Source organism: Lissotriton vulgaris, chromosome 11, assembly GCF_964263255.1.
Source record: "Lissotriton vulgaris chromosome 11, aLisVul1.2, whole genome shotgun sequence".
Taxonomy (NCBI): domain Eukaryota; kingdom Metazoa; phylum Chordata; class Amphibia; order Caudata; family Salamandridae; genus Lissotriton; species Lissotriton vulgaris.
Genome location: NC_141699.1, coordinates 1,009,772,416 through 1,009,998,047, shown reverse-complemented (window position 1 = coordinate 1,009,998,047; position 225,632 = coordinate 1,009,772,416). Strand labels below are relative to the sequence as shown.

Sequence of the window (225,632 nt, the reverse complement as noted above, 5' to 3'; positions counted from 1 at the left end):
GTGTTCCAAAATAATTTTGTGAATCTGTTTGTTTTCTCTCTGCCTGCCAGGCTAATGAAGGCAACAACTCTGTGGGTGTGGCTACTTAAATAGTGCACTCTATGGACCTCACCCTATGAAGGGTAATTTCAAACCTTCTTTTTGTCGCATCCTTTAATCAGGACGTCTTGGAGCCATCCCTTTTTTGTCCAGATTAAATGACTTGCCTTATTATCTAAGCACATAAATGTGAGCCAAGCAACACAAGAACAAAAACATTTATTCTTTTAAAATACTGCCAAGTATTATGAAGAATAATCTTTCTTTATTAGCCCAATGTTGTACTTTTAAAAACAAATTCAATACAGTTGAATTGCACCATTGAAAGTTAGGTTCCTTGTCACACTTAAGCTCAGGAATAAATGACCACTATATAAATGTATAGACAAAATTATACAAAACAAATGCTTCTAATATTGCCAGTGGAGGTGCGATGTGTCCTCCAGTGTAGCAAAGCACTCCATTAAATATGAAGCTCAAAACTCCTCATTAAATTGCAAGCAAATTTCTAACAATTCTAGAAAAATTCAAATATGAGCTTAATTGATCAAAAATCTATTCATTGTGGTTACATGTGTAAAATACAGTTTAGAAAAAAAGATACCAACGCTGACCAGCACATACTTGGTTTAGACTCTGCAACGATTTAGCAGCAATACTATGTTGGTAATTAGCATTTTAAAATGTTGTTTTACTTTTCATAAATCTTTTTAAAAACTGTATATCAGAAGCAAAGTATTTAATATTTTAGCGTTGTGTATGCTGGCGACCCTTGGCCCAGCCTCGGCCTCTTATAAGGAGTAAAACCCACTGCTGTCATGACCTCCCAGTCGGTGGGTAGCAAGGGAAATACTACGAGTACCGAAGAGCAGGCCAATGAGTACTTACTACCACTGACAACCCCAATTGATTGCCATGTTTGGCTCTGTGTCAAAAAAGCAACTCCATTATTGCTGTCTAGGGTTTTGAAATCAATATTTTTTTCCTAAGGTTCCCGGTCATATTGGAATGAAGCAAATTCCAAGCATTAGCAACGGAAGGGTCATCTTCACTTTCTTCCACCGCTCCTTTTCCACTTTTGAAATTTTCATTTTTTTCTTCAACTCTGCAAGAAAATGATACTTGTTATATTGGCAAGACTTATTTACTCGGTCATTTTCTGCTTAAAGTTTCATAATAAACAAAAACATTTTTGCAATAGTGCACTATGTGGCCCACTGGATTGTATGTCTGGAGCCTCTTTTGTATGATCAATAGAAATGAAGAAAGCCTATTGATAATGTTTGTGTTCCTTTACCACCCAGTAAAATATAGGCATTGCAACTTTCGGCATACTAATAAAATTGGAAATGTACCCCCAATATTACATTATGAGGACATAACAAGTGACCATTGACCCTATAAGGAGACATGTAGTTTCCTTTTTAATGTGTGATACTCTTGGCAATGAGTTCTTTTTCATTAAAAGGTCCTATTGTTTGTTAATGTCAAGTAATTGTAAAATGTGCCCTGTAAAAATAAATATTTAAATAAGCATCCTGCAATTTGTTGCAAGACGATAAGTGTAATAAGTCAAAAATAGGTGTAAAAAACGATAAAAACAGTGTAAAAAACGATAAGTGTAATAAGTCAAAAACAGTCAACTTTAAAAAACGATAAAAAAAATTAAATGATTAAAAAAGTCAACTTAAAAAAACTTTTAAAAAGTGTTAAAAACGATACGTGTAATAAGTCAAAAACAAAGTCAACTTTGGATTTTTTATGGTTACCTCTAGCAGTGCAGTCAACACATGCACTACACATTATCAGTCAATTACTGTGCATTTTCACAGAAAGAAAAAAAGAGTGTGAAAGCTTCTCATAATTTTAAGCGTTTACGTTGCAGTTTATGGTCAGCTCATGCAGTTGCCTTCCCAGCTGTATATCCCCAACAGCAGGCATTGTGATGTTACAGAGAAACTGTAATACATTGTTACAGCATTGTTGTGATGACATTTTCTCATTACAGATGAGTAAGGATGTCAACTATTGCTTGCTTTCATGTATTACATAAGCAATAACTGACCAGCTACTGTACATTATCAGGACATTGAAAGTCACTGAGGAGCACTGTTGCCATATATAGGAACACAGCCAAACTTCTGTATGAGATCACAGAACTCTGAAGGTGACTTTTGCAATAGACTTTTAATGTATGGTAGCAGACGTTTTATTCATTTTCATACAAAGTCACAGACATCACCCATCGCCAATCTTTGTTCTCCTATCCTGATTTGTTCTGCAGTTGCAGATATGTAAAATAAATGTCCGAAAATATGATGATTGAGTCCTGATTTCCTGGAATGGACCACAGACTTGCAAAAAATAAACACACTACAACAGACTTCTCCTTAACAGCTACAGACAGGAATGTCAGAGTGATATAATTCAGAGGAAAGACTGCTGACAAGCTATTTACTTATTTTATTGTTGGTACTGCAGTTTTAATTCAACTGAAGTGGTCTGATTTACCCAATTATTTTTCGCTCAGGCAGCTATTGTTATGTCACAGCTCTACTGTAATAAGTTATTGCAGTTGCCTAGTGATGTCACACAGACACCAAGTTTGAGTTAAGACAGGAGTTTGGTGACCTTCTAAAGCAACCCTGCTTTCAGCTTTTATAAAGTCACAATTTATAAAGTCACAGAACTCTAGATTATTTTTACTTTACCTTAAGTACCATTTTCCTTCCTCCAGACCCATAACTTCCCCTGGGGTCCCAGTTCTTGGCCAAAGCCAACGTGGAATATTTCTTTCCATCAATAAAGTTGTGGCAGCGATCTTAAGAAAACACAGTATGACGATTAATGAAATGTAAATGCATAACTTTAAAACATCTACACTCAATTAAGTATTAAAGACCCTTCTGGAGCCTTAATTATTTATTATAATACAGATTGTTTGGTATTATCTTCATATATTTGTACAAATAGTGTTCCATACAGGTGATCAAAGATTTCTGTATGGGCATAGTGATGTCTGGTTGTTCAGGTGATCTCTTCCTTTGTTCAGCATGAGTTAAGCATACTTCAAAACATTTTACATTTGACCACTCATACTCTCTGTGATGTTTCAATGTTTTCAAAGCCTAAGATAGACAGTTAATGAGAGAGCGCTCTTTCCAGATGTTACAGACAAGTTGAAACTCACACAACAGGTCTGTAAGGAATCTGGCTCCAAACCAAAAAGTCTCAAAGTGGCATACAGTATTAAATCCCATTTCTTCAAATTTTACTCTCTGAAGAATGTATATTCTTGTTTGATATAAGAGGGGTGCAGTGCCCCAGTCAACAGTATCTCCCTTGAATATACACAATGGTTCTTGTTATGAAAAATTTGAACATTTTTATAATTTACAGTGCCTTGTTGGGCCACATGACAGGCTGTGTGATATAAGCATGAAATTAGACGTTGATAAAAATACAGCGCTGACTGGGTGCCCATACGGGAGGGAGGGATATATATATATATATCTCAACCACGTGACTCCTCTGGATCTCTCGGTGTTTCTTGCACCCACGCAGCACACCAGCAAACAGGAAGGAGACGGACCACGTCACATCAGCAGAGTTGTTTTTTATTGAACAACAGAAAGCAGCTACGCGTTTCTGGCAAGATATGCCCTTGTTCACGCTATATATATATATATATATATATATATATATATATATATATATATATATATATATATATATATATATATATCTCTGTTTTCAGAGGAGCTCTGATTAAGTACCTTTTTTGCCCAAATAGGACATTCAAGGAGGAAACCAGTGTTATGTAATGCCATCCTTGGTTCACCTTTAGTAGCTTAACGTGAAGTGAACACATCTGTTTAAGCTATTAGTAACAAATCAACGACTAAAAAACACCACCAATTAACACCATAGTTGTAGGAAGTTAATAAAAAACAAAAAGATCATCTGTTAAGGGGTTCATAAGCTGTTGCGTATTAAAACGCTTTCCATTAGGGCACAATAAAGTCAGCCTTAAAATGTAAGACAGTGCATAACAGGTATTCTCTCATGAAAATGTTACTGTGACCTATGCTGAACTATGAGTCCAAGCAAGCAGAATAATTTTTTGTCTTGTACTGGTCAGACTTAGAAGGCTTATTAAAACTTAAATCAATAGACTAAGTTGATCAAAAAAGCCTACTATATCTCCAGGGAATGCCAAAGGTGTGACTGTGTGGAATGTTTTTCCAATATTGTTTACATTAAGTGCAGTATAACGCATTTCCATTCAAAGAGGTCCTGTTTTGCTCATCAAATTACCATTGGGTCCCCTTAGCCATAAAAAGTCTGGCTCAGATCTCAACAAAGTGGATTTTTTCCCATGCGAAACTTACTCCCACAAAATCTGCAGATGTTAATTTCTTTTTCATTAAATACCTCACTTAGTGCAGTGCCTTAAGTGGTTTCTTTGTAAATCTGGGCTGTCGATTGCAGAGCATGAACTCAAATGGCAGTTAAATCTGCGGACATTACCAGGCTCCTAGTAAGGAAAGTGTTGTTTGATGTCAGCAGTAAAGCCAGGCTCAAATTAGTTCCTCTGTCAACAAGTATGGATGTATAGGAACCAAGTCATCTATGTTCAATCAACATTTCAGAAAGAAAGGTGGCAAGGTCATAAAGATGCAACAATTTGTGTGTGCCAAGTATTCAAAATAACGCAAATCGAAAAGGTGCTCCAAGGAGGAGAAGTTTTCACCATGCACTCTGAAAAGATGACAATGCTTCCAACAGTAATTGCATGGCCCCCTAAGCACCAGGAAGTAAATTGTGCATTATCAAATAGTACCAACGGAAACAGTAGTTCTTAATTTTGATCCTTCACATGCATCCAGCAATCTTGACGAATATTGTAGCCAGCATGTGTTTTGTCGTTATATGTCCACCATCGACTTCGTCAGGACTCAAATGAACAAATATATCCATCCATAATCACATAGTATCACAGATCTATGAAAATCCATCACCAAACCTATAGTGCTTGAATTTATATGTAATCTTATTAATCTCAAGCACTGAGATTACAGTAAAGTGGTGCAACCCTAAATAAAAGAAAATCCGAAACAAAGCACCAGAGTGAAAGAAATAAGATAATAGTCCAACCTTACAATTAGTTCACTTGCAACCACAACTCGATGATTGCTTGAAAAAAATACCTGTGTGAAGAAACGCGATCTCTGTAAGTGAATCAGTAAGAAAACTATGTGAATTATTTTCCATTAGTGGGAAGAGAAAAGCACACACTGCATAAGTATTTCCCAGAGTGATATACACCACTTTACTTATATCCTCTAACCTAATAATATATAGTATCCAATAGCTAACCCTAATTCTCACTATGTAGCATTTGCGCATCACAATACTATAAAACAGAAAACAAAAAATTCTACATAACCATGTCTTCTAAACACCCACAGTAGAAATACACCAAATTTCCACATCTTACCTCTTGAAATTGTGTAGCTGTATGTGTATATATATAGTAATTCTACAAAATGACTGAGTACTTCCTGTAAGGAATAATAATGTACACCTCACTTAAAGTTTATGCAGAAAAGATTTATAGACAAACAAATTAATCACACTTAAAATGCCACGTAAATATCTACACAAGCATTCCCAAGTGTTAATGCTCATACAATAACTTATTAATTCTTTATACCTATCAATAAACTCACCCAAGAAAGATCTCTCCATACTGTGCAAGAAATATATAATTTTTGGCTATCATTAAAGAAATACGTATATGGTGCTATGTGTAACTCCCAATTACTAACTGTATTATTTATGTCCAATATATTTTTACCGCACCGAACATCGATATATTGGGCAACAAAGAAGGTTAAATGCCCCGTACACGTATATAAGACTAATGTCCCTAGTAACGCAATCTCTCAACATATGCACCGGTACATAAGTAATGTATCCATTATTGCAACTAATTCATATACAAGGCATTGATTGTCGCTCAGCTCGCTGCCCACTGCATTATATCAAACTGGAATAAATTATAACATTCCAACCTCATTCTCCCAACTAAAACACTCCTAATATAGTAATGCCCCATTAACGTAGCGGCATAATACCACCATGTCTGTAATTACAAGTTGCCCCTATCCAGCAAAAAACATATTACATCGATACAACCCATATTACAAAATTAATTACCAGGTGCCCACAAGGAGACACTAGCAGTCCCTCAAAATCAACCTACCAACACATCTCGTACCATGAAAGAGTTGAGTATAGCGACGGAGAGTATTCCGGCAAACATGTGTTTTTCTCTCGCCATGTATGGCAAGCTCCATCCTGTTCAAGTAATTTGTACCCTGTATTCAGTGGTAGCAGTCAAAAAAGGATTTAGCGAGAACCAACTTCTAAAATGGGCATCATCTTAGTCATACGTAAACAGTCAACTATGAGCTTCCTCCTTCCACGTTGAAGTTATCACTGTAAACGATGAGTGCCATTTTAGTTATACTCCTAGAATTAGCTGTTCAAACATATCGGGCTAGAATACACCCAGTACAGGTGCAGCTTTATTAGTAGAATTACCACTGGGACAGTTGCATAATCCAGCTAAGTATAATAGTCCGACATTGTTATCCAACATAAACAAAATCATCAGCCCACCTTATAATTCTTGCCACTTCCTGGTGCTCAGGGGACTATACAATGAAAATTTCAATTTTCAAATAACACTTGAAGATAGCAAAAACTTGATGTGTCCAAGCATCATTCTGAATTTCTTTTAGTTTGTAGGACATTAAGGTTGGCAAGGTGACTTATGAGGTTAACATAGCAGGTTTTAAGAGAGATCAAAGCTCTACGCCACATGCTTAGTACTGACGAACGTGGCACTGTTTTTCTCTCTTAGAAGGTGAATAAATATGATTCTGATTTTAAATAAACCACAATATCTGAACATTGAGGGTGTAAGCACAGGAATGATTCAAACGGGATGCCTAACTGCAACTCTTTGTACCCTACGGGGCTCTTTCACGAAGAAATAGCGTACTTCCCTCCCCCTTTTCATGCTTGGTGGGCAGAGATGGCAGCTGAAGCAAAGATAACAGGCGGGGTAAGTTTCTAGACCTTTTTTTAGGTCTTTTCTGCTCCACTGCTGATTGCTGCTTCACGGTTGCAGCTGTCATTTTACTCTGCTTCTTTTGAAAGCCTTACTTCCACCCTGCTTTTCTGCTCCACCAGAATGGACACATAACTACAAGATGCTTGCTCATAGGGCGAATGAAACTATTTTGGATTTTCCTCTGCTCATTTTTTTCTTCAGGTGGTGTTGCCAACCCAATAGAGCATGCAATAGTATAATTTAATTCAAGACAGCATACATCTATTTAGCCTCGTATTACAGGTTCTTTCTACTAGTGGCACCAAATTATAACAATCATCGTTCCTTTTATCATAATGGAGGTCCACAAGCCAGCTTCTTCGAAACCCTTTCCTTCGCCTACCTCCATAACCAACCCAGAGGCAAAGATAGCAAAAGAATACCAAACCCACAGGCAAGGTTAACAAAAGAATAAAAAAAGACTAGCTTTTCCTAGAAAATTGCTATTACAACTAATGCTGGAAGATATCACGGAAGAACTTGGGGCCTAAAGCTACTTGATCTAGAGACAAATGCAGCTCTTCAGTGAATTGAAGATAAATGCTCTAATTTATATTCTAGGCTTACAAAGGTTGAGCAGCGAGTTAGTGATACTTGGGATGATTTTTCTTTTTTTTAAAGCAGGCAGAGTGTCGAGAAAACAGGTGCAAACATTTGTGAATTTATGGTATTCCTGAGGGCACAGAAGATTCAGATATTATTTTATTCTTTAAGCTCAGGATTCCAAAAATTGTTGGCCTGAAAGATTCTTCTGACCTCACTATCCCAAGAGACCATCGCATTGGCCCTTCACCTTCAACACTTTCCACCTCCACCAGATCAAGGGGGATAGCTTCATTTTTTTCTGCAATCCTCTGATCATATGAAAGTTCTGTCAGCCAAAAAACAATGAAAACAAATGTTATGGTCTGGTCACAGGGTTTTCTTCAGTCAAGATGTTGCCAGAACGTCAGCAGCTCGAAGGAAAGAATTCTTGGAGTTACTCCCAGCTTTGGGATCAATGAATGCCACTTTTGGTCTTATTCATCCCTGTCTTTTTAAAAAAGTTACCTACTAGGACAAAATGACCACCTTTGACAACCGATTGATTTGAAGCAGTTTATCCATGCACATAAGGTAGAGGCAATAGCCAAACTTGATCTTTTGTCTTCCTCATTTAGCAAAGACTCCATAAGTTGTTATTTGGGTTTCTAAGTCTTTCTTTGCTTTTCAAAGGTTTCCGGTCTTTACGGAGACATCTGCAAAAGCTGTTTTCTGTTTATATTCCTGTGTTTGCTTAGTTTCTTTTCTCTTCATCCATCAGTGTCTTTTCCCATTCATGTTCGTAAGTTCAATTTTTTGCCTTCTCATTGTGCACGTTTCTCATCCTATTTTCCTTTCATCATATTTCCTAGTCAGTCTTCCTCCAATGCATATCTTTTATTTTTCTAATCTTTAGGTGTCTGTTCTGGGTTGGCCTCTGCATTTACGCTCCACCCCCTACACTTTTTGTACCTCTTATTTTACTGTCCTCACTTATGGGTAAAGCCATTCGGCTTCCTGCCATCTCCTCTTTATTATTGCTGGGGAGTCATTGTACCTCCCTGATTTCCCCTCTAGTTTCTTCCTTTTCCGTATACCCTTTTGTTACCCCTTTCACTTAACCCAACTTATCATTCGTCTTGCAGCTGTTCAATATTGGTGTGCCATTTGTATATGCCTTATATATATTCTCGAAGTTATAGTTATAGTTCACATTGGTTTATTTATGTTTTTAAGGTATATTTATCTTCATTCATGTATTTAATGAGTAACTTGCTAGTTATTTCATAAATGCTAAAGGCCTCCATAACCCCATTAAAAAACAAAGTTCTTACTAATATCCAGGTTAAAATGCCAAATCGCTTTACTACAAGAATCTCACCTTAAAGAACAGAACGTAGTTTCTCTGCAAATAAATTGAGTTGGACATGTTTTTTGTTTCCCTGCCTTTACCAACAAAAATGGTGCAGTCATTCTCATTCATAAAGCGTTATATATTCAGATAGAAAACTAAGTTAAGGATGATGAAGTTAGATGGATTCTCCTAAACTCTTAAGATAAACAACACCCAACTTTCTGCTTTTAATGTCCATGGCCCCACAGGTGTTGATTCTGAAATCTGGGGCCACTTTTTCACCAAATTATTGCTTCGCCCATCTGATAATCTCATTGTAAGGTGGACTGCCATCAACTAATGGGCCTCTTTATTGATCAAAGTTCTCAGACTTGATACATACCCAAGAAAATGCAAAATGCTTTTAAAAAATCAGTTGTTTCCAGAGGATTAATTGATTCTTGGAGATTCTTCTCACTCTGATGTCCGTGAATTTCATTTTTATTTCCTTGTGTACCACTCCAAATATAGGATAGATTACATTTTTTTAAACTCAAAATGTTTTTCAATCATTGTTGGCTCTATCCTCATTTCGTACCATGCCTTGTTATTGTCGACTTAGATATATTAACAGAAATTCCCTGCTCCAATAGATAGATTTAACAATGCATTATTATGCAATAAGACTTTCCTTGAACAGTTTGAAGTTTCTCTACTGACTTTTTCAATGACCTTTGCATTTCTGATACACAAGTGAATTTTATCTGGGATGCCTTTAAAGCTATGGCCTGAGGTTTTATTATATATGATGCTGCCACCTAAAAGAAGAAAGCTCTTAAAGATTCTTCAGAACTTCTTTAAAAACGTAAAACTCTTGAACATGAATACTTTTCCTCCCCGCAGACAAATACATTAACACAGCTGACTCAAGCAAAACTACTATATAAAAAGCTATTCCTAGATAGTGCATGTGCACTCTACTAAAAATGAATAATTAATATTATGGCATTCGTAATAAAGCTGACAGCTTATTAGCCAATTATTTAAAAGTCAGGAAGCAAAAATTCAATATTCCTGTTATCACCGACAAGCATAAAACCAGACATTGGACTTATTAAAAAATTAAGGAATGTTGCACAGAATACTACACTCAGTTAAATACTTCAGAGTCTTCCCTCACAGAGGATGCTCTTGATTTTTACACTCTTTCCCTAAAAATGTAGAGCACATGAATAACCTCTCCTCCCTGGATAACAACATTTTTGTGTCGGAAATGATTACCTCAATCACTAAACTTCCAAAAGACAAAGCTCCTGGCCCAAATGGTTTTGCCGTTGACTTTAATTCTTCTTATTTTACCTTCTTTTAATTCCAAAATTATTGCTCTTGATTCAACACTTTCTTTCTCAGAATAGGACACATGGCACCTTTTCTGAAGCTATATTATGTTTGCTTCCTAAAAAAAGATAAATATATGGCCTTAGGGGGAGTTATAGCCCCATTTCTCTTACAAAACACTAATAGTAAGATTTTTGCAAAAGTACTTGCTTTCACATTAACCATTTCATCCCAGACCGAATTGGCATAGAGTCGTTGTTTACTGTGAGGGGAAGATTTACATCAGATGAATCTAGAACCTTTTTAAATATTCTACACTCAGCCCCCAAATCATCATCTCCTACTGCCACCATAACACTGGATCCAGAAAAAGCTTTTGACTGGGTTAATTGGGATTTTATATATTGGAACATTAAATATATTCATTTATAATATTCTGAACCTTCTACCTCTATTTTTGTAAATGGTAAGCAGTCGCCGCAGTATTTTGAGCTGCATAGAGGCACTTGGCAGGGTTGCCCACTATCCCCTTTTATTTATTTTATCTCTAGAGCCCTTTTTAGGAAAATAAATTACTGATCTACTTTTCTGGTTATAAGTGCAAAGAAATGAAGGTTGAATTTACAATTTATGCTGATAACATTTTATTTTTGTCTCAGACCCTCAACACTCTATTCCCCAATTTCTCAGTTTATTCAATGACTAAGGTTTCAGTATATAAACTCAATATAGATAAATCTGAAGTTCTCCGGTTAAATAAATACAGTTATGAAGAAATATTTATAGATACAGGATTCACTTAACTTCTCTTATTTGTATCGGAGAGCTGGTTTACACTTCACAATCCAGAAGTTGTTTCTATCCCCAATACTTACTCACTCTGTTTCTGTAGCTAGACCCTTGCTCACCTGTTCCAACTCTAGCTTAGAAAATATTGTGTTTTTCCCAATCTGGCATGCATAATAAAACATCAAATTAAACAACAGAGTCCTTTCTTGGAAATAATGGATAAATAAAGGGGTTATAATAGATCAGCTTCTGTCTGATTTGGATGCCCTTGAATTTCAAGACATACAACATAAATTTGGAAGTCTATGGCAGACAAGGATAATGCTCTTCTGTCTTCCATTTATTCAAATAGCAGCCTTTAACAGGGACACAATAACACTTCATATCCATAACCTCAGGTAAAAAGAAGTTCACAAATAAACAAGTTCCTACCCAATCAAGCACTGCCTACCTCTTTCTTTGCTGCCAGCAGCTGTGTCCAATAAGTGTTGGGACCCCGGTCCCCCTTTTGCACATGTTTGATGCTGTTTTATTGCTAATTACTGGTTGTTCGTTAATGATGCTTACACTTTGTATGTAAACAGCAGCGGGGATGTCGAGTCACTCCTCCGTACCTGCTACTTATGTCAGTTTCCCTCGTGTGAGGACTTTGGCACTGAGGCGCGCAGCGGTCCATCAGCCGCTAGAGGGTGCACACCCTTCACACGTCTCACTAAAGACGCTCTTTGACTTGCTGGGCCGCAGAGCGGATTGCGTGTCAATTTCAGTCATACGCTGAGCGCCTCCACCCATGGCAACACCAACTCAAGTTAAGCATTTACACCCTGTGGGATAAGACGGTGTCAGGAGCTTAGACTCCTGTGAGGCAGACGCCTCCCAGACTGCCCTTCGTAGAGCAATTTATCCCATTTTTATTGCAATAAAGGCGAGTTTGTCTGCCAGACCCCCTCTCCTGTTCAGAGCCTGGCGAGCCATACCTGACTGGAGCCCAGTATATACTTCCTGTTCAGGTCTTCAAGGCCTGTTGCCTGCTACCTTGTGACTGCTAAGTCTTAGAGTTGGCAAGAGCCCCCCTTTGCTCAGGCCGACACAGACTGGTTCAGGCAATCATTTAGGGGCTTCCCCCCATACTCTTGCATCCCACTTACCTAGTGGGTGGCCACTCAGTACACAGACATACATCCCTCATACCTACCTCACCCCATGGAGGAGTACAGAGATTACTATAAGGATGAGGACGTCCAGAATTTTGTGTTCACAGACTACTTCTGTGACATGGTAGACGCCGCCATCATTAATGTGGTCTCAGATGCAATGGCCCCTCTGGAGAAAAGACTCATGGAAATGACACAGAGATACCTACAACCCCTCACACCAAGGAAAGACCTTCTTGGGCCCACGGCCCACAACCTCCAGAGGTGGCCTCTGCCTCCCCCCAAAGAGAATCCGTGCAAACACCTGCATGACTCAGAGGCTGAAGCAGGCCTTTTTGGGGGCCAACCCACCCACACCGCAGAATCTTCCACTCCCTCAGGCTCCTCACAACTGAATTAGATCGCCCCCTCTCCTCTCCAGATGGTTCCCTTACAGGTTTTGGGGTTGATTCTGACCACAACCGGTCTTGGAGACCCTCGTCCAATCCTCATGTGGGGTCTAGGCCCTCTGCAGAGGGCCAGCTGACCCCCTGTTAGGCCTATTAGACCACAAGGACCTCATTCATACCCCCTCCACTGAGTGGACCCTCAGAGACAAGGTTGCACAGTATCTGGCTGGCAGGCTCAATTAAGCCCTTGATCAGGAGGTCGGGAACCGCTTTCAGGTGAGAAAGTGGCTGTCACCCCTGAGATAGACGCTTGAATGGCCCCTCTCGTAGCCAAATACATTAAAGACCCTAATACAGGTATTGACAACTCCTGTTCATGCCAGGACAAGCTCCTGGACATCACAGGCCCACTTGCAAAAATCTTTGACATGGCAGAAGACACCAAGGCATCCGGAGACTTAATTTATCTGGATGTACTGTCCAGCTGTGCCCAACGGGCCATTATATTTCATGCAAACACAACAGGTGATGGACCGAATGTGGATCAATGTCACACACTCAACCCAGTCCAAAGATCTGGGCCCAAATCCATTGTTTTTTTGCACTCCACACCACCCTGGGTTAAACAATGGCGATATGCAAACCAGCTCTGACCCTGTGCCCCATGGGAACAGTCCAGTCCGAACTACAAAAGCCATGTCCTTCCCAGAGCGGAATCAAGCATCCGAGGACCGGACCGGTTTCGAGGTAACACCTCATCAGCCCGGCTAGCTTGACTCCAGTGGTGTGGAGTGCCTGGGACCCACGTCTGGGCATCCCCAGCGCACTTAGGGCGGAATATGCAAACACAACAGGTGATGGACCGAATGTGGATCAATGTCACACACTCAACTCAGTCCAAAGATCTGGGCCCAAATCCATCGTTTTTTTGCACTCCACACCACCCTGGGTTAGACAATGGCGATATGCAAATCAGCTCTGTCCCTGTGCCCCATGGGAACAGTCCAGTCCGAACTACAAAAGCCATGTCCTTCCCAGAACGGAATCAAGCATCCGAGGACCGGACCGGTTTCGAGGTAACACCTCTCATCAGCCCGGCTAGCTTGACTCCAGTGCAAACTGTGCCATCTTCACAGAGAGGTGCAGGTCTTTGTTAATAAAAATTGACCCCAAGCTAGAGGACTTGGCCACGTCAGAGGTGGGCAAGGAAGCCAGGGTGGGCTCTTTGGTAACCCGTTTGTCAAAGAGTTTGGAAATGTGTCTCAATGTTTAATTCTCTTGACAAGTCCCAGTCAACGGTGAAGTGCATTTTCAATGTACGTTTTCAGTGGGGCCGGCCATGGTAGGGGGTGCTCGGCTGGCCGTTCCACTTATTTGCCTTCTGGCAGGGGCCAGCAATCTCAGCACGGCCAATGACAAGCCTCCTGGTGATTCTGGGGTTTCCAACCCACCGAGCATGGGCACGCCACAGAGGTCCACACAATGGACCCAGGGGTGGAGGAGTCAATCCAAATACTCACAGTGAGTTTTTCATCCACTTCTTGCAGTTGCTTGGGTGGGTGGACTGGCACAGTTTATAGAAAATTGGTGAGCTCTCATGTCCGACGCCTGGGTACTCCAAACAGTGCAAGGGTTTCTCATAGAATTCTATGGGTCCTCTTTTCAACCTGCTCCCCTTCACCCCATCTTTTTCTCCAGCAGGACGCCAACCTTATCCAGCCGGAGATTCAGGAGCGTCTGGCTGAAGGGGCTTAATCCTATGTCTTTCCACAGGATTAAACTCTCGACTGACAACAGATGTTGGTCTTGCCTCAAAGACAATAGTGACCTGCTACATATGTTTTTTTTTTAATGTGAACATGTGTGAGTATTCTGGATACAATTTTGGGATAAGATCATTGATATTTGTTCTCATAAAATACTTTTGATAAATTACATATTTTGTTAGGATCTATTTCTCATATATGGCACTCTCAAGTTATGGTTGGAAAATGTGTTGACTTACTCATTGCTATTGCTTTACAAATTATTCCATCTAATTGGAAGGATACTACTAAAAGTTTGTTTATTGGTGCTGGAATATGCACTTGCATAATCACAGACTGGACTGAGCTAACGCTACAACCACATCTCCAGATGATTAAATGAGACCTGCTGTAGATGCCGCTCACATCCTTCTTATCTAGAAAATCTATTACCTCTTCCACTACCACAACTTTTTTCGAACCACCATAACTATTACGTAGAATTACTTGGCTGCATTCTGAACTATGTAGTATATTCACACTGTTAATGTTTAGACTTCTTAACTTACATTATATTTTTTATTCTTCCTCCTCCTCTCTCTCTTCTTTTACCCCATCTCTTTTCTTTCTTTTACTCTTTAAAATGTATAAAATGCTAATTGGTTGAATGAACTTATTATAGCAACATCTTTGTGTTTTATATTTTTGTTCTACACTTCATTATCAATTCAATTACCTTTTTGATATCCATCAGTGCTTTTACATGTTCTTCTCAATTGTAACACTCTATATAACTGAATTCTTCAATAAAGCAATATCACACGCTACAACATTTAGATATTCAATTAAGACATTTTACCTAGAAGTACTAAATATAAAACAAAACAGCCCATTTTGCAAAGCACTCATTCACTATCAAAGCAATTTTGTGGAAAAGAAAACAAGAGCTTAGTCTTTCCCATCTCAATGGGGATAACGTTTATCTTTGGAAGGATGAAAGCCTGAGTCGAACCAACTGGATTCTATCTCATGACCACACTGATAAAAACCAAGCAGCACATTTACTAAAAGAGTGCTACGCAGTTGTCTCCAGTTCCACTAGCGGTAGAAATCATTGCAGATCCAGAGCTGTTAAGAAATTGTTCTGTTGCTATCTTCCCCCGTGCTGGTGCACAAACAGGCTGCCTAACATTATGCACACTCCTTTGTGTCATTGTGAAAAGGGACATGATCGCTATCATAGATTTTATACTGTAATGCTATATTTCCAGTACAAAACATTATGCTTAGACTAACTTTAAAAACTGTTCACACATTCGATGTGTTATCTATAGTGGAGCATACATTTATTTTTTGAAAAGGTACGAGAAATTAAAACAATTCCCCCTCTTCAGACCTGCTTCAAAGAGGGATTATATTTTGGTGCAAAGCCCTATATACCTATTTTAGTAGATATGGCTTGCTATAAAAAAAACTGGGTTGTAGTGTTGGAATGCCCATGTACCACCCAGGTGACACACCCTTGATGCATAGGACACTTTGTATTTCTTTTTGGCCTACTTTTCAACACAAAGAATGTGTTGGAAAGTAAATACTTATCAAGAACTTCCGCTGGTTTGTGTCACTTTTCATTACTTTGCACCCGTGAATCTTAGCCCAGGTTTCTGGATAGGATACATTAATCCACGGAATAGTGACTTCTAGCCATCAAATGGACTTATTGGTTTGGGATAGAGATTTGAAAATCTGGTAGTTATTTAAAACCCACCTTTTAATAACAAAGATGCCAAACCTTTTTGCTAACATTTTTTCTGAATTATGTTTTTACAGTGGGTCATTTAGAAATGAGCTGGCAGGCTTCCAAGATGCTGGAAGCCATCTCCACCGACCTGGCTGAGGCTTGTCCACCACAACTAGAATGGAATTATTCAATGTCGGCTTACCACGTCATGGCAGTGAGTTTTTTGTTTTTTATTTTTATACACCAAACCCCAAATTGGACATTTGTTTTTTAACAGCAAACACACCAAAGTCCCTGGCACTCTGGAAGTTTTCTCCTCTTGGGTTTCCATGTTTGGGGTTGCCAGGCAAAACACTTTGTCTTCTATGCCAGTCAAATCAGTGGGACAGTGAAAGATGGCTCACCCCAAAGTGGATTCAGATGGCAAAGTCGGCTGAGGCTCCATATTAGGAATCAAAAAGGGCAAGGCGCCCTGAGCAGAAAACAGTAAAGGGAAGGCTGTGCTCTAAATCGAGCTTTCCTTTGGGTGCCATGAAGCCAGTCCCCCAGTGGCGGCTGGAATTTCTGATGGCTTCTGAGGCCTGCCATCTGAAACAAGGCAGTTTCCAAAATTAAGATATTGTAGGCAAAGGCATCCTTCAATGTTTGGCAGATGCCCTTACCCTCAACCTGTAAATGAGGGCAAGAGCCTCTCTTTTAAGTACTATATCTTGTCATGTTTGATGAATGCACTTTACCTTTAGTTTTACAATATGTAAATTTAACCATAAGTAGAGATGACCCTAGTTCTTACCTGTGCTTTCCACAAAGCCTTGCGCTTGCCGGTCACCCTGAAATGAGTGTCGCCCATCAGTGCAATAAGAAGGTTCAAAAGGAGAATAAATGCAAAAAACATGTAGACCATGTAGAGGATAATGACGAAATCTGGAAATTTAACAGCTGGAGGACCTGGAAGATCAGTGAGGCCCATCATTAGCTGGAAGACGGTGAACATTGTGAATGGGAAATCCCTGAAGATCGGGCATAATGTTGTGTTTAACGCTTGGAAGTGGACATCAAAGGCTGCAAGAGGAAAGGAAACATTGTTAGTAAAGCACTAAGGTTGCCTGGAACAAGCACACTTATATTGTTTAAAACATTTAGGACCAAGATTATAGAACCATGGGTGGTTTTGTCACTGTGATTTCCAAAGGCATTGTATGAACTCTTGATGAATGTTTGTCTCTGGCATGAGTCAGCTTATGGTGCAATGATCTTTACTGTTGGGCAGGTCCAGATCATTAGTTCTCATCAGGAAGTTCTGCAATTGTGTGTGAAAAGTTCTTTGTAAAATGCATAGACAAGAACAACATTCAGGAGCTGCAAGGGTAGCAGACTAGGCTATGATCTGCATTTGGTTTGGTTCCCTAAGGTCTGCCCTTACCACCTCTGCTCTAAGATCAGGGCCACTAGAATTATGCGATTGTGCAGCCATGTCATTTATCACATAATTATATATCTTCCGCATTTGCCACATAATCGATCCTCTGCTTCATAATCTGCAGATTTTAGCAAAAAAGTGGTTTCTAGCTCAAACCGTTCAAAAAGTTACTGGAAATACAGCGCCAAGTGTTGCTGTGCAGTGTAAGGGCAATTGCAAAGGTTGACTAGTTACCTTTCTGTTGGTTATTGCTATATTTGGGTGTTAAACTGGCACTAATGAGATGCAACCAGTGCCTAAACAGTGTTAAGTGTAAAAATGCCAAAATAATGAAGTATTACTGTTGGATGGAAAAGTCCTCCGGATCCTACTGCACTATGGGGGAAATATTGTGAACCATTAGTTAGTTCTCTAAAACGGTTTTTGAAGGTAAAGGTGGGTGAGGTAGCATATAATTGTTATGTTGTGCTTTCTTTTATTATTTGCATATTGCTTTAAGGCTCGCGTTAGAGCGTGCCACCATGTAGAATGTCAATTACTGTTCTTGCATTCTTGTTCCATGAAGGGTCAGTTGAAGCCTTCCTCTGCTGCTGTCAGTTGTGCTTCCTGGCTCCACCTGTTTTATCATTTATCTCAATAAACCTTATGAGATACTACAGCCTCCTTCTCTACTTTACAATTGGCGACGATCGGGATCGACACCCTGCAACCTAAAACCTCGGATTATTTTTTTTTTCTCTTTTTCATCGTCTGCAAGGGAAAAAGAGAATCGCTTTGCAAAGAATTTATGTTATCTCTACTATCACCTGAGCCATTTACATTCAACGGATTCAAAAGCTGGTTCGTATATTTTTCTTTACTTTAAGGAGACTTACTGACTTGCAGGCTCCGGTTGGTCGCGCATGCCGGCATCTTTCAATCGGGAGCCGGGTTCCAAACACCATCTGACGACGCGCGACCACGGAATGCCTTACGTCAATCACGCGCGCCTGGGTTAATCGCGTGATGACATAATCGCGCTAGGTCACGTTGCGTGACCCTGCGTAGCGGCCATTTTGGGTTGGTCGAAGGAATCTCGGAAGATTCAATTACCGAGGCTCAGTCACCGAGGCAGTTTAAAAAAAAAAAAAAAAACGAACTTTATTTAACCAGCGCTAAACCATCATTGGCTCACACCATTGAATAACGTTTCTGTCTACCAAGGAGGATAAAGATAAACAGGTGAGACTGTCGGGGCACTTGCTAATTGTTAATCAACCAAGTGTTGTGTTTTAAACGGGATTACTGCACAAAAATCCTTGCATTGTTTATATACATATATGAATTCTGGGGATCAACTCCACAGTGAAGATATTTCTGAAACAGTAATGGCTCAACAAAGCTTTGTCATTAGCCCCCCACAACCCTTTTGGGCTACTGGATCACAACCAGACATGAAGTGGGTGGAGTGGAAGGAGTATTTTAATAATTACATCTGTGCTATTGATGAAAACGCTAAAATGAAACCAGAGCAAAAGAAAAGAATACTTCTACATTCACTGGGTCCTAAAGGATTAAAAACATATTCACGTATGCAAAAATTAGCTGACGCTGATTCAAGTGAATTTGATAATGCCATTGCTGATATGGATAGATATTTCGCACCTAAAGTGTGTATAGGTGTTGTGAGACACAAATTCTTCCAAAGACTTAAAAAACTGGCTATTGATTGCAAATTTGGTGATTTACACGACGAACTTATTCGAGATCAGCTTGTGATGCACAATGATAATTCTCCTATTCAAGATCGCCTTTGGGTTAATGGCGATGCACCTCTCGACGATGTACTCGCAATAATGAGGAAATCAGAGATGTCGGGAAGATGTGCTACTGTGATTAAAGATACTGTTAAAGATTCTGACAAGGCGTCATCGGCTGTCTTCAAAATCCAAGGGACACCAAAATATCAGAACAAACAATCTTATAACAAAGGGTTTAGCCAACCTTACAAGAACCAAGGAATGGATAACAAGTTGGAAGACAAAAAGTGTTACCGTTGTGGTAGCAAAGAGCATATGGCTTACTACAAGTCATGCCCTGCTTTACGAAAAAAGTGTGGTATTTGTGGTCTCATTGGCCATTTCAGCAAAATGTGCCGTAGGCGTACTAATGTCAAATGTATTTGGAATGAGGATGAGTGTGTTGATGGAAGTAGTGATGATGAAAGTGGTTGTGTAAAGAATATAAGAGGGAATTACATGTTGAACATTACTGAGGAAGGCAATTATATGTTAAACCTTACTGATGAAGCAATGGTGGGCAAACCTATCTGTGAAGTCTCTTTTGGCGGTGTTAAAGTTAAGGTATATGCAGACTCGGGGTCTCCATATACGATTGTCAACGAGGAGATATGGAAAAAGAATTTTACACAGAAAATAGGGGATAAATTAAATGCCTCAGATGTTAGTCCAGTAAGTTATACTGGTGGTAAAATTGAACTTTTAGGGTTCAGATGGCTTACCTTTATATTTAAAGGCAGAATGGCCAGAGGCAAATTATACATTGCAAGAAAAGGACCTTCTGTTCTGGGGTGGTATGACCAGAAAAGTCTCCATATCATCTTAGATCCGAATAGCAAAGAAAAGGTGCTAGTCGTAGATGAGGGCAGCAAATTGGAAGATATTTTAAAGCATAAATTCTCCAACGTAGTAAGTGGTCAGCTAGGCAAGCTTAGGGGCTTTGAGCATAGAATTATGCTCAAACGCAATGCACAGCCTAAAGTGCATAAGGTTAGGCCTATTCCCCTTTTGATAAGAGATGAAGTCAAGAAGGAAATTCAGGGTCTTTTAGCCAAAGGTGTCATCGAGGAGGTAGACTCTTCGGAGTGGATTAGTCCAATAGTCGTAGCGAGGAAACCCAACGGAAAAATCCGTTTGTGTATTGATTTACGCCATCTTAATCAAAATATTGTGATTGAACGTTTTCCCTTGCCCAAAATTAACGAAATGGTTTCTTCCTTAAGGGGAGCGACTTGGTTTTCCACAGTGGACCTTTCCGCTGCATACCATCAGGTAGTTTTAGATCCTGAGTCTAGGCATCTAACAGCCTTCATCACACCATTTGGCTGTTTCCAATTTATAAGGATGCCATTCGGCCTTGCATCAGCCGCGGCTGTTTTCCAACGCCTAATGCACAGATTGTTTGATGACATGGATGGTATTAGCTTCTTTCAGGATGATGTTCTAATTGCTGGCAACGATAAAGAGGATCATGACACCAAGTTGTGGGAAGTTTTTACCACACTTAGTTCTGCTGGTTTGACTGTTGAACTGTCTAAGTGCAAATTTGGAGAAAGAAATGTCTCATATCTGGGTCATATAATTAGTGAGGAGGGCGTCAGACCAAAAACTTCACTAATAGAATGTATTGTCAACTCACCTGCACCTGATTCCAAAGAAGGAATCAAATCGTTTTTGGGTATGGCTGAGTATTGTGCTAAGTTCATCAAAGGCTTTGCTTCTAAGGTATACAACATCAGATCCCTATTGAAGAAAAATGTAAAATTTGAATGGTCTAAAGAGTGTGAGAATGAGTTTGTTGAGATCAAGCGGGATTTGCAAAAGGTGAGCGCCTTGTCTAGCTTTGACCCTAATCTAGATTGTTATCTGACAACGGACGCAAGTGACAAGGGTCTAGGCGCAGTCTTATCACAGGTTGATGAGAAGGGTAAAGACAGAATAATTTTGTTTGCATCCAGGGCTCTGTCACCTGCTGAAAGCAGATACCCGATTATAGAAAGGGAAGCCTTGGCTTGCGCTTGGGCCTTAGAACATTTTCGTGCATTTGTTTGGGGGAAAATGGTTCACATTAGGACTGATCACAAACCGTTGGTCCACATTTTATCCACTGATGGCACAGCTACTGCTTCGGCCAGGTTGGCAAGGATCTCTATGCGGATGAAGGAATACATTTACGTGATCACATATGTACCTGGTAAAGACAATGTTGTCGCTGATTGTTTGTCTAGACTCCCTTCTCCTCTGGAAGAATGCGTTGATGATCCTTGGGGAAACATTAGTATAGCATTCATTCATGATTCTGGTTTTCCAGCCATTAGCAGGGAGGATTGGTTAAGAGAACACAATGCCGACAAGGATTTAGTGGAAGTTTCAAAGTTTATTTGTCACGGCTGGCCGAAAGAGAGATTTTTGTCGGGCACTGTGAAGCCATTTTGGGAGGTACGTTCTGAATTATCATTTGAAAAAGAGGTTCTAATGAGGGGGGACAGGATTGTCCCACCCTCTGGGCTGAGGAAAAAAGTCTTAGAGTTGTGTCACGAGGGACATTTCGGTATTGTAAGGACTAAGCTAGCGGTTAAAAATTTGTTTTGGTGGCCCAAAGTTGACAGTGAAGTGGAAACCTTTGTCAGAGGTTGCTCTGTTTGCAATTCTGCAGACAAGTCTTTGAGGACTCTTAGACCAGCTATGAGTGAGGGACTCATTCCTAACATGCCCTGGGAAACCATCGCAGTAGATATTTTTGGCCCTGTAGGTGACCCAAAGGAATACGGGCTTGTTGCCATTGATCTGTTTACCAAGTGGCCCGTAGTTAAGTTTGTGGACAGTGTGGATACTCAGACCGTGTTAAAGTTTTTGGATAAAATTTTTATTGTGGAGGGTCTACCCGTTAACATCCTAACGGACAATGGTGTACAGTTCTTGTCCAAAGTTGCCCAAAACTATTTTGCAAAATGTGGTATCACACACAAAACAACCTCTTTGTACAATCCCAGTGGGAATGGAACTGTTGAGCGTTTCAATAGAGTTATTAAGGGGATTTTGCAAGCTGCAAATTACAAAGGTTTAGATTGGAAACTGGAAATACAAAAAGCGGTATGGTCTTACAAGGTGACTTTAAATAACTGCACAGGAGTTTCCCCTTTTGTGATGATGCGTGGTAGATTACCTAGGTGTAAATTCAACCCTGGTTGGGTATTCAAAGATAACGTCCAGCAGTGGTCACCTATTGAGGTCAAGAAAAGTTTAGAATTGGTGCATGACAAGAGTAAAGCCTACTATGATCAGCGCCATGGCGTGAAAAATATCATTATAAAAAGTGGTGATTGGGTCAGGATTAAGAAACCGTACAGGGTTTCGAAGGGGGAGAACAAATTTGATTCGCCTAAACAGGTTCTGGAAGTTCTTAGGAACTCAGTCAAGTTAAGTGACGGGAAGGTTTGGAACCTGAAGGATGTGGCTTTGGATATTTGTCAAAACCATGGTGCAGATGAGATTGTAAGAGACAAACTAACTGATTTTGATTGGGTTGAGGATTACTTCCAAGGCAGCAGTTTGCAGTCTCAACTTGCGCCTAATGGATCTCTGCCTCAATTAAGGGAGGGGGATGGGGTAACCGATTCTCCTGTTTCTCATGATTGTCAGACCAATAGATCCTCACGTAAACCTGATAGTATTGAACAGGAACCCAACTCAGTTGATTCTGGTCATGTACATGACAACGTACCTTCCTTTCCAATTGTAACTTCTCCTGCTGTTAATAATGATGCTGTTTCAGCACCCACACTACCTACAGTTAAGGTTTCTAATAGGACACGAGTGTTGCCTTGTTGGCTTAAGGATTATGTGAAGTAATTTATTATTTCCCCCCTTGTTCCCTTCCTCCTTTCCCTTGTTCCCCTGCCTTTCCTTTGCTGTCCCTTTTGCCATTTATTGTGACGGAGGGGGATGTGTTATGTTGTGCTTTCTTTTATTATTTGCATATTGCTTTAAGGCTCGCGTTAGAGCGTGCCACCATGTAGAATGTCAATTACTGTTCTTGCATTCTTGTTCCATGAAGGGTCAGTTGAAGCCTTCCTCTGCTGCTGTCAGTTGTGCTTCCTGGCTCCACCTGTTTTATCATTTATCTCAATAAACCTTATGAGATACTACAGCCTCCTTCTCTACTTTACAATAATGCTCCGCAATTGCACAGTAAAGTTTTTTTTGTTTAGATTTTGCATGACTAAATCAGGCAAAGCTTTCTATTACTTGCCCTGTAAACAGCTAGGAAGAGGGCAAGAAGGTAAATGGTGCTAAGATTGAAGAAGTGTGAATCACCCAGAGAAAACCAAGGGGCATATTATCAAGAACGGTGTTTCCTGCCGCTGAAACAGCGATAATTTTAACGCTGTTCTTGATAATATGCCCCCAAGATCACAAGCCCTGGAGCATCAGCACTTGTCTGCTTGTCAAGACCAGTGTGCCCTGTGAGCAAAAGAGAGGGTTGCAGGAAGTGAGATCTAGTGGTAAGCCCTGCTGAAAAGATTCCCTGAGAGAGGTGTGAGGGAACAGTTGTGCACAGATCAAGTCGTAGCTTGTGGGCAGTGTTGATTCGGTGACCCCCCATATGCCAATAGAGGCCTGCCCTGGACTGCACTGTGAGATTGCGCAGCGCGGGACCCGTCAAACTCGTACTGCCGTGTTGTGGGTGACCTCGTATTCCAGGAGGAGCCACTCGTGAAGTTGCTACTGTGAGAGTGTTGAGACTCATAATAGCCGTCATATCAGCGTTTGAACCAGAGGAGTCTGCACCCGTACTGTAAAGTACCAAGGTAAGCCTGTAAGCAAGGAGGGACTGCCAGTACGAACATCACCAAATGTTTTGGGCTGCCGCCCTAGGAAAAGACTGAGGCTGCGTTCGTTAAGGACTACCCGTGACGGACCCTCCAAGGAACCAACTGACGATGTTGCCCCCTTGCTGTACTCCAGTCGGGAAGGGAAAGCACAACCTACTGCATCTTTGAGAGCTGGAAGCTGCACCTATAACTGAAGAACTCCAGCAGTGCCGCTCACGAAAGTGAGCCTGCACCGCCGGGTGCTGCTGTGTGAGGCGTGAGCAGCCTGACTTGTCCAAGCAGGATGGGATCTTGTATGTGCTCCCACTGAGGGCCCTCACTACATCCCTAAATTCTTCTGTGCTGCAAGTGTGGGTAAGAATTAAACTGGGCCTGTTAGGCCCTGGGGGACTCACTGCTAACAGTTCTGTTGCACCATTGACATTTTTGGTTATTTCCTGAAGAGTTAAAGGGAAACTCTTGAGCACGCCCAAGTAATGAGCATTCCCTGGATACGGCAACCAGTGAATGGGGAATAACCCTGACCATTGTACAAGGAAGAGGGTGAGACAGGGACTTGCCTGACAAAAGCTGGAGCCCCGACCTCAAGGGGATTGTGTTGTTGTTAATTAATGTTGTTATTCCTTTGCATATGTAGAGTTAGAAATAAAATACTTTTTTTCCCCTACAAAAGCAAGTATTTGACGGGACATTATTGGTTGCACTTAGAGTTATGAGTCGTATTCACTTATCTGTGTCTACATTCTCTCCCCCCACTCCTCAAGGGAGTCTTTAAGTGCTTTTCCAAATCTACCGCTGAGAGTCAAGGACACTTGTCCCAGTTGCTCAGAATCCATAGTAGATCGGGCCCCGGAACAACAGGAGTAAAAGGCCTTCACAACCACAGTTGGTCCCATTTGCCTCTATATGTCCCTTAGCCCTCTGAAAGGGGTTCTGACAATTGACAAAAATGTACCGCTTTACGCATCAAAACTTATGTTTTATTGCCACATTATTTGCTCAACGCTGCCACATAATTTGGCCTTCCCCTGAGCATAATGCCTGTGGCCCTGCCTAAAATCTAACATGGACATTGTGCTACCCAAAGGCCAGCAGGGCTCTGATAGTCATGCTTAACTGCTACTGCTCCCATCCCTATCCTCTTTGCATAAAAGATGATCAGGTGTTAACGTTGGGCCGAGGGGTTGAAACTTTTTAAAGATCTGTTAAATATATATTTTTTAACTGTGTTGCCTTGATAACATTATTTTTTTGGAAGTGAAGTCTAATAAACAATATTTACTAGTAAAAAAACCAAACCCCATAAATATAGGACCTGAGTACGATGTCAGGTGGACTTGTCTCCGCCTGGCACTGTCTCCGTCCTGGAACTGACCGACCTCCGGTCTGCAGTCCTGACCGCCTTATTACAATGCGACCAAACACGTTTTAGGTCGCATACTCCCATTTCTCAATGAGAGCTTGTGTTACGGCTATAATTCTGCCGTAACACAGGCTCTCATTGAGAAGTGGGAGGTGTTGTCCATCCATGCACCCCGTAGAAAGCACCTCAAGGTGCCTGCCACGGGGTGCAGGGATCAACAGGGGGGCACCATATGTGCCCCCCTCGGCCCCCAACTGGAAGCCGCAGGCCCAAGTCTGTCTTGCTGGGGGCCCCCATACACTCTTTCCGACAAGGTTTCCATGTCGGACAGGGCAGCATGCAAACCATGTCAGAAACCATGCATCATAATCTCTAGGGCGGAAAGGCCCGCCCCTTGGGATTACGAGCCAGCTCCGACTGGCCATTTGAAGCCAGCTGGAATGACAGGCCAGTTTAGTTTTCGACTACCTGCATCACATTACGAGGCCGTCTGGACCTTTATGGGCTGCATTGTAATCTGCCCCATCGTCTTTTTTCGCTATGTGCAAGGTACTATGAGATGATCTGTGTACAAGAAAGCCCTATACCTAAAAATGACCAACACCCCTATTCAGGTCTACTGTAGTTCATAAGGCTTTTCATAATAATACAAATGAGACCTATTGACTTTGTCAGGGTGTGCACCTTTCGAAAAAGGAATGGCCATTTGTCTTTAAAGAGCATTTTTCAATTAAAACATATGACTACATGCTTCAAGATACCATAAGGTCTCCTCCCAGGAAGAGCTTAAACACATTTTTAGGTAGCAAAAAGGGTAATATTAAGGGACTGTTTAGGAGCAAGCTCCTTCAATTGTGATAATTATGGCCTTTGAAACAAATTCGTTTTGTAGGAATAACATGTAGATTTTTATTCTTGCTGCACCGAAATACACATGTACCAGAAATACCGAGCCTTTTCTCCTTCTGAAATTCCTTCAGGTTTATCCTGCTGAAAATGAACAAAGGGCGCGACGTGTATTGCACCTAGTAATTACCGGGTGCGATAAACATTGCACTAGACAGATTGAACCAGAGTATGATCAGGTCATGGTGATGCCCCTTGTGCACCACTGAAGACCCGACACATTCTGTGCGTTGGGGCATATTTACTAATGTTTCATGCAACGCCGCACAGCAAGCAAAGTTGCTGCGCCGTGTGAAACGGAGAGAGCAGAAATGTGCCATATCTGATGAGATACAGCACACCCCTGCTCGCTCGTAGCACTGACACATTGTGTGCTGCTTAGTGCCGGGAGGAGTAGGGGGAGGGGGGGCGCGACCGCGCTCTGTGCCAGGGCCGGTTTTCGGCCGTTTTTGTTACAGGGCCGTTTCTGCAGCTATGCTGCAAAAACGGCCCTGTAACAAAAACGGCCCCCAGGGGCCCAAAACCGGCCCCCAACAATGCGGCCCACCGGGGGATTGCCCGGTGCCCGCAACGGCCAGTCCGGGCCTGCGCCCCACCGAAACTCCCTCCACGGGCCGTGGCTGCGAGCAGGATAGTTTTTATGTAGGAAGGGAAACCTTCCTGGGCGAAAACTATCCTTAGAAGTATTTTCGTCTTTCTATGAATGCTGCAAATTGTATCACGCAAAGAAAAAGGACAAAACAAGGAAAAAAGATTTTTTTACTTGTTACACCATTCCCTGTTCGGTGTACTGGTTTGAAGCAATCCAAGGTTCACATACCTTTGTAAATCTGGAATTGCGTCAGTTCCATGAGTGGATGCAATGGAATGCCCATACTCCACCCATGAAGCGCCTACAAGCTCGAAGTTTAATACAATGCTGCACAACCTGCTGCGTTGTTACATTTCTTTTCAAAGGGACGCAAATAGCCCTTGTGTGGCTTGGTAAATCTTATTGAAGCCTTTCTGTTGTAAGTGTGCTACCTTGTGGACAATGCAGAGGCTTAGTAAATTTGGGTATTATTGTCTGCAGATGGCCACAGACTATATTAACTCCAAGACAGTGGAGCCAGCAAGACAATAAGAGACCATCAGCTAATAGTGCCAGAGAAATATGTTAGACAAGTCCCAGGTCTGACCAGACCAGCCTCAGACGGAGGCAAGGTGACATGAGTTCTAATGGTCTGTGAGTGTGAAACAAACATCTTCCTGAAAAAGTTTTCCTAAGGAAATAATCTCCTTGATTTTTTATGTGGCAGATTTTGGACTGACCGGGTACCAGAGAGCTAGATAGGAGTATCTTGTTACAGAACCCGAAACTCAAAGGACAGATGCTCACAAAGAGGTCCACAAAGCGGTACAAAAGGGGGAGTCCCTTGCTCACTTTGCCACTGGATTCAAGCAAGCCGGGCTGAAGACGGCTGAAATGTCAGAAACCGGTCCTCGGAAGCTTGTTTCTGGTCCAGGGAAGGCATGGCTTGGCAGTTCGGGAAGGACTGTTCACCATGAGGCACAGGGTCAGACTGATTTGCATATGGCCATGTCTGAACTGGGTTGGCAGAGTGGGCTAAAGAACGGTGATGGATTAAACGCAGATCTCTTGACTGGGTGTGAGTGTTTGATTGGTTCAGATGCCCCGTCCATCACCACCCCTTTTGTATCGCTTTGTCCGCCATAAGTTGGCAGGGTACGCTCAGACATGAGTCCCTTGCTCACTTTGCCACTGGATTCAAGCAAGCCGGGCTGAAGACGGCTGAAATGCCAGAAACCGGTCCTCGGAAGCTTGTTTCCGGTCCAGGGAAGGCATGGCTTGGCAGTTCGGGCTGGACTGTTCCCATGAGGCACAGAGTCAGACTGATATGCATATGGACATGTCTGCACTGGGGTGGCAGAGTGGGCTAAAGAACGGTGATGGATTAAACCCAGATCTCTTGACTGGGTGTGAGTGTTCGATTGGTTCAGATGCTCCGTCCATCACCACCCCCTTTTGTACCACAAAGAGGTCCACGGCAGAGTGCAAGGTGGACCTGCCACTGTGGGCGCCACCGAACCCACTTTGACATGGACTATTCAAAGTATGCTCTGAGGGAGCACCCAGCACTTGCTAAGGACCAGTTGTTTAAGGAACCTATGAGAGTCCGAAGTAGGATGCCAAAGTGTCACAACCTGATGAAACTCAGGAGTGACCCCTACAGAGGAAGCAGTCTTTCACATGGTGCCAAGAGTCTGCTTTCCTGTTAGACCTATACCCACAGCAAGGGTCCCCACCTGAGGAGTAAACTTGTGTGGGGTGGGGATACTGTGTGTCTGTCATGCTTTTGATTGCCTTCAGCTCATTGCCCAGTGGGCACCTCTCAAGACCAATGGGAGGTTTGAAGCACCTCTGGAGTTTATCAGGTTTGCAAACTGTAAGGCAGAAAAGCTCTGCTGGAGCGATGGGTGGCAGAAATCCCCTGACCTTCTAGGAACATCCAGGGATAATGTGGTAGCTTCTAATTAAATCTTGTGCCATCCATGGAGTAGGCACACTTTGAGGGCCTTCCTTTGGAGAGCAATACAATTTTCTGTTATGCACATGGGTGAAGGTGGGGAGCTGTTTTTCCTGATGAGGGCTCAGCATCTACCCCTTATCACATCAAGTTCAGCCCCAGGGAAGGATTTGGACAGACTATAAAGGGTTTCCTTGCATCCGTCCTCCAAGGTCAGCCATAGCCCTAAGGACATTATCAAGGGCTGAGCTGGTTGTTTTCCTGATGCTGTGAGACCTGATATGGTGCCCAGTTTGTAGAAGGACTAGAGAGTAGAACATTTAGAATATTGTAGTCTGTAATGGTTTTGAGATCACTCATAAATGTTTGCATATTATTATTATTAAATTAAATTTGTAGGGCGCACAGCTACCCCAAGGGGTTTCCCGGTGCCGTCCCTTTAGGAAAGAATAGGTAATGAACGAAAGAAAACGAATTAGAGATTGAAAAAACATAATGTCCCTTGAAGGATGATTTCAAGGGAGTTAGTAACCTGAGGGATCCCTTCTTACCTCACAAAATATCAAATAAATGTGCATTCTAGCATGTTTTGATTATTTAACCAAAATTGTTATTAAAACCGGCGAAATGTTTGACGATTAAGCTATCAAATAATATCATTCCCATTCCCAGTCTATAATATATTTAACTTAATTCATAGTTCACTCCGTCAAGCACAAGATAAATTGTAGAAAATGTACCTGCACTGAATCCGATGACGACAGTAATTAGAATTATGCAGAATCTTAGAAGGTCTCCCAGAATCATCTGAAGGAAGAAAAAAAGCAAAGTTTGCATCAGTAATCAGGACTACAAACAGATCCTTTAATTGACTGCAAAATATTTTCAATTTCGGGAATGTGTAACCCTATAAATGATATCTCTGGACAGTGCGCTTCCACTTCCGGCCTGTCCTCAGCGCCATCTCTTAAAAGCTCTGGAAAAGGTTGCAGCTATTTAATAATGTTTTGCGGGGTGAGATTTCCTACCCTTCAAAAAAGCGCGCTTCTGTGCACCCTTAGTAAATCTTTGCCTAAGTGTTTTAATTCAACTATTTTCCCACAGTTTTGGTTTAAGAGTGAGGCAAGATAGGTGTGCACATGACACACATCCCGTATGTTTTTCGGGAAACATCCTTTACAACGCAACTTTTACCACGCAGAGCCTTTACCACGCAACTTTTAAAAGGCAAACCATTACAACGCATTGCGCTGGGGGGCGCTCTAGGATAGGGAATAAGTTTAATTTACTATCCAACACCTTCCCTAGTGTCCACGGGGACTGGAGTTGGAATAGTAAATTAAACTATTCACTATCCAGCACCCCAAAGCGCTATGCGTTGTAAAGGTTTTCGTTGTAAAAACCGCGTTGTAAAGGCATGCGTGGTAAAAGCATGCGTTGTAATGTCATACATCCATGTTTTTCTCAATGCTTTCTCTTTATTCTGCTCATCAATGCCATCATATAACACTATCTTCAATTGCCTGTTCTCCACAACTCACCAGAGGCTGCTACTTGCAATTGCAACCAACAGAACCTTCTCACACTGTTCTAATAGTGATAACCAGTGTTAGCTCCTCACAGTGCCCAACACAGAAAGCTCCTCCTGCTTCCGATGAGTGCTTGTGCATTATGCCAGCATTTGTAAAGCGCACAGCTATCTCCAACGGAAGTGTCCCGGCGCTGTCCGTATACCACTTAGGAACCCTTCCTGGCATTTCGCTGTGAAATGTCCACTCCTGGGCACCCCCAAGGTGAAGCCAGGCATCCTAGCACTGTTGGGGCCGTTGTGGAGATTAAGCAAGCTATTGCCCAGAGTTGCAGAGTGGGACCCATGATTAGAATAGGCACCGAGGCGAGAATTATCAGGTCCGAGAAAATTTAGCCCAAGACCCGCCGAGGCGGGAATTGAACACTAGTCCGGGCCAGGCCTCTGCATCAGGGTTTGCTGCTCTAACCATTGAGCCACACATTACTCTTCTAGAAGCTAACGCTGCACATACTTATCACAAATCTCAGTCCTCCCTGGTGACCATCAATCACACCATATCAGTTTATCCTACTGCCTAACAGAATCATCTCCTCAGAGTGCCCATCAGTTCCTGCTCCTCACACTGCAAGCCAGTGCCAACTGCTATATTGACCACCGGTGCCAGATCCTGACATGGACCACAGTGCCATCTCTTTACCCTGCATATTAGTGTCCATTCCTAATGTGGCAATCCAGTACCTCGGTTTCACACTACCCAATCTTTATTCATTCTGTAAGTATCGACTCCTCATGCTGTTCGCCATTGTGTTTTAAAGTCCTGCCAATCAGTACGAGTTCCTCACAGTATCAACCTAGTCCAGCTCCTCGTACTGCAAACAAGTGTTAGATCTTCACATTTCCCACAAATATTAGATCATTATCCTGCCCGACAATGCAAGCTCTACTTACTGTCTTACAGTGTTAATTCCTCACACTTTTTTTTACCAGTCTTTGCTACTCACTATGCCCAACTGCTGCATCTCCTGATAGTGTCACCAATCATCTACTTCTCACACTCCACACCAGGGCCAAATAGTGCCCTAACAGATGCTACAACTATTTCCAGTGCCAGCTTCTCAAACTGCTCACCAGAGCTAATATTACAAACTGGTCAATGGCTCCAGCTTCTTACACTACTCACCGGTGTCTGCTCCTGCCACTGCCCAATAATACCAGATTTTCAAACTGTGCTCCACTGACCGATTCCACACTACTGCCAGATACTCACACTGACCAACAATTCTAGCATATCGCACTGTTTATCAGTATTGGCTCCTAATATTGCTCACCATACTTGTCAAAATCAGCTCTTTATAACGAAATCCACTACCAACACCTCCCCAACAGTGTCCACTCTTTACACTGCCTAATCATGTGAGATTTTCTTCCAACTCACTAATAACAGTTCATAGTTTGCCCTTCAGTGTCATCCTATTAACTTAAGCTGCTTATGAATGCCAGATGATCACACTGCCACCACTGACCTCCTCTCATCACAAAGATGAACACTTTTATTACTTTATACAGCCCATTAGTGCCAGATCCTCACATTAATCGTGTGTGTGTGTGGGTGTGTGTGTGTGTGTGTGTGTGTCACGAGTGTCACACGTGTCACGCTTCTTACTAGTGCCCACACTTCACTTTGTTCACAGGGTATGTCAATACCTTCTCCCTATACTGCCCTCCAGTGCTGGCTTCTCACTCTCCTCGCCAGTGTGAGTTTACTTTCCCTTAAGCACATTTCTCACACGAGGCACCAGTGTTATGTCTCCAAACTGCCTAGTGTCAGTAAGCTCTGTACACTGAACAACAGGGCCAGCATCACACCCTTGGCACCTGTACTAGTTGCTTATGCATCATGGGCTCTCTTGCCAGCTCCTTCCACTGCTCATAATTGCCTGCTCCTCATATTTCCAGCCAGGACAACCTTTTCCCACTGCCACAAGGCTAGTTCTGTCCATTGAACACCAATGCCAGTTTTTCACACTGCACACACTTTTCTTCACATGTGCATTATCATCATCTTCACCATCCTAGCATTATCTAGTCCTTCTACAAAGCTACAACCCCATTGGTAATCCAACTGTTGACACAAATCAACTAAAAGTACACAAATCACTTGCACAAAACAATGTCGGTGTTGCCCACAATTTGCATGCATAAGCCTCAAGAAGCCTGACTCAACTTCAGCTCCATCTGTGGTGAAATCAGCATCACCATGTCTTGTTAGCACAGATGACTACAAGTGGGATCATACTGTTTAAATTATAAGCTTTATATAGTTTGATACTGTAGGTAATTCCATCTACTTGAAACTTTCTCCTTGGTTTTGCTTCTGAACCTACAGATGTTTGAGCTTTGCAGTGGCTTTATTTCGCTAGTGGACCCATACCCATTTTTCTTGTAAAATGCTGCCCATGTCGCTGCCACCAGTGCAACACCCTCCACTATGTGACCTATCAAATCAGAGCTTCCCTATGCGCTTCCAGTGTGGAGCGCCCATGTCTAAATAACAAATATATTTGTCAGATGATGTTGTGGCCATCATAGTCTAGTTAGAGGGTATGAAAGCTATGAGATTAAATGGGGAGGACTTTTGTTCTGTCCGCCCACAAATGATTTTTCTTCTTCCATGGTCAACAGTGTTTATCTCTTTTTTTTAATCACTGCATATCCTAATTGGAGTATTTCACCAAACAGAATCTCCAAAGTCTCCAATTCCAGATATCACTGGGAATAGACCATGTTGGGGAAACGCTTTGTGTTTATATGTGCAGGCAGTGGCGGCTGGTGACATTTGAAAGTGGTGCTAAGCAGAGACTGAAAGGAATGGTACAGTGTGTCAATCATAGACCCATAGATACAAAATTAAAAGACAAGAGCTATGTAAAAAAAAAAGAGAAATCCAGAAATAAAAAGACATCATCACAGTCCAATAAAATACAGAATTATTAGTGAGAACTACATCAAAAGCAATAAAAATATCAATCATGGCCCCAAAAAGTACAGAATTAATAGCATGGACTATATTAAAACAACCTCATCTCACCACGGTGTCCAAGATTTATCAATAAAAATGAATCGCAACTGGACTTGAGCCTAACTGCATGTCTAACCTTTCTAAAACTTTCTTTTTTAAGAATGGGGATAATATAACTTTCTTGGTACCTCATAAAAACTACAAAACATTAAAAAGCGCATCATGTCTTGTGGAGACTTCCTGTCCCACCCACAGGGTAGTAGGCTCTGCCCTTTGTGCGCCCTACAGGTGTGGGCCAGAAGATAATGAAAAAGGTTCAATCAAAATCTAGTCAATAAAAAACGATCATGGTTGCTTTTAAGTCAAAAAAGAGGACTCAGTGAAAGGCACAGCTTTCAGTATAGAATACCCATGGACACTCACCCCCAGATGCATCAACAACCCAATTTGCGATTCATTAATAGCGAAAAATACCGATTCGCTATTAAGGAATTGCAAAATGGAATGCATCAAGAAATCACTTAAAAAATAGTGATTTCTTAGAATTCCTTAATTGCGACTCGCAATTAAGCAATACCTCCCCATTCATTCCTATGGGCCTAGAGGCCCATAGGAATGAATGGGAAGACAATCTGAATTTGCGAATCGCAATCAGCGATTCGCAAATTGAGATTGAGATTTCAAGGGTGCAGGGGTGTCCAAAGGACACCCTGATGCGCCCCTGAAATTGATATGTGCACATATGTTGCGCACACACATGCCCATAGGGCATGTGTGTGGCAACATGAAACTTTGAAACATGCACTTTAGTGCATTTTTCAAAGTTTTTGCAAATAACCATGAAGTATAATTTGCGTGCCCTATTAGCGATTTCGCTATTTTAAAAACTTTCATGCATTGCATTTAAGGAATCTCAATTTGAGATTCCTTAAATGCAATTAATCGCAATTTAGCAATTTCTAAAATTGCGATTTTTGCATTTCGGATGATGCATCCCAAATGCAAAAATACCGCTCGCAAAGGGGCAGATTCTGAGAATCTGCCTCTTTGCGAGCGGATTTTAGTTTGATGAATCTGGGCCTCAGCTTCCTCAGCTCCACTTCTTCTCTGGCCCACATACGCCTTTTGAAAAGGTTCTCTTTCACCCAATACAGATCCTTCCTACAAATTTTCTCCGGGTTCTCAAATAGATCTGCCCTTCCCATACTGGTAACATTTTCCCTAACATACTTAAGCCAGCAAATACGATTAGAATGGTCAAGTGAAAGACAGCCCCATAACATTTCTTTGCTAGGGCAATTCCCGTTCTGAGCTAGATTTTCATCCACAACGATAAAGGACAATAAGCCAACATATCTGAAAGAAAGGCCATCCCTAATTCTTCATGAGCTATGAAGGATGGAGTGCCCTGCAGCAAGCAAATATCTGTCTCAGGAAGGTATTTTCAACAGTTTGCAATACATCATGCTCAATACAGCGCGGGATCTTGCTGCTATAGATCACATTTGAAATGCATTTAGCCGTATAAATCTGCAAAAGGGCCTGATGGGCCTACTTCCCAAACTGGAAGCAAAATTAAAAACAGCTGCCATAGCCCTAATAAAGTCCCCTTTCTTATGACTTATCAAAGGGTACCAGTTCAAGGTCACATCAAACATTACCCCTAGGTAGGAAAAAAATCGGTCTTAGGGACCGGCACAGTCCCTACCACAAATATATAGGACTTAGGTAGACGGAGGCCCACTTGCATTGCAGACAATTTACTGTTATTCTCCAAAAGGTCCAGAGCCTCCATAAGATGAACAGGAGTTCAGCAGAGATTGCAAACCCCTCGCTGTCCTAGCCATGAGGACAGCATCAGCAGCATACAGTAGGACAGGCAAACTTTGCTTGCCCACCTGAGAACAGTCAGATTTTGATTTCAGGAGGACCTGCTACAGATTATTATTATACAGGTTAAAATGAAAAGGGGCTAGAATGCACCCTTTACAGACCCCTCTCTGGATAGAAAACTGGCGGGTAACTTTGAGATCTTTAAAATAGCGAACTACAGCTTTGGTGTCTCTTTGGAGATCCCTTAAAAACAGGACAATGGCTTTGTCAATGCCACTAGAAAGCATCATCTGCCAAAACTTGGATCTGTTAACCCAATCAAACGTGGAAGACAGATCCATAAAAGCTAAGTAGATGGTGCCCAGTGCAGGCAACAGTGTACTTGTTCAAAATCCCATAAATATATAAACACTGGTCCATCGTTGAGCAACCAGGACAAAAACCATATTGGACTTCAGCCAGTATATTATTATCATCTATCCAGCTCGATCTATCCAGCTCGAAAGCCTGTCTAGAACCATGCGTTGCACCACCTTTACCACATAATCCAAAAGGGAGATGGGCCTATAGCAATGAGTGTTATCCTGATCTCCCTTTTTGAAAACGGGGACAATGGTGGATAACGCCAAGGTATCTGGGCGACCAATCGTAACTGCGGCATTAATGATTGAGGTGAGAGCAGGTACCCAAATATTCAAGTTCGAAATATAGAGGTCTGGGGGATCCCATCAGACACCCCACTATGCCTGCTCTTACTTCCTGTGCTGTAAACACAACCTCAGATTTACTCACAGCAATAACCTGGGGTTCCTGCAAAATAAGGTTAGTCTGAAACATATTCTCAAAGTGACTTACCCAGTCATCCTCGTTATTATGCATATCCAATAAATTGGCACTATTTACTGGCAGAAAATGTTCGTTAATAATGCTCCGGAACTTGGAGCCATTCTTCAGAGTACTGGTCTCTATCAAATCTGACCAGGCCTCCTCTTTCAGAGCGGACTTAAACTTTGTAAGGCGACCTTATATTGTTTACATTATCCCATAACTACAAGGGGGTCCCATGGTATGATACTCAAAACTTCCTTCAATCTCCTGGAAGGACGAGAGCACTCAGAGTCAAACCATTTTGGGCCAGTATTTATATTTATTTAGAAGCTTGTAAAGCGCGCGGCTACCTCCGGCGGAGGTGTCCCGGCGCTAAGATTACCTGAATGTCCCCCGAAGGAGATACCAGGTTTAAGTCCAACTGAGAGAAATAAGAAATGCTGAAGAACATTATGACCGTTTTGTAAACAACCAGGTTTTAAGTTTACGTTGAAAGACAGGCTCAGATTCGATGAACCTGAGGTCAAGAGGTAGGCTGTTCCAGAGCTTGGCAGCTGTGACGGTGAAAGTTCTGACGCCACTGCGGGAGAGCCTGAATCTTGGGACGATCAGTAGACGAAGGCTGTTGGATCTCAGATGTCTTACTGAGGATGAAATTTTAAGGCGTTTGCTCAGATAGGACGGGCCAGTTCCATGAATTGCACGAAATGCCAGAATCAGGATTTTAAAGTCGATGCGCCGGGCTATAGGGAGCCAATGAAGCTCATCCCGGTATGCTCTGACCGAAGTACGGGAAGGAATATTACCAATGAGCCGAGCTGCGGCATTCTGAACAATTTGCAGACGGTCAATCAGATATTGGGGGGCACCTGCATAAAGACTATTGGCATAGTCTAGATGTGTCGTGATAAGTGCCTGGACAACCGTTTTGCGGGATGATTGAGGGAGGTAGGGGAAGATCTTCCTGATCATGCGCAATTTGGTAAAACAAGCCCCCGCAACTTTGTTGACTTGGGAGCTACCAGACAAGGTGTTGTCAAATGTGAAGCCTAAGTTGCGGGCAGCATGTACTGGCGTTGGTGGGGGATTCAAGACGGTGGGCCACCATAGAGTTGAAGGGGGGGGTGATTTCTGGCTGAAGAAGAGAACCTCAGTTTTGTCGGTGTTAAGGGCAAGGTGATTTGCTGACATCCATGTGCAGATATTGCCAAGGCAGTTTTATAAGTTGGAAAAAAGGAATCAGAGTGGTCTCTAAATGAAAAAACAAGCTGAGTATCATCAGCATAAGAGACCACCCTGACACCCCAAGATTCTACTACCTTGGCAAGAGGGGCCACATAGGCGTTAAACAATAAAGGGCTCAAGGCGGAACCCTGGGGCACGCCGCACAGGAGGGGTTTGTCCTCTGATTCAAATGGGTGCATCGTAACCCTCTGAGACCGACTGGACAGGAAAGATTTGGTCCAAGCCAGTACTGTACCACCGACCCCAAGCTGTTGAAGACGGGTTGCAAGTATGTTGTGGGATACAGTATCAAATGCAGCGGATAGGTCGAGGAGGACCAACATGGCCTCCTCGCCCCTATCCACTGATTCCCTGATGATTTCCGAGACTTCTAGCAGCGCCGTCTCGGTGCTGTAGCCGGTTCTAAAGCCGGACTGGGAATCATGTAGCAGCTGATTTGATTCAAGGTATTGAGCCAACTGTTTCTGTACCACTTTCTCCAGTACCTTGGCAGGCTTAGGCAGGAGTGATATGGGCCGGTAGTTGCTAAATTGCGAAGGGTCTGCGCCGGTTTTTTCAGAATGGGAATTAGCCTGGCTTGTTTCCATACTGAGGGAAATTGACCGCAGGACAAGGAGGAGTTCCAGATGGAGAGAAAAGGATTTACTAAAACAGGGGCAAGATTGCCCATGACTTTAGCAGGGACTGGGTCGAGAGGGGAGCCAGTATGAGAACAACGTTTGCCAGAGGCCTTTAATAAATTAACTATAACTCCTGATAGACTTCCAAAAGCCTCCAAAATGTCTGATGGTTTGGCCAGCCTGTCTAGGCAAGTGGCAAACTCCTTATGAAACTGAGCAAGCAGAGATTCATAAAACTGGTCCGGGAAGGTCTGTACCCACTTGAGTCTCCTCTCCCCTTCCACGGCTATCATGGACCCCCTGGCTCCATTCTTAGAAGGTTGTACCACCCGGGGCCAGTCAGTCTAAACACACACTGGATTATGATCACTGTAAGCGTTCTCCTGAATAGTAAAATCTGTAATAAAAGAGAAAAAAGGTGTAGCGGCAACGATGAAATCAATAAAAGACTCACACCCTCTCCCGGTGAAGGTAGGGTCAATATCCCTCTTATCCGGGGGCAACTTATTCATGGCTGAGGTAAAACCAAACTCATTTAAAATAGCATTAAGTATAGAGTCCTGGTAGGTGTGTTCCATGTGCAAGACAGTATGGCATGCACATCGCAGATATCTACTGAAGAAGATTGATGACTGTGTGCTGGTTTAGATCCCACTGGTTTAGGAAGTAGCACTGTTCATCCCTCGACTACATCACATCAGCTTTCCTTTTTTTTTAAAGGACACACTTGCTCATCACAGAATAGCAATATGTTTGTCAGATAGACTTAAACAAGCAATAGAAATCTGTTTACTAAAGGAAAATGTGATAAGAAGAATTGGAGGTGGCAGAGAGGAGTGCATTGGGAAAGGTGGAAAAGGTGGGGAAGGGAAACATGGGTGGGTGGTAATGGAGGAGGTGAAAAAGGGCTACTAAATAGGTAATGCTAGGCATGGCACAAGGGGGTTCACACAAGGGGTAAGTTAGAGAGGAGTGGCTCTCAGATGTGGATAAAGAATAGTAGAGAAAGTGAAGATAATGGAAGAGGGAGGCCCTTGCTTTGATGAGAAGTGGAGGAAGAGGGAAGGAATGAGGAAAAAAAGGTGGTAACAAGCAGAGAAAAAAAGAAAAGAAACGTCCAGGGGAGAGCAGAAGGGGAAGGTGGAGAAGTTCGATGGGTGGCAAAGGGAGGAGATGGTAAGCAGACCATGTGAAACAAGAGGAGGTGGATGTATGATGTTACGACGCTATCAAAATGATCGCGGTACATCACAACACAGTTTTTACAATGCAAGTCGTTACCACGACTTGCGCTGTAGGGTGCTGGATTTAGGAATAGTATAATTTACTATTCCAACTCCCGCCTACGTACAGTAGGGAAGGTGTTAGAATAGTAAATCTACTATTCCTTAGTCTAGAGCGCCCTCTAGGTGCAAGTCGTGGTAACGACTTGCGTTTTTGGTACTGTGGTGTTTTGACCGCGCCGTAAAGGTTGTTTACGGTTTAGTTAGGACGGTGTCGGCTGCTTCTTTCCTTTCCTTGTGTGCTCAGACTAAACAGCAACCCTCCTGTCTCCTCGAATCTATGCTTGCTGTGTTTTTGTGCCCTTATCTGATTTCCAACATCAGCACCATGTCGATTCAGCTGTTAATTGTGCGTTCATAACATTAACCTGTTTGTGTTGACCCACCTACTTCCTCTCACATTGAATAAGGGGATTTCTGTTCCTGTATCCGGTGTCTTGCTCGCCCTCTTGCCCAGCTTTAACAAGTTATGTTTATTGGGTCATATATGGAAGGCCACTGGAATTATGTAATTCTGCTGCTTTTTTGTTGTTGCATAATTAATGTTTTGCCGCATTAGCACAAAATCCACCACCTGCTGTTTAATCCGCAGATTCCAGCAAACAAGTGTTGTTTCTAAGTCAAGGTGACCAAAATATACTAAAAACTTGGCGATATGTGTTTGTGTGTGTTGGAAGACCCCTTTGCAACTGGTAACTGGCCATCCTTCAGTTGCATATTTATGTGTTTGGTGTTAAACTGGCTGTGGAGAGGTGAAATCTTTGACCCAGACAGAATTACCATGTGGAGAAATGACAAAACAATGAAGTAATGCTATCAAAAAATGTGGCACATTATGCCACATAATTTGCCGTTTCTTGACATATAAGTTAGTCAACACTGTTGCATAATTTGGTGCTCCCCTGGCACATCATTCCAGTAGCCCTGGTTATATGGCAGGTTTGTAGTTTTTCGTGTGCTTTAGTCTGCTGAATGTTGATGACGTACTGATTTGGGGTCTTAAGGTGAGGTAGTTGAACTGATGTTTTGTTCTGGTTACATATTCAGGCAGGTCTCATTTGGGTGCATAGGTTTTCAGTGGCTTCTCAAGTTTCTTTCTGATTAAACAAAACTAAGACAGCCATGCAACATGACACCACAGTTCGTTTTCTTTCTTGATGAAAATATGAATGCTTGAATACATTCACTGTCATTCCAAATGCAGACAATTGTAAGATAGACAATTTAAAATATAAGCCACAGTGTGGGAATTATGCCTGCATTATGCATCGCATACACCTTTTACTATGTGCCGAGATTGCTTATTAGTTTATCATTACTTAAAATATGCAGATTATTTAGAACAAAGAAGCAGCGTATGAATGTTACAGACATATGGAGTGCAACATGCAGATCTATAATTTATAAAAATTATTAGTGAATAGCTGTGAGTAACTTTTCACAGAGGGCTTCTGAGTTACATGAAACAGGCAAGACTAAAGCTTGAGTTGTCCATATCACTAAGAACATCAGGATAAAACCACCCTCTTTATTCACAGTTACCCATCTGCAATTTTATGTGATGTATTGCCCCACACCATCTTCCACTGCTCACAAGAGCAGTGTTGGGGAAAGGAGTCACGGGAGAGCCATTCATAACCAGATGTCCAGTCATCCAACCCACATGTCCTTGGCATTAGCCCCTCCCCCTCTCATATTATAAAGTACTATGGGGCATATTACCAACGAGTAGTGACAGTTATCGCTAACTAGGCCTTGCAACGATTTTTTTTATCGCTAAGCATCGTCGGAAATTATCACTGAGATAACTTGCTATTAGCGACGTTTATCTCAGAAGTGATAAAAATCCTCACGCTAACTGCCAAATGAGAGATTATCGCTGGAAAACCAACGATAATCTCTCGAAGTTTGGCGCTAGCTTGATGATAGGGGCTTACAAACTTAGCCGTGATATCCACCTTCCATAGGATATCATGGCTAAGTCAGGAAAATACCAGGTGTAAAAAAAGCAGCGCTAACCGCGGTTAGCGCTGCTTTTTTTGTCACTAACAGGGTTAGCGATATCCTTGATAATAGGAGAAATGTCGCTTAACAACATTTCTCCTATTATTTTTCTCTGAAACGCCCCGTTTGCATCTCATTAGAGATGCAAGGGGAAGCAAAGAGAAAAATGGTGCTAACATGCGAATTTGCGTGTTAGCACCCTGTTGCTGATAGGGAGATAATTTTATCTCCGCTTTCATGGCTTTTAAAGCCAAAAAAGCAGAGATAAATCCCTTGATAATATGCCCCCTTGTGTTCCTGCTACCTGTTCCCAACCCAATGCGAAAAATTAATAGCTGGTGTCCCGCCACTCTTCCATACCACCAACTGTGCATTCCCTCCTTTCACCCCAAACACCAGCGTATATTTAATCACCCCATGGTGGCCCCGTGTGCCTATTTTTTTGCAGAAATTCTAGGTGTCAGTTTAACGTATTTTAAACTAGGACATATGTACTGCTGTTCATGGCATTTGGCAGAAGTGGCAGAAGGTCGGGCAGTGCCAGCTGCTATGGACTCCTTTGGACTATGGCACTTCATTTTTTACAAATAATGCACTGCCTAGTGAGCTTGCCTTTTTATTAATTTGCAAGCTGGGGAAAAAAGAAGTACATTCACAGATGTCATCTTCAGTCCTGACTATACTTATGATCCATCAGGTTACCCCATGGAGTAATCCCCACATTCTCTGAAATTTTTCATTTACACCCACATTGTTATAAAAAAAAGACGCTTCCCAGTGCATAATGTACTTCATTTTCATTCTCCTATTTTCAACTGTATGAACCTCATCTGATTTCCACAACTGGGCCATGTTACATTTTGCAACTTTTTGTGCTTTTCAGCAAAGCATGTTTTTGATGTCTGGGTGGGACAGCAAAGGCCGCGTCCATCAATGAATCTATTGGATGGCAGAGGAAGAGCTCCTCCCACATTCTTCTGCCTTTGTGGGTCTGTGGAGGCCCATGAGCAGTGGCGGGCGCTTTTGAAAAGTAGTGGTGGGGGGGGGGGGGGCGCAGGAGAAGGCTTGATTTAAAAAAATAATAATAAAAGTTCATTTACCTGAAGGGCTGCCTCCTTTCCTGCGTCCGACGCAGGAAACAGGAAGCACACAGGCTCCCAGACTTCTCTAAACCAATCACAATGCAGCTCTCAACAGCACGACAGTGGCATCGTGATTGGTCTGAGCACCATGGTTCGGTGCTCAGACAGGTGGAAGCCTGTGCATGTTCTTCACCCGGCTGTCCAAACCATCATGCACACTTAAATGCACATTATACCACTACTCCTCCCTCTCCCTGTGACACAGCCCAGCCCCACCCTGCCTAAACCCGAATCGGGCTCCATAGAGAAAAATAAAATGATAATAAGGTAACGTTAGTAAGGTTGCCTTATTATCATTTTAGTTTTCCTTTTACACTCAGTGGAACTACGCTCCTCCGCCTTAGCTGAGGAGCCGCCGCTGACCATGAGAGGCATAAGGCGGCAGCCGAAACAGCCTGTCACCATTCTACTGCCTCCATGGGGCATTAGCAGAACTGGGTCAATCAATCAATAAGAACATTTGTAAAGCGCACTACTCACCCGTGGGGGTCTCAAGGCGCTGGGGGGGGGTTGCTGCTACTGCTCGAATAGCCAGGTCCTGAGAAGTCTTGTGAAGATTAGCAGGTCGTGGGTCTGCCGTAGGAGGATGGGGCGGGTGTTCCAGGTCTTGGCGGCGAGGTGAGAGAACGATCTGCCACCGGAGGTCCGCTCTTTGGATGCGGGGGACAGTGGCGAGGGCGAGGTCGGCGGAGCGGAGCTGGCGGTTGGGGGTGTAGAAGGTGAGTTGTCTGTTGAGGTAAGCTGGTCCGGTGTTGTGTAGTGCCCTGTGTGCGTGGGTGAGGAGCTTGAAGGTGATCCTCTTGTTGACGGGGAGGTAGGGGAGGTCTCTCAGGTGGGGTGTGATGTGGCTGCGGCGTGGAATGTGGGGGATCAGGCGTGCAGAGGTGTTCTGAATGTGTTGAAGTCGTTTCAGGAGTTTGGCCGAGGCTTCTGCGTAGAAGGCGTTTCCGTAGTCCAACCTGCTGCTGACGAGGGCCTGGGTGACCGTTCTTCTTCTTTCGGTGGGAATCCACCTGTAGATCTTGAGGAGCATGCAGAGGGTGTTGAAGCAGGAGGACGAGACGGCGTTGACCTGCTTTGTCATGGAGAGAGTAGAGTCGAGGATAAACCCCAGGTTGCATGCGTGGTCGGTGGGTGTTGGTGCTGTTCCCAGTGCGGTCGGCAACAGGAGTTGTTCCAGGCTGAGGGGGTGGAGCCGAGGATGAGGACTTCCGTCTTGTCTGAGTTCAGCTTCAGACAACTGTTCTTCATCCACTCGGCGACGGCTTTCATTCCTTCGTGGAGTTTGGTTTCGGCAGTGAGGGGGTCCTTGGTGAGGGAGAGGATCAGCTGGGTGTCATCGGCATAGGAGATGATGTTGAGGTCATGCAGCCGGGCGACTGGTCGAGCTGAGCCATGTAGTTGCTGAACAGTGTCGGACTGAGGGATCAGCCGTGGGGTATCCCGCAGATGATCTTGGTGGCTTCAGAGCAGACAGGGGGGAGGCGGACGCTCTGGGTTCTGCCGAAGAGGAAGGAGTGGTCCAGTCCAGAGACTTGTCTCGGACCCGAGTGTCGTGGAGGCGTGTGTGTAGGGTGTGGTGGCAGACAGTGTTGAAGGCGGCTGACAGGTCCAGGAGGATGAGGGCCGCGGTTTTGCAGTTGTCCAGCAGGGCCCTGATGTCATCGGTGGTGGCAATGAGGGCAGTTTTGGTGCTGTGGTTGCTGCGGAACCCAGATTGGGACGGGTCCAGGATGCTGTTCTCCTCAAGGTAGCGGGTCAGTTGTCTGTTGACGGTCTTCTCGATGACCTTCTCCAGGAACGGGAGCAGGGAAATGGGTCAGAAGTTCTTGAGGTCCTTAGGGTCAGCCTTGGGTTTTTTGAGTAATGTGTTGATCTGGGCGTGCTTCCAGCTCTCCGGTAAGATCGAAGTGGCTGCGGTGCACAGTGGCAGCAAGTGTTTCCCTTTATGATCGAACAACTGGGAGAAATAACTTTTGTTTCCCACTGATGCTACGTCATAGGACTGAATAAACAGAGTTAACAATGGAGACTGATGACAATCTATTAGAATCTTACATACATATGGGTTACATGAATCAAGGCATAGAATACAGAGATTATCAACAAGCACATGTATTTTTATTCCAAATACTAAAACCTTTTAAGCACATACCTTTTGAATCATGATACACAAAGGGCCGAGGTGACTGGATCCACGAGCAAAATAGATCACATTGCTCCACGCACATACTAGAGCCAATGGCAACACAACTGTCTCTCCATCGAGGCTGCAAATCCTCAGTATCATATTTATCACAATAAGGCATGCGCACAGTACCCTAGAACAAAAAAGTCTATTACAAAAAAAGCATGGTCACCTTTTCAAGCACATTTTCATTGTTCCTATTGAAAGTGGCCCACCTTGTCAATTATCAGAAAAATTATGTCTCAAAAGCTACCCACCTTAAACATATAGACTATTTCCTGATGCTATTTCAGCATTGGTTATTTATTTGTTTTGGAAACTATTTTGTTGCTTTGTGTATATTCTGTGATACTATTTAATTTCTAAGTGGCTTCAAAACAACTTGTGTCTAACATTATGTCTGCTTTACAAATTAAATTAATGTAAATGCGAATAACACACCTAGAGCCCCAGTAATTCTGCAGTACGCAATTCCACAATAGCTATTTGAGAAAACAAAAAAACTTAGAACCAAGGGATACAGCAGAAAGTAGACAAATTTGCTTGTCTGAAGATATACAGTGGATATCCTCACTTCTGCTACCGCTCCACCACTCCCGTTCCTCTAACATTCATGCTGTTCCTTCTGATAAAGGCCCTAGTTTAATCCCATTCCCAGGTAAGAAAGTGTGTGGATAAACCATGAAAAATACCATAAAAGATACAGGAAGGGTCTAGGAGACAAAGAAGGCCTGTGAGAAAAAACAAAAGAAACAAATACACATCGTCTATTGTATTGTCAACTTTCCATAAATGGCCTGTCTTATGTATGGTCGGTATTCACCAATTAAATGCCTCTTGAAATAGCTTGGGGTGTCGGTTTTAATCACCATATGCAGTCGGTGGATTTCACCAGCAGAAGCGACTCAGTGGGATAGTTCATGTTACAGTGGGTGCACTTTGTAGTTTCCCAGAAAATGAAGGAGGGAGAGCAATGGGCTTGGACAGAGATCTTCTCCGTGGAATAGGCCTGGATGTCAGCATAAGGTAGCCTGTCCTATGAACTTGGAGTTCTGAAATCCCTGCTGCACTCTTTTTCCTCCAAGAATCATTTCAGTTAAAGGCTCTCTTTCTTCGTTGAACACATCTCTGCTCTGCAGATCTCCCCGCTGCAGTTTTCCCCAGTGATACATTATCTAGGATTGTCACACCTTTTCCTCTTCAGTTTTTTAAACTCTTTGTTAAATTCCTGCACCCTGTGGGAACCACTCACACACACAGCAATATACAATGTTTTATAATTACAGCAGAATGCTGACGGAGAAAGATTTGAACAAATTCTCTTGATTTTAATTTTCTCATGGTTTTATGCTCTTATTGTCTGCTACTTTCCTTTCATGTCTGCTAAAATAAAATATTCAGGACTTCCTTCTCCAATCACTCCAGTAAGTGTCCTCAGATCCTAATGTTCACTTTACAAACCCAGCCAGCTGGTATTGAGACAAATTAAAGTCCCTCTACAGGTTACAAGGATTTTTTACCTTTTCCTGTCCCTCAATTGAGAAATCAACAGCAATCTTGCTTAGAGTCTTACCATCTTTGTCGAAATGTTCATTCAATAGGCCAGAATCTTGTGGTCAGTGTGAAAGTAATATTATGGCTTGAGGAGTGGTTAATTGATGTTCGTATGAACCCCGTGGGAGGAACTTACACTGGTTACAGACCTGCACATTTGTGAAACTTAGTTTTTATAAACCTGCAACAACTTTACAAAGTTGTTCAGATTTTATTGTTATTATTATATAGAGGGTGACACAAATCTGCTAAAAGTATGTCTTTGCAGGAAGACATACCCAATAAAACCTACCCCTAGCTGAACAGCATTCATAAAAACAAAACTGCAAGAACATTGTCTAAGAAACTGTCCTGACAAAACCTTTCTTCCAGAAAAACATTTCCCAGGAAAAGTTGTTCAAAGTACACAAACCTCTAACTTTGAGAAATGTGCCATTTTTGTACTTCTTACAACTTCACTGGTGAATCTATAATTTAATATACCCTTATTTGTGATTTTAGAAATATTCTACATGTAGCAACTGAAAAAACTAATGGGCCTTTATTTTGGGAGTGATTTGAAAAAATAGTTTCTGGAATTTGTGACTGTTTTTCAATGCACTTTAAAGTTTGTATTCAGTGGAATGACAAGGCAGTTTAGAATCCACCAGAAATTATTGCATGAATACTATACTAACTGTTCAAATATTTACTTACATGATTGTATGAAATGGTCCCCCAGTTATTGTGGTTCCAAATAAGTGTGACAGCCCTTTCCGATAAATGCGTGGGATCTAAAACAAGCAGAATATGGCAAAATTATAATTATTGTATACCCTGACACCCTTCCTCACAAAGTACACTTTAAGGTTATCCTGACAGCAATTCCTTTGCAACTGCACCTAGGCAGACAAAGGAAAATATTGTTACAAAATGTAGAGAAACAACAGAAATATCACTATAGATGAATTCATGTGGAATAAAATTCAAAATCTAATGATACTTTTACCATCAAACATTTGATAAAGTATTTCTTATTTGTGAAATCATGTGGAAAATTGACGGGTTATGATCAGTTGGACAGACTGCTAGTTAAAGGATGTCATGGGGAGTTGAATCCTTCTACATCTCCAGCAATATTGGGTGGGCTGAATGTATTACTTGCTTAATCCAACTAACACGTAGTGTCCATAATGTCCATATGTGTTATTGGCATAACATTCTGTGGAACATGGTCATTGCTATAGGTAAGGTGAAAAATAGAATACTTAAAATATAATAAAGAGATCACATTTGCACCTAAGCATCAGAAGATGGCATATGCATGCAACCCCAGAAATTTTCCAGTTGCACATGAAGTACATGTCCTAATGCTAAACATTTTCCCTTAGGGCATAAAGCAGAGTTATTAACTGGTGTGCATATGTGCAGTCTGCAGAAATACACTGGAAAACAGATACAGACAACCTTAAGGGCAAACAAAAACACTTACTCTAAGGTGTAGTTGTGTGGAAGAGCAGTTTCTTCCCTATATGCCTTAAATCACCCTATTTTTTACCAAAAAGAAGGGGACTGATTCAATTAAGGCCCACAGAGGCTGGAATCTAATAAACAATTAAATGAAATGATGTCATTGTTAAATCACCCTACAACACCATGACAAAAAATGTAAAAGTCTACCACAAGCAATAATTTCACTATTCTTGTTAGGTTCAGTAAAGGTTTCAGTCATTTTAACCTGAGCTCAACCCTTGGTAGCTATGGTACAAACGAAACTGGCTTAACTTAAGAAAATGTGTAAAGCATTTAAAAGTACTAAAACAGTAAAAAAGAAAAAAGGTACAAGCAGGAAAATTCCAGAGCCCGCACACAGGAAGTTGTCAACGTCGATCTGATGCTGCTCGGCATTGGATCCTGTGAAGATTTATACCCTTGGATTTAGAGCCTGATTTAGATTTTAGCGGAAGGCTACTCCTTCACAACGGTGACGAATATCCTGTCTGGTGAAATATAAATCCCATAATATCTTATGGGATTTATATTTTGTTGGAAGAGGCATCCGTCGCCGTTGTGATGGAGTAACCAGTCTACCAAAATCTAAATCAGGCCTGTAGTCTCTTTTCTGAAAGTCAGATTGCTTCACCGGGAAAAGGCTGATGGCTGTAGCCAGAAAGGGTTTGACGTTTTTGGATACCCCTAGGTGTTGGCCAGCTGAATCAGATTTGTGCTGTGAAAAATATTGTAGCTCGAGATTCGCTGAAATTGAGCCTGTCGATGATGCAGCTTCAGCGTATCGTCTTGCAAGTAGGACCTGGTCTGTTGTCGGCTCTCCAGGCAGAAATTCTACAAGATGTTTTTAATTTCCAGCATTTAGGATTAGACAGGAAAAGTACACTCCAACACCTTTCCAAGGGCCCCAGGACATGGGAACACCACCAGGAGAAGCCAACAGACGGGTCCAGGGCAGGTCCAGTTAGAAATAGTCAGCTGTGCTCTTCAGGAAAGTGGACTTCTTGCAGCTTCTGTGTCCATGCAGAATAACAAAAGGTCAGAGAACTGACCCATGGAGTCAATTTCACAGTCTTGGGTACAAGTGGGAGCGGTCCAACATTTGGGGGTCTCCTCACAAGTCACAATAGCAGGTGCAGTCTCTTTTCTGTCTTTCACAGGTCCAAAGGTGCTCCGAAGAAGTTACTGGGGGTGCCACATTTTCCCAATGCCAGCCTGTGGGTGAGGGAAACACCTGGTCACTCCCAAACCAATTGGGCAAACGTTGCAAGGGGGACCCCACTCACTGTCTTTACTGAAAACTGTACTCTTCCCAACTCAAAACCAAGATGGCCTATACCTTTTTTACCTGTGCAGAGCTCTATGTGGCCACCCAGAGGTGTGGATATGACAATGAACAAACCCACCCTTGTGGTGACTCAAAACCGGTTCTAGGGGCAGGCCCAGACATGAGCTACATCTGCCTGTGACAGAGTAGGCTTCACTTGAAGTTAATTAAGTTCATGGGCACAACCAGATGGCAATGATGTCAGGAGATGTCAACACCACCCTCCCTTTGTCTCAACTCTGGAAGCTACTTCACACCTAATTAAGGATCCATTTAGTTCTTTGGTGACTGAGCAATGACAAAATGGCACATTTGGCCCAGACAGAAAAAATTACTACTTTCTAGAAGTGTCATTTTCAAAATAGTAATATAGAATTTGAATTTACCATTATGTTGGATTTTAAATTACTATTAAAATGAGTCCTTAAATAATTTTTTACCTACTCCTAAACTGAAGTTAAGCATTATAAGGTGTTATAATGCAACCCAGTGCTTTTTTTTGAAGGAGCAGCCTTGCCACATTGATAACCAAATTGGAGGTTTTTCACTGCCAGGAAATGTAAAACATAGAATATACATGTTTTTCATTTTAAACATCATGCACCCTTCCCTATGGGCATTTAGGGGCATATATACAAAACATTTCCTAAATAGTGACTCCTTAGAAATCTCTATTTAGGAAATGCAAAATGATATGTATGAAATAGACAATTTCCTAATAGCGATTCCTACAAAGTACGAATCGCTAGTAGGAAATTCAAATAGGAAATCTCATGCTATTCTTTCCAATGGTCCGGTGTAGCATTTTCAAAATAGTGATTTCATAATAGGAAAACGCTATTTTAGAAATGCTAAACCAAGGATGGCTATGAGCATAAAGCTCTGTGATGCACCTTAAAAAATGGTGCACATGAGGAGAACACATATGCCGTAGGGGCATATATCCCTCTATCGCACTTCAAAAAAAGAAACTTTGAGTGCTTTCTTTAAATTGTACATGCTTACCATTGACTTGGAGTCAATGGTAATTGCATTTCCTAAATACCCAATCCACATTTAGGAAATGCTTTCTACACTTGCATAGGAATCGCAAATAGGTAATGCCTATTTGCGATTTCCTATTTAGAAGATTGCAAATTTCGATTTCTACTGGGTAGAAATCGCAATTTGAGATCGCTTCAAGAGCTTTGTACACATGAAAAGCCCATTTAGTATTTCTTAATTACCCCAAAAAGCGATTTGGTTTGTTACAAAATGCTGAATGGCTTCATACATCTGGCCCTTAGTGCCTAGCTTAGGTGTAACTTCAAAGTATTAAAAAAGGAAGGGCTCATCCTGGTAAAACGTTGATTTTGCCAGGTCAAAATTGAAAATTTTAAAACTGCATGGTATTCCAAGAAGCCCCCAGGCAGGTTGGGGGGCAACAGGGAAAAGCAGATGCAGAGACTGGAGTCCTTTTACATTATTGAACTTAATACTAAGACCCCAGTTGGGTGAAATATGGAGGAGGAATTGTTTATACATCTTTGATACCTACCTCTTCTCTTTTAATATTGGGTGGTAACTATAGTCATGGATAATGGTTATCAGTATAGATAAGGGATTAAAAATAAATCTTTTAACATTTTTTTATTTGATTATGAGTGGGTGAGGTTGTAGTTCAAACCACCCAGAATAGGCTACTAGACAAGCTAGTTAGGCATGGTAGTGTTCACTCATGATGGACTTAGGCCCACTAGGGCAATACTTCTCGACAAAAGTAAGATTCAATAGAAAAATACACACAGGGGCAGAATTTGCAATGTGTAAAGAGAATGAGAATATGCAAGAAATAATGTATTATACATCACATAAATCTGGCCAAAAATATTTAGGATCATTATTTAAATTTAAATTTTGAATGATCAATTCAGGAATTCCTTTTTTCACTAAAGTTAGAGAAAAACTATCAGTGTTTTGTTTGTGTTAATTATGAAATATTAATGTGATTACTATAAAGAAGCTGACAAATGATGCTCTTGTATGTGTGATCAAGGCTGTGAGTGTTGGGCGAAATGCGTTATGGTGGAATTGTTTGAATAAAACATTTACCCTTGTAACATTGTGAGTGTGGATGCTGTTTACTGGAGGTGTGCGGAGTTTGAATATACATAGGAGCTAGCTGACTTCGTATTTGAGTCACGCTGCACTTGCTTTGGAAAACTGTGACAAGCAGCAACATATATATATATATATGCGGAGCTAGCTGAACTCCCGCCCATGGGAGGGCCGAATCATTGTTCAAAAGGAGGGAAAGAGCGAGTCTCAGTGCAATAGGCATCTGAGGAAGGCACACTCGCCGAAATGCATTATGCCTGCACTTCGTGAATAAATGGCTGCCGAAGTTTCCCCTGCTGTGTCCTCTGGTCCTTTCCTGTTGGAGGTGATCGTTTTGTGTATATTTTCGCGTGCTGGCCAGTGGCACGTGTGAGAGGACCTCGCCTCATCAAGTGGCCTGCAAGAACACCGGCAAACTTCTGTGGCATCCAAGGGATTGGAAAATTGCAGGCCTGCCACATGCAAGGGTCGGGGAATGTGGCCGCTGCTATCAGCAGTCTGTCACTGAATGGAGACGCACGGTAACTGTACTTTTGCGTCACGACCACACTTGAACCCTGAATTGTGGAATAGGCGTTGGGGATCCAAGGCAACCATTAACACGGTTTATTTTGGGACTCACTTGGTTGTCAGTAAACCCCTCCCTCCTTCAGTCAAGGCACTACAGCGCTGACCAAAACTCCGCTTCTGACATTTATTGCGGCAGTGCATGCTGGTTACTGGAGTCTTCGACATCGGGACAGCAGCTGTCCTCAATCAGCAGCGGAGCTAGCTGAACTCCCGCCCATGGGAGGGCCGAATCATTGTTCAAAAGGAGGGAAAGAGCGAGTCTCAGTGCAATAGGCATCTGAGGAAGGCACACTCGCCGAAATGCATTATGCCTGCACTTCGTGAATAAATGGCTGCCGAAGTTTCCCCTGCTGTGTCCTCTGGTCCTTTCCTGTTGGAGGTGATCGTTTTGTGTATATTTTCGCGTGCTGGCCAGTGGCACGTGTGAGAGGACCTCGCCTCATCAAGTGGCCTGCAAGAACACCGGCAAACTTCTGTGGCATCCAAGGGATTGGAAAATTGCAGGCCTGCCACATGCAAGGGTCGGGGAATGTGGCCGCTGCTATCAGCAGTCTGTCACTGAATGGAGACGCACGGTAACTGTACTTTTGCGTCACGACCACACTTGAACCCTGAATTGTGGAATAGGCGTTGGGGATCCAAGGCAACCATTAACACGGTTTATTTTGGGACTCACTTGGTTGTCAGTAAACCCCTCCCTCCTTCAGTCAAGGCACTACAGCGCTGACCAAAACTCCGCTTCTGACATTTATTGCGGCAGTGCATGCTGGTTACTGGAGTCTTCAACATCGGGACAGCAGCTGTCCTCAATCAGCAGCGGAGCTAGCTGAACTCCCGCCCATGGGAGGGCCGAATCATTGTTCAAAAGGAGGGAAAGAGCGAGTCTCAGTGCAATAGGCATCTGAGGAAGGCACACTCGCCGAAATGCATTATGCCTGCACTTCGTGAATAAATGGCTGCCGAAGTTTCCCCTGCTGTGTCCTCTGGTCCTTTCCTGTTGGAGGTGATCGTTTTGTGTATATTTTCGCGTGCTGGCCAGTGGCACGTGTGAGAGGACCTCGCCTCATCAAGTGGCCTGCAAGAACACCGGCAAACTTCTGTGGCATCCAAGGGATTGGAAAATTGCAGGCCTGCCACATGCAAGGGTCGGGGAATGTGGCCGCTGCTATCAGCAGTCTGTCACTGAATGGAGACGCACGGTAACTGTACTTTTGCGTCACGACCACACTTGAACCCTGAATTGTGGAATAGGCGTTGGGGATCCAAGGCAACCATTAACACGGTTTATTTTGGGACTCACTTGGTTGTCAGTAAACCCCTCCCTCCTTCAGTCAAGGCACTACAGCGCTGACCAAAACTCCGCTTCTGACATTTATTGCGGCAGTGCATGCTGGTTACTGGAGTCTTCGACATCGGGACAGCAGCTGTCCTCAATCAGCAGCGGAGCTAGCTGAACTCCCGCCCATGGGAGGGCCGAATCATTGTTCAAAAGGAGGGAAAGAGCGAGTCTCAGTGCAATAGGCATCTGAGGAAGGCACACTCGCCGAAATGCATTATGCCTGCACTTCGTGAATAAATGGCTGCCGAAGTTTCCCCTGCTGTGTCCTCTGGTCCTTTCCTGTTGGAGGTGATCGTTTTGTGTATATTTTCGCGTGCTGGCCAGTGGCACGTGTGAGAGGACCTCGCCTCATCAAGTGGCCTGTAAGAACACCGGCAAACTTCTGTGGCATCCAAGGGATTGGAAAATTGCAGGCCTGCCACATGCAAGGGTCGGGGAATGTGGCCGCTGCTATCAGCAGTCTGTCACTGAATGGAGACGCACGGTAACTGTACTTTTGCGTCACGACCACACTTGAACCCTGAATTGTGGAATAGGCGTTGGGGATCCAAGGCAACCATTAACACGGTTTATTTTGGGACTCACTTGGTTGTCAGTAAACCCCTCCCTCCTTCAGTCAAGGCACTACAGCGCTGACCAAAACTCCGCTTCTGACATTTATTGCGGCAGTGCATGCTGGTTACTGGAGTCTTCGACATCGGGACAGCAGCTGTCCTCAATCAGCAGCGGAGCTAGCTGAACTCCCGCCCATGGGAGGGCCGAATCATTGTTCAAAAGGAGGGAAAGAGCGAGTCTCAGTGCAATAGGCATCTGAGGAAGGCACACTCGCCGAAATGCATTATGCCTGCACTTCGTGAATAAATGGCTGCCGAAGTTTCCCCTGCTGTGTCCTCTGGTCCTTTCCTGTTGGAGGTGATCGTTTTATGTATATATATATATATGTATATATATATATATATATATATATATATATATATGCAAAATTCCAAAACAACTCCAACAGTCTCACACTGCTCGTCGAAGATGGACACGGACCCAGGGAGCAGGTATGTGCTTCAAATTTTCTTTATTCCTGATATGTGTATATATATATATATGGAAGAAAAGGTTGCCACCTAGGTGGGAATGCACTTACAGGTATTGCTTCAGCTTTCACACCTGTGCATAATCACTGAGGGTATTTACTGGTGCCTGCAGCTGCCGTCATGTCACATGTGCTGCCACTGAAGAGGGCGTTGGCCCGAAACGCGTCTGGCAGGAAAGGGACTCTGTTCGCAGCTCGCGCCCTTGCGCTGGCATTAATTCCTACCTGTAAGTGCATTCCCACCTAGGTGGCAACCTTTTCTTCCATTTGTTAGCGGCCGGCCACGGTCGCGGGTTTGCACATCCGCGGACAAACTGCGGGTCCACGGCTGCCTCATTTGGGCAGCTTTTTGTGGTACAGGAGGTGCCTTTACTTGCGGGGTGCTTGCGGGGACATTGGCAATCCCTTTAAAACTTTTTTTGCATGCGAATGGCGGCGGCGACCCACTTGGGTTTTATCGAACCACCAGTCCCAGAAAGCATTGCTTCAGGTTTCACACCTGTGCATAATCACTGAGGGTATTTACTGGTGCCTGCAGCTGCCGTCATGTCACATGTGCTGCCACTGAAGAGGGCGTTGGCCCGAAACGCGTCTGCAGGAAAGGGACTCTGTTCGCAGCTCGCGCCCTTGCGCTGGCATTAATTCCTACCTGTAAGTGCATTCCCACCTAGGTGGCAACCTTTTCTTCCATATATATATATTAACAGCTTTCAGCTCTAAACCACAAAACATTAAGTTTCACTTAACATGTAAAAGTGAATTTGTGGTTTACATACTAGAGTGCACTTGTATTTTAAAGTATGTAGGTAGTACCAAGCTTCCCAGCCACAAGAGGATCCTACAACACATTAGGGCGATCACCAATAATGACCCTAATTACCCTGTGGCGAGACACTTCCATGAAGTCCATGGTGGAAACCTGAAAGATCTTAGGTATTACATCATAGACGCAGTCCCCGTGCAGAGAAGAGGAGGGGATAGGGAAGGCATGCTGCGAAGGCTTGAGACACACTACATCTTGACCCTAGACACTAAGCAGCCAAAAGGTCTCAATATGACTGAGGATCTATACACATTTTTAGAATGATTATTGGGAAGTCATTGCTTATACTAGGCACTAAAAGTCTGTGTGGTTTTCATCAATTCAATGCAACAGAATGTAAAAAATGTAAAGTTTGAATCCTCCATAACTTCCAAGATGTAAATACTTTGTGAACTTGTTTTGTATTGTAAATAATGGATTTTACAAGGTGAAAATGAGAAACATACATATATATATATTTTTGATACTAATAGGGTTTTAATTATTTATGCAATTTTAAACGAACCATGAGTGGATTGAACAACAATAATCATCAATTTTCTGTAGATGTTGGTCAATTGTGGGAATCACTCATTCGGACAAGTATATTTAGTTGCATTTATTTGGAAGAACCCTTTGAGAAAAAGATATATAATTTTCCTTGTATTTATCACACGAAGAATAGGAATTGTTCTTTGAATTGTTTTTTGGTAAGGTACATTTGTGTGTAAATATAATTTTTTGTTCACATTGGGTATTATTTTGTGTCTATTGGAAAAAAGAGGTTTTTATCTATCACGTTTTGAACAATGTTTTAGTTTTAATTCCTCTTTGTTTGGATTCACGGTGATGCACTGTAGTATTCAGTGAATGGATATTTGAAATACAGTTAACAATAAGCCATTATATTATACTGAAATATTTTTGAGATTTAACCCTCATGCATAACCTTTTGCAAATGTATTTTACAATCATTACCTGTATTTTACGTATCACACTAAGAAAATAATGAAAGAAAGCTGTAAATAGTATACTTTCTATGTCCATTCACGCACTTGCACTTTAAAAGGAGGTGCATCCCACGACACTGTTGTCATGTGATCAAGGCAGGGATCTGCCGAAACGCGTCGTGGCTGATGTGGTTGCACTTTAAAATGAAATAAAAAAGAAGCACTGAATCGGGTCTACCTCGTCTTTTGCATATTTGGCTGTCGGTTTTCATTGGGAGACTGAGACGAGTTCTTGCAGCATATATATATATATATATATATATATATATATATATATATATATATATATATATATATATATATATATATATATATATATATATTTATTGTTTTAGTTTGTACACCCTTGACTGCCAGTATGATTGAGTCGAACATTTCCAACATATGTAGGCATAAGAAGCTGGCAGCACAGCTCAGCATACCCCATGAAGTCGTTTTTATTTCATTTTATTTCTTTTACAAAAGTGCAATTGTGCATTAATGGCCAACACGTTTCGGCTGGAGCCTTCCACTGGTCCATATATACATACATACATTGCAGTTTTATATAGCATTAGGACCGCCAAAGGGTGTTGGAGCCTTTTACATGAGCACCAGGTTACATTACACAAGGTCAGTTTCATTTTATTATAAGCACAGGAGATTAAGTGATTCACAGAGAATCAAAGGATGTTGAGCGTCAACGCCGGGAGTCAAACCTTGTTCCCCCGATCCAAAGTCAGCATCTCTGGCCACATCCATATTTCCCAATTTATGTGTGAAAGAGATACACATATGGTATGGTTGTGTATGATCACATATAGTGAGCATGTTCTCTGTTCAAATGCTATTGTGAAGTAAAAGAACAGCTACAAAAAATACTGTAAGGTTCACCCAGAGTCTTGCTTGGAAGTACTTGCAAGGGTTTGATTTAAAACTAGACTTGGGGACATTGTTCAGCACCTTTGTACTGGTGCACAAACAGGACTAATCATTTCAAATATTACTTACATATAGACCAGAACTTTTAATACTCACCAAAAATCTGCTTGCATCCAACAGTTTGATAAACGCTACTTTGGTCACAAAGAAAGAGGACCATTCGCATTGGATACTCAATTGAATTATAAGGCCTGATCATGCCAAAATGTCCCATCTGCTACAGACTGTAGTTCTGTCTCATATATTAGTTTTCCTCAGCATGCACATATCTGCACAAATGAGTTCGCTTGCGACAAGTGCTAATCCTCTTACCCCAGCAGCACAGCAGCAGACCTTTAAAAAAAAATGCACTCATATCCATTTTAGTAGAGCTCACAATGGGTGATGTTCCATTTTGGAGCCTCACTCATCGTGTAGATCCAAGAACCAGGCAGAGTAACATTAGGAAATTTTGTGAGATTAGGCAGATCAGAACCCACTTTCTAACAAGATAAATTACAAAACAATGATCAAATCTACATCTGAAAGGCAGGACATTAAATCTTAGAAAGGATTACTGGGAATGGGGCTCAGGGGGTTGCAGATCATGCACCAACCACAACACACTTCTGGGCATGAAGCAATAAGTGGTACATGCCAATTAATCAAACACCATAGGTTTTGATACCTTTTTATTAAAAATATATATTGCGTTCTACTATGATACATTGCAATTTCAGTTACGCAAAAATGTTTTTATCAGAATTTCTTCGGATGAAGATATAAGATTTGGTTAAGGAAATTAAATATCTCAAATGAAGGAGTTGTGGGATTTGTGAACTGAGCTAACATGGCTTTAAAATCCTCCTTTCACAACTTTCTGGCAGCAAATAAATAAGCCCTAAAACTGTACTCCTGGGGTACTTCTTCTACTTGAATTCCTGAACTATGAACCTTTTATTTCCTTCCTCATATTCTACTCCCTCTTTGAGAGTATAACACAGGGAATATGTGATATCTGAGGACAATATGTTACGGAACCTTGTTAAACAGCTTTGTCATATTACCTGCTGGCATACATAACGCAGACACCAATTTTATTATTTTGCAATCTTTAGGACTCACCCATGCTTTTGTTTCTCAAGTCAAAATCTGGCCTTGTGAATACATTTTATATTGCTGTTCAATGATGGTGAAGCTTACCTCATTTCCTCTTCTCTCTGAATCAAAACTAACATTTCCTAGACAGTGCTTACAGTACACAGACACAATTCTATTAATCATTGCTTGTTTTGAAAACACTGAATCCAGTAGTGATGAGAGTGCAGAACAAGTTAAGGGACATGTGGGTTTTGCAGTCAAGTACTATGAACATTTTCAAATAAAAAAAAAATACAGACTATTAAGTTGTCCGGCCTGCATGGCCGAAGTATCCAAGAACATAGCAAAGGCAGAACTCTAATTTACACAAGAGTTAATCCATTCTTTTGATTGACTTTGTTTCTGGGTTCAACAGGCAGCCACTTATTGAAACCTCTCTGAGTAATATCCAAGAAAATATCCTCACTGCATAGGACCAGGGCTAGGCTTCACACTGATGTCTCTTGATAAAAGTTCTAACAGTTGACCACAACATTCTCCTTCAATAGTTTTAATGCATCTGGGGTGTTGGGAAGCACAGTGATGAAATAGTACACCTCTTTTTTTTTGTAACAGGTGACAGTACATAAAGTAGGCTTCCTACTTATTGACCTCCACTAGCATCTCTTGTGCGATATGTAGTCTTCTGCCCTCTTCAATACCTACAAAGTACCTCTCAGAAACGTCTTGGACAGTTTCATCATTGGTTACTACAGGTACACTGACAACACCAAGATCTACAACTGAGTTTCAATGGACCTAGGGGTCCACCCTCAAATAATGCACTGGAAAAAACACATGTTAATAAAATAGATATGCCACAAAAGTCTTAGTACAGAAAAACTGAGGTCATTCTACTAGGCTTATAAAAGACGCTTCACTTTCATGTGCCTAACTAAGGTCCATTGCCCTTATTGTCCTCACACTGTCTGCAACTCACAAATCACTCTGGATGAAAATCTGTCAATTATTTTACTGTTAATCCATGTTGATAAAAACATATTCTACAAACTAGGTATCCTCTTCAGTTTCTACCCTAAGGACCAGCCCTTGTTTTAGCTCTGATGTTGTCAATGATGTTGTAACAAAAACTATGTTGGCTTCCCTAGGGGGACCAAACACTTCAGGCCCATGATGTTGGAATCGTGATTCTGTGTTTATTGTAGCTTGACAATAGGTCAGCTACAATGTGCACAGAATCTTTCTTTCACGTCATCCTTGCCTGAAGATGCCTATCTCATTCTCATCTGCACTACTGAACCATTTCACACCCTCCATATGGTGAACTTCAAGAGTTCATGTCGTATGCATAAAATTCTCCACAGCTCTCCAAAGTGTGCAAAGTTGCAAATTGTTTTCTTGCAATTGTTGGAATTTACCATCTTTTGAGTGGTATTCCCCTATATGTTTGCCTGAACTGTTTGTGTTGGCTTTTGGAATTTACACTCTAACCAGTAGTAAAGTGTTGTGCTCTCTCTTAAAACACACTCAAATTAGCATAGACGAATAGCCAAATTCTATTTACTTATACGTCTCTAATATATGGTACTATATGAATCCAGGGCTTGCAAGTTGAATGCTACTAGTTGGCTGCAGCACTCATTGTGCCACCCACTACAGTATCAATGTAAAACCTGCTTCCAGGCCTGCCACTGAAGGCTGGTTGTGTATTTTTAAAATACCAATTTGACCTCTTAGAATTATCCTTTTTTGCAGGCTAAAACTTCCATTTAGAATAATTAAAAGCCACCCCTAAGATAGGCCTTATTGTCCAATAAGGCAAGTGCATGGTGTTTAAAAGTGGGACATGCAAAACATAATGTTACCATGTCCTAGGAGTTAAAAGGCACGAAAACCCATTTCACTATGGCAGGTTTAGCTGTACCATCGGAAAACACTAGATTCTATAAAATGATAATTTCAGGTTTGAAGCACCTAAACATATATTTCAAGGATACATTTTAATGGATTATTCAACATCTAATTTCATGGTGAAGTTAGATTTTGTCTAACTATTGGGCAAAAGTCACATTTAGTGAGTTGCCACTTTGCCTCTAAACAACTTTTTGTAAGTATTCTGTCACCTGGAAGATGGCACCCTTGTGGCGAGGTGTGAACTGCTCACAGGACAGGGACAAAGGTCCTTCAGTGTTGTGGGGGAGTGTTATCCTTTACTTGACAGGATTTCCTGGGGGCTATGCCAAGTAACTTGATTAACTTAAATGTGGCCTGCCCTGCCACAGGCAGATGTAGCTAACATTTGTTCCTCCTGCCATTTTTTCCCTAGCCAGACAGAGACAGGCCCAGTGGGAGAGGGGGAGAGAGCCTGCCCCCAGAGCTGGTTTAGAGTGGCCACAGAAGAGGGGTTGCTCATTTCCCTGGCAACACTCCTAGAGTGGGCACAGGAGCACTGAACAGAAGTAGATAGGTGTGTGCATGTTGGTTTTGGGCTGATGGAGCGGTGTGAAATTGTTTGAAGTACAATCCACAGGAAGTGCTCAAAAAGTGGGTAGTGGAAACAAGAAAGAGGGGCTTGCTCACATAACCAAAATTACATGGGCTTAAACATTCAAAAAATTAATGAGCAGTATATAATGGAGATCAATTACTATTCGTCACAATGGGACACCTGATTCTCGTTGGAAACCTGATTTAATCAAACACATTATTGCAATCAATAAAATGTATTATAATAGTGATAGCTATTGTGACTCTATATTAAAAGTTGCGAGGATATTAATTTCCTCATTGTACTCCATACCCTCTATTTTCTTGATTACGTCCATGGAGTCTCCTACATATGCTAGTGTTGCCCAAATAAAAGGTTTAAGAAACACATCTACATATTGTTCTAGGGGTTGGAGCAAGTACCCACAGGCTGAAATAAATGGGTCATCCAGGAGGATTGTCTATTCTTTTATGTATTTTGGGGAGGATATAAATAACTGGCACGCAGGGATCTTTTTTATTAAGAAATTTGTACTCTTTACTACATAGCCATTCTTCATCCAGAGCATTTTTGTTATTTCCTCAATTCTTTGAGACAGGTTCAGGGTGGGATATGTAGTAATGCAGGGATACTCTTCTAGGTTATTCAGTTGTCTAAGTACCACCTGGTCATAAGTGTTACTTACAATACCACTCTTCCACCCTTCTTTGTCTGCTGGTTTAATGACAATTAGATGATTTCTATCAAGTTGCTGCAGGGCTGTTTGTTCAGATTTATGGAAATTATCATTGTAGCCAATTGCTTTCCTGTCAAATCAACAATTCATTTAAGGATTATTTCTTCATGGGGCAAACATCTGATTTATTTCTAAGGCCTGTAAAATTCAGAGAAATAAAGCTTTCTGCCTCAGTTTATGGAAAAATTGTGAGACGTCTGTTTTAGTATCCATAGGGTGTTGTAGGGACACAGGTACAAATTACAAACCCTTACAAAGATTCTTCTGTGGTGCTCAAGTTGTACTGTGGAAGATTATACATTGGAAGTTTGTCTTTCTTGTTTTAGGTGGTAGTAGCTGCCACCTGTAGGTCTGTCTCCTTTTGAGGACATCCCTATGTGCCCTGTACTCATCCTCTGCCTCCCTCACCTCTTCCCCTATTGCCTCTCCTGGATAAAAAAAAGTCTGAGCACCTAAATGTGGAAATTCCAAGCTTGCCCCTTCTTCTCCTCCCTAGCTTGAGTCAGATGAGGTTTCTGAGAACGTAATGAATCTTCGTCTTGATCAACCTTGATAATTAAAGTTTTGGTTACCTGGGGTATTTTTTTATAGAAATCTTTTTTTAAGTTGGGGTATGTTGATGCAGACCCTGTGCTGGCATCTAATGGCAGTTAGACTTATGGGCAGCCAAAAACAAAATGGTCCACTGGTTGCGCAAAAGCTTAGGTTATACCTTGCCTTTGTTCAGGGACATTATTATGGCAAAGAGAGTTTCCTGGATCGGCCTGCAGCCTAACACATTGGGCGGTGACTGAGTAATGGTCAATTTGAACAACCCACATTCGGCTGGTTTTCTGTTGTCGATGTTGTCATCCAGAAAGAACCCACATACTGGCATTACAGTGATTCCTTTGGGTTTCTTTTACAAGCCATCCTTTTTGTGTAAAAATTAGCCAATGTATCTGCTGTCCCGCCCTCTACTGTTGCCCTTTCAGGTGCTGTCCCACTAATTTCGCACAAGATCAATGTTCCTATTCCTAACCTCTTTGCCCCATCAAGTTCCTTATCTGAGAATGATTGACTCCGGACTACTGATGCTAACTGTCTGTCTATTTGTGCTAGTGACCCACTGTTAAATCAGGTAGATCTGGGCACTGTTTCCTTCTTTAGCCGGAATATTGTTGGCTTTGCCTCAAAAGTGACAATGAAGATTTTTGTGACTTTGTGACTTTGTGGCTAATGTGAATGTATTTTTTACAGGAGACTTGTGATAATCTACCAACTATTTTGTGAATGCTTTTCCTCTTTTCCAGTTCCTGATGTTCCCTCCATTCATGGATGGGCGAAGGGGGATCTGGATGGGCCAAGGGTGATCTACATATTCTTATTTCTCTAACACTTGAGTATACTGTGTCCACAATCCAAACTAGGTCTCCTAATTTGGCAGCAGTTTTGTTGAAATTCAATAAGTTATTCAGTTTGTTGGTAGTAAACTTGTACAATGATCCACCTCAGCAGGTACCTCCAATAGCACAACATCTCTCAAGTTTTTTTTTATTCCCTTCTCAAAGTCTGCCTGGAGAATTGTGATGTTATCCTTGCAGGGTATTTTAATTTGCACCCTTGTCCAAACCGGTGTTTTAGTCAACCAGATGAAATAGCTAGTGACTCTTTTCAGTATCTGCACGCATCTGAGGAAGATTTTATAAATACATTCCCGCTGGATACAACCTGGTTTACACTTTGGTCTCCGACATTGGCATCTCTTTGGAGGGATACATTCCCACTTTTACTGTTAGAGGCGATAACAGTGTTATTGAAAATTTCTTTCTATATCTTCCTCTTTGAACGAACTCTTAGTAGAATCTAAGGTCACATGGAGCTTGTTGAGTGATCATAACTCCATTGCAGTTACCTTTCGTTGGGGCATATCCAAAATCGCCCAGTTCACTTATCTATGCTAAATGGGAGCATATCTTCTCAGGGACAGTATTGTAAATGGAGTGCCATGGTGCACTAAGTTTTTTTTTTAGATTTAATCAGGGAATGTCCCTCGGAGTTTCACACTTGCTTAAATTATACTTTTTATAACACTGTAATTGAGAATCCTTTCAAGGTTACCTGTAGTTGCATATCTTCTATGCTGTTGAGCAAGAGTAATGACAAAAACCCAAAGCCCTTTAAATGGTACGGCTCAAACTGCTTCAGGGCATATCTAGTACTTTTAGAGGTAGATAAGGCTGTACCAAGAGACTCCAACTGGGTCATAAAATGTTGAGCGGTCTACAAGAGTACCCTAAAAGACAGGAGGAGGGTGTTGAAAGATTAAGCCTGGGAGCAGTTCTGGCTGCGAGCCATCTTAGGGACATTGCTAAGTTTTGGGAGATTGTCTACTGCCCACTTTTTAGGTCCTTGCTAGAGCCTGCCCTGATCCTTTCCTGTTGAAATACCAACTAAAGCGTTAGCCCCCTATTAATTTTACTTTAGATGAGGTGCATAATGCCATATGTGTACTTCCCACTAATAAGGCGCCGGGTCCTGACGGGGTTCCGATTGATCTGTTCAAATCCAACATAGATTTTTCGGCTCCTCTTTTAATGTTGCACTTGAACACAGTAGTGAAAGTGTGTATTCCTGAGGCCTGGTCCACCTATAGTTGCCTGTATTTTGCTGAATAGGCCTCAGAATGTCCTTTGTGACACTCAGTATAGCTTTCGACAGAGCCTAGGCACTATTGATCATTGACTCACTTTGTATATGATTGCTGCTTAGTGCACAGTTGCGAAACCTTCACTTTAACCTTACTGCATCTGTGAGATTTAGTGAGGGGGTGAATGCGCGGAGCTCTTTAAACTTAACAGGGGCGTTCATCAAGCTTGAATTTTGGCCCAATGTTTGTTCACATTGTATGTCAGCAGTTTGGAAAAGTTGTTGATTGAGGTTTGAAGGGATATGCCCAAAATAGGTACTCACTCGGCCCCTGTTCTGCTATATGCAGATTATGCAGTTCTTATCTTGCCTACTGCTCTGAGTCTAAAGGTTTTTCTGAAACTCATCATTGAATTCATGGAAAGACTTGGCTTAAGCATGCACTTTTCCAAGTCCCTTGTCATGGTTATAGGCCAGCGTACTACCAAGACAAGGACTTACTGCGTTAGAGGCAATACTCTTAGCCGTGCTTCTGCTTTTTCCTATCTGGTTGTTTTATTCGATTCTTCCCTGTTTTGATCTCCGTTGGTATTGGCTAGAAGGCAAATGCTTACTAGAAACACTATTTCTATGTCTAGTTTCCCATCTAGGCTGGGCCCTAAGCATATCAAAATCATGGTTGAGATTGACAGATCTAATTGAATTTCTGTAGGTGCCTACGATAGTGACTTTGGGGGTATACTAATGGGTCTTCCATGCAAGTCCTTGAGAATACGTTTCTAAGAAAGCACCTCAACCTCCCAAAGTGCATCTTCTTTAAGGTTCAAGGTTCAAAGACACTTTATTCGGATAACGTATTATCCATAAAAGCACAAAGACACAACAACAAACAGGTTAAAAAAGTGTGAATTAGAGAGTCATGATAAAACCATAGCAGCATATAATATGCAATAGTCTTAGGATTTATAAAAATTCATAAATGGGTAATTAGACATCATTTGACGAGCTAGAACTGCAATTCTCAAGAAAGTGCCAGTCCAAAAGATCAACTCTTCATCATCTAGGGTAAGCAATCTCAAGTAAGCGTTTTCCAGGCTGATAGGAGTATGCTTTTTGAAATAATGAGTTAAGAGCCACTTAATATTCTTTAAATAATATTTACCAAAAAAGGTAGGATAGATTGACCACTCTGGCCATCACACGAGCGGGGTACACGATCAAGATCGGAGTGGTGGCCAAGAGGAAAACATAATATGAAATGTAATAGTGCCAGCCCTTAAGCGAAACAGAAGGCTCCTTTCCCAATGACTCATCGGAAGGGTAATGTAACTAACCAGCGGGTGTACAGAATTTTCAATGGCCATGTATCTGTGAACAAGGGATTTTTTTGATTCATTTTGGAACCTTTCTGCTCTATATAACGAACAGAGTGCACTCCTAAACTCACTCTTGTTTGCAGCCTTTGCTGTGCTGGGATCTGAATAAATACTACCCTTGTTAATAATGCAAAGGCTCTGATGCACCCCTGACAGCCATGTTATGTCCTTCCCTTTCGCGCATCCTATACAGTCACTGATAATCTCTCTCATTAAGGATGCAGCTGGGTTTTTCCAGACAGATAACCAGAAAAGGGCAGGGCGGGTCCTAATAAAATCTTCAATAAAATGTAAATTGAGTTCCTTGTGGCAGGTATATTGGGGTGTGGAGATTGAGACGTCTAATAACTTCCTGCAAAATCAGTTCTCTTCCTGTTGGATGCAGGTACTGTTGGTGAACCCAAACATCAGCGCCATACGAATCTGTAGCCACGCATTGGGACTTGAAATTTTTTAAAATAGCTAAAATGGCACCTGTTCTCTTTGGGTGGGGGAGACTAAGAATTGAGTTGGAGGCCTTTGTGAATTTGCTCCTGGAGTGGGCCATATGCTCACTCCAGGAGTGGTTCCGAGCAAAGACCACCTCAAGATGGGGAAAGGTGTTGGTGCTCATCCGCTTCTGGTTACCCATAGATATGTAATCAGTTTGCCCACTTGACCCTTTCAACCACATAAAGGTTTTTAAGGGAGAAGGTAATCATGAGGCACCTGGTCCTCGTATTTGACCCATACTATGTTGCAGTCAAGCTCAAATCTTATCCTTGTTTGGTCCGAAAAGTGTGTGTTCAATCATATCAGATTGATGACACAAGTTTTTTAAAATCATAATACACTACACATTTACTGATTAAAGACACAAAAAGCTGAAAGTACATTTTGCACATGTTAGACAAAGTGACACATGACACTGAGACAAGTGTAGTAGAAGCACCATAAAAGCATGCTTTAAAATGCAAGATGAAGAAAACAAACATACAAGTAATATTAATACATATAAACGAGTTGCACTAATGTGAATTTTTTATGAACATGTTTTTATTAGCATTTATTGATGAAAATTCTGCTACTAATAAAGTGGCCTAGTGGTTCTAATGCCTTTTGTTTGAATGCATGAATAGAATAATACTAGAGATTCCATAGTTTATGAAAAATGAAAGACAAATTTTGTAGTGTGGATTAAGAAAATGATATACTTTTATGAATATTGAGAAAAATCGTGGTAGTAGGGTATTTCTAACATTAGCTTTTTCCGTGTAATAATGTCTGGTGACAGTTCTACATAGTCCCTATTTGAATACATTTTTTTACACTATATTTGATATTCATTTAAAGTTTATTTCATTTAAAATGTGTACTGCCAATTCGAAGGCTTTTTCGAAAACGCTTTTTCTCTAATGCTGACCTTTCCCTTGACCTAATTCAATGGCCCTTTTTCAACTAGTGTAATGTTGCTTTAATTTGATCAATACATTCAACATTCCTAAATGTTTCTTCAACGTTCATAGTAAATTATTCCTGTGGGAACAGTATTTCAGCTGCTACTATAGTATTTCTTTTTCACCAATGGTAGGCTTATTTGGACTTTCAAATCTTTCATTTCTCATGACTAGCATAGGAAAGCATTTTTCTGTTGTTGACATTATATGTATCTGAGCATATGACAGTATTTCGATGGTGGTGTGATGCTACATCACTGGGGCCTTGTTAGAGACTTTATAAAAGAAGATACCCCAAAGGAGGGCCAACACTCACGGCCATTCCAATTTTTCTTACTTTGAGTCAAAGCCATACTTTTTCTTTCCCCTTGCAAGAGGGCACTATGCTGATCAATGCTGATCGATTTTTGATGATTACTAAGAAATATCCTCTTACTTTTGGACTGCTTTGCTGATGTTACAGTCGGAAGCTGAAGAACTGAAACCTTTTTTTGCCAAACCATTTCAATATAATTTTCCTATACTTATTTGTTCTATGCTAATGGACTCTCCCTCAATGGACTTTAAATATGAACCCTTTCCTCTTCTTGGTAAGATTTGAGCTGTTATACAAATGAACTATCCTTCTGTGTTTAATGATAGTGGGACTCTGTGACTCTGTAAACTGAATTTTATAATAACCATCCGATAAAGCTGTGCCTAAATGTTTGGCACTTGATGCAAGCTGTGGTATTCTTAACTGAAATTCTCAAAAGATTGCTTATTGTTATGGAATTTGAATCTTTAAAACAATAACCAAATTAATCAAATACCTGTCTGAGTTTATTATTGAGTCTTGTTGGTTCTTCCATTTAAACTGTGTTATTTTGCAAATGATTTAAAAGCATTGTAGGGAGAATCAGCGAGCTCTGTCAGAACATCGAGTATTACTTCTATTGTTCTGATTTGCTGATGCAGAGCTTTTGGCCTGCATAAGTCTAGTCCAACTTAACTTCTTCAGGAGGTTGGGTCTTCCTGTTGCTATTACTTATTTTTACAGCATGATCTTGAGAGCGGTGTACCTAAATCTGATCTCAAATTTGTGAGTAAGCTGTCAATTAATGGTCCTCCTTGGGCAGCTAATTTTGCATTTTGGCCATCCTCATTTTCATCCCTCCTATCGGCGTAGAAAGAATCATCAGAGGATCATTGCCTCTGTGGTAAATAGTAATGCTGCAGATAGTTTAATCGTGAAGGGCCCATTATGGTTAGAGTAGAAAGGTGATTAAGCGTGTAATAAATCTTTATCACGCTGGCGCTCTAACAAGATCAAGTAGCATCAAGGCACTGATATGGAAAACCAACAATAAAAAATAATCATTGGCACACATAATCGTAGACAGTCTGACCAGCATGTAGAAAGTGTATCAAATATTCCCAACAGTCAGTTTGTGTTGCTAGATTACTAATGCAGACCCGTCCGGATTATTAGTGTTCATAAAATAGGTTATGCCATTGAGTATCTTGTAACCACTTAAAAACATATGACAGACCATAAAACATATGTCATCCATCCAAACAGACGGGGTGGATGACAGAAACATGTTGAGGGACCTAGAACAGAGACTGTAAAGTGGTGATATACAATAAGTTAGAGAGAGAAGGAAGAGTATAGCGGCAATTTAAAAGCAGGACAAGATGGAAATGTGCAGATAGAAAAAGAGAATTCCATACTTTCGGTGTTGAATCCTAAAATGATTGCTTCATTGTGCACTTTTGTTGAAGGCAGACACAACAAGGAGGACTGTATCAACACTGAAGGAGTTATTTAGAGTTAGGCTTGCTGCCCTCAGAGGCATGTACTTTGCTGCCCTGGCGGATTATAGCCCACCATATTTCTTCACCTGCCTGCAAAGATCTCTAGGACCTCAGAAGAGTTCTCACCACATTGGCTCCTTTGAAGACACTGTAGGCTGCTAAACAAACATATTTGTTCTTCAAAAAATACTCCCAAACTGGGAGATTGTTTTTGAAAAACACAAAAACAATTCACCTTACTACTCTAAGTTCCTCATTAAACGTTTGTTGGAATAGAATGTAGTATTTACATAACGTAGTATCTTCCATCCCCCTAGGGAGAAGTATTTAGCAAGTGTGATCTTCAACAAAAAAAAATTAAGCATAATATGCAGAATAATATTTGATACACCCAATTTCATATTGTGTGTCTTTCATGCCAGTTGTTCTTTTCCAGGCTTTCTCCTTCAGTACATTTTGGCAGTTTTGACCTGCTGAAATTTATCAGGGGAGAAACTGCAAGGATGTGATAATTATGACTCGTCTGATAATTTCAGTCTCTTTGCAAACTCCTGCTTGCACAGATATCAAAATGTAACCCATAACTCATACATAACAAGGGCTTCAGATTTATCTTCCAGGGTGTGATGGGGTGATTTGTTTTCTTTTCAGGATCATCAGGCTTTTCCTTGCTTTCCCAAAAAGGAAAACAGTCAATCAGAATGTCCATCCTTAATAGGACAGATGGTCTCAGTTAGTTAGACCGACGCCCAAAGTCCTTCTGGCTGTTGGTCTAGGCCATCAGCAGAGCCAGAGGGGCACCACCGGTATAAACATGATAGTCAACCCAACTTTAAATAGGGCAGCCATACCATCGTTTGGCAGACACATAACTCCACCACATTTGCGACCTTTGTGTCTGCCAAACTCTGAATAATCTTCTGCATAGTATACTGGAATCCCTTCACATCTTTAATTTCTTTGCCAGATATTGTTAGAGATTAAAATGAACACATTTCTAAGAAAATCTCCCTGCTTCAGTGATCCCCTGTGCTTAACTTTCTTCAACTCACACAAAGTGCCTTGAAACCACCTCTGGTCAGTTTCAATATCTTAAAAAACACAAATAATAAAAAAGTTAACATCATATTATGAGACTTACATGTTTTAAGGCAAATGTGACGTATACTAAAAGATATTTAGAACATTTGGTTGATGGCTTTTAATAAATGCTAAAAATAATGACTTGCTTTATATATAGCACTTCATTACACACTTACCTTACAATTGCTATAAGTAGGATGTGTTCCTATTTCACAATTTAACGTTAGTCAAACTACTAATTCTGGAAGGATTGAAACCTGTATGGACTATGTTGGAAATCATAATTTGACTGTCAATCGCCACAGGATTCAATAACAAATATTTACTAAGCCATCCTGCCGGCTAGGGGAACTGTTTAAATAATTGCAATTAATCTTTAGAGTATGTCATGAGTCCAAAAAGAAAAAAATACATACCTCTGTGGCAATGATGAAAAAAGCTCCCAGGACAACAACTATTTCACCTGCCAATCTTAAGAAGTCCATTCGTGTAGAATATGCTTCCTGCCAAGTATAAAAAACTTGGGTTTATTGTAATAAATACAGATGTCAAAATGTGATAAACATTAATCATAAGCAAAGCAGGAAACAAAACAAGACAACATACACCAAAGTTATCATTACATTTTTCACAAAAGAACATATGTAAATTTGCTCAGTTGAAAGACAAGCTTTTCAAGCGCTTGGCTAGGTTGTGCTTGGTGATGGGTGGTATGGTAAATCCTCTGATTTCAGGAAAAATTGCTGAATTCCAAGAATACACAAATGGAGATTCTTGAAATCCAGGTTAAGCAACAACTGAATTTTCAAATGGATTTTGCATTTCATCCCAAAAAACTGGATTTTCTATTGGCCCCTCCATCTTTAAATCAGGCCCATAGTGAGACCAAGCTAAGAGTTTGTCCTGGAGAGGTGTTGAATGAGGACACATAGGAGAATCATGTGGAAACAGCAAAAAACACCCGCACCAAATCCATTTATAATGGGATTCAATTGATAGAAGCAATAATTCAAGGCACTTTTCTCAGAATATAGACAATATCCCATAAGGTAGATATTTTCAAAGAGTAGCATGAGAGAGCAGACAATATAAATAAGGTTTCTTACATCTCTGTGAAACAATGCCAGAGACACCTTGTTGGCTTTCACAACAAATATCAATGCACTGCAGAGAGACTTTTTGGCCACACGCAATATTTAACTACTCTTTGTCCGAAATCACACATATGTCCAGTGATACAGTCTTTTATACCTATTGAGTTATCAATTATTAGTATAGGGCACTTCCATAGCCAGAGCAGTGAATATTTTAGTTACGGCTCTCCCACTGTGCTTGGGAGAGCCACAGAGCTTTCCTTTTGTGTTTTTCTTTTTCTTTTGGTGTGCCTGGTCCCACCCTTGCATCCTGACTTGGCTTTCCTTTGGGGCAATGGGTGAGACAGCCTCCAGCTGCCCCAGTTGGCTCTCCGCCTGTCCAACTCCTTTCACTGTCGGGGTGGGAGATGGCAACTTGGATTCTTCCTGTCCATTCCACTGGGGCAGGGTGTTTGCACTGTGGGGCCACCCAGCTCACCCCAGACACAGGCATGGGGAGTGGCAGCAAGTCAACTGCTATTGGTGGGGGGCGCAACGGTGGTCCGCCTGATTTCTCCCAAGTTGGGGACCAGATATGGGGTCCTGTACCCCTTTCAACCTCCTTGGAGGAGGGCACAACAGTGCTCTTCCTCATCTTGTGTTAGGGGCCCAGGGAAAGGGTCCAAGGCCCCTTCTTTGAATGGTAACTGGGCCTCAGAGAGCTCTGAGGAGGGGTCTTCATGCAAGCCCCACACAGGCTCATTGATCATTATTGCACCTTTGCGCTGACCCACCTTGGGGGTAAATTCAGAATTCGCAGCTGAACTCCACGCACTATGTGGGCTTATTTATCTCCTGATAGCGACGTCCAGCCACCCAAAGAAGTTTTAGTGGTTTCCACTGGCTAACTGCACCACCCTTTCTCCTTACCCTTGTTCTTTGGTGCTCGTCTCGACTTGTTTGGGAGCAGAAGTTCAGATCTTACCCCAACTAGTCCTTAGGATGTGCAAGGGAACCAGCTTTACTGGTCCTGGAGAGACCCCCTGGTCATGGGGTCAACTGTAGGCAAAGTCTTTAACCTGTTAGGGCATCAGGGGGCATGTTCTTCCAGTTGTACATTACTGCTACTGCCATCCAGTTCCAGTGTCCAAACCAAACAACACCATCCTTCCCTTGTGCAAGTGTTTTTAAAAGGGGATGAAAGAAACCAGAAATCCCGGCCAAATCCTAGGGTACCACATCGCTTCTCCACCCCTGCCCCAACCCTTCTTCATTACATGCTGGGACAATACCAGATGGCGCCATCAACAAGTCGCTATTCACATCTTCTCTGGGGGCATCAGCTCCACTCCTAGCTGACGTCACTGCCAGTGACTTTTCCACCTAAATGTCAAATGGGAGCCTCCTACTGTGTTTACTCCAGTTGTCTGGGCTTCCTCCTTTGTTCAGTGGCCTGGGCTGCCCCAGACTTGGTATAATGTGACAGCTAATTAACAGATGCAGATTTTCTTCCCCACCCCTTCATTCTCAGAAGCTGTGTGAAGCACTGTTACTTACTCCTTTTGTGTGATAAGGCCTTTGTTCTCTTTGCTGGGGAACAGGGTAATTAACTTGGCACAGCAGAGTAAAAAAAAGGCCTGGACCTGATCCTGAGCTGAGCCAGAGAAATATGAAAATTCTGGAAGACCAATCAGGTGTACAAGTAGGATCTTGGGGCCTGCATATTCAAACTAGACACACATGTTTCACCCCTGTTTCATACCTTATTGGACTTTGTAGGTCTAAGGGAAGGGAAACTGCACTCTAAGGCGGATTTTCCCAGGTGTATAATATAGTGTCACTACAGACAAATCAGCAAACCATACTGATTTTACCTATTAGTGCCCACTAATATTATAAGCAAGACTACTGGCAGTATGTGGCAGGAGAGTGCCAAATTATGCGGCAGGTTTTAGTCAATTATGTGGGGGGAAAACAAAGTGTGTGGCATAAAGTGTCACATTTTGTAATGGTATTACTTCATTATTGAGTCATTCGTAAACTTGTTACACTGTCTGGGCATTGGTTTCACCTCATTAGTACCAGTTTAATACCCAAATATAGCAATAAGCAACAGAAAAGTGACCAGTCCAGTTTTTCAAATGGTCTACCAGTATGCTGCAACACTTGTTGCTGCATTTTTTAGTAACTTTTGATACACGTGAGCTAGAAACACATTTTTTTTTGTGTGTGTGTGTGTGTGGGGGGGGGGGGGGTTAAAATCTGCAGCTTTGCGGGGATGACAACTTATGTGGAAAATTAGGCAAATCTATAACTATGCGAAAATCACCACAGCTACTCAATCGCATAATTCTAGTGGCCATGATTATAAGGCCTATTTAAGGTCATCATCTAACCTTGCAAGGTTTGTGCTCACCTGTGTTCACGTGCATCCAACCAAGTGCCCCTTACCCTGGGTTGGTCACAGCAGCCTCATCTTATAAGACTAACACTGACAGTAAACACACACAGCCCATTTACTGTGTGATTACTGCAGGTGATACATACTTAGTAAAACTCACCCACAGTAAAAGGTCCAAAACTGGGTGATGAAGAAAAGCAAATTAAACTGGGCATTCCAAATGGGTGGAACCCAATTGCAACAAAGAAACTCTGAGCAAATGCAGCATGTCTTCACATTTCTGCACAGCATCAACTAAACCAAGCTAACCCTCAAGTGATATCAAGATTCTTGTGCAGATTCTTATAAATTTAAGAAACATGAAAGACTTATCCTTTCACACTGCACATCACTGATCTGTTCCCACATTAGTGAACATTCTCCATAGGCCAAACTCTCACCAAAAGAAGCACAATCAATTATTAACCCTGAGAATCTGGCTACATAAATCAATCCTCCATCACATCCCTAGATGTCTAGCAAATATGTTTCTTCACCAATGCAGGTACAAAAGTACAAAAATGTTGTACTGTATTCATTCCTATAAAAACAGAGTGAAGGTAATGACCACACACACACAAACACACACAACCACTCTCACACATATCAATGTTTCATCTACATCCATGGGCTTTGAGAAGAGACAAGTTGCACTTGAGTCAAAAATTCATGAAATAAAATATATTAAACTAAATATATTCATGTCACAGGCCTACCATGCAATAGGCAAGCAAAATATGATCAGTGTATACATTTCATGGCAATCAATATAGTGTGCTGGCTTATCAATATTTGTCCTTTGATCAGTAACTATCTGTAAGCAATACCTGGGATATGTGAATAGTCATAATAATGGAATAAAACAGACAAAGGTAACAGACATCCAAGTGACTTGTGGTATCCACATGTAGGCAGCCACATTTTCCATAATAGAGGACATTCCCTTGTGACGAGGACCATAACCTTTTAAAGTACATTTAGAAATGGGGTTTTTGATGTGCACCACTTTTTAACAAAGATGTTTTATGTCCTAAGGAGGGCACCAAATTTAATATACAGGCCCTGAAATTAGTCGGCGATTCACAGAGTGTCATGTATGAGTCAACAAATGCCTAGAGTAACCATAATAAGATATTTGTGTTTATAATGGAATCTGAAAAGGGTATAAATATTATATTGGGCTTTACTGATAACAGCTTGTTTTCCTAAGCACATTTAATATTATTTTTGAGCAAGCACATACAAAAGAAGAATGTTTAATATAGGTACCTGCTAGTGAGGTGACCCAAGAATGCTAAAACTGTAGACCCAAGTCTGCCTAAAGGAAAATTTTGTTACAAAAAAAGGTGTTGAGACGTTAGATAAAACTAGCATGCACACATTCCTCTACCACACTATTGTAAAAAATCTTCATAACCTTTAAGAGCTCAGCCAGGCTTTGGCATGTCTTGTCAATGTATGTTATGACATCAAATTGAAGTCTTAGAATTTGGGGAACCTGTTCCTTATAGTGCAGGATTTAGGGAGCAGCGAACATAAGGGAAAAGCGTGCTCCTTAATAAACAGCTATATTATATTAGAGTCAAATTCTCACTGATTTCTATTAGTATTTTGAATATGATTGTTGGAAGGTGTGGTCTATTCGTTACTCTAACTTCCCTACTGTGTCTTGGTTGGTTAAAAAAGCAACCAAGGTTGTTACTCTAAAATGATTACATGGTTGTTGCAAGACATCATGGAGTATGTAACATGCATCCTTGGAGGACGCCAGCATTGCAGGAGGCTTCATGTCAGGGATATCACCTTCCTTTCCTCTTAAGTAGTTTAGGTGGCTTTGACATATCACTGGTGCAGGAACAAAGAAAGATCAGTAGGAAATAGGACTGTAAATTTAATAGATGCAAAAAGTCTCACAATTTTGTTCCACAGTAAGCATATATTTTTTTGATGACAGCAACAGAAATATTTAGTGAGTGGTTTGTCCCGTTGCCTATTTCTTTCTTGTTTTCAATTTGAATTCAAACTCACAATTCTGGCCCTACTCCAATACACTTTTTGTTAATTAATAAGTGTAAACAAATGCCTCTTTTTGTATGGTCAACCCTATTTTTTATTTGATGCTGCTGGAATTTTGACCCTGTGAACTGAGACTTTGCTAACCAGTGCATGCGTTCTGATCCCTCAAACATGTCTGAATTGGCTATACTCTTGATTGACATATTTAACTGATCTATAAGGCCCTAGTGTATGCTACAAAAGTGTAGCCAGGGCCAGTAAGGTAACTGCCATTGGTGGCCTGCAACACATACTGTGCCACAACTAAAGTGACAATGCAAAACAAATCTCTAGGTCTGCCAATGCAGCCTGGGTGTACAGTTTCAAAACTGCCAATTTGGTCTGGCCAATAAACCTTTTGCCATGCCTAAAGCTTCCTTTTTAATACTTATAAGTCATTAGAGGGCTTCGCTGGGACATATGTTGAGTCACATTGCATTGATGGTGAGGTCTTCCTGGGCATGAACTTTGGACTTCTCCCGCTTTGAGCTTTCTTTCCTACCTTCATCAATGACTGCACTGAGACCTGTGGTTAAGCAACCTATTGTCCTCGAGTCCCACTATGGATTCAGCTTGCACTGCCGACGACTTGTTAATAACAACTTTTTCTCCATAAAACATTCAAAGTCCTAAGGTAACTTTTTGACCTAGGCCAACGTGATTTTCGTATCTGACCAGTGCTTCATCTCAGTTGGCCTTCAACCATACCCTTATACCTTTCTAGCACAACCAGTTACCCACCGTTGGCACTCTGGTCCTTTTTGGCACTATTTTTATTTAAAATTTAAAAACTCATACCTCTGCTTCCCCTTATTGGATATTTCTCATTTTGCTGTGATTTTGCTAATTAGATTATTATCTATTTTTATCATTTGGAGTCGGATTTTTATTGAGCGGTGTTTATGACTTTTTTTGGATACTTCTAAATGCTTTACTCATTTTCTTAAGTTAATCCTGTTTGCTCTGTGCCAAAGCTACCAGGATTTGAACTCAGGTTTAAATCACTGAACCCTTTACTAGACCTAACAAGAATAGTAACAAAATCCTTCTTAATACCAATGGAAGCAAGCTGCTCAGGCCAAGGCTAAAACTCAGCTTACTCTTATTCATCTAGACTCCCTTATGGTCGCCACCGCAATCGCTCAAGATTAGAGTTCCTTTGCACTCTTGATGGATGGGTTTGCAATAGCCCAAGCTTCCCTTAGGGAACGCATGCTTGATAACATTATGTAAAATGCTCATTTCAAACAATTACCTTTTTTCGAAAATAGCAAAGGAATGGACTGAGTACTATCTTTTTTGGGTCCGTGGCAGACCTAATACATTTGTTATCTCTGGGATTAAGAATTCTCAAGGGATTTAGTGGCCAATCCTACTCTTATTCAAGAGGAGTTTTGCGGCTTTTATCAGAAGCTGTATGAACAGGACTTGGTCCCCTTCATGGACCAAACTGTTCAGTTTCTTCAGGCCTACCATCATCAGAAGCTATCTACTGTACAGTACCTTAGGCTGGAAGGTAAAATATTGGTTTCTGAAGTAGAAGCCACTATTGGTAGCTGGCATGAGGCAATTCCTATGGCCCGACAAACGTCCATTGGAATTCTATGTTAGATTGTTGAATCTCATAGATCCGGTTCTCCATGATTTATTCAACTTTTTTGAGTTACCTGGGCAGATTCCCAGGTCATGGACATAGACCAACATCGTCATATTCCCTAAGAAAGGAAAGATCCCCTTTTCTGTGGTTCATATAGGCCTATATCACTGATCAATGCTCACTCCAAGAGTTATACTTAGATTTTGGCTAATAGGCTGGAAACGCTTATCTCTGATCTTGTTGATGAGAATCAACATGGTTTTGTTCGAGGGCGATACCACTGCTCACATTAATACTGTTATCACTGCTTTAGAGGCAGGCTGTTCTCAGGAAAATCCTGTCGGAGTGATAATGTTAGACACCGAAAAGGCTTTTGACCGGGTTTTCATAATTTTTTCTCTGGGTCAACATGGCAGCGTCAGGGTTTGGACTGGCGTTTTATTGCTCGGGTTCAGCAGATTCACCAAAATCTTAATGTTTGGGTTTTATGCTTAGGTTCTTCTACTGATTTAATTCAGATAAATCGTGATACCAGTCAGGGATGTCCTTTTTTACCTCTGCTGTTCGTGCTTTATGTAGAACCTTACAATAAAGACCTCAAGAGTTCAAGAGACATCGCTCCACTATGGATTCTTCATCATCAAAATTTAGTTTATTTTGGATTACAAATCCATTAAACACATACACCTACATCATCAACAATTCAATAGTCCCATAGAGGAATACATAGGTTAAAAGGAGGTTAAAATCAACAAAAGATACAAATATGATTTAAAATTGCAGCACTGGTGGGTACAATCACGTTTCCTAGCTCATAACCAGCTAGAACTCAATTTCAAATGAATAAATGGCATCCATGGGATTTACACTTCCACAAGTGCTGGCTCGGGCACCAGGCCTACACGGCCTTTTATCCAAGCTGCATGCAGGTACTTGGCTATACTAATCACTACCCCTTCGTTGGTGTCGGATTTTAGTATCCTCAATCCTAGCTGGGAGAATCTTAACCCCAGCAAATGACACACTGGGAATATACATTTTTTCTGTGACAATCTAATGGCAGGGCATGTAAAAACATGATGGACAATGGAGTCACGACCAGCATTACACATTGGACAGAGATAACTAAGGTTACTTGAATTACCCCACCTTCCTACAAATTCAGTCACTAGGAGAGTTCCATAGCAAAACTTCAAGTAAATCTGTCTTGGAATAGAGCCCTGTATGGCATTCAAAGACTCTTCATAGATGGCGGATAATCTTATGATCTAGGAGCTTGTCAGTTATTCTTTCTGAAGAACAAGTTTGAATCTGTTCACCCCAGAGGTAATCCATGCACCTAACTTTGATTAGCTGCTTCAAAATCTGGGTGGCTTCATCAGGATTGGTCCTCAGAGCATCCAGGGAGAGAGCTTTAAACAGCCTCTTTAGATATGACAACCTAGGCATTTTCAGGTGATCTAGAAAGGTCAACAAATCTATATTAGTGGACACATAAGAGTCCAATGCAGGTGCCGTGCAGATCTTATGCCAAAACAAGAGAGATCTGACCTGGATTGTGAAGGCTATTGGGTACAGGCCCAAGTCCAGCAGCAAGGGGATTATTGGAGTACTTTTTGGAAGGTTGAACACATGTCTAAGAAAACGATTCTCTGCCACAGTTAACTCCTTAATGTATGAGTGACCCCACAGTTCTGCTCCGTATAAAGCAGCGCTTTTTGCCTTTTTTTTAAATAAAGTTCTAAAGCTGGAAGTTATTTTGAGACTTAATTTTTTTGGGCCATTTATAGAAATGCTTTTGACTTTTGCTGGAGTTTGAGTGCACTCTTACTAACATCTGCCTTCCAACTAGAATTCGGGGTCAGAGAAACCCCAAAATAAACTAATTTATACACACGCCCAATGGGGGAATTATTGAGCATAATTCTTACATGAGGAGGACTTCGGGAATTTAATGCCATGAATTTTGTTTTGAAAATATTTAGCTTGAGGCCTTGATCTGTACAAAACATCAAGAAGCAATTTAAAATTGCTCGCAGACTAGTTGGAGTTATAGAAATAATCCAACTATTGTCTGCAAACAACAGGATATGAATTTTAGGCCATTTTTTGGAGCATCATTGTTTGGGAAGTTTAGAGCTTCAACCAGGCCATTAGCGTGCAGTGCAAAAAAGGTTGGAGCTAGTATACACCCCTAATGCATGTCCTTCTCTATCCCAAATGCTTCCGTAAGTTCCCCATTTGACCCCTATCTAACAGGGGTAGAATTATTCTTGGGGATCCCTTTAATGATATCAAGGATATTGTCGGGGACTCCCATTCTTTCTAGAACATTCCACGGATTCCTTCTGGGAACCATATTGAGGGCAGATTTTACATCAACGAAAATTACGTAGAGGTTGCCCTTAGCCAACACAACTGTTTTCCAATGTAGGGTCAAACATTTTAGAATTTGGTCTAGTTTGTAAATCAACAAGGATATCATTGGATTGGACAGTCGGTCAGTTTGTACACAAAACATCTTTGGAGTCCATCTAGAAGGCTAATTGGCCTATAGGGTCCCTGGGTCCTCTTGTGGCCTCTTCTAGTATACTAGCACAATATCAGTGTTGCACCAGGATTTGGGCAACAGGACCCCCTTTTAGTATAGCCTTCATAATAACATTAAGATAATTTGTCCAGATTTCAGGTTTGCCTGCATAAAGATCAGCCGGAATGCAATCCATGCCTGGGGCTTTGCTACAGATACTTAAATCTAGGGCCCGTTGGGAACCTAGGCTAGATACCACAAGGAGGTCTATGATGGTTAGAGAGTAAGGGTGTCCCAGGCTGATTATATCAAGATCTGTCCCATCTTCGTTACATGCTGCGTATAGATTCCCAAAATGCCTGACCCACTTCTGCGGTTGAACATGGAATGCTACTGGTGAAGTGGAAGAGCAGCTGCCATGTGCTATGATGTACCAGAATGTCTTGGAGCCCCCGGACTTGACTTGTTGAGTCAGGCCAGCTGAGATCTCCATTTCACAATCAGCTTTGGCTTGAGCAAGCACTTCTTTTATATTTCTTGCAGGTCTCAGGGATATTATCATGATCTCTACCTTTTATTAGATCCAGTATTGGGACATGACAGCACTGCTCTGAGTCTTATACCATTGGTGGGGGTTAGGACGAGCCATTCCGCCTCTCCTCTTGACTATAGATAACAAGTCTCTCAGCCCAGCTGACAAATCATAATGAATTTTTATTGTTAGATTTGGGCATGACACTTCATCTGTTAGCTGTCTCATCTTTTCCACAGCCTCTACCACCCTCGAGTCTACCAGCTTCAGGAGATCTGGGAGTGTTTCCATGAATACCCTTTTAAGGCTTTTTTATTAGTGGAGATGGTTACGTTTCCCAATAAAGTAGGATTAATTGATGCCTTGCCGTGTCTGACCAGCTGGTTCAGGTGTAGTATCAGGGCAATATGGTCCCTATCTCCTCTTTCTATAACTGCCATATCAGACAAAAATGGCCAGGTGTGCAGGCATAGCAATATATAGTTGAATCTACTTGAGCTGTTAGAGCGTTCAAATGTCATAGCACCGTTTTGATCAGAGTTGGATCTAGAATTGTGGGCTCTTAGCCCTAATCTTAGTGTGTTACTCAACAGAGCCAACGTAGAGATTGTTTTTAAGGTAGGGATATCTAACATTGGATTCGGCCAATGAGCATTTTCCTAATCTGTTAAAGACTGGGCACGGTCTCCTACGGGTTCGTATGTCACAATAAAGTCACCTGCGACTATCGTGTGCACATCAGGATGTAGGAACTTAAATGATTGTCTAAAAGCACTAGAGAGAAAAATTCCCTATTCACATTATGGGGTATATTATACACTTTTAAAAAGAAGTTGCACTTGTTCTCTATGTGTAAGGAAAGAGCAAGGATACCCAGGGATGGAACTGCCAGCCTTCTGATTGTAAAATGTAGCACATTCCTTACCCAAATTACTAAACTCTCCATCGGTCGACCCTTCTCCAGGAACAAAGCTGGACATTAGATGTTGGAATAACCACATCTAAAACATGCTTCAGGGGCCCAGGTTTCCTGAAATACACAAATTTTGTGTTGGCCAATAAAAGGGCCCCAATCATGGTCTTTAAGTTTTAAGCCAGCCAGGTTCCAAGAGAGCATAAGCCATGAGTTGATTACTGGAGACCTTAAGGGAGGCGTTATAAAGGTTTCTTGGGCATCAATATCAAGCAGATCTGGACACCCTCGGCTGGACGTTGAAAGGAAGGGATTACTGGAGGGTTAGGGAAACGGGTGATGTTATGGGTTCCAGTCAGCCATTAATGGGTCAGTTTGAATGGTGGAACCCTGGCATCTATTTCCTTGGTCAGTCCTTGTTGAACACATTCTTTTAGCAAATGTCTGCAAGGTGGAGGTAGCTTCTAGAGTGTCACATGATGCGCTCATAGAGCCATTTGATGCTTTTACCATAGGGGATTGATCCCTACTATTTTGGGCTAGTTGGTGGATACTGTTAGATGGATTAACACCGGTGCATGCATTCATGAAGACTGGAGCTGGTTTTAATTGAATCCCTGAGTCTTGTGGGGGTAGTGATTGAGGTCCAACAGCCAAGAGGCCATCTACGAGGGCCTGGTCTCAAGCCGGAAACCTGATATTCTTACTCCTGTCGACAGTCAACGTGAAATTTCCATCTACACAATAGGTTTGTTTTATTGAGCATTACTTCCAAATGTACTTTTTTCTTACATTTATTGCATAATAGTATGTATGAAGGTTCTGTGGCAGATTCAAATGATTTCCATGAAGAAGGAACTAACACGCTCCAATGTACAGAGATTTAGCACCCGGTTCTTTAAATTCTTTTGAATCAATATGAAAGAACATGTTTTCACATAATCAATTGTACTGTTCTTTTAAAAAGATTTGTTTATTGCTGGATGCATTTGTAAATTACTTTTTGCAATTACATATTTATTTTACTTAAAATGATTTACAAAATATGAAAATAATTCACTTTTAAATTCTTCATGAAAAAATACAGTGAAATTACTTTGCTCACATTTTAATAAAATGCTAAAACTCTAGGATCATCTGAGGATATGTAATATGGTACATCTTCACTCTGTATTCCATTCTTTTAATTCAGCACCAGCCATTTATGATAGACAAAAAACAACATCATAAAGCAGGCTAGCATGTGCAGGCTTAGGTAAGATCGAAACTACAACTCTACAAACCTCATTAAATTGGTTACTCTTGAAACATATTTCTCCTTCTAATACTCTGGTTTATGTAGAACTTAGCTATGGCACTGGTGGCCCACATTGATCCAGGAAGGCTTCATCACGCCAGATTTTTTAGCTGTCGACATAGAGAGAATTCATGTACCTTGGGGCAGATTTACAAGCTCCTTGCAACACTTTTGTGCCGCTGTTGCGTCACTTTTTGACACAGCGGTGGGGTAAAAAATGCGGCCAATTTACAAGATGGCGCATCTAGGGAGATGCGTCACGTATATGCATCACTTTGTAAAGCCCTGTGTCACATTATACCTGCGTCAGGTATAATGTATGCAGGGTGGGCGTTCCTATGCAGGAAAGCATTGCATAAGTGATGCAGTGAAATCTAAAAGATTTCACTGGGTCACTTCTAGGACGCCACTGCGGCAAAACCTTACGCCTGCTTGAAGGTGTAAGGAGCAACGCAGTGTAGTGGGAATATGCCTCAAAATGCATTGCTGGAGTTGCGTTGTGTTTGCGACAGCACTCCAGCAATGCATGACTTTTACCCCAACAGATGCGTCAGAATTTCTGTTGCATCTGTCACTCCTTGTGCAGTGACGCGCCGTATTGTAAATACGGTGAATCAATGGTGGCGTAAGGGTTTCTCAGGGTGGTGCAGGGAAAGTGACCCATCTCTACAGATGCATCACTTTCTTGTAAATCTGCCCCCTTTTATCTAAATTCGGATCATGTGCATAGTGATTAGTATCATGAGAATTTGACATAGATATAATCTACTTTGACAAATTCCAGATACTACTGGGATAGAGGCAATTACCTCAATGTGGAGAGTGAACAGTCTTTTTCTTCACCTGATACTCATTCTTTATTACTTTACTATTATCACTCTATTACTTGACTATTATTTTGAAGCCGGAAGCATGACAAAGTAACCATGAATGTTTCCTTTTTTAACCAACTTTACTTGCCACTGTATTGCCGCAAAATCATGGGATCACAGGGAAAAAAAAAACTAACCGTCGCCATTTTCTTTCAAATGAAATATGTCCCTCGGGGTGGCCCAAGTCCAGGGGATCAATGTAAATAAATGTTTGGGGAGGGAGGCATGCCGGGGTCAGTTTCGGCCCTGGGGTCCTCACCCCTCTGTGCCCGTATTTAAACCAAAAGGGGAGGCTTGGAAAGGCACCGGGACCAACAGCCCCAAGGCGAAACATAGATATGAAATGGAGGGAGGCCGGTGCCCTCCCTCCCCAAGCCTCTAAAGGCCCTGGGGACACCTTCCCCCAGAGCCAAAACTTAAATATAAAGAGGAGGGGGCTATAGCCCCTTCCCCAAGCCGGTAACGGTCCCTGGGACCCCGACTTCCGGGTTGGCATCAATATTGAAGGCAAGGGGGGCACGTAGACCCTCTCCTGGACCTTCTAAAGGCTCCAGGGACCCCATCCCCTAGGACCGGCTCTACTGTGGTGTCCCGGAGAGGCTTCCACCACCGGGACACTGTTACCCTGCCCACAACAGTGCAGACAGGGAAAACTTGTCTGCTCCCACCCGACGGGAGCTTTAAAAATGCTCCCACCGGGTGAGAGGAAACATTTGTTTCCCTACCCCCGCTCTTGCGGGAGCTGTGAAAAACTGTTAGTCTCCTGTGTCATTAAATCTATACCCGAGGAGAACTTACCATATTTTGTAAAGCACTCCTAGCTTTAGCTCTAGGCTCTTCAGCTGGAGTACAAGGCCCTCTGGTGGTTGTTTCTATGATTTTTGGGGGGCTGAAATATGTTAACAGAAAGATTCTGAGACATGTTGCTCTTATAAAAAAAGAACCAATATGTCTCTGAGTCTTTCTTTTACGATTTTTCAGCCTCAAAAAGGTAAACAAAAGACTCACAGACCTGTTTTTTTTATTAAAACCTTGTTATAATTATCCTGTGTGTAGGATCGAAGCAAGTTTCTCTGTAGACCTTCAATCAGAGCAGTGCTCTGCCATCCTCATCAGCCTTAAGCCCTACATTGTTGGGGTCTTTCACCTCGGGATCCTTTGACCCGGGGCACTAAAACTTGCATCTGTTATGTTATGTTATGTTATTAATGGTTTTATATAGCACTCAGCTACTCCGAGGAGTGTCCCGACGCTTTAAGAAAACCAGAAGCGGCTGTTGGGATCTGAAATTGATGTTGTCCCAGGACCTGTTAGCATGGATGGAGAAAGCTTATCTGCACTTACCATCTTTTTAAGGTTTGCATTGATAAGTAAAATGAGGTTGGACAATAGTTTAGATTTCAAGAAATAAAAATGACTTCTTACCCATAGGGGTTTTGTGACCTTGATGGTTAATTGGTCGGGTGGAGTATCTGCTTTTTTTAGCGGGCGGTGCAGGCAGCAGATGGTGAGAAGGACTGTGTATGAGATGTACAGGAAGGTCCAGAGGAGGAAGAATTTAGAACCATACTTCACCCATTTGAAGTGCATCAGCTCCTTCACTGGAGTAACTTCCAAAAGTATTCTTGCCTTATTGAATAAAGAAACAAAAAACAGAGAATAAAGAGACAGGTCACTACCATTAAAACAGCTAGCTTTACTATATACTATAGGAGCCCAATTCACAAAGATTTTGCTGTGACATACTCTTGCAGTACTCCTGAATTTCAGGAGGAAGTCAGTGATACTCTTGGCTTACTCCTGAAATTCACGAGATAGCCAGCAATACTAGAAGAGTAATTCACTCCTACATAATCAACAGTCTTTGTGACTCTGGTCCAATATACACAAATTAAGATTCTAGACTATATCTGGGACAAAAAAGCAATCCGTGGACCACATTTATCTTTTCTCATTTTATAAGTGAAGGGCAATACACAAAAGGTGTGAGTCAAACCAAAGTATATGGTAAGCTGTAGATCTTTGCAAAATTATAGCACTGTTTTACTTGTGTTCACTGAAGTATCTTTACTATTTGCAGTTAATAGCAATCACTGTTTTGATGTTCTTTCCACAAGCAATGTTTGTACAAAGAGATGGCAGGGTTTCCTTGAAATGTGGATATCGTATACTTTGTTATTAAGTACAAGCTGGCGTATTCCTAGTATTGTTATTCAACATAATAGGCACTGTGGGGCCTAGGTATCCAAAATTCATGCAATGCAGGGCAGCAAACAAAGAGGCATACATACAAGCCCCTATCACCACCACAGCATCCCTTTTAACGACGTTGTGGTGGCGATAGGGGCTTTGCCTTATTTACAAGACAGCATTTAGCCACTTAACGTGGCTCAACGCTGCCTTCTAAATAAGGCCCCCTTTCACGCTATGCTTAGCGTGAAAGGGCTAGGGCAATGTGTGTTGTGGTGGCCGTTCCGCCGCATCACCCATTGATTTAGACGATGCCCCATATTTACAAGGGTGGCGTAAAGATGGGGTAGTGCCAAAATTAAGACTAGGGAAAACCTGGGCTTACCGTGGAGCAACAATGAGAAATGTTTAATTTCTCCTCGGTTCTGCTGTTTCCATGTGTGCTGCGTTGTGCAGCACACATGGAAACAGCAAAAATCCATTGATTGTTTATGTGCAGGAAGTTGTCCCTTCTTGCACCAAACAATCATTAAAATAAAATGCAGTTTTGCAACTTCTATGTGTGCTGCATTAAGCAGCACACATAGAAGTTACAAAATGCAATTTATAGATTGTTTATGTGGAGGAAGGGACACCTTCCTGCACATAAACAATCTTCCCCTGCAACTCATCCGCCCTTGCACTATCGCGCAAAGGTGCCTGTGTTGGCGCTAGACAGCTAAATTTAGCACCAGCGCAGGGGGAAATGCAGGGCTGCATCCTATTCTTGTAAATGCTGTGCAGTCCAGCATTTCAGATGTGGCGCAGCATGGCGTTAAGCCAAGAAGGCTAACACTGCACTCCGTCACTTCTATTGTAAATATGCCCCAAAGTTGCTTAAAGGAGTTTTGTGAATGGGTGTGAGCTGACAAGCTCCATCTTTACTAAGTTATGTCACCCTGCAACTCTCTCCCTGCAATGGTGCACTCGAGGCTGCCCAGCCCTAATGCAAACACCCTTGCACCATTGTGCAGGGGGTACCTGTGTTACAGACCGGATTGTTTTTGTGCAGGAAGGGATACATTCCATATGAAAACAATCCACAGAGGCAATTTCCTCTTTCTGTGCATGATGCAGAATGCATTAGGCATAGAAAGAGGAAATAACAAGGAGAAAAAAGATTTTTCATTTCATTATGCCTCTCTGCGGTAGGTGTACCGTTTCTACCGATTTCACGTCATTCCAGCTTTACAAATTTAGTAAATCTGGAATTGCATAAAATCCATGGGTGGATGCACAGGAATGCCCATGCTCCATCCGTTGACCGCCTTCCAATAAGAAATATAACACATTGCACACTGTTGAATTGCATTACTTTTCTTTACAAAGCCATGCAGGGCCACGCAAATCAGTTCTTGTGTGTCTTCCTATTTTGTACTTCCAGCTAATCCTTTGCGTTGCTCTGCGTCATCTTGCGCGACGCAAGGGTAATGCAAAGGCTTAGTAAATCTAGGCCAGAATGGGAGTTCAGCAGTGATATTTACACAACATTTGAAGGATATCTGCTCTGTTCCTTGAAGCACTGGGCTGCTACTAAGATTTGTTTTGTGACTCTATGTCTAGCCACAATAACTACTTCTTTAGTCGTGGCCCAGTTGAAGACCCTACATCTCACCCCGCTCTTCTGATTCCATCTTGGTTTTAGGTCTGACCAGTTCTAAAGAGATTATTTATATCTGGGGGTACATTTTACAATATATTTCTGTCCCATGCAGAGTTTGCAAGCAGACCTAGGGGCATATTACCAAGCAATAGCGATAATTATCGCTATTGCTTGGTTAGAGACAAAAATTTACAGCTGAGCTGCGGTGATTTTTATCGCAGATAAACCTTGGTATTACCAAGGTTTATCGCAAATGCGATAAAAATCGGCCGCAATGCATGAATATCGCTGAAAAGTCAGTCAGATTTGGCTTCATGAATCCTTCACCCCAGACAAAGCAATGGCTGTGGTTATTCATTTCTCCACACTAACTGCTTTAATCACCTGGGTGATGGATGGACTATCTCTCTCTTGACCTGAGGTCAGTACCCTCTTCCTAGCCTGTGACATTCCTGGTGAATCATAGTATGTGTCTTCGTCCACTCATTTTGCAAGCTCAATTCTTGACCCTATTTTCTCTTCTTTCAATGGTACTGCAGGCCAGCACCTAGGGGTGGCTCCTCCGCTAAGGTGGAGGCGCGTCGCCTCTCTGCTCTCAGAGCAGGAAAAAGGAAAAATAAAATGATAATATCATTTTTTTATAATTGTATTTTTTGGAGCTACGCGCTGGGCTGGAGCGAGCTAGAGATATGAGAGAGGCCTGGATTTTCAAGTTTTCTGCTCCCACTTTATAGTCAGCGGAGTCTTCTTCCTCGCTTGAGTATCTGCTTTTGAAATGATTCGCCAAATACTTATCCTACAGGCATATGAGAAAAGGGACAACGACTCTGGGATCTTTCCTTCCAAAAACATGGAATCAGATAACGTAAAGTACCTAAATTGTTCAAAATCTTAATCTCTGAAAGGTTTCACCATCGCAATTCAGGGAAATTTGACCATAAAAGCACTTCTACGATGTTGGTCCATTCTTACTTTCCGATAACCTCCTTGTAGTTGATTGGCATCTTGTTAGGCCATTTCTCCTACACTCTCCCTGACATTCCTACTTCTGGCATCATTTCCTTTTTTGTGGCCCTAGCAATGTCAAGCATCATTGTTTCAGTGACTACTCTTTTAGCCCACCCTCCCTGTGGAATCATCCCATATTAAGCTTAGAAAAGCCTTTAGAACAGTGCTTTAAATGGACAGGTACTTACAGGCCCTGAGTACTTATCCTTCTGCCATTAGAAAGGGAGAGACCCTGCACTTCATAGCAGCAATACATTATTTTTAATAGGAGAGTACCTGCACTTTTTAGTAACAAACTGGTACCCTTGTATAGTGAGTACCTACAGTTTTAGATTTCCCTTGTATAGTGAGTACCTACAGTTTTAGATTTCCATTTCAAGCACTGCTTTAGACTGCATTAAGCTTAGAAAAGTCTTCTGGTGACCAGACCTACCCATGCTCAATGTGCCACTGTGTGTCACAACATATCCAGTGAGGATACACAGTAAACACAAGGTGAGCTGGAAACCCCTGCATAGGGTTGGCTTCCAGCTTGTGCTTGGAGGATTTGAAAAGCTGATGCCCATTACAGGCTTTTAAATCTCTACAGGACATCTGCATCAGACTGAGGAGCTTTTTTTGTTGATTTTTTTTGTTTCCTATTTTGCAGGGGAACGCTGAAGGGTAGAAGGGTTTCACAAGCAGTGCTTGGCACCAAGCAACACCCCTCTAAGGCCACAACCCCTGCATACCCTGTGACAAATGTTTAGATAGAAGCGGGTATGGATATAATTTTGATGCAGCTGCAAATTCCATAACATTTCAAATCTGCACCCAAGCAATGCTCCAAACATGAGGGTGCATATTTCCAAATTATTTTGAGGTTGATCGGCCTCATGTTGATAATTCTTAGGTCATACAGGCTGCAGCTTCCTTGACATGCATTTAACATCAGATACACAGAAAATGAGAGGTGTTCTTATAAGGGGAACCATGCCTTGCATCAATTTTGTTGCACCAAAGTGCTTGAAAGCCTGGTCAAGGAGTAGTAGGCTCTATTTAATCGCAATCTACAGCCAGGATTTATCAAACTTTGCAAGCATGAAATTGTTGCAGTGTTGGAAGACCTCAGAGTCTCACTGGCTCAAAAGATACATGGTGGCCTGAATGTGGCATAATATGTCTTGCCTGCTTGCTTGGACTCCAGAGACTGTTGGCAGAGCTGTTGGCACCAGTGCCTTGTTTAGAAGGCATGCCTGGATGATATAAACCAGGTTTTCAGGAGATGTTGGAGCATTTTTGTGGGACATGTCCTTTTGATGGATCCAGATTGTTTGGCGAGAAGGCTGAGTCTGCCCTCAAACAATCTAAGGACAGTTGAGTCACATCATGTTCCTTGGGGCTCTTGACACCCACCACGCAGTTATACCAACAGTACTAAAAATGTAGGGGTTATTCCGGAGGCTAGCTTACAAAAAATGCCAGCCCTCCAAACCTGTGAAGCAACAGCAGACCCAGTCCTTTTGAGCTAAGGTCGTGGTGCTGGTTGAAGCCATTCATACAAGCAATAACGTCTCTCCTCTAACTCCTATTCCCTTTCTGTAGAAAATTCCAAGTCTCTTTTACGTGTGGTCACAGTCTCACGCTCAGCCAGTAGGCATCAGGATATAACCTTTCATCCCCGGCTTCAGTTAATCACTTGGGTTTTGCTAATAATTCAAAGAGGCTATGCTGTGCCCTTCATTTCCTCCCAACCCCCTTTCCCTCTAACATGAGAGTGATTCTCATCGGATCATTCCCCAGTCTTGTTGCAAGTCAACATTCTACTGGCCAAGGGTGCCATCAAGTGAGTGCTAGATTCGGGAGTGGCTAGGGGTGCCATTTGAGCTATTTCCTCATACTAAAGAAGAATGGAGGTCTCAGTCAGGTCCATACTGGGCCTCTACACATTGAATGCCTTTTCATGAAAGTGATCCCAGTGGTCACTGCCCACCTTCAGTGGTTGGGGATACATGTCGTTCGTAACTTGTGTTTCTGTAGAGACATTTGCTCTGCTTATTCCAGCCATCTATTGTTGGGCTCAAATGGTTGCATGTTGTTTTTTTAGAAGAAATATTTCAAACCACATGGTGTAGTAATTCTTCCTTTAGTTGGGAATTCGCATGGGCATCAGCTCCCTGTTAGATTGTTTTTTTCCACCATTGGGTTCGGACGTGTACTGATGGGGCCCTGTGTTTGGCACTGGTAGAGGTTTCTTTTGGGCCACTTGGATGCTCTTTGACTCTGGTAGCGCTGGAAGACTTTCCACACAATGACCACTCTGTTCTTCGGTAAGACAATGGTTACTGGATTCCAACCTTCTTCTATGCCTCACCACCGTGACGACCTTGTGCACTGTCATTATACCCCAAGCGTGGCTACGTATGAGACCGTTGCAGAAGTGCCTCTCAGCACAATGGTCACACGCTGAGTGTAAAATAGAAGGTCTAGTGCTGGTGATAGCCAACGCCCATTACTCTCTGTAGTATTAGAAAGGCAACAAGTTGGTGCAGGGCAGGCCTTTCATAGATAGCATTCCACTAGTCACCATTACGATGGAAGCCTTTCAAGCTGGAGCGCGAGCTCTCCTTAACCACAACAAAGTGCAGGGTTTGGGTATTCCACAACAGCATAGCTACCTCATGATTTACTTCAAGCTTCTGGCGAGCCACCTGGCCCTCAAAGCCTTCCGACCGTATATTTAAAACAATGCAGTCATGGTCAGGACAGACAAATAAATAAATTAATACATGTTTAAAAATTCATTAATAAATTAGCTTAACATACAGTAACACTTAAAAGTTGTCGCTTATAATTATTTATTCTTACATATACATATGGGACTTTAAGCAATACTATTTTGTATTCCTATTATTTTCCATATACATGAACACCTTTCTATGTAGTTATGTGTTTATCTTTATATGTATTTATTACTTTACTCTTACTGTAGGAAAAATAAACTTCAACTCTCTTCAGTTCACTACTGTGTCTCTTCCTGTATCTCTTTCAATATACCCTCTACTGTCACCCTCTGACATATCCTAAACCTCATTTTACTACTATGATCTCCCTCATATTAACTATTAATCTCCCTAATATCCCTTTTTAGACTCTTCCCTCCTGTACCCCTCCTTTGACTAATTCCAAACCTCATTTTACTACCATAACCTCCCAAATAACACTTTCTAGACTCTTCCTTCCTCTATCCCTCCTGTAACTCACCAGAGCCTCGTTTTACGACTCTGACCTCCCACATAACACTTTCTAAACTCTTCCTTTCTCTATCACTCCTTTATCCTATTCAATCCAATTAACAGACTCACATGTACATCGCTTGAATTAATAACTTAGATTGACCCATACTAATCCACTTTGAGTTTTGGAGTAGCGTGATACTCGGCAGGGGTAGTAGGTGCTATATAATTACAATTACAATTATAATGCAATCAAGTGGCCTACGAGTGGCACAGTAAAACTGTGTGCATTCTGAGTGCTGGTAGCCCGATGAGCTGAGCTCAAGATGGATGTCAAAATAAAATAACTCACTTCATTGTTTTTGCTGCTGCATATAATATCCAGAACTGACTGCTTGTCGTCGTAGGAATCAATTCCGGTAAGGTCATAGAGGCTGGAGGACACAGGGCCAAACACACAGTAGGGTTTCTTTCTCCTCTCCATGAAATACTCAAACATCTGTATGACAAATCAAGATGACCATGAACAGTACAACAGAAAACTGTGCTAAGGATAGAGATTTAAGTTGGCGACCAATACAAATTTGCCTGTATAAGAAAAGCCTATACATTGGTAGCGATGGAAACATTTCTTCAAGTGAAACACTTCATTAACAAATACAAGAGAACCATCTAAAAATCTTGGGTAGCTCAGAGCATTGTCAATAATCCTCAATACTGGTCTGTGGGCTCCTGGCCTTCATATTTCTGCCATTTCATTCAAAATATATATAAAAATAATCTATATCCATGATGGCAGAATCATCACTTTCTCCTTGTCCGTTTTTCACATATGAAGATTACCAGTATGTAACCGGGTCATTATTGAACTCAAAAATTAAATCTTTTAACATAAATGTCACTACATAATTCTTTAAAAAAAAACTTTATTGACATTTAGTGAAGAAAAAAAGTCAATCAATAAAAACGTCATAGTTATAGAACAACAGCATTGCTACAGGGTCAAAAATGGTGCACAGACAAAATATCGACTCCAAAATATCGACTGGACATAATATCGACTTTTAAATATAGACTGGACAAAATATCGACAGGACAGAATATAGATGACCAAAATATCGTTTATAAGGTAAGTGATATAATATCGACTGTTAAAAATATAGATAGTAAAAAATATCGATTTCTTAATAATATCTAATTTTTATAGTGTATTTTTATGGTATAATATGTGTGAAAAGTGTGTATTTATGTTATAAATAATAATTATTAATGATTTTTGTTTTTATAATCATTGCGTAATTTAATTCTGTAGCGGGTTGTGGGTTTATAGGGGAATAGGGTGGGAAGTATTTTAATTATTATTAATTAAATATTTAAATTTATTTATTGATAGTAAATTTAAATTAATAATTAATTAATTTATAATAGTTATTTAATGAAATTTTAATTGGTAATTAATTTTAATTAATTGATTAATTGGTAATTATGTAAATTTTACTAAATTATTTTTGTAGCGGGTTGTGAGTTTATAGGGGAATTGGGTGGGAAGTGATTAAATTATAAATAATTAATTAATTACATTTATTTATATATATTTAATTACAAATAATTGTTAAATACTTTTTCATTATTAAATAATTATTAGTAAATATTTTTATTAATTAGTATTAATAGGTGATCAATAGAAATAATTATTGTTAATTAGTAAATATAATATATTAATTAATAAATTGTACACAAATATTAATTAATTTTAATTAATTATTAATTGATATTCAATAAAACATTTTATAATTATTTATGAAGTATTCATTTTGTATTCTCTGGAGTGGGAATAGTAATTTTAACCCCTACGCTATCCAACTTTTTCCCTACTGTTGCACCCACTGGAGTGGGAATAGTAATTTTAACCCTTACGCTATCCAACACTTTCCCTACTGTTGCACCCACTGGAGTGGGAATAGTAATTTTAACCCCTACGCTATCCAACGCTTTCCCTACTGTTGCACCCACTGGAGTGGGAATAGTAATTTTTACCCCTACGCTATCCAACGCTTTCCCTACTGTTGCACCCACTGGATTGGGAATAGTAATTTTAACCCCTACGCTATCCAACACTTTTCCTACTGTTGCACCCACTGGAGTGGGAATATTAATTCTAACCCCTACGCTATCCAACGCTTTCCCTACTGTTGCACCCACTGGAGTGGGAATAGTAATTTTAACCCCTACGCTATCCAACACTTTTCCTACTGTTGCACCAACTGGAGTGGGAATATTAATTCTAACCCCTACGCTATCCAACGCTTTCCCTACTGTTGCACCCACTGGAGTGGGAATAGTAATTGTTACCCCTACGCTATCCAACGCTTTCTCTACTGTTGCACTCTTTGGAGTGGGAATAGTAATTGTAACCCCTACGCTATCCAACGCTTTCCCTACTGTTGCACCCACTGGAGTGGGAATAGTAATTTTTACCCCTACGCTATCCAACGCTTTCCCTACTGTTGCACTCTTTGGAGTGGGAATAGTAATTTTAACCCCTACGCTATCCAACGCTTTCCCTACTGTTGCACCTACTGGAGTGGGAATAGTAATTTTTACCCCTACGCTATCCAACGCTTTCCCTACTGTTGCACTCTTTGGAGTGGGAATAGTAATTTTAACCCCTACGCTATCCAACGCTTTCCCTACTGTTGCACCCACTGGAGTGGGAATAGTAATTTTAACCCCTACGCAATCCCATGCTTTCCCTACGCTTGCACTCTTTGGAGTGGGAATAGTATTTTTTACACTTCCGCTATCGTACGTTAATATAATAGTATGTTATTTAATTATAGTATGTTACTATATATATATGTTTTAACAAATATGATTTTAAAATTTTATTTTTATTAATTTCATTTATTATTTAATTATTATAAGTTAATTTAAGTATTTTTAAGTATATTTTAGTAATTAAATTTTAATATTAATTTAATTTAACACATTTTTTAATAAAGTCGATATTTTTTAAAACTATATTATTGTAAACGATATTTTGTACTCGATATTTTTGTACTTACCTGTTTGTAGATACAAACTCGATATTTTGACTGTCGATATTTTGTCCACGATATTTTTGAAAGTCGATATTTTGTCCCTCGATATTATTTCAGTGATCCGTCAAAAATATAAAATGATTAGTAATGACTGCCTCAGCTTTTTTGACAGGGTATGTCCTCTAAGGATTTAGAAAGGTAGGTGCCCTGTGTGTACTTCAGGGCAGATGTAGATCTAAACTGAATTATAGCCCTCTAGTCACATCTGCATATTGTCCTGGTGTCAAGCTGGCCTAAGTTTATTGAAACCTATTTGCACAGCAGTTAAAATTCCCTGCTGGGTGTTTTTTACTGCACCCAGTAATTACTGGTTGCAGTAAAGACCTCACCCTTCATTAAATTCCAGCTGGTCAAACAGGCCAGAATTTAACATAGAAAAACACTAATATATTTACAGTAACATGCAGATTTTGTTGCACTTAGCACTAAAATCTGCATATTATGCCCCAAAAACTCTGAATAGGTGCTATTTATTGAGCCAGATAAATTCCGAACCCAAAATGTTGGAATTTATCGGGGGTGATAAATAGCACCTATGCCTCTGACTCAAAGTCATGGAAGTATTTCAGAAAGGCTACCCAGACTCCCTGAAGTTTTGGATTGCAAACATGTGGCACCTTTTATAGTCTCTTCCAATAAAAACGTCTTTTTATATAGTGTTTCATACTATCGCTGCCACTTCTACGCTTGTAAATCATGGTCATAAGTATTGCCTAGGCGATGGTGCTCATTTTACTGACCTCCAGAAGGATGGAAAGTTAAGTCCCTCGTACAACCTGGGCAGGCTAGATTTGGGCATTTCCCTCGAATGGTAAGTACCATTACCCTATTTTTGGTAAATACTAACTTTTACAAGTTTCCAACTTGAAAATAAGGCATAACATATGGAAATGTAATTAACACACCAAATTCCACATACTTTTCCGTTCTTATGAGCGGTTTCACAATACATTTCTGCAGGTTTTATCTCTTGGAACAGATCAGGGGTAAACTGCATGGCTGTGGTAATTATCAAAATCTATCAGTTTGTTTACATGGGCACTGTCAGTTCCCAAACATCCCTATCGCCTGCAAAGGCCCCCAGAGCTCCATACAGTCCTCTTCATGGAGCTGCTTGGACCACTACTGACGTTAAAAGCATCAAGATTCAACAATTTGCCAATGACACACATGTTTACTTGAAAGTCTCCTCTGCTTCAAACATCCAAGGCCTTAATCTATGCCTCCACATCATCCAGACCTGGATGTCCTTGCCTACCTGAAGCTCAACCCAGTCAAGACAGGATTCATCTTACACAAACAACAAACAAGAATCAGTATGAACCTGCGTCAATAACATGAACCTTGGCAGCTTTGAACTCAACTTTCCCCCAATGTCAACTCACTTGATTCACCCCGGATACCAATCTCATCCTCAAGGATATGGCGCAAAAGAACACAAAGCCAGCTGGTACCAGCTTTTTCTTTTGAAAGAAACTGAAATAGTTTCTTTCAAAAAGCGACTTCAGAACTGCTGCTCAGGTCCTAGCACCCTCAAATCTGGATGATGGTAACACTCTGCTTTGCTTTCAAGAATCCTCAAGGGCACCCCTTAAAGGCATCCCACTCGCCACAGCACCCATCACCCATGGCCTGTAGAAATAGGATCACATCTCCCCTTCCTGATGGAACTCCATTGGCAATTCTTGCTAGCCCCACCATCTGCAAAGCCAGATTAATAAATTATAAAGCCATCACGACCAGTATCCCAGATTAGCTTGCAGACAAACTCATCATCTCTGGTGGTTCTCAGCACACTAGCAGCCAGGAAGGACAACACAGACTAGGGACTAAGAAGTGCAAAATTATATAACAAGACATCAGGCCATTTATAACTATGTACCTCGGATCTGGAACAACATCACCGTATCCATCAGGACCATCCCAATGCTTACCCAGGGTTAAAGATGAACCTCTTTAAAATACACAACATAAGACTGGATTAATCGTCCACAAACCAGCTACCTCTCCTATCACTTGTTGACTTTATGCTTGCCTTTTACCCTGTACAGTGCTCCAATGCCTTTTGAGTAGGTTTGCACCATAAAAATACAACATACATACACACATATCACACAGCGCAAAAATTATATTGCAGTGATGTTTTGCACATGGATCAGAGTTTAGCCTCTTACTTCCAACGAGTGCCTAAATCTTTATGTAGGATTGTAACTTGCGGACTGGAGACCACTTCCTAATTCAGTTGTGGAGGCCAAACTCAGAAATCCACCACACTGGCTAATATTACTCATCTGATCTTGCAGCAAAGCCACTCCTTCACTGTTGCCAGTATAATATGGAGATGCAATAACCTCCTTTAATCAGGAAGCAGTCTTAAGTACCACACTAAAGACAGAAAAAATAGAATAGGTGCAGATTACAGGAAGCTAATTTAAGTGGCTCCACAGTGTCAATCCAATATTAGATTAGAGGTTGTTTGAAGGGAATGCTGCTTTTCAAAAATTGGTTATTTCATGTTAATAAACCTTTCAAAACATATAATCTACAATTGACTACAGGCTAATCAATAAAGGTTTGCTACGTCTTTAAAAGGGATTGTTACCCTAAACATATAAATATGCTCACTGCTTGGTGACAAGGATATGTTTAACATCTATTTAGTACAACAATCTTGTATCCTCAAAGTATTATAAACTCACAGTTAACATGAATTATGAAATCAAAGAATTCAAAGTAATAAAAGAAAATATGTAACGCTATGGTCACAATTTACTGAAAGCTGGAAGAATTGTATTAAATTGCATGAATAAACCTTCAAGGCCCCTTTCCCCAATCGAAAGGGCCCCACTTTCTCCAAGACCCAATATATTTGATATTGCTCCAGGAAAGAGTGTGCGAACCATCTTATTGATCTGGAGATCCTGGACAGAACTGCACATAAGACTGAACCCGCCTCTTAGAATCCACCATCAATTGCTCTGGTTTGGTTGCAAGTGACATGTTTAAGAATTACAAAGCAGTTCTTAAATAATAAATCAATACAAGAAAATTACTAGATGGCACAGCCAAGTGGAGAGACCTAATGGTGGAATTTGTGGGATAATGTAGATACCCATAGAATAAAATCATGGGGCTTTCTTCCAGCACAGTCCTGGCCTTTTCAGAATGGTAACAATTGTTGGAATATCGTGGACACCCAGGTATATTGGTAAAAGGTCTTAGCATAATCCTGGGATTTGCATTTCAGTGGGTGTTGCTAGTATAATGAGGGCATGCATGGCTTGATGGTACCCACCTCTGGAATAATAGTCAGCCTGACATCCGTGTGATAGTATCTACTTCTGGTAAAATTCTTGCCCTGCTGCCATTTTGACAATTCCTGCCATATTGTTGGCATACATTCGCAGGCACTACCAAGCTGTGAATGGTGGGTTGAATCAATATTTAATGGGTTAAGTAAAAGGGGCCTTTTCACATTACTATTTTGCTGGCAAGCCATGCCCTGAAGCCATGTAACATGTCTTAGAAGTATCATTGGCCTGTCACTCCAATCTCATCACCTTACCTTTTCATTCACCCATAATCTAGTTCCTGTGGGACATTTAATGGTTTCTTATGTGCATAAGGAGCTGTGATGCTCAGATCTCCATGTGTGAGCTCTACTACCTAAGCCTATTATTCCAAGGGGCCGTATTACTGTATTGGCACATTTTTCTGGTTAGCGTTGGGTGCACCTTTCAAAAGGTGCGCCCAGCGCTAACTAATGCACCGCATTATACTGAATGCAATGCCCCCAGGGCATCCGCAAACTTTCATTGAGGTGAAAAAAGGGGTGGCTGCTTTGAAGCCGTTGTATGTTTTACAGTGCAGGCAGTAGCCTGCCTGCACTTTGAAGGGGAATTCGAGATTCCCTTGTAGATGGGTGCAGTAAGTGACTGCACATGCCTTTAAGGGGATGTCTGGGGGGTCCATAGACCCCCTTCCCCCATCCAGAAGGCTGCTATCAGGAGGTGCACTGACAGTGCGATAACGTTTAGGTGGCACGCTGCCGGTGCGCTTCCTGACAGCTTCTTTGCCTCTGCGCATACGGCGTGGGCATAGAGGCAAAGAGAATCCCTCATTTGCATGGGGCCACGCCCCCATGAAAATGACTTTTGTAGAGAAAAGGAGTATGGTCCTGGGATGCAGGGGAAGCTGGACCGGTTAAATGTGAGCATTAAGGAATTTGCTAGCCCCCACGGTGATAATTGTTACGAAAAATTAATCAAACACGCACAAACAAAGAAACTCTTCAATTTGTGCAGGTATTTTATTTAAACCTGTTGAAATTTTTTTATCAAATTCAAATTTTCATGGAAGAGAAAGATACTTCTGAACCACAATTATACATATTTACAACATTTAAACAACAAACATATATACAAATATTCCACAATCTTCTTTTACAAAAGCTACGGATTCACAAATATTTACTTGTTGTGAAATATTTTGTTGCCTTTATGAAATATTTCTCACTTTTGATTACCAAGAATAGAAACAAAAGAAAGCAACCCATTCATTGCAAGGGAAAATGAATTAAAAAACAATTGATAATGCAGTCAACAATAAATTTCTAATTTTTTCTTTAAGTGCCGACGCGTTTCGAATCTGAAGATGAGTGACAGATTCTCATCAGGGCTCTTTCATTGGGGGTAATCTAAATAGAAAAATGTGAAAGAAGAACATTCAGTAACTAGATCTGAAACCTTATTGCTCCCCTTATAAAAGACTGATGTCATAACATCTATTACCTTGATCTATGGGCTACGCGGTCCCGCGGGTCCAATATGTGTAACGGAGCTAATAGCTTTGAGGGTCCTGTTTCTGTGACTGTAGACCTATTGTATGAAATGAGGGATGTTTACTATTTATAATCATAGCCACTCTTAAGACAGTCTGCTATACAGACAGAAAAGCTGAGGATTCCTACCTCTATTGCTGTTTATCTCGTGGAGGTGTTTTTTAGTTGGAAATTCCGAGGTTGTAGGAGATGTCCTCCATACTCGCACGGGGGTTCACACTTCTGAAAGACATGGTGAGTAGCGCGTGTCAAAATCTATTGCTTGTTTTTTCACTACAAATTATTTTACAGATAGAGCCCGGCGTACCTGTGCTGTTTTGTCGCTGCACAGAGAGTAGTATTCTTCACGGGCCTCGTGTTGCTCGCTGTGTTAATCCTGCCGATCAGGACCTTCACTCGGTGTCCTTTAACGGTTAACCCGGCAGCGTTTCAATTCGCGCTTTAGTTCTGCAAAAGGGTATTGCAGTTTAGATTAGGGAGCTGCTACAAAGATTAGTCAGGCTATTTTCGCCCCCCTTCCCCGCTCACCTTCCTCTCAGTCTGAATTCACGGCGTTCTGAACCTTCCTCCAATAACGTGACAGCATGTTGGCTCTTCCACTAGGTTAAGTCACCGCTAGGCATTGTGGTATATGTAGTTTGACAATCGTCATTTGGAGATTCCAAGTGCTTTAGAGCCTTGCAACCTCAGACAGTGAATTCAGGCCTGTTTGGGCACTGTTAAATTTTAGAATCAAATAAGCCTCCTTTTTAAGCAACACTTGTTCTATATTTATTCCAGGTTTCATTTGGTTCAGGCTGTATAAGACAGTCCACTGAAAGTCGTTATCAGTAGCAATCATGTGGATAACGACTTTCAGTGGAAGAGCCAACATGCTGTCACGTTATTGGAGGAAGGTTCAGAACGCCGTGAATTCAGACTGAGAGGAAGGTGAGCGGGGAAGGAGGGCGAAAATAGAAAGACTAATCTTGGTAGCAGCTCCCTATTCTAAACTGCAATACCCTTTTGCAGAACTAAAGCGCGAATTGAAACGCTGCCGGGTTAACCGTTAAAGGACACCGAGTGAAGGTCCTGATCGGCAGGATTAACACAGCGAGCAACACGAGGCCCGTGAAGAGTACTACTCTCTGTGCAGCGACAAAACAGCACAGGTACGCCGGGCTCTATCTGTAAAATAATTTGTAGTGAAAAAACAAGCAATAGATTTTGACAAGCGCTACTCACCATGTCTTTCAGAAGTGTGAACCCCCGTGCGAGTATGGAGGACATCTCCTACAACCTCGGAATTTCCAACTAAAAAACACCTCCACGTGATAAACAGCAATAGAGGTAGGAATCCTCAGCTTTTCTGTCTGTATAGCAGACTGTCTTAAGAGTGGCTATGATTATAAATAGTAAACATCCCTCATTTCATACAATAGGTCTACAGTCACAGAAACAGGACCCTCGAAGCTATTAGCTCCGTTACACATATTGGACCCGCGGGACCGCGTAGCCCATAGATCAAGGTAATAGATGTTATGACATCAGTCTTTTATAAGGGGAGCAATAAGGTTTCAGATCTAGTTACTGAATGTTCTTCTTTCACATTTTTCTATTTAGATTACCCCCAATGAAAGAGCCCTGATGAGAATCTGTCACTCATCTTCAGATTCGAAACGCGTCAGCACTTAAAGAAAAAATTAGAAATTTATTGTTGACTGCATTATCAATTGTTTTTGAATTCATTTTCCCTTGCAATGAATGGGTTGCTTTCTTTTGTTTCTATTCTTGGTAATCAAAAGTGAGAAATATTTCATAAAGGCAACAAAATATTTCACAACGAGTAAATATTTGTGAATCCGTAGCTTTTGTAAAAGAAGATTGTGGAATATTTGTATATATGTTTGTTGTTTAAATGTTGTAAATATGTATAATTGTGGTTCAGAAGTATCTTTCTCTTCCATGAAAATTTGAATTTGATAAACAAATTTCAACAGGTTTAAATAAAATACCTGCACAAATTGAATAGTTTCTTTGTTTGTGCGTGTTTGATTAATTTTTCGTAACAATTATCACCGTGGGGGCTAGCAAATTCCTTAATGCTCCCATGAAAATGACGGCATGCCCTCGGATGATATTACAGGTGCCAGTTCAAGCATCTGCGGCCTCTTCTGTAATACCAAAGTGCCCCATTGCACCCCCAGGGCGCTCCTGTAATACTGCCCCAGATCTGTTGTGGCCAACTTTCATCAAGCCTGTCTCCTTTTCTCCATTCACCAGGAGTTTTGTTTTGTTATGTCTACAACTTTGTCCTCCGTAATTCATTGTTACCTCTCCAAAGGCATTGGGTTGTTTCATGTGCATTGTGTAGGATCAAGGTGGCTTATGAGGGGCGTCGCCTTTTTCCTCAGAAGTACTAGAACCAAGTCATCTGGAAGGTCGTCACGCCCAGCCCTTGACAGGCATTGATTTCATCATCATCCATATTGTCAGGCGCTGGGTCAGTAGTTCCACACGGTCCATTGGCTAGACTTAGTGCTTAGTAGAAGTGATGGAAGCACGAGAATAGTAATGGAGTAACTTTGGCAAAAAGATTTAAATTCACAACTTTGCAATTTGTTTTACTGTTAATTGCAATCTCATGCAAGAGGGAAATGGTCCTCACAGTGTCCTGAAACCAATCTCTGACTTTTATGGAGTGTACTTTACATGCAAGTGATAATTTTAGGACTTGGTGCACTGGTTCAGATTTGAAGAACATGCAGATCATGATGATTCAATGGTTGCTGCTCTTGTGTGGTGAAAGGCCATGCTAGCTTCTACATATTGGGGAGTGTCATGCCTGGCTCTCTTAGAATGGCAGAGTGCAGATTGGCCAAAGAACACCCTTGAATGACTTATGCGCTCTTATCTCCTTTGATGCATTATATAGTGTGGGGTGCTGGTCAAATATTTAAGGTGGGCCTGAAATGTGTCTATTTGTTCAGTGGTTCCCTGTTTAGCATGTGTGAGCAGGGCCGGCTCTAGGGCAGTGCGACTGGTGCCACCGCACTGGTTGCTGATTTGGGGTGGAGGAGTCATGTTTGCAAGTATATTATTGTTTTAAAAGCACCTGTTGATGCAATCCTGCCCTCCAGCAATTTTTAGACATCAATAAAAGTGTCAATATAACTTCGGAGATGAATGTTCTTCCTAGAGGGAGATCAGAGGTGTGCCTAGTGGACGTTTTGATTCATCGTAAAGTAGCACAGAGGGTTAATATGCCTGCAGCAAAGATTGTGTACTATGCATATCACAAAGTGCATCTAATGTAAATAGATCAGTGGGTTACTGCTTTTGTCATAGAGATCCTTTTGTTACTTGCAGTTTATAACTTGAGTTCCTAATACACAACAGTGAGCTACTAACTGACATCAAAGAGCTACATGCAAACTGCAAGGTATATATTAGAGCTAACCGTTTTTTGCCCAGTCTTTCATTATCCTAATCTTGCAAAAACGTTATTTGGTTAAAATTCCATTCTTTTTTAAAAAAGAGAACCTCTAACAATGTTGTTACGTTTTAAATTCTGAATTTGTGCTTTTCCAGACCAAGGTCTCTTAAACTATACTGCCTACCAGTATGGATTAAATGTGACTCCTACACCTTGTAGTACTTTATTTTATGCAACATTTCCTTTACACTGATTTACACGTGTATGATTGTCTCTGTGCAATGTGTGTGTGATGTAAAGTGCTCTGGTATGAATGGTGCTATAAAACGAAATGAATCTGAGAGAGCGGTTATGGAGACTTGAGGGGCACTGTTAAATGGTATTAGAGAGGGAATCTGTATCAGAGGTGGTAATTGGGAGGCAACAACAAACATTGTCGCACAGTGGCGTAACAAAACTTAAGGGGTACATGGATTGCCCCCACTCCAGATTTTTTCCGGAGCTGTCAGGTCAGAGTACTCTGCTGAGGGGGCACTCGACAGCTCGGGGCACCCCCGCACTGCGGGGGCTGCGGGGGACAGTTTTGTGGCACAGGGCACCACCAGTGCTAAAGCCAGCCCTGACAGTGTGAGTGGGAATAATCCGAATCTGCAAGGGGTTTGAAGTAGGTTATCAGGGGCATTCCATGCTGTAGTGTCTCAGTGTGACACACCCTGGACAATGAGCGGTCGCTGGAGGAGGGAGCACTGAGGCGCGGGTGGCCTGGTACCTTTGAAGGATTTTGTCTCCTCAACAGCATATGTGCTGAGATCCAGTGGTGGTAAAGGGCTGGCACATGCAGTGATTGCTAGAAGTCTTGGAAAAGAACCCCTGAGACACTCCATAAATTAGACTACACCTATGACTAGGTGGTCCAGCTACCTTTACTAACATTCCTTATATTATGGGATAAACTATCAAACATTTAAGGAGAAGGGATACCATCAAGGCCACGCTAATGGTCCATGCATGGCACTATAGTCCACTCTGTCTTGCCAGCACTCATCTCTTCCCCTGCTTCACCTCTTGGGAACTTGCAATAGCATTGCTCCCCCCTTGCACCTTGTTATTTCCTTGTTCTAGTCTTTGCATGAATCATGAAATCCTTCTCCCTTCGGAGGTCAATACATTGCCTACCACTTGACTTCCATTTACTGGGCAACAGTAAAATCTGGGTCCTTGTCTCTGGAACAAACTACCCGCTACCCTTAGGCTTTGCACTAACCATCTGGCATTTAGGAAATTGTTGAAAACTTTGTTTCAAATGTAGCTCCTCTTTTAAGATCCTGAGAGCTCTGCTTTCTACCTGCTAGGTGAATTAAGCACAGAGATACTCCTTCGGGAGTCGATTCCAGCGCTATATAAGCCTATAAAATAAATAAATAAATAAATAACAGAATTATGACATAGAGAAATTACAGAAGCAAATGCAATATAAAACGTCTATAGTTATTTACGGTGTACATACCTTTAGGTTTCCTTCACTTGCTGCTAGTTTTAAAGGGGTGAATCCATAATTATTCTCAATCTTTTCCAAATGTAAAATCGTTTCTCTTGGAATGAGAGAAATCATAAAATCATAGATTTTACAAGCCATAACTCTATTAGGATGTAATGCTAACATGTGAAGAGCAGTGTTTCCTAGAGTAAAATACAAGACACAACAAAAATATGAATTAATTCTGGTATCCATGTCCTGGACCCATGCTCACAAAATTGGATGTTCCATAAATATTATGGTGATCTCATTCTTATTTCCAAAGTAATACAACTAAACAGCACAGTAGTATTTTAGGATTATGGGCGAGGGTGAAATCAATGAGAAATAATTAGCAATAAATTAGTTACACAATTTAGGGGCATATTCACAAGAATGTGCGATAACTATCGCCATAGTAATTTATCTGCAGAAAAGTTAGCACTGCCTACCCCCGTTTACTAACGCTGTGATAGCGTGGTATTCACAAGCCCGCGCTACATGGTGATAATTACAGTGAACCGCGGAGAAAACAGGCAACAACAACATTGCAATGTTGATAGTTATTCCTGCGTTAGCAGGCGATAGCTGTGGATCGGCACATCAGCGCCAGAAAACTCACCTTTCTCAACCCAGGCGATATCGCATTGCGAACATGGCCCAACAAATATTAGGATGTGAGGGTTAGGATGTCAAGTGAATAACAAATGTAGGAGACATTGTCTGGTTCATTTAACATTTGGCATGCAGCCTGAAAGACTGCTGTGTCAACAGAGGCCCTTTTCCCGGCCTCTGTACCCCGCTTTATTGAAAGACCCTGCCAGCCAGCACCTACAAGTGATAGATGGAAATGCATTCATGGGTGAATGCTGAGGGGTTGGCAGGTTAATAAAAAAATATGGTGGGGGGGGCTGAGGGTGGTGGCGGTGGGTGTTGTGACCCTCATGGGTATCGGAGCTGCATGATCATTGCCTCCATGGTATCTGTGGGTCTTCAGGTGTGGCTCTTGGCTGGGCTCCCTTTCATGCTGTGGGTAGTCGTCCTGCTTAGCACCAGCAAAAGGCAGGTGTAAATCCCTGGTGCTACCGCGGGTTATCCCCTGTTTTTGCTTCGCTTCACAGATCTGGCAGTTCTTTGTGAATGTGGGGTTGTGGTTCTTGCATGTGCTTTTGCACGGGAACGCCTACTCTGCATCTCATTAGTGTCATACATCCGTGTTGGTATACAACCTTTAGCACGCATTTTTTACAACGCACTACCATTACAACGCAGGCATTACCACGCATACCATTACAACGCATTGCGCTGGGGGGCGCTCTAGGATAAGGAATAAGTTTAATTTTCTATCCAACACCTTCCCTAGTGTCCACGGGGACTGGAGTTGGAATAGAAAATTATACTTACCACTATCCAGCACCTCTAAGCGCTATGCGTTGTAACGGTATTCGTTGTAAATACCGCGTTGTAAAGGTATGCGTGGTAAAAAGTATGCGTGGTAACGTCATACATCCATTAGTGTTAGTTGGTGGTGTCCACCGTGGTGATACATTTGGGGGCAGTTATTGTGGGAACACTGGTGTTGTCTGCAGCTTGCACTAGCTTGTGAAGGGGGTGTTAAATCTATCTCCACTTTTGCTGCTTTAAGGTGGAGATAAATCGGAGTTAACTCCTTTTGAATATGCCCCTTATTGCACATATTTATACCACTTTCTTACCAACAGCCTTTTGCTGGCGGTAGTGACTGAACATATGAGTTGAGGAAAAGTGTGTGAAATGCACGCACATTTCTGTACCACCAGTGGATACCAGAAAATGCTGGTCGTTAATCATCATATGTTTTGCTACTTTAGTCATTTTATTAATAATTTTAGGAGTGTTAATAAAATGTGGGCCTCATTTACAATATTTTACTGTAGGGCGGCGCTGCAAACCTTCCTCCTGCATAGCCTCATGGCAAACGAAAAGGGCAGTAATGCACTGTATCTATCATATAAGGCAAGTTCCTGTCCTCCTTCTCTGCACTGACGATCAATTGGCTGCTATGAGTCAATGCAGCTGGCCGCATTGTACGGATGATTGGTTTTGTGCAGGAAGGGACACTTTCCTGCACACAAACAATCAATGGAGGTGATTTCCTCTTTCTATGTGTCCTGCTGAATGCAGCACACATAGAAAGAGGAAACAACAATGAGAAATAATGGTATTTCTCCTCTTTGAGCCTCCCCTACAACTTCTTTGTGGGAGGAGTAGGCTTTAGACGCATTCCCAGTTTACAACTTGTTGTAATTCTGGGAATGTGTCAAATGCCACGGGTGTTATGTAGGAACACCCATTGTAACACCCATGGCATGTCTCCCCATCGTAGTGTGAGGCAACACTGCGTTGCCTCACTCCATATCTACAAGGACATGAAAAGTAATGTAGGGTGGCTTCACATGGCCTTGTAGATTTGGCTAAGCCCCATGCGCCACCGGAACGTCACAAAAAGTGATGTGCCGGCAGCGCACAGGGCTTGTAAATGAGCGATCCAGTTCATTATAAAATCCATATTCAAAAGAAGCTTATTATATAACACCATTCACTGTCTTCATGGGCATTGGAGGTGACTGTCCGAACCCACGTGAGGCTACAATTGATTACTCAAAACTCCTCCTTATTTTCAGCACATACTAAAATGCCTTTAATGTGCAGACCGTTTCAGCACATTTGTTTTAGCTTAGGTAATTTTTGTTAATGAATCAGTCCAACAGTGTAATAAATTAGGATGAATTTCTGCTTGCTTCAGTGCACCTTAACCATCAGGTACAATATTCACCTTGCTGCGCTGCCCTACTCCAAGGTGAAGGGGCAGGAATGCACAGTATTTATGCAATATAGTGCATGCCTGAACTTCCTCCCTGCTCTGGTGCCATTTCAGCAGCCTAGCACTAAAGTAGGCAACCTTGTACCATGGTGCAAGGGTGCCTCCGTTTAATGCAAGATTGTTTTTGTGCAGGAAGGGGCACCTTCCTGCACAGAAGCAATGCTAAGAGGAAAGAATGAGGAGAAATAAAGATATTTCTATTTGTTACGCCTCACCTTGGGAGGTGTAAAGATTTGAAGCTTCCTCAGGTTAACATGATTTGTAAATCTAGGGCAGCATCAAAATCCATCTGTGTTGTGGTGAAACACCCCCTGCAACACCCATGGTACGCCTCCCGAGTGCAGTGTAAGGTGACACAGCAATTTGCACTGCATTGCCTTACTAAAGATTTATGCAGGGTGGCTTTGCGTAGCTTCATAAATCTGGTTCATGGCTCTGCATCACACATGTACCACTTTACATGGTGCAAAAGTGATGCAAGGCTCTCCTAAATTTCACCCTAAATATCCAGAGACAAAATTTCAAAGTGCATATAAGTATAGATTTACATTCCTTAACTCTAAATCTATGTAAATTGAGAATACGAATGTTGTCAAGGTACACAGATGCGGAGTTAGGCATAGGAAATCTATGCGTTCTTACCTTTCATTATTTTATTCCTACATGCTTTGTTTATGATATTACTTTCCCACAATATTCTGTATTCTTTATTCAGAATCCAAACATCCTGTATCTTCTTTACAAGGAGGGGTGGGGTCGCACACTACTCACACACCGGCGGAAGTTGCCCCTAAGGACTATGGTCACTGTAGTAGAGTGTTCGCGATGCATCATCTTTCGATCTTGCTGTCTTCGCTGTCTTCGCCATCCCTGGACACGTGTTTCGGGTTTTCAACCCTCGTCAGCAGGGATAGGCAGTGTTCTGGGGTCGCCGATGGCTGCCAATATCTGCCAGGTATAGTACCACTCCGGCGCGTAGGTGCGGGATCCCAGGCTCGTCAGCCCGCTGCTCAAGGGAGCTTTAAATTACAAGGAGGGTTGGCGTCGCACACTACTCACACACCGGCGGAAGTTGCCCCTAAGGACTATGGTCACTGTAGTAGAGTGTTCGCGATGCATCATCTTTCGATCTTGCTGTCTTCGCCATCCCTGGACACGTGTTTCGGGTTTTCAACCCTCGTCAGCAGGGATAGGCAGTGTTCTGGGGTCGCCGATGGCTGCCAATATCTGCCAGGTATAGTACCACTCCGGCGCGTAGGTGCGGGATCCCAGGCTCGTCAGCCCGCTGCTCAAGGGAGCTTTAAATTACAAGGAGGGGTGGGGTCGCACACTACTCACACACCGGCGGAAGTTGCCCCTAAGGACTATGGTCACTGTAGTAGAGTGTTCGCGATGCATCATCTTTCGATCTTGCTGTCTTCGCTGTCTTCGCCATCCCTGGACACGTGTTTCGGGTTTTCAACCCTCGTCAGCAGGGATAGGCAGTGTTCTGGGGTCGCCGATGGCTGCCAATATCTGCCAGGTAAAGTACCACTCCGGCGCGTAGGAGCGGGATCCCAGGCTCGTCAGCCCGCTGCTCAAGGGAGCTTTAAATTACAAGGAGGGGTGGGGTCCCACACTACTCACACACCGGCGGAAGTTGCCCCTAAGGACTATGGTCACTGTAGTAGAGTGTTCGCGATGCATCATCTTTCGATCTTGCTGTCTTCGCTGTATTCGCCATCCCTGGACACGTGTTTCGGGTTTTCAACCCTCGTCAGCAGGGATAGGCAGTGTTCTGGGGTCGCCGATGGCTGCCAATATCTGCCAGGTATAGTACCACTCCGGCGCGTAGGTGCGGGATCCCAGGCTCGTCAGCCCGCTGCTCAAGGGAGCTTTAAATTACAAGGAGGGGTGGGGTCGCACACTACTCACACACCGGCGGAAGTTGCCCCTAAGGACTATGGTCACTGTAGTAGAGTGTTCGCGATGCATCATCTTTCGATCTTGCTGTCTTCGCTGTCTTCGCCATCCCTGGACACGTGTTTCGGGTTTTCAACCCTCGTCAGCAGGGATAGGCAGTGTTCTGGGGTCGCCGATGGCTGCCAATATCTGCCAGGTATAGTACCACTCCGGCGCGTAGGTGCGGGATCCCAGGCTCGTCAGCCCGCTGCTCAAGGGAGCTTTAAATTACAAGGAGGGGTGGGGTCGCACACTACTCACACACCGGCGGAAGTTGCCCCTAAGGACTATGGTCACTGTAGTAGAGTGTTCGCGATGCATCATCTTTCGATCTTGCTGTCTTCGCTGTCTTCGCCATCCCTGGACACGTGTTTCGGGTTTTCAACCCTCGTCAGCAGGGATAGGCAGTGTTCTGGGGTCGCCGATGGCTGCCAATATCTGCCAGGTATAGTACCACTCCGGCGCGTAGGTGCGGGATCCCAGGCTCGTCAGCCCGCTGCTCAAGGGAGCTTTAAATTACAAGGAGGGGTGGGGTCGCACACTACTCACACACCGGCGGAAGTTGCCCCTAAGGACTATGGTCACTGTAGTAGAGTGTTCGCGATGCATCATCTTTCGATCTTGCTGTCTTCGCTGTCTTCGCCATCCCTGGACACGTGTTTCGGGTTTCAACCCTCGTCAGCAGGGATAGGCAGTGTTCTGGGGTCGCCGATGGCTGCCAATATCTGCCAGGTATAGTACCACTCCGGCGCGTAGGTGCGGGATCCCAGGCTCGTCAGCCCGCTGCTCAAGGGAGCTTTAAATTACAAGGAGGGGTGGGGTCGCACACTACTCACACACCGGCGGAAGTTGCCCCTAAGGACTATGGTCACTGTAGTAGAGTGTTCGCGATGCATCATCTTTCGATCTTGCTGTCTTCGCTGTCTTCGCCATCCCTGGACACGTGTTTCGGGTTTTCAACCCTCGTCAGCAGGGATAGGCAGTGTTCTGGGGTCGCCGATGGCTGCCAATATCTGCCAGGTATAGTACCACTCCGGCGCGTAGGTGCGGGATCCCAGGCTCATCAGCCCGCTGCTCAAGGGAGCTTTAAATTACAAGGAGGGGTGGGGTCGCACACTACTCACACACCGGCGGAAGTTGCCCCTAAGGACTATGGTCACTGTAGTAGAGTGTTCGCGATGCATCATCTTTCGATCTTGCTGTCTTCGCTGTCTTCGCCATCCCTGGACACGTGTTTCGGGTTTTCAACCCTCGTCAGCAGGGATAGGCAGTGTTCTGGGGTCGCCGATGGCTGCCAATATCTGCCAGGTAAAGTACCACTCCGGCGCGTAGGTGCGGGATCCCAGGCTCGTCAGCCCGCTGCTCAAGGGAGCTTTAAATTACAAGGAGGGGTGGGGTCCCACACTACTCACACACCGGCGGAAGTTGCCCCTAAGGACTATGGTCACTGTAGTAGAGTGTTCGCGATGCATCATCTTTCGATCTTGCTGTCTTCGCTGTCTTCGCCATCCCTGGACACGTGTTTCGGGTTTTCAACCCTCGTCAGCAGGGATAGGCAGTGTTCTGGGGTCGCCGATGGCTGCCAATATCTGCCAGGTATAGTACCACTCCGGCGCGTAGGTGCGGGATCCCAGGCTCGTCAGCCCGCTGCTCAAGGGAGCTTTAAATTACAAGGAGGGGTGGGGTCGCACACTACTCACACACCGGCGGAAGTTGCCCCTAAGGACTATGGTCACTGTAGTAGAGTGTTCGCGATGCATCATCTTTCGATCTTGCTGTCTTCGCTGTCTTCGCCATCCCTGGACACGTGTTTCGGGTTTTCAACCCTCGTCAGCAGGGATAGGCAGTGTTCTGGGGTCGCCGATGGCTGCCAATATCTGCCAGGTATAGTACCACTCCGGCGCGTAGGTGCGGGATCCCAGGCTCGTCAGCCCGCTGCTCAAGGGAGCTTTAAATTACAAGGAGGGGTGGGGTCGCACACTACTCACACACCGGCGGAAGTTGCCCCTAAGGACTATGGTCACTGTAGTAGAGTGTTCGCGATGCATCATCTTTCGATCTTGCTGTCTTCGCTGTCTTCGCCATCCCTGGACACGTGTTTCGGGTTTTCAACCCTCGTCAGCAGGGATAGGCAGTGTTCTGGGGTCGCCGATGGCTGCCAATATCTGCCAGGTATAGTACCACTCCGGCGCGTAGGTGCGGGATCCCAGGCTCGTCAGCCCGCTGCTCAAGGGAGCTTTAAATTACAAGGAGGGGTGGGGTCGCACACTACTCACACACCGGCGGAAGTTGCCCCTAAGGACTATGGTCACTGTAGTAGAGTGTTCGCGATGCATCATCTTTCGATCTTGCTGTCTTCGCTGTCTTCGCCATCCCTGGACACGTGTTTCGGGTTTTCAACCCTCGTCAGCAGGGATAGGCAGTGTTCTGGGGTCGCCGATGGCTGCCAATATCTGCCAGGTATAGTACCACTCCTGTATCTTCTTCATTCTTCTTTCCTTGTCCCATTCTTTATGCGAAAGTTACACATAAGCTACGAGGAACCCCCCTGTCAGTCTTTTTCACAGGGAAGCGTGGTTACATGGAAATATAAGATGTCTAGAGTGCTATTGAGTACATTTTCTTAGTATTTCAGGCCATATTTTAGCATCAACTCACCCCACCTCATACATGCATATTGCTTAAATCACATGACACACTGTGTCTTTAAGTCCATTTCTGTGGCTCGTAAACATACATTAACCATACACACAATGATGCTAAGTATATCACAACCATTTCAAAGCTCACTTATAACGAACAGCTGTGTGGGGTCACTTAGTACTTCAACCTTACATCTTGAGGATGATAGAGCTGCTTATGTTAGACAAAGAGATTTCCAACCACATTTCCAATAGCAGATTATGAATAACACGCTGTCTTCTGCCATTTTTAACCTCAAGTTTTCACCCTGTTTTTGCCTTTATAATCCCAGGAAGTCCTCTTGTTTTTATGTCTCACCTGGAAACACTTCATCAGTTGATAGCTGGGTAACCTGAATATATAGATTACAACACCCACAATGAAGTATCTGTATTGGGGGATTTATTGTTGTATGTAATTGCAATTATCTGAATTATTTTTATCCCAGTTATAAGTACTATTGACCTGTTACGAATCAAGAAGAAGGGAGAGTTACTTACCTGCCTACTCAGAGTGCTCACAATTAGCTATCTCTAATCTACATAGGTCCTGAAGAAAGCCCCAACCCTTTTGGGCGAGTAAAAGGCTGAAACATGTTGACCTTCTACATGGACGAAGAGGTGCTTTAGAACAGTAATATTTCTATAAGCGCACCACCCTAATTTTTTAATCTTGCCTCCTCTCCTACCGAATAAAGTTTCTTTGGGAAGGAACAGGAAGCAATTTTAACTCACTATATTTTTTCTACTATTACTGATCACTACTGCTATCACCAGTTGGTCTACCTCCAGGTGGAGGAAAGCACATTGTCAAAAAGACCCAATGATGATGCTTTCACGTTCTAGAAGAAGCGGACGGAGAAACAAGATATACTGCTTTACCACTCCTGTACGTGAATGAGGGTTTTTAAGCTGGGCAAAACACCCGACCCTGGTAATACAGGTACAAGTGATCCATATATATATATATATATATATATATATATATATATATATATATATACCCACCCCTGGAACATCCACTCGGCTGCCTGCTGCGTTAGTGGCATCTTTTGGCTTCACTTCAGGAATCTGTGGTACAAGCAGGACACGCCGCTTGCCCGCAACCCTGCCCGTCATGACTGGTACATCGCTCTACTACGTGGGAGGTATGCTACTTACCTAGGCAGCACACTTGGGCTACAGTTGGGAGTCTTTGTGGAGGAGTGAGGGACACGTCAAACTGCAACACTGCCCTCTCTCAGGAACTTGGTGAGCATTGTTGTGATAAGGGCAGACACCGCCCACTGGGGACTGCACTTGCCTTATGGTGTCTGCTCGTTGAGAACATCCCGGGTTTTCGTTATCCCAGTGCTACGATCACCTGGAGTGTCCTGTCCAATCTTAGCAAGACATTTGACTCAAAAAGAGGGCGGGAGAACCATTTGTGGTAAACCTCGGCAGCATTGATAAAGTTCGTAATGAACGAAACACGTCTGCATATTGCTGCAATAAAGGATTTTTTTGCCGTTTCCCCTGGAGTCTCGTTGATGACAAAATGTTAGTTCAACTTTTTTACTATTTTAACAAATATAGACATATTTAAATCAAATAAATACATACTTTTTTAACCAGGTTTACTACAAATTAAACAAACAAAAAAAAAGTCCGCAAGGGTAGGTATTTTTTTTAACTTATTTTCTAAAAATGAATATTCATAAAGTGAATTAATAGAGTTAGATTACTTTATTATTTAATACACACTTAATTTAAGGAGGTAATTTGTTGTAACATTTTATTTGATCTGTTTCACGGTAATTTTAATTATTTTACATTATTTCATATTTCTGTTTTTATATACATATTTTTTAATGAATAAAGCTTATTACATTTCTCTATATTTTGCCGGAAGTAGAACTCCACCTCAGTAGTGGTAATCTCTATGAATAGGTGAAAAGTTACTTGTATTAACTCGAAACTTATTTATAGGAGTCTTCACCTCCTCATTTGAGGGAGTGGCGACAATGAAGTTCAAAGGTAGGTATACATCTCCACTCGAAAATGGTGAATAGCAAAACGTTGGAGTGTTACATTGGGGTGTATGAGTAGATGAACTTATAAATAGTTCCTAATGTGTACATATACTTTAGTGGATAGAGCCCTAAGAGAGGGCCAGAAACTACTTGGTAAGTCTCTTCCCTTAGAATCACAAATATTGTAGGCATCCTCAATTCTGGGTGGAGGGCATAATTATTCCTAATCATTACTTTTTGTATTTGTATTTGTGTTTGTGGGTATTTATAAAGCGCAGCCTATCGCTCCGGAGGGAGCATCATGGCGCTAAGCGTGTGTGGATGGGATTAGATAATGAAAAATCTAAATAGCGGCCATCACATAGGTATCAGATTGCTGATAGACCCAGGTCTTCAGTTGTTTCCTAAAAAGACTCTCAGTCTCGACCAGTCTGAGGTTTAAAGGCAAGTTGTTCCAGGCGCTTGCTGCTAGAACTGTGAAAGTTTTTCCGCCCCTGGTTTTGTATTTATACCTCGGGATCTTAGTAAGGTTACCACAGGAGGATCTCAAACATCGTACGGGGTCATAGTGAACAAAACGGTTGGCAAGGTATTTAGGACCTGTGTTTTTCAGGGCTTTGAAAACTGTTAGTAGGAGTTTGAAAAGGATCCTCTTGTGCAGTGGCAACCAGTGGAGACAATTTAATGCTGCTGAGGCTGAAGATTTCCTGGGAAGTTTTAACACTAATCTTGCAGCCGCGTGCTGTACATTTTGCAGCTTCTTCAGAGTGGACTTTTTCACTCCAGCCATCAACCCATTGCAGTAGTCGAGTCGAGAGAGTATTAATGCGGCCACGACCGATTTCCTGGACGCAATGGGGAGGAAGTCAAAGAATTTTTTTTAGAGATTTGATGAGTCCGAAACAGCAAATAAATGGGAAATAACTTATTGGCATTAGTGTTTCTCTGCATATCTTTGCCTGGATTTTCAGTCATTTTGCCTGCACCCAGCCTAAACCTAGAAAGTCAATGGTCCAGGTACAAAACTCTGGAGCTGCTTTTTCCTGCTGATTTTATAACCCTGAAAGGGCTGGTAATGGGATAAGGATTTGCGGGGTACTCATGGGGAGTCCTAATTGTTCACTAAAACCAAAAAGGGTCTATAAAAAGAAGTAAGGTAAATGTTACATGCAAATATATACTTATTGGTTAACATAAGTGAATATTCTTTTATACAATAAAAAGTGTTTGGAGTAATCGAACTTTTGCTGACCCATAATTTACTCCTGAAAGCAGTGAGTTTTTATGGTAACACACGTATTCTTAAATTAAATATTCCAGATTTAGGCTTCCTTTACAACTAGTGTTAGTTGCTGATTCTGCCAATTGAGTTTCCAACATAATTGGAAATTAAAGGTGATGTGGACATACTGCCCTTCTGATTTCCCCCATTGAACTTTGAAATTTGTAGATGAGGAATGCCCACTAAGTGGGCACTTGGTAGAGTAACTGATTGCAATGGTGATTCCTGTGGTAATTTCAGTGCCCATTGCAGAATACCATAGTATTCCCACATCCTCGGTAAATGCAAGTAATGTCTGTGTGTATGTGTATGCGCATGTGTGATCAAAATCCGTCTCATTGAAACATTTTATATCCACTTCATAGGTACAACCATGAAACAGTATTACTTTTTATTCGGCAATATTACTTTAACTTTGTATACAGTGGATCAACAGGCGATGCAAGTTTAACAGAACAATTTGACGTTTGTGAGACTGCAACTACAGAACAAATATACCATCTATTAATTTTCAAATTAAAATTCAGTGGTTTCATGATGATGTAACCAAGGTAGACATGAGAAACATGGCGACTCCTGAGGACACCTATCTAGAACAGCAGAGGGGCTATGCTCAGGGACCATTGGTCTCTTTCAATATTCCAATACTTACAAAACTAAGCATTTTTTATGCGAAAGAAAATTATTCACTACAAGGCTTTGATTTGCAATTCATATTGTTGTCACCTTGTTTATCTCGTGAGTGTAATGGAGCACCACTTTCAACTATAAGTTTAATAATCTTCTCATTTCCAATGCAGACTGCAAATGATAAAACATATTCTCCTGAAATGGAAAACAATATGATTTATTCAAATTGGCAACAAAATATAATTTTCACAAATATATTAAGAGATGAAAAACAAACTGATTGCCAGATCTTAATTTATTGTTTATTTCTAATTTGTTATTACTGTAGCATTTCAAACTGTGTCCCAATTGTATACAATGCAATACTCACCACTTATTTAGCTTCTACCGTCCCTTTACTTGCACTGTGAACAAAGATGCCTTACTGAAGGTGGTTATCTTCACTTTTAGGGTATTCTTTTTTGCCAATGAGTGCTTGTGAAATGCCCCTGCAGCTTTCAGGAATCTACACGGATTCGTGAAATTACATAGCTAGGTGATCATTTGAAATTCAACTAAGTACTTAAGTTATATGAGCTGTAGTTTGTTGTTATCACTTCATTATATTAAATTGCCACATTCAGAAATGTGATTTTAGAAATATTTTCTAAAACTGATATAAAAAATATGTTATGAATCATCTTGTACTAAACAAAATAATTACACTGCCTAAAGCTCCTAACAGCACTGACAAGTAGATGCACCCTTAGAGACTTTAAAAAGTTAACTTAACTTAACTTAAAAAAGTCAAGAATTTCAATTATAGTTGATTTGCATTTACATTCTGGGTAGGTACTCATACAGCAGTGGATGAACATATTCAAGAGTTCAGATTCACTTAGCCCTTTAAGTGAAAAAAAGTGATCCCCTGCCTCCTGCAACTTTTTACATATAACATTCTATGCTAAAACAGAAGACAGAAAATGGGAATTGCTGAACCAGAGATTGTTGAACCAGAGATTATTGACCAGACTTATAGTCCAGATTTATACAAAGTGAAAGAGGATGGACACAATTGATAGGAACATCTTATCATGACACCCAAACCGGTGACAAAAAACACAGACTAGATAAGAAACGAATCATCATTTAGCAGAGAGAGGGAAATGTTCAATATGATTGTGATACCTTGTTAAATCTACACGACTAATTTCAATAGTCACATTTCCCCATAGAGAGCCTTCCACAGTTGGATGACCAGACCTGAGACAGCCCAATTTCCAAAAGTAAATTTCTTTCGTGGTAGAATAACCTGACAACTGATAACGTAAAATTGTAGCTGGTTAGGGTCTTAGTGGTACAAAAGGGGGTGGTGCAAAAGGGGGTGGTGATGGAAGGAGCATCTGAACCAATCAAACACTCACACCTAGTCAACAGATCTGGGTTTAATCCATCACCGTTCTTTAGCCCACTCTGCCACCCCAGTTCAGACATGGCCATATGCAAATCAGTCTGACCCTGTGCCTCATGGGAACAGTCCATCCCGAACTGCCAAGCCATGTCTTCCCTGGACCGGAAACAAGTTTCCTAGGACCGGTTTCTGGCATTCCAGCCGTCTTCAGCCAGGCTTGCTTGAATCCAGTGGCAAAGTGAGCAAGGGACTCACGTCTGAGCATACCCTGCCATCTTAGGGCAAACAAAGCGATACAAAAGGGGATGATGGACGGAGCGTTTGAGCTAATCACTAGGGTCTTAGCAGCAGATGACCTTCCTTGTTGGTATGAAGTACACAAAATTCCTTTTGGCATTGTAATCACAATCACAACATAAAGGCAAACTGTGTGCAAGCGGAACATCTGTGTCTAATGGAGAGAGGTGGTAACCTATTTGCATGACATGAAGGGCTAAATACTTTTCCATCCCAGTCAGTTAACCTACGTTGCCACTTCCAAATCCATCACTCTATCACATTGAAGTCAATTGATTGCAGTGACAATGTAGCCTTCCCAATAAAAAGGTGCATGAGCTCTGAGAAAGTTCATCTTTTGACCTATCAAATGTTGTCTCAAGTGCAGAGCCTGCCACATATGCTAGTTTTGTGCAATTTCTAATTGATAGGCCTAAGAAACAGTGATTACGGACCCTTTTACTAAATCCGGTTAGTGTAGTCAGACTCTGTAAAATGGCGGATGCGTGAGACCGACCTCTCTTCCTGTCTGCAGAGAATCTTGTGGAACCCTGCAGCAAAAACCATTGCAGCACCTTTCAAAGAAATAGAAAGAGACGTCTCATAGACACGATTGAGATGGGCAAGGTGAGGAGTTTGGAAGGCTGATGCACATTTGCTAGCTATGGCGGGGCAGCACATTATAATCCACGATAATACAAGGAGATTGAACTTTGCTGAAGGCAGAATATTTTCTACATAAGGGGAATCCCGCAAACTATCCAGAATCAAGACACATGGGACTATAGCAATGCAATCCTCAAAAGAGCAGGGATTGGCACCAACTGAAATTAACAGAGAGCACACAGCAGCCCCTATAAAATCTGGATGGAATCTGGCCGTAGATGTTGTTGTTAGAGTGAATTTTTATTGTACCAACAAAGAACATATAGAGAATGTGGAATTCTAAGCCCTTTTCTTACAAAAGAATGAGAATTTAAATATTTCAGGCTCTTTCTGCAATAACATCGGCTATAGACAAGGCTTTTTATCCAATCATGGCACAACTTTGAGCCTAGCGCATTTAATGTAGATGGAGCCACCTATCCAGGTTTTCACTTGGGAAGGACAGCACAAATGATTACATCTTTGAAAGCGCTTAGAATACATGGAGAGGAAGAAGATAGAATTCCGGATTCCAGCTGGGGCTCAGCACATTTTCAGTGACCTATGCAGCATATTGTTGGTCAACAAAGACTGTTCTCCAAAGCTGAACCAAGCTGAGATCATGGCTGGCAAAGCATACGTCTTAAAAGAAGAAGAGTGCCTCCGACTTGTCTACTCAGGATTTAATGAGACGCATGGTGTAACCAGGAACATTATGGAGACAATAGAGAGTGGGGAGTGCAAATGTTATATTGATTGTTAAGCATGCAGGGTTTAGGACATTCACACTGGAGGAGATGGGGTTACAGATGAGGGACAATAATACTCCGGTCACATAGCCTTCTAATACTGCCACAACTGGCAAGATATTTACCTCAATTTCTGTCTGCATATACACTCTACTCAAGCAAGAAATGCTTTCTTTGTTCTGATTCTTGGGTGTTGTAAGCATAAGGAGGAGATCCAGGGAGGGAAAAATATCTCAACTCTAAGCGCAAGGAGGCACAATCATTGAAAGCGGCCTGGAGCAGAAGGGATCAGTACATGGAACATGCATCCAATGGTTAGGCTAGTTGGCTAGTTTTCTGTTGGGAAAACAGAAAGCTGGCTTTGCTCTGAGAGGGGCCTACTGAACGGCTGAAAAGACTATGAACGTATTCAAGTAAAACTACACATACCTATTGAAAGGTAAAAAGCTTTTTAGGCATACAAGTCTCAGCATGCAAGTTGAATTAACTCACTTGTGAGGCCCACTGAAGGGAAACAAGTGAATGAATCAGCATGCAGAGAAAGAGTGTTTCTAAAGCATTGGTGCAAGGTTTTGTTAGAGCCTGTGAACAAGGACCAGGTGGGTCCAAAACACGCCAGGCACATAAAGAATCTCTGTGTGAATGCCGGTTTTCCAGCTTTCAAAATTGAGACCTGCAAGTGAGTCCGTCTTCGTTCTTTGGGCAATTTGGCTCCAAAATAAATACACACATATATATATATATATATATATATATATATATATATATATATATATATATATATATATATATATATATATATATATATATATATATATATATATATATATATATATATATATATATATATATATATATATATATATATAAACACATGGCTGCATTGTGAAAGGCATGCATGATGCGTAGTCATGGCACATGCATGGAAAATGCTTGAGTTGTAATGGCAATGTGTGGTTATGGATACATGGTAAACAAATGCATTGTAAGTGCATGCATTGTTGAGTCATACAACCCCTTGGCGTGGTTTACCCCCTAACATTTTGCCTTTAACTGTCCTGTTTTCTGACTCTGTTTTTGATGGCTTTAGGACTCTGTGCATTTTACCACTGCCAACCAGTGGTTAAGTGCTTTTGCTCCCTCCCTAAAACATGGTAGAATTGGCTTATTCCCCATTGCAATAGTTAATTTACCTGTAAGTCCCTAGTAAAGTGACACTGCCTGGGCCCAGGGCCGGAAATTAAGTGCTAGTACTGGGCCCACACTACTGATTGTGCCACTCTTCAGTAAAAATTATGAGTAGGGTTTTAATAATAAGACTAGAAGAGTGGGTCGTGGAGCATGGTGTTTTGGTCCAGGCACAATTTGGTTTTAGAAAGGTGCTAGGCACGATAGAACAGTGTATCAACCTAGAGCTTTTAGTTGAAAAATACACATGTGCTAAACAGGGACAGCTCTTTTTATGTTTTGCTGATCTTAGCAGCGCTTTTCATTTAGTGGATCATGCAATTTTATTGCCAGTTTTACTTAATCTTGGTGCCCCGAAACCCATTATCTACTTTTTAGCCAGGCTGTACGAGAAGCTAGCGACCAAAGTACAGTATGGCCAAAGGGGCGAATGCACAGCTAATTTTAATGTAAAACGCAGTATCCGCCAAGGCTGCGTCCTAGCACCATTGCTTTTTACCCTTTTTATTAACAAAGTGAACGCAGTACTGAAAATGATACAGGTGGATTCCCCACAAGTGGAGGGCAAGGAAGTTCCGGTCCTGCTTTACGTGGACGACGCTGTGCTCCTATCTAGAACGCCGGTAGGCCTCCAGAGGTTAATTGATGAGTTCGCTGATTTTATTAGTAAGAGGAAGCTGATGATTAATAAGGCCAAAATCTTCACAATGGCATGCAGCCCGAAACTCAGGAGTATGAAACCCTTTTTAATCGATGGCAACAAAGTGCAAAACATAGATCATTTTTCCTCTCTAGGTTTATCCTTCTCCTTTGATGGGAAATGGAATCCTGAACTGTCTAATGTTCGTGCCAAAATAACCAAAAGTGCGTATGGGGTTTTTAAGTTTGCATCTAAATTGGGGGATCGCCGCATCAAAGACATGGTCTACATTTATAAAGCAAGATGTACCTCTGTTGCACTTTATGGTGCTGGTCTATGGGGCCACCACCCAAGTTATGACTTGAAAACGGAAGAAAAATATTTAAAAAAAAAGCTTTTATGTCTGCCGGCTTCGGCTTCCTCTTAACTTATTCACTGTGAAGTGGGCCTTCACTATTTGACAGATTTAACTGCATTGAGACCCCTTCTGTTATGGAGATCCATATGGTCAAAGGAGGAGACCATTTTTACTAAATCTATTATTAACGACTGCCTGTGATTGGATCATTGTCTTAAGATCCACTGGCTCAAATATTTAGCCAATACATATAGAGACTTATTCAATTATACAATCCTGGAAAACCCAAATGAAGTATCAGGATTGTCCAAAATAGGAGTTGAAGAGCACCTTCCTGTGTCATAAGAAGGATTGCAGGCTGAAAACAGTAGGGAAGCAAGCCACGTACCAGCTCTACCATCTGCATCTAGATACTGATGGCTTCAAAACGTATTTATCACTTGTAACGAGACCTTCCCACCGCTATGTCTTAACAAGAATGAGGTTGGGCCTTGCCCACCATTTTGTAGCAATCCCCAAATGAAACACGCCCTGTCTCCCCATGCCCTTGTGACGGGCATACTAAGCAGAGTACCTTGCACTTTTTACTTTTATGTGATTTGCATTTGACTTTTAGAATAGCTTATCTTAAACAACTGTTTAAAAAATATGATGCTAAAACCACTAATGCTGCTATGAGCCTACTGTTTATGCTAAGAGAACCTGAGATTTGTTTTTATGCCACAACATTTATTTTAAATTCAATTAATGCTAGGAAAAGTATGTTGTTCTAATGAAATTGACCAGTCCCCCTCAGATTGGGGATGGTTACACTAACAGAGGACTTTGCACTTTCTAAGCCCATGTGTTCTGATCTTGCAACTAAAAACTGTCTATGCCAAACAACTGTTTATGTAATGCTGCTATGAGTTTATTGTTTACATTAAGAGAATTGATGTGGTGCCATCTATTTTAAGTTTATTTTGCTGGGAATTGTATGATGTTTTAATGAAATTAGGAAATTTTAATTGATTGCTGACCATTTTTAGCGATTTTTGGATGACGTATTTTGATCATGTATTCTGCTTTTATGGTTGCTTTGTTAACTAAATAAAGCTTATTGAATCGAATCTAATCCACTTAAGTAGCACTTTAAACATGTCTCAGGTCTACCATTGCAGCCTGTCTATGTGCAGTTTAAATTGCTTTTCGACCAGTCCAAATAAACCTTTTGCCAGGTCCAACACTTTCTTTTAAATACATGTGTCACCCCTAGTGTGGGCCCTGGACAGCCCTAAGGGCATGTATGTCTGCCACATCGCACTGTTGGAAAAGCAAAAAAAATGCTTTTTCAAAGGTTTTCATTATTTACCACCAACTTGTAGTTGCTGGTAAATAACGAATCCTTAACTGAGGAATGCACCAACTTGAGTGCTCCCTACATCCTGGATTTGGTAATTTACCGAATCGGTATGTTAAAGATTCGGTATTTTACCGAATCCTTAAATTACCGATTCGGTGAAATACCGAATCCTAAAAAAATGCCACCTACATCTAAAAACCCAATACCAGTCGGCAACGGCTGAAATTCGGTAATTTCAGCCGTTACCAACCGGTATTGGGCGACCTACATCTGGCCCATAGTCTTATTTTGGGAGAGCTGAATTGAACTCATTTCATTACAGTATCAATTATATCTTACATTTCAACATCACTACTTATGTTCCCATAAGTCTGATTGATTTTCTTTTTCAAGAGCAACACATATTATAGCATTGTCTTGGTTATATAAAAAAAAGTTATTTTACTTATAAATGTGAATGCAGTTCTTCGTCTTGATTAAGCCCCATCAGGGTCGGTGTTCTAAAGTTTAAGATGCGCTTAGATTCCTTCTGTCTTAATATATTTTCTCGATCACCGCCCCTCACATTCATTGGCACTAGTTCCACAGCATACAATTTCAGATCCTGCTAATTGCTTGTGTGGTATTTCTCCATATGTTTTGCAATGGCGTTACTCTTGTCATTATTTGTTGTTGCTCTGACATGTTCTAGAATGCGCTTTTTTAGCTCGCAGATAGTACTGCCCATGTATTTCAAGGCACATGGGCATTCCACAATGTAGATCACAAACTGACTCCTACATGTGATTGATTGATGAATTTTCCATTTTTTCTTATTTGCCATTTCAATCTCTTTCATGTTTTTAGCGATTGCGCAGACTTTACATTTTGAACATTTTACAAACCTGACTGTTTTCAACCAAGTTTTTGGTGCTGTATTTATAAAGTGACTATGGACCAGTTGGTCCTTCAAATTTGCTGCTCTTCTGTATGTTATTTCTGGTTCATCTCCAACAATTTCAGCTACTGTCGAGTCTAGTAGTAATATTTTCCAATGTTTATCTAAAAATGTTTTAATATGTTTATTTTCTATGGAAAACGTTGTTATCAGACGAATTTCTTTATCTTCAGTTATTTCTGTGATTCCATTAATTCAGTTCTTTTAATTTTTTCAGTTTTCTGGTGGCTTGTACATATCACTTTATTACCATATTTCCGTTTCTTAAATCTTGCACACATTGCCTTACTGTTCTTATGCCATTCACTTTCTTCTGAACATATTCTTCGAACCCTAAGTAATTCCCCAAAGGGGATACTTTTGATTGTACTGGGCTGATGAAAACTTTCCGCGTGAAGGATTACATTTGTAGTCGAACTTTCTAAGGTGCAGCGTTGAGTGGACCTGATTTTCGTGGACATAAATCTCAGTATCCATGAATATTGTTCGTTCCTCACTTATTGTATATGTGAATCTCAAATTGCAATCCGTGTTGTTCATCACATTAAAATATTCAGCAAATTCCTCCTTGTTCCCGTCCCAATTGATGAGTAAATCGTCTATATAGTGCAGCTACATGACGATTTTGGCGACATATTGATCATTTCTTGAGTTCCACGCATAGTTGGACTCCCAGCACCCCATAGTTAAACATGCATAGCTGGGACTATGGGAAAATCCGATTGCTGCTCTGTTAACTGGTCTGTAGACTTCTTCTCCAAACATAAACACATTTTCTGTTGTACAGATTTTAATAATTTCCAATAGTATTTTATTGTGGTTGGAAAATTGGATGTTCCGTTCCTTTAATTAAAATTCACAAGCCTTCAACCCAGTTTCATTATCCATGTTAGTATATAAAGATACTACGTCCATAGATATCAATTTATATTAATCCACCCAGGGTAATTCTTGTATATGGCGCAATAAGTCGCCAGTATCCTGTAGATTTGATGTCAGTTTCATTACATATGGCACAAGATAAATATCCAGATAATTGGCTATAGGTTCCAAAAGTGCTCCTTTGGCCGAAATTATCGGTCTCCTAGGTGGTTTCGTATGGGGCTTATGAATTTTCTGTAGAAAATATATGGTCGCAGTTTTGGGGTGATCTGTAGTTAGATAATTAGCTTCGTCATCATTGAGGAGTTTGTTGTTTTTCCAAATTTGTATTTTCCTATCTGATTCAATTTTGAATTTTTTTGGTGGATTTTCAACAAAAAAACACAACGAAAAAACTAACATGTTTCTGTATTTGTGTGTATTGTTTTGCAGTTCAAATCATGGAAAATGCTTTGGTGATGTTTATCGTCTTCCAGGAATGACTCAGTGTGGGTCCCTGGATTCCAATAATGATTCAGTGGGGGTCCCTGAGTTCCACTAATGATAAACTTGGGGTCCACAGAAGTCAAAAGGGTGAGAACCACTACCTTATAGTGTTACTTCTGATCCTCACATAACTTTCACAAGGGACACCCAACCACAAGGCCATGGTACTCTAAGTGGAGAAAAAAGGTTGGGTGGTGAAATTCAGGTTTGGAGGAAGAACATTTATGTGAAAAGGTGTAGACCTATGGACAGGGGATGTGGAAGCTGGTAGTCTTGAGTGGGAGGACATGCTGAGCGGTAGATTTAGTCTCAGTCGCATTTTATGTTGGGTAACTTGACTATGTGGCTGACATGAAAAATTGTAGTTTGACTAATATGAGCTTGCTCCTCTTCGACCTTCGGTTGTGGGTGAGTATATATGTGTGACTGAATGACAAATAAAAAGAGTGAAACTTAAAAACTGATGATAAGAGTAAGACTAAAATAAAGGGCAATTTGTGCTCAGACCCATTTTGGCTGTAGTGCAAAAATAGTTGGAGTGCATGAAATGTGCAAAACTTCTTTTTCAAAATACTTGTCACTTATACAAAATTATGTATATTAAGCAAAAACATTTCTTTGGTGTTTAGGATACATTTTCTCGTGATAGTATATCTCACACAAAAAAAGTTACAGTTTACTGTGTTGGTGAAACCTTTTTTTCACACACTAAACTTTGCATTATGCAAAATAGTGAATATTTCACATTTTGCGTAACACAGGATTTGAGAACTTCGTAAGATTCCGCTGACATAACAAACATTCACACAAGCAAAAAAGATTAACACAAATACTGCGTACAGTAGAACCATTTTAACACTGAATCCATTCATCAGTTGCCTGCTGTTTTCACTCTAATGCGTCAAAGTCAAAGGCTGAATACCAAGTTTCTATATTAAGTACTCACTTTTAACCTTTACTGACTTATACATTGTCATAATCTATGAATACTTTGCGGTATAAAGTGAAATATACCATAGTAGATCATCACGATTCATGTTTACCATATAAAGATTGATTTCTTAAATTACACATAGTGGTTTCTTACCATAATAAAATTTTCTCGTTTTTCCTGGAGCAAAGAATTTGCCGCAAGCGCAAGCGTTTTCTGTGTCAGCTTTGCGAGCCAGGAATTCTTTAACCATTGAAACGTTCTGATTCACAACAGCAATATGTAATGCAGTTTCTCCTAAACAACCAGCAGAAAGACAAAATGGCGTCCTTTAAACCAAATATTTGAGAAATAAGATAGAAATTCTAGGATAAAGTTTAAATAAACAATTACACATGGACTATAGTAAAGGCCTATCCAGAGTTTCTACAGAGCTCAAATGCAGAGAACGTGTCCAGGGTTGAAATAAAGATTTGTAAGTCTCCCCCCGCCACCCCCTCTCTCCATCTCCTTAAAAATCACAATAAAGGGCTAATCCATTTGCAACACCTTTATTGCTTGCGTACCAGGAAATGAAGCAAACAGTATTTACTTTATGGTAATCACAGGAAAACAGATTATGCGCTATTTTAGATGTATGCATGTCCCTCGCTTTTAAATCTCAAAGATGTGGCTTGGCCTTGAGTTCATCACAAAAATAACAATAATGCTACATTCGTTTGCTCAGTTTTTTTAGTTTTTTTAAAGAAACATTTATTTATGGACTTGAATTTCTTTGTGAAAATCTCGATTATTAAAGTAAAATTATTTTTGAGGAACAAAATGTTCTAAATATTTAGAAATAACTCTTACTCTAGTACTCTAATTCACTATATTTCCATACTGCAAAAACCATTCTGTAATAGGAAGTGGGAGTGAAATGTGTTTGTTCTGTTTTGCATTACCAAGCAGCAACAGTGTAAAATGGAATTGTCCTTCTTTGCACCAGTGCAAAGATCCTGCATTAGGATATTTGTTTTTTATTTATTTTCTTAAAGACAAATACTGGCAGGGCCAAGATGGCGGCACAGTAGGAAGCAAGACATGCTCTTCCTCAAGACTCAACTGACTCCACAGCAATCCACCACAAATGCAGAATAAAGGTACCCTGATCACGGGAAAAGCTTGCTGCATCCACTGTTCAGGGCGCCTCAATTATTTCAAGCCTGAAAAGAAGCCGATACAGAAGACCCTGAATAACATTCTATGCTCAACAAGAAGATGTCAGTGTTCCCAGAGACCACAGAAGATAGAAGTGGTGCAGCTGCCGATATGTGCAGGAATGCTGAAACAGACTAAGGAGACGATATCGGCTAGGTGGTTGGCAGATACACAGTGACTCAAGGATGGGGCACCCCAGTAAACACGCAACTCTCTGTACAGCTTTCAGCAACATAACCGTATCTGCTAAGATAAGAGGCTGGGACAGCTGTGCACCGGTGGGCACGATGGGTTAGGAAGACCTTCACTGGGGGTGGTGTGAACATCAGGTATTTTCGGGGGAGGTCAGGGCTGCACACCGCAGGCCTGTTTGAAGAAGCGGAGCACCATGAGTTCCTTGGAAGTGATGTAGCGCCACTGGGCTTATTTACTTTGTTTCTTTTCATCTCTTTTCACTACACCTCAGATTGATTTATTTACTTAGCCCTCCAATGGATCTTTAAACCGTGCCGAAAAGGCTCGGATATAAGGGATCTAATCCAGTTATCCAATGAGGACCAGGAATTGGGTAACCTACCTAAAAACTTGTAATAACATTTATGTATATAACTCACAGGATGAAACTATACAAGTACATAGTTATCACATCTAGACCAAATCTCCTGAAGAAATTCAGTCTAACTAGAATGATGCAAACCAAAAATTCGGTTAGAGCTATGCAAAATAGTAACATTAGTATATGCTGACCATAGAGCTCTCTATTTAGTATCCCATCCCTCATTAATACTCAGTTGGAATTTCACAATCAATAATTGAAAATGAGACATAGGGAAACAGAAAAAGGATTTGAAGATGGTTTAGTTTATCAGTAATTTGAAAAGAGTAAAACATCAATATCAGGCCTTTTCATTTAGGAGTGCAAAATAATCAAATTAATCTCTTTTGGGCCATCAATTACCAACGTTCAAGAGGAAGAGTTCAGGAAAGTACATGAACCATATCAGCTCAAAGGTACTCTCCCATGAGGGAAAGAAGTCCTGGAATAGCTCGCACAACATATGCGTCAGCCCAAGGAAAGCCAGTAGAGTCCACAAGATCGAAAGCTGTCTCTTAGACAGCAAAGAGCAAGATCTCCAAAGAAAGAAAGAGAAAGGACTTAACTCCTCTCTGTCACACAGGGTATATTATCAAAGTTCCAGTGTGACACCTTCTGGGTCAATTCATCTGGTCAGATCGCTCAGTCCATTCGTCAGTTCGAATAGGACGATTGTCAAGTCTTCGGCAATGACGCTGAACATCCTGTGATTCTGGGAAAATCACTTAACCTCCCCGTGCCTAACAAAAATAATTGTGTCCTCATGTAATGCAATTGGTGCTATGGAAAGCGCTCTGATACCCGATTCGGGTCAAGTTTGCGCTATATAAAACTCTGTAAAATAAAGAATAAATAAAACAGGCCGCATGAAGAAGACACATTTTGTGGCAAAAAGGTTGTGATTATCACGTAAGCTGTCAAACCATCCAGTGTGTATGATTTTTAACAATGGTCCTTTTGCAGACACACAAGTGAGTTCAAGAGGATAGTTTCTCATGGCAGACGCTCATCTAACACTGCAAGTTAAAAAGCCTTTCCTTGAAAACGGATTCAAGCAAAGGAAAGAAATTGCAGGCCTAAATTGAATCTTGCCATAAAGTACAGAATATAAAATAATGGAAATATGCATTACATTTAGAGTCTTTGAAACCTTTACATATTGCTTTCAATTAATTGAACTCATAAAGCATTTTAGTGTCATTGTAATTTCGACACATAACTACGACAAATTACAAAATTTTAAAAATACCAACGTATAAAATCATTTCAAAATATAAGACATTTATATTGTTTCTAGTAACTCTCATTAGTACATGTATGAAGAATATTCTGTAGAAGTTTCAAAGAAATTAGAATTGTTATAAACATGCAACACAATTTCTCTTTTTTTCTTTTGCTGCACACTTTCGCATAAGCAAAACATAGAGGGCCTCATTACGATGTTGGTTGGAAAGCATTCTGACCAAAGTCGGAATTGTTTCGGACCGACTCAGGTTCGGCGAGTAAGACTGACCAATTAGAATGTTTCCGAACACCTTTCAGTCGGACTCGCATTGACTTTATCGGAGCCTGTGTTCCGACCGACAACACAGGCTCCTTTGAAAAATGGGGTGGTTGCGGAAAACCTTGCACCCTGTCGCAGGCGCCCCATGGTGCCTGCCACACTGTGGATGGTTAGAAAGAGGGGTTCCATGGGTACCCCCATGGGCCCCAACTGGAGGCCTCCAGATGAAGGAGGGGCCCTGCTACGGGCCTCCAAAGTCAGTTTCTGAAAGCTGTTTCGTGTCGGACTGACCGATTCGGAAAGGCTGTCCTAATGCGACATCGTAATATCTCGGTCAGAAACGGGGTCCATAGACCTGTAAGATTGAGCTTCGACTGACTCAGAGTCTCTCGGAGTTGAGTCAGAAAGACCGAACAATCACCTTCTATTGTAATTGGTCGGTCGGAAATGTTTCCTAGTCAGTCGGAAACATGGGTTTCGACACTGTTTAGGAAAATCTGAATGTCGATCGGAGCCTTTCCAACCAATATCGTAATGAGGCCCAAAGTTTTAAAATGATTCTCCTAAAATACACACATAATATCATCTAAATTACCTTAGTTTCATAAATTCTTCACACAGATAATTATTTAAAGGAGAATGGTTAATGAAATCTCTATAACACGTGAGTCATCACCTTCACATTTCTATTACACGTCAAACTAATATACCATTGCAATTTAGTAAACATGAACCTATGTTATTTAAATGAATCGTTTTATCTAACCTACTTTCTTCTGCATGCTTTTACAATGCAGTAGAGAAGTCTTTTTCATGATCTTTTTCTCAAGATTCTTCAACATATAGTGAACACAAGTTGTGCACGTTTGTAATTTTTCTCTCAAAAGGTGTTAACATCGGTTTTATATGTCAACTAAGGGATTCATCAGTTTATCTGCTTCATCAGAAGGTAGAGGAGCAGTGCCCCAATAATAGAGTGCAAACCCGGCATCCTGCGACCTACCCTGCTGGATGCTGGCACTCAATCCCAGGAATACAAAGGCCTCCCACACTGGGAGCCAAGATGGCAGATGCAGGTAGAACCCTCTAATTTAGAAACTACATTCTCTCAGCCGCCAAAGAGATAGTGCATCTTACTAAACCAATCAATATTGTAGCTACGAAGCTGGGTCCCAAGCTATAATGTAATTTAAGGAGAAGGGAATCCCTCTTCGCATCGACTAACACACACTCTAGATACTAAAGACAATTAGCTACAGCAGCGAAAAAGGCATGGCCAGGAACATTAAGCACTAAATGCATCATAAGAGGAGTCAACTGGTGCCTTGAGGGACTAATGATAACATTAACTTACACTTGAGAGCTGGGGAGACGTTTCCACAGTGAAATAGGCAGCTGCTGCACAGCATGGGTACTTAAGATGGCGACCACCAGGAATTGGAAAGGTTCCTCCATTAAGGACATGTTACCCGATCAGGGTGAGCAAAATAGAATAATACAACCAAGCCAATCTCGAGCTCGCCCTAAAAAGACAAGCTAACACAAAAGGATTTAGGTTTCCAGGCAACACTGGAGGATCCCATTAGGGGCCTGCGCAAGGAACTCCAGATACTAAAAAGCAAGATCAAACAAGGTGTTCAGAATCTAAAACAGGGCATTAATGACTTGGGAGATAGTCTCTTCTCTTGAGAATACAGGAGATGTGCGAGAAAGCTATGGAGGCACTAACACAAGAGGTCCTCTCCCTCAAAGACTGTTATGCAGCTGGAGGACTTTGAGAATCCATCAAGACACCAGAACATACGTATCAAGGGAGTTCCACGAAATACAAAGGACAGGGATATCGCATCATAGTACAGGGACTGCTTAAGCATATTCTCCCAACTCTGTTAGAAAAAGAGATAATACTTGATCACTCGCACAGTATGGTACCCAACTGAGGGAGAGGGGACCAAACACCAGATATCTCGACATGCCTACACTACTACTAACAGAAAGAGAGATTTATGTTGGCAGTCAGAGTTATGAAACAAATTAATTTTGAAAGAAAGAGAATGGCTTTACATGGCAGGTCCCCAACCTTTTCTGTAATAGGAGCTACTAATGTTCAATGAAATTCACCCTGAACTACTAATAATATTGTTGTTGTAATAATATTGGGGTCCTTTTCATATGCGCAGCACATGTAATGCCATTCCTTTTGGTAATACTCTCGTTGTCAATATTCTCTTGCCAATAAAGTTTAATAGCGCTCCACCCATGCGCAGCCTCCCGTCCATTGAGCCACCACGCCTGCATGGAGTCAGCGTTCTAGATGTGGGCTCCTACGTGACTCACACACGCGATCATGTGCCCCTCCTTTGTCCCTTTTACATCAACAGTGACCGCGACCGCTTACTAGCCGGTTCTTGTTCCACGTAAGAGGTTGGGAAGCATCGCCGGAGGTGACAAACTTGAGTTATAACTACCGACTTACAGGCACTGTGCTTCCGTTACTAATATACGATCACCACGGTTACGTATTCTTTTCAAATCTTCTTTTTAAATATTCTTACTGCGAGTATTTCCCTACCTACTTCATCATCCCCAGCACTTCCACGTGTAACAGGATCCCTGTACCCACATACCCGTAAAGATAAAGTGAGCGGCGCTCTTCTTTGTTCTATGTTGTTTGTCTCGTTGGTCTTTGCACATGAAGAATGGATTCCAACACATATATCACTCGCTATCTCTCTGAAACCATTTCATCTTAATTTAAAAGTATACCCACACAGGATGTGCCATAGTTATCTTTCTAGGCACCATAAGAGCATTTTACTAGCAGTTGATAAAAGTCCACCATGGCACATTGTATCCACGCAAGGTCTTTTTCAGCGTCTTCTTGCATGCTACACCTGATCCTGACATGCATGTTATATGAAAGAAGCAGGCATTTCCACCTGGAAATTGTTCGCTCACCACAGGCACAATATGAGCGATTCTGATTATGATGATAATATATGCTTTGCATTAAACTGTTTTCTTTTCAAATACTTTACGAAGAGGATCTGTGAGTATATTGATCCACCACATACACAACGTGGCCACCCATTCCTTTTTTGGCCACGCACACCATTGGTCCTGAAGAAAGCCTCAAGACTAACGTAGAAGGCTGAAAGTAGTAGATCTACACCTCTTGAGTGAGATATAGAGGGACAATTTTTCCTCAACTATATCCTGCCTATGTTTTTACCCATGCCATAGGACCCTTCAATTAAAACTTTTAAAAGGGCATTTCCTATAGGCATTTTTACCTCATCATGCACAGTGTTTCCTCCACCACTTTTGGTGCATGCAAACGTCACAGCCCTCCTAATAAATAAATACGTCTATTGAATTTAGTTGTAATGGTGCCTGTGCAAAATGTTTTGATGGAAGACCCAACTAATACAATTTCGATGATGTGGTCAGACAAAAGCTTCAGTCAGTCAATTTGACTTGGTTGGCTTTTGTCAAGCTTGTAAACCTACTGTGGATGCACCTTCATTGGCCTGCTGCTTTTGTGTGCTTACGAAGCACAATCCATAATGAAATCATACCAGGCCCTATCATGTGTTGGGATTCTACACCTAGCAAAGATTTTGGACCTTCTAGGTGGTTGGGAGCAGAACAAAGTTGAGGCTCATCTATCAGATTATAGATATCTAAAGATCAATCATTTGTCACTTGGAACAACATACTAGAGCCAAGAAGGCTGAGAGTTGCTGTATTCCTAACGTTTTCCTCATCCTAAGAACACAACCTTAAGAAGTGTAATCTTGATCAGATTACTGGCAGAGAACAGAGCTGTTCTGTGCTGATGTTTGCTCAACTAGCTAGCTTTCCAGGTTCTTAGTTGTCTGCAGTCCTGAGAAATGTTTCAGACCTGTCTCTTGCTGTTGAAGGCCGCTGTACTTTGATGATTGGTGAAAGGATGTTGTCCAAGTCAATCTCTCCTCTGATGTGCTCATTTTTGTAGTCTTATACAGAGCATGTCTGGAGATGGGATGACCTCCAGGTGTCTGGCATTCCCTAATTCGGAGAAAAGGGATCCAGAATGTATGGACTTTGCATGCAGATGCATGGAGGTGATTACTTATGCACAGGTTAGTGATTTATGAGTGGCAAAAACATGAGACCAAAGACGCTCCAATACCTCATCAGAACAACACTTTTGGGCCTCTTTTAGGCTCCACAGAGTTTGACACAGTAATTTTAGGCCCCAGTGTTAAAAAAAATAGGGGCGTTGTTAGAAATGGGATCTTGCGCCAAAGCCAAGCAGAGACCACCACTCTAGTCAGGGCAAGGGAGTTACATACCAAAGATAACCCCTGCTCACCCCCTTATTAGCTTGGCACGAGCAGTCAGGCTTATCCCGGTGGTGATGTGTAAAGCATTTGCACAACACACACAGCAACAACATACTAGGCACACCACAATAGGAACTCCACACAAGGTTATATATAAAAATAGCCTTTGTATTATCATAAAACACATTAGATGGTAATCACACAATGTACACTGTGCCAACTGGCACTGGCCAATATTTACAGGGGATTATTTACACATGACAGGGCCACATAGGCCACTGTAAGAATCATCACTTGGTAAAGATAGAAAAAGTAAGAACATATCATAAACGTAGACCACAACAAGTAATTACTGGCAAACACTATACTCAGCATCATCCTGTAATATAAATCATATTACACACAGTATCACATCAGGCGAGAAATATATTCTGCGCCAACCTCATAAGCCTAAACATAGTAGACCATAACCTACTAAACATAACTCGCATTAGGAAATAAACTTACTAGCATAAACCACAGTAGGGAATAACTCACACCTAAACCACAGTAGAGCATAAATTAAAACATAACAGTATGCAAAACCTCACAATCATAAACACATCTAGAAGCATAAATCAGGGTGCATAAAACATACTATATGAATTGCATTTCCTCGCACCTACATAAATCACATTAGGGCCAGGCACCCTACAAACCTAATAGTCCCCTTGGCCAACTGGCCGTCTCTAAGGGGTTCAAATGTCCTATGTCCAAAAGTCAGGGCTGCTGCCTATGCAGCAAAAGTCAAGGGTGCGCCCTGTGCAAACCTAAACGTTGCAGCTGGCACTAAGTGCTGCACAGCTGTGAATGACAGGGGTTAAGGAGTGCATCTCACTCCTAGCTTAGAAGACATGTCCCCAACAAAGAATAACCTAAACAGTGCAGCTGCCCACTACTTGCTGGGCAGCTGGAAATATTAAAATGTGGCATGGGCTCTCAGTAGCCCTTAAAACAAAGTGCCACCTTCGCTGGAGCCACACGGGGCTCTGAAAACAAATAGCCAAACAATGGAGCCACACGGGGCTCTGTAAATAATGGGGCCAAACATTGGAGCCACACGGGCTGGGTAAATAGTTAAAGCCCCCATAGCGTTGCAGCTGACCCCTTCAAAGTGGGGCAGCTGGAGAACAATGGCCAATATGGGGCAGCACGGGCCCATGGGCCCTCGGGCCCCCCACTTGGGCCCTTTAAACAAATATGGTCATGTTGGAGAGGCCCGCTGCCAAAACGGGGACGCTCAGGATCTGTGCCCCAAACAGGCACCACACGCTCCCGCCATCCCCACTCACCGGGCTATGCAGGGGCTCCTCACTTTGGATGTGGCGGGGGCAGGCACCGGCAATGTGCCTCACGCCCCGTCCGCGGAAATCATTCTGCCGCGCTTGCGGGGCTCTCTCCATTCATGGGAGCCCTGCGTCACCAGGCGCCAGGCTTCACCCGGTCCTCCCCCGTCTTGGGACTGGGACTTTAATATGGAGCCAGCGAGGCTCCAGGCTGCCTCCTTCTTGCGGCCGCGATTGCGGGGCTCCAGACGTCGCCTCAGGATGCCGGGGCGTGCGCTAGACTTTCTCCTTGAAACCGGAAGTCCCACCCACTGCCAGGCACTTTGTTGCCTGACTTACGTTTTTGCCGTGACTCGGGCCGCAGCGGTGATTTCGTCTCGGCAGCAAGAGGTGTAGGCTCCCTCGAGAATTAGAAGACAAAGCAGGCTGGGCTCCTGCTCTAAAAATATAAAAATAAGCGGGGTGGGCTCCCGTCATTAAGGCATAACGGGGGGGGGGGGATCCCGACGCTGGGGATTCCCTCCCAGCATGATCTCAGCCCAGCGCTGCAAGTGGGTAAAGAAGCACTCCTCCTAAAAATAAAGTGGCAAATTAAGACAAAACGCTCCCAGGCGCTAGGGGCAAAAGCATAAAGTCCTGTTTGGGGAAGAGTAAGTCCTCTGGCATCAAGAAAAGCAAAGAGGATCCCAATAGTCCTTTAGGAATCCAGGGGCAATGCAGGGCGCAGGGGCCAGCACACAGGGCCCTCCAGCGGAGAGGCAGCCCCCATGGTGGTCCCTCCTGGGCCCCACCAGCAGCAAGCCCCCCTCCGTAAAGAACAGAACAGGAACTGAACAACTTCATGGGGTCACACCCCCTATATTTATACAACATTTCCCTTTGTTTAACAGTGCAGGGCATGGGAAAACCAGATACAACTGGTTCAGGAGCACTTTGTGTACATGACTCCTTCCTTCTTTTCACAGGACAGGCCAGGGACATCAGACGCACCACAGGAGGTGGAGCCAGCATTTTGGAGGGAAGGCACAGGCCTATTCCGGTCCCAGGTGCAACTCCTCCCTCCCATCTACATGCAGATCTCCCTATTCCCACTGGTCAGACTCATCCTGGCTCCTGGAGCCACCCACATCATCCAGCACCTGTCACTCACAAGCCAGACATGCAAATCACAGCATGCAGGCAGGCACACAGCACACAGAAATGTCAACTTCTAAAAGTGGCATTTCTAAAATAACCACAATAAATCTGTGCACACTATTGTGCTGCGTTTATTCACACGATTTCAGAAATACCAGAGTTGACCACACAGCTCGTCTCATAGCAGGAATTACCACTGACCAGGGAATCCCCATGCATTCCTATGGGAGGGCAGGCCAACCTCCCAAATGTACCGCAGTGAATGCATGAACTTTACACTGGGCCACAGTGCGAAAGTGCGCAGAGGTCTAAAATCACTACCTTCATGTCAGAGCTTAAGGCAAAAAGTTCAGGGGTGAACCTGCCAAAAAAGGCCAGGTCCAACAGGCGTCAGTCACTTGGAGGTAGGGGGAACTCCTTAGAAATTAGGACATGCAGAGGAATCTGTAACACTGCATCTGATTCTCCTTCTCTATGAAGTTACTGTGGATATCACAATGCTGGTGGGGCTGATAACTCTTTGTATTATCCCAAACACCTGATATACCGCCATAAATAAATTGTTGTCCATAGATTTTCATTTTTGATTTGTGTTTTTGGATCATTAGAGAAGTAATTTAGCTTGGGTTGACACTGCTGATCTAGGCCGAATGTTTCTAGATGACATTTTTAAAAATGGTGGATGTGTTGCAGTGAGGATGTAATATTTCAGGAACCATGAGACCTATATACTTCATTTTGATGTCAAAACATAGGTTTTGGGGATCAAGTAGTATTATAGAGAGAGAAAATACCTCCTCAGAGTAACCCTTCCGCCATTTTCCAAAATTGCAGCTATATTAGAGGAGGTAAAGACATATAAAGAAATGAAACAAATCTTAATGTTTTTTAATCATTTTATGTGTACACCAAATAATGTTTATAATCTTAATATGAAACATAATAATGTTTATCACACTTGTTTTAGAAACACATGTTCATAGTTCTCTTTATTTATTTGTTTCAGCAGTCACCCCTGGTACATTTGCAGAATGTCGAACATTTGAGAAGAGTATTTAGACATGGACATCTTGTTGTAGCACAGAGTTTGCAAGTAAATGTATGTGTAAGTTCGGGGGGTAGAGGCTTTAGAAATTTCGCAGGTTTTAGCACCACATCAATATCTTCCCAAAATCCACACTGATCTTTCTCTACATAAGCATGATCCAAAACCTTTACATAGCTTCGATCAAGTAAAATGCTCTTTTAATGTGTCCACGCACAGAATATGATGTTGGGGGAAGGTCACTTAGCGGGACTAATCTCTTGAACTCACTGTAGAGAAGATCATCAAATGTGTGACAGTCAAAACTCCTTTTTCACACACGTACAAGGTATTTTTCTAAGTGGGAGGTTTACAAGTAAGTGACACATCCGTAGAGATGCGTAACTTTCCCTGCCTCACCCTGAGAGAACCTTGAGCCACCATGGATGCGCCGTATTTACAGTACGCCGCACCATGGTGCAAGGATTGACAGATGTCAGAAATTCTGACTCATCTGTTGCCGCAAAAGTCACGTATTGCTGGAGTTGTGTCGCAAGCACAACGCAACTCCAGCAATGCATGGAGAGGCCCATCCTCATTGTGCTGAGTCACTCCTTATGCCTGCTCCAAGCAGGCGCAAGGTTTTGACGCAGTGGCGTCCTAGAAGTGGGCCGTGAAATCTTGCAGATTTCACTGCATCACTTCTAGGAGTCTTTTTTGCGTGGGAACGCCCACCCTGCATACATTATACCTGACAGAGGTATGATTTGACACAGGGCCTTACAACGTCATGCATCTTCCTATATGCGTCGCGTTGTAAATGGGCCGCATTTTGACGCCGTCGCTGCGTCACAAAAAGTGACGCAACAGCAGCGCAAAAATTACACAAGGGGCTTGTAAATCTGCCCCTAAGTCTTTAAAGTCACATTCTTCTTCTGTCTTAGCAAATCCTTTTACAGACTTCACAGGTTCATCAGTTAAAGCTCCAAGCTTTGCTCCAGTTTTGCTCATAGTGTCATCAGCCAAAAGAATATGCGTCTTGATAAGAAAACTGGGCATCTCTGGGTCATGTTTCTTGTTCAGAATATGAAGCAGGATTAAGTGTCTTTTCTTGTCTGTTCCATTATGTATCCATAACTCAGACAGTCCTTGACTTATGAACATTGCAACAAATCTAAGTAGCACAATAATAACATCTATATCATTTAACAGTACAATGATTCGATTGGAACCATTTCGAACTGCCCACTCAACATGGGGCAGAACACGAAGGTCAGCTTCCTCCAATTTGCTGTTAAGTTCTTCAACACTATTGCCGTACCTTTTGAATATATCTCTGCAGGCATTCCACTTGCAATCATTGGAAATTCAGTGTTCACTGAAGCATACTCAATGTTTTTGCGAGTTAACATCTGTAAGTTCATCTTGTTCGATGTTGATCACAAGAATTTATCAAGTTGCCCAGGTATAGGGGCCAAATGTTTGATGCAGGCAAGGTATTCTTCAACTTGTAGACATTAGTCTAAATCTCTCACATTCTTTGACAGATAACTGTCAAAGACAATGTGCAGTTCTTGCAAGGTGCACACTGATTTTGATATCCGTAGAACAGTCTGAGCGACCTCTCCGAAGTTTTGAAAGGATGAAATCTTGACCATTCGCAGATGTGACATATAGTCCAAAACAACAGCAGTTATCAATGAGGATACCTTTTCGAACTGAAATTCTTCAGCTGACATTTTTTCCAAGCTCTTGTATGAGTTGGTGCTTTAATGGTTTGGTTTCAGCATCTCCATCAAATAATGCGTTGGTTGAAAGAAGACCATGTAACAGACTGCCCTTGATAAATTCCCCCGTCTCTTTTGCTACATCTATATCTCTATGTGCTTGTGAAAATTGTTTCTTTTAACCTGTTTTGTAGTGGCTTGTTAGACAAAACTCTCTCTATGGCAATTAATGGTGGAAGTTTAGCTTTAATGATTATGTTAAACAGTCTTTTCTCTTTCAATACAAATCTCTCCTGTTTCAGTTCTGCATATAGTGTTGATCCATGTTCTAGGAAATCTAGTAGACGTTTCTTTATATCTGTACCCACATATTGTTTGGTCACAAAGTTGTGTAGTCGCACAGGCTCAGTCATTTCATAGGGGTTTACTTGCTACTGCATGAAATGAAAAACACTTTATTAAAACATTCCCCTCTCTTTCCTACATGTTTGTGGTGAGGAGCAGTTTCGCAATGGTCCATTTATTTTGAATTTGTCTTCCCATAGCAAATAGAAAGGACTTCATGGTAGACTGGCTGCCATTGACAACATATTCACTTTTACGTGTATGGTCAACAATTCCCTTGAAGCTTTTCTGTGATCTCTGGATCGTCTGTTCCAGTTTCATATATAGAGCCACAGCATTGAGCCTTTCCTTTCTATCTTTCACCACAAAATGTCTTTGGATGCATTTTCTGTGGAGGTATGATTTTTCCACTTCTAGCTTCTTCACTCTTTCCAGTTACCATGTCCCATTTATCAGGAAGTTTATGCAATCAAATTTGTGAAACACAGTAATCAGTGACTCCACAGTCTTCACATGCAGCTCCCATTCACCTTCCCGATCAGCGTTTATCAGGTTTTTCATAGAGCTAACACATGTAAAACATTTCCCCAGTACTTGCAAAGTTCAGATTTTTCTTCACATTCTTTGACAAACTCTACGAATTTGGTTTGCAGGTTTTCTGATATTGAACTGAGTGTATTGAACATTGCCTGACTTTGGATTATGTCTTTTGAATAAAGTGCACCCTGTGCCATGTTCACTTTTGAGATAAGATGTGCAAAACGTATTTGTCATTCTTGTTCCAGAAAGCATTCCAATGCAATGTTTCTATAGTCTCAGATATGATGAGCATACCTTGTAGCAAATGAACATAATGAGCTCCTTTCAATACTGACTGGACATTTTGTTTCCAAACAGATCAGCTGCAATAAGTGCATCATCTATGCCACATCCACTGAGATAACTTCTTGTACACCACAACACAACTTTCGTCATGTGGAAAACACCCATCATTAGATAAAGGCATCAAATTCTACTGGATTACTCATAAAAATGTCAGCTACAATATATGGAAAACACCTTCATTGCAGAAAATTGGCAGGATTGGCTGGTCTTCAAGCTGAGCATAAACATGTTTTAATTGTTTTAGAGCTGTGTATACTATTGCATAGTTTGTGACTTTAAATGGCATTACTGGTAAAAAACCAACCATCTCCGGTGGACGGTATTCTGGTAGATCAGAGCATGAATTCCAGCCCATAGAGGAGCTGGCTGTTCTTCATCCTTCAGTCTGCACCGAATAAGTGATATGATAAAATCAATTAAATCTGCTTTCCGGACTGCAGCAATAGGTAGAAGAAGATCCATGCCCTCAGACACGTTGAAACTTTCTGATAGACCCGGACATGTGGATGGATTGTAGTGAATTTGCACACGCTGGCAAGACAGCTGGGTTATAAGTTTACAGCTTTGTTTGTTTATGCCTACAGCTGACACAGCTTGTTTTCCAGCAGCTACTTCATTGGTATAGTCCTGAAAAAGCACCATGGCAGCATCATGTGCAGCAATTGTTAATCCTTTCCTGGTAAAGTGACTTGGAAGTGGTGTGCTGTGGGATTCACACGATTATAAAGCATGAGCTGCTAACAAGTTCCTGCTCCATACTATGACATTGTAACTTGTTGATACACCAATCATATTCATTGAAGTGATTGGCTCCCTACTTTTTCACCTGTCATAGATTGTGTGGGCAGTCATCATATGTAGCGGAGTTATCTTTTTGCCGTGATGTAATTCATAAAACATGATTTGGAAAAGACAGAACATTTACACAACATAAGCCTGTCAGTTCATGGCTTTGTCTTCCACTTCTTTGCTTATATCTTCAAAGCCATTATCAATGTTGTTGCCTTTTGTTCCGTACTCAAGAACTTTAGTTTGTAACAGTTTTCCTTTGCTGATATTAAACAATGATGTAGAAATGTTAAGACAACATCAGGCATTCTTGTAGACTCCCATGATTTGCAGAGCTTTGTGGCTTCACAAAATGTGTCATTAAGTCCAAAATCTATATCTTTCAGGATATTTTATTTAATGGCTCCTGCTGATTTTACTGCATCCTGTGTTCTTATTATAGCAGCAAGAACGTCAGGAGTCAAATCAGCTGAGAACACCATAGGTGGCTCATTCTTTTTGTCAAACAAAACAAAAAATGATTGTGGCATTGTGCATTCGCACCAGAAAAAGCTTAATTTCATTATTATGGAGGAATACAGTTTCATCAATGTTGACCATTAATTCTCGATCTCATTGAGTGTTAACCTGTAGCCAGCACTCAAGGGTGGCTCTAAAACTTAATGTGCTTTTTCAAAGAGAGCAAACTTAACTGAAGGCTGGTGGTTACGTTGCTGCTGGGATCTCATTGCATATTCATATTTTTGAATGTATGCATGCCACAGGGTAGGAAGGGGGAGGAGGGATAAAGTCTATGGCACATTATGGATTAAATGTTCTTCATGGAATAAAACAATATTTTGGATACTTTACAATCCACTGTGGAAGAAGTTACAATATTTCATTAGATTTGCCACTTATCATCACTTCTACCACATGCAGTCACAACTCCTTGCAGCTTCCTATTTGTGTCATTCACATGTACAATACACAAGATATAGAAAGTCTTGTCAGGCTTGTTGGTTTCTTTAACAGTAAACTGAATAATTTTGCTTCATGAAAGGTTTGATAGAACATTCTTCTAACCATGCATCAATCGAGTCTTGGGTTTTGAGGGCACTTTGATTTGATTTGATTTATGATTTATAAAGCGCGTGATTGCCCATGGGCGTCTTGGCACTCAGTAGACTTAGGGGACCAGCTAGCTTCAGAAATGTTTTTAAGCCTGCAGAGAACAGCCAGGTTTGTATCTCCTTTCTAAATGAGAGTAGCGAATGGCTGTTTTTGATTGTCGTTGGGAGGATATTCCATGTCCTAGCTGCATGCAGCAGAAAACTCCTCCCTCCCCACCGGACCTGTTTAAATCTAGGCACCTGAATCAATTTTTGATGACTGGATCTCAAGGTCCTGGTTGGCTCATACCATTTCAGATGATTTTTCAGGAACTGACAACCCATTCAATGGAGGGCTTTGTATGTTAGACACAAGGATTTGAATGTTACTCTTTTTTCAATTGGGAGCCAGTGGAGAGCTCTCAATCTATGCGCTATTGGTTCATACTTGGGAATGTCCAACACCAGCCTAGCTGCTGCATTTTGCAAACGTTGTAGTGTTGCCAGCTGCTTGACCTGGATCCCGGCATATAGTGCGTTTCCCGAGTCTAGCCCCGACAGGGCCAGTGCAGTGACCACTGTTTTGCACGACTCCTGGGGAATGAACGGTAAAAGCTTCCTGATCATTGTCAGAATGTACCAGATGGAAGAGGTTGATTTATTAGTTTGTGCCTCGTATGTCAGTTTAGTGTCCCTAGGTTTCTAACCTTATTAACTGGGGATGTACGCTGGCTCAGGCTATCAGGCCACCATTCCTGGGACCAGATTTGCATGTCTGTCCCCAGCAGCATAACGTCGCTTTTGTCCCCATTTAATTTCAGGCAATTACCCTGCCTCCATTGGAAAATTTGTTCCATGCATTTCTTAAATCTGCTGGCCGTCTCTTTGACATTGTCTGTAATTGACACCTCGATTTGTGTGTCGGTAGCATAAGAGACTGGGTGAAAGCGACAGCCCTTATTATTGTTGCAAGAGGGGCCACGTAAAGGTAAAACTTTGAATTTGTTAGACCCTTTTTAGGCATACGTGCCATCAACGGCTCGAATATGCCTGTGGTTTGACAAGTAAGTCAATTATGGAGATGAAGAATGCTCAACAAATTTAGGAGTATTTCTTTGCATCACTGTGTTTCTTAGATTGTACATGTTTGTGAATATTGGTATGGCCCAGTGCTTAGTGTTATGTGGTTGAATAATAAACTGCATGCCTGTTTCTAAATGGAGAGAATGGACTTAAGTTTTTGTTAACAACTTATTACAAATGTTTATAATGCATTTAAAGTGATAGATGCACATTACCTTGGTACATCTCAGACTCCATTGGTTTGTTGAGCAAGAATGGATAAGCATCCAGTAATGTAACAGCAGCTTGCCTGTTGTTGTAAAGTGCTGCTACGTGCAAAACGTTTTCCCCCAGTGCACCTAGGACAGAAACATACAATTTAATGTAACAGTTAGTGTGATGCACTAATAAAAATAACAAGGACTGAAGATGTTTTGTGGTGAAAAACATGGGAAGTAATTGACACAAGTAACCAGGGTAAGGTGGTTTAAGGAACCCCTTAGCGGTGAGGTGACTCCCAAGAGGTTTGCTTTTCTTACTCATTTTAGAAGTTTAGCGAGGAAAGGGTCTAGTTAAGTACAGCAGCTCACCCTGTGCACATGAATGCATAACTAACCTCATATGCATATGCAAACCTCACTGGCAAAATTGAATGTGGCTATGTGTTTACCATAACTACTGATAGGTTCAGAGAGGTTCGGGGTTCTGGGGCAGTCGTTAGTTCTGGCTGAATCCTTAGAAAATGCTGTTGTTCGTCACACATCTCTCATTCGCACCAATCCAATACACACCAATTGGATGGTGAAATTATTTCTTGCGGCAACCGACTCCGAGTACAGCGAAGTTGAGCAGACAAGGCTTACTTTAATGACCCCAATCTGAGTTCCCCTTTTAAAATAAAATAAGAACACATCTCTGATCCTCACACAAGACATTGAGGACCTGATTCTCAAAGGGGCTCTGCACTCATGGGGGAGGACCCCGAGTCATGAGGGAGTCTCCGCACTCGGGTGGAACCTCGGCAATGCGATTGCGGTGATTCCGCCCCAAGAGCGGATACTCCCTCATGACTGCGGGGCCTCCGGCATGAGTGCAGACACCCCTTGTGAATCAGGCCCTTAAACACTAACCTCATAGCGCCTACGACAGAGACACACTTTTCCATATATTGGGCTTTCAATTACTTTTGACTTCGATGCTTTCAAAGGACACCTAAAATGCAACAAAATACAACCAATCTTGAAGATGAATACACACCCCATACCAGCAGTGCATTAATTTAAAGGGAACATTTAGAAAAATGTTCCTTTTGTCTGGTGAGCACTTTTTGTGCTGGAACCTGCCAATGCCAGCAAGACACAGGCGCATATGGGACAAGCATACATTGCAGCATCTAATAAATAAAGAATGCATATATTAATATTTGCCTGGCTGTTGCTCTCACATTTACCAAAATGTAAAGATATATGTAACATTAGGCGAAACTGCAATGCCTGTTAGGCATTTGATGAAAAGTTGTTTCCAAATGGTACCTTTCCGATCCTCCGATACAAATGCTTGGCTAGGAATCTCTTAAATAGGTGTACAAATGTTATTTTTCTACATGGGAAATACCTTGCTAGAATGTCCCAAACAGCCCACCTTACTAGGAGAAGCATGTACTAACTATCCCCATGATATGGATATTCCTCATAAATGAAGTAGGGCAATTTACTGGCTCAAAGACCAGCAGATGGGAATGGCCCTGCTGTGGACAGTGCATTTTGCTACCCAATATCTCAAAGAAATTGACTAAAACACCTTGGGGCAATAGCGATAATTATCGCTATTGCTTGGTTAGCGAGGAAAAATTATCGCCGAGCTGCGGCGATTTTTATCGCAGATAAACCTTGGTATTACCAAGGTTTATCGCAAATGCGATAAAAATCGGAAATAATGCATGAATATCGCTGAAAAGTCAGCGATATTCAGGCATTACCGAGCTAATGCTCTTAGCCATGTAATCCACCTACCATTGGATAACATGGCTAAGAACTGCTCAGGGCAGGTGTTAGCTTGTAATTGATGACTGTAGTTGGTAATAGGAGATAGCGATGTTAGCGACTGTTTCCAGTCGCTAACATCTTGGCACGCCCACTTTGCATGTCATTAGTGATAAATATCACTGACATGCAAAGCGGGGCCCAAGATGGCCGCTATCTCCTACTAGCTGTCGCTAACTGGTGCTAGCGACAGCTAGGTAATAGGGAGATAATTTTATCTCCGCTTTCTTGGCTTTTAAAGCCAAAAAAGCGGAGATAATCCCCCTTGATTATATGCCCCCTTATCTTTTATAAGCAGCTATGCTGTCATACTTCAAAAGAGTGCGGTCTCCTAAATGAACCTTTCCCTACAAAGGGCCTAATTCTGATGCAGTTAGGAAAGCATTCCCACCTAGGGCCTGATTCTGATGCGGTTAGGAAGGCCTCCTAATGGTATTTGCTCCTTCCAAATCGGATCGGGAACGTGTCCTCCCATCCCTGGGCCCAATTATGATGCGGTTAGGAACATATGCTCCCATTGAAGTCAATGAGAGTTCAACCAAATCGTATCTGGAAGCATCCGGATGCATCGCACTCCGTCGGTCGGACTCTCCCGATCCGAGTGGGTCGGAAACCATTTCCAAACCGATTCGGTCGGGAAGCCTTCCAACCCGCATCAGAATCAGGCCCAAAGAGTTGTTTTGGGTCCACTCATTGATACAATGTAGACAGATGTGGTCTCAAATGGTGCATTTTACAGCACAATTTCTTTAGGAAATTGATTTAGTCAAATGTCATAGATACGTCTGTGTATGCAGATTTACATTGTCTTCAGGCTCTTTTTATTTTCCACTCTGTCCTCTAAGCACGTTTGCTAGAATTAGTCATATAACAGGAACAGATGGAGAACTATACGAAATGGAAGTTACAAAGACATCATAACCTCAGCAGTGAGGTGACAGAGTTATCAAACAGGTTACAGAGATCTTCAAGGTTCAGACAGCAGACATATCCATTAGGATATACCCACCTTACAGCCCTAGGCATTGAGTAGCAGTTATGTAACATTATAAAAATAATTAAAAACTATACAGCAGCAGAGCCCTCCAATTTCCGAGACCCAATAGTTAACTCAATCAACGTTTTCTAGGTAGAGCCTACCAGACAGTGCAAGCTGTCTAGCAGCAAAATAATTATTGTGGGCGTACCAAGAACATGGGGGGCGGGGTTTGATCCCACTCATTGCTTACCATTGGCTGTCATTACTATCACTCTCATTTGCCTGTTTCCTTTTCGATGAAGTGACTTGTCATGCTATGGCTGTCCTTCAAACTGGAGCCTTTTCAAGCCCTTCAATTGGTCACCTTTAGAGAAACACCTTTTTCTTTTGTCTTTAGCACTCCACAGCGCGCATGTGTGTTTCCAGATTTCTCCTTAATGTGCTCCTGTCCCCCACCTCTGCGCTCCATGTTGCTCTCTCTCTCTTTTGCCTGTGTGTACCCCCACTGCCCTCCATGATCCATTACTCGTGCTCTTCTGTTGCTTTTGTCACCAGTTCCACGCTCTACTCTCTCCCACCCATTTGCATCCCTCCCATACTCCACGTTGTTGTCTGTCACCCGTTTGATCTTCTCCTCCCCCCAACTGCACCCTACATGTTGCTGCCCTCTATCTGCATCCCCTGTGTTACTTCCGCCTCCTCAACCCCGTGTTTCTTCTGCCCCATTTATACTTTATGTTGATTTCACTTCCTGAAGCCCTAGGTTGTGTCTGCCCATTATATTACTCCCACATACGCAACTTAAAAAACAAAAACATATTTGTGCTTTTTCCTTTTCATTTACCATCCTCCTCTTATCAGTACATTAAAAAGAAAAAAGCGCCTCCTTTATTGGATAGACATGAGCATGCATGGTGCACATGCCTACAAAATGATGATCATAGGTTTTTTAAATTTCTATTTTTGAGGATGCTGTGCATTATTTCTAAAAACCATTGGTAAACCAAAAATGTCCCAAAGGCAAGACCTATTGGCTTTGCCAGCACATATTTTTGGATAATGCTATTTGTAGTTTTGCATTTATAAATGGACAAATAATTACAACAATACCAGAATGCTAGGCTGGATGACCCTCCAATGCTTGCACCTTGGAACTTTGAAAGAGCAGAATCAATAGACATGATGAAATGATTCAATGTGAGTCATAAAAAGGCTACCAGAACCATATATTCTGTCTGGTGTGAGGGAAATGTTGTCATAACACTAGAAATAACTATCCAAAACTGAGCATGAATTATCACTCAAATGACATCTTAAATATATTTTGGAAAATTAATTTCTGTTGACACCAAACACCAGCTGGTCATTTCTGGAAAACACGCTGTCCACAGACTAAAGATTCTCATTAACTGAAAGGTATACTCCTTGTCACGAAATAGGTGTTGTTATTTCTGGTCCGTTTTATTTGACAACTGTACACTTTCTTTAATCAGACAATATTTTAACATGATTTTATCTTATCATTTTATTACAGTGTTTGTTGTACATGAAACCATGATATTCAATTCCCTATGAGTCCATGCTTTCCTTTCATCTCACCATTTAACTTGCAACTTGTAGAATGTAAAAAATGGAACATATGAAGGCTTTTTGGTCCATCGGTACTTCTGAAATTCTCTTAAAATGTTTCTTCAAATACACACAATAACATCACAAACCTCGAAAATTGATTCATACTGTTGTGTAAGAAAGCAACATTTTTTACTCGAGATTCGGTAAAGGGGTTTAACACCTTTTTTTGACCATGAGATGTTTGATCATGACTCTCAACGCTACACAGAGTCTAAAGGTGATAATGAGCATGACATATTTTTGGCCAGTGCCCCTGAGCCATGACTCACCTTCAGCAGTCCTACAGTGTTATTCACTAGTCCATTGCATTTTGGGAACCTGTACTTGTAATTAACACTATGGGGCATATTTATTAAAACTCATGCCGCGCAGCAAGCAACCTTTAACATTATATGGCACATTCCTGTCCTTTCCTTGTGCTGTTGCACAATGTGTTGCCTATCACCAGTGCAGGCACCCTTGCACAACCTGCGTTGTAGGGGTGAGTGCTTTTGTGCAGTAAGGGACACCTTCCTGCACAAAAACAATCCCCTGAGACATGTTCCTATTTCTATGTGTGCTGCAGAGTGCAGAATGCAGCACATATAGAAAGAGGAAACAACAAGGTGAAATAATGATTTTTCTCCTCGTTACAGCTCCCTTGGGGAGGCATAGCATTTTGCACATTCCCAGGTCTACCACTAGTGGTAAATCTGGAAATGTGCCGAAATCCATGGGTGGATGTGTGGGAACACCCACGCTCCACCCATTGAACTCATCCCTGCGGTAGAGAAGTGCAACTCAGCGATTTGCCCTGTGTTGTTTTACTCAAGATTTATCAAGCCCTTCAAGACTAGGCATGGCGGCCATGCGTGGCTTGATAAATCTAATTTAGTAGTTGCATCACCCTTGCGTCCCCTTGCAAGGCACAAGGGCGATGCAACTCGTCGGTAAATATGCCCCTCCAGTATCATGCAAAGTGATATCGCCCAAAATGCCAGGACTGGCTAAATGTTCTGAAATGATATTGAGCATTTTAACAGCTATGAATAATTGGTAGTCAGGTACAATTATCTTGGTAGAATAAACAATCATTAAGGGGGTGATTTCGTTTTGGTAAAATCCCATACGAATAGCCGTAGGGAGCATTTTTCCCGTACGAATCGTATCCTCGAACGTCCCTGTACATACGATGTAGTACGATGCGTACCCAAAGCAGTTCTCAGTCCAAATCGTACCAAACCCCGTACGGATCGAAGAATAATTTTCCGACCCAGCAAGTACGATACGTCCAGTCAACACTCCGTAAGACTTTTTTTTTACAAGATCTCAAAACGTCCGGAAAAGCAGAATTCGACTCGAAATGTGTGCAAAACGGACCCCCCGGTACGGTTCGTAAACCCCATGATCGTAAGTGTATGAACCGTACCCCTACGATCATGGGGTGTACGAACCGTACCCTATGTGACTGTGTGGCTCTCCGTACGAATTGCTCATACGCGACGTTTAACGTACGAATCGTCGTACTCATTCCCTGGTCTGGATCGTACTTGTCGGGTCGTACGGCGTGTTTACGATTGGTATGGTTCACTTTCAGGGTCCGTATCGTACGGATTTTCCCTTGCTTTTTGTACGGTTCACAACGATTCGGACGTATTTTTTTACTACGGATCATACTATGCGATTCGGATGGATTGGTACGATTCGTACGGCTACGAATTCGAATCGTCGTACGGATTTGTTTCCCGAATCGGAATCGACCCCCTTGTGTTTACTACAGGACACCCTTATTCAACTCCCTCTCAAATGAGTCTGTCAAACTATTGCCTCCTTCTGTCCTTTGTACATGAGATAAAAACTATTTGTTCTGTAGCTCCAATTTATGTAATTCAATTTCCACATACTCCAATATAATTCAGGTTCCTGGTTGAGGATGTAAAGAAGGTCAAATAAATAAATGAAGATGCAAATGTCTGTCAATCAGAAAACAAATATGTGGCAGATTTCTTATCTTGTAGTGTACTTCACTAGACATGCCATTACAAAATACATTTCTTAAAACAATTATAACTTTGATTTGGAAGATTTGTTTTGGATTCAATTTACTGTAATCCTTGAACAGCCTAGCAGAAAAAAATGACGAAGTTTGAAGCATCAAAAGCAGCCCAGTGGCACTCATGCGAGCCACAAAAGCACTACAAATGTATTTATTTGTTACCATATAAAATAACATTTGGACTTTTTGCTTATCCTGTGGCCCAAGAGGAATCTACTGGGCATGATGATGATCTTGGCATGCATCAACCGGAATAGTTCGACTGCATCTTTTTAGTGAATTTACCTTGCACTTTTATTCTCATGATTCAATTGTGGGTTTGATACAAGTCACTTATGTAAAGTGCATTACCGAAAGACTTTATTTTCATCAATAATTGGTCAGTGATAAATTAATAAAGAATATTGTTTTCAATTTAAGGGAATAATTGTTGAAGTAATCTCTGTTTGTGTGCTGATTTACCAATGTGCAAACATTTTGCAAAAAAAATCTCTATATTATGCTTACCTTTTATAGATGGATCAACATCTTCTCCAATTAATTTCTTCAAAAGATTAACATCATTTTCTTTTGCTGCCTTAAGTAAAAGACATCCTGCTCTAGTAAAAACAAAAATTGAATTATTGCCAATGGGCATGTGAAAGAACGTTGCACAGAAAAAAACATCAAGGATCATCAAGGCTCACAATGTACCTCTTCAGATTGTTGTACTAATTAAATACCAATTAGTATTCCTAGCTCACTCCTGTATTCCAAGGGCCCGATTAACAAAGATTTAACTCTCAGTAGCAGTGGCTTACTCTTCTAATACTCACAGATTATGCCTGCATTTCTGGAGTAAGCCAGTTAGTACCTTGTTGTACTCCGATCTTACTCCTGAATTTCAAGAGTAAGTCAGGAGCACACCACAATCTCTGTGAATCGGGCCCCAAGAATACACCAGGAGGACTCCTGGTTTAATCAGTGCTTACCAGAGTGTTCAGATAAAATATCGGGTCAATAATATCGACTGACACAAATATCGAGTTGGAAATATTGTGACACAGAAATATCGTCAGCAAGAACATTGTGGACAAAAATATCAATTTTTAAGGGAAGTAATATCGATGTTAAAAATATTGTTGTTAATATCAATATTAATTATTTTGGTGTATTTTAATATATATGTTAATTGTATATGTCTTAAAATGTTTGTTTAAATATTGTTAGTTTTTTAGTATGGTTTGAATATTAATAGTAGTTTTTACATTGAGGGGCCGATTACAATGTCGGTAAACGGGGCCGACCAATCTCTAGTCGGCAGATCCAACCGATGGTTAGGATACGACCGAACACTGTCCAGTCGCATTCCGACATTTCCCTATGGGAGCATGTGTTACGGCCGTAAACCGTCCGTAGTACATGCCAGCCACGGCCGGTAGTAGGTGTAACTGCAGGGCGGTGACGTGGGGAGGGGGAGGGACAGGGTGGGGGGTAGTAATGTATGGATTATGGACTTTAACAGGTAAGTAAACATATAAATAAATAAAACGAATTTCGTTGTGTGCACTGCATCACCAAATGCGATACATGGTACATGCTCCCATAGGGAAATGGGAGGTAGTGTTAATCCTTGCCACGGGGTGCAGGTATTAACAGGGGGGCACCATAGATGCCCTATCGGAGGCCGTGCACACAAGGTGGCACTGCTAAGGTCCCCCAAACACGTTTTCCGACAGGGTTTCCATGCCAGAAAGGCCAGCATGGAAACCCTGCTGGAAACCGTACATCATAATCTCAAGGGTGGTAAGGCCGTCCTTTGGAATTACGGGCTGGCCTCCGACTGGCCGATGGGCCCCTTGAGCCCGTTTGAAGCCAGCCGGAATGACCGGCAGGTTTCAATTCCGACGGGCTGATTCATAATCAGCCCGTCGGAATTGAAACCGACAGAGTCTTTCAGACCGCCATCGTAATAAGCTCCATAATGTTACAGTTTTTTGTTATTTTTAGTACTGTAGCAGGTTGTGGGCTTAATGGGGGAATAGGGTGGGAAGTAAATTATTTAAAAATAGTTAATACATGTTTTTAGCTAATATTATTTATTTAACTGATAATTATTTATATTAATTGTATAATTAATATTTTTTTTAGTTCAGTTTTAGGTGTGGGTTGTAGGGTTTGCAGGGGGTATAGGGTGGGAAGTAAATTAATTATAAATAATTAAGAAAAATTTCAAAATAATATCAACTATTTAATTGATAATTGTCTACGTTAATGGTATAACTAATATTGTTTGCTATTAAATTATAGGGTTGTTGGTTTTATAGGGGTATAGGGTGGGAAGAAATTTACTTTTTAATTTATGTAAACTTAATTTGTAAATATGTATAATTATTTTATTAATAATTACTCATGTTAATTATATATTTTTTTAATTACATTACATTTAACGTGCGGGTTGTAAATTTTGTATGGTTATAGGGTGGGTAGTAAATTAATTATCATTATTTAAAATGTATGTATCATTATAACTAATTATTTAAATGATTATTCTTTATGTAAATTGTGTGATATATATATATATATTTTGGGATGTTTTGTGGTTTATGTATGGGCAAAGGATGTGTTGGAAATTATAATATATGATAAGTATTGTTTATTTTTTATTAATTGTTTAAATGATAATTATGCAAATATGTAATTAATTATCTTTTTAGGTTATATGTGTGAGTTTGTATTTGTAGGGTTAAAGGTTGGGTAGTTAATTGAATATAATTAATTGTTTTCTTAGCAAATTAGTAATATTAATTGTTTAATTGAATATTAAATATGTAAATTCTCTGTTTTTTTTTATTTATATATTAGGTGTGGGTTATATGTTTTGTATGGATAAATGGTGGAAAGATAATTAAATGTAATTGTTTTATTAGTAGTTAATTAGTATTAATATTTTAATAGATATTTAATTATGTAAAATGTGTAAATATTATAAATGTTAAAATAAATTTTAAATGTGTGGTGTGTATCTTGTAGAGGTATAGGGTAGAAAGGTATGTAAGTAATAACAAAATTAAAAAGAGTACACTTTTTTATTGTAATTTATTATTGTATGTGTTAATTGTGTTATGCTTTTTAATTGTAAATAATGTATTTATTAGTTAGTAGTATTTTGACAATAGATTTTGGTATTTTGCTAAAACAAATATAAATGTTTTTATTTTTTGTTATTTACAATCGTTTTGAAATTAAATATTTTACTCAAAGTAAAATAGTCTGTTTCTAATGCTGCAAAGATTGCAGTGCCAGTAGTGAATGTTACCCCTCTGCAATCCAACACTTTCCCTACTGTTGCACTGAGTGGAGTGGGAATAGTAAATGTTACCCCTTCACAATCCAATACTTTCTCTACTGGTTTACTGACTGGAGGGGGTATAGTAACTTTTACCCCTCTACAATTCCACACTTTCTCTACTGTTGAACTGACTGGAGTGGGAATAGTAAATTTTACCCCTCCGCAATCCAACACCTTCCCTATTGTTGCACTAATTGGAGTAGGAATAGTAAATTTTACCCCTCCGCAATCCAACACTTTCCCTACCGTAGTACTGTGTGGAGTGGGAATAGTACATTTTACCCATCTGACACTTTCCCTATTGTTGCTTTGACTGTATTGGGATTTGTAAATTTTACACATCCTGAGTTCAACCCTTTTTTTACTATTTGTAAAATGTTGTAGTTTAATGTATGTTGCTTAAATTTATATTAATATGGTTTTGGTTCCTTAAAGTTATGAATGCTTTTAAAAAAAAGAAATTTGTAAATTCGAAATTTTTATTTTGTTTTAGTTTTTTATTTGTAATTAAAATGTTTTTTAAAATATTTTGTTATTGGATATATGTATATATTGATTTTTTTATATTATTACATTTATAAGTATAAGTATCAAAAATATTATATAATTTAAGAATCTTAATTTGGTAATATTTTTACATTAGATATATGCAAATACAAATATGTGTATTAATATATGTTTTTTTATTTTTGAAATAATAATTGTTATATTTTTTTTAAAAATTGATGAAATATATTTTCTTTGGGTTATATTAGTATTAATGTTTAATTTAATTAATGTTTATCACATAAATTTATATATACTTAAAAATCAATTACTTTTTAGTAGATTCTTACTATAGTCCTGCAGCTACTCACTCTAATAGAGGGAATGCAAAAGGGGGTACTGCCATCTTATTGTCTACTGATTTCCCAAATTGTGTACTGTACAAATTGGCTTAAATGTTTAAGGATTTTTTTCCCCAGTGATAAATGAAAATCAAGGACACTCCCTCTATTATTTAATGCTTATATTTCCTGAGTATACAAAATAGTTATATTCTTACTGATTATTTGCTTTTACAAATAAGACATAGAGAGAAGTCCTTTTGTGTTATCATCGCAGGTGACCTCAATGCCAAAATCCTGAATGCAAAAATTGGCCGGCATATAGACCTTGAGGAGAACTGTGATATGCCCAAGGTTCAGTTCCCAAGAAATAGTAGAGCTGACAAGTGTGAATCACTTCTCCTAAATGAATTGAAGACCCTAGATGCCATAATACTAAATGGTAGGGTAGACCCCTATATTCCAGCTAAAACGACAAGAAAAGGTAATCTTGGTTCTTCAATTATTGACAATGCGATTGTATCATATATGATATTTGAAACGATATCGGATCTGAGTATTACTAATACACTGTATAGTGATCATGCTTTCCTTCAAATCTACCTGGAAATACTTCTGGAAAAAACTACGGACTGGTCATTAGAAACTTGCTCCAGTCTTGTGGATATACAAAATCAAATGGAAGCCTTGTGACAACAACTTTTTTAATGATGTGGTTGAGTCTCATTTCACATGGCTTCTCAAAACATATATCATTCATGATCCTAACAGTCTGTACAAACTACGTATGATCAACTTAGATAATCATATAAAAGGCAATGAAAAAGTAGCTTTTTGCATTGAGAGAACAATAAAGGCTAAAATGGAAATCCAATTATCTGCTGAAATAAATACAGTTATTTGAAAACAGTTTTATCTTTTTCTCTCACCCACATGAAAACAATAAGGTTACTTAGAAAAAAAGGTAAAATTAATGTATTGTCATACAGGAGAAGAGATCAGGATCCGAACTGGTATTTCCTTCATTAAGGCGCTCTTACTAAAAAGCTGAAGTCCTTCTGGCGCACCGTTGCTCTCAGTTTTGGTTCTAAAAACAAATCTGCTGCAAATGAGATACCTGTCAAGATTTGGGTTGACTATATTGTGAAGCTTTATGAGACCAACAAGGATGCATGCATGTTTCAGCTTATTATCCCTTCAATAGATCACATTTCTCAGGCATGCCGTGATCAGATTACTGGCTATATATAAAGAGCCAGAGATTCAGTTATGAGGGGTCAAACGAAATTCTGATTTCTGTCCTAAAAGCATATCCAGAAATGTGGGCTAGAACTCTGGAATCTCAAATTAATTATTGGTTTGCTACTGGCTTGATCCTGAAATCTTGGAAAGGGAGCGATATCATTCAACGCTGCAAAAAGGGATTCAAAGAAATTGTGGGTTATTATCATCAAATTGCCACGTTAGATGCTGTAGGTAAGATCTTTCCTAGGAGTGTTCTGTAAAATGGAAGTTTGCGACTATGCCATGTGCAGTCACATACTAATTCGGTATGCTGAACCGCTTACCTATGGTCGGGCAGTTTGCTCACCGAAACGGTGTCAGACAGACATCGTTTTAAGGGCCAATGTTGTAAAACCCAAACAAATGGTATATGTAGCTTTTATTATCTTTTCCACTGCATTGTTATGAATGAATAGACCCACTTTATGGCAGAAATTGTTGTCATTTGTCATTCTGAACAATTTACTGCTGTTAATGTTCTCCTTGCACTCTCCAACTTGGTGTAAAGTCTTGTTGGGTGCAGTGAATATATTTCCATTCATATAGCTACACATGAAGAATTAAAACAGGGTTTTGTTCTGATACCATTGTTATTTTCACTATATTTGTTTGTTTTTCCTGATCAATTTTGTCTGTAAATAATTTCCTCCAAAACTAAATACTAAGGGGCCCATTAGGATGACTGGCGGACTTTGTCCGCCTGCCATCCCGTTGTGAAAATGGACCGCCCACCATAAGGGCAGGGGTCCCGTGGGTGCTATTAGGATGCGCCCGCCACAGTGGCGGGCGAATCCTGCATCCCTAACATTGTGGCGGGTGGTGCACTCAGCACCTCCCGCCACAATGTTAGGGAGGCATGTTGTGCACTTCCATGCACAACATGGCAGGCACCACGCGGTGCCTGCCATGTTGTGCATGGAACTGCAGGGGGGTACCATAGGTACCCCCCATGTGCACCGCCCACCCCCCAGAGTCCTTGGGGGCCCACAACGGGCCCCCCTAGCAGACTCCGCATGCCTTTCCGTGGCGGCCATGCCGCTACGGAAAGGCATTCCTCAACGTACATTGTAATATGGCTGGCGGTGTCAAACAGACACCACCACCATATTGCAGCCTTTTTTGCCCGGTCGCAAGTCGACTGGGGCGAAAATGCGGCAGACGGTCTTTCCGTCCGCCGCGGACCCCCCAGCCATAATAATATGGCGGGGGTCTTTTCAACAGGGATGGCGGGCAGATTGCACCCTCTGGGCCGGCGGGAGCAATCCGCCCGTCATCCTAATGGGGCCCTAAGGGTGCTGCTCTGGGGTAGGCGTGAGTGTGACAGGGTGGGTTTTGGGGTTTGTTTCTTTTTATTTATCTGGCTAATATTCCATATGTATTGCTCTTAAATTGTCCTATTTTGTCATTGAAATTGTCAAAGTCCTTTCTATGTACATTTTATGTGCATGAGCTGCTGGGTTACAGTGCTCTGCTATATATTTGTTATTTCGCAAATAAAGTCTGTTCTTAAAAAACTCTGCGATATATTTGTTATTTGGCAAATAAAATCTGCTCTTAAAAAAAAAAACTAAATACTAAGCATATGCACACTCTTATGAAAGCAGATGATGCAATTTTATTTGACCTGACACCATGAGGACTTCAAAGAAACACAACAATGCTATACAATTATGCAGAAAAGCATTTTTAAAGATAACTATATCAAAAACAAAAATCCTAGCTTTTGAAGGTAAAAAAAGGGGGCAGGTATATAATTGTTATAATATAGGGATGAAAGTCCTGGAGCAGGCTGACTCTCTCCAGTCATTTTATAAGTCAATGGGGAAATATATTTTTACAAATCTATGGAATTGAAATCCGCACATGTTAAGTTATACTATTGAGTCAATTTTGAATTGGTTATTTTTGAATGCATATGAAGGAAGGATCCTAAGGACATTTTGTAAACTAAGGGGCCATTTAGCATGTCGGGCGGATCGCCACCGTCCGCATATTACTATGGCGGGGGGGACCCCGGCGGATGGAAAGACTGTCTGCCGGTTTTCCGCCAGTAGGCAATCCGCCCGATTGCCTACTGTGCGGAAAAGCAGTTAATATAGTGGTGGTGTCTGGTAGACACCGCCATCCATATTAGTATGCAGGCGGAGTGTTGCCTTTCAGAAAGGCAGGCGGTTCTCACCATTGGGAGCCCGGCCCACAGGGATTCCGGTGGGTGGGGAGTGCACATGGGGGGTACCTATGGTACCCCCCTGTATTTCAATGTACAACGTGGCAGGAACCGCGCGGAGCCTGTCACGTTGTGCATTGAAAGGCACAGCTTGCTTTTGTGGCACTACGGCAGGGGGTGCTTTCAGCACCCCCCCGCCAAAATGTTACAAATGCGAAATGCGCCCGCCAGTGTGACAGGCGTATCCTAATTGTGGGTGCCGGACCACCGCAAGCTGTGTGGGCGGTCCCGTTTCCCCTGTGACCCCCCTAAGTTCTATCCTTGTACAAATGCTTAGACTGGAGCTTGGATGGACTAGCATATATGCTCAAGCTCTGGCTGATATAATTATCTGGGGATATAAACTTCAACACACAACTGTTTCAGCTTTAAGAGAAACACCCCTGGAAATATTTAGTCACTGCATTGGCTGACTATATGACCTTTAACACAAATCTAAAAGATACATTTGAGTCTTTTAACTGTAACATGGATATAAGACTTTTCCAATGTTCTTTATGTAATGTTTGGGTTTCAAACGCTTGGGGATTCTGTGTTAGCACTTCTCTGGTGTTGGGGTGGGCTGCACACAAATAAACATGCCTCCAATTTGAATTACATTACTGATTCTCTTGACATCATTTTATTGGCTGTTACAGAAAGGTTGGTGACCAGTGTGCCAAGTTATAATTGTCCTGCACGTTGTTTTTCATTTTCTGAAGATATACACTGAAGTGAAGGTTTCTCCTCAGAAAATAACAAAAATGATTACTGTGATAAGGTGGGGATATTTTTTTAATTTTCCAGTCCAGGACTACTGTTGGGACATGTTGGATCTGGACTGGTAAAAATCAGACATAAATCCCATTGAAGGGGTCATCCCAAATAGGGTGGCCCTTTCTTTTTTTTTAAGTTTGAATTTATTGAAGAGTAAAAGAACAGAAACAGGAATGAAGAAACAGACAATATATAAGTCATCAAGTTATACAATAATGAGGAAAATGATGGAGTTATAAATACAAAATATAAATAGGCAAAAAATAAATGTAATCGAAATCATATATGTAGAGAGACAAAGCAAGCATGGTAAATTTACAAAACAGAATAAATTAAACAGTATAGTAGAAATAACGATAAATACCATTAGCAGTTGATATTGAGAAAAAGGCAATAGGGGAATCAAGGTGGTTTTCGTACTTCAACAGAATTAACATCATGGGTAGTGACTGAGGGGGCAGATGAGGAAAGATTGGAAAGGGGCGACCACTCGGTCCCCCCGAACGTATGGTAGGGGGCCCGGATCCCCCCGGGAGACCATTTTGGGCGGGGGGCGTGTCTCGGCTGGTATGCCCGAAGCGGCGTAGCCGGGGAGCGCCTTTTTCCCGCCCAAGGAGGGTTGTCCTAGACACCTACACCGTTGGCCACGCCCCGTAGGCGTACCAGAGGAGGGTACACGCCCTCCCGAAGAGGAATAAAAGGAGCAACAATCCAAAGAAGCATCCTCTTGTTCCTGTGCTTGGAAGCTGCACCGTCTCGTTGCACGTGAGCCCTCGACGGAACAAGGAGCAATTTTTGAGAATTTGTAATTCTTGTGTTTCTCTTTCAGCGACTCCTACCTCGGATCCAGGACCTCGTACGCAACAAGGATCGAATATCCGACAACGATGCCTGGCAAGAAGCCCGGAAAGAAGGCAGGGACTGACCAGATGCTCCGCATGTTAATGAAGGAAATGGCGAGCATGAAAAAACAGATGGCGGCAATGAACAACTCGGGCAGACCGAAGAAGGTAATCGGCCCAGCATTGCCGGGAGTAGTCCCCGCTGGGAGAGGTAGAAGGGCCAGGAACAGGGCGGCAGGGGGGGAGGCCCCAGTTCCCGAGTCACCCCCGGCAAGCCCGGTTAGTCCAGGGGAGACCCCGGTTCCGATCCCCGACGCAGGCCAACCGATTCCGGTTGTAGTGACGCCCACTAACGAGGAGGATATGCCTCCGGAGCTGGCCGCCCAATTAGCCGCATGGCTCGGCAAAAATACCGGCGGTGCTACGGCACCAGGAGACACGGCCGAAGAGGCCAGATTACTAATGAAGCAGTTGCGGCAATCGAGAGATGCTGCGAAGGCGAATCTCCCTGTTGTCCCCCCACAGGTTCCCTCGGAACGACCGGTGTCCGGCGTTGGAAAGACAGCGGGACCAGCTACGGATTCGGGTAAGCAGCCATTGCCAATGGCGAGGGAGGGAGCGATACCCTCAAGAAGGGAAAAGGTGGTCCAACATATTCCGCTGGCCACGAAAGAGTTGATTTGGGCTGATAAATATGTAAATATGTTTTCTCTGTTGACTGACCACCACGAGGTGGAGTATGTTAAAAGTCAGAAAGATGTGTGGCACCCGAATGTGTGGCGTGCAAAAATGGCGGGATTCAGGGTGGATGAGACGATCTCAAATTGGGCCAGGGCATTTGCGATGTTTACCGCTATCATGGGGGAACGTAAGCCCGAAGTGTTGACTGAATTGGCCTGTTATCAGACGCGTATAATGGATTTCTATGAATCATATGAAGGCAATGAATGGTTGGGTTATGATAGTAAGTTTCGTAAGGCCAAGGAGCACGATTCATCTCTGACGTGGGATTGTCTCGACTCCATCTCTTGGCAGAAGCAGCTCCTGCCGGGCCCGACCAAGTCGTCTTCGCTTGGCGGGAATGGGTCGGCGCCCTCCCGCCAACATTCGGCGGCGCCCTTTCGAGCAGGCGCCAATGGTGACCACCAACCAAGGAATGGTGGGAACGGAGGTAAAAAAGGGGTTTGTTGGAACTTTAACAGAGGCAGGTGCACGAGGCCACAAGGGACATGTAAGTTCAGGCATGAGTGTGCAGGGTGCGGACACTCTTCGCACCCTGAGAGTTCGTGCAGAGCCAAGAATGGTGATACAGGGGGTAGAGGAGGGACCAAACAGGTCTAATGTCGACCATGAGGTACCGCTACCTACCCCTGTAGATATCATGGCAATGATCCCCTGGCTAAATGAATACCCTGACCATGTCTCCGCTGGGGTGTTGCGGGATGGCTTCTCGTATGGTTTCCACATCCCGGCGGGGGATTTTCGGGGGGAATCACTATGTAAAAACCAACTGTCGGTACAGCAGAATACGGCAGTGGTGGAAAGTAAGATTGCAAAAGAGGTTGCCCGGGGCCGGGTTGCTGGCCCATATAGGCACCCGCCAGTCCCTAATTTCGTTTGTTCACCATTGGGAGTAGTCCCCAAGAAGGACCCAGGTGAGTTTCGGTTAATTCATAATCTGTCAGCCCCAAGGGGTCTTTCGGTGAACGATGCGATCGGTCCAGGACTTTGTTCGGTGCGGTACGCATCCTTCGATGAGGCCGTCGCCATGTTGAATCGCCTGGGGCCCGGAGCGCTGATGGCTAAATCGGATATTGAGTCAGCGTTCCGGTTGCTCCCGGTACACCCACAGGATCAGCGTCTGTTAGGCTTTGTGTTTCAGGGACGTTACTACATGGATAAATGTATGCCAATGGGTTGTTCTATTTCTTGTGCCTATTTTGAGAAATTCAGTTGTTTTCTGCAATGGGCGTTCACCAAAGCCACTGGCCATACCCAGGTTATGCATTACCTAGACGATTTTTTGTTCCTGGGGGGCTGCTGGCGACACACAATGTGCGCTGGCGTTACAGGAATTTTGCACTCTCATGAAGAGGTTTGGGGTGCCATTGGCACCCGGTAAAACGGTCGGACCATCCACTTCACTCGAGTTTCTTGGAATTGAGCTTGATTCGGTGGAAGGATGTTTCAGTTTGCCGGTGGGGAAGGTAGCGAAGTTCAGGGCTTCCCTGGAACTGTGCATTAGCAAAGAGAAGGTTACTCTCCATCAGTTGCAACAAGCAGTGGGCCTGCTTAACTTTGCCCTACGAGTGATACCAATGGCCCGCCCCTTTTCCCGCTCTATTGCACAAGCCATGGTTGGTCTCAAGGAAGGACACCATCGCACCAGACTGTCTGCAGAGGTTCGCCAGGACATGCGCATATGGTTGGCATTTCTGGCGGATTTCAACGGTCGAGTGGTGTGGGGCAAGTCACCAGCGTCCTCCGACGAGCTGGGTTTGTGGACCGACTCGGCAGGGAGCGTGGGATTTGGCGCCATCTTCGGTAATCGATGGTCGGCACAAACATGGCCGACGTGGTGGCACACCAGTGGGCTCACAGGTAGCATTGGGTTTCTTGAGCTGTTCCCTATTTTTGTGGCTCTGAAGGCATGGCCGGATGAGTTTCGTGATCGCACAGTGGTGTTTTGGTCCGACAACATGACCGTAGTTGAATGTATAAATAATCAGGCAGCACGCTGCAAGTGGATATTGAGATTACTGAAAGAAATTGTACTACTTTGCATGAGACTGAACGTACAGTTTAGGGCGAGGCACGTGCCGGGTGTGTTGAACCAAGCGGCTGATGCACTCTCTCGTTCCCACATGCAGGCCTTCAGGGGTTATCTACCTTCCGCGGACCTAGTGGCAGCACCATTTCCCGAAGCTCTCTGGTTACTCGGTGCCCCGGATTACAGGACCTCGTGGGAGCAAGCCTAGCCCCCAGGACAAGGAAGGCATACGAAGGAGCGTTTCGTTCCTATTGTGCATTTTTGGGTCCAGCAGGAGGGGATAATTGGGGGCAGGAGGAGTATGTTCTAAAGTTTTTAGTAGCACTCCACAAGGCAGGCCGATCAGCGGCAACGGCTAATAGGCACCGGGCCGCCATTGCATTCATGGCACAGGCGCATGGCATCAAGGACCCACCATCGTCCTTTCTGGTAAAGAAGGCACTACGTGGGTGGCAACGCCTCGAGGGTCATAGAGCTGACGAGAGGCGCCCGATTGGGTGGGACAGATTGTCCCTGTTGATGTCAGTACTCCCCGCGACATGTTCCTCCCAGTCCGAGGCAGTGCTGTTCCGGGCCGCTTTCGCATTAGCATTCCATGGGGCTATGCGGGTGAGTGAGCTGGTGGCAAAAAATAAGCAGGATGTGGGGGGAGGACTGTGTCGGGAACACATTCTGATCAAGGGTGATTCAATGGTAATCACGATAGCCAGGTCCAAGACCGCTCAAGGTGCTATGGGGGACAGTATTGTTGTCCAGCGCATGCGAGGGTCCCCCATGTGCCCGGTGAAATGCGTTGAGGAATATTTAGCGCAGAGGGCGGTAACATGGGGGGGAAGCTTGCTGAGACACACCGACGCCACCCCACTGACTAGGTTTCAGTTTCAGCGGGTGCTTACAATGGCAATCGCGGCAGCGGGCTTGGACCCGGGCGATTTTGGGACCCATTCCTTTAGGATCGGGGCTGCTACAGAGGCTACAGCCAGGGGTCTGAGTGCGGAAAAGGTGAAACAATTGGGGCGTTGGTCCTCGAACTGTTATAAAAGGTATGTGCGGTTGCACATGTTGTGAAGCCAATGTCATGCACTCACGCTTCTTGTCTTTTGTTTGGTTTACAGTTTCGCAAGCATACGATGCGGGGCGGACTGTGCAGTCGACCCGACACCTGGGGACCAGCGGTCAAAGATCACCGACTGAGGAGAGAGTGGTGTGGGTCGTGGGCCACTCATACGTGAGGCGTGCCGCGGACGTATTCAAAGCAGGTGACATGATTCACGCAGCTGGGGAATACGGGTACAGGGTGACCTTCCACGGAAGGGGCGGGCTCTGTATTGACCAATGTCAAAGTTTTGTTGAGGGACTGTTAGAGCGGACAAGGTCACCGCCGTCTGTAATCATAGTACACCTGGGGGGCAATGATCTGGTGACACTCGGTAGGCGAGTACTACTCGAGAGAATTCTATCCACTGTTAGCTGGTTGGCAAGAAGGGTCCCGGGGTGCACGATGGCATGGTCACACATGATTCCCAGGAAGGTGTGGCGGGGGGCCCTCTCTGTATCAGCTTTGAATCATTCTGTAAAGAAAGTCAATAACAAGCTTGGTAGGTTGTTTCGCTCGGCGCAGTTGCACTGTATTCCGCATGGATGTATTCCGGGGGATCACATGTATCTCGAAGATGGGGTCCATTTGTCCCGGGAGGGAAATGTCTTACTCATAGGAGACTTCATAGCATGGTTAAGGGGTTTGTAAAAGCATGACCTGTAGTAGGAGTGTGGGGGGGCCGGATAGCCGGTCAACTATCCGGCCTGTGGCGGTAAGGTCATGATCGGTGAGCAGTAATTTCAAGGTCCCTAGAGGGGGGCGCCACCCATTATGGATGGGAGCGCCCGGGGGGAGGCGGCCATTGGCCCCTCACACGGGGAGGCGGCACCCACTAAGTATGGGGTCGCCGAAGGGAAGGCAGTCATAGGCCCCTCCCAGGGGAGGAGGCGGCTAGATGCCCCTCCTACGAATTTCCCGGGGCCAGGATATCCGCGACGGCGGATGTGAGAAACAGTGTGGGGTGGGAGGGGGGTCCACGCTACCTTCTAGACACCTCACACGAGTCCTCGGACGACCATTAAGATGGTGTCGAGTTAAATAAGGGGCCCCCGCTAAGACAAGGGAAATTGGAAGTTGGCACAGAGGTACAGTCCTCTGTGCGCCCGCCCCTCACACCGTGAGGGGGGAATTGTGGTGTGGGGACCTGACACCGGTTACGACCTTGCCGTTGGCCCGTAATGTTAGGATGTACAATTTTATTTAGAAAGTATGCATTTGCAGGATGCTTAGACTCGGCTAGGAGAACCTTTGTATTAGAGATTTGTTAAGGTTAGCCAATAAACATGTCTGCATCGTAATGTCATAAATATAAAATTGTACATGATATGAAACTGTTATTTTAATGTTTTAATTTTGTTTCATATTTTAATAAATACGGCCGGGAGGGTAACTCCCTCCCGCCTTCCAAAAGTTCAGAACGGCGTCCGTCTTCCCATCCTTGGGGATTGTGTTGGGAGGGGGTGACAGGCATCCCGGCCATATGGAAAGGGGCGACCACTCGGTCCCCCCGAACGTATGGTAGGGGGCCCGGATCCCCCCGGGAGACCATTTTGGGCGGGGGGCGTGTCTCGGCTGGTATGCCCGAAGCGGCGTAGCCGGGGCGCGCCTTTTTCCCGCCCAAGGAGGGTTGTCCTAGACACCAACACCGTTGGCCATGCCCCGTAGGCGTACCAGAGGAGGGTACACGCCCTCCCGAAGAGGAATAAAAGGAGCAACAATCCAAAGAAGCATCCTCTTGTTCCTGTGCTTGGAAGCTGCACCGTCTCGTTGCACGTGAGCCCTCGACGGAACAAGGAGCAATTTTTGACCCACCCACCAGCCCCTTATGGCAACATTAGTATTGCAATAAAATTGGTTTTTTGCTTTGATAATATCGTTTTCTCCTGACTTAGTGGTTAATAAAGATGTCGATGTCTGTACTGCAATAAATGATTTACTGCATAAACATTTTTCTCTCCAGTGAAGCAGAGTATCACAGTCTAGATGTGTTGATGGTTTTAGTTAAACGATAAATATTGCAACGTAAAGTTAATTTTCTTTCTTCAATAGGTAGATAAAACGTCGTATTTATTTTTGGTCGGGCGGTAAGGTCATGATCGGTGAGCAGTAATTTCAAGGTCCCTAGAGGGGGGCGCCACCCATTATGGATGGGAGCGCCCGGGGGGAGGCGGCCATTGGCCCCTCACACGGGGAGGCAGCACCCACTAAGTATGGGGTCGCCGAAGGGAAGGCGGTCATAGGCCCCTCCCAGGGGAGGAGGCGGCTAGATGCCCCTCCTACGAATTTCCCGGGGCCAGGATATCCGCGACGGCGGATGTGAGAAACAGTGTGGGGTGGGAGGGGGGTCCACGCTACCTTCTAGACACCTCACACGAGTCCTCGGACGACCATTAAGATGGCGTCGAGTTAAATAAGGGGCCCCCGCTAAGACAAGGGAAATTGGAAGTTGGCACAGAGGTACAGTCCTCTGTGCGCCCGCCCCTCACACCGTGAGGGGGGAATTGTGGTGTGGGGACCTGACACCGGTTACGACCTTGCCGTTGGCCGTAATGTTAGGATGTACAATTTTATTTAGAAAGTATGCATTTGCAGGATGCTTAGACTCGGCTAGGAGAACCTTTGTATTAGAGATTTGTTAAGGTTAGCCAATAAACATGTCTGCATCGTAATGTCATAAATTTAAAATTGTACATGATATGAAACTGTTATTTTAATGTTTTAATTTTGTTTCATATTTTAATAAATACGGCCGGGAGGGTAACTCCCTCCCGCCTTCCAAAAGTTCAGAACGGCGTCCGTCTTCCCATCCTTGGGGATTGTGTTGGGAGGGGGTGACAGGCATCCCGGCCATAAAGTTAATAAAGGGAGCCAAAGGAGGTCTCTTTTAATTGCTAGGGAAATGGGAGAGACATAATTAGTATCTAGTCGGTGATGAAAACATACCGCATTCCACCATAAACGGAAAGAAACATTAGTGGCTTGTTTCCAATCAGAGGTAATGTGATGAAAAGCAATAGCTATCAAAAGATCAATGAGCAGGTAATGTTGGTGAGATTGGGGGAAAACAGGGGATAAAGAACCTAAAAAGATGTGGGTGAGGGAAAAAGGGACCTGAAATTGAAAGATCTTTTGGAGTTGAAGCCAAACTAATTTCCAAAATTGGAGTATAGGAGGACAATCAAATAGCATATGTTTTAAATCTGCAGAAAGACAAGAGCATGACCCGCAAGTAGAGGGGGTGTCTGAGGAGAAAGTTGATAAAACTAGTGGGGTAAATAGAATTCGGCTATAAATAAAATAGAGAGTTTGGGTAGTATTGGCAGCTCTAGAGGTTTTATGGATTTTAGACAAGATTTTATCCCATAAAGGAGTTGGCCATTCTAATGAAAAGTCACGTTCCCAGGCCAATTAAATTTTAGTTTTGGATCTGTCTGTAGAGAAGTGAAAAGAATTATAAAGAAATGATGCGGAAGGAGAAGAATCTATTGCTGAAGATATGGAACGATGAGCGATGGGAATGTCACAAGTTCGGTAAGGATTTAAGGTATTGAATGAGAATAGGATATAGCGTGTTGTATTGTGAGCGACAACTGTAGGATAGAGAGAATTGGGACCGAAAAGGAAAGGGGGTGATTATGAGAGAGAAGTTGAGAGATCCGTCGTAGGCCATGTGAGTGCCAGATTTTCCAGAAGAAAGTACGGTAACGGATCTTGAGCTGTTTATTATGCCAGATAGGTTGTTCATGTGTCAAAGAGAAAGAAGGATAGGATGAAGATAAAAAAAAGAAGAAGGAGTTTGCGAGAATGAGAGATGATAGGATTACGAAAACGAGTCAAAATAGACGTAAAAGATAACATTTCTCGAAACTCAAAAGGAGAGATAAAAGATTCTATTTTTACCCAAAGAGGAGGATAAAAAGGAAAATCAGTTGAAAGCCAGCAGGATGATTGTTTTAAAGAGAAAGCACGGTGATAAGATTTAAAATCAGGGAAACGAACTCCAGCTTGAGTTTTGTCTTTCCTTTAGGTAGTAAGAGCGATACAAGAACGTTTACCGTTCCATAATGGCGCTGGATGCGCTTCATTGGCTACCTGTGAAGAAGCGTGTGCGGTATAAGTGCCTCCTCCTCTGTCACCGTATCGTCTGGGACAGATCACCGACTTACCTAAAGGACTTAGTCAGCAGATACGAACCAACTAGGTCCCTCCGCTCAGAGGGCGCCGGACTGCTGACAGTCCCTAGAACTAAGAAGGCCAGAATGGGTGGACGCTCCTTTGCACTCCAAGCAGCTCAACAGTGGAACAAACTTCCCTCTGCACTGAGACTGGAGAGCAGCGAAACGCGGTTTAGGGCTCTGCTTAAAACTCACTTATACTCTTCATAAATCCGGGTAGTTTGTATGCTGATTCCTTGGACAGTGTCAGCGCGGGGACACGCCGCGATGGCGTTACTGAGCGCTCTACAAACTCTATATTATTATTATTATTATTTCATAAGAACTTTAGTAAAATAGAGTCAATCCTTTTAAAATAATAATCGGGAATATGTATTGGAATCATAGAAATAGTATATAATAGGAGAGGTGATAGCATCATTTTGATAGAGTTTAAACGCCCCCACCAGGACAAAAAGAGTGGATTCCAACAGGTGATGGCTGCATCCAATTTCTTAGAAACATAATCAAAATTTATTTAAGAGTATCAGATAAGAGAGGAGCAAACCAAACTCCTAAGTATTTTATTTTCGTTGGTTGCCACAAGAAACCAGACTGATCAAAGAGATGTTTTTGGCATAAAGAGTTTAAAGGGAGAATTTCACATGTATCGGCGTTAAGACGATAACCAGACACATAGAGAAAGAGGTAACTTGTTGAAGAAAAGAAGAAGAGAAGAGAGTGGGTCTGAGTAATAAAAAAGAATATCATCAGCATAAACCGAAAGTTTAACTTGTTCAGAATGAAAATGCAAACCAGAGATGGAATTATCCTGGCGAATTTTGGTAAGAAAAGGTTCCAAAGCTAAAACAAATAATAAAGGAGACAGCGTACAGCCTTGTCGAACACCTCTTTGGAGGGCGAAGTAGTCCGAAACCATACCATTAAGAAAGATCGACGCTTGAGGACCAGAATAAAGTAAAGAAATAAGAGAGAGGAATTTGGGAGGGAAACCTGCCCAAATGAGAGCCTGAAACATAAAGTCCCAACTAATCCTGTCGAAAGCTTTCTCAGCGTCTAGAGAAATAGCAGCTAGAGGAAGGTCTAGAGAGAATGCTTTACTGTCGAGAAAGACTTGTGAGTTGTCAGAAGAAAGACGGCCTGTAACAAAACCAGATTGTTTAGGACCGATTAAATCGGGTAAAAGAGGGTCCATCCTAATCTCCAAATATCTACTAATGCATTGTTCTGAATGGCTTTGGTGAATTGGGAGTGCATCCTGGACGGTGAAAATCTAACCTTTGAGTGTCGGTCGAGGATAGGGGCATACAACAACAAAGCCTCATTTACATGCACATGGCCTATTAAAGACTTGTGAAGTGCTTGGGTGTGGCTGTGTGTGCGCCCCGGAGCTGTCTGAGCCAGGGCCACCATTCACGACGGGGGGCTGAAGCCCTTTGGATTCCAATGGGTGTTGCACGCCTGAGCACACCTCAGTGGCTCCCTTCAGAGCTGGCCTTGGCTAGCAGTAATGCATCATGTCAGTGTCACTAAGGCCTAGCATTCCAAGTCAACCAGGATTGACAAGTCAGAAGGTATGCTTATATGTAGCGATTTGTTGGATCTTGTACCGCCCAGAAAAATGTTGGACACAGAGCATGAAGAAATGTTTTCGCATAGGTTGGTACAAGACCGCAAGAACCTAGATGCGAAAGGTACGGAAGGTGCAAAATGAATTGGGACAAACCGTAATTTGAGATCTGAATAGCCCATTGGATTCTTTAAGATGCGGGAGGTTGGAAGATGACCTGCTATTATCCGTGACCCGGTCCTTAGTTCTACAGTAAGTGTTAGCGCAGAACTTGAGAAGGAGAATTTTGACTTCGGTTCTCTCTAGCTGAGCAGCCTACATAATTGCTCAGTGTCTATTTACTGCTCCGTTATCAAAGGCAGTATGTTTCTAAGAGCGCTCCTAGTCATTGGTGAGTTGGGATTTTTATTCACAACACAAGCCGATTCCCCCATGCCCACTTGATGGGGATGACCGCAAATATAGAGCAGCATTTGACCCTGCTGTAGCTCTGCTGAACCTATCTGAGTAAAATCTCAGCGTGCCCCAGATAAACAGAACAAGAACAGACTTTTTACGTCTGATGTGGGCATGCTCGCAGTTGCAAAGTTATTGGTTGGATGCACTCATAGGTTGCAGGGGGCAATGGGGAAAGTACGTGTTCAGTCCATCCTGCTGTGTACCCTTGTGGAATATTTGGTTTGCAAGGACCTCTGGGCGTCAGCAGACAGTTTAAGTATGCTGTACCACGGGTCAGTGCAGACAATGGTTCTGTACTATTTTACAGCTGGAAACATCACGAAAACAGGAGTACATTTTTCTGGGTTGAAGAAATAAGCAACGCTGTCGGGGAGTAGTTAAAAGGTGGAAATGGTGCTCGTCAAGGTTGAATAAAATTGTTTATGGCTGTTACCCATTCTGGTGAACGAGTGCTGCCAGCAAATAAAATGGTAATTCCCATAGATTTCAGGGGCTGAGTGTGTGTGATGCTGAGCGTGCTTGCATAGCTTACGCATAGGTATGAGCAGCTTCAGAGAGCATTGGAGCTACAGCGGTTATACCGGGAAATTGCTTGGAGTTTATAAAGATGAACTTTCTGCTCCACACATTTGAGCGCCTTCGAAGTGGAAGACCATCTAAAATGAACTGCTTGTTTTCTTTTCCTTTATATGCTGGCGGGGGCGCACTATGCTGAGAAGGGCAGTAACATGGTCGCCGGACGGCAACTGGCAGGAACTTAAGGATGGCCGTCATATCGGTGCCAGCACACAAGGGAAGGAGCCCAGGTTCTCTGTGGTAGCAGTATGGATCTTGCCATAGGATATGCCATGGTGGTGGAATGGGAACCTGAACGGCAAGGAGGGAAGCAAGTTCGCGTCTCAGTGGGCTCATTGTCATGGGGTACTTCGTCAGATACAAGTTTCTCCCTTGGTGCTAACACGTTAAAATGTTGGTGGTGGCTACACATTAAGGGGGGATTATCCTCGGGGGCCAGGTGGATAGAGCTTGCCCAGCTAGCCCGGTGGGGGGGCCTCACCGTTGTAGTAGCTTCCTTTGAGCTTGGTTTCTAAAATGCATCGTGGTATCTTTTACACACAGTAAGAAACAAGTGGGCATGGTGCCGGGCGGATTGTGAGATATGTCTTAATATGGCAGCAGATTACGTAGAAGAGACATTGCAATATAAGCGGTTTATCCATAAGTACTTGTCTCTCATTATTGACAAGTCTCTCATCATCAATTACTTTGAGCTTACTGGGGTTAATTTCACTTAATTTAATAATGCCTAATTTATTTCATGCACGATTTTAGCAGGTTTCTGACACACTGGAGTTGGTTTCACTTGACTTTAATAACGCTCGCAGGCCTAATTTATTCCTGCACCATTTCATCACGTTTCTGACTCCATTTAATCTGGTAACTGCAAGGAACTGTTGGATCGTAGCTCAGTGGGGACAGCAGTAGGGGGGTTTGGGCCTGCAGAAGATGAGCAGATCATCTCGTGTGGTGCTTGTTAGGACCTAACATAGGCTTTTCAAATCCCTTTGGAGTAGTGATTAAGGGCACGCGAGGTTACCTTGCGCCAGTTGCAGGTGCAGGGGTTGGTGGGGCAACTCAATTTTGCTTTATGAATTATGCCCATGGCCAGGGTTTTCTCCAGGAATATTGACAGGGCAATGTCAGGTTTAAGGAAAAACACCACCACACTAGGCTATCGGTGGGGGTATAGGATGACTTGGTCACGTGGAGAGAATTTTGGAGTGTTTCAATGGTTCGGGGATTGGGCAACACCCAGCACAGGCGAACGGTGAGTTAGAGGGTTACACAGATGCGGCAGCCAGTGTGGGGTTTGGTGCAGTGCTAGGTCAAGGTGACTAGAGAACAAGCGCAATGTGTTTTGGTCAGGCAGCATGTCGGTACTCCTGGCAGTGAACAGTCAAAGGGCACGTGGGTACTTCGCTTGCTTCAAGAGATGGTGCGGAGCTGCCTCAGGCGTATTGTGTATTTTACTGCCAAACATGTACCGGGTGTGGATAATGCAGTGACTGAGGCTCTGTCTCTTTTTAAGTTGACAGAATTCAGAGCGCGATGGCCGCAGGTGGGCGTTCAGATGACGGTCTTCCCGGAAAGCCTATGGAGGTTTGGGGCCCCATTGCTCCCGAACTCATAGCGGCGTCGATGGCGCGCAAGACTAAGTGGATGTATGAGAAGGCATGGCAGGTATACATAGAAGTGGTGTGGAAAGATGGGAGCACAGTGGAATTCACAACACAGGGGGTGCTACAGTTCATAGTTCATCAGAAAGAGAAGGGGCAGTCGTTGACCATTGTTAGGAGGCAGTTGTCGGCAATTGCCTTCTTTGCTGGATTAAAAGAGGTAGCGTATCCTACCAAGTATGTTAGAGTTAGGCAGGCTCTAAAAGGTTGGGAAAGGCTGGCTACAAGCGTGAAGGATAACAGGAGGCCCTGGTAAATATCCTGAGCGTGTTACCTCAGGTGTGTTGGTCGTCATACGTAGTACATCTGCTGAGATTTGCGTATTCCTTTGCCTTTTTAGGAACATTCAGGATATCGGAGCGCGCAGGTCAGAGTAAGGAGGTCAAAAACTGACCCGTTAGGGAAAGCCGCTTGGGTCCAGCTAAGATCAAGAGCTATGTCAGACTACAGCTGGTGTAGGTAGGAACCAGGGGTTTGGGGGGTTTGATAATTATGCCCTCTTCTGTCTTTTGTCTGGGGGCTTATATGCAGTGGTGTCAAGTAAGGAGTCACAGGTATGCTGGTGTGGAGATTCGGTTATACACAGAGCCTGGAGAATTGGGAATGCAAAGGGCCATGGGAGTCAACCATAATTGGTTAGGTATTGATGGGCATCATGTGGAGGACGTTGCATGCCTTTTGCAGAGTGCGCTGAACGATGGTATGCCCATTCCAGATGTGTTGGTTATTCACTCGGGGGGTGAAAATATGGTTCCGTGTGGCAGGAGGGGATGAAGAAGGCCCTGTTCTGTACCTTCTCATGGGTCAAGAGAGTATTGCCAGACACCATTCTCTTATGGTCAGAGGTGTTCGCTAGTAGAGTCTGGGGTGATGGAGTGTCTTTAGACGCGGCGAACACGTCTGTGAGAAAACTGAATCGAGAGGTAGTGAAACTATAGCGGGGTTTCCAAATTCATCAGAGTAGGCATATTATGCTGCAGGCATTAAACTCGAATTTGTATTGGGCAGAAGGATTGCAGCTGTCCAGGGCAGGATTGGAGCTGTTTCTCCAAATTATACTGAGGGGCTGTGGAGTTGCATTCAAAAGTATAGCCCAGAGCATCACAAATGGAAGGTGGAGCAGCTTGGGGGGAGGGCAAGAGCGCCAGTGGGCTACTTGCCCTGTGGCGGGGTCCTGGACAAGAGGAAAAGGCCCGGGGACTTCTTTATGCGGAAACTGCCTGACTTTGCAACAGGGAGGCAGTCATTGGGGCTCTGGGCTGGCGGGAGAGGGGGCCGTCCTGCTGGTGGTCCTGGACTCTCCGGCTCTACCCTAGTAGCCGGTGCTTGGATGAAGCAACATGGTATCTCATATGGACGAAGTGGTAAAGGGTTGGGTTGTGTCCTGCTGGTACAACATGCCTCGAGTGGATCTAGAGCTGACGAATTGTAAATACATGGTAACCTGTGGCGCAGACGGATACTGCGCCTCCTTATGTTCAGTAATGGTATTAAGTGGTAAGGGGTTGGGTTGTGTCCTGCTGGTACAACACGCCTCGAGTGGATCTAGAGCTGACGAATTGTAAATACATGGTAACCTGTGGCGCAGATGGATACTGCGCCTCCTTATGTTCAGTAATGGTAATTTGATGGTTAATAAAATTGGTCAAAAGTTGGCGGTTTAATAACAAATAAAGATGGTGTTATTGACAAGTAATAAAAGCTACGCAGTGAACACCAAGTTCGTGTAAAGTGTCTTTGTGGGGGTGTGTGTGGTGGACAAATGGCACGGATATCCCCACTATGAGAGGCACCCCCGCGTCTAGGGGAGGGGTGCTTTTAGTGGGATTTTAGTGCAGAGGGAACGGTTTTGTTTCCCTGAAAGTGGGCAAGGGGAGGGACGCCGGAAATGTGACTAAAGAAGGAGGTGCATTGGCGGTCCCTCCCCTTAGGTGATAAAATAGCCGGAATCAAGGGAGTAGCCCTCTTTGTCCTCTCGCCTTGTGGAGTAGCCGGAAAGGCGCAGCAGGAACAGTTGCCAACCCACCCATCCCTAGGTTTTAAGTAGATTTGGCGGGGTCCCGGACAAGAGGAAAAGGCCCGGGGACTTCTTTATGCGGAAACTGCCTGACCTTGCAACAGGGAGGCAGTCATTGGGGCTCTGGGCTGGCGGGAGAGGGGGCCGTCCTGCTGGTGGTCCTGGACTCTCCGGCCCTACCCTAGTAGCCGGTGCTTGGATGAAGAAACATGGTATCTCATATGGACGAAGTGGTAAGGGGTTGGGTTGTGTCCTGCTGGTACAACACGCCTCGAGTGGATCTAGAGATGACGAATTGCAAATACATGGTAACCTGTGGCGCAGATGGATACTGCGCCTCCTTATGTTCAGTAATGGTATTAAGTGGTAAGGGGTTGGGTAGTGTCCTGCTGGTACAACACACCTCGAGTGGATCTAGAGCTGACGAATTGTAAATACATGGTAACCTGTGGCGCAGATGGATACTGCGCCTCCTTATGTTCAGTAATGGTATTTTGATGGTTAATAAAATTGGTCAAAAATTGGCGGTTTAATAACAAATAAAGATGGTGTTATTGACAAATAATAAAATCTACGCACCAAGTTTGTGTAAAGTGTCTTTGTGGGGGTGTGTGTGTGGTGGACGAATGGCACGGATATCCCCACTATGAAAACAGACATTCTTTGCAGCTAAACAAAACAAACGTGAAGGTTAATTGTGGGAAGAGACCACAAATTATCTCCGACACGAAAGAGCCCATCCCTGCTGTGCCAATTACCATAAACAAGGCTTCAAAAACAGGTGCAGCATTAAAAAAAGAAACACTGCTTTCAGTGTTTTTTCCAGCCCACAATGCTATTTCTTTTCGCCACTACATTCTATGGACCGTGCTTTTGGTTGAGAGACCCACCTCAAGCAGTTCATTAAAATATGAAATATTCATGCTTTCACTTCAGTCTTTCTTATTGTTATCTATGGTGTTCGCTAAAGTAGGTACTTGCTTGGAACATATGGCAAGGAATTTAACAAAGCAGTATCAATTTTATTCAATAAGTATCAAATTCCATGACTGCTACTTTCAAGGGCGCTGCATTGTGAGCAGATGCAAAAGGTGATACATTTAGCAGATATTTTTTAATTGAAAGATACTACTAGACAACGCAGTATTTGTTCCACATTTAACCCCTTCGCTGCGGCGGCTATTCCGCCGCAGCGCTAAGGGGGTGGGGCGGCCGCGCAGCGGTTCCGTGCTTGTGACAGAACCGCTCCGTCACGGCTTGCGGGTGAGCTATGCTTGTGACAGAATGGTTCCGTCACGGCCCCGCCCGCTCTTCAGAACGCTCAGCGCATGCTCGGAATTCGTGCCGCGCAGGCGTGGTGAGCAACCCGTAACGGAACCGTTCCGTCACCAGCACAGCCCACCCGTGATGGAACGGTTTCGTCACGAGCGTGGAAGAGGTTAAACTTTGTTGGTTTGTTTCAAGGGAGACTTTTTAAACAGAAGACACTGAGAAGCTTCTGCATATTACACCAAGGCCTTTATCCTTTTTACTTACCTTGCGCAATAATAAATTAAAACAAGGAAAGCGCTATGCAGCTCGGTGCCTCTGTACTTTTATGTTGTATGTTAGACCTGACACGCTTGGCTTGGTATCAATCTTAATAAAAATACCAAAAGTATCCTTAATATTAGAGAGAGAAGTGTGGCTCACTGGTTAGAGCAGGCAGACCCTGAAGCAGAGGTCAGACCCGGGACCAGGGTTCGACTCCCGACGCGGCAGGGTGTTGAGCTCAAATGTCCACGGACTCGATAATTCTCGCTTCGGTGCCTGACCTAATCATGGGTTCACACTCTGCAACTCTGGGCATTAAGCTTGCTTAATCTCCACAACGGCCCCCTGCGGCGGGATGCCTGGCTTTCACCTTGGGGATGCCCTGTAGGGGCTATCTCACAGGGAAAAACCAGGACGGGTTCCCAAGGCAAGCGCGGAGATACCTCTTCGGGGGTCGATTCCGGCGCTATATAAGAAATGTAGTAGTAATAATTATATGGGATAAAGTTCCCCGACTGTACATTATAAGGATATTGCAATCCAAATTTGAGTTCCATGACCTTATAAAGACACTCGGTCTGCTGCCTTGTTCCTGTCTATGTCATAGAATTCCTTGTTGACTTACAATAACCTATAATAAATGTTTTACGAGCCAAGCTAGTGCCTGCTTTGAACTATGGACATTTAGCTTCTCAAGGGAAACTTGGCAAGTGTCTCATGGATTTTAAATAATGGGATTTAAAATAATATTCGCTTATCCTTGGCAAGCAAGGAGGGCCAGGATGAGGCTGGAGCTGAGGCTGGCAAGTCCAGACCTCTCCTGCCTAGGAGACCTAATTAAATATTACATCAGAACCATGTGTGTGTGCCCCAGTTGCATCCCTGAAAGATCAACTACAAACAATATTTGCGGATGAGTACTCTCCATAGCACGCACAGCTGCTCTAAGCCATCAACTTCCTGAAGATAGAAACAACAAGTTTGACCAATCCAAGCATCTCCCTGCCAATGTGGAAAAAGACAGCGAATGCGCAAATTACTCAAGTCTCATTTGAAAGAGACATTGAAAGGCTCCAACACAGGCCACTCCTCACGGCTCTGGGCGCTTCCTACATTTAGGGGCAAGCCCAACCATATTTGAAATATCCACTGTCCTTAGACTAAAAACAAAATCACATACATGAGACTTCGAGCGCTACTAATTGTTGACTTTGATCCGCTTTGGATACTCAGGGATGGGCTATGTTCTTGCGACTACTATCTCAGGACTTGGCCACGCCTGCTGTGTTGCTGTCCCCACCTTGACAATAGCCGACGTTGCCTCCTATTTCCTCTCTGTCAAGGCAATAGCCTTAGACGCTGCATGGAGGCACCTAAAATGTGCTTTACTAATAACACCCCACAGTCTTATGCACAGCTTGGGAAATCAATCAATATCATCTGAGTCGCACTACGCACAGCCCAGCCCATTGGGAGGAAAACGATTTAGAACAGTGAGACTCCTGGTGAAGAAAATATTAACCTTGACTAACTGATCCTGACAAATGAAAACCCTACTGCAAGAGCCACATGCAAAGCCCTCTTAGAGACTGCGGCCCGGTGCACCACATGAGGACTGCCCATGCCTTTTATATTCCAGTACCATCTTTGTGGGCCTTCTTAGTGGGGCCATGAAACAAATCCCACCGTGTCTAACATCCTTACTAATCCATTTGTTAAGCACCTTGCGTTCTACAACCCCACTAGGACCGACTAGCCTGCACCTTGCACTTTTTTCCCTTTTCCCAGAACCCTAAATGAACCTCTATAGCAGAAAACTGTTAATACTATGTGGACTCATGGACTCATTTTTCATCCCTTTATAGCAAAATAATGTTAAAAACAATGTACAGGATGTTGTGCTCTTTTTAGAAATATTATTGATTGCATTTTGCATCTTCCAATAAGCTTTTAATATTAATTGCTGGTTATTGTATTTACATATAATTGCATCGTACGGTTGCACATATGTAATGATTTTAATTAATCGAACATGAATAAACATTGAGTGACTTACAGCATTCTAATAATGTACAGTAGGGTGTATTTTACCCCACATATAGTTTGCCTGCAACCAGTCATGCATGTGGCATGCACATTAAATGTATTTATTTATTTTGTTTTATATAGCACGAACATGTCCACCGAGGGTATCAGAGCTCTTAACAGATTATGCATCACTAAGGGTCTAAGCAAACAAAACAGAATATACAAAGCGACAAACACAACAGAATCAAGACAGTGACAAAATCACATTCTAGAGTTGTCCGCCAAACTCGAGAGCCAGGTGGCTGGGTCAAAGTCAAGTCTATGGACCCAGAATCAGATGAAGGGGCAATGCTAAGGCAGAAATGTCTACATCAAGAGCCCTTTGACTTCATTTTTGAAGAAGACGGTGGAAGGGTTCTTCCTGACTTTGGGGGGAAGGGTGTTCCAGATACTTGGAGCCAAACCCGAGAAGGCTCGGTTATATGTCTTTTTTTTCTTGGATTTTTGTGGTTTTAGCAGAACTGTACTGGCGGTTCTGGAGGCTCTAGAACTACAGGAGAGCTCCAGTTTCTGCATGAGGTACAGAGGGGTCTTGAAGTCGATAACTTTGTGAGCCATGCATGCAATGTTTAACTTTATACAATTTTCATATGGAAGCCAATTCAGGTCCCGCAAGTCCGGAGAGATGTGGTGGTATTTTTTTGTGCCAGTTAAGAGCCTAGTAGCGGAATTGAGGGTAGCCCTGAGAGGAACCGTCCTCACTCTAGGCAGGCCGCAAAGTGTTGTGCTACCATAGTCCAGCTTTGAGATCACTAATGCTTGTACTGCCACCTTTAGGTCATGAGCAGGGAGAAAGGGTTTGAGTTTCCTAAGTAAGCTGAGTTGGAAGTTCGCTCCTTTGGTGAGGGAACTGATGTGCTTCTGCATGTTCAGGCTTTTATCTAGAATGACGCCCAGAGAGGATGCTGACTCCACAAGGTGCAGTCTACAGTTAAGAGCAGTCCGCTGATTCAACCATTGTTCCATGACGAGGGATTGGTTGTGGGGTGAGATCAGTAAGAATTTGGCTTTAATAGCATTTAGCTTCAGGTGATTACGTGTCAGCCAGCTTTGAGTTTCCATCAGGACTGAGTTGAGGGACTGAATGTCTTTGAGGGAAGCTATCTGCAGGTATAGTTGGGTATCGTCTGCATACATATGATAATGAATGCTGGATGATTTTAGAATTTCTGTCAGAGGCTCCATGAACAGGTTAAAGAGCGTGGGGGATGGTGCTGAACCTTGTGGGACCCCCAAGGTGACCGGTTCAGGATGGGACATGGATTGGTTCACCTTGAAGCTTAGGGATCTGTTCTGAAGTAATGCAGAGAACCAGTTCCAGGAGGTCAATTAGGTGATAATTTTAGACAGTATCAAATGCTGACAAAAGGTTCAGGGGAATCAATAAGCATAACTCATTGTGATCCAATATTCTCAGCGCATCATCCACGATGTGCATTAGTGCCGACCATGTACTATGGCCTGGGCGGAAACCAGATTGGCAGTGGTCCAGGAGTTGGAAATGGTCGATGTGATGATACAGTTGAGCGAGCACGCATTTCTCCAGGAGTTTTGCCAAGATGGGGATGTTAGTGATTGGGCGAAAGGTAAGAAGGCCCGTGGGATCAGCATTTGGGTTCCTTAGGATCGAGGTAACTTGACCTGCTTTAAGGCAATCCTGGATAGCACCTTGCATAATTGAAGCATTGATGATCATTGTCCAGAGTGTTAGTAAGGAGGATCTCACTTCCGGGAAAATGTTCAGTGGCAGAGGTTCACTGTAGTGATTGTATGGTTTCAAAGTCGACAGCATTTTGCAAATAGTGGATTCATCCAAGGTTTGGAACAGACTCCAGGATGCATTGTTTTTGGGGAGGAAGGGCTGTATAGGGTCAGTGACATACGACTCTGAGGGGCGAAGGATGTTCAGGGGACCATTTTAGAGGTAATCTTGAGCTGAGCTTAATTCAGTCTCGATCTTAGTAGTCCTCCCAGTGAAGAAAACAGCACATTTTTCACAGTTAGGCAGTGTCCTTTGACACGGAGCCGAGAGGTTAGAATGATTGTTAGCTTGGGACTTGATGAGCTCGAACAGTTTTTTAGGACGTTTTTTGCTTGATCAAGTTGAGTTCTGAAGAAGGTGGCCTTCGAGCCTCTGATGCGTTTATTCTATTGTCAAGTACATTAAGCATTGCATGGTTATAGTGGGCCATAAGGTCATGGACATCCAACATGTTCATAGGGGTTAAACAAAGCACCAACAGGTCTTGCGAGTTGATGTTCCGTAAACATCTTTTCAACAGTTTTAGGTTCTTAGGTTGGGATCTGCTTGCTCTGACCAATTCAAGAAGAGGTGATGCAATAGTGGTCTGTCCAGTTACATGGGAGGATTAACTCCAGGAGGAAAGAGTTGGGCTTACCAATGACAAGATCTAAAGTGGCTCCTTTGATATGCATAGGGCTGTCACATATTTGGATAAAGTTAAGGTCAAGTAGGAAGGATTTAAGGCTATTAACCTTCACATCGTTTACATCATTCCAATGGAGGTTGAAATCTCCCAGGAAGATCTGAGTGCCCTGGAAATCCGCAGTGGCCGAAATAATTTCCATGATATGTTCTGTGAAGGTAAGGTTGTCACGAGAAGGGTTTTAAAACGTGTGCAGTTTGCATGAATGATTATTACCCCCAGTCACTTCAATGCATAGGTATTCACATGACGGCAGGAGGTCGGCCTGAATGACTTTCAATGTTAGATTACTATGATGTAGGCATGTGATGCCTCCCCCTTGACCACTCGTTCTGTCCAACCTAATTATATCGAAGTTGGGCAGCATTAAAAGGTCTAGGATGGGAGCGGCTGAGTCATTTAATCAGGTTTCAGTCAACATTACAAGGTCAAAACCCTGGACAAGGATGAGAACGGCAATATCCGCAGCGTGTTTAACAGCCAATCTGCAGTTAAGGAGCATGCATTTGAGACTAACAGGGGTGTGAGTTGGTGGAGGTAGAGTAGTGGTGACTATCGTGAGGTTGTTCTCATTTGAGGTTCTAGTGTTTGGCTAGGTTCCCAGAAGGGATCAGTGGGGATTAATTCAATTAGATGCAAGTTTGATGGGGTGGAGGGAAGTGCCAGATCATATAAAAGTAGGAGAGAATGGATATCACTATCCGACAGGGAGGTTCTACATCTGGAGGAGCGAGAGGAGTCATTAGGGTGCGGCGCAGAGGCCCACCTATGGGGTGTGTGAGTGGTGTGTGATGCAGTTCGCCTAAGATAGGGAGGGAAGGGTGCTGGGTACAACCGCAGTATGGGAGCGGGCATTGATGGAGATTGGTCATAATGGAGCAGCTTAGTCTGGAATTAACTGACAAATCCTCAGCGAAGTGTGATAGGGAGCGCACATCTGCCTTAAGTTGTTGTAGGCCGAGTGCAATCTAGTTGAGGCTGACTTCCAATGAAGTGTGTGATTGGGGATGTGAGGCTAGGTCCTGGGGACCTTGTGGTGGAGGATAGGTAGTGGAGGAAGGGAGAGGTAGGGCAGGTGGTGAAGGAGTGGGCCCCAGGGCAGGGGATTCTGGGAAATGGAACTGTGTGCTTGAAGGGATGTGTAGGAAAGGGGAGGAAGGGACGGACAACAGGCGATCCTTGCCAGCCTGTCGGACCAGGTCGGGATTGTGGGTTGGGGAGGGGGAAGGGCTCCTGGCAGGAGTCCGGGCAGTGTTGTGAGTGGTGGGGCTAGAGGAGTTAGAACCAGCTAACCGTGATGGAGGAGGAGCATGTAGACACTCCTGATGAATGTGCTGTTGCGTCTTGCTCACCACCGGCAATGCAGTTGAATTGTTATTTTGATTAGAGGTAGCTAGAGGGGGGACCTTCGGAACAAATGTAGGGTTAGTGGCTGGTGGTGGAGAGGCGAGAGATAGAATTTGCATGGTATTGGTCATTGAGGGGCCTGCTCCTCCAAGTGTGGCGGCACTGAAGTTGGCGACAGTCTTCATGATAGTGGGGAAAAAGTTGCAAACAACATTAGATAGCGGTCAGAGGCTTGGATAAGGATGGTTCAGTTTTTATAAATTGAGATGGTTGCTTCAGCTCTGTAGGCTGAGGAGGGCGTGACTATCATTAAACATTCAAGCTGTATCTGAAAATTAGGTTAGTCATCCTGTGCTTTTCCAGACAGACAGGGACAGATCAATTTGGCTGTATGAATATGTATTTGCAACTGGCAGTCCCGGTTGTGCCAGCAAAAAAACGAATTATTCTTAAAGTCTGCCAAAAGAGCAGCAGGCATAATGTGACAATTCAGTTTTAACAGATCGAAGTTAAAATCCCTCATTTAAGAACATGTTTTTCCAAGCTGCTTTTATACTTGCATGATACAACACACACATTTAACGAGATATGTATTTCATACCTCTGTGTGATTTGGGCTTTTTGCTTCAGACTACATGCATTTCAATGCATTCACTTTAACGCAAGTGATATATGCACATTCTTCTATGAGGAAAATGTATTTTGGATTCCACTTATATTTCCCAAAGCATATCAGTGAAGGTTTACTTTCACAGATATTAGGCAATACCTTGTGATGCTCACAACTACTCATCTTGCACATAAATTAGCCTTTTGCGCAGCACCAAAAGTGTATGCTTAATGTCACATTGTTTTTAGGTCGAGCCTGGGCAGCACATGAGCTGCTCTGCGAGTCATGCTGTATTCAGGTAGGGACGTGAAGCTTCGCCCACTCTCCGCCCATATGTTTTATTGGCTTGTGTCATTGTCCACTGTAAACTGTGGCTATTCATTGGTCAATAGGCTTAGTAGTCCCTCCTTAGTACCGCCATGTCTCATTTTGTCACCTCTCATGGAGACACCCCCTGTTACATGTGTTGTAACACGGTAGGCTTTAATTACAGCCTCCGAGCACTATATTTTCTCAAAAAGGTTTTCTCCTGCCTTCTGCAGACAGGACACACTCTCTCCTAACACTTTTAAAACAAAGTTATAGCACAAACGCATTTGCAATGCAATAGGTCTCGCATTTGCGAGAGTCTAAGCTATTGGCATTGTAAATGACAATGCCTTTTATTTATCTGTTTTAAAAACAACACATTAATAAAAGGCATTGTCATTTACAATGCCAGTAGCTCAAACTCTCCGAAATGTGAGACCGATTGCATTGCAAATGCTTGCTTCTTTTTGTGACACGCATGGAAGAAAAAGCGTACACCTTCCTGCGTTCTTTTTGCAGCCAGATTCCACCATCCAATATAATATCACACGGGAAATAGCAATGGCCTCAGTACTGAATTTATCGGGTTGTTGATGGTTTTATAGCTTGATGAATATGTTTTTAATATATGTGTATTGATGATACATATGTTTTATAAATCTTTTTGTATATACTTTTAATTTATAAGGATCCTAACAATAAAAATATGTGATAGAATTTATATTATGTTTTTGGTCTCTATTCGGTGCTGGTGATTGGGCCGTGGGTGGATGGCAGTAAGGTGTTTTTGTATGCTTTAAAAAGAGTCCAAAGGGATCTTGCTTTTGACAGAAGTGTCTATTTCCGGTGTCCGGAAATAGACACTTCTTTTGGTGAGTGGGACCCTTCTCTCTAATTTTGGGATCTCCAGCTTACCCAAAGGAAGAAAACTTCAAGGACTAAGACTAAGAAGAGGAGAAACAGTATGTCCGGGAGTAGTAGGCAGCAAATGAAGTGGTACTATTCTAATGCTCAATTATCCTTTCAAGAACTAGGGGACATTGACAAAACAGAGATAGGAATGCCTACTGAAAATCAGGAGCCATCACTCTCTACTATATTCTAATCGTTGAAGCAAATGCAAGAAGAGAATCAGAGCGAAAGCCGCCGTGCAAGGCTCGCATCTAAGAAGCTGCAAAGGGGAGATGAGGAAAATAAATAAGACTTGCAGAGAGATTGTGGAATGGTTGACAATGGTGTAGGATCGGAAGAAATCTTTGGAAGCACAGATGGAATCATTAAAAGCAGAAAATGCATCCATGGGAGCAGCACTAGCATATGCAATGTCCAAAGTAGAGGATCAGGGAAACCGCCAACGGAAGAAAAATGTACGTTTTTGGGGGATCACTTAAGGGGTAGAGGGAGATGATACCAGGGAATATATGGTGAAGCTGTTGGGTGGTGCCTTTCAGGATCAAGTCGAATGGGACTGGGACATGGAGATCCAATGGCCCCATAGGTTCCCACTTATGGCAAGAAAACACCCACAGAGGGAGTCTGAAAGGCCTAGCGCACATAAGGTTGGGATTTTGAATTGGTTTGGAAACCAGGTGTAGGACCTGGCCCTTTTTGGCAGGTTCACCCCGAAACTTTTTGCTTTTGCCTAGCCTGTTCCTGTAACCTGGTGTTGGTGATTTTAGGTCTCTGTGCACTTTTTCACTGTGGTCCAGTGTAAAGTGCGTGCGCTCTCTGTGTGTGTGGTGAGAGTGACCTGCCCTCCCATAGGAATGCATGGGGATTGGGGAATATGTGTGACCATGGTAGTTCCTGATGTGTGGGGAGTGCAGGGTCGAGTTTGCTATGTGCGAACTCGTGAGATTGAATGCTGCGCAATGATGTATGCGGCATGAATGTGTCTAGTGTGGAAGTGCCACTTCTAGAAGTTGGCATGTTTGTGTAATTTGCGTCTGGCGTGTGATTGGCTGGAGCTGGCTGGTGAGCCTGGCTCCAAGAGTCTGGATGGGTCTGCCCCGGTGGTGAGTGGAGAGATTAGCATGCTGATGTGAGGGAGGGGTGCACTTGGGATCTGAATAGGGCTGGGCTTTCCCCAAACAATGCTGGCTCCACCCCCTGTGGTGCGACTGATGACCCTGGCCTGACTAGTGAATGGGAGGGGTGGCTGAGCTCATCAAGAGTGCTCCCAAACCAGCTGCGCCTGGTTTTGCCCCCACCCTGCACCTTTAGACAAAGGATTGTGCAGTATAAAAGGGTGCTGTGACACCCTGAAGATGTTCTTGTTTCCTGCTTGAATCAACAAGGGGCGTGCTGCTGCTGGGGCCCAGGGGAAGGCTTGCCTCCCTGGGCCCTGCCCAGCCCCTGGATACCTGATGGACTTTTCTGCCCAGGACTTTTGGGACCCTTTGCCTTGCTTTCTAGCCTTTGCCCAGGCTTGTTGAAGCCTAAGCGTCCTGGGATCGCCTTTTTAGGGAGAAGGCTCGTGACCCTGCCCTAGCGCTTAGAAAGCGCTGCTATTTCATGCCTGCAGCGCTGGGCTGCATCGTGTGCTGGTATTCCCCCCTTCTTGGGCTCATCGCAGGTGCTCACCCCGCTTATGGCGATGCGTTTTTGCATATTTGCATTTTTGGCAGGAGCCTACCCTGCTTATTCGTTTCCCCACTGTTATTTTAAAATCCGGGTGCTACGCCATTTATGCCGCCAAAAGAAATCACCGCAGCAGTCTGAGTCGCGTTTACAATCTTCCCCCGGGCCGCTGCCTAGTGCGACCTGGAAGGAGAGAGACGTTTGGTCTACCGGGGGCGGGGCTTCCCAGATCGAAGGGGACGTGATGCGGTGTGTGCCGCGGGAGCTCCCACATTGAGGGAAGAGCCCTGCGGTGCGGCGTGAGAAGAAGGAGCATGGCGGCTGAGGGTGCAGGCGGGTGTCCGGTGGTTGAGGAGAGCCCCGTGCTGCCCAAAGGAGACCGGTGATGCGGCCGCCACCGAATGCGAGGCTCTTGAGAGTGAGAGAGCCCCGCTCGCTGCCGCCATGAAGGAAGTTGCCGCCCGGAGGAGCCCCTGCCAGCGAACAGCCCGGTGAGCGAGGGGAAGCTCCGGGCGTGGTTGTAAGTGCCTGAGTGAGGCACTGTGTCCGACCGTGCTAGGAGCGGCCCGTCTGTGCAGCGGGCCGCTCCCAAAAGGCCTCACTGACGTCAAGAGCCCCAAGTGGCTCCCCATGGGGGCCTGTCTTGTTTTGGGAGCCAGTGCGCTCCAAAGGGGGCATAGTTGTTTAAAGGGCCCCAGTTGGGGTCCAGAGCTACAGTGGTGCCGGGCCCGTAATTGTCGCCAGGGACAGAGGAGCCCGGGGATGCCCTAGTCATGGGCCCCTTCATTTTAAGAGCCATGTTGCTCCACCAGGGGGGCAAGCTTATTTAAAAGCCCTGTGAGGTGCCAGTGAGGGCACCATAGTTGTTTCCTGAGCGGCCCGCTAGCTAGAGGGCCGCTCCAATGTGGTATTCATTTTACAGAGCCTAGGTAGCTCCAACGTGTTGCCTGGTGAGATGTTCCTAGAGCCTAGGGGTCCCCATGTTTGGCACAGTTTTGCCCCAGGGGCTAGTGAGAGCCCTTGCCGCAGTTTGAAGTTCCGAGCTGCCCAGCAATTAGTGGGCAGCTGCACCGTTTAGGCGCCATTTGAGTGAAAGTTCTTGTGAGGGACGGAGATGGCACAGAGGTGCCAGGCCTTCCACAGCTGCGCAGCACTTAGTGCCAGCTGCAGCGTTTAGGCCCTTGGGATTGTCCTCAGCTGCCCAGCAAGTAGTGGGCAGCTGCAACGTTTAGGTTTGCGCTGGTGGCACACCCCTGACTGGCGCTGCATTGGCAGCGCGCCCTGACATTCTAGACACAGGGCATTCAAGCCCCTTCTTGAGATGGCCAGTTGGCCAGGGGGCTGGTATGTGGGTAGGGCACAAGGCCCTAAGGTGATTTTTGCGCAATATGATTTTACTATGTGTATGATGGTAATTGCCTAACGTGATTTTTGCGCAATGTGATTTTACTATGTTTATGATGGTAATTGCCTACTGTATTTTTACTGGGTAGGCCTAAATGTGATTGCTGCGTAATGCGCTTTGCCTTTATGCTTGTGTTATACTTCTAAAGGTGCACATGCTTAGAAGTTTGCTTTGCCTAGTATGTTATACTATTGAGCTTGTGTCCCTGCGTGATCTGGGCCTATGGTTATTAGTATTGCGTAGGGTGTACCTACCTGTTACCAGTGGTTACTAGTTGTGATCTATAATTGTTATGTGGTGTTACAGTTATTCTAAGTGCTAGTTCTACTAAGTGCTGATTCTGACAGTGGCCCACGTGGCCCTGTCCTGGTGTAAATAATCCCTTGTGAATATTGCCCGTGCCAGTTGGCACAATGTATATTGTGTGATTACTATCTGATGTGGTTTGACAATACAAAAGTTATTTTTATATAACCTTGTGTGTAGTTACTTTTGTGGTGTGCCTAGGATGTTGTTGCTGTTGTGTGCGTGCGCAAATGCCTTACACATTGCCACCGGGATAAGCCTGTCTGCTCGTGCCAAGCTACCAAGGGGGTGAGCAGGGGTTATCTTGGCGTGTGACTCCCTTGCCCTGACTAGAATGGTGGTTTCTGCCTGGCTTTGGCGTAAGCCTTAGCCAACCAGACATCCCAGTTCTAACACCGGGGTTTGCTGGAAATCTGGAGAAATATAAATATATTTTTTTCTCTTCTTCGCAGTGGTATAGGGGGTGTAGAGGTTATGGCATTTTATAGCAAATCCAGTGAGAGGACTAGGGACACTTCAAATTAAATGATATCAAAAAAAGACTAGGGGTTTAGCGGGGACAGAGAGTATTCCGGGCAGATATCATCTGTCTGCAAGAAACCCATATAGAAGAATTAAGAATTGGTCTCCTAAAAACTCTGGGTTTCAGATTTATAGCAGGTACCACTCAAGGGACTTGCACACGAGGAGCTGTAATCCTAGTCCAGAACAATAACCTATTGTTTGCCCAAACTCACACTGACCCGATGGGGAGGTGGGTGATTACTAAGTGCAGCCTTATGGGGAATGTCTCTTTTATGCTCTGTTCTATGTATATGGCTCAATAATGGATGACCCAGGGGGTTTTAATTGGTTGAATAATGAACTAGCACACTAGCTATTACCCATCATTCTCTGTGGGGATTTTAATGTCAATTTACTAAATAATTGGGAATTATATTCAAAGTATGTGAGGAGGAAACCCAAAGTATTTCAGTCAATGTTAAATATATGTGGTACACACGGGCTGATCGGTGTCTGGGCTAAAGCTAGGCCATTTGATCATGGTTTTATGTATTTTTCTGCTCCTTACTCTAAGCATTGTAGATTAGATTATTTCTTAGTATCAGCTTCATTACAACAAGAGTTTAAAATCAACAGAGTTCCTAGGTTGTTATCAGATCATAATCCATTAGTATTGGAAGTAACAATGACTGGAATGATACAAAAAACACTGTCTGGTCCTTTGAAAGAGCCCTTTTGCAGGATGAGGGTTATAGGGAGCACATGAAAGTGTGGATACCGGAGTTCCTGAAGTGGAATGTAGGGACTGCGACCCTAGTTGTCATTTGGGACTCTTTCAAAGCAGCCGTTCGGGGGGAAACAATAACATTTTCCTTGAGAAAAGGGAAAAACGAGAAGTGCAAGACGCAGGAGTTGTACCAGAGAATAGCACGAACAGAGGAAAAACTTGTTATGGCAGTACAACACACGAACGATGTTGAAGATGTCCAAGTTGGGATAGCATTAGCAAAAGCTGCAATTGGGGAAGCTCTTGTGAAAAAATCCACCGGGAGAATAGCTATCAATCAAGAAAAGATATATGAGTTTAGTGATCAAATAGGGCATCAATTGGCAATACGAACATGGCAGGAATGTGTTCGCAATGAGATTATGCATATTAGGGATCCAGTTTTGGGGATGGTGTACGGTACAAATGAGATAGAAGATGTTTTTCAGAAGTTTTACCAATATCTGTATATGAAAGGAATAGGGAGCTCAGAATCCCAAAACCAAGATTCAGTCAAGCAGTATTTATGTTCACTGCTTGAAATACCACTGACAAAGGAGACACAAGAACAACTAGAAGTCCCCTTATTATGGGAAGAGGTGTCAGCTGCACTTGTGAGTTTGTCTGATGGGAAATAATAAAATCCGAAGTTTATAAAACATTTTTGACCAAGTGAAGGTTCAGATAACCTTCAAGGGAGAGCTTCCACCAAAATCTTGGGCAGAAGCAAAAATTGTGGTTAAAAAAACACGGTGGCCAGACTAGTATTAAATCTACCCCCTCGATCTTCCTCAGCTCCCAGTTTGAGAGCCCTTCACTGGCTCCCTGTCAGAAAACATATAACATTCAAGGTCACAGCCCTCACAACCTTGTTAATAAACTGAAAGGGCATCACCCTTCCAGAACTCTCTGATCGGGGGCACTATATGTGCCCCCAAGGCCACTAAGCTGTGGCCCAGGCGGAAGAGGGCCATGTTTGAGGCCCCAAAGTACCTGTCCTTCTTCCTTTTCATCACAGTCGGACCACCATGAACAGGCAGTCGGAAAGGGATATCCTTTCCTAATCCCATTGGCAGTTAAGGCAGAGCTGACAGAGTTTGGTTTAGTTTGTGGGGCTCCATGGAGCTCTCTGCAAAGAAAGATGTCACAACATTGACATACAGGGCTAAGAAAGGAGATCTCTAAATGATAGGGTGGACAAGTCAGAAGGCTATAGTCAGGGCTAAAGGAATCATGCAGAAATGGAGGACTAAATTATTTGGCATGGTTGATTAAATTAGGTGACAAGGAAAGGCAAATTGTGTGGTATAATGCAACACAGTCTGGGCAAAGATTTCCCCTCATTGGTACTAATTAACAACCAAATACAACAATAAGCATCTGAAAGATGACCAGTCAACGTTTTCCAAAGCCCTTCCACTGCTCAGCAACAAGTCACCATGATTTTAGTAACTTTTGATACATTTGTCCTAAACAATTTTGGTGAACATTTGCAGATTATGCAGCAGATGATGGATTGTGTGGCAAATACGGCAAATCCATTATTATGCGGAAAAGGATGTGACAACAGAATTGCATAATCCCAGGGGTCCTGGCTACAGTACACCTGGAGGGCAAATCTCTGTAGGATTTGAGAACCAACTTGCCAAAATTGCTTGGTCAAGGTCGGACACAGTATATACAGTTTAAGCGGGACGAGATGGCAGAACCCTTAGTGGTGGACAGGTGCAGGGCTGTGTGATTGGTGTGACCACACTGGGCGTTGACCTGGGGTTGGGCCGTCATTTTTGAAAATGTTTATTATCATTTTAAAAGCACCTGCTGCCTCGTTCCTGGCCTCCGGCAACTTTCAGACATCAATTAAAATATCAAGAGAAGTCTTGTGATTAATCGTCTTCCTGGAAAGAGACCTGATGTTTGTCTAGTGGAAATTTTGACTCATCTTAAGGAAGCACAGAGGTTAAAATGCCTGCTGCTAAGAACGTGTACCATGCAGATAACGAAGTGCATATAATGTAAATAGGTCAGTGGGTTCCTGCTTCTGTAAGTAAGCTCCTTTTGTTACATGTCGTTTATAAGTCAAAATCTTTGATAACTTTATTTCGGTCGAAGACCATAAAAGTGCAGATAAAATACATACAAGGCACAGTAGTTAAAACAATAAATATAAGCAATTAGTATTAGACATAAAAAGTTGATTAAACAAAAAGTTATCAAAAGACAAATCAGATAAGATTATTTTTAAAAAGAAAAAATTTATCCAGATTGTTAACATTAACTTTAAACAAAGCCTTTCCTTCGGCGCCACATACCATGTAAAAAAGTAGGAAACAGCAAAGACAATAGGAGGCGAGGTGTCGTACATTAAAACTCTACACGCCTGCACACAATGCCTGAAGCCCAAGTTTCTACATAGTGGGATCAGCCAACATTTTCTTATTGTGATATACGCTGGCCAGAAGAACATAACATGGGCGACATCTTCTCGGATGTAATTACATGCCGGGCAGGTTCCATTTTCTGTTGTAGCCCATTTCGAGGTAAATGCCCTGATTGGCAGGCAGCCATGCCTCAATTGAGAATATAATTTCCTCGCAAGAGGGGGTTGAACTACATCTAGGAATTCCTCCCGCCGAGGTTCAGATTTTACTAAGAGGAACTCAACAGACAGCCTGCCCTGGGTTGTTGAGCGTTGTAGTGCAAGTAAGTTTTGCTGCCTCACCAGGGTTAGCAACTGTGCCCTAGGTGTCCTCGGGCAGCTCAACTCGGGGGTCTCCCATATCTGGGGCAAGCCTACATAGGTGGTGAGGGCCTTGATATGAGATAGCTAAGGAATATTTATATTTTTTATTTGTCCCCAGACTTCCAAGAATTCAGCTCTATAGGATGCCAGTTCCGGTGCTGACCAGAACCTCCTCCAATAGAGCAAGGGCCGAGCGGCTACCAGTTCCTCTATGGACTCCAGGCCCAAATCCAATCGCAAGGGAGTAAGTGGTGTGCTTTGCGGTAGGCCCACCAGGTTCCTCATAAAGGACTGCTCAACCCTCAGGAGGCTGGATGTGTTCTTATGTACCCAGAGTTCAGCGCCATACATGGCTGCTGTCCTGGCCTGGAGTCCATAGATCTCAATGACAGGAGCAACCGGTTTGAAGTCTGATGTTCTATGGAGCTTACTGATACCCCCTGCTATTTGCGAAAGTCTAAGGGCAGATTTAGTAATTTGGTGACCCCAACCAAAATCTTCTGTCAGAGTGATGCCAAGATAGACAAAAGTTTTGACCCATTCCAGGGGAATACTGTTCAGGACAGGGTTTGGGCGGGTGTGCCTCGGGGGATTGAAAATTATAAACTTGGTTTTATCCAAGTTAACCTCCAATCCCCGCGAGGCACAGAATGTTGCAAACCCGTCCAGAACACGCTGGATGCCCGATGATGTTTTGGATAGCAACAGAGTGTCATCCGCAAACATCAGAGGGGGCACCCGACCAGTAGCCAACCAGGGAGCGTTGTTGTCTTTTACACCATTTAGGGCGTCCACAAGGCCATTAATGAAAAGGCTAAACAACAAGGGGCCAGAACGCACCCCTGTCACACACCCCTAGATACAGGAAAATGGGCTGAAAGATCCCCATGTCTCCCACACCTGACCTGAGCATAATTGCCAGCATGCAATCTAGTCAGGGTGTTCAGTAGATAAGGCGGGAGACCCAGATCTGCCAGTATTTTCCACAACTTTTCCCTGAAGACAAGATCGAAAGTGGCCCGCAGGTCCACAAAGACAAGGTAGAGGCTGCCACCCTTTACTCTTGCTGTTTTCCAGAATAGGACCTGGAGCCGCAAAATTTGATCCAGGGTTGAGATGCCAGATCTAAATCCGGCCTGGAGAGTAGTCATTATTTCATATTCCTCCATCCACCCTTGTATCCTGTCCAATATGATCCTACCCCTTTAGTTTTTGTGTTGTATCTATAAGGCTAATGGGCCTATAGTTTGATGGGGATAGCGGACAACCCTTCTTGTAAATGGGGACGATCTCAGCTCCCAACCAGGTGTCCGGTGGATCAAACCCCATGAGAACCGCATTAAACAGGATAACCAGGTATGATGCCCATATTTTAGGCTGAGATCAAAACAGGTCCCCAGGCAATTTATCAAGGCCAGGAGCTTTGTTGGGGAGCAGCCTTGCTATGGCATATTCTACCTCCTTCAGGGTGATGATCTCTGGCATTACAGGGAGATACACCTCTGGAGCATCCAGGTGATCCAACGGCAACCCCGCGCCCGAGGCCCCCACCAGTCGATACTCATGGTGGGGGTCTGGGATGGGGGATGGCGGGAGGGCCACAGCTCCTTCCAGGGACAGATCAGTCGTCCCGGCAATACTATACTCTTGGGCAGGTTTGGAGCCTAGGCGAGGAAGATCGTCACGCTCCAAATTTGTATATAGTGCTCCGAAATGTGCCTCCCACACTGAGGGCGCAATATTCGGGGAAACGGCCTCCCCTCCCCCTTTTACACCTGAGCTAACAGTGGCCCAGAACGACTTGGCGTCCTTTGAAAGGAGCGCAAATCTCAAGTCCTCCCACCTCGTTTCCTCCCAATCCCTCTTACCTCTAATAATTGCCTTTTTATAAAGCACTCTAGATAGCCTAATTCCTACACTATCTTTGGATTTAACTGCCGTAAGGAGGTCCCTTTTTGCTTTCCTGCAGGTGTCATCATACCAGGGGTGTGTCTCAACCCCTCGCCGTTTATTCCCACTTACTGGGCAAAACACATCCCCCAGTGCGAGAGTCAACTGCCTATGGATTTCTACGGCTTGACCGTTAGAGGCCGAATCACTCATCTTAATAATCCGAGGTACAGCAATCTGATATATTTCGGCAAGCCTGCTAGGGGAGTCCTCAAAGTGGGGCCATTTAACCCTGCGCCTATTGTTGGCTACCATAAGGGTCAAGATCTCAGTATTGGGTTTGGCATCAGGATTTGTCAGCCCGAAGCTCCCTGGCTTAAGTGTTAAGACAAGGGCATTGTGGTTACTATCTTGCCTCGGTAAGACCCTAAATTCCATCAATCTATCCCAGTGTTTTGCTTCTATCATTATATAATCAATGATGGAAGTTTGTTCTGCCCTATTAAACGTGCTGACCCAGACGGTCAGGGTCCAGCCTCCCATTGCACGCCCGCAGAGACGTTGCAAGGGAAGATGATTTAATTTGCAGGACCAACGGGGTCCATGCCCTGACAGAGGGGATCTTAGGGTCGGGGATACGCCAAAACGAGTCTTCATCATCCTCTTTGCCCAACTCGGGGCTGACCAAAGGCTCGAATTGGCAATTGAAATCGCCACCAAGGACTATAGCGATTGAGGGGTCAAGTGCCTGGATAAAAAGATCCAATACATTGATTGTATTTGATTCCTGCCCATTCCTGACTGGCCTTGGATAAATATTTATTATGGCTACTTTGGGCATGTTTTGGGGTGTCAATAGCACACATTGGACGTCAGGGGAATTAGTTGGTATTTGGGCTTCCTGGACGCCCAAATGCATACCTATCCAGATCGATGAACCACCCGATGGACGACCTCCACCCCTAGTTGTTGCCAGGATATCGAAGGGTGCATAACCTGGGCTAACACTCTCCTCCAATGCCCAGGTTTCCTGCATCAGGCAGATGTCATGTGATGCCATGAAGGGACCCCACTCAGGCGTAAGTAATTTATTTTTTAACCCAGCTACATTCCACGAGAGGATTTTTATACTTCCAGCAGCTACCTCAACAATGGCTTGTGGTTTCCCTATTCCTATGGCGGGGGAGCTATCACTAGTGGTGGTCCCTAACTGAATTATCCCTTCCCTCGTTTCCATACTAGGTACAGCCTCCATGGGAGTACAAGCTCCCAACTGGTACTCCATTACCCCCTTTTCTCTCCTTCCCTCCCTGATCAGGGGATGAGGTACTGTATCTTCTCCGGGGGTATTATTCATATCATTTCTCCCCAATGCAATTACAAGGGTAGGTGTTCCACTGACAATATTTAGTGGAGAATTCTCATTCACAGGGCGTCAATCCACCTGTTCCAACACACTGAACCTGTTTCTTTGAGGTAACAGTGAGAGTGGAGGAATATATGAATGAGTGTCCTCCCAGGTTGTTGCCCCCTGTTGCATTCTATATGGGCGACTACTATGGCCCTCACCATAGTGGACACTTTTACAATGGCCAGACCTCAAGTAAGGGGTGGGATAGAAGTATGACAAATGGAGGGGTAGGATTTGGGTGTTTTAATCTATTGGGGGATATACTACAGATGTATTCAACAGCGCTGATATCCCTGAAATTTATTACTACGGTGTTTCCTGCAATAGTTTTAGGTCCCCTCCCGATCCATTCTATTCTTCTGACAGAAAGTATTTCCCCTAAAACATTTGGAGGTAGAGGCCTGTTGGCATTGAGCCATTGTATACACTTATTTTTTAAGTCTGTATGGTCTTCACTTTTTCCCTGGCTTAAGGGCGGTACCCCCGTTAGTACTACGGCACAGGGTAGAGATTCTGGGGGGAGATCGATGGTCGGCAACTCCAATGAGGTACCTTTAGATAATGCCTTTCGGTTGGTTGGATTCCGATTTTGTTGTTTTCACTTCCTATTTTTCCATCCCTAGGTAAGGGTTTTGTTTCTCCACAAATGAGAGTAGGGTTTCTAATTACCTGGGAATTTTCAGCAGGTGTATTATTGCTGGGTGAGGGGCTAACAGAATCAGGGACTGACTCAGTGATATTCGAAACTAGCCTTGTACCTTGATTCCCAATAGCACTATTTTTGGGTGAAGCGGTCCTGCCATGGGGAATAGTCTTTGGAATACCGCCGACCTCACTAGAGGCAAGCTTTCCCAATGGACTGGTAGACTGTGTTCTCCCTAGACCCATATTATTAAGGGTAGAAACCAATCTATCAATCCTAGATACCAAGGGTTTAATGTGTGTGCCAATAGTCTGCTCCATCAGAGCCTGAAAATCGGCAACAAGGTTGGTAACCCAGACCGGTGCACCCACAGTCGATAGGGAAGGGCCAGCAGTAGCTGTTACAAGGTCATGTTTGGGCATGGTCCTTTTAATTAGTTTTTTTGGTAATCTAACTTTCTTACTTCTGGGGCGCGATTTGTTTGCTACAGTGATTGCGGGGGGAAGGGGGGAACTAGAAGCATGAAAGCTGACTTCTACATCTATGGGAACCTGAGCACAAGGCAACTCAGCAAAGGGCGATGTGAGGAAGGAACTTGAATCGGAGGGTTAATTGCAATTGCTGAGTAGTCCCCCACTTGCTGTGACAGGGGGGCAGCAGGAGTAGTTGATAATCTTCTCTCTGTGTTTTCTATTGCAGTTACCACTACCTCAATAGTTTTTTGAAGCATCTTGTCAATAGCCGTTAGGTTAGGAAGGGATTGTGTTGTCGCCACCTGCTGCCTAGTCATGGGGCGAGAAGCAGCAGGCTTTTGGAATTTACCCATATGACTCATTTTTACAAGTAAAGGGGGACTAATCCTTGCCTAGTCAACGCTCCCTCCTAATACCAGGAAGAGGGATTGGAAACAAGGGTAACCACGTATTGATAGTTTCAGATAACAGTACCTTTAAGTATTTGTCCACTCTTCGTGGTTGTCCTTTGGGGATGTTAGGGGAGTGGCCCGTCCCGGCCTCCTCTGGCCACGGACAGCCACAGATGGTCCCGCCCTTGTCCCGGGCTTCTCCCGGCGCTGCCCGTGCGCGTCCCGCGGGACGGGAGGTGTTCCTTGAACTTAAAGCACCTCCGGGCGCGTTGATGGCGTCACTTGTGCGCCGGACCCCGGGGCAGCTGGGAGATGTAGTCTCCGCTGCTCAGAGTGGGTCCGGCTTGATGTCGATGCAGCCGTTGCCCTCATGGCGTGGATGACCCAGAGTGGAGTGCGGTTCCCCTCACGGCGGTAGAGGAGCCAGGTAGGCGGTAAGCGAAAGTCGTTGCCCTCACGGCTGCTGGAAAAGCAGTAGCAGAGTGCCCCGAGCGGGTTCGGCGCTCCTTGAACTTAAAGCACCTCGGTGCGCGTTGATGGCGTCACTTGTGCGCCGGACCCCGGGGCAGCTGGGAGATGTAGTCTCCGCTGCTCAGAGTGGGTCAGGCTTGATGTTGATGCAGCCGTTGCCCTCACGGCGTGGAGGACCCAGAGTAGAGTGCCGATCCCCTCACGGCGGTAGAGGAGCCAGGTAGGTGGTAAGCGAAAGCTGTTGCCTTCACGGCTGCTGGAAAAGCAGTAGCAGAGTTCCCCGAGCGCGTTCGGTGCTCCTTGAACTTAAAGCGCCTCCGGGCGCGATGATGGCATCACTTGTGCGCTGGACCCCGGGGCAGCTGGGAGATGTAGTCTCCGCTGCTCAGAGTGGGTCCGGCGTGATGTCGATTCAGCCGTTTCCCTCACGGCGTGGAGGACCCAGAGTGGAGTGCAGTTCCCCTCATGGCGGTAGAGGAGCCAGGTAGGCGGTAAGCGAAAGCCGTTGCCCTCACGGCTGCTGGAAAAGCAGTAGCAGAGTGCCCCGAGCGCGTTCGGAGCTCCTTGAACTTAAAGCGCCTCCGGGCGCGTTGATGGCGTCACTTGTGCGCTGGACCCCGGGGCAGCTGGGAGATGTAGTCTCCGCTGCTCAGAGTGGGTCCGGCGTGATGTCGATTCAGCCATTGCCCTCACGGCGTGGAGGACCCAGAGTGGAGTGCAGTTCCCCTCATGGTGGTAGAGGAGCCAGGTAGGCGGTAAGCGAAAGCCGTTGCCCTCACGGCTGCTAGAAATATAGAACATTGAGCTTTTAACGGTCACCCTAGAGCTGTTGCAAACTGCAAGGTATATGTTCAATCAATCAATCAATCAGATCATTTGTAAAGCGCACTACGTACCCATGAGGGTCTCAAGGCGCTAAGGGGTGGGGGGTGCTGTTACTGTTCAAAGAGCCAGGTCTTGAGGAGTCTTCTGAAGGTCAATAGGTCTTGGGTCTGCCGTAGGCAGATGGGGAGGGTGTTCCATGTCTTCGCAGCGAGGTGGGAGAATGATCTGCCTCCAACAGTCACTCTACGGAAGCGGGGGACAGTGGCGAGGGCATGGTCAGTGGAGCGGAGCGGGCGGGTGGGGGTGTAGAAGCTGAGTTGGCTGTTGAGGTACATTGTTCCGGTGTTGTGGAGTGCTTTGCGTGTGTGGATGAGGAGCTTGAAGGTTATCCTCTTGTTGACGGGGAGCCAGTGCAGGTCCCTCTGGTGGGGTTTGATGTGGCTGTAGCAAGGGATGTCATGGATCAGGCGCTGAGGCGTTCTGGATGCGTTGTAGCCGTTTCAGGAGTTTGACCGAGGCTCCTGCATAGAGGGCGTTTTCCTAGTCAAGTCTGCTGCTGACGAGGGCCTGGGTGACCATCCTTCTTGTTACGGTGTGGATCCACTTGTAGATCCTGCGGAGTTTGCAGAGGGTGTTGAAGCAGGAGGAAAAGGCGGCATTGACCTGCTTTGTCATGGAGAGGGTGGAGTCGAGGATGACCCCTAGGTTGCATGCGTGGTCGGTGGGTGTTGGTGCTGTTCCTAGTGTGGTTGGCCACCAGGAGTGGTCCCATGCCAAGGGGGTGGATCCGAGGATGAGAACCTCCGTCTTGTCCGAGTTCTGCTTCAGTCAGCTGTTTCTCATCCAGTCGGCGACGGCCTTCATTCCTTCATGGAGGTTGGTTTTGGTGGTGTGGGGGTCCTTGGTGAGGGAGAGGATCAGCTGGGTGTCATCGGCGTAAGAGATGATGTTGAGGTCGTGCAGTCGGGTGACACGGGCAAGTGGTGCCATGTAGAGTTGAACAGCGTTGGGCTGAGGGATGATCCCTGGGGTACGCCGTAGATGATCTTGGTGGCTTTGGAGCAGAAGGGGGGAGGCGGATGCTCTGTGTTCTGCCGGAGAGGAAGGAGGTGGTCTACTCCAGGGCCTTCTCTTGGATTCCGGCATCGTGGAGGCGGGTTCGTAGTGTGCGTTGGCAGACAGTGTCGAAGGTGTCTGAAAGGTCCAGGAGGTTGAGGGCCGAGGTTTCTCCGTTGTCTAGCAGAGTCCTGATGTCGTCGGTGGCGGCAATGAGGGCAGTTTAGGTGCTGCGGAACCCAGATTGGAACAGGTCCAGGATGTTGTTCTCCTCAAGGAAGCTGGTCAGTTGTTTGTTGACAGCCTTTTCGATGACCTTCGCCGGGAACCACCTTGGGTTTCTTGAGTAAGTTGTTGATTTCGGCATGCTTCCAACTCTCCATGAAGGTTGCTGTCTCGAAGGAGATGTTGATGGCTTTCCGGAGATGGGGTGCGATGGCGGTGCTGGCTCTGTTGAAGATGTGGTGTTGGCATGGGTCTGACGGGGATCTGGAGTGAAGGGTGTTCATAATCTTGATGGTGTTGTCGTCATTGATGTTGGTCCAGGAGAGCAGGCGGTTGGTGCGGGTGGTGGTCGTGGGGTTGGAGGTCTCGGTGGTTTCCGGGGCAGTCGCGGCGTCGAAGCTGTCGTGGATGTCTGTGATCTTGCGGTGGAAGAATGTGGCCAGCGAGTCGCACAAGTCTTGCAAAGGCAGGATGTTGTTGGTGTTGGAGCTGGGGTTGGAGAGTTCCTTCGCGATGTTGAAGAGCTCTTTGCTGTTGTGTGCATTGTTGTCTAGGCGGTCTTTGAAGGAGGCCCTTTTGGCGGATCTGATGAGGTGGTGGTGTCTGCGGGTGGCGTTCTTGTGGGCCGCGTAGCTTTCTGGTGTTCGTTCACAGATCCAGTTCTTCTCTATCTTTCGGCAGGTTTGCTTGGAGGTCTGGAGGTCTTCAGTGAACCAGCTGGCTTTCTTTATGGTGTGGCTGTTGGAGGGGATCTTGAGCGGGGGAGGGTGTTGGCGCAGTTGTCGATCCACTGTCTGAGGTTGAGGGTGGCGGCATCTGGGTCGGTCGGGTCTGCGGGTGAGCTCTGGGCGCGGATGGTGGTTAACTGGTCTTTGGTGACTTTGCTCCAGCCGCGGCGAGGCATCCGTTGGGTTCGGTGGTGTGTGGTGGGTTTCCAGAAGGTGAAGTGGATGCAGCAGTGGTTGGTCCAGGGGAGTTAGGTGGTGTGGTTGAAGGAGACGTGGGAGCTTGCGGAGAAGATGGGGTCAAGCGTGTGGCCGGCGGAGTGGGTAGATGTTGTGACGAGTGTCCGAGTCTGAGGTTGGCGAGGTTGCCGTTCAGGGTGGAAGAGTTTGAGTCGTTGTTGTTCTCGAGGTGGAAGTTCAGGTCCCCGAGGAGGATGTAGTCCGTGGCGATGGAGTTGCTGAACTGTGGTCGGGGTCCGGTGAGTCTGTAGACGAGGGTTCCTCTGAGGGTGGTGTTGGGGTTGGTGTGGATCTGAAAGTACAGGTGTTCGGCGTTGCTGAGGGTGTCGTCAGTGCTGGTCGAGACTCTGAGGGTGTTCCTATGGACAATGGCGATTCCTCCTCGTATTCCGTGGAGGTGATCTTGTAGCTCTCTGGGATGGCTATGGCGATGTCGGGTGCCGAGGAGTCGTTCAGCCAGGTCTCCGTCAGGAAAGCGACGTCTGGAGTGTTGGAGTCATGTAGGTCCCAGAGTTCCACGCCGTGTTTGCGGGTGGAGCGGATGTTGAGTAGGATGCATCTGTGATAGTTGGGTTGTTTGGTGGGTGGGTTGGCGGGAGGGGTGCTGGTGAAGCTGCAGTTCCGGCAGCAGAAGGGTCCTTGTGTGCGCTTCGGGGCGGCCAGGCAGCAGGTGCGTGATCGTCTGCCGTTAAGTGCGTGGAGGGAGCTGGAGTCGTAGCAGAGATGGGCGTCGGGGCATTTGCGGGGGCCTGGGGTCCTGGTGCTGGCGTGGTCCTGGCGCAGACGGGTGCAGACGGGCTTGCCTTAGGCGCGCCTTCAGCAGCTGTGTGGCCTCCATATGAGGGGATGTGGGAGGAAGGAGCAGCTGGGAGGGGGGATCGGGGTGGCGAATGGGAGAGTCGGTGGGCGGGGCCGCAGGGGTTGCAGTGGCAAGAAGGGAAGGGGGGGCGGTGGTAACAGAGGGCAAAAGAGGGCACAAACGTGAGTGAATGGTCAAGGACAAAACAACAACAGTGCAAATACAAATAAAACAGGCATGGACAACAGTGCTAAATACAGTGCAATTAGCAGAGCAGGGCGCAGGTACCGATAGCAGAGAAGACAATGCGGGGCACGATCCAAGTGAGCGGCAGCAGTCGGGTTCAGGGCAGCGTCACACAGGTGGTGCTGTGCGGCGGCGAGGGGAGTGACCTGCCAGGTGACCGGGTCAAGGGTCGCTCCATATATTTATATAGATAGAGCTATATGTTTTTTTGTCCAGTCTTTCATTATCCTAATCTTGTGAAAGGGGTTCATTTGGTAGAAAACAATTCTTATTATGAAAGAGAACCCTTAACAATGATGTTACGTTTTAAATTCTGAATTTGTGCTTTTTCAGACCAAGGACTCTTAAAATATACTGCCTACCAGTATGGATGACATGTGACTCCTACATCTTGTAGGCCTCTGCCTTATGTAAGATTTCCTATACACTGATTTAAACACATATGATTGTCTCTGTGCAAAGTATGTGTGATGTAAAGTGTTCTGACTTGACTTGAGGGGCGCTGTTAAAGGGTGGTGGTGATGGAATCCATGGCAGAGGTGATCATTGGGGGGGCGCTAACAAGCACTGTCGCACAGGGCGCCACCAGTGCTAAAGCCGGCCCTGGACAGGTGGCGGCACAGCCAAAGACAAGGGGGCATATTACCAAGCAATAGCGATAATTATCGCTATTGCTTGGTTAGCGTGAAAAAAATTATCGCCGAGCTGCGGCGATTTTTATTGCAGATATACCTTGGTATTACCAAGGTTTATCGCAAATGCGATAAAATCGGCCGCAATGCATGAATATTGCTGAAAAGTCAGCGATATTCATGCATTAGCGAGCTAATGCTCTTAGTCATGTTATCCACCTCCCATTGGATAACATGGCTAAGAACTGATCAGGGCAGGTGTTAGCTTTTGGAGATATTCGCGCTTAGCGCGAATATCTCCAAAAGTTGGTAATAGGAGATAGCGATGTTAGCGACTGTTTCCAGTCGCTAACATCTTGGCACGCCCACTTTGCATGTCATTAGTGATAAATATCACTGACATGCAAAGTGGGGCCCAAGATGGTCGCTATCTCCTACTAGCTGTCGCTAACTGGTGTTAGCGACAGCTAGGTAATAGGGAGATAATTTTATCTCCGCTTTCTTGGCTTTTAAAGCCAAAAAAGCGGAGATAAACCCCCTTGATAATATGCCCCAAGATTGCTTCTTTTAGGGCAGTAGTGAGAACCTAGAATCCCTTGCACACTTCTTTGTTTTTTTTGATCGATATACAATAGGCTGAAGAGGTGCTGCTCAGATGGCTACTTATGGAATTAGGATGATAAGAAATGGTATATGAACCTGATGACAGACACTAGCAATGTTATCCTAGTTAAGGATGTGACCTATGCATGAGTAGACCCAGGCATCAACCAAGGCAGGTAATGCAGACTGTTTCCTACCCCATTTGTATAATATATGTACCTAATATATGTACCTTAAACCCAGGGTCACTGGAAGCATGCGGCAGGGGTGGGGCAAATTATGCGGCAGGGTTGAGTAAATTATGTAGCAAGAACAGGGGAATAATGCAACGTAATGTGGCACATTTTGTGATAGTATTACTTTATTATCTGGACAGTTTTACATTTGCTAACACTGCCTGCCCATTGGTTGCACCTCATTATTACCAGTTTAACACCAAAGTATAGACCCGAGGAACAGAAAGGGGACCAGTGAACCTTCTCAAAGGGCCTTCCGTCCACTGCGCAACACACGTGTTGCTGCTTTTTTGGTAAGTTGTAACTGTTTGAACTAGAAACAATATTTTTTGTTGTTTAAATCTGCATAATATGCACCAGATTATGAATTATTCGGTAAAAGCGGAAAATCTGTGAATATGCGAAAAACTCCGTGGCTACACAATCGCATAATTCCAGTGACCCTGCTCACTCACACCTAAGTTTTTTGACAGTCCCTTAAACTGTGCTGCATTCTTTAACATCTAAATGATTCTTTCATGCGTTGACAATGAATTTATGTCTCTGTATTTATTAAGTATTTTATTGTGATTGAAGAAGCAAATTCCTAATAAACAGATTGGTTTGTTGTCATGGACTTGCACCAAGGCACCTAGGAATGTCCTCCTTTTCAAGAAGGCCACGAGGAAAAGAACTTGTCTCGGTAAATTGGCCTTTAGAAAGTTTGGGCTAGTACGTTGGTATTACAGAGGAGGCTTTTAAACCCTTCTGTGGCCCCATACAATGCTGACACTATCAAAAGTGGAAATAGTTGCAAAACAAGACGGTTTAGATCCACTTTTCATTGCAACGCGGTTTCGTTTCATCCTCGGCTCTTTAAAAATGTGTCTGACAATAAATGAAGGGTGAACAGCAAAACACACAAGATGATGGACGGAATGTTGCACAGTGGCAAAACATTCACCCCCAGTCACAGATCTGGGTTTAGTCCATCGTTATTTCGCTCACCAAGCCACCCCAGTTCAGACGTGGCCATATGCAAATCAGTCTTGAACCTGTGCCTCATGGGAACAGTCCAGACCGAACTGCCAAGCCAAGTCTTCCCTGGTCATTATCTTTATGGTTGTTTACCCAATCTCCTCCAAAAATACAATTACTTATGAAATTCCATTGTAACTATCAGAGGCCGCAGCTACACGGCGAATACATTAGAAACTCTGCATGCAAGCACCATATACAAAATTCATGATGTTTGTGTTGAAATGGCCCACCGGCCCCTAATCATCATTCGGCTATGAATACACGTAACTGTTTCCAACTTATTGCGAGTTATTTTTACTTACTCTTTGCTTTTGTTGTTCAGGATGTCATTCACTGACACTTGGCTGCTGACGCTGGAGAGTCTATCAGAGCCCATCAGAAACCTGGTGCTGGAGTGCGAAGAGTTTGTCGATATCCGAAACATGTCGAAAAAATTATTCATCACCTGTCCGGATGAAATCGCAACCAAATAAAATATGTGTTGCCGTGGACACTTGTCCCCCAAACGCAGAGGAAACGGCAGGCGACAGCTGAAAATGGTGCTGTTAATTAATACGTGGCAATTGCCACTCACGAAAGGCTAACTTTGGCGTCCTTGGTTTCTTGCTGCTCTCAGGGCTCGCCTTCTGTTTATCATTCGCAGGAAGTCACTTGTCCTGTAAAGTACTCAAAACAACCACATGCTAAATGGAAATGATCACCAGCTTGTTTATGTTAAACAAGCACTTAAGGTAGGCTGCTAGGACTGTCACGCCAAGTGTGGACAGGGCATGGTACACAGGTGAACCTGCCTCATCTGGGAGGATCATTTCTGTTTGATTGCAAACAGGTAAATCAGGTGCAGAGTTTCACACACAACCACATCGCATTGGCTCTGAGACACAAAGGGACATATTACTAAGCAATAGCGATAATTATCGCTATTGCTTGGTTAGCGAGCTGCCACGATTTTTAACGCAGATAAACCATGGTATTACCAAAGTTTATCGCAAAAATGCGATAAAAATCGGCAATAATGCATGAATATTGCTGAAAAATCAGCGATATTCAGGCATTACCGAGCTAATGCTCTTAGCCATGTTATCCTCCTCCCATTGGATAACATGGCTAAGAACTGCTCCTGGGCAGGTGTTAGCTTTTGGAGATATTCGCGCTTAGCGCGAATATCTCCAAAAGTTGGTAATAGGAGATAGCGATGTTAGCGACTGTTTCCAGTCGCTAACATCTTGGCACGCCCACTTTGCATGTCATTAGTGATACATTTTTCTGACAAGCAAAGCGGGGCCCAAGATGGTCGCTATCTCCTACTAGCTGTCGCTAACTGGTGTTAGCGACAGCTAGGTAATAGGGAGATCATTTTATCTCTGTTTTCTTGGCTTTTAAAGCCAAAAAAGCGGAGATAAATCCCTTGATAATGTGCCCCAAAGAGTTAGCTCTGAGTAGGTATGGTTTACTATTGTAGTACTCCTGAATTCCAGGAGTAAGACAGGGGTATTACTTTTGGAATACTAGAGCAAACCTGGAGTAATGGAAGAGTACGTCCAAGCAAGAACTTTGTGAACCGGGTCCCAGGAGTAAGCCAGGCATCCTACAGGAGTACCCCGCTCTTACTACTGGATTTGAAGGGTAAGTTTGGAGTATGTCACACCAACTCGTATCCAAATATTTATGAATCACACCCTTTGTGAAATGGGCCAATAGTGCATTTAGTATATCATAAGCAAGCCATAGCTAAGCCCCAGAGTTGGGACTATTCAGACCCAGGGCCTGAGTCACAAGGATATTGCTATGAGTAAGGTTGACTTACTTTAGTAGTACTCCTGGCCTACTCCTGATTTCTAGGTAGAGTTAATCACAGCCAACATATTCACAAATCAAGCCCCTGAATTCTAGGGGGACAATTCACAAAGACTGATGTGAGTCTGTATGACTTACTCCTGCTGTACTCTTGACTTACTCGTCATTTTCAGGAAAAATCCAGAAGTACTCCTGACTTACTCTGGCTGTATCTTTACATGCAGATTCTTTGCTAGAATAAGCCACAGCAAAATCTTGATCAATACATCCTTAAGATGAAAATGGAGTGCTCCTGCTTACCTATGGTATTTAAGAATGTAAGATATCTGTCTTGTCTGCATGGTCATCCTGGATTTTTCACCTCATACTGGACCCTATCTTGTTGCTGGTTTTTGAATTTTGCACACCTCACCCCTGCTAACAAGTAGTAAAATGTCTGCTCCCCATGTTAACATGGTTGAATTGAAATATTCCTAATTGGCATAATTAACTTGCCAATAAGTCCCTGGTTTATGGTAGAAAGTGTACCCATGTCCTGGAAGTCAAATGCCACCAGTGGACTGCAGCACCTAATGTACCATTAGCTACAGTGCCAATGCAAATATAGCATCAGGTCTACCCTGTGTAGTTTGGCTGTAGCAGTTTAAAAACTGCAATTCGACCTGTCAAAATAAACCCTTTTGACAAGTCAAACCTCCCCTTATAAATATTAATAAGGCAATCCTTTGTAGGCCTTGCAGCCCGCAAGGAAGAATGCATGGGTTTAAAAAGTAGGACCCGAATATAACATCAGGTCTACCCTGTGTAGTTTGGCTGTAGCAATTTAAAAATGCAATTCGACCTGTCAAAATAAACACTTTTGACAAGTCAAATCTCCCCTTATAAATATTAATACAGCAACCCTATGTAGGCCTTGTAGCCCTCAAGGCAGATTGCATGGGTTTAAAAAGTAGGACCCAAAGTATTAAGGGCATATTACCAAGCAATAGCGATAATTATCGCTATTGCTTGGTTAGAGACAAAAATGTATCGCCGACCTGCGGCGATTTTTATCGCAGATAGACCTTGGTATTACCAAGGTTTATCTCCTAAGCGATAAAAATCGGCCGCAATGCATGAATATCGCTGAAAAGTCAGCGATATTCCTTAATTTCTGAGCTAATGCTCTTAGCCATGTTATCCACCTCCCATTGGATAACGTGGCTATGAACTGCTCAGGGCAGGTGTTAGCTTTTGGAGATATTCGCGCTTAGCGCGAATATCTCCAAAAGTTGGTAATAGGAGATAGCGATGTTAGCGACTGTTTCCAGTCGCTAACATCTTGGCACGCCCACTTTGCATGTCATTAGTGATAAATATCACTGACATGCAAAGTGGGGCCCAAGATGGTCGCTATCTCCTACTAGCTGTCGCTAACTGGTGTTAGCGACAGCTAGGTAATAGGGAGATAATTTTATCTCCGCTTTCTTGGCTTTTAAAGCCAAAAAAGCAGAGATAAACCCCCTTGATAATATGCCCCTCAATTTTCGCATGTCCTTAGAAGGACCACCTTGAAAAAGCTACTTTTTACTGTGACGGGCATAAATATCCTATGTAGAAAACCAGAGTACAGATTAAAATTCTAATACTGTATCTCAGGAATGGGACGAGCTAGAAAAATAACTAATCAACTATTTTTAATAGCTATTCAAAATTCAATTCAATGATGAAGTCCGATTTCTAATCAATTTAAGGAAAAGTAACTTTTAGAAAATTCCCTTTACACTTCCTAAAATTCCTGGGGATAATTTGTATTTGCAATCCAACCTCTTCCAGGCAGTAATTATCATTTGAATGGGTGTTTGAAATGCCTGCCAGGAGCAAACAATAGACTGACCTGAATGGTCAGTCTGAATTTCACAGAATATGCAGGGTGGGGACTGTGCCCATTCTTTTTGACACTGTAGTGTCAAATCCTGTTCAAGAGTCAAAACCTGCTTGACTTATCTTGTTGGGCGGGTCATACTTTCTCAGTAAAACTGCGTTTGTTGAACAACAAAAACCTCAAAGCTGTGCATAACTGATTCTACACCTATCTACAGGATATATTGGCCTGGCTAGCTCACAGTGCGCCATCTGTACCCCTAACCTAGTAAGGTAACAGGGAGCATGTGCAACCTCAGCACATAACAACCCTGACTCCCCAGGGAAATACTGAGAGACAGAAGAAGTTCTCAAATTGGCATTTCAATATTCATTGAAGTGAGAAGTTTCTTGCGTAAAATATGTGCAATGCAATAATTAATAGAAGGAAACAGAACACGGTAAACAGCATCACAAGAATGGTAAAGAAAGTGAACAATTCAGCCATTGGGCTTTTGCATAGAGTATTTGCTTGCACATATGTACAGATATAGTTGTGCTCCTACTTAGCGCTCCCTCTCCTAGTGTGCCTAGCGTGGATGAATCTGAAAGTATCCCTGTAGGGTGATCGAGCTCCCCAGTTACCTGTGGGTATGTTTAATCTGGGAGCCCATCTTGGTGTAGAGCTGGGCACCATCCTTCTGAGGAGATAAACAAGATTTAGCTGGGCTGGAAATCCAGCATGGGGCAATACAGACAGTGTCAGTGAAATACTCTTCTACCTAGGCAAAGGAGTGGTGTTGTTTATGTAATAAACTTCACCCATGTTACCATGCCGAAGTCCTAGTCAGGCGGTAATTATTGATTCTATCCTGACAAAGCTGTCGCCAAGTGAACAATAATAAATAACATCATTTTGCGCAGTGAAACTTAGCTGTCATCAAAATGTTTAAGAATCTGATAATATGCCTAAGAAGATATGCAAATGCAAGAAAAGATATTCCATGGAACATTATCCATACAAGCATGCAAGCAAATGTGTGTCAAATATCGAATGTCATCATTCAAGAAAAGATGTCAACTTTAAACGTGAGCATATAAAATGGTGGCATTCCTGTCCGGGCCTAGTGTGAGCACAAGAAAGTCTCCTAGGTTTACATAAAACACTTGGGGCGTACTTCCATAGTAGAGAACAGGATGTCAAGACAATTTCTGTGAGTTCACTGTCTGGTTGCTGAAGAATCCTGTTTTTATCCTGTCATTCTTCTGTCTCGATTTATTGGGTGTACAGTGGCTACTTCAAACTGGATTTTGATATTAGATTTGGGAGGACAAAATGATTACTATAGCACACTCCACACACACACACACCATCCCTTAAAGCCCAAGTTTAGTATGGCCAAAGACCTTGCCATCTTAAAAATGACCAAAGTGGGTAGGGGTGGCCCTGGGAACTTTTACCCCATTGGTTAGGTTATGGCCAGGATTCATTCCTACCCACTAGTTAATGCCAAGTATAAATGAGGCATCTCCATGCACCCACTTGAACACACAGTGGAATGGTGTGGCTCACTGGTTAGAGGTGGCAGACCCGGAAGCAGAGAACGGCCCGTGACCAGTGTTCAATTCCCGACGCGGCAGGGTCGTGGACCAGGGTCAGCGGACTCGATCATTCTCGCTCCGGTGCCTACTCTAACCAGGGATCACACTCGGCAACTCTGGGCATTAGCTGCCTCATCTCTACAACGGCCCCCCACATTCGCTGGGGATGCCTGGTTTCACCTTGGAGATACCCAGTAGGGACCATCTCACAGGGATAGCCAGGATGGGTTCCCCAGCGGTCTACAGCACCACGACGCCTCAGGGCAGCAGTGCGCTTTACAAGACACATACATTTCATTACATTACATTACATCACTTCAGAACACTTCTAGATCCGAGGAAGAACAGAGGAGGACTGGACCTGCTGTCTGTAACCTGATGGGAGCCCTGAAGAACTGGACCTGCAGCCTCTTGTACTAAAGACAAAGAAGTGGACTCCAAGGGTCATAAGGCTGACCTCCAATTCAAAATCGCTTTCCTGCCACTGTCCATCTTACCAGTGGCAACTGGACCTGGACTGGAATATGCTGTTGGCCTCTGTCTGATACCCTGTGAGTTTCTTAGTACCTCCCCTGAGGCCCTGGGGGCTTTAGAAGAGTGATCCAGTAGGAAGTGTGCTCATGTAGGTTTGGAACTTACAGGTCTATAGACAGAAGATAAATCTCTGACTAGAACGAACCTGGTTGGCGTCTCCGACTGGTGATTTATCTTGATCAGCTTCGGAGCATGCCCAGGCCTAGTCTAATGCGACCATTGACTACCATTGGCACTTCGTGCTTCTTGGTGCTATGCATACTTAAAACTTTAAAAATATATATCTCCGGTTTTCGGTATTGAACTTTCATCATTTGGGTGTCATTTTGTCCATTAAGTGTTATTCAGTTTTTCTAATCCTGTTTGGGAGTTTTATTGTTTTGCATTTTGACTTTATTACTGTTTTGGTACTGCATAAATGCTCTACACATTGCCCTAAGTTAAACCTGTCTGGCCTGTGCCATCACTACTAAAGGGTTGAGCTCCACTTTAATTTGTGATTTTGAGGGTTCACCCTGACAAGGATTGTGATTGTTTCTTGAGGTGGGTAGTCACCTACCCCAATGAACAATTCAATGTTTTACAAGGAGTTAGTCAGGAGTACTGCCAGAATAAGTCACAGTAAAATCTTTATGAGTCAGACTCAAGAGGTTAGAAAAGGGAGCACAGGGAATTGTATAACATAAGACCACTTTCTCATTTAGTGCTGGTGTGACTAAGGGATACCGATATACCACTGCGATCCGCAATGTTTATAAAACAATCCGGTTGTGAGGGAACACAGCAACGAGTGGTAGGAATAGGAAGCAGTCTCCGATTGCCCGCAGCACCCGATCCAGAAGAGGCTAGCTGAGCAACCACCGCAGAGCCCAACCAGGAAGCAAACAGGAACCAGAGTCAGAATTACGTGCATAGATCCCAGCGCGATGCTGCCTAAAGTACTTCCTCCTCATTGCATCATGGGAGTTGAAGTTCACAACATGCAAGGTAGGCTTGGCTAAGACCGAACCTGACAGTATGAACTAAGAAGAGCATGGAAGAATCCATACTACAGTCGGCTAGCACCTATTTGGAGGTCTCTGGGAACCCCTGACTACTTAGAAGACTCCTTAGCAGGCCCGCAGGCATAACAAAATGGGACAATTGTTTGACTCTGGCACATTGCAAAGCTGAAATTCATTGCTAGAAGGAACAAATGGGAAATTATCCAGGTTTAAATATTATCAGCTGGTGAGTTGGGCAAAGGATAAAGAGAAAATCTTAGAAATTACTGAGAATCTGGAGAATGAAAGACAAATTGACCCAAAAAGAAAGGAAATATCGAAGTGGTATTGGCATTTGATACAGACAGGAGACAATGAATTCACTACCCCAGATAATGTATGGAAAAAGATCTTCCCAGCACAGGACTCGCAATGGCAAGTATCCTGCACATTTTTATGGCAAATTATAGTTTCTACACCTCTTAGGAGAAATCATCTTTTTACTTTACACAGGTCATATTGGACACCAGAAAAGCTATCCAAAATGAATAAACAGGTGGTGAAAAATTGTCCTAAATGTGGGGAACCAAAAGCGAATGACATTCACTTGTTCCACCTGTGCCCGCAACTTGACATTTTCTGCGAAGAAGTGGATAAGATTATCGATAAAGTTTTAGAAACGAACATTGAGGTAAGCACATTTATCATTATTTTTGGTATTTTGGAATGTAATGATTCTACTACTGTATTAAGTAAAAAACAAAAATACTTAGGGGTCTATTAGGATGTAGGGCGGATCGCCACCACCCGCATGGCGATAGCGATCCGCCCTACATCCTACCCTGCCGGCCACTCATTTCCCCACCATATTAGTATGGCAGGGAGACCCCGGCTGATGGAAAGACCGGCCACCGGTTTTCCGCTGGTCGACCAATCGACCGGGCGGAAAAGGGGTTATATATGGTGACGGTGTCTGCTAGACACCGGCATCCATATTAGCATGGGAGCGGGAAGAAGCCACGGAAAGGCATGCAGATTTTGCTTTCGGGGGCCCATTACGGGGGGTGCACACATTGTCATGGACATGGTGGCAGGCACCTCACAGTGCCTGTTACCTTGTGCATGACAATGCACACAGTGCATCAGTCCGCCACAATGCTGGGAATGGAGGATGCCACCACCACAGTGGTGGTGGCATCCTAATCGCCGGTGCAGGACCGCCACACCACTGGCGGCCGTCCTAGCAACGCTAGAATGGCAGATAGACGAAAGTCCGCCCGCCATCGTAATAGGCCCCTAATTATTCATCTTAATTTTACTAGCCGGACGCGAGATATGCGTAAAGCGGATACTCGCAACTCCTCCTAATGCAGTAGAATGGTTTCGTTCTGTAGAGAAGGTTAGGAAACTAGACAAGTCCAGAGGAAAGCGTAATAGAATCAGATTTTGGGAACTATGGGTTAAAAAGATGCGGTAGGGTAGGTAGGGATGTCCAATGATTACACACTATGCGATACAACAAAATCAGCAGAATCATCATGGTGAATCCATGATTGATTATTCCAAAGAATTTGAAGGTTCCTAAGACATGATCCTACCTTGATACAGAAGGGCGGTTTCTACTCAGTTGGAAAAATCCAAAAATTAGAGAGTTCTCTCATGATAAAGTGATCTTGTCTACCAAAACCTCAATAATCTCATAAATGAGGACACAAAAAAAAAGAAATGTTAAGTGATTTAGTTGATTTGTGTTAATTGTATTATTAATCTGTAGCATTGTAGCAGGTTGTTGAGTTTGTAGGGGATAGGGTCAGAAGTTAGTGAAACTAGAAATAATTTAAATTCATTGATTTTTTATACTTTTTTAATGGATTATTAATGATGTGAATCTTTTAAGTCTTATATTTTGAATTTAAAATTAGCATTTTAGTTTGGTTTTATTATTAATAATAGTACGTTATATTCTAGTTGCAGGTTCTTACGTTTGTATGGATATAGGGTGGGAAGTTAATTAAGTTACAAAAAATCTCAAATTATAGTTAATTTTAATTATGAAAATATTTCAATAATGATTTATTTAACTTATAATTTAGTTGTGGGTTGCTGTGCTAGTTGAGGAATGGGCTTGGAAATGTAATTGAATGAATTGCTCTATCATTTAATGCTATTTATTAAATTAAATCTTATTTAATTATGTATTATGCAAATTACCTAATTATTTAAATTGATATTTGTTTGTTGAACATGTATTTTTATGCTGTATTATTTTGTTTTTGGGTTGTAGGTTGCAAAGAAAAGAAATATATAATAGTTTTATATCAATTGATATTTATATGTAATGTATTAATTTGTAATTAATAGTGTTTTGATATTATTTTGCATAAAACAAATTAATTTATTTAATAGTAAATATGAATTTTGTTTTTGCAATGATATTTGTTATTTACATTTGCTCTGTCTTTATGTGTTTATCAAAAATAAATACAAACATAAAGATTTAATAATTGTGCTATGTTTTTAAAGAAGGTGATATTATAAATACTTGTATGTTTTTTCTTTATTTCTTGTTTAACTTATAGGTTAACATAATCTTTCTGTTGTTTGATAGTAAAAATATGTATTTATTTCTAAATACCCTAATTTAGTAAAGTATTAAAAATGTATACTACATTTTCTAAATACCCTAATTTAATAAAGTATTAAAAATGTATACTAAATTAATACCATTTGTATTCATCTATGTCATCCTTTTAAAGTCAAACACTTTCCCTACTTTTGTTTAGACTGAAGTGGGTATAGTAAATATATAACCCTTCCTAAATCCAAGACTTTCCTTACTGTTGTACAGACTGGAGTAGGAATAGTAAATATGACCTTTCTGAAGTCAAACAATTTCCACAATGTTGTTTAGACTGGAGTGTGAATAGTAAATCTAAAGCCTTCGAAGTCCCTCACTGTACCTACTGTTATGTAGACTGGAGTAAAATTAGGAGATCTAACCTTCTGAAGTCAACCACTTTTCCTACTGTTGTTTAGATAGGAGTGGGAATAGTAAATGTAACCCCTCCGAAGTTCAACACTTTCCCTATTGTTGCATAAACTGGAATGAGAAGAGTACAGCTAATATTTTCAGAAACAAACACCTTCTTAATATTGGTGCAATAAAATTTATATGAATAGTTGTTTATTTTTTCTTTTACATTATTTGATTTTATTTTTTTCAATATTTTTAGTATTTTATGGTAAATGCCTTTTCACTTTTTTTATATTCTAAATAATGGCTAAATTAATTAATATGTTGTTGTATGTACTTTATTCGATATAAAATATCATGAAAGCTTGAACAACGTATTTTTTAAGATTTAAAAAGTGCAGAAATTCATACAACAATTAACATATAAAAAGTTTGTATAAAATCCATTAAAAGCAGAATATAAAACAAATTGTACACTGTAGACAATAAAAACAGATTCATTTACAAAAAGCAGTTAGGAGCATTTGGGCCCAGAGGATGTTAGCGCTTGCTATGTTTTAACAGGTTTACACGTAGCACCCAAGCACTGCCCAAGTATTTTGCCACCGCACAGATCATACTAAAGGACGAAGTGTCTGATTTAAAAGTACGCAGTGCTACCCTGTAATCGGTAAACCCCAGGTTTCTGCATACAGGTTTAAGCCATTTCCTCCTGGGAGCACTGTAAGCAGGACATGCGAAAAGGAAATGAGGAAGTGATTTTAATGGGGCTTGGCAACCTGGGCAGCTCACAGAAGCCAAGCTATAGTTCCTCCATCCTGCTACCAAGTCATTTAGTGGGAGCATCCCAAATCTAAATTTTGTAAATAGCAAGCTATCACGAGGAGATTGTATAAAATCAAAATAGTGCTCAAATTTAGCAACCGGCTTGTGCATTAAAAACTGTTCAGTGAGGGTCCCCTAGTTGGATTTTCGATCCTCCACCCCTTTCACCCAATCCCAGTATGCCTTCTTAATGATTTGCTTGGCTGGCACTATCTGGGTCGCCCAGGCCTCTCCGAACCCAATATCAATTGCCAACTGCTTTAATTTAGCAATCCATTAATATAATTGATGAATTACATTTTTTATGTTGTTTTTTATTTTTGTATGTTTTGTATAATATATATAATTTTTATAGTAGTAAATTTAACACATCAAAAAATAAATTTCATAATGTACCTTAAGTATTTTTATGTTTATATTGTTTTTAGTAAATGTGTGCTTTTGTTTTCTTTAATATTTTAAATATTGGCTAAAGTAATTCATATATTTGATTAATGAATTGTTCATATTTTTTATGTTGATTTTATTTGTGTATCTTTGTACAATATCTATATTGTTTTTAGAGCAGAAAGTGTAATATATATTAAAAATATATTTAATATAATGTACATTAAATATTTGTATTAATTATGTTTAGGGCTACCGGATTTATGGTATTTATTTTTAAACATTTCTCTCGGTATTTATCAATAATGATTTTTTTGGTCATCTTTTTGGTACTTATCCATATTTATTTAGTTTTTGGAGAATAAATGGAGTGATGAAATGGTATATATCAACATTTATTTAACTGATAAAGATGCTCTCATACTTTGATGCCTGTAGCGTTTTAGCAAATTAAGCAGCCATATATAACAAAACACTACACCCATAGGTAAATATTAGAATGATATACAAATATAGGTTAACATATGAATGTATTTAAGGAAATCTCATCCTCTTTTTTAACTTCCCATGTTGTCTAGCTGCTCAGCTGTTGGCCTGGAATTCATGAAGAACAGCATGGAGAGGTGCTCACAAGAAGTACAATTTTCTGTATTTTTCTGCTATAAAAATTAAATACAGACAGGAAACACATTATTTTCTGTCTGTGCGTGTCTGTTTTTACCTTTAAAAATCAGTAAAAATGGAAAACAGGGATCCCTAATTATGTTAAACTATAATATTATATACATGTATATATTTGTATATATAGAAACAAAGTCCTGCAATGCATCTCCTCACATCACCACGGAACAGATCTCCAAAACACCAAGGTTAGATTTCAAAAATGTGGCTTTATTCTTCCCTCGCCATCGGCATGACGCGTTTCGGCCGTCACAAAACGGCCTTGATCACATCATATTTGTATATATATATATGGTCCTCTTCCGATTGCTGCCATGTTCAGAAATACAGGCTGGAGTGCACCAATTACTCCAATACCAGTTAAAGAGTAATACTTTGTTTATTTGTGCGAAAATTCTGAATTTTTAACTGAACGCATTTCGGCATCATCATGCCTTGATCAAGGGTGAGTAAATTTTGTTAATGCAAGCTTTTTCGTGCATAATACATCAACATAAAAAATGGGTGCAATCCAATCTTCCTAGCATGTAAACAGATTGGCCATCTTGGAACACATCTTAAATACATACACTTCTTGCAAATATACAGTGGTTCTGTCTTTTCATGAATACAAATGTTGGTACTCCAAGTAAAAACTGAGTGCAAAATTATATTCAATATCTTAATGATGCAATACTCTAGGGAATGAATAAAAATTAAATTTAAGAATCAGCAACAACAGTCAACAGTTCGTTCCGATCATAAAATCTGTCTGATTAGTCACAAAGTGTGATGGCCATCTTTGCCTTAATTCTTCACATACAATTTGCAATGAGGATTTGTGCAGAGTAATACCATTAGCGAGTCACACAAAGCTACAATACCATTATTGCATATATCTCCTCCTCAATAAATATGTACAATTAAGTAGTGTACATATGAAGGATAAATCTCCTCTCTATACAATAAAATAGTGTGCATATAAAGGAGAAGCCTCCAACCATCAATTCGGCCCCAGTGGGCATAGTAACTAAATGCATTAGTCACTGACTGCCACAAATAAAACAGATAGTGCTGAAGCTCTGGAAAATTAGTAAAAATCCAGATACAAGGGGAGTCATATATGCCAATTAGGTATAGGTTTCCATCATCATAAGGCCCAAGTGGGCAAATATTCACGGTATAATGCAAAATATTTATCCCAATTGGGTCTTAGCTCAGAAACAAATAAATCTCATACCATATACTGTAAACATCCCTGAGATCCCCAATACAGATCGTCATGCCATACCCCTGTGATCATATCAAAAGAAGAATGGAGGAGATGGTCGGTAGAACAGAAGAAAATATAGACAACAAAGAAAAAAGGAGATATCTCAGCTGAAAGTTGCTTTCAGCTTCTCAGACTCAGAGGCATAAAGCAGGAGAAAGAGTCCAGCCCCACGGGCATTCGGCTACAGCTCTGAAACAAAACAACTTCAGGAGGTGATCCTCAGCCTGTGTAAACAGAGACAAAAACAAAACATACCTTTTAAAATCAATGAACATTACTAAATGTTGATATACATCATAAGAGACACAGAGAATCCTAAATTAAAAAGTTATATCGCAAACAAACTCTTGATACACCGACTTACTAACTTACATATAGAGAATGAAAAAGAGTAATTATTCGTCCAGATGGATATACATTTCCTTGTCAAAATTTAAACCCTTGGCAGCTCTAGTATCTAGGTCCAATATGTATTTCGATTCAAGTTGTCTAAGTTTGCGTATTCTATTCCTGCCCCTCACAGATTTGTGAATTAGCAAGAAAGCGGAGTAGATTTCTATTGCTCTTGTTTTCTAACTCAAAGTGTCTATGCTACGGGATTCTGTTTATCATTGTTTCAAGCATGCACTTCTTTATGGGAAACCTTGTGCTGCCTATGTATATTTTGTCGCAGGGACACACCAGAGCATATACACAGAAGTTGGAAAGACACTTTAGGTATTTGTCAATCTTTCTGTGGGTGTTAGTCACAGGGAAAACATATTCTTTTACATTTGAGCTGTGTTTACCAACATGATATACATCACAGGAGAAATATCTGTGATTTCATTTTTGCAGAGAGAGGATCCCTTGCTAAACATTATATTTGGGTGATCACCTAGAATATAAGAGAGAGTACTCTCTGTCTTTAGGATGTCCCAATGTCTATTTAGAGCATTCCTGACCTCTTTTGCTTTATTGGTGTAACTGTCGCAGTATCTGGGCTTGAGGCAGGTTTGAGAGCTAGAATGTCATCTCTACACACCATCTGAGCTTTTTCTAGGACATTCTTTAGAAAAGACTCTCCATATCCTCTTTCCCTGAATCATTTAGTAATTACCCTACATTCTTCTTGAAAAGTAACATCGGAGCTAAAATTCCTAAGATACCCTAGGGATTCCCAATATGGAATTTGTTGTGGCTTGCATGTTTACAATGCATCCTTTCCCTCAGCTTCCTGTTCCCTGCTGCTCAGGCAGTATTATTAATATTATTATTAGCTTTATTTGATTTAAAAATATCATGAAAGCATTTACAGAATAAAAAAACAATACCATGATAAAAAAGAACATACAGCACGAATTTACACATGTATTATAAATAAACATATATCAATCATTAAAATGTAACAGATCAGATAACACTGTTAAAAGCAAGAATATAAAAGGGATAATTCCTAAACATCCGAAAGATAAAACATTTAATTCAGGGGTATACTGCAGAAAGAGGATGACGGAAGAGCCAGGGGGGGAATGACCCAGAATTCATACTGGCATTTTCACTTCAGAACCATAAGGCTAGTGCACATTAAATGTTTACTAGGAGGGCCATATATTTTAGTGAGATCCCAATCAAAAGCCTCTGGGTTATCTGGGCTAGCACATCTTTTCTACCATCTTTCTTCGTGTTAGCCAGGCTGTACCCAGAAACTTGGCCACTCCGCAGATCATCAATAATGAAGAGGTATCAGTTCTTAAAATGCGGAGAGCTGCGCAATGATTCATTGGGCCCAGCATTTTACACACTGGTTTATACCATTTAACTCTGGCCCTTCTGTAGGCCGGACAGGGAAAGAGGAGATGGGCAATGGACTCATTGTGATAGCGACAACCTGGACAGGGCACCGATGGCAGATTTGACCCCTTCCAGAGCGCTGTCACACTGTTGACAGGGAGAGTCCCAAGTCTCAACTTAATGTACAGAGACCTATCCCGCGGGACCTGGATGAAATCAAGATATAGTTCCAAGACATAAGTAATTTTATGGTCAAAGAACCCCTCGGTCAGCTTTCCCATTTTGGGGTTCGTGAGCTCTTGTGTCTGCACCCAGTCCCAATAGGCTCTTTTCAGATCTTGCTTTGTAGGTGGGACCTGGGTGGCCCATGCCTCCTTGAACCCCAAAACTGATAAAAGCTGACGGAGGTCGACCAACTATTTAATTCGACCTCCAGAATCGGCTAGTATTAATTCATCAAGGGCGGCCACATAATTGTAGAGCTCGGGAGTCCTTCTTAGGCGGGCCCAAAATAGCAGGGGGTGCAAACGGGCCATGTCCTGTATAGAACGTTTCCCCATATCATAAAATAAAGGTTTCAGCTGGGTGGATGGAGAGAGGGAAGTGAGGTCTCTCAGAAACTTATTTTCGGATTTGGCGAGCTCACTGGAGAAGTGTGGCTCACCGGTTAGAGGAGGCAGACCCGGACGCAGAGGTCAGACCCGGGACCAGGGTTCAATTCCCGACGCGGCAGGGTCTTGAGCTCAAAATGTCCATGGACTCGATAATTCCCGCCTCTGTGCCTACTTGAATCATGGGTTCACACTCTGCAACTCTGGGCAATAGCTTGCTTAATCTCCACTATGGCTCCACCGCGATGGGATGCCTGGCTTTCACCTTGGGGATGCCCAGTAGGGGTTATCTCGCAGGGAAAAGCCAGGACGGGTTCCCAAAGCAAGCGCCTTGAGACCTTACTGTGAAAGGCGCTATATAAGAACGTATGATTTACGATTTATTTACTCACATTCTCAAAGCCCCAAAGTTCGGCCCCATACAGGGCCGAGGGGAGTGCCTTCCCATCATAGACCTTCAGGGCAGGGGCTACTAACCTACTCACAGACTTGCGTTGTTCCCTAGCAATTGCCAACGAAACCCGCTTATTGTTCAGGAGCATTTTGGCTAAATGGGGACCCCACCTCATGTTCTTAGAGATGCGGATTCCCAAGTAGTCAAAAGGATCAACGCAGTCCAGAGGGGAGTCGTTCAGAGTGTTGCCATTTCTGAAGCTTTTGCAAGGGTTGATTGACATCAGTTTGGTTTTATCGGTGTTGATTGTCAGCCCACGAGCTCTACAGAAAAGGCCAAACCTATTCAAGAGCCTCTGGAGACCACCCGGTGACTTAGATAACAGAAGACTAACGTCGGCGAACGGGAGGGTTGGTGTCCTCTCACCCACCAGGGTTGGGGCATCTGGCGATTCCTGCCCAAGATGATCCACCACCCCGTTGATGAATAACGAAAACAGGGTGGGGGCCAGCACACAACCCTGGCGGACCCCCTGTCCACCGCGATTCTCTCTGTCGTTTGCCATTTTGATCCCCATCTGATTTTAGCATAGTTTCTGTCATGAAGACGTTTAACCATGTCGAGGATCAGTGGGCAAATGCCCTGGTGGTGGAAGGTCTGCCACAATTTTTTCCGGGGTACCAGATCGAATGCGGTCTTTAAATCTATAAAGGCCGGTACAGACTACCTTTCCCTAAAACCACTACTTTCCAGTAGATCATAAAAAATCTGAATACATGGTCCATTGTTCCCACCTTCTGCCTGAACCCCGCTTGGTAATGGGACAGGGCATTGTCATCCTCAATCCATGCTCCAATTCTTGTAAGGAGGACCCTGCCAACCACCTTCTGCATAACATCGATCAAGCTGATCGGTCGGTAGTTGGCAGGGTCCTCTCTATCCCCCTTCTTGAAGATTGTGACAACCTCGGCTCCTTTCCAAGAGTCAGGGACCGGAAGTACCCCTGCTATAAGGTTAATTACCCTCAAAATAAAATGAGCCCAAGGCTTGGGGTCATGCAAAAATAGATCCCCAGGGAGACCATCCGGCCCGCAGCTTCCCAGGGGCAATTCTATATATTGCTTGCTCTACCTCAAAGAGTTCAAAGGAGCTCGATGTTAAATGGTCTCCTGATACATTTGACGGGGACACATGGGCTGCAGCCATTGGGCGATCATCTCCCGAGTAAAGAGCGGAAAAATACTTGTGCCATTGATTATCTGTTATGTGGTTAGGAATTGAAACTGCCCCTTTCCTGGATTTCTTATTGATTAGGTCCCAGAATAATTTTGGGTCCCTCTGTTTGGAGGCAAGGTTGAGTTCTTGCCAGTGTGCCTCGTCCCAATTGCGCCCGGCTTCTACCTGTGCCCTAGAGTACTCTTTCCATGCATCCCTGACTGCTGGGAGATCTTTTTTCCTCACAACCAGGGCTTGGTGGTATGACTGTGAAGTAGTGGAAAGCTGGAGTGCTTGGCGATGTAATAGAATGCTGGAGTGCCTGTTGTGGTTGAGAGAGTAATCCACACACAAAAGGGGAGAGGGACAAAATTGTTTAAACTCCAATACCCCAGGCCCCCTGAGGCAACTAGATGATCACACACAAGGGGTATATAGAGTGCACAAATACAACAAAGTAAAATTCCCAAATTTGAAAAAACTGCCCTCACTCACATACCGAAGTATGTGACATGCTTCATCATAGGGCCTGCTACAAACACCCTGGTGTAGCCACATCCAGGGTGGAGCATTAGGGAGGGGGAAAAAATAATAAATTCCACGTTACAAGACGTACAACACAGTCAGTCAATACGTACAACGAATAACATACATGAGTGTTGGAACGTGCAAGTGAACACCTCGTGCATCTGATGAGAGTGCGATGGAAATAGTGCAGTAAGGATATGTTTAAAACTGATTAAGGGTGCCAATAGAAAGAATTACTTTATTAAGCCCAATTGTGATACCCTTATCAGGATTAAAAATAGAAGGATGGGAAAATGTCTTATTGAGAAAATAAGGTTCTTCAAGACTTCCCTCCTACCACTGCTAGAGTCAAAATGTTTCGACCGCTTCAAATGTGCCCCGAGAGGTCACTTCGGTCTTCCTCAGGACTGTCGCAGTCAAATCCACTAGTTACCCATGCCGTAGTTTGGTCACTGGGTTTCCCGAAGGGAGTAGGTCTCGTAAATCCGTACTCTTTCGGGTCTTCCAATCATTCAGTGGAGAAGATGTCCGGGAGAACATTCACTGGAAAAGAGTAAGGAATAATGAGAAGGGTGCGGGTGCTCGCCCCCCATAATTCTACTCAATTCCTCCCTGAGATTATTGATTTACTAACTCGGGTCTTTCTCCAACTAAAAAAGTTGCTTAAACAACGTTCCACAAACACACTCATTCGTAAATCATTTTAGCCGGGATTATCTTATTAAACCTTCCACAAGACTAGCTTCAATTGCTGAGTCTTAAATTCAAACGTTCGTTAGTCGGTATGGTCATGAATCAAGCAACACACTCATGGACCCCCGGCCGAGCCTGGGACCCCCATGATCCCACGCACACTCCACCTGTGAACCACTATTATCTTAGGCACGTAGTAGAAATCCTCAAATGAGGCTTGTCAGCATCAGTGAACAAACTTACAGAGTTTATGAACTACATAAACTTGAACTGGTGTCCGTCCGGGGGGGTCTGCCCGTGAACACAATCTGAAAGGAATGAAGCATACGTTGTGAATAGCAGCATCCCTCTTGTCTGTTGGGTGACGTTCAATTTGCTAGGTAGGGCACCGGACTTTGCAACCCTCCCCCGTTCACCTTACCGTTCAGTTAGGCTAGACCTGCCCAAAGCAATCCTGGACCGAATGACACCGCGTGGTGTCCCTTCCTGTATTTACCTGTCCGTTCCGTCCCCGCCATCTGACGTCACGAGAGTCATGGCGTCCTGACGTCGACGTGGCCATGCGGCGGGCTGTCGGGAAATGTAGTCTCAGTCTGGTCGTTCGTCATAAAGCAACCATACCCACGGGTTGCCGGGGATAAAGTACATGACGGACGCCATCTGAAATAAAAACAAATACCGAGCCGACAGTTTTAAACAATCCTGCTTCGATGTGTGATGGCATGAGAAGTATGTTTCCCACACGAAATAATAATAATTATAATGAAGAAGGGGTAGTCTGGAAATGAGGTATCAGTCTGGTCGTTCGTCAGATGCAACCATACCCATGGGTTGCCGGAGATAGTGTACATTACAAACGCCAGCAGAAAATCGAAAGTAGAAACAAAGACACAGCTGGCGTTTGTAATGTACACTATCAGCATCAACTGGGAAAGTGCTTCCTGTTAGGTTTAATTTCTGTGAAATGCACATCAAAGCCAGGCTGGAACCTCATTATTGCCCCTCATTTTTTTCGAGAAGAGTCTCCAGTTTTGCTGAAAACATCCACCCAACAGAAGTACTTTCATTTGGTTAATTAGTAAGTGCTACCTCATTGGGTAAATGTATTGTGCATATTCTGCACTACAGCTGGGTAAAAGACTATGAGGTCATGTTTCCAGTGACCTTGTGTGAATGATATAATGGGGGAGGGGGGCGTGTGAACCCCCTCCCTGGGACGGTTTCAGCCCCGGGGACCCCATCCCCCATTATTTCATGTTATTGTTATATTCTTGTCTTATGCTGGGTGCCCTGGAGCTCACCCAGGGCGCTCAGTCTGCACTGTTGGGAACCATAGTGGGGAGCCGGAATACTCCTGCGGTCCCTGGCAGCACCCCTCTTCCAGCAGGATCTGGCATTGCTCCGACACACAGGAAGCTGCTAAATGGCAGATTGCTCTGTGTGGGAGCAATGTTTTCATCTGTTTCCCTGCCTGTATGACAGTGGGCAGGGAAACAGACAAAATCTCTGCTCTCACCAAGTGGGAGCGGTCTGACAGCTCCTGTTTGCTGGGAGTGGAGCTAGTGTTTACTCTGACTTAGCAGGAGCTGTCAAAGCGCCTGCCGAGTCAGAGCAAACAGCTATTCCCGGATGTGGACACCCCAGAACATAGGAGTTGCCTTTCCAAGGGCCATTAATGGGTCCAGGAGGGGGTCCATGTGGCCCACCTCCTTCTGTGTTCATGGGCTGGCACGATGGAGATGGTGGTCCCCAGGGCACTATATGGCCTAGGAGGGGGGGCCACATGGACCCCCCACCCAGTATTATATATTTCATAGACCCCGGGTTGGTCATGCCCCCTTCGCCTGGGAATCTCTATTAACTCACCTTTAAATGTTAAATGTATTGCCCCGCGGAGGTGGTGGTCCACAGGGCTTCTATGAAGCCCAGGAGTGGGTCCACGTGGCCCCCTCCATTTATAAAAAAAAAGCCCCAGGGAGGTGGTGGCCCCCGGGCTCAAACGTCTTCGGAGGATTAGACTCATGTGGCCACTTCTTTTTAAAAGAAAATGTCCCTGGGTCCTGGCCCAACTGGGGGCTCTCTGCTAAACCAGCGCGGGAGCCTGTGCTACTATTTTGGGGGGGTTTCCACCGGAGTCAAAGATCCATCATGATTTATGCTGACTTTTTTCTTTAAATGCTATTTAACCCTGGTGGGGTCGCGACCCCAGCTCCGGAGCTAAGGGGTTAGCATATTCCTAACATGCCCCCTTATCTTTTTTTAATGTGTTGACAGCCAATCAGATTTCAGCACAGGGACTCTTGGATCCTCTGAGGTTCCACGTCCCTAGAAATACAGTTTTTTATTTTTATATCTTGTAAACTACTGAACAGATTTACACCAATTCACAAAATGTTCGCTTTCTGGACCAAGAGCTACTTTTCTACCACATTTGGTGTAATTCAGTCAAATGGTTCAGGTTGTAGTTGTGTCTAAAATTCCTATGGGAATTAAAATGGAAAACACACAATTTTTGACCCCCCTTTTCTGTCCTGAAGGCATATGTGCACTCATATTTTTGGACATCAACAGTGGGCAGAATGTAGTTTTACCCTAGCTGTTAGAACTGGGGGTTTCTAGTTGGCAGGGGTAAGTACCACTGTCCAAATAGGGACCCTTGATTCTAGTCAGGGTAAGGAGGAACCCCTCTGAGATAACCCCTGCTCACCCTCTAGGTAGCTTGGCACGAGCAGTCAAGGCTATTCAGGAGGCAATGTGTAAAGTATTTGTACCAAGACTCACAGTAACACAGTGAAAACACCACAAACTGACTCCACAACAGTTTAGAAAAATAAAGGTATTTAATCTAAACTACACAAGACCAAAACGACAAAAATCCCACATACAAAGTTCAAGAATATGGTTTCAAAGGAGTTCTTAAGGTTGTAAGGTACGTTCTTTAGGTTGCGATAAAATAATTCACAGATGCGTGAAAAGTTCACAGTTGCGTCACGTATACTCACAGTACCTTTTAGTTGCGACAAAGTTCCAAAAGCAGAAGCTGGTGCGGTGGAAAACAAGCGATGCGTTGCTCCTGAGACCCTGGGGAGGTGATGCGACAGCCCCGCTGCAGCAGCGGGCGTGTTGCGACGAATCCAGTCTGTATGGGGAGGAAGGCCACTTGTATGGATTCAGGTGCGTAGGTTCCGTAGGAAGTTTGTTCTCGCAAAGGCACGATGCGATGATCTTTGGAGGTGCGACGATCTCCTGGGTGATGATGCGCGGACCAGCGGTGATCTTCTCTCTCTCGTAGCTCCTCAACGCGATAGTTTCTGCGACGATACTCGCAGCGACGTGATGCGGTCCGCAAGCAAGCAGTGCGGCGATTTCACCCAGCGACGACAGGCTCTGCGACGACACTCGCAGTGATGTTAGGCTTCCCGCACCGATCGGGTGTGTCCAGCAAACGAAAGATGCGACTGCTCTGACAGCGGCAACAGGCGCTGCGACGATCTCGACCTTCGTAGCGGCGGGAAACTTCTCGCACTGTCGGGGATGCTCTCCGCAGCGAGCGATGCGATAACTTTTCATTTGTAAAAAGTCTCTCAAGCTTAGCTTCAAGCTTCCCAGCACAGGTACAACTTCCAGAGGCCCCACAACTGGATCAAGCACTCTAGGAAGGACAGAACTCTCTCAGCAGAGTTCAGGGAAGTTGGGGGTGAAGTCCTTTTGTTCCTGGGACTTCAGAACAGGGAGCCAGCTCTTCTCAGGCCCTTGGAGATTCCTTCAAGACAGGGGACACAGCACAACAGCAAAGTCCTTCCCCTCTCCTTGGCAGCAAAGCAAAAGGTCAGTCCAGCAGAGCAACAGCAGGACAGTCTTCCTTCTTCAGATTCATCTTTCTCCTTGGCAGAGGTTCCTTCTTGATTCCAGGATGATCTAATTTTCTGTTGTCAGGGGTCCTGTACTTATACCCCTAAAAGTCTTTGTTCTCTTTGTGCAAGTGGGCCCTGAGCCCGGTCTGAACCAGTTCTGGGTGTTGCTTGAGCACTTTGTTTGCCTGGCTTCTCCTTTCCTTCAGAGTGAAGGGCAGGGTCGTCAGCCGCCCAGCAGGAGGTGGAGCCAGCATTGTGCCAGGCAGGCACAGCCCTATTAAGGCCCAGGTGCTAACTCCTCCCACCACTCAGGTTGCAAATGCAGTCATTCAGACTAGGGCTTACTCAGCCAGCCTCCTGGGGAATCCCCAGCCCCTGTCACTCTCAAACCAGACAGTCAATTCACAACCAGGCCAAGGCACACAGAAGGGTCAGACAAGAGAACAGCAACTTTCTTAAAGTGCTGTTCTCAAACACAGGATTTAAAAACCACCTTTCCTAAAAGATGTGTTATTAAATTCTGAGTTCAGGGATACTGGACTCTTATGTCCTATCTTGTTCCTATGAGAAGAAATGCTGGTAGCCACTGTAGCCAGCATCCCCCATGTTAATCTATGGAGCAAGATAGCCTTACAATAGTGAAAAACGAAAATGGCTGCCTTTCACTACCAGAGCATGTTACCTGCACCAGTACATGCTCTACCTTTCACATACACTGCACCCTGCCCAGGGGGGTACCTTGGGCCTTCCAGAGGGGTGACTAATGTGCACACAAATGGAAGGGTTAGGCCTGGTCAGTGGGGACACTGACCAGGAGGACATGGCAGTTCACAGACTGCCCACAGGCACTGCGGTGGCAAGCCTGAGACACCATTTTGGTGCTACTCATGTGGGTGGCGCAATCAGTGCTGCAGGCCCACTAGTAGCATTCGTCATCACCAGCCCTGGCACACTTAGTGCACTTTACTAGGGACTTCTGGGGGATACAAATATGCCAATCATGTATATCCAATCATAATAATAATTTACACAGAGAGCATATGCACTTTAGCACTGATCAGCAGTGGTAAAGTGTGCAGAGTCATATTGCCAACAGCCACGGGTCAGGAAAAATAAGGGAGGAAGAAGCAACAAGTTTGGGGATGACCCTGCAAGAAGGACCAGTTCCAACACTATCTTACACTGTACACACTGATATTGGGCTAATATTTTACCAAGCAAATTTCCAATGACATGCAGAATTGTTTTTCTAACTTGTTTACTAGGCCTCAATTTAGGCCTGAAAGCCATGTTTCTTTAAAATGAATATCTTTCTGTCTTGCCTGCACATTTCACTGCTCATTATGCTGAAGCACACAGTCAAGCAGAATCATGTTTGTTTATTTCCATTGTAATTGTTCTTCTTGTTTTGGAATATCCCTAGCCTAATCACCTAGCCTATTTTATGTCAAGAGCCTTCTGTTGGCTCACTGTGCCCTATCATTCTTAAAAGTGTGCTGTTGTTCCTGTATCTAGTTTGTTTTACAATCTACAGATAACATTAGCAGAGAAACTTGCTTTAAACACAGTAAGAGATAGACTGCTGCAAAATGGTTTAAGATAAAACGATGCTTCCAAAATGTACACTGTGCTTTTTGGGCTTATACCCCTCTATTCCTAATCTGGTTCTTGTGTATAATGCTGTATTTCTCTCATAGCTCTCCTTCCTTGTACCTCCTGCTGCTCTGCAGCCCCTCTTCTGTTGCCCTGGCTGCTCTACTCCAGTTTTGTTTTGCTTACTTGCCCCCTCCCACTTCCTCCTTCCTAACTTCTGCTCAGGGACGGCTTTAGAGCAGTGCGATTGGTGCAGACGCACTGGGCGCTGGCCTGTGGAGGGGGCGCTGACCTTAGGTGGGGGAGCTGAGTTCAGCAATAATTTGTGATTGGAGAGATGAGGGACACTTTTGCCAGGTGAAAGTGAGGGAATCGGAGGAGGCAGTCATAGGGTGTGGGGGCGCCAACAAATGACTGTTGCACCGGGCACCACCAGCGCTAAAGCTGGCCCTGCTTTTGCTCACTTTTTGATAATCCCTTCCCTCAGCGTCTACTTTTTAGCCCTAACCAAGCTTCTTACTTTTATGCCATTGCCCTCTTCCCCTTTTCACTCATCGAGTGTACTGCTGCACAATTGTTGCGCCTTTCTTACTCTTATCTGGAACAATTCCTCTGCATTGTGTGGTTACTTCTTCCATCCCCTTTTCCAGTATGTGGTCTGTTCATCTTTGGCTGTTCACTGTGCTTTCTTGGGCTTATACCGGTCTCTACCTACTCTGCTTCTTGTGCATAGTGCTGCATTTCTCTCATCGCTCTCCTTCATTGTACCTCACGCTCTTCTCCTGACTGTCCATCCTCGCATCTCACTCTGCTCTTCTCCTCACTCTCCATCCTTGTACCTCATGCTGCTCTTCTCCTCACTCTCCATCCTTGTACCTCATGCTGCTCTTCTCCTCACTCTCCATCCTTGTACCTCATGCTGCTCTTCTACTCCTTCCTGATGCCTCATGCTGCTCTTCTCCTCACTCTCCATCCTTGTACCTCATGCTGCTCTTCTACTCCTTCCTGATGCCTCATGCTGCTCTTCTCATCACTCTCTGTTCTTGTGCCTCACGCTTCTCTTATCACTCTCCTTCCTTGTGCCTCACGCTGCTCTTCTCCTCGCTCTTCTTCCTTGTGCCTCAGGCTGCTCTTCTCCTCCTCACTCTCCATCATTGTGCCTCACGTTGCTTGAAATCAAACAAATGCGAGACTTATTGCATTCCAATGCTTGTTTTGAGGTTGGTTCCAGCAA

At 43.0% G+C, this 225,632-nt stretch overlaps 1 protein-coding gene across 1 annotated transcript; it reads right to left on the bottom strand.

Moving 5' to 3' along the window:
• Positions 1–280: 280 nt before the first annotated feature.
• Positions 281–201,468, bottom strand: LOC147683933 (transient receptor potential cation channel subfamily V member 6-like). The gene is made up of 15 exons (XM_086944925.1): positions 201,163–201,468; positions 149,249–149,340; positions 142,290–142,412; positions 125,198–125,338; positions 115,314–115,412; positions 103,800–103,972; positions 91,289–91,435; positions 84,307–84,510; positions 69,989–70,075; positions 47,007–47,083; positions 44,724–44,889; positions 29,804–29,870; positions 17,027–17,295; positions 2,751–2,860; positions 281–1,144 (listed from the first exon to the last, which is right to left on the bottom strand). The coding sequence occupies exons 1-15, from the start codon at positions 201,300–201,302 to the stop codon at positions 997–999; spliced, it is 2,043 nt and encodes a 680-aa protein (XP_086801051.1). The 5' UTR covers positions 201,303–201,468; the 3' UTR covers positions 281–996.
• Between the last annotated feature and the right edge of the window lie 24,164 nt (positions 201,469–225,632).

Excerpts from the sequence above, each read along its gene's own strand:
- LOC147683933 (XM_086944925.1), bottom strand. The coding sequence starts at position 201,302 with ATGAATAATTTTTTCGACATGTTTCGGATATCGACAAACTCTTCGCAC. Across the intron at positions 115,413-125,197 it reads AACGAGAAAATTTTATTATG|GAGAATATGTTTTATCATTT; the intron begins GTAAGAAACCAC and ends TTTCCATTTCAG. Across the intron at positions 44,890-47,006 it reads GGACCATTTCATACAATCAT|GGTACTGTGCGCATGCCTTA; the intron begins GTAAGTAAATAT and ends TTTTTGTTCTAG.